Genomic DNA, 215426 nt, shown 5'->3' with positions numbered 1-215426 from the left:
TTTTTTTTTTTTTTTTTTTTTTTTTTTACTTTTTTTATTAAACGTCGGCTAAATATAAAGTTAACGGACTTTATAAATAGAGAACGGATACGCTATGTAAGTTTAATATATTATTTAAACGTCCGATTTATTTTTAGAGAAGTAGATAGACGATAGTTTAGAGTTAAAACTAAACTTTAATTTTTTATTATTTATATTACTTTTATTATTAAACGGGGCAACGGGCTCGGTAAATATAGCGGTAGCGGCGGGTTAGTTAATAAAAACGAATTATTAAAGCGTTAATAATAAATAAAAAGTTAAAAAGCCGCGGAATAATAGTATATAAAAAATATAATAGCGGCGGTATATAAAATATTTATTTAACTATTTCCTAGGTTAAAAAAGGGTTTTTAAATACGCGCGGGTATATAAATATAAAAAGGAGATTATATATATAAAAAACGACAGTAGGGACGGCGGGCTTATTAAAAATTAGATTTTTATAATAAATTAATAAAATTTAAATAATAAAAGCGTAAAAATAAATAGATTAAAATATTTATAAATCGTTATATAAAGGTTAAAAAGAGAAAGCTTTTTATAAAGGGGGGGGGCTTAATAAAAATTAATAAAAAGGATTACGGGCGGCTAGCCGGCGGGTTAAAATAAAATAGTTAACTACCCGGGGTATTTATAATTAAAAAACGGACCGGTAACGGATTCGTTTTAAAAGCAAAATAAGGGGGTACGTATTATAAACTAAACCCAATTAATAAATCCGAGCCTTAGCCCGGATATTATTATAGCTTACTACACCGCTTCTATAGAGGTCCTATTTAAACACTTTTCTTTTATAGAACCTCCGTAGAACCTCCGCTCTAAAAACCTCTACTCCTTAGTTTAGATTCTATATATTAAAACCCCCCTAACGTGGACTTACGTGGGCTGGACTCTTAATATATGACCACGGATGGTCAATACATATCAAAGAGAGGACACTTAAAAAGCTTGATTGGAGTCATGATATTTGAAATGTATCAATTCAACGCTTTCCTGACTCCAAAATTTGTGCTAAAGGTGTCAAAGACCGGTATCTGAGTATCTATATGTGTATCCCATCTAGCCGCAGCACCCCAACCCCTACATGTACTTAAGCAGAGCAAGTCCACTTGAGGGGGTCGTTGAGGTTGACCGCCTTAGTCTTCTGCTCGGGGCAAATCTCACGGTCCAAACCGCAGTTGGTGGTGCCGCACCAGTTGTTGTTGTTGCAAAGCCAGACGCTGTAGCTCCAGACGTGGCGGTCAAAGTCCTTCTTGCAGCGGTTGACCTTGACGTTGTACTTCTGGTTGGGGCCGAACTTGTCCAGGGCAACGTAGGCCCAGTTCTCGGTGTTTTGCGCCCACACTGTTAGGGAGGTTTTGTTAGAGACTTTGGTTCATTACACAGGTGCATCCGGCCCGGGGTTGCGTAAGGATGTAGGACGAGAATCAAACTTACTTCCAAAGGGACCACCGTTGGAGTTGCAGTGCTGGCGGACACCAATTTTGGTAAGACCGGCCTGCGCGGCGGCAGCCTTGACACCTTCATCGATGGTGAAGGTGTAGTAGGAGAAGTCCTTGTCGTTGCTCACCGGGGCCTTGATGCAGGCGGCACCGGAGGTCTTGGGCACGCGGCGCTCCAGACCAGTTCCGTGGGCCTCGAGCATCGGGGTGGGGTTGGCGACGACGGCGGAAGCCATGAGCACAGCGGCGGAGAAGAGCTGAGTGATCTGCATGGTTGCGATGTGTTTTTAAAGAGAGTGGTGGTCTTTTTTGAAGTTGAAGGTAAGGACTGGATTGCCGTTGGTAAAGACTGGACGGTGGTTTGGATGGTGAGACTCTTCAAGATTTCTTTATTCACATACTGGCAGGCTATTCATTTATAATAATACAGAACCTATACGATGTTGATGAAAAGGAACTTCGCTCGGAGTAAACCGAGAGATGAAGAGTGTGGTCGCTTGGCGCCAAGACTCACGGACACTGAAGAAAAGTGTAGATCAATCTGTAAATTACACCGATCATGGCGGCGAGGCGGTGCGGGTGCACGTACCAAAGCCTGCCAGAACACCTCGTGTCAGTACTCTACTCCGTACTCGTACGGCAGAAGCAGTAGAGACGCTAAATACTTTCAAAAGGTTCGGCAGCTATTTGTACTAAGGAAGGAATTCCTTGAGAAAAATCATCTTAGCAGCAGAACTCCAAGATCAACTCCCTCGATGCCACCTGGATGGCGGCCTGCGATGTCGAGCAACTCCTTTGCAATCGCTTCTCAAGTTCCAGTGCTCCATAGCCTATCCACAGCACGATAAACTCGAGATTAGGTAGGTCATGAGGCACGTGCAGTGTGGACTCTAGAGGACATAGAGGTAAGGCTTCAGACGAACGCATGAATGATTGTCAGTGGTGAAATTTGGTCCTACTATATTACAGTTGTTCGGCGTCCCCAGAGCTTTCCAGAACTATGGGCAGTATGTTTGCCAACCCAGCCAATCAGACACTAGAGACTCATGCAAACCCGCGCTCGCACCAACTCAGTACCAGTCACCCAGTCAGCCTCAATCAGCTAAACTCGCCGGTTTTATTTTTGACTACAGGGTGATCGACAGGCCGTCAGTGTCATGTCAAGCAAAAACCTGACTCAAGGATGAGAAGCTCAAGCCCCCAAGCAACCCTCCCCAATCTCCGGGGTGGGCAGCTCAAGCTTCTCGAAGTCGGAATACGTGAATCTCTTCGCTTGATCCGACGAACGATTTCCCCAGCGTTGATAACCCCCTTTAACCTTGTTCCTAGATAACAGGGCTTAGAACTCTACTCAACCTGACTGTCAGCCCTTATTTGCCGCTACAGTCTTTGAAATCCGGGGCAGAACCAGTTGAACCTCTTCCTGGGTGTTCAGATGCTCTATCCGTATTGTACTACTCCATCCATCTCGGCGCCCACGCGCCCCGGCCAGCCTTCTTACAAATTGTGGGGTGATCGACAGCTCGGAATCTGGACTGAATAAGCGGCGCCTTTCTTTTGGGGCCTTGATTGTCACGAACCAGCGTAGTCCCTTGTAGGAAGCGCTATCTGAAATATGTGCATAGTCCAACGACCGAGAATGCATGTCAACTTCAAGTCTCCAATTTCTCAAAGTGCAGAGGTAAAGGGGGGCGGCAGAGACACCCTCCAACGCCATCACACAAGACGACTGAGTGACTGCATCATCCTCAAACGGCAGCCGATGGCAGTATGAATCACAATTGCAAGTCGAGTTCATTCCCATTGAGATGATCAAAATTGGGGCACGTCTACCAAAGGTCTTGAGCTCAGACCGACTGAGTCCGTGAACATGCTATGATGCTAAAGCCCTCCTCCTCTCGTCACCACCCCAAACGCCGCCGATGAACCTGAAAAATGCTATTATTCGCTCTGATATTACAGCTCACACAGCCATGCAATATTTTCCCCTTCCCATTCCCCAGTGCCTTTTTTCCTGCCCTTTGATTCTGTTAACAATGCCCGAAAAGGGCTGATATACACTTCTCCCAGTGCGTACATGAGGTACGCGATGGGGATACCACGGTTTGCCGTCTGATGTCGGCATCGGGCCCCCCTTTCGTCTACTTGGGGGGCCGTGTAGCATATAGGAAAGAGACATCGAAGGGGTATCATAGAAAAGCAGATGCTTCGGTGTCGAGGGTATAAATCATAATGTGTGCTGGCTGTGTGCCGCATCATGTCTAAAGTGCCGCTGCGGCGGGCTTACCGAGACTGGCATAGCCAGCCACCCGGTGTTTCGCCTTGGTACAATGTCGATGATGTTCCTTTTCTTCTGAACAATGTTGTGTTTGGTTTTGATACAGAGTGGATTGTTTTGTGTGAGTGTGTGTGTGTATCTGATATTGACTTTGGTCTCCCTTCCTTTGGACCACTGCGGTCGTGCAACCGAAATCCTCCAATGCAGTACTTGTAAATAATAGAAGCAATTGTAAAATAGTGGTAATGAATGTTTCTTCTTTCGTCGGGGGATGCGGCTCTTCTCTTGTCCATTCTATGCGAATTGTCGTGTGTAGACCCATAGCATCTTCCGTACAACATAACTTTCTCTCGTCGCTCACCCCCTAGGGTTGACTTCGCTTGCCTTCATTCCTTCAGAAGATCAGCTCCCGCTCCTAGCGTCTCTGCCTCTTTTCTCGGTCGTTGGGAAAGCCTGCTGCATCTTCGCTTCGACGCTTTCGGCCTCGATCTTCGCGTCGGTCATCGTTCGGTCTTAGACCTCCCTCGCGAGGTCCTCCTCTGGGCGCGCCCCGCGGGTTTCCCGTCCACTCTTCGTTCCTTGGCCCCGTCGCTGCATCTCCACGTCCACCATCTCCACGATCGGTCCGATGGCGAGTTTCGCGACTGCTTCCTGTGTTCTCCCGGCTACTGCCGTGGGCAGGGTTCGTATGCGACTCCCTAGTGCTGCCGGACGGCTCTCGACCAGAACGCCGGGGTTCGCGTTCGTCTCGACCAGTGGAAGACTGATTTTGAGCCCCGGATCTTCTTTCCCTGTGCTCACGGGGCTCCTTGCCTTCCCTTTCGCGACCAGGACTGCGTTCTCGTTCGCGACTGCTACGCCTTGAGTGCCGGCCACGCTCTGAACGATGCTCGCGACGGCTGCGATCATGTTCGGTTTGTGGATGATCCTCGCCGTTTGTTTGGGCTCTTTCTTGTCCTACAGGGTTCGGGCGTTCTTGGACCGGCGTAGACACCGGTGATGCGCCTGTCAGAACCTGAGCATCGGAGCCAGCGATACTACCTCTGGCAACACCACGCCCTCGGATACTAGTGCCTCTGTTGGTTTCAGGCATGTTGGCTTGTGCTTGCTGCAAAGTGCTATTGATACCCGCAAGCTGTCTACGACTGCCGCCGCTGCGACCTCGATCATTCGATGCCGGTCCTGACGGCACCCCGTCGGTAGGTGCTGGGAAATTGCCTGTCGGTGTCCGGTTGTTGCTACCTTGACCTCCTGACGGGCGGTCTGGTGTGTTAATAGGGGGCAGAGGCGGCCGAGAGTGACCGTGACTTTGTGGCTGTCCAGGAGGCGGAGGCGGTGGTGGAGCAATCTGTGCCAGTCGATCAGGGTGAATACCAGGAGCCAAGGCAGGACCCCCCGAGGCTGGAGTGGGTGAGCCTGCCGGGCCCGAGTTAATAGCACGTGCGCGATCGGGGTGTGCTGCTGGGGTCGGTGTCATGGCAGACGGAGAGTTGACGGGCGGATTAGACTCGTACTGATTACGACGTCCCCTGCCTGAGGCCGGACCTGTTGGTGGATGCCGTTCTTCGGGCGCCGCCGGGCTGTCTGCATTCGGGAAGCGACCATCAGATCGTGAGTTCGGGATACCTGCGGATCCACCTCGGGCGGCAGCTCGGCCACGACCCCGGGGTCCCAGTGGAACCTCGTTCGGGGCAACTACCGACTGGATTGGGTTCAGACGACCGTAATTCTGGTCCTGGTGTGTAGTGCGGCTGTGATCAGGTTCAGAATTTCGACCAGGACCCAAGAATGCGTCTCTGCTCTTGTCTTGGCCAGACCGGTCACCGTCCCTGTCGCCTATCCGTTCTGTTCTAGGGTTGTAGGCAGGAGGCTCTACATGCGTCTCTCTCCCAGAGGATCGATGATCCGAGTGATGAGAACGGCCATGTCTGTCATCCCTCGCAGGCTCTGCCGGTGCCTCTTGATTGAATCGGCCGCTTCTCCTGGGCGAATGACCTCGTTGTGCATTTCGGTCTCTAGGCTCATCCCTTGTCGGCCTGGCTGGCGCTTCGGATCGTGGCTCACCGATCAGAGCAGCACGTTCAGGGTTGATCAATTCGGCACGGTCAGGCTCGGGGGCACGCTGGTCAGAAGCCCGCTGCTCGTGGCTTTGGGTCTCCTGGGTGCGCGGTCCCCGGCCGCTCCTCCGGTCTGTGTCTGATGATCTAGGCGGGCGGTCTGAGCGGCTAGACCTACCAGGCTGGTCTCCTTGGATCAAGGCCAGACGAGCAGGGTTGACAGGAGGATCCTCCGCTGGCTTCTGCGTAGGTTGAGATGGCGGGGTGGCGACAGCAGGTTCTCTAGACAGTCTTCCCGATTCAGACACACGTCCATTTGTTGGAGGCACTCTATCTCGGGAGGGACGACCTTCGCGCTCATGGGGCCCGTGATCGCGACGAGCGGGCAGCGAGTCCGGTCTCGAAGGCCAATCTTTCTCGGAAAGGCGACCAGGTTCTCTAGGGGGAGCATCTGGTCCTCTCCTGTCTTGTCCAGAAAAGTCTCTACTGCGGTCGGGACGTGATGGCTCGGCGAATCTAGGTTCTCTCGAGGGCTCGCGTGGGTCCCTATGATCTCTGGTATCTCGAGGCTCTCTTGTATCCCTGGGACCGCGAGGCTCTCGTGCATCTCTCGGTTCTCGGACCCGGTCTGGCAAAGCGTCAGGAGTGAAAAGAGTACGACCGTAATGGCCAGGGATAGGAACGTCTGGTCGCTTGGGCAGGTTGTGCGCACTTCTGTCTGGTCCCGTGGGTGTAGGAGTCGATCTAGGCACATCTCGGTGGTTCATATTGTTCGGTAAGGGCGTTGCATTCGCCGGCTTTGGTGTTGGCGGCTTGCTCGAAGTGGTGGACCCGATGTCGCCACGCGGGAAGCCTCCTTTTGCTGTGTCCGGCTGCGAGGCCGAGGGCTTGGGAGGCAAGTTGGGATCCTTTTGAGTAAGCGTGGCTGGCGCCGAGGGTGCTGCTGATCGGGATTCAACATCTTTGCTGTCTTTGACCTCGCCGTCCTTGACTTCGCCGTCTTCCTGCTCTGCCGCGGTTCTACGAACAAATGTTAGTTTTACCCCTGAAATGCGTCCTCTAGGCAAACCTACCTGGCTGATCTAGGCTGGAATTCAGTCGCGGTCGGGCGCAAACTGGTTGATGTCGACTCGTCCTTGGCCTTTCCGCCATTCTTCACAACGGTTAGTAACATCCTGATTCCCTGCTTGATTTGTTGCCTTACCATGTTCGGGCGGAAGCCGGCGGGTATAATCCATTTGTCCTTCCTTCTCTGCAATTCTGACAAAGCACCCTGCGCCGCGACTGACAGATCAACGCGATGTCCCTCCTCACCAGCAGACGCACTCTTCGAAGCTGCCTCACGATCTGTAATTGTCTTGAGTTGATCGATGAACTGTGTGCCCATGAAGGTGATTGCTGGGAAGTGGTCGAGAACCGCCTTGAGAATTGTCATGGCGTTACGGATGTGCATCCATTCCATGCCGGCAAGACATGACTTCAATGCCAAGTTGAGCTTGCTGTGCCACCCGTACAAGATGTCGCGGAATTGCGCATGATCATAATAAGATGATGGCTGTCCCTTGTCATCGAACTCGGTAGCAAACCCGAGGAAGAAGCTGCGCTTGCCGACCGCCTCTCTGTCGTAAGCGTTCGTGTCACGATGCCACCTAGCCAAGTCTTTGAGGATGCAGTTGAGGAACCTGCCCAGATGCTCTGCCTCGCGGACTGTGCAGGTGAAGATCATGGCACGTAGCCTGTTGACGCAGAATAGCCGGTCGTACAATGCTTTCAGACGGAACTTGGGTGCGCCAAGCATGTGGAGCTTCTTGATGAACACATAGCAGTACTCAGCGTCGCTAGCGGAGAGCACTAGTCGTGGAAGCAAGCATTGCTCGAGGATCGCATCGGATAGACCGTTCAGCTTCTCCGACAAAACCGTAAACCAGGTTTCCATGTGATCCGTCATGTAATCTCGGACGACTCGGGCTCGCTTCATCTGGAGATCCGCTTCCTTTGGCAGTTCGTTACTGATCTTCAGCAGCTCAGCCTTCTTCGCTTCCTTCTTGTTTATTCCGCTGCGACTCATATCAGAGCGATCTCTATCGAGCTCTTTCTTCAGGTTCGAAAGTCGCTTGTGAGCGTTGTTGTAGCTGGCAGCTGGGACTTCGATATCACCGAGCTGTAGAGCCCAGAAGAGGACATAGAACTCTGGGCTGAGCTTGGTCCATGATGTACCTGGGGTTATGGACTTCATTGACGTAACGATGGGGTCGAGCGCCTCATGGATCTGGCGTCCGGCATCCTTCTTTGCCTTCTCCCGAACCTCTGCCGGCGTCGGTTTCTTGTCCTCTGCCTCAGTCGGCTCTCCGGCGGCATCTTTTGCCTCGGGCGCATCTTGGCTCATTGACAAGTCACCGTCGGAGTCGATAGCGATCGCGGGGTCTTGCTTCTTGGTGAACATGTCGTACGCGACACCCTCACGACCGATGAGGAACGCCAGGCTTGCGTCGAGTCCAAACTCGTCCATGAGGATGGTGATTGCAGGCACCAATGCCTCGAATTCGTGAGGTTCAAGGTTGGTTCGTAGAAGATCAAGATACTGAACCAGGATCTGATGGCTGTCATCGATGACCGAGCCGATGTACTTGATGTGCGCCTCATCGTCGGGAAGCTTGTAGATGGCAGCTTGTCGGTATTGAGCAACGTTGATAAGCAGACGTCCAGCGAGTTTTGAGTCGACAAGAGACTGCATGAGGCGCTTGGCGCTGCGAGTCGACTCAAAACGCTTGTCTTGGAGACTGAGCAGTGTCTGGCGTCGCAGCACCTCTCCTCCAGACATGGCTAAGATTTGATCGTCGGTAAAGTCAAGAACTTGCACAACACCTCCCATTGACGACACCAGCTCTTTGAGAATAATCAAGTCGGTCGAGTTGCCCTGGAAGAGTTGATCGTTCACGTACTGAAGTATAGGTGTCGAGTCTAGAATGGAGTACCGCTTGAAGACTTTGCCGGCGAACTTGGAAAGGGCTTGAAGCCATTTGCTGGTCAGCAGGATGGAAGATTCCTGAGTACGGCTTCGCTTTCCACCCATGGAGCTCACGAGAGACCAGATCAGGACATCGTAGGCCAAATCAGTGAAGTACTTGGCGCACTCAACAAAGGCTTCGATGAGATTTGCGTAGGCCTCAATCTGGCCTAGAGCCTCCTTGAACACAATGCCTGGCGACGAGTAGCTGGTCTTGGCCAGCGACTTGGCCATCTCGCTAAGATTTGTGAGAGAAATGCGCTTCATCACGCCTCTAGTTTCCACGCGAGTGCGAGTGAAGGCTGCCTTCATTGCCGGCAATCGGGAAACCTGGCCTTCAAACCACTCGGCGTAGATGGAGTACCGGGTTGTGACAGGGTACAGCTTGAGCAGGTCCCATACGGAGTTGACAATAGCCGCATTGGCGTTGGTCATGCTGAGAGCAGGAACCAGAATGCGCCGCAAGAGGTCTTGCCACCGGTCCATGTTTTGTTGGGAGCGGTCCTCCGCCAAGCTCTTCGCTCCGATGCTGACAAACTTGGCAAGTAACGCAGGGTCTTTGCCGATGCTCACGCCGGAAAGATTCAGGAACGTGTCGCACAATGTGAAGATGTCTTCGACAGTCTGGCACACTGGGACGTTGTCTGCCCATTCGTCCCAGTAAAATCTGTAGTGCTGGTCTCTGCCGTCGAATCCGTCGGGGAAGGGCCATCTCATAGACTTCTTGACTGGCAAGGTGGAGAGCTTCACGGAACCCTTGGGTACACCACTCTGGTCAATGTCGGCAATCGGTTTCGAGGCGGGCTCAGCCGAGCCGACGGGAGTTGGTCGACTTTCTTGGTAGACCTTCTCCACACTGTAGTTAAGAATGCGATGAATCCTTTCCAGAACTTCAGGATAGGCTTCTGGTAGCCAAGGGAAGCGGCCAAGAATGAAAAGGGATTCAGGAATGGCGCCAATGGTCAAAAGACAGATGAGTAATGCGGCCTTCTGCTCCATGGGTTCTGGCAGCTTTTCTGTTTCATCTGCAGCAGCGTCTGTCTTGGACTCCGCATCTGCTTTTCCTGCAACGGCTCGAGTACGAGTCGTGGGGGGCGGTGCGCTGTCGTCAGGCAAAGCACCCGCCATAAGTAGGGCGTTTTGTGCGGCGCCAGGTCGGCTCTGCCTCTCCTTTTCGTCTAGCTCCTTCATCTTCTTTTCTCTCATGGCTTCCATCTCCTCGTCAAGAGGCCAAAGATGTGGGTAGATGTCGACCAGTGACATGAAGCCAACCTTGACGAGAAGCGCGACAAGGTAAAGCAGATTAGCTGGCAGGACATCATCGGGATCTCTGGCATCGGAGGCGTAGAATCGTAGCTTGAAACCAAGCAGCTGGGCAGCGGTCCGGTTTCCCTGAGGCGGGAGGGTCTTTGTCAGCTTCATCCATGCGGAAGCAGCATTGACCTCGGCTTCGGATGCAGACTCTGATTCTTCAAGCAACTTAAGGTGGTCGCCTGTGACTTGTCTTCCTCCAAGCTGAAAGAATGCATCAAGATGAACCTCACGAGCTCGGTCCCAGAACTCGATATCGCGTTGGCGCCTCAACTCGGCACTCTCAAGTTCGACTTCTTGGCTGGTCATCCAGTGTGACGAGTCGGGCAGAGCCCAGGGAGGTAGGCCACCTGCGTATGTTGAAGAAGCAGGGTTCTGATTGCTCGGCCACCAAGAGCTGACTCTAAGAAGCTTGATGAAGAATCGGAACTGCTTAATGAGGACTGCTGCAAAGACATCGAGTGTAACGTCGAGGACTCTTCCAACATCAAGATCGAAAGTTCCAATAAGGCCCTTGAGACGCTCGAAAGCTGCATGGGCCGTTTCGGCAGACGGGGGCTCCGAGCTACTGGTTGTAAAGAGCTCAGTCATGAGCTTGGAGTAGCCTTCACTCTCTTCGCGGAGTAGGTTGTAATTTGCTTGTCGGTACAGAAGATTTGTCGCACGCCTGATACCAAGCTTGACGAAGGTCTCGCGGATCATGCCCAAATCTTGAAGAAGCTGAGCATCTAGAGTTTGGCGCACAAGCTCGGACGAGACGCCTGTTGCTTGAATGAAGTCGCGGAGCTGAGGTCTGAATAGACCGCGATCATTGTCGAAGATGATGGACAAAGTATCGAGAAAGAGAGTGTGAGGCTCGAACGAGAAAGACTCCTTAATCATTTCTTGCGATTCCGAGCCGAGGATCTCTTTCATGCAAGCGCCAGCATCCACAGGTGACAGCCGCCCCTCAATAACGGCACGGATAAACTCTTGATAGATGGCGGCCAGCTCCTCGATGTCCACATCCGACCGTGAGTCGACTCCATGTGTGACTAGCTTTTGTCTGCTGCCAGTTTCCCATGAGGTGATCGCCTCGTCGGTGAGATGCTCATAACAGTAGCTTGTCGGTACAGGGGAAGGCGGATGCGAAATCGGTGCCGAAGGTGGTCCTGTTGCAATCGGTGCAGGATGTTGCGGCTGCGACGGGGTAGCGGGCGGGCGAGGAACAGTCGGTGACGTGACGCGGGAAGCGCTTGCCGACTGGGTACCAGGATGTGATGATTGTCCCTGGGCGGAATCCCGGCGATCGTTTCTTCTAGTGTTTCTGCCACCGCGGCCGCCTCTGCCTCCGCCCTCTGAAAAATCTCGTTCGCGCTGGCCCAGCGGCATGTCTCCGGGTCGATGGGGTGAGGGTCTGCCGCCTTCGCCTGCAGGGCCACCACGAGCCTTGCGTTTAGGAGGCATCGTGCTCTCGTCGCGGGTTTCTTCAAGGTATCATTTGGGTATCGCGCTGTCTCGGTGAAGCCAGCCTGTACGTCGCCAGAGTCAGTAAGATGGCAGACGATTAATTTGCGCGCGCGTTTGGAGATGGAGGGGAGAGATGCCTTGCGGTTGAAAGGATTCGGAAGCTTGTCGCGTGTAGCTTGTTCAGCGAATGCCGTGCAGAAGGAAAATTGAAATAGTTAGTACAATCGGTTGGGTCAAGCAATCGCTTCGACGAAAAGAAATAGAGCTGCTGCGATTGCGAGAAAGAGTCGCGCTCCAAAGTCGGAGATTTTCGGGGTTGGCGACAGAAAGGTGACGATGAACGATTTCTCGCGTGAAGACGCAGTTGCAACTCCAGAGTCGAGCGAGCTTGAGATCCACTTCACTGAAAACGGGTAGCAGCCTCACGGAGGAAGGCTGTGAGGTGGAAGGTACCGGAGGAAGGTACTAAGTACCTGAGTAGCTTTTCTTTTATGGGGCATTCACCAACTGGGGGTTTTGGATTGGCTACGCATAAATGTACAGGGGGTGATTATAGCGTATCGGCCCCGGAAACCTGCCAGCTGTCTGACTCCCAATTGACCGGATTTCGGCTGACTCATCAATCCCCTGCGGCCAATAATTCGCCGTGGAAATAACGGCTGCGATTAAGATACCGGCAAAGCTGCCAGTCATTACGCCATTTTCGGCGCAAATCCTTGGCTGCCCTCATTGAACGTTGACCAGTCATACAGTCACATCGAGCAAGCGGAATCCCCAGATTCTTCATATATCTCGCATATCTCGCCATCAGGGAGGGGCTTTACTCCCAGTAACATTACCCTTGTTCTACCTTATTCAAGGCCTGTTTGTATCTTCAATTGAAGACATCCAGACTACAGTTCGCATCCCGATCGCCGCCCCTCGTTCATTCCGAGATCGGGATGGCTGCACAAAATTTACAGAACGGCGTTCAGCCGAAGTACGGTCAGTTTATTCCCAGCCTGGGAGTGTCGTTTTGCCTCTCGATTCGTCTTAATCACATCATATACCTCTTCGATGCGAGCTAAGTGGCTCACTTCTTGTTCTATTGCTCTGTAATCCCACCTTGAAATGTTATGAGAATGTTCTTCTTATCAAGTAATGAGACCGGTTGCTGAATACCCGCAAGAAAGAACCCAAACGCAGCCTGAGAATCCGTTCGCTACCTTGATTCCGGAGCAACAGTTCGCCATCATCCCTGAGTTCACTCTTGAATCGGGAGTAATTCTTCACAATGTTCCCGTCGCCTACACCACCAGAGGCAAGCTCTCGCCCAATGGCGATAACGCCATGGTTATCTGCCACGCCTTGACTGGCAGCGCAGACGTCAGCGACTGGTGGGGTCCTCTCCTCGGGGGACCTGGCAGAGCCTTTGACACATCGCGGTTCTTCATCGTATGCATGAACGCCATGGGAAGCCCGTACGGCACCGCGAGTCCTGTCACGGCCAAGGATGGAGATCCCGAGAAGGGCATCTACGGACCCGAGTTCCCCTTAACCACGATCCGTGACGATGTCAAGTAGGTCACGCCCCGTCGCTGTATCCAGATATGCAGGACTGACATGTTCACAGCCTTCACAAGCTACTGCTGGATGACCTCGGCGTCAAGCAAATCGCCGCAGTCATCGGCGGCTCACTAGGCGGCATGTTCGTGCTGGAATGGGCCTACCTCGGCAAAGACTACATCCGCTGCGTCGTCCCCATCGCGACCTCGAGCAGACACAGCGCCTGGGGCATCAGCTGGGGCGAAGCCCAGCGCCAGAGCATCTACGCCGACCCAAAGTACGACGACGGCTACTATCCCTTTGACGACCCGCCCTCCACGGGTCTCGGCGCCGCCCGCATGTCAGCCCTCTTGACCTACCGCAGCCGCAACTCCTTCGAGTCCCGGTTCGGACGCAACATCCCGGACCCGTCGAGGCGGCAAATCATCCGCGAGCGGCCCAGACCCAGCACGCCGTCCGAGGCGCACTTTCACATTCACAACGACGGGCACAACGTCAAGCGCATCGGCCTCTCGAGGCAGAACAGCCAGGGCGGCAGCACGACAGAGGGAACGCCCGTCAACGGCGCGGCAGCAGCGGCGGAGGCAGCTGTCCCGGAGTCACTGGACCCCCAATTCCACGGACCCCAGACGACCACAGCAACAACGACAACAGACAGCCTGACCGGAGGAGACAAGCTCCCCACATCAACCTACTTCTCAGCGCAATCCTACCTCCGCTACCAAGGCCAAAAGTTCGTCAAGCGCTTCGATAGCAACTGCTACATCGCCATGACCCGCAAGCTCGACACCCATGACGTCTCCCGCGACCGCGCGCCCACCATCGCCGAGGCCCTCGCCCTCATCGAGCAGCCCACCCTCGTCCTCGGCATCGAGAGCGACGGCCTCTTCACCTTTGCCGAGCAGGAAGAGATCGCCGAGCACATCAAGAACGCCCGCCTCGAGCGCATCGACAGCCCCGAGGGTCACGACGCCTTCTTGCTCCAGTTCGAGCAGGTGAACCGCTACGTGCTGGATTTCCTCAAGCAGACGCTGCCGGATATCATGGAGAAGCAAGGGGAGGAGGTGGAGGAGGTTGGCGTTGGACAGCTGACTAAGAGCAGTACGTTTGGCGAGGCTGAGGTGGAGGATATTACCGCCTGGTAACAAAAAGGGGGGGAAAGTGAAAAAATGGGTGTGCAGCATAGGTAGAGAGGACCAAACGGGCAGACTCTCTCAATCTCTTTTCATGGGTTATTTTTGTTTCAACAGGTCTGGAGTCTTTTTCAACAACTCAGCGATCAAGGAAATAGATGGGGAAATTTTTGGGTTTGGATCATGCAGTGCCTTCAGTCGTCCCGCTGACGTGATTGTGAAGTCTGGACTACTGAGTGGAACATGAGTGTAATGAAGCTCATGCTGACAATAATGCCGCATTACCTAATGTTATCCTGCCATACTCGGCCGTATAGCTTGGATTGTGGTTTCGGAGACTTTGGTCCCTGCAGATGGACCGAGAACATCATTCTCACGGACGACCTCAAACCACAATTTCCAGCTCATCGGTGTCGAAGCTTCTCACTAGCAGCCTCGTCTTACCCATAGCATGTCGTCTAGGGAGCCGGGCACGGAGTCTTGTGAGCTATTCGTTCCCATTGTCTGAAAACCAAAGTACGTGTTGATGGAATGCGGTTCCGCAGCTTGGCATTTTAGACTCTTTAAGCGGGCTGCTGACCGGGCGCACGATAGATATACCTATCTCGTTCTCGGGGAGGCTCGCGGAAGATTTCGCAACCTTGCTTCCCAGGAAACCTCAAATCCCAATCATTGCCGCTCCCCCCTCCAGAACGTCGCCGGAGCAGTTCCCATGAACGGGAGTGCAGCAGTAAACTCTAGGCAGCCTGAAAGCTAAGCAGGAGTTCCTATTTGTGGCGTACGGAGGGCTTGCAAAGGACGAATGACGGAGCGAGGGGTTTGAACGGCTATTGAAGAGACGTAGATGACTCGTCCATACTAAATATTTAAGCCAGCCGTAAGGGAAGAATAAAGGTACTGAAACCGAACTCTATCGCCACAACAAGAGACGATGAGCTTGTCTGGTGGTGAGGGTGGTGTGCCAAGAATACCGCTGTAAAGACGGATAGACCGTAGTCCGGATAAGCGGCATTTCAGGGGACAGTAGAAATCAGGTGAGTGTGTACGGTGCGGTGCGACAGCTTCGTCCAAAGGCTGACCGGCATATCGCCGAAAGACGCGTTGGCCGCTCGGCGGTGATGAAATGCAGTCTTCTCCTCCCCCCTTCTTCTTGTTCGAGACTTTTTCAACATCTGAGGACGTTGGACGTGGACAGAAGACTCTACAAAAGAGTCACTTCGGTGTCGCGGGGTCCACGTGCAATAGGGAATCCCTGTTATTGGCTCGGGGAATCCCTGCCTCATCCCCTACCCGGTGAGCTAAGCGAGTGCACTGGCAGATCTGGAGACCGTGGGGGGTAATTAAGTAATTAAGTGTCGCGAGTGAGGCTTACGGGCTACCAGTGAGAGAGGGAATTATAAGGGAAGGAAATTGGCAGAGAGGCCATGTCAATACGTATCGTCCTAATAGCCGTTGCTATACGCGTACCTAAGGTAGGCGTCTGCCCGCATTTCGAGCCTCGGTGTGCCAGTCAGGTGAGAGGTGGTCAATGGAGAGACAGAGAGCAGCATTTGGTTCGTTGATCTGGACCGAAAGAGACTGGACGTGTTTTCAACGTGTTTGATGCGACGTCGGAAATTCCTGTGCGGAAGAGATGCACAAAAAGGAATGGGACATTGGAGGTGCCGTTTGGGTGACTGCGTCAAAAGAGTTCCGTGTGGTCGGCATTCCAGCGTCCTTCTAGAAGGAGCACCCCTGCTCTCCCGAGTCGAAGTCTGGGAACCTGGAAGGATCGCGGTGGGGGCGACGTTGATTCTTGGGAACTTGGCTAGGGAAAGAGCCACCCGCATGAAGAGCGTCTTCCCTGCCAGATCCGTCGCGCCCAGCGTCGCCCAATGCATACGGAAAGAGTCAGACACTCATTCAGAACTTGGAAGGTGGAAGGTGGAAGGCACTAGATTAAAGCTGTTAAATGGTGGAGAAGGAAAGTGGATACTCTGGGCTGCACCTGCCTTCCCAAATTGCCTAGAAATGACCTGATAATGCATCGTTCAGTGAGCCTGGCAAGAGCGCCCGTCTGACGTTTGGAGCCAACCTTCCTTATGGATGGATACAGTCCGTCATATCGCTCGCTCTGTTCCTCGTCTCAATTCAAATTCATCGCTGTTTCCCAAAATTATCCTTGTAAGCTTTTGCTGCCTCACCTTTTCCGTCTTCATCGCCAGCCACGTCCGCATATGCGAAGAGCTTTACCACTTCAGCAAGGAGGGCCCAGACCAGAACACAAACCAAAAGGCAACTAGCAAAATGATGTGCAAGTCTACCAACGGCTGGGGGCCTGTTCATTCTTCAACGTTCTCCACCGGCGCCCCACCGAGGCAGAAATCCGTACCAGACGGCTATCGACAGCACGTGGCATCGCATCGCATCGCAGCCTGCAACTTGCATCCGTCGTCTGCTGCCTGACCGTTAGCAACCGGTTCCCCCCTTTTACAGGCTCACGAGGTGCCTTATTGCAACCATGAATAATACGGCCCTGGTCTTGATTGCTTTTGTTCATCTCGTCGCCTATTCTGACAGAGACAAAAAGTATGTTTCCCCCATCCTGCTTCATTCGATGTTTCTTGTTAGTGCCATGAGTTGAGACATTGTTCATCGGGGTCGGACTCTTGCCCTTGGCTTAAAACGCAGACAAACTTTCTTCTGCCCGGCCACCCATTCACACTCTATCTTGTCTCTTCCTCCCAGTATCCGTATGGATACAGTACGCACCCACACACACTCTCTCTGGGGCGATTAGCTTTATGGCTCCCTTTCCTTAGACGGTGTTGGCTGCAACCGGATCCGGGATCGGTTTGACAAACCGGACGTGACACGGTGACAGATGCGAACCATCACCTTGTTTAACATTACAATCGTTCCACCCATTCCGCCCCCATCTTTGCATTCCCCAGTAACCGACCAATCTCCTCTTGCGTCTTTGCAAACTCTCCGACTTTGTATTCAAACGGCTATCTTCAATACGCTACTGCATACTGTGAGGTCAGAGGAAGGAAGTACTGACAATATACACGGACATTCTTTACGTCCATGCTCATCCCTTCCACTCATCCAATCGGCCACGTCGCGGGCCCTCCCCCCTTTTGACTAGCATCCCCCTGCCATGAGCCTGCCCTGCCGAGCCCCTGTCACCCAACTTCAGCCCCTCGCCCCATTGCAGAGGTCTTGTAAGAACGGATCAGGCGGAATATATGTGTGGTATGCATGTCTGTGGCACTCAGGCGTTTCCCTTTAAACTCTCCTACACCCTTCACGCCCCGCGCATTTGAGATCGAGTCGCCCAAACCTTAGCCGAGCCTGTGGTTATCCAACAAATTCAGCCACGATCGCGTTGACTCTCGATACTCGAACATCAGAGATTCCCGGTTCAGAGACACACCAGCTACGGACCTAAGCGACGGCATACGCCTCGACGACGGAAGGACACGAAGTTTTGGGTTGGAGAAAGGAATTGGGGGTTATCGAGAGCTGCCCACCCCACGGACTAAGGAACTCCACAATGGCATTTGGGCGGACGACGGCGACATAGACCGGGCAACATTGCCATTGCGACGACCTCTGCATTAAACTCTTGCTTTCAACAACGCCACTCTCCCAAGATGGACGAAATGTTACCGCCGCCGATGACCCCGTCCACGGAACGGATTCATCGGCGGACGAATGGAGGCAACAAGGCCTTTCACAACTTTGCAAACGACTACTCTCACATTACAGACCCCTCGTTGAGGAGACGATTGGCACTGAGTGAAATTGACAAGGTTCCTTTTGGCTTGTACCGTTAGTCTGCACCGAACCTTTTGCGCTTTGCGCTTCTCAACCAAGACTGACATTGAACCGCAGACGTAAGAGCTATCCTGGTTGCGGGTGTTGGTTTCTTCCTCGACTCATACGACATCTTTGCCATCAACCTCATTACCACCCTCCTCGGCGTAGTGTTTTGGCAAGGGCCTCCTGAATCGAGTGCGCATGGCTATGGCGGTAACAATGGCGAACTGCCGGGTCCGGTAAACTCGGCTCTCAAGGCTTCAACCAGTGCTGGAATCATTGTCGGCCAAATTGTGTTCGGCTGGTTGGCCGACGTCTTTGGCAGAAGAAGGATGTATGGTGTGGAACTTGGAATCATCATCTTGGCGACGTTAAGCGCCGCCCTGGTCTCTCCGAGTCAATCGGTTAGCTTCACTGGACTGATGATTTTCTGGAGGGTCATCATGGTAAGTGCCTTATATGTTGCTGTTGTTGTTCCTATGCCACTGCTAACGACACCAAGGGCGTCGGCATTGGAGGTGATTATCCGCTCAGTTCAGTTATCACATCAGAGTAAGTCGGGTCTTAGGCCGTTAATTTCCAAGAATTGGAATTGACGCGGTCCACAGGTTTGCGCCAACCCGATGGCGAGGAGCCATGATTGCGGCTGTATTCTCGATGCAAGGCATGGGTCAGCTCGGTGCGGCCGTCGTGGCCTTAGTCACTGCCGAAGCCTTCAAAGACTCCTACCTCGACGTCCACACTCTCGGCGACTGCCACTCACGATGCCAGCTTGCTGCCGACCGCTCATGGCGCATCATTGTCGGCATGGGCGCCGTGCCCGCCTGCATAGCACTGTACTACCGAATCACGATCCCAGAGACGCCTCGGTACACCTTTGACGTGGAGCAAGACGTCGAGAAGGCCGACGCGGATATTCGAGCGTACATGGCGAGCAAGTCAAAGGGTGACTACGATACGGATTTACAGTTCAAGATGAAGAAGGAGACCGGTCCCGGTTACAACACTCCGGCGGCATCCTGGCCTGATGCCTGGGCATACTTCACGCAATGGAAGCACTTTAAAATGCTTTTGGGCACTGCCTTTTCCTGGTTCTTCCTGGTGAGTCACACAACAATCGAAGAAATCACTCGGTCTAGGCATACTGATGTACGGAACAGGATCTGGCTTTTTATGGTCTCGGGCTGAATAGCACCGTTGTGCTGCAAACAATTGGCTATGCCGACGGAGCCAATTTCTACAAGAGACTACACAACCAAGCCGTAGGGTTGATCATCTTGGCGTGCGCAGGTGCGATCCCTGGCTATTGGGTTTCCGTCTTCACCATCGACACCCTCGGCCGTAAACCCATCCAGATTATGGGCTTCTTTATGCTCACCGTTATTTTCTGCGTGCTCGGCTTCCTACTCCATCAGTTGACCGATGCTGTCTTTCTCACTTTATACATCACTGGCCAGTTCTTCTTCAACTTTGGCCCCAACACTACCACATTTATCGTTCCTGGCGAATGTTTTCCGACCCGATACCGTTCTACTGGACACGGAATTTCTGCAGCGATGGGAAAAGTTGGTGCTATCTTGGCGCAGGTTATCAGCATCCCTTTGCTCGCAAAAGACGTCCCTGGCGACTGCCACGGCGACCACTGCGCGCCCTGGCTCGACCGTCTCCTGGAGCTATTCGCACTTTTCATGTTTCTCGGCATGCTGTCATCCTTACTCATCCCGGAGACCAAGGGCATGACCCTCGAAGAACTTGCCGGCGAGACACCAACATCCTACAACCGCGGTCGCAACGGCAGCATATCGCATTACCCACGCCCGCAATCGAAGTGGAATCCCTTCGGCGGCGGTCATCCCGCAGGGTTCCACTATCCGAGGACAAGCACCGTAAAAGCAGCACGTGTAGGGATCATGACGTCGCCCGACCTCCTTGCAGAGGAAGAGCGCAGGAGAAGGAGTCAGACCCGGTTCTGGCGCAAGAGGCGGAGAGAAAGGGGTGGCGGCGGCAGCGGCAGCAGCATCGGTGGTGGAACGGACGAGTACGCTATGAGCATACGAAACAGCGGTGTTTCTTCCGCATACACTGGGAGAAATATGGGCGCCGCTGACGAGCAGATGCCCACCGATCCCGCGGCTGCCGGCGTTTTCCCGACATGGGGCGCCGGGTGGGGTCGGGTGGATCGCGGGGCGCAGCCGATGGAGAACGTCAAGTTACACGACGTGGGAAGCCTCCTGAGGCGGGATTCCCGCGCGTGATGGGATTTAAAAGGCAATTAGCGGGCGTACGGTTTTTGGTTCAACCTCCCATGGATGGAAAATGAGGGATTTTCATGATGACGACCTTTCGCTGGATATAGAACTGTCTGGCTACCGTAAATAGTGTATGATTATGGCATCAAGACCGCCCACGCGGTGATTCAAGTTTCGCTCTACAAGTTTTATGACCCGACCTTTGATCTTTTTAACATTGACTGGCGTTCATAGACATGCCACGGTATGCTAGGGATTGCTTTGATTAGCTCCCTATGAGAAAAGTAAAAGTTGGCTGAGACACAAAGCGCAAAGCAGTCCAACTGTTTGTCATCGCAATGAGTAACTCGATGTACTTGGTCAAGGAACAAATCGTTCCTATAAAGAAGTCGCTATATTCGCCAACCTCATTTGAGATTGAGGTGTCCGTTTCAGTAAATTGTTGTAAGGTAATTTGGTATGGGTTCTGACATGTTACGCAGGGAACATAGCCTGAGCAAAACAACCAGTCGATGAGGTAGACCTGGGTGACTAGAAGTTTTATACACGGTATACCGAGCTTTCAAACTTTGAAAATCCGATGCCCCAGTCGGAAATCCAATCATTCCATGCTCATATTTCTTGACATTGCGATGACTATCTTGTTTCATGGAAGACAATCAAGCCGTTAGAAAATTGAAGATCAGTCTTGAGCATGAACTCGCTACTAGCTTCCCCTTCCATGTCTAGAACTTCCTCATAGTTCTTTCAGATAGATTGAGGTATTTCAGGAGTATCAAAAGTGTTAAAGTCATTGTCGATGCATCACAACAAGGAGCTTCCTTCTGGTTGTCTTGAGGATGAACTTCACCTTTTGTGTGGACCAAGTTGCCAGTGCATGGCCACCAGGACAATTGTATTATTTTGGGAGCGTCTAGATTCTCCAGTGGGTCCATAAAACAGGAGTGGTTTGCTGCATTCGAAGTGAGGGTGTATTCCCAGAGCATCTCAGACGCGTCCGACTTTGTCAACAGTCCCAGCAACCACCCAATAACCTGTCCTACTTTTTCCCAATTTTCATCCCTCACTACACAGGGCAAAGCTTTCTTTTGCAAACACTTCGCAGCTCTTTCCCTCCTTTGCCTGAAGTCTTCCACACACTTTGCGAAATCTTCCATTTTGACGCTTTCATCACCACAACAAAGCATCTGAATCGGCACACAATCGCAAAGTGCAATCGTCTTTCCGGTACAACTCTTTTCAGCCACCAGATTTGCACAAAATTATTCAGACTAATACAAAGGCTAAATATGCAGCACTACAGTACATTGGAAACAAAGGGCGTCATGATTGCCATCGTAGGCCTAGGCCAGCTCTCTGCCTCACAGCAGCGCATGTGCGACGACCTCCTGCAGGCCCTCATCCCTCGCAACTACCCCGTCAACCCCGAAACTCTCGACAACGCCCGCCGTGAATTCTGGGACCGCGTCTTCGCCAAGGGCTGGACGACCAACAAGGAAAACAAGGCCCCGGGCCAGCTCCCCAAGCGCACCAACGACGAGGCCTCCCTCACCATCGGCACCCTCAACCAAGATGTGCCCAAGAACGGCAGTGTCCCGGGCTACCGCCGCGCCGGCCAGTCTGTCCTGCTCAAGGTCAGCATGAAAGTCGGCGATCGCTGGGAGGACGTTGACGCCAACTTCTTCTGGGTTGATCAGCAGGGTCACCGCGGCTCCGAGCTCTCCAACGCTTCGATTGATATCGAGGGCGACCTCACTCTCGAGGAGGCCTCGGTCGAGGTTGGAATGCACTACGACACCAACGAGAAGGAGCGCGTCGGCGGCTGGAACTGGGACAAGGTCGTCTACTGGGGCCGCCTTCGTCTTCTCAACTTGGCTCTGCAGCTTAGAGTCATCAATACCGAGGATACGAGTGAGCTCAAGCAGGTTCGGCTGGTCGAGGAGCACTGGTTGGAGAAGGAGGAGCTTCGACAGAACTTCTTGGTCCACGAGCTGCTTTTGAGGGGTGATTAAAGGGAGATGAAAAGACTGATTGATACCCGGATTATGGAGGTGGGTTTTGCTTTTTTGGGGCACAAGGAGAGGAATGGTCGTAAAAGCATAGCATGAACTCTTGATTTCGCCAAAATGCCTCAAAACACGTACACGAAGGTACTTCCATTGATATTTCCACTGCAATTGCTTATCTAATGATGTAGTCCGTAAGATGGCTCCGTTTGACGGAGCTCTTTTTCGATACAGGTCTAACGTGATGGATTCATATGAAAGGTGCGTTCAACGTTTTGCTCCTTGACAAAATCCCAGCTATCGCCGTTAAGTTTCATCTTTTGTTTCATTGATTCTGCTGTTCCTTCCTTTCCATTTGAAACATCAGCACACCTGCCTTCCTAACTTCTAACTTTGGATCACATCAAAGCAATACGCCTGGTAGGCGCTGGGACTGATCGCGTAAGGGGCATAGGCTCGACAAGTCGCATTCACGCACCATATATTTTATATATATATATATATATATATATCTAGTTTAGACCATCTCTCCTCTTCTTCTTTCAGTATTACATCTTTAAGTCGAACTCCCTAAACCCTAAAATGGCGTATATCATGCGACTATGGTCTTTATTTGATAGATTGGAAAATGGGTGTCTTTATTCATCCAGGGTTTCTTTGATTCACCCAGGCTTTCACACCATAAAAGCTCCCATTCCATTTTCCTCTCCCCATATCTCATCCTATAAACTCACTGAGGAGAATGCATTCACATTTCTTGCTCTCCAAATTGAAAAATTCTCAAATTTTGCTAGTCAAATGCGATTGCTTTCTAACTCAACATCAACATCACACGCCGGACACAAGTAAGAATCTTTCACCAACGGATTTTGAGTCTTAGACTTTGGCGTCCAATTTCTTCTCACTAAGAGAAACACCACCTGCTACTTCGCATCAAAGCACCTCTTGATTTCATCATGGTTTCCCCGGAACCACCTCAGTTCGTTATCTCTGGAGTCCACCAACTCAACGATGCCGGAAAGAGAATTTTCGACAGCCTCATTGCTTTGGTGCTACTATTCAACGACCCCCGACGACCGAGTTTCGAGATAACCATTAAAGGTCTCAGACCGATGCCAGGAATCGATGATGTTATCCGTGACAACTTCTGGAGAAGAGTCTTTGCTGGTGGCTGGGCCACCGACAAGGCCAATATTTTGGAGCCTAGGTCGAATATGAGGGGAGAATCTCCTCTCCGCATGGTCAAGCACGTCACCATTGGCGAATTGTCAGATACGATAGAGTGTGACGAAACAAAAGCCACGTATCAGCGCACTGATATTCTCGTGGCAGCCAGACCGGATGTCCAGAACGACTTGGTAGACCTGGCATACTCTTACCAAAGCGGCTCAGTCTTCTCGGACTGTAAGAAGAGGCCCGTTTTCAAGAAAGACAGCCTGAACGAGCCCTCTCGAGTTCTAAATGATAAAGCCGAAGCCATACGCTCTTGGGACGAAGCTCAGATGGAATTGCTTGGTGAATGGAATTACGAGAGAGCAACATACGCGGCCCGACGCCATCTAGTTGATCTGGCTCGCTACTATGGCGGGGATGACAACAGTGTCCTCTTTTGTGGAGAGCGTCATCCGCTGGAGAGTCTAGTTGGGATGAAGGAAGAAGAAATGAGAGTCTTAATCATGATCCAATCAAGCCGCGAAATTCTGAAGAGGACGAGGCTCAGACTGCTTGACAAGATTGCTTCATTTCGTGGCGAAAAGGGCGAGGATGAAGCGAAAGGCACCAGCAGTATAGCCTACGGCCTCACAAATGAGTCAAATGAGTCTGACGAGAGCTCAAAAGAGTTGATCAGTCAGCTTCAGTGTATCAAAGAGCTTGTTAAAGCGACTGAGCTCCTGGCCAAAGTCGCGAAACATCCTCCTCCGCCCAACATTTGGTAGCGCAACTTGCAAGTAGTTCACTGGAACAACTTTTCGGAAGATGCTTGATTACACTTATATTGAGTGATTTTTATCCAAGTCGTTATTTTTGATTGGAAAGATCCTGATGGCTGGACTAGAGCGGGCAGACTGTGGCATCGCAGATATCCCGTCAACTGCTAGAAGACGTCAATACATCCGTCTCCAGTCCTTGTCTAAATTTCCCGCCCCATCTAGAACCTATTCATCGCCGGATGTAAGAGATTCAGGGTTATTTCGAGTCTTCTGTTCAAGATAATTCTGAAAATGGTAATTCATTTTGTTCACAAAGTCATAAAAGTCTAAACTTCTGCCATTCCCAACAAGAGCTCATATAGTGCCCAGGCGCCAGGGTCGGGCAGCTCTTGTCCCGCCGCGTCACCTACATAAGTTGCCCTGCCGAATCTTGCCTTCAAGTATCGTGTAGCCTCTGCCTTTTCAGCAGCGACCTTGACAGCAGCACCAAAATCTCCTGACTTGACAAAGGCATCCGAGAACGGAAGCAGCACATCCATGACGGTCCGATCACCTTCCCTTGCCGGGGTATGAGACTTGAGAGACTCCACCGCTGAAGCCAACGACGAGGCATACAACATTGGTGAGAATGATGTCGTGGATGCGGGATTTGCTTGCGCTTCGGATCGAAGGGATGAGGAGAAGGCAGAAAGAAGGATTCCGAGAATTGCCCCGAGAGTTCCTCCCATGTCGTCGACAGCTTCGATCGTCGATTCTAGAAAGGCGAAGACGGAACCGCTAGCCGCTGATCCATTGTCGAGATTACGCAGCAGGGACTCGCACAAGCCCTTGACCGCTTCACCACAATCGCCGTCGCCCATCACCATGTCCCACTTGGTCAAGTTCGGCTCAGCGGCGATTGCGCGTTCGCAAGCTGATCTGATGGCATTTTCCAATAGATTTGGGTTGACTTTGATGAGATCTGACCTCTGTTCATGACCGTTAGTAACACTGGCTTTATCTGTCGTCAGGCCATTTGTTTTCTCCTCGCCTGTTACTGGCCGGACAGTATTCGGCCAGTGAACTGCACTCGTAGGACGGTCGAGAAGCTGAAGCAGTTCATTCGCTGTTGACTTTAACTGCCGTGCTGCGGCCGAGATGTTGCAGAGTGAGATAGAGAATCCAGGGGCGTTGAGAGACGTTTCGAAGGTGCCAACTTGTGTTCGTACGGGGGTAATTGACCACGTTGACGCCAGCTGAGTTTGTACTTCGTTCGTGAGCGCGCCCAGCTCCAAAACTGACAGCCCGCCGTAGTTGTTAATGAGAAGGGTGGCTTCATCCCCTTTCTCGAAAGACACAAAAGCTCTTTCCGTATCATTCGGATCGCATAGGAGCTTCAGCATTCTGTCGACGAGATCTGTTACTGACGGAAAAGGGGTAATGAGCTGTTGGCCTGGCTCATTGTGGATGCCGGCGCCGACAACGCAGACATCTTCTCCAACGGATTGATGTTGTCGTCCTGGAACATGGCAGTGATCAAGAGCTGAACCTAATGAGACAGTCTGGTCGTTGACAGCCCTGCCGATCTCTACACATTGATCAAAAGAATACTTCTCAGCCGCTGCCGCACCGAGAATTTTCATAGCTGATAATAATAAGTAAGAGTAGCAGATGGCAAGATGATTGAGACTCACTGAAAATGTGACCTGGCATTCCTCTCCTCCCCACCCTGCTACTCTTGCTTCTGCCGATAGAAACATCGTCCGTGGCGGGGAGAACAACGACTTTGTCGGACAAACCGGAAGCCTTTGCCCTCTCCGCAGCGAGTCCGAAGTGAAGCCTATCACCAGTGTAGTTGGTGATGAGAAGGATGGTCCCAGCATTGGAAGGCGCCAGTCTCATCGCCTCAAGAACTTGCTTCGTACTCGGCGAGGCGAAGATGTCGCCGCATGCAACTGCTGAGAGGAGACCTTCGCCGACAAACCCACTCCATGCCGGCTCATGGCCTGAGCCGCCACCGCCGATGATGCTTACAGTCGACCGATCATTATGAGAGTCTGCAACGACACGTTCTGCTTCACTGAGAGTGAGATGAGGGTTCGCCGATACAAGAGCACGCAGAGCTCTCGGAACCAGCGTATTCGCAGCCGTGTCGGGGAAATAATGTTTCGTCGCCATATTGAATGTGTCTGGACCGATAATGTTCAGATGTCATCTGGAAGCCATTTCCATGGACAGGAATCCGGATATATGGCACGGGTAACATCTTCCGTGCTAATCACAGCTGTCAGTTCCCCTCCATTGTAACCTGTTCATCTTCAATTGCAACCACACAAAGATCCTCATACTCGTACTCAGAACGCCAACTTGACGCGCCTCGAGCCACACAGGCATCTCAGTGTCTGCTTATTCTCTACAGCACTAGTTCCACTCAGCTCTTCTCAGGTCCCAAGCCTCACAAACGAGAGGATCTTCAAGCGAGTCAGTCAAGGCCCTCGAGACGCGCACCGTAGGCAGACAAGACTGGAACTAATACGGTGTACGCTACCTAGCCCACTTACCCTTGTCCCCCAGGCGCTTTGTTGGGGAAAAGACAATGGTTCGTTTTCCCCCGCGAGTCCCCGCACAAAAATCCCGCTCGAGTTCCTATTTCGGTAATGCAGCTCATCAAACTCCACGGACAATTCCCGACATCCAACTTCTTTGCAACCAAGTGCGAAGGGTCGGCGATGCTCCGCTGCTCCGCACAACTCGGAAATAGCTGTGACAGCTCGCACTCCGTACCTAGCTCTTTCCACTAGGTCACGAGTAGTGGTTCCAGTTTCATGGGTCGCCAGCCCCCGCATACCGTAAAGTCTTAACTCAACCCTGCTCGAACCGCGTCTCGCAGCCCCTTCATGCAAGGAACCGATATTCGTACACAACTGCGAAAACGACGATAGGCCTGCCATGACCTCATGGATGGAAGACGAGCTGCATCAGCGCCTCCCAAGAAGCGCGTCAGAAAGCCTCGAGGCCGTGGTCTGCGCACCAAAACGGGCTGGTGAGTTCAAGCCTCTCTAACCGCACTACCCTCGACGCGCGGGTTGCTGACCTGCACATAGCTTGACTTGCCGTGAGCGACACAAGAAATGCGACGAACAGCAGCCGGTCTGTGGGCCGTGCAGCATCTCGTCTCGTCACTGCGTCTTCCCGCATCTATCTCAGGACGCGGGCAGAAGAGCAAGCCCAGCTGCTTCACATAACGACCGCCCGACCGCGCGTCTCGGAGACGATGGCAGTCGTTCGCGCGTCGATAAGCTCCCACAATCAATCGGCTCGACAGGGTCCATCAGCCTCGAGTCGCAGACGTCGATGCAGCACGTCTCCCAGCCTCCCGGGACGTATGACGCAGCTCACGCGCCTTACGTGAGCCAGCCGCGCGTATCGGCGGGAGTGACGTTCGGCGACGTGTACAGCTACTCTCCCGAGACCGTTGCATCCGAGCTTTGGACCACCGATCTCGCCTCAACGCGATGGCTCGGCCTGCTCGCTACCGACGCGGCGCAGGCAGACAGCGGCTTCTCACTCGCACCGAGCCCTGCCCCGGAGGATGAGGAGCAGAGGCGGGCGGCGGATCTGCATGGTCCACCCGATGCAACCAATCTCGAGTCCCGGCTTAACGAAGTATCAGATCCAGAGCGGAAAACTTGGCAGGCGGATCGGGACATCACATTGTCCAACCGGGAGGCCGTACTCTTTCGTCACTTTACGGAACGATCGGCTCGTTGGTTGGACTTCTTGGATCCGCAGAAGCTCTTCTCCACCTATGCAGTTCGGTTGGCTTTGAGAAATGCAGGTCTCATGAATGCAATCTTGGCATTATCGGCTAAACATCTCTCGAAGTTGGGAGGAGGAGGACATCGGAACTCCAACGTCAGCAATGGAGACACGGAAGAGGATTCCGGCGGAGAATGGGTTCGATATTACTACGAGACTCTCCGGTACGTTCAAGAAGCATTGACATACACCAGCTACACTGCTTCAGAAGAGCTCAATGCCACGGCTATTGTGATCTCAGCGTACGAGATGCTGGATGAATCAGATGGTAGAGGTAACTGGCAACGACATTTGAAGGGCGTCTTCTGGATCCAAAGATCTCAAGACGTCAACGGGGCGTCCGGCGGATTGCGCCAAGCAGTCTGGTGGGCGTGGCTCCGGCAGGACATTTGGGCCGCGTTTCGCGAAAAGCGGCGTTGCCTCAGCTTCTGGGCCGCGGACAAAGACTTTTGTGAGCTTGATCCGCACGGCCTAGCCGACAGAGCCATTTACCTGCTCTCGCGAGCCGTCAACTACTGCGCCTACTCTCGCCTGATGGAGTCTTCCTCTTTGACTGAGGTCTCAGCTTCGGGGAATAGGGCGAGGGCCGGAAGCGAAATGCTAGCTGAGATGGAGCGATGGAAGTCGTTTCTGGGGACTGAGTTTAAACCCCTCCCGACTTCAGCAAGTCCGTCCGATGTCTTCAAGCCGCTTTGGATTCACCCACCCGAATTTGGAGTTGCTCTCCAGGCTTACTCGTTTGCAAAGATACTCGTTCTTCTTCATAAGCCAGTGTCATCCGGGTTCGATGGGTATATGAAGATGCAACGATCGCTCTCAGAGGCTGTAGATACGATCTGTGGTATTGCAATGGAGTCAACAGACGAAGGCTGTCAATTGCTCTCAGCACAGTGTTTGTATGGGGCGGGTCTATGTGTACAAGACTCGCTAAAGAGAAACACCATTCTCTCTCTGATTGAAAGAAGCGAAGAAAGAGTGGGATGGACGCCGATGGCAACGTGGCGGGATGACTTAAGGGAGGCGTGGGCAGATGCCGATAGTCAAAGTCCGGACGTGATGCGTTGAAGTTTTGGTATTGACTGTCTATATTATACCCCTGAGGGCAGAAGCAGTTTGGATATCTCGAATCTCATGCCTTTCCGGCAGACTTACACACGTCCATCTGCCACTCCGTCAACTTCTGGGCTTCCTTGACCCCTTCTTCCATCAATGTCGTCAGGTTCTGCTTTGAGGCGTTTGTTTTCAAATGAACCAAGTAGTCATCAAGCACGAGCTTGTTTACATTGACCTTGGACACGCCACCAGCGATACAACGCTGCATTAGGTCCCCGGGAAAGTCATTGGTTCCGTGAAGCACGACCCGAACTCTTCCACCCACCTTTTCGCGAATCTTTTGCAGCCTGTGTCACACACTGGATAAGTAACGGCTCTGGCTCAGTGTTCAAGGAGGTGATTGGTCTTACCGGTCAAACTCCAGGACGGGTCCCCTGGCGCCGTACTCGCCATGCACATTCCCAAAAGCCGGTGCCAAAAAGTCGATGCCAGTAGCGATGAAGTCCTCCACCTGCTCCTCCGTCGTCAGAGCGCCCTCAAGGTCCGCCGTATCCGCGATACCATCCTCGCCGCCCTCGATACGTCCCGGCTCGGCCTCGGTCGCGATGCCCCTCTCGTGGCAATACGCCACCAGCTCCTTCGTCTTGGCCAAGTTCTCGTCCATCTCGTAGTGACTCATATCCACCATAATACTGTCGAACGGTAAGGTGTCCGCCGCATGCCTGATCATGGCTTCATCCTGTGCGTGGTCGAGATGGATTGCCACAGGTACTGAGGCGGCGCGGGCCGCGTGCGCTGCCGCATGGACAAGAAGACCCGATGAGAATGTGATGGCCCATGGGAATACTTGTATGATTAGGGGGCTCTTTTTTGCTTCGGCAGCGCGGATGAAGGCGAGGATGTTCTCGATATTGTATGCGATTGGTGCGACTACGCCATATTGGCCATCCTCGGCAGCTTTTAGGATTTGATACGTCTTGTTCTTTGAAGGGTCCCACGACGTCATCTTCAAACTTGATGTGTATCTGAACACAAATGCTAATGTTGTGGAGGTTAAAGAAAGTAGACCGTGAATAAGGCAGCTCTTGGTGATCTCCCCGACAATGAAGTTTGAGTTGCTAGAAAACCTTACGTAGCCGAAACAGCCTCCTGCCTATATGAAGCAATTACATGCTCGATACTGCCTACTAGGAGGCGGCGTGATCCGGTGCCACTGCCTCGGTGCCCGATGGATCACAGTCAACTAGGAGAAGTCTCGAGCCGGCGTGTGTCCACGACTCGCGGTTGCCAGCCCCACTGGCCACGAGGCGCGGACTGATGATCCATGCATAACCTCAGCTTATGTTGATACCTCATGCACATCGACAACATTCCGTGGCTTTCTCATCAAGTGCTTGGAATGACATTGCCTAGAACCACTCTAATCTCAATCAATTGTTCGCACGGCCGCTTCATCAGCAAACGTGGCTTAATACTCACTTTAGCACTCATCTGCAAACCTCTTCATCTTACTGGGCTTTTGTTGATATATCCTAAGTCAACAAATTTTATCCTTCCGCAAAAGTCCTCCTGAACTTGGACAGCAACATTCGAACATGGCTGTAACTAACGGTCTCCGTATTGCTGTCGGCGGCGACGACGCAGGCTTCGACTATAAGGCCACAATCTCCAAGGACTTAGAAGCTGATCCGCGAGTGAGCACAGTCGTAGATTTTGGCCCCAACTCTGCGACGGACAAAACGGCATATGCACACTTCGCTCTTGCCGCCGCCGAGGCCGTCGCCCACGGCAAGGTCGACCGGGCCATCCTCATCTGCGGCACTGGGCTTGGCGTCGCCATCTCGGCGAATAAGGTCCCCGGCGTCCGGGCAGTGACGGCGCACGACAGCTTTTCAGTGGAAAGAGCAGTCAAGAGCAATAATGCGCAGGTGCTGTGTCTCGGTCAACGCGTTATTGGGATTGAGCTTGCGAGGCGACTGGTCAGTGAGTGGTTGGGATATGAGTTTGATCCCGTAAGTTGAGACGCTGTCCCCTTTTATACTTGAGGACCTTTGGCAGCTGACGTTACCCACTAAAGGCATCTGCATCAGCAGCAAAGGTAAAAGTCATTGATGACTATGATCTGAGGCAGTCGGGTGGGATCAAGGCATGAAGGAAGGCGATAGGGGGCGACAGTCCGAATAGAAACATCGAGGAAAGGGGCACGACACCCGGCGGCTAGTCATCTGATATCGGAGCTAAAAGGTCTTAGAGACTACAAAAAAGAGATCACCCCCCCCCTTCTCCCCCCGGTGCTGAGTTGGGGGCTACGTCTCTTGATGCTCATGCTGGGATTCGAACTCGGATACTCGCTAAGCCTGTCGTCGAGTAGGCTGGTTAGCGTATAAATTGATTATTGACCATAAACCACTCCACCACCCAGCCAGTTTGACCTGACCCGTCGACCTAGACGGGCGCCTGCTGGCTAGTGAGAGGATTGGACTTGGGAGGGTATATGAAGCACTTCATCTTTACTGTGTATTCCGATCCTGAGAGTATTCCGCTCTAAGCTTACATATAATTTCAATGACCCATATCGCAATGACCCTCAACATGGCAAACTTCCCGCAGCTCTGGGTAATCCAACAAGTTACAAAGGAACCTCCACCTCTCGTCGCTTACAATAAACCTTGAGGTCTGGGTCGGCTTCCTCCGCAAACCCGTGCTTCCGCAACTTAATCTTGTAGGAGTTGTCATACTTCCAATCGTACTTCAGGAGTAGGTGAGCGATGATTATCTTTGCCTCACTGGCCGCGAAGAAACGCCCCGGACAGCCGTGCTCCCCATGGCCGAAGCCAAGATGATTGACGCTCGTAGTCACCAGCTGGGCAGCCGCCTCTTGCCCTGGCTTGCCGCTCTCCCGCATACGTAGGAAACGGTAGCCGTCAAACTCATTGGGGTTCTCGTAGAATGCCGGGTCTCTCATTCGTTCAGTCGAGACTGCGACAGTGTGACCCTTTGGGATCTTAGTGCCATCCGACAAAGTGACGTCGGCGGTAGCTTGCCGGAACATTGAGGCTACCGGGTATTCAAAGTTAGAAAAGGTACTATGTGCTGGTACCGAAACGGATCTCGGGGGTTTCCATGACTTACAAATCTGATTGGGCTTGAGACGTTGGCTCTCATTGAGAACACTGTCGAGAAGCTTCATGTTGTAAAGCGCCGTTTTCTTCCAGCCCTCTTTCTCGAGACACGCGGTAATCTCCTCTCTCAGCGGCTCAATCAGCTCGGGGTGCTGAAAAATATCGACCAAGGCCTGCGTGATGAGATCCGATGTAGTGCCGATGGATACGACCGCCAGCATCAGCTGTGATGCCCCGAAGTTGTACGGCTTCCCAGCAGCAAGCTCTTCGAACCAGTAAATAGTGTCGTTGTACTCCTTGCCATCATTCTCAGCGTGCCGCGCCTTCAACTCGGCGGCGACGAGATCCCATGCCTCCTTCACCTGGGCCTTGAGGTCTCTGCATTCGGGGATGTAGTTGGTGACCATGGTCTTGAGAAAACTGGGCCATAGGCGCAGTTTACGCATACCCAAGACGCTGTTTTCGCCATAGTTGACGACAAGGTCGAGCCAGCGCTCGTTGCGGCATAAGTTCTCGCCGACAAATACGCGAGCTGACATTCTTGAAATGAGGCGGATGATCAAGTCTCTAAGAACAATCTCCTGTGATTCTATTTTCGATGTCAGTCTTTGTCTCACTGTCGACCAAAGTAAATGGTCTCGACATATTTGCAGCACCTTTCGTGTCACCGAGAAACTCCTGAAGCGTTACTGCGCATTCATCTGACAAAGGCTGGGTGACCTTGGCTACAGTAGTGTTCTCTTGTTAGTCAGATATTCATCAACAGAATGTGGAGAAAGCACCAGAAACTGACCCAGAGACTTGGTAACACGTAATTTGACCACATTTTGCAGAGGTTTTGTAGGAATGGCGCCCTCCATGAAAGGTTCAAACCCAGGATATCTGGCCTGAAATAGCTGCACAGTGAATCTTGTCAGCAATCCGACACAAAATCCCGTCATCGTTTAAATGGCTTGGGTGACGAAACATTGATATTGCAGGAGCGGTTAGAGGATATGAATTTTGTAGCTTACTTCAATAATAGGCTCATCAACGCTAAAGCGAGGATCGTTGCGGATCTCCTCGCCGTGTTGCGGCAGAAGCATGATGAATTTACCCTGGTCCGTCAAGACGCGAAACGGCGTAGCCCCGAATCTTTGCCTGGCCTCTTCGAGAAGTTCCCGCCCAGCTACGGCAAACGACATTATAGACTCAGAGGCGGTCAACTGAAACCATTTCTGTGGGTTGATGATGGGCAGTTTCTTGGCTTCGTCATTGCGCAGGAAGCCGTACAGTACAACGACCAAGGCAAGGGCTAGAAGAAAATGCGATTGGTAGTCTCTGAAGCCTTCATATTGGCCTGCTACGGCTTGTGTTCTCGAGGTCGCGTTGTAAAGGAGCGTCATTGCTCAAATGTGTGACTTCGAGATGTGGGGACAGTTGTTGACTTGAGTGGTAATGAGATGATAGAGATGGATCTGATGCTGACCTGCTGGGAAACGGATTGACATTTACTACGGAATTGGAAGCATTTATATGGATTACGAGCCCTGCAGATAAGTCTCATCATATGATATGAGTGCCCAAACGGCTAGACATAAAGACAATCAATTTGACCAAACGTTGAACGGACTTTCGGACATAGCCTGGCTCCGCACTGTAACTGAGATTCTACTGAGCAATGATCGATGTTACAGATCATTTCATTGAGGGGCTGAGTGAGTACTAGCATAATGAGCAGGCGTCCGGGCGCCAATCATTTTGCTGGCATTTCACCACAACCCATAAATGGTACCGTGCAGATCATCGTGAAGCCGGTGGGATACTTCAGGTTTAAGAACTGTCTGAGGTGACATGGAAGGTCAGAAAGAGTTTGAAGGAACTTCGGGATTTAGGAAACCGCCGTTCCCTAAAGACTATTCTGAGTTGTAAGGATGCCTGGATTGTCCAAAGTTCGCATACTACTAGAGTATGTAGAGTGCTAATGATGTTGCTCTTGGTAAGGGGGGGGATGCTCACGTAGCCATTAGGGGTTCCCAAACTCCACATCGAATACACTAACTATTTGCACATGCATGCATCACTCTGCTCATAATACGTCATCGATCTTCTCAACATCTCTTCATATTGTAACCGGGTATCTTCCTTATCTTTTCTCCTTACCAAGCGCCTACAATGCCTGCTATGGGGATATCGATACCTGTTGTGTACGAAGCCGTCTCGCTCAACAAGTAGACATAGGCGCCGCCCAGCTCCTGAGGCAGTGCCAGACGCGGCATCCCACCGTAATACTTCATCTTCGTGTCCCAGTCAGGCGAAGTCTCAACGTAGTACGTCAACGCAGTCTTGACGAAGCCAGGCGAGATTGAGTTGACGCGGATGCCATGCTCGGCCCACTCCATGGCCAGCGTATGTGTCATGTTGCGGATGGCACCCTTGGTCGCGCCGTAAGGTGCAGAGGGAGCGGCCTGTAAAGCAAAAAGGCCAGCAAGTCAGTCAGGGAACCCCTCATCTTCCATCATCTCAACCACCACACATGCACACAAGGACTTACCCGGTTCGGTCTGTACGAAGTCATGCTAGCAGTGAAGACGATGCTCCCCTTGCACCCGAGCTTAATAAACGCTCTCGCGGCGGCCGTCGCACAATTCCAAGACCCGTTGACGTTGAGCTTGAAGAGCCGGTCAAACTGCTCCGGCGTGAAGTCGAGCGCGGGCTGGTGCTTGGTCGCGCCGGCGTTGGCGACCATGCCGTCGAAGCGGCCCGTCGCGGCGACCACGGCGTCGACGGCCGCCGCGACGCTGGCGTAGTCCGTCACGTCGCAGTGCTGGAACGCGAGCTTGCCGGGGAACCGCTTGAGCAGGGCGGCGAAGTGCTCCGCCGGCTCGGTGATGTCCAGGCTGTACACGCATGCGGCGTCGTTAGCGAGGCAGACTTCTGCGATGCCTAGGCCGATGCCCTGGTTTGCACCCGAAACTTTTTGTGGACGGCGTTAGTAGGTGAACAACCTCTCTGCTTTGTATCGCACGAGGGCACTTACTTGCGATGACTTTGTCCTTGAGAGAGACCTTCCAGTCAGCGCCGGCTGGAGGCAGTGTGCTGAGATACGCCGGGGCATCGTTTGTACCATTGGTGGTGCCGTTGGTGGGAATTGCGGCGGTCCCGTTGCCGTTGTGGTCAGATGAGCCCGTCATTGCGAAGATGTTGATGTGTGTGATGCGCAGAACAGAAAGATTGAAGCCGGCTTTGATTCAAGTGCAACGACTAACAGAGCTGGTGAATTGACTTGTAGATGGTATCGTAAGCTGAGAGATACAGAACACCTTTCTTTGCCTTAAGTAAACAGAGGAACGGGCGAGGGGAACGTTGTTGAACGCAATACTCGCCGGCGCCGTGGGGTTCCTCGGAGATCGAATACCAGAAGGCTCCCGACACGCGGTCCGGTGCGGATGCAGCTTCCGCATCGGCTGTAGACGGGTCATCGTGTGGTGACTCCGGACCGTGTTGTGTCACCCACACCCGCATGTTCCTCAGCTTGTTACACATACGACAAAGAAACCACGAGCCGGTGTTCGCATTGCATGTTGCAACCCATTCTTGGAAACCCGCTTGCCTCGAGACGCGGTCCTCCTTAGACCTTGGCTAGTTTCGACTATTCCCAGCCCCATTCTTTTTCAATGTCCCCGAGTCGCGGCAGCACGCCCTCCATCTGACTTGCGCTAGTTTGCTAGTTGATTGCTCTTCCGGGGTCTCCCTCCCCCAGACCCCGCAAAATTCGGAAGATTCGTCTGAGGGTCCCCGGTTCCCCAGATTGGGGGAGAAAACATGCCAAATGACTTAGTTCAGATGATCTACGAACCCTCGTTGGTCGTACGACCACCATACGAAACCAGGCTGCCTCTAGACAAGTTGCGTGTAAGCTGGCAAGGGCGGCACGCCGCACTTCAAGACCACCAAGGCAAGTTTTTCATCCAAGCTGACAAGTATTACTCGGACGCTATCGGTAACAAGCCTGTCTACTGCTTCCTCGGCGGAAAGCAATGATGCGAGAGAAAGGGAGACAGTTTTGAAATACTTAAGACACTTTTACTTGCCAGTTGATTTCGTTTGGCTTTCGATTGGCAACTCTAGGCCTCTATTCGGAACTCTGCTTTAATACTTCTCCTATCCGATAGTCCTTTCGAAGGTTTCAAGAGTGTCATTGGGCGTTGTTATCTTTCCAAGACTCCCAATCAACCGACAAAACATCACCAGCGATGGAGAAAAACGAGACTGCAAGCAATGAGCATGAACACGCTCTCTCCAAGGGCGTGGAGCTGGTGGGCGTTGACGACTACGTGCCCGATAGCGACGAAGAAAAGAAGCTGGTCCGCAAAATAGACCTGTACTTGCTTCCTCTAATCTTTATCATGGTTCGTAACATGATCAGAACAACTCTCTTTCAGGCACGCTTCTAACATCGACGATTTATAGTATCTGCTCTCTTACATGGACAGAACAAAGTAAGCTCCTGACCAGCAAAAGCCGTCACCACCAAAAAGGCCCCTGAACTAACAAACATTTCCCTCAAAACAGCATCGGCAACGCCAAAATCGCCGGCATGGACCGCGACCTCGACCTCGACTCCTCCCGCTACTCAGTCGCCCTCGTCGTCTTCTTCGTAGGCTACGTCCTCTTCGAAGTCCCCTCCAACATGATCCTAACCCGCACCCGCCCCTCCCTCTACCTCCCCGGCATCATGTGCCTCTGGGGCTCTGTCACCATCGGCATGGCCTTCACGCCCACCTACAAAGCCCTAATCGGCTTCCGCGTCGTCATGGGCGTCCTCGAATCAGGCTTCGCACCTGGCGTTCTCTTACTGCTCTCGTCGTGGTACAAAAAGGAGGAGCAGAGCAAGAGGTTCGCCGTGTACATCTCGGCCGCCATCTTGTCGGGCGCCTTTGGCGGGTTGTTGGCCGGCTCCATCACGAGCGGGCTTGACGGGGCGCACGGGATCGCCGGGTGGCGGTGGTTATTTGTCGTCGAAGGGGCGGCGACGGTGGGCGCTGCGCTGGTTGCGTTTTTTGCGCTGCCTGATTTCCCGGCGAATACTTCGTTGAAGAAGTTTAACGAAAAGGAGAGGGAGCTTGCGATCCGGAGGCTTCAGAGTGCGACGGAACATCTTAGGACGGAAGAGGAGCCTCGGCTTGGACACTGGGCTGCTTTCAAGCTCAGCATGATGAGTTGGAGGACTTGGCTCTTTGTCGTTGGCTACATGGTAAGTGTTGATCCAATCATCCGTAGACCTACGCCCCTCCCCCTTTTCACGATCAAAAAGTCCAAAGCTAACGCACTTCTCAAACGCAGGCCATCGTCGGCTCCTCAACACTCTCTTACTTCTACCCGACCCTCGTCTCAGGCCTCGGCTACAAATCCACAGCCGCCCAATACATGACCATCCCCATCTTCGGCATCGCCTTCGTCTCCACCGCCGTGACGGGCTACTTCGCCGACCGTCACTCGCGCTTCCGCGGCCTCATCCTCGGCGCCTGGATGACCGTCGCCATGCTCTGCGCCATCATCACCTGCGTCGTCTACGACTTCAAGGCGCGCTACGCCCTGCTTGTTATCATGGCGTCCGGGCTCTGGGCCTCCAACGGACTCGCGCTGTCGTACGCCTCAGTCAGTTTCGGGTCCATGCCCAACGAGACGCGGGCCATTTCGCTGGCGTTTGTGAACGCCATGGGCAACCTGGCGCAGATTTACGGGGCGTACTTATTCCCTTCCAAGGATGCGCCGAAATATCTGATGGGGTTTGGTGTTATTAGTGGGTTGTGTTTTACGGGTGTAGTGTCGTATGTTGCGCTTCACGTTTTTTTGAGAAGAGAGTTGAGGTCGGCATGATTGCTCTCGCGTGGGCTGAGTCGCAATGTAATAGGATGAATTGAAACATGTCTAGAGAGATTCTACTCTCCGTAGAACTAAACCACTGGTTTAAAGTTTGACGTTACACAAAAGCAACTGAAAGTGCTTTGTTTCATACGGAATTGAGCCACGCTGAGACAGCAGACAACATAGCCGACCTATAGGGTGCAAGACCATCTAGGTTGTCTACCTGGCATGGAAGCTCAAAGAAAGATGCATGTCATACTGCCACGAGCACTACCAAAAAAGACGGGTCCGTGTTCAACTCCATGGCGTCGTCAAATCAGCCGTCGTAGCCAGACCAACCGTATCCGTATCCGAGTCCATCGTCTTCTTCACGCGGACTTTCCTTCAAAAAATGAGTATCCCTCTCCTTGTATCCATTCACTACATTCATCATGTCTCATTCTACGTCTGCCAATGTATGTTACATGATGAACACAAGGCAGAGAGAGCGAGAGGATCTCTGCGATTCACATCTGGTTTACCTCGGCACCCCGCTAGGACAGTACCGGATGGTCGCACGCGGTGAACCGATGGTTACCTTAGACTGAGATAGAAAACCGCATCTCCGCCCTGGCCCGCATGGCGCCGTGCTTGATAGAAGCCGTCTACAAGCTCCACCGTTCCATCATCAAGCAAATCCTCAATGCTGACTTTATTTACAACCGCCAGGCCAGTCTCGCAGTCGGGCTGAGTACGAAGACGGACGTCCACTTTAGCCGATGGCATTCCGTCGAAACCACTGGAGACCGAGCCAATTGGTAAGCAGGCTGCGGGAAATTCAGACTTTGTTTTGGGATTGCGAACGGTTTCTTGCTTTGTGATCTCTCGCTCTCCGTTGTTCATGACCTACAGTAACGACAAAATGTACGCCAAGAAAATCCTCGTTGAGGATATAGACATCCTCAGGAATATGATGGTCAGGCCGAGCAGTGGCTATTTGGGTCTTCGCTATCTGTTACACATAGGAAAATACCCTAGCGGCAAGGTATTTTGCCACATCCTTGGCTACTAGGAAGCCTCCTTGAAAGTATGACTCGAATATGGAGGAGCACACGCTCTTTTCACTTGCATCGGCTTTGTTGCCACAAGGCTGAAAGGAATATGGACGAAAACCACAATTTCTACTCCGTAGCTCTACGATTCAAGGTTGATGATGCACATCTGATAAGGCATGGTACCTATGGAAACCCACGAACTTTGAAAGCCAACACAACTTGAATCCCCAAGGGAATTACTTGGTCTTTTTCAGTTCCTCCAGCGCGAGCTTCGAGTTCAAAATGTTTTTGGTGAGAATCTCGCGTCTATCCCGCGTCGCTGCATTCTCTCCGGCAATCAACTTAAGCTGCGTGTCATCTAGGCTCATGATCAGATCAGGTGTGAAAATCTTGAGAGGGCTGGTCTTGGAATCGAGCAAGAAGTGAAATATGACCTGCTGCAGCACAATATCAACGAATCGCCTCCGAGCGACCATGTAGTAGCTACGGAGGGCGTCGTGAATATCCTCTCTGACCTGCTCAGCGTTGTAACGATCGGTTGTAAGCTTGGAGAGCATTGATTTTGGCACCCACCAGCCTGCAGCTCCGGAAGACCCGTCTTCTTGCTGAGAAGTAAAATCGAAGGGACTTCCGTTGTTGTTGTTCGCTCCCAGCGTGTTTCCTCCAGAAGCAGGACTTACGTTTGGGCTCGGGTTGCTTGCAGTAGCGCCATCGACGTTTCGGACGCTCTCAGGGCCAATGACCTTGTTGATCGCTTGCTGAAGTCTGGCGGCCTGTGAAACTTGAAGATCGCTGTCGAAGTAGTGGTTCATGGTGTAAGGCTGTCCACTAAGCTCGACTTCAAGGAGGAACTGAGCATGATCCAAAGCTCGCTGATAAGCTGCACGGAGCTTGGGCAACAGAAGGTGGTTATGCAACATCTCAAAAGTGTTGCTGTCGCCGTCACATTTGCGTTGCAGTGTTATGCGAATGAACTTGTGAACGACTACGATCACCTGACTAACATGTTTCAAAACCAGGGGCTCCCACTTCTGGGTCTGCTCCTTGAAGGCCTGTGCTAGCAATGAGCCTGGAAACTAGACTTTTGTCAATGCTGAGCATGATTTGTTGTCAGAATAGTACTCACCGAGCCGATCTCGGCATTGCGAGATCGGTGAAAAAGAAATTCAATACGGCTCAAAAGTAAGCCTTCTACTGGCTTGGGACATTCAAAATCCATATGCTTCAGGATATCAACGAGACAACGGGTTGACTGCACGTCCATAGGTACTTTGAATGCAGGACCAGGACCGACCTTCTCCTAGCTTTGGCCGTCAAACTCATGTGTATGGCCACACGACGTGAAGACCTTATTGAATGTCTCATTCAGATTGATGATGCATGTGATGAGTCGAAAGTGTACGTCGTGGTGGAATATGTCCATTCCGATGTAATTTCCGTCCCGAGCTCGAAGACAGACCTCTTGGAAACCTGACGCAATCTGGCTAAGGTATCGTCGCTGAGCATCCGGCCGAGGTCGTGAAGGACCTAGGCGTTTGAGTAAAGTCTCAGTGTTATTGAGTCGACGACGTATATCGGCCTCGACGTTCTTATGTTCCTTCTTGGAAAGGTCGCCCAGCAAGTCACGCAGACGGAGCGCGAGGCCGCTAACACCAACCCGAAATGTCGATCTGATTCTGATCCACGGACGAGCAGAGAAGAACGCCTTCTCCAATGAGTTTGGATCTGTCGTCGTTGAGGCTTCTTCATCGCCGCTGCGATTCTTCACTACGCAGTATCCGAGGCGGAGAGGATGGCGTCTGCCCTCAACAAGTTCGCATACAATCCGCTGAGTGACGCGCTCTGTAGCAAGGTCGGGCTTGGTGAGAACAACCATAGTTCGAAGCCCCTCTGGATCGACTTCTTTGGCAAGGGTGAGAGCCTCCTGGGTTGATGTGTCGACATTGCAAGGGATAACTGCCAGAATGATGGTACGCTGATCTTGAATATATCTGTTGACTATGCCTCGGACGATAGCAATGTCACTGTCGGTAGTCAGGCCCTTTGTAGATGTACGGAAAATACCCGGGACATCGATGATGGTCAAGTGATGTTGCTGATGTTCCAAAGTCAGCAAGTTTCGTAAATAGACAACGTCAGACTCGAACGTACGTCCGGGCTGCTGATCTCAATCTTGAGAATGTCTTCAGCAAATGTCGGTAGCTTGGAAGCATCCCCATCGTTGATACTGCGAAGTGCCATGGCTTCGGTTCGCCTGAGGGAAGTCGTAATTATCAGCATCAAAACATTGCACTCCCAATGCGAGTCTGACTTACCTTCGCAAAGACATCCGCCAACACGAGGTCATTCTTCTCGACAGAGAACCCAAATTCCTTCAGTCGTTCCTTCCGATCCTTGTCGGAATTCTGGCTCGGAATGATAGAGATCTGGACGCTCTCGGAGGCATCGCGGCGACAAGTGATTTGGGTCGCGTAACGGGTGCAGAGCTCAGGACCGCGGGGGAAGGCGAAACCCGTCACGCTCTTCAGGACAGAACTCTTACCCGAAGACTGGTCACTAACCGCGACAATTTGCGGAAAGGGAATGAGGTCGGCGATGCCGAGGTCGCGGAGTTTGTCAATAGTTCGCAAGTAGGCATCGTCGCGGAGCCACACACGGGCAGGGTTGCCGTCGTTGTGGTTGTCTGCCATGCTCGTTCTCTCTGCGTGGGTTGTCTCTGATATCAGGGAACTCGATTAGTAAGTACCGAACAATGGAGGTGATGGGCTAGTAAACAAAAGCATGGGGGTACGAGGAATAAACTCGAGACAATGTTGGGTAGTTGGCGGAGGAAAATGGATTGTGTTGCCGTGGTTGATGAGGACAAGTTGAGTCTTCGAGCTTCGTGGGGGCCAGAAGAGAACAAGATCGAGGTAGGCAAGCACCTGCTGCCCAAAGTGAAGGGAGTAGATAGAGGCGTGCCTTCCAGGTCGGGTCGACAATTGTGTGAGAACCAAGGGCGGTTCCCTCAGGGTCGCGAAGAGTTGACCCTTGCCACCGTGCCCCTACTGCCGGCAAGATGTGAGAAGGTCGGACAAAAAAAAAGGCCATGAAGATGCATCTTTTCTAAGGTACTGCTTACTCGCTTTATTGGTGTACTTGAAAGCCTGGAGCAGGCAACAGTCTTCTGTGCCTGCCTTTCAAAGTTAAGTAAAAGAAAAGACAGCCTTTGCCCCTTGACTCCCCACCAAGAGACTTGCTCTCACAGTAAGTTAGCGGATTCCAGTGGCACTGGAGATGATTGACCATGCCACAACTTCGGGTCTATCGTCACATGGTCGGTTCAGAGTACTTATTGCAGCAGCGTGTGCAAGTCTCAAAGATCTCGCGGCAAGACTGACAAGTGGGCTGTCGATATAAAGTGACATTGCTGATGCTGATCTACTCAAGCCCTGATTGCTCGTTGGCATCGCTACTGAATATGCTACACAATAAAACATAGAAATGAGAAGACACGTTGTGTCGTGCCGTAACCTGACTTGCTGCGCTTTTCCGCCTCCCGTTCCTAGGGTATTTTCTCAACCGGATGTTGGCTTCTTCTTGTCCATGACGCCCTTCAACACCTTAAGCTTCTCTTCCGTCACCTTGATCGCCTCTTCGATCTCACGCTCATCCATACGGTCCTCTCTGACCCTCTCCTCCACAGTGCTTGGCTCCATTGCTCGCTTCCGAATGGGCAGGCTACCTTCGTGCAAGCGCTCCAACCCAACTCTCTCCTCCAGCCACTCCCAGAGTTCACTCTCTTCGCGCCTCCACATTTCGTCGTACGCTGCAAGACGGTCCGGATAGCCGTACATGCGCATGTCTCCAGACGCTTGTCTGCCAGGCAGGCCAAAGCCAAACCACGTCGCAACGAGGAGCCCGACAAGCAGACCATACATCATATTGCCTGTGAGTAGTGGCTTGGCAATGTCCAGGATTGGCTCGAGAATGCCTCGGACGGGCTCCAACGGGCCCCAGTTTGTCTTGGGAACATGCCTGGGACGAACCTGCTCGTCTTCAGCGTCTGTTGTTGAGCCAGCCGCCTTGCTCTTCTTGCTCTTCTTCTTGCCCTTGGGGCCTGATCCCGCTCCCGCACCGCCAGCGCGGGCTTTGGTAGATACAGCTGATTTCAGACTAGCAAAGAGGTCTTTGCAGTACTGAGTCTGGCCGTCATTGGCTCCCTTTTCGATAGGACCTTCATCATGTTAGCTCATGCCATTGATGTAGAGAACAGGTTCAACTCACCCTTCAACCAACTCTTGCCCGTCCATTCAATGGTGCAGTTGGATTGCACTCTGGTAGAGTTGTTATCGGCCCACGTAAGACAGTACTTTGTCTTGACGCTGAAAATGTTGCCGTTCGGCACATCTGGGGTTTGCGTAGTGACGCTAAAGTTGATGGCTTTCTCAAAATCAAGATGATCCAGAGTCTCCGTCACAAGACATTTTGTCTGCTTCGGACCGATGGCGCCATTGAGAGGCTTGATGTAAGTGAAATACCGAGACTTGTTGTCGAGAGTCAGACCCTTCTTATCCTCCATGGTCAATTCTGTGCACTTGGCCTCGACAGTGAGCCATTTCGTCATCCAGGTGACCGAGGCTGGGCCGAAGAGCAAGTTGTACACCTTGCCCAGAGGCGCAGGGATAACATCATCGCCGACAACCCTGTCGTAATGCGTGTCAGAGTCACCGCAGTCGGTCGGCGCATGAGTGGCCGGGCCAGGGAAATCATTGCCGCCAGGAGCAGCACCAACAGCCTCCTTCACGACGTCGGCGACAGCGCCATTAGCACCCGCGCCAGATACCTTGCGAGATACGGTCTTCCCGCCTTCGGGTTCAGCATTCACTTCTGACAATTGCGTGACATCTTGCAAGTCCTCCGCATCGTCGTCTTCGTCGTAAACGTCGTCGTCATCGCCAGAATCACTCTCTTCATCGGTGCCGGACAAACTACCATCATCAACATCTGCTACCACAGCACTATTCGCGTCAACCTTTTCTGTCTTATCACCGCCAGTACCCTCGAGCTGCACTCCGTTCAGCGAGCTTTGCAGGGTCGGGTGACCAAGTTTCCAAATATTGACAATCAGGTCGTAAGTCGAGTCTCGGCTGGTGAAACTGGCGAAAATATGCTTGGCATGCAGGGTCGTGATCATGAGTCCGTTCTTGAAAACCAGGGCCGTGCTGCGCTTCTCGACGCTCACTATTTCGTCAAAGCTCATGACAAGCGTGGTCGACCAGCCGAGGATGTTGCTGCTAAAGCACAAGTGGCCTTCGGATACGTACAGGCGGCCGTGCGCCAGGATCTCGCGCTGCAACGCACAGCTGTAGTCTTCGATGAGGTAATCGTCGTCGGGCACGCTCTTGAAAAATCCATGGAAATCTCGATTGCGCTTCTTGCTCGCAACCGCGAATCCCGTAAGTTTCGGTACGCTCGCGTTGGCTTGAGGGTGAGCAAGAGACGCGTTAGCCGCAGCAATGGCAGCGCCAATAGTAGTAGCCGTACCTCCCGACACAGCTGAGCTTCCTCGCTTGCGATGGCGTCCAATGGCGCTTCGAATACTTCCACTTCGTTGAACTCCTGAAATCTTGTCCTCATGTATGCTGCCCTGAGGAGGGGTTCGGTCGCCAGCGCTTCCTGGATCGTACAGTGATTGGGGTCTCGCCGCGTTTCGGCCGTCATCTACTCCAAGGTCCCGCGTAGCAGCGGCATAGGCAGCGTCTGTCGGGGCTGACTCGCTTCTAGCTCGTGCGTCCGATTCGGGGAATTTTGCTGTAATGGGCGTTCCTGCATTGCTGGCTGTGTCCATTATACCTAATTGACTGAGGCTTAGCTCGCCCGACCCAATAGTCTTGACTGCTGGCTCTTTCTCCATGGTGGAGCCTGTTGCGGATGGAGGTGGCGGCTCGACCTCGGGTTGCTCGTCAATCTTGATATCGGGGGGTTTAGCTACGTTCTTGTTCTTGGGAGGGGTCGGTCCTATGCCGGTATTCTGAATGGTACTTGTGAGCGAGGTCGCGGCGTTTTGCGCAGCCGAAAAGACGGATGAAAAGAAGCCGCTTCCGCCAGATGGAGTTCCTGGGTTGCTTGCGGTCCCGTTTTCGGGGGTGGGCGTCAAAGGCGCGAGGGTTATGTTGGACAATTTGCTAGGCCCTATACTTCCAGATCCTGATCTACCCCTGCGGTGAGCAAGCATAGTACCCGTGGCAGAACCACCATTCGTGTTGCCTGAGGCAGTGACAGAAACCTCGGGAGCGGGCTGCGGAGCTGGGGCCGGTGGAGGAGATTGAGCGTAGGGTGCGTTGTGGTCGGTCGGTGTCGGAGGGGTATTGACGATGACGGGTGTCTTGTCGGCGTTGGGCGGGGTTTGGGGTACGAAAGAGGTGTCGATTCGAGATGTGTTCGTGGAGGCCCTGGAGCGACGTCGCTCAGGAGAATGCGTTGTTGATTGTTTTACGCGAGATGCATCTGCGTCGCTCGTCGCATTCGGTTGTGGCGCGGTCGAATTGTCTAGAAACGGCTTTGTGGTTGTGGTGAGGTCAGAGGTGGAAGCAGTGGCTCTGCCTCGGTCTCTTGTTCTCCGCGTGTCTCGGTCGTGATCGGGGGTTTCGTCACCGCCCAGGGACCGTTCAGGGCTTGTGGCGGCGCTGGGAGTCTTTTTTGACTTTGTAAAAACACCTTTGAGACGGCCAACGGGGGATGGCGATCTCGTGGTGTTTTTCTTGGGTGGCACAAGACTTGTGAAACTACGTTTGGAGCGCAGAGACGAATCTGTCGAAGACTCGACGGATTGCGTCCGCTTGGCAGAGGAGAGAGTGGATCGCGCCGAGGCGATCTGGGAGAGTTGGTCGTCCAGTATCTGCGGTTGGGGTTCAGGCAAATGGGTTGCCTGAACGATAGGGGAAGAAGTGGTCAAGTAACCTATTTGCGAGGGATGTGTCGATATGGCACTTGGTCGAGAGTGCTGAGAAAGAGATCTAATGAGAGGGGGCGGAAATCGTCGTGGTTAGATACTTGGTATTGTACGGATGGTTACATGGAGAGGCGAAACAGTAGGAGGTGGTCGGGGGGGAACATGGACGACCCTGACCCCGTTTGTTCGCACTCGCTTGAAATGGAACATTCGTCAGGGACACGAGTTAAATGTGCTGAAGGGACCCCCAGGCAGCTGTCATACGGCGATTGCCGCAGAGAGTGGATGAGGGGGAGCTGAGACCCATGGGCCACGGAGCAAGAGAGGAGAGGAGAGCGCATCAGCCCCCCTCCTCTCCTAGTTCTCCTAGTCTCCCAGTCCCAGAACCCCCCGGACCAGTGAGAACTGTCAGACCAAGGATTGCCAGAGCAGCCTACTACGGACGCTAAGCCCGCTGTCCTTTCTCTGTCTCCCCACTTGATATGCACAAAAGAGAGACGGCGCCGTTGCGGGTTGTGCCAGCAGACTGGGGCCGAGTTGCGTAGCACCCGCAGTAATAGCAGCTAGGTACTATTCGTAGCTCGCCTCGTCATTCGATGGAGACGCCAGTGACGACTCTGAACGATGGGGAGGAATGCGCCACGCGAAAAGACGTGGCCTTGTGAGGTGGTGGTGAAGAGCACGGAACCAGTGCGCTCGGATGCATACATATGTAAGGTGGTGGGAAGATTGAAGGATGAGGGTGCAGAGAAGCCAGCCCCAACCGTGTGCATAGGTAGTGTAGGTAAGGTAAGATGGTGGATAGGTAAGACGGGATAAGGAATAAGCAGGAAAAGGTGGAAGTAACCAGTAGAGGTGAAGAAGGACAGAACATGCGGGAAAGCAATTCTACTCACTGATGATCGTCGATATCAGGGTCTTCCAGTGATAGCACGCTTGTGGCTTCGGTGCTGGCTTCGTCCGCGTCGCGGGTGTCGTGGGCAGCGTGGCCGTGCTCGGGGTAGTGGTCGTAGTCGTAGTCGGGAAACCCTGTCGAGCCGTCTCTTCCCAATCCATAGCTGTCCGTGTCATCAACGTAAGAGCCGCTGTCGTGTCTGTTGGACAGATAGCTGGCATCGTCGTCTCTAAGTGGTGCAGGCGTAACAGCTGGAGCGGTAACATCTTCCCCCTTGACCCCTATCAGCAAAGCGGCCGTGGCGGCAGCGGCTTCATCTTCTTGGGCTTCTTGTTTTCTGCGGCGACGCTTGGCGGCGATTGACTTTGGTAGCAGCTTGCTCAGAGCTCCTCCGCTTTCATTGGCGGTATCCATGGTTTCCCGGGCCAGGGTTCTGGTGATTTCCCAGGATCGTGAAGCTCGTAATTATCGTATCCTTCTCCGAGCAATGTGTGTCTGCAGTCTGGCGGGATGGTGCTGTCAAAGGCTATACGCGCATTGGTTGCGAAGAGTGGGCACGATGATCATGGTCCGCGGGTGCAGGGAATTGGCAGTATGGAAATTAAGGTCGAGTAGACAAGACAAGCTTGGAGAGGATCCGTAGGGAGGTGCGATGCGAGGTAGGGGTGTAGACTGTATCTGTAGACCTTGTGTATTGTTTGCGTATGACGGCGAATTATTTGGAAACGAGGCCGCGGGTGCTGTGTCGTTTTCCGAGTTTATGCGATGCAGACGGGGCCCCGTTTAATGTTGTTTCTTGTTTGTGAGCCTGTGAGGAGGTGCAAAGTAATGTGCAGAGTGCAAACATGAAAAGGTGGATGAATGAATGAATGGGTCAGGCCATGGGTAAGAGCAAAGATGGGTTGGCGGTTCGCACTTCACGGAAAATGGGAAAGTTTGCAATTTCTCTGGAGACGGTGCTGGAGCCGAGGGACCCAAAAGGAAGATGAAGATGAAAACCCGAGAAGGAAGGAGGTCCAGGTTCTGGTTGCCACCTTGATTTCTATTCGTACCAAAGGTAAGGAGTTCCCGTCGTACCTCCCCCAGGTCGTCAGTTTCAATTCTGACCAAGGCAAGAACCACCAAGCCGGAGCTCTCTTTCCACGAAGAGCGTCATCGTCACTGGAGGCGAGGCAAGTTCCTGGGCCAGGCGGGTTCCTCCTTCCTCCTTCCTCCTTGGCTCGAAACGGAAGGGGTACCTGGACATGTTAGTGCATCCCCATTACATAAGCTAATATTTCTCACTTCCTCCTGTTCTCCCCAGTCTCCGCTCTCCTCTCCTCATAACCCTCAAAATAACCAAATGAAAACTCATATTGGCATAAAAGTCGGCTGCTTCTTTCTGCTCGCTCGCCGGCAGCTCTCCATTATTACGAGCGGCCTGGAATCCCTCAGAATCGGGAATCTGGGGCCGTCAATCTGGCCAGCCTCAATGGACCTGAGCCACCCATATACCATGTTACTGCTGCATTATATGATTGACGCCCGCCACCCGTGATCCGGGAAAGACACTGCGCTGCTATTTTGGTTCAGTGAAGTGGGCAGTGGCATCTCTTTTTCGGTGGATCTATTGGCGACTGCGCAATCCCAGAATGCAAATCCCCATTCCATCTCCGCGCCAGCCAACCAGCCATCCCATGAACTTTCCCTCTGCGAATTACACCTGGGATCTGGGACCTGCATCGGGATGATTCCGCCAGATGCACCCAAAGTCAATCTCTCCAAGGCCCCAGCAAACCGAAGAGTATGTGGCTTAGTGTGCGGCGTGCCCTCTTAACAGCACCAAGTATCATCTCCTGAGTTTCCGACTTGCCGCCTCGGCTCACTGCTCAGATCACATCTCACCACCGGCCGACCAGCTCCATTCCACTCTAGCCGGATGCACCAGCACCACATGGTCTCTGGCGTACCTTAGGTAGGTCGAACCAGAGAGACCGGCAGATCCCAACCAGCGTATCAACGGCTGACCCGGAGCCTTTCATCCCACCTTTCTCACCCACCCAGCCCGAATCAGTCCGCCAGTCCGCGCTCCTACTCCTGGCGATGCATGCACGTCTGGCAGATTTGCAGATGGATTTCCCAGCAAGGTTTCGATGGCTGGCCCGATTCGGGACGGTTGTGGCCGTTGGGTTGCCCGTTTGGATCAGGTGCTGGCTTGGGGGGAACCATAGCTACGTCAGGGGCCTTTGCAAGTGCGAAATGTGTCTTGCGGTTTACGGCCTGCGGCTTGCGGGCTTGCAGTGGCCCTTCTTATTCCTTCATCGTGATAGGCTCGTCTCTGGAGCGACGAGACACCGCGCAACTGGATATTGGACAATGCCGTCCCTCTCGCACGATTGTTAGGGCGGGGGACAGGTCGCAGCCACAGCGCACCCACGTTCCAACAGACTCACTCGCAGAGACGATGCCCAAGTTGCTGGGTTCCTTTGACATGTATTTTGCGTCATCCAGAATATCTCTAGTTGTTGGCCTGTCTCAGTTCCGGCACTTACTGTCATCGTCATGGTCTGGATTGACGAGTCACTTCCAACTTGCCTTCCAGACGCACGTCGCGCTGCTAGTACTCGATTATTTATTAACATATCATATTTGACAATGCAAGTGACGACTGGTGGCTTAAAAACTTTGACAAGTGAATGTTGACTGTAAACACGGGTATCACGATCTGCTCGATTGTTTCGGTGCTTTGTATAGCGTGTCCTGCAGTGGTACAGCGGCACCAACTTCCCTTCACAAAAGCCGCCTGAAGTCTCTTTTGAATTTTCTAGCAACATCATCGAGATGTCATTAGTCGGAGTAGGTGAAGCTAGCTTCCAACAAGTCGCTTGAGGCAATTACTAGCACCTGGTGACGTGGGATCGGTCTCTTCGCTTCCAATTGGCCTTGACGATTTTGGCAAGGTGCGTGGGTAGCCAGTAGCGGGAAGAGGACGCTTTGACGAATGGAAAGCTTACGTACTCCAACCGCCCAATCTGGGCCCCCTTAGCCCCCTTCTCACTGGAAGCGAACCAAGCATCGTCCCGCATGCTTCTGCACCTACCTTATTGTCCACTGCCCACCTGACTGCAACCGGAGAAGAGAACAAGCGGGGGGGTCATCTTCTAGCGACTCTGGGGAAACCTCCGCGACCGCAACGCACCCCGACCCAACCACCGGTCACCGAACGTCAAAGGCCGGTTCGTTGGACCTCCTCCGTACCTCCATCGGCGCATATCCGTACATCCCTCCACCTCTCCACCACTACCACCGTCTGTATCGGTCTCAGGCGGTCGCGTGATCCAAAAGCAGACGTGCGGACAGCCGACTTGGACCAGAAACTATTCCCCAACGTCTTCCGAAACCGAACCGGCACCGGCACTCCGTCCCTTGACACATCACCGGCAGCCCACCTGCTGCCCTGCAGTTCTTTTTGCGATGGACGAGTCTTCGCTTGTCAAGGTAACCTCGGCCCTTAAAGGCATCTACGAGACAGTGTCTCTAGCACCACCGTCCTAACAGTAATCACCTAGGCGCATGACCATGCCAAAGCGGCCTCGAACGCCCAGCACCAGTCCGAGACGACGGTAGCAATCAACGAACACGCCCTCGCCGCCGGCGAATTTGCCAACGCGGCCCGCTCCACCTCGAGCATCGAGGCCCTGCGCACCCTAAAGCTCCTCGAAGAGCACCACCAGCGCCTCGCCGAACTCCTCAAGATACCCTTTGACCGCCGCGCCGCTGCCAGCCAGAACCCCTCCTCCGAGACCATCGACGAGAAGCAGGAATCGCAAGCCTCCGATGCTACAAGCGATATCTCCTCACCTGATGATGGCCGTACCAAGTCCGGATCAGGCCAGCAGCAGCAGTCCGCTGGCGGAAGCCCCGTCGCCACGGTGAAGGGTGTTCCGTCCCTGACGCAGCAGCGCCGGTACCCGAGCCGCGAGATGACCTCCTCTATCGCGAGCAACCTCGCCTCGGCGCGAGGTATTCGCGGAAGCAGGAACCGGAGCCAGCCCATCCCGCCGAGCGTCACAAACGACCAGGCGCCGGGCAACATGGAAGTCCAAGCTCGGAGGGACGGCTCGAGGACAAAGATGCAAAACGTCCTCGACCAGTCCGGCAAGCCGGGATGGATTCCTCCAACGGCCGACTCCCCGCGAAGGGAGACGGAGCCCAAGAAGACGGAAGAAGTCGCCTCGCCGGCTGCCAGCGACGACGGATACTCCCGCTTCTACAGCACCTTTGGCAACATCATCAACCGCCTCTCCGCGCCCCTCGCCTTCGCAGGCCTGCCCCTTATCACCGAGGAATCCTCATCGATAACCTCGTCGTCGTCCATCCCGGAACCCCCTATGGAGACACCAGAACCGGCCCCGGCAAAGCGCACCAGACTCAAACCCTCTCCAGCAGCCCCCGCCGAGCCAGACCTCTCCAAAATCTACTCGCGCGCCACCCTCCGCGCGATCTCGGCAAACAACCCCAACGACTCCTTCTACGTCGTCCCAACGAGCGGGCACACAATGTCCTATGCCAACATCCTCAACTTTGCCGATAAGGAGAAGCGCCGCCTCGAGGCCTCGCTCCACAGCGGCGTTGGAAGCGGTGCCGGCGGCAGCGGCGCAGGTGACAGCCTCATCGAAGACGACGAGGACGACTTTGTCGACGCCCGCGAGTCTCCGTCCATGATGATGGCAGCACCAACCTCCCCCGGCGTGCGACGCCGCACCGCCAGCAAACCCAACACAGAACAGAACCTCAAAAACACCGTCGAGGAACTCTACCTCGAAAACAGAGGCCTCAAGGACATGCTCGACAAGCTCAGCAAACGGCTCCACGCGTTTGAGGCCACGGCGCAGAATTCGAGTCTGGCCCTGGCGGAGAGTATCCGTCTAAGACGGCCCGGGTCGCCTGCGACGGTTGGGGCGTCTCCTTTTACCGCCGGTGGTGGCGGGGGCATGTCGAGCACAGACGCCGTGTTGAAGGTACGGAACAAGGAGCTGGAAGAGCAGATGGCCATGGCGATGCAGCGCATGGAGGCGCTGGAGAAGGAGAATCGCACAATGGCGCGGACGCTGGAAAAGTATCGCGAAAAGTGGGAGAAGTTGAAGGCGGGAGCTAAGGCGAGGCGTCAGGCGCAGGGGGGCACAGGGGAGAGCGCCGAGGCTGATGAGGCTGCTGCCGCTGCGAGCTGATATCGTAGTTGATGAATAATATTTTACGTAGATGACATGATGGAATGAAAATATGACCCGAGGCTTGTTGTACCTCTTATTCGAGAGGGGTATTTCTTCTCAAGCTATAAAAGTAAACACTTCACCTAGACTCAGACTCCCTCAAGACGTGATATCAATCATCTCCCCTCCCCTCCGGACCAATATGATGATCCCCATTCCACCAAAAGCTCACGCTGAAACTCACACTCAGACTGCGGACGTAGTGCCACCAGCCGATGGGTATATACAACACCTCCCCCGGTCCCAGCACGCAATCCCAGTACCGCAGCCCCCGAAACTCCTCGAGCTCCATCGGATCGCGACCCTCCGTGTCCGGGTCCCAGCCCTCCACGGCGCCGACGTCAAAGGCGCTGGTGTTGCTCATGTCTACCTTCTTGACTCCCTGGCCTGCCTTGCTCTCCTCATCTTGTCCATTCCCTTCTCCTCCTTCGTCTCCTTCATCGTCGTTATAGTCGTCATCACCATCGAATCCCCTCGGACACAAGGCCTCCGAATCCCGCGGCGCGTATAACCGTACATACTTCTCCCCGACAACCTGACACAGCAAGTTATGATACCCGTCCGTATGCAACGGCGTAATCGTCCCCGCCGGGCCGAACCATGCATTCACCAACGGCACGTCCAGCTCCGGCTTGTTGGCGCTTTGGTTAAGCGGGTGCGCTGGCGGCGAGGTGAAGCAGTGGTCTGGCGTGAGGATGTCGTTTAGCAGGTGCGGGAGCTGCGCGAAGAGTTCGTGTTGGGCCAGGTACGTCGTTGCCTTTTCCGTTGCCTTTTCTGTTCCGTCCTCCGTCCTCACTGTCATCGTCGTCATCGATGTTGCCGTCGATGCTGCAGTCGATGGAGACCCAGACGCAACAACGCGCGCCAACAACTCCCGAAACGAAATCAACTCCTGTGTCCACCCCTCATCAACATAGCTACGCCCAACCTCCACAGGCACAAGCCTCCGCCCGCCATGTGTCCTCGACATCAAGTACCTAGGCGACGACCACGGTCTTGTAGAGAGCGCAGGCCACTCCGTCATCAGCGACGTCAGGACCAGCGGCTCCGGCCCCAGGTCCATATCCACGTCTGCCTCCTTGTCTAGACGGTGCCGTCCGTCCAGGTACGCTTGAAAAGCCGACATCGACATACGATCCACGACGCGAATAGGCCGGCCAACAGGCGGCGTAAACGTCCGCGAAGAAGGAAATCTCGCCGGGAGAGACGAACGCGGTGAAGGCGAGAGCGTCTCCGAGTCGAGGTACCCGAGCAGCCTCGAGATCGTCCTCCTCCCGCGCTTCAATCCCGCCCCGCCGGCGAGGATGAGAGCCTTATCCAACACGGCGACGAGCTCATCCAGCACTTTCTCTTCCTCGTCTCCCTCTTCATGCTCCTCCTCCATTGTCCCATCCCGCGCCACCGTCCTAGCAACATACAAAAACACCACCGCCGAAAACTTGAGCAGACTCAACTCCGTGTACAACAACCTCCAACAAAACGGCAGGTCCGTGTAGACATAGTCATAGAACCGCCGGTAGGTCCGCTCAATCTCTCCATCGAGACGATCAATCACCGATTCCGACGCCAGCCCTGATGGTGGTGCTGGTGGTGCTGGTGGTGCTGTGTATTCGCTCAAATCCACATCATAGCCTGCTGACGCACACAGCCCTAGAACCTTAGAAGCCAACCCCTCCACAACTCTCAAAATCTCCGACCCAACGGGCTCCAGACTATGTTCTTCGGCATTGCTCTCAAACGGTCGCGGAGGCGGAGGGAATTCGGCGGAGAGGTGGCCGACGACGTCCGCGCGGATCGACGCCGCTGTCCCGCTGCACTCTTTGGTGAGGGCGGGGTTATCAAAGATGGACATTCTGGCTCCCTTTCTCTCAAGGACCCTTATTCTATGCCCTCATACATACGGCCCCTTTTACTCTCCTGAATTTTCTTGGTTATGGCATGAAAGGCTCTCCTCAAAGTCGGGTGTCGGATCAAGTCTGGTGAGTTTTGGCGTGAGTAAATGATGCAAAGGTACGAGGAAAAAAAAGTTGGAGATGTTTGGGTGAGCGGGTCTCCGTCTGATCATGGCAACTGCTTCCTGCATTTTAGCTCGGGAGCATGTCGGATGAACACCCCTAGACGCTTTGCTACATAGCTTCAATCGGTTGCGTTCTTGAAGTCAAAAACGAAGCCAAAAAGGGGATGTTTCTCTAGACTCTAGCATTGTAACATCCAGATGAAAATTATAGGCCCCCTCATCACGTTTCTTCAGTGTTTGGTTGAGAACTTGAAATTTCTCATCTTCTCTGCCTGTGTCATAATCGCGTTGTATTCGCTCTGTTGAAAGGGGGTTCTGTATACTCTAACATGTCCATACTCCTACAATACCGTCCTGTCGTCCCTCCACCAGGTAGCCGTCCTTGACACGTACACGCTCCACCACAGCAGGTGTCTTGCCCTCCTCAGCATCAGAGATGCCCGCGCCGCAGTCCCATTGGCGGCCTTCCACCTTATCGTACACCTTCACCACGTCCTCGCCTGCTGCGCTGACGATTCTCCGCTCATCAAACATCATGCTTGTGATGGCGTTGTCGTACGCATAGGCGTCGTAGATAGATCCTGTACGGAGATCCCAGATCTGTTCATGATTAGCAATGCCCTGGCTTAAATGAAGTAAGGTCAAACTCACTCTAATGCTCCTGTCCATGCTACCAGTCACAAGGTGAACATCATCGAACTGCAAGCATGTCACGGGTCCTGTGTGTCCCACTAAGCTTCGGTGAACCTGTCCGCTTCGCAAATCCCACAGCCGAACCATGCCGTCGGCAGTACCGCACGCAAGAGCAGTCTCGAAAACTTGGAGGGCACCGATAAAATCGGCTTGCTGCGCCGGTGCCCGATTCGTCTGCCTCCAGGAGCTTTCACTGCCGAGAGACGCGGATGCCTGCGCTGCCGCCCACATAACGTCCAGCGTCTGGACGCAGCGGCCCTTTTCAAGATCCCACTGTCGCAATGTCTTGTCTGCCGAGCCGGACACGAGCGTATCGTTTCTGAAGTGGAGCGCCGTGATTTCGTCAACATGGGATTGCAGGGTGTAGAGATGGCAATCTCTCATGCTTCCTTCAGGAGGCTCGACCGGTCCATCGTCGGGGTTCTCAAATGCGATGCCGTCTTCGTCTTCGTCCCTTCCGTACTGGCTTCCGTGGGGGTCGTAGTGGGCCTTGCTCAAGTCCCAGAGTCGAATCGTAGCGTCCATGCCGCCGGTCGCGAGGAAGTTGTCATCCACTTGCAACGTGCGAACTGAGGCCGTGTGCCCATCCAGCAAACCAATGCATCGTCCAGCATTAAGATCCCAGACCCTGATCGAGTCGTCCATGGCCGAGGTCACCATTGTTCCGAAGGGTGCATCAAAGTCGAGAGCCGTAATCGTGTCCTGGTGCGCGCGAATTTCCCTAATAGCCGTGCCTGCCTCAAAATGCTCGTGCAAGATTGGCATCGATTTCCGGCGGACTACTCTCTTCTTTGCCTTTGATGCCGGTGTGCCAGCTGTTGTTGGGAGCTTCTCGTACACCGACTGTGACATGAAACCAGAGTCATCCTCGCCAGCCAGATCTTCCTCGGTCTTCGTGGGTGTGTTTATCGCAATCGACTCGGCTTCGTCGACGAGCTCCTGAGCGTCTTCTAACCGTGTCTCGACATCCATGACTGAAGCTAGTTAGTACCAAGCGAGTCACCTGAGAGCCCAGATGGTTGTGCAACTCACGGTCATGTTCCAGCAACGTTTCCTCTTGCTCCAAGTTGGCCAGTCTGTCCAGGATGATCCGGCGCATACCGTGCAGATTGGCAATCTTGTTGTCAATGTCACGGATCTCACTGCTTGCCATGTTCTTACGGACACCCAGCATCTCGAGCTCGTGCATCATCGAGGCCTTGTCTTTCTTCAGATTGTGCAGCGCCTGGGGTGTGCCGGCAGTGTTTTCCGTATCCTCCAAAAGCTTCCTGCCCCTCGATACCCGCCGTCGATGCTTCCTACCTTCTTCAGTCAGGTCCGGGAAGCTGGCTTTGAAGCCCTGGAAGAGGGAGTATGAATTATCGCTCTCGGGAATATTCGCTAGCAGTTCGTCGGGTAAGTACGTCAGGGCGCGATGCTGAATCTCCGTCGTGGACAGCTTGGACCGGACCATGTCTGTCGGCGTCGTTTTTGCCATGGAAAACATGCTTCGTTGGATAGTTGGCCGCCGGAGCTGCTTGTGGACCTCGGCCAGAGCGCCATGGTAGTGGTGATGATTATTGTTCCCTTGCTCGGACAGAGGACCCATCAAATGGCTTGCTGTTGTCGTGACCTTGCGCCCGAATGCTTCTATACCGCGAGTCTACCGATACGATACTTTGGTCAATCATCCAAGTCTCGACGAACAAAGTTGTCACGCGAGTGGCAAAGTTCGACTTACAGACAAGACGGATTGGTCGTCTCCGGCGGCCGCATCGTCGTGGAAGCCATACTGGTCGTGATCCGAGGCGGCCATGCGTACGTGTGCTCTCCCGTCCGATGCGCACGACAATGAGTGGCACAAAGGGGGAGGAGGCGAGGAAGGACGAACGGGGCGGAAAAGGAGAGAAGGTGGTGATTTCGCAGCTGGGCGTTGTGGGAACAGCTCGCTCCGGGTTTGTGCTTCTTTTCGACCGGGTCGAGTTTTGTCGTCTCGGTCGAGAATCAGATACGTATCCACACTCCCAGCAATGATCCCGGCAACAACCCGGTTGGGGACGCCTCCTGTTCTGGATGACGCGCTAAACACCCGAGAAGCTCCCTGCACGGGGCACACGGGCACACGGGACACCTGGGCACGCTAACGAGGTACGAGGCTGCAAGATTTGGGGGGCGACTTGGCTGTAAAGGATGGCAGGGGCCACTGATTGGTGCCCGCTTAAGCCACCCGATCTCTTGGGGGCAGCGACCTGCAGGTGCAGTGCACGGGGGTCAGAGACGGGCAGCCTCGCGCTTGTGCTGCGTTGGGACAAGTCTTTTTTTTTTTTTTTCTGTTCTGGAGTGCCCGCCGGGGACTTGTCTCCTTTCGCTGGGAGCGTCATCGGCCTCGGTTGTCACCCGCCCGCACCCAGCCAAATCCTCACGACCGTCAAGCTTTTTCCCCTTTACGACCCGACGATAGGCAGTCCGAATGCGTTACCCGCCCCAACCCGTCGTCCAAACTCCCACTGCGCACCAGCATCACTCCCAGGGACTGGTCTACCAATATCCAACCGGCTTCCAATCAATTGACGACGAAATGGACTCTCTCATTGACCTATCGGACCCCTCCAAGGCGTTGGATTTGTCCCGCATTCGCTACCAGTTGATGTCGGTTCCCCCTCCAACCTCCAACGCTGTTTGTTGACTCACAACTAACACCAACTACCATACAGTCGTCTCGAAGATACCATCACTTTTCACCTTATCGAGCGTGCCCAGTTTGCCCGTAACAAAACGATTTATGTCCCCGGAGCGCTCAATATACCAAACAGCGAACTGAGCTTCATGGACTGGTACCTCTGCGAACAGGAGAAGCTGCAGTCCATCATCCGCCGCTACGACTCTCCCGACGAGTACCCCTTCTTCCCCTCAGCCGTCCAGAAGCAGATCCTCAAGCCCCTGCACTACCCGCGCATCCTGCACCCCAACGACGTCAACGTCAACAACCAGATCAAGGACTTTTACGTGGACAAGTTCCTCCCCGCACTCTGCCCCGATTTCGGCCGCGAGGACCGCGGCGAGTCTCAGGAGAACTACGGCTCCTCGGCCACTTGCGACATTGCCTGCCTTCAGGCCCTCTCCCGCAGGATACACTTTGGCAAGTTCGTCGCCGAGTCCAAGTTCCAGTCCGATCCGGAAAAGTACACAAAGCTTATCAAGGCCGAGGACCGCGAGGGCATCGCCGAGGCCATCACTAACGCCGCCGTGGAGAAGAAGGTTCTCGAACGCCTTAGGCTCAAGGTCCTGACCTACGGCACCGACCCTTCCATTGGAGCGGGCCCGGAGAACCAGGCCAAGATTGACGCCGATGCCGTGGTGGCCATGTACAAAGACTTTGTGATACCCCTGACCAAGGACGTCGAGGTCGAGTACCTCATGCAGAGACTAGAGCCTGTAGAATAGACTACGAAATGACAAGAAATTGCTCAAAATCATGCTTCTTCTTTTCTTTTTCTACTTCCCTCCTTCTATTGAGATGCGCTCAGGTACTGCTCCACCGCTTGCACTGCACCCTCCCACTTACTAGCCTCAATCAAGATGAGGTGGCCGTGCGACTTGACACCCATCTCCTGGAACGCGCGCTTGCTGTCCGCCACTGCCTTCTCCTCATTTGTGAACTGGAAGGAGCCATGAGCCACCGCATGCTTCACAAAGACCTCGTCCTCGGGGTGGAAGTGCCACAGCGCCGTGTCCGCCTTGGCCTTCTTCCCCTTCCTCTCCGTCTCGGTGAGCGTCGACTCGATCTCCTGGTACGTCTTGGACAGAATCAGGTAGTGCGTGAACTCGTAAGGCTCCTTGTCCTCGACCGCGGCCTCGATCTCGTCAACGAGCATGCGGTACATGGGCGGCGCGATCTCCGAGGGCATGTTGATGAGCCGCTCCGTCAGCACCAGGCCCACCTGCGCGCCGCTGTCGTTGAGCACCCGCGGGACGGCGGCGGCGAGGGCCGGGTTGGTCTGCGACTTTTCAATCATGTACTTTGCGAGCTCCGCCATGGCGGGCTTCTGGCTGTGCTCTTGGACGTTGAGCGCGGTCATGAGCGCGTAGGCGTCGTTCTCCTTGCCGTCGACCTTGACTGTCGAGCCGATGGTGGGCTGGGACAGGATGAGGTCGGCGAGGCCTGAGATGTCAAAGAGCGTGGAGTCGACGTCGAGCAGCTGGCGCAGTAGCGTCTTGGTGCCTTGGAAGTCGACCTCGGGGTCAAAGTTGAACCACTCAAAATCGACATTGACAACGTCGAAGTCCTTGTCTCCTGAGTGAGTACAATGGTCTCTGGTGTGGGAAAGATAGGGACTCGTCTCTCACCTCATCGTCGGAGCTCTCATCGGCCATCTTGACATCCTCCGCAGGCTTGGCCTCGTCTCTCTCTCTCTTCTTTCCCATCTTGAAATATGGTGTTGTGGAGAAGGGGTGTGTTGAGTAAGCGTTGGGATTTTTGTTCTTTCTTACGAAGAGGCTGGACGTGTAAACAAATGTTTGAGAGCAAGACTTTTGACAATGAGATTGTCACTGCACCCAGCTACCCTGGCCAACCCTCATCGGTGAAGACGAATTTTTTGGTGGGGTTGCCCCTCACTAGACTGATTTGGGACGGGCCGGCAGACGGCCTCCTTATCGATAAGAGCACCGCCGCCGGTGCCCGGATTCCCGGAGTGGGTCTCCGTCGTGTTGTCAAGTCTCGGATCTCTCTCTGCTTGACCCAGGCACTGATATGGTATCGGATTTCATATTGGAGGAATAAAATCCTTTCACAAAATAACCAGGAGTGCAGAGGCTTTCGGGTTAAAATTCGATATCATTTTTGTAAAGCAAAAGACTTACAGGAAGTAACTGGGCTGGCTCAGTCATGCCAATGAATTGCCTTTGCCCTTTTGCCCTGCGCTTTGTTTGCGCCGAACCTTCCGTTTAGTATAATTCTCTTACGAGCTGCTTCTCGGCCACGATACCTCTTGGTTTGTTGCATCACCAAAAGTCGGTCTTATCCTAGGGGTACCGTCTGCTTCGGGGAGCGATGCGGATGTCCCATGACATCCCACGGGTGCTCCAACGCCATATTCTTTCTTTGCTTCGCACTCCATCTGTTTACCTATTTTCTAGCCCTTCCTTCCACTGGTCTTCCCTTCACCGCCCTCAGACCGTGTTCATAACTCCCGATGAAGGCCCGCAACACGTCTCGCTCTGGTGAAGTGGAGAATCTTCTCCTGGGTTAGTATCCTCAAGCATCCGGGGATGAGCCGATTGCTTACTGACGCCTTCTAGGCTTGGTTTGATCTATTCACCATCGTCACATTGCTGGTCGTTTTCAGCGTTGAGGTTCGCTGGAATGGGGCATACCCGCAAGAAGAAAAGAGGGCATAAGAATAGAACTTCACGAAAAGAGAAGGTAAGTTTAGTGCGAATTTCCTCACAGTTGCGTAGCGTACAGTGGCAAAAGTATCTAAAGAGTGTTTAGCCAGACAATGAGGTCTCGACTTCGTCATCAAGTGCTCGACAGCACGAGGCGCAGGAAGACGAGGCATCTGCATCCGATTCCGACTCGGACTACGCCAACAACCTGGATCTAATTCAGGTGAACCTTAAACGCTCTCCCGCCCGTGTGGGCTACCTGGTCGCCCACCTTCCACAATGAATCCTCTGCCAGACGTCATTGTCATCCAAGACCCTCCACCAGAGTTCGCTTGGAAATCATGTCCAGGCTACAACCCTGAGTACCTCCCAGCAAGGGAGCTTTTGGAAAAAGACAATCCAAAAACGACAGAGGACCCTTTTCCAGTCAAGCTTGTTGGTTTTTATGTTACCAAGTCGATCGATCCAAGCGACTGGAGGATCGATTGGCGGGAACATGATAACGACCACTATGGCTCGGTAGCCTCCTTGTTTCTCAATACGTCCTGCGGCGAGATAACGATCCACAACGTCTACAACAACAAGCAATCCATCTCCATGTCGAAACTATTGACAGCTTCAGATCATCCTGTCACTGGCGAAAGTGCCGTATTGATTGGGAACTTCAACCTCCACCACCCGGAATGGGGTGGAGATAGGGTTGCGCAAGTTGAGAAAGACGCCGGAATTCTTCACCAGGCAACAAGCATGGCAGGCATGCGATGCTTGTTGCCACCCGGCCTAAGGACTTACTCACGGTCGGCTACCGACACCGGCGATTTCTCAACCACGATTGACTTGGCCTTTGCCGCTCAGAGGCTGGAGTCTCGGGCCCATCCCACTCGAGTGCTGTCAGTACCTGGATTCGATTCAGACCACCGGCCGCTCCATACCAGGATCTCCATTGCGCCCAATCGAGACAAGGAGCCACGCTTCAACTGGGACAAAGCAAATGAAAAGAAATACTGCGAAGAGGTCAAAAAACAATTGCTCACGATCGGCTGCCCCACTATCCGAACTGCAGCTGAGGTTGATGATTACGCCAAAGCGCTTGTGCTGGCCATCTACCAAGCTGTTCGCCGGACCATTCCCTGCTACAGGAAGACCGCTCCGCGGCCGAAGCCCGAAATGGACCCGGAAGACGTCCAACGCGCTCGTGAGAACGAGAAGAATCAGCATCGCATTCTGCATTAGCTTCGATCTCGACGCAAACAGCGGGGCCAAGAGGAAAAGTGTCGCATTGCTAAGCGTGAAACCCGTCACGCCACCAAGATGCACAAGATGGCTTCGTTTCGAGAGACTAGCCAGGCTTCTCAACTACGGGGTCTTCATCAATTAGCGAGGTAGGTTTCGGCGTGGAGTCAACCACAACGACAGGTTCATCTGAAGAGGCTTATACGACCCGACGAGTCTGTCTGTCAGACCGATGACGAAAGCTTGCACTGCTTCAAGGACAAGATTTGGCCCAAATCGAGCGATGCCACTGACCCGCCGGCTCCTGAGGTACCCGAGCTTGACCCCAAACGTCCCCAACTCTTTACTCCTCAGTGTATCAGCGATGAGGAGTTGCATGAGGCATTCACCTCAGTAGAAAGAGGCAAGGCTGCCGGGCCCGACGATATCATCAACAACGCCCTCAAGGTTGGTTGGGCGGAAATTTACAAATACTTCAAACATCTCGTCAACGCCAGCTTCAAGACGTTTCACCACCACCTTTGTTATCGCGACGCGACAACGATTGTCGTTCCCAAGCCTGACAAGGAGGACTATGCTCAGCCAAAAGCGTATCGTTCCATAGCCTTGCTTTCTTGTATAGGCAAACTACTGCAAAGGCTGGTGGCGGCACGACTACAAATACTTGCGGTCCAGCACAAATTTCTCCCAAACAGGCAATTCGCATGCGTCGGAAGGAGCACCACCGAGGCCCTAGAGCACATCTTCAACCTCGTCTACAAGGCTTGGTCTTTGGAGAATAAGGGGAGGTGCAAGAGACGAAAGACAATGTGCAGCTCGGACATCTCGGGAGCTTACGATCACGTTGATCGTCAAGCACTTCCTCACATTCTGGTAGAGCTCGGCGTCCCTGACTGGTTGGTCAAGTGGATAGCATCTTTTCTATCCCTCAGGAGGTCTCAGCTTCGCGCACCAGGACATACATCTGACTGGTTCTACGTCAACATCGGCATCCCTCAAATCGAGCCCATTGCACTCTACCTTCGACGCGTGGGGATGGCGCATCGCGCCAGCAACTTTGACACTGCAGAAGGTCAAGCTCTGAAATCTGTACGCGACAAGCTTCCACCCGGCAAACTATCTTTCTCCCACATGGACAGAAATCCGTACCAAGTTCAGTACAACCGCGCCATAGAGTTTCGACAATACGTCAAGAATGAGCTTTCTGAGGAGCAAGTGGCCAAGTGGGAGGGTGCCAGACGGGTCATGGAGAAGGACGTCAAGCGCTGGACCAAGCTCGTTACACACGAAATGTTCGCCGAACTTTGGTCGGAATACCAATAACCAGCCTTCGATGGGAAGTCGCAATCATCATCAGGATCGCCGCGCCACTTCTCGCTCGCACAGAAAGCGGACTGTAGTGGCAAGGTCCTCAGCTACTATCACAACCTGAGCCGGGCTCAGGGTGCCATTTGTCCTTGTCAGTTGCAACACCTGCCGTGACATGACGACTTCGCTGACGACTGAGTGCAGTAACAGGATACATTACTACTCAAGCTAGGTCTACATCGTCCGAGTCAGTTCCTATCCTCCCAGTGGTCTTTTCACTTAGTTGTGTACTTATTCTTCAGGTTCAGTAGGCTAGCTGATCCCCCCTTTCAACCCTTCCAAAGCCACAATCAATGAATCGAGTTCATTACCTCTTTCTCCCACATCAGCAGTGTTGGGTATATCCCCCTGTCTTGATAATGCTGAAAGTTTCTAACCACGTAACAGTGTGTTGAAGTACTCGAGGTACTCTGCTTGGTACATGCTTGGTTGCCCTATTTTGCTTTGGGCCAGGATGTCTTTGAGGGTATCCTGAATGTCAATGATCTGCTCCCGATGAGGTATATCCGATTCGTGAAGCAGGGCCTATTCGTGAAGCAGGGCCTCGAGGCCCACGATTAAGACTAGTACGTATATTCTGGAGATAGAATGACGGAGGGTACAAGTCTAACATTTTCTAGTTGTTTTGGTTCGCTGTGGAATCCGTCCGCCAGCCACAAGAGGTCGACCTGGTCGGCTGAAGTTGAGGTCTCGCAGCAGCAGCCACCACCATCTCGGTTGACTGTGGATGAAGTGGCGAGGCTGGTGCCCTAGCGTAAGTTATATCGAGTCGATACTTCATCCCCCTGTGCCAGTACAACGGTCTAACGTGAAATTTGGTAACAGGCAAGGCATGCCTGAAGGTAGAATTCTGATGTCTGGATGTTGTTCATGAGGGGTAGTTGGTTGTAGGGATCAGGGATTAGCAACGTCACGATCTTCAGGTATGATCTCGGGACGATGGCAGTTGTGACCTTTGCTGACTAGCACCGTGTAGATGCGAGTTTAAATATCGCCAACTTCAACCTTGATAGTTGGAAGACCATCGTCAGTAGGTTGTGTTCGAGCTTCGGGGCGTCAATTGACTAACTCGCATCTAGGTCCACCAAGGTCGACGAAAAGCTAGAGTTTACAGTGTCTGGGTTACTGCTATGGACAGGCAGAAGAGAGTAATCTACGGGGTTCGAAGACTACAGGGTTGCCCAAACACCTTTCAAGGGCGGGGCACTACTTACTTTTGTTACAAAACGTCTGCGTCCGGACATACACCACTGAGCATATTGCTCGAATATCTGGATAGATATTGATCAGGGTTGTTGGCTATCGACCAACGTATCATTACTGGGTAAACCAATCAGGGTACGGCCGAGCGAGGGGGGTTTTTAATTCCGTGTTGCCGTTTTCCCCCGATGTACTCGTTAGGTTAGAATAAAAATTTCAACTGGGTGTCAAAATTTCTGGGATTCCACACATCTTTGTCTCTTCTTTTCTTTGTTTTCGTGCTTGATAACCAATACCCTACCCATTGGACGCAAAATTAAGTATCACCATCCATCCCCAGAAGGATGTCGAGTCTACAGAGGTGCCTAAGGTGGTCTTTAGGCAGGTACCTTCTGGGAAAGTTAATTGAGTGGGTTGCACCGCCGCAAAAAACGCCCTGAACGCCCTGACACAATCAGGGTGCAAGCGTCCATCAACAAGAACCCCGTCCTGCCCCCAAATATAAAGGATACTACTGATTGTCATCCTTTCCAATTCTCCGCACTGGCTCACCTCACTGTCAAGACCAAGCCAGTTGCTAAGGCTGCTCTCATTGTTTCCGACAAATTTTGAGAACGAGACCCTGAACAGAGCTCAAGTAGACAGACTACGAGAAAGGACTCAAATAAGCACTAACCGGTGTTCGCGTCCCATTCAAATCCAACGTCAATCGAAGCGATGACTGCCTCCTTCAACTTTTTGTCCCTCCCACGAGAGCTGCGAGATTTGATTTATGAGCGTTACCTAGCAGTTGATGGAGGATACGTGTGTGACTCGCAGGCGTTCATCGACGGCAAGTTGAGGGCAGGAAACCATGGCGGCCCCATCGACCTCAATCTCATTTACGCTTGTAGGCAAACGGCCCAAGAAACGGACGGCATGGCCTTGCGCGTGAACCAGATCACGTTCCGCACCATTACCTCGGAGGGCTTGCGGATTCTCGCCGCTCGCTTCGACTCTCTCATGGCCCGCGTCGACCAAAATCGAAACGCAATCTTTCGTACCGCGGGACACTGCATCTCCGACGAGGCGTACGATGAGCTAAAGGGCAGATACCCGTAGTTCCTCCCTGTCCTCGACCGCCTGAGTCCATGGGAGACTTCCTCGCGTTTAAAATTTCAAGCATTCTACCTGCCACTAGCCCGGTCTCGTCAATGACCCTACTGGTTCTATGAATTCTCGGGTGATTTATTCACCGTCTTGCAAAGTTAGATAAAAGACTAGTAGGTGACAGGTTCGTACTACCTATGACGCCCGGGTGATCTTGATGTGGATCATTATCATTCGCTTCGCTCTCACGAGAGGCACTCACAAGCAAAGAAAATGAGTCACATGTAGATCCAGTGCGTCAATCCTCTCAAGAAATAAATTGCAGAACTCTCTCCTCTTTGCGTCCATGCTGGAATCGATCATCTCCCTCCTCATCTCTCATCTGCTACTGTACGCCGTGCGTCCGGCCAGCCTGCGAGATACCTCCTAGAGCACAGAGCTGTTCGAACTATACGAGGTTCGACGTGGGTACTGATCGTTGACAAGCAAGTCCTCAGGTATGCAAGTGTGATCATCTTCATACTGGAGACCGCCTCGCAGGTTTCCCTTGCTCAACTAAAACAATGATCATCTTCATCTCACCACCCACCTCAAGGCATCCCGTACCAAAAGGGCAACAACCATTAAAACTCACACGCGGCAATTATGGAACATTCCTCCTTCCCCTTACCAACACAAGTCCACTACAGTCCCTCCACCTTCATCCCCTGGGCCCCCTTCTCCGCCTCCTCCTCGTCAATCCCTCCCACGCCAGCCTCCTCCAGAGCACCGGTCCTCTTCGTCACCGCTAACACGGTAGGCAAGGCAAATACTAGAGCCCCCATGCTCAACCCCCAATTCATTGCAAGCTGCGCCATAGCGCTCGCCCGCTGCGCGTTAATCCGCCACGCCATAGCCCCGCCCGCCGCCTGGAAAGCCTTGTACGCGCCGACCAGCACCGCCGCCCGTCCCGTCGAGTTGGACTGCGCACCCACGAGCCAGTAGCAGTACGACTGCCACAGCGAGTCGTAGGCCCCGTACAGAACATACAGCACCATGGGTCCGGCGGCTGACGTCCTCGCGCCGCTGCCCGGCACGCCCTGCGCGTAATCGACGTCCTGCACGTGGCCCCGGCCCCGCCGCGCGTCCTGCCACCGCTGGAAGCGGTACCCGCCGCCCCAGATGGCCATGCCCGTGACGAAGAGGACGGCCCAGCCGAGGCGGGCACGCCCGGGGCGATCGAGCGCGGGCAGGTCGAGGAGGAGGCCGATGAGGAGGCCGCCGACCATTTGGGCGAGCCAGTAGAGGGCGCCGTTGAGGGAGCGGGTGCGGAGGGTGAAGGTCATGCCGTTGACTTCGTTTTGCTGGTACGAGTAGAATACGTTGGCGCAGAAGAAGAGGGGGAGCATGCAGGCGACGCGCCAGGTGCACAGCGTCGTGGTTGTCATAGTCAGAAGGCCCTTGGCCCTGGCGGCGACGCCGGAGCCGGAGGCGCGTGAGGGATTGCGAGTTTCCTCCGCCTCGGTCACGGCGCTGAGCTGCGCGAGACGGATGCGTTTCGGGGAGCAGATAAAGAGGCCCAGGGCCCAGCCGAAGAGCATGACGGCCATGAGAGCGATGTAGGTGGCGTCATTTACGGTGCCGGTGGTGGAGGAGAAGTTTAGGCCAAAGGCGGCGAGGCTGCCGACGCCGCCGCCGAGGTTGAAGATGATCCAGAAGACGGCGATGGCGCGACCCTTTTGCGACTCGTGGACGTAGGTCGTCATTATGGCGCCCTGGACGATCCATATGAATGAGGAGCCGATGCCGAGGATGGCGCCGGAGGCGATGACGAAGGTTCCGTTCGCGGTGTCTTTGGGGGGTGAGTTTTGTTTAGTACTTTTACAGGGAGGTAGACGGGATAAAGGGGGAGGGGAATCGTACGGTTGAAGTTCAAGAGGCTTCCGCTATAGAGAGCGTAGGTCCAGCCTCCGATGAGGAACGCGATCTTGGGGCCTACAAGGGACAGGATCGGGCCTACGATAAAGAGGGACGCCACGGCCGTTGTGGAGAGGAGGGCGACGGTTGCGTTGGCTGCTACTGTTGAGTCGACTTGGCCGGACCCTCCTAGGCCGGTGAGGGCGTTATACATCTATGCGTTGGCTTTTGCGTCAGGATTCAACGGTTTCTCAGTCTCATGAAAGAAAGTTTACTAACCCCGGGTAGACAGAAGCAGATAAAGCTTATGAGGATGATTCTGGGGGCATACTTTAGCCGGTTGCGACGCGAGAGTAAATCCTGGAAGGGTCCTACTGTGTCCACGGGTTCGAGTACAGCCTCGTGAGCTTGGAGATCTTCCCGTCCTCGAGGTCATCCTGAAGGCCAGTTCTAGTGTGTGACGAAGCATCGTCGGGCAACTCTCGAGGTCCCCCGGTAGTCATTGTCGATATTCTGGCTCGTCGATCGATAGGGCGATGGTCTTTTTCCTCATCTACTGTGAAACTGAGCTGATCATGCCTCTCTTATTACAAGTTGGTTTGATCGATACCCTCTATGACTTGTGACTACTGTAACATGTCCTTGACACCTGATACATCAAGAGGCAGTATCGAGATAGGGAAACAGGCACGAGAACATGGCAACGTTGAAGTTGAATATCTTGAGGAGGCTTGGCCTACCCCGCCCTTCTATCTTCGAAAGTTTCCCACTAGAGCACCATACTGCGATCAAGTCTCCCTCGTCTCCCTGTTACAAAATAGGACATAGTAACAGCACGTTCTGACAGAGCGGGGAAATCGCACAAGAGGAGATAAGTTGAGGATCCTCACTCGTCTACTCCACATTATCCAGTTTTCCTCCTTCACCGGATTAGAATGAATCTAAATGTATCCCACAATTATACAGAGGGGAGGGGAGTCGGACAATAGTGTGGTCTGAGGACCTGAGGTCAGATTCGTGCAATGTGATTCGTCCATCAACCCCAAAGAGGAGATAAAGGGAAACTGCTGCCCCAGCTTTCTCTATCCGGCGCCACCCGCCGGCACGGTCCTCAACGACAAGGATCTTCCCTGAGGCTCCGCTCCAGCCCCCTTTCTTCTGGCGTCGTTGTATCCGTGCACCCGTGGGATGCCCCGTTGCCGCACCGATGTCTCCGATGGAACGTGACATTTGGTCTCGGAGGGACGGACAGCACACGGCTCCGATCCAAGGCGGGGATATCGCGGCGTTTGGATCTGGCGTTGCATCGAGATCTTGAATGGCCGGTGAGATGGTTCAGAAACTGAAATGACGTCTGGTAAAAGTGCCAGCGAATGACAACCATGTCTTGTAGATTCATGATTTCCAGTCCATCCACCATAGAATACACGTTCACATCTGTCAAAAGCTTGTACAAGCATCGAAAGTGAAGTACCGCTGCCCGGAACCATTGACGATGCACCCCGGAAACACTCCGCAGGAGAAATCTACTCTGATATGTGACCACATTTGACGCGACTAGGAAAAGATAGTTCACGTTCCATGCGGTCTGGCGGGGCAGCGTGAAACAACATACAACATACAACATGAGAAGTGGAAGGACATAAACCTTATCGAATCACTAAAGGCAGCCATGCGTGAGTGTGCTTCTTAGACCGGACGGGGGCTTTTGGAACGTTACGTTAGGGCAAAGATTGAATGGAGATCTCATGCAGGCACGGACACGCTCTCCCCTCAAGAGGCAGAAGGAAAAACAGAAAGAAGAATCACTATAATGATGTACCGTAGTAAACCAGGTTCATGACTCTTGCTTTCCCCGTGGGGAACATCAGCGTCAACTTCAGCTTCAACGTCGCATTTGGAAATCTCCACACTACAATTCGTGCCTTGCTCAATGACAATGAGCTAGTGTTGTTGCAACCTAGCGTCCGCTGAGACCACCCACCCCCATGTGCCGGAGGTGAAAGCGAAATGGTCCCGGTCCCGCCTTACACCGGGTCCGGAACCCTCGGGCCCGAGAACCCCCACCATATATCAAAGCGCCGCTCCGTGGGGTCCGTCTTCATTTGACTTCAAGTCACGGCGCTCCAAAATAAGCGGCCGGGTGACACGCTACCTACTTAACCTAAGGAACGGCAAAAAAGCGGGAGTCGTCTGGACCAGGTACGGGACTAGACCGGCGTCGCGCTTGTAGTTTCCGGATAATTCCATGAGCCAGGCATCTTTTGTTTCCGGTGACCTCTCACAACGACCGCTTTGGTCAATTCCTCCCTGCCCGTTGCATGCTGTGGCAGACTACATCGGCGCTTGCATTGCGTGCCGCACCTTCGTCACGCCCCAGTATGCGAGCCTTTAGATATGTACATCCTTGGAGACATGGGAAGATACCCGAGACAGGAGAAATTTTGCCCACAGTGACACGGTGTATCCCCTAAACGCAGCTCCCAAGGACAAGTTCAATAGACACTGTGAGCGTCATTCTATGTACATGCATGCAGACGGCGGATATGCACTTCGCAAACACCCCTCATCCCAGAGACACAAAACTCATAGACGCCGGGCCGACGGCAATCTTCAGCCGGTACGGAAAAAGGTTCTGCGCCGCTTCTTCCGCGCCGCCGCTCATTGGTGGGCAAATCTCGAGTCTTCTGGAGGCATTTTCGGCAAGTGATCCTATTCGCTGATAAGCAAAACCCATCATCTACATTGTCCGTCGCTCGAGATATTCGGGAGATGGGAATTACGTAGTCTGCGCTCTTGCGGAAGCGAGATGCGAACCGGGTTATCGTGGGACGATATCCATCATTTTTACCCCAATGAATAATATGAGTTTTAGTCTTGGACGACTGGAAAAACTGATGTGCCAATCTCCCGATAGCTGTTTTGGACAATGAGATATTGGATTTCGTGGTCCTAAATGAGGTATTCGCGGGCCAAGAGGTAGACTTCATCCTTGCGCCCCTGGACACAATGAAGCCTTCTGCTAGTTGTAAGCCTCAGACTCCTGCTACTGCTCAGTCAACGAGCTAAAGGTGTCGCACAATGGATCCTTTTCACCATCCAAGATCTCGAGTTGTAATAAAGGACTTGTACTACGAATAACTTCCAGACATTAACTGAACAAGAACAATGAAGAACCGTAACGTTATACTAATAGCCCATTTTCTTCATTCGAACCTAGGGGCTCTGAATCCTAACTAACCAAGCATCTCCAACCGTAAAGAAGGGCGCCTCCCAAAAAAAAAGTTGAAATGTGTCAAGGTACCCAAACAACGATGTCCTGCGGCCACACAATCCTCTCCCACCCAACCGACTGTGATAGCGCAAGCTGCCAGCCCCAGCTCCAGCCCCAGCCCGCCTTCCTCAATGACAGCTGCGCCGCTTGCCACCGCCCCGCAAGCTACGCCCAGAACCGCGCGCGGCACGAGGCCGAGCACGCCGTGCTGATGGGTGAGTACATGCGGGCCGACGCCGCAGGCGACGAGGACGGCATGCGGCGTGCTCGGCGCGCCATGCTCGAGCACACGCGGCTGCTGCGCCGGCGGAACTTTGCGGTGAGTTTGGTGAGGGAGGAGCCGGGCGGCGATGTCGAGTGGCCTGGCCTGCCTGCCTGTGAATGAAGCGGTGAGAACACTTAGCGGTTGAGTGTGGGAAGAATTTTGGAGACTGGGCGAGTCAGAGTCAGGAGTAAGAAAAAGAAATTGAATGGAACTGCAAATGGGGGTATAGATACAAAACTTCAAGATGCCTCCTAAACGACCTCCTTTCTTAAGCCTTAGTATGAGCTGCGAGATCAGAATTCTCCCATCTCTTAAATAAAACGACCTCCAAGCGACCATCCTTCCCTTCTCATCACCAAGGCGGCGAATACTTCGGCAGCGCCCCAAGCCGCACATCGCTCGGGCCCATGAACTGCGCAACATCCCACGCCGAAGGCATATACGGCATCTGACTCAGGTTCTGGTTCGGAGAATCCTGCCTCATCTGCTGCTGGCCAGCGTTCCCCTTCTGCGCCTGCACCTCCTTCTTCGCCTGCGTAAACTCCTTGACCCTAACCGTTCCCAGCTTGCCGGCCCTTCTCTTGTCCGTGGGACCACGGAGCAGCGGGACCTGGATGACGGCGGAGAAGATGTCCCGTATCTTCTGTTCCGGTTGGTTATGTCGCTTCGCCACCTCTTGGAATGGAAACATGTTGAGACAGGTGTCTGCGATGTCGACGATGATGTGTTTGGTCGTCGGTTGCGTGTCGGGGGCTCTGTTTGCCTGCGTTTTCGAGGTGGTTGCTCCCACGGCTGGTTTGGATGGTTGGGTGAGCGGTTGTTGCGTGACGTACGGCGGTGTTTGCGGGACTGGCGAAGGAGGTCCGAGATGGAACATGTGCCCCGCCGGCTGTTGGGGAGAGATTCCGGTACCGAGATGCGGTTGTTGCGGATGGACTGCAAAGTGACCAGCTGGTCCAGCCATCAAGGATTGTTGCAAGAGCGGGTTGTAGATGGCTCCGGCCATCGCGTTGTGATACGGATTGAGTCCCAAGAGGTTCGTCCAAGGTTGCTGCATAGACGATGGTGGAAGGGGAGCCTGACTGGCGGTAGATGCATTTGTGCCGTTTGGCAAGCCTGAGTTGACGGCCATGCCAGCAGCTTGTTGCCTCAACCTTGCCTCCACACACTGACGGCATGGCGCCTTTGCTCCTGACGCAGGGCGATCAGCGCAGGCCCCGGCTTGGGTATCCGACGTGCCATGGGCGGTGTTATGAACATCAGCAGTCAACACGTTTGATGTATGCGTGTTTTGGTGAGTATGGGTATGGAAGGGGAAGAGGGAGTCGTTGATCTTGGAACTGTGGAGGTCTAGCTGCTGATCCAAGAGATCGCGAAGGGCATTCTTCGACTCCGTCTCGGCATTAGAGTGGTTCAACGTTGGCCCAGACTCAGCTGTTTGTTGCGAGATGATTGGGCTGTCTGCTCCTGATACGGGCATAGAGTTAATCTTGCCCAGATCAGTGGTGCCAGCTAGCATGGGAGTTGTGGGAACTGAGGGAGCCGTGGGTGTCTCCTTTGTAGTCTCAGCGTGGTTCTCGGTCTCTGCTTGCATCTGACTCGGCGTACCTTGTTCTCCAGATAATTGCGCTTGATACACATGAGGTGGAGTCATGGTCGACGGCATAGCTGGCGGGATCGGCGCGGGAATATCAGCCACCGTTTCGTTGGTTCCGCTCGTACAAACAGGTGCAGATCCATCATTCTTGTCAATTCCGAGCATGGAAGGCGGAATATGTTCGGGAAGTGATTTGGGAGACACCGGTGGTGAGCACTGTGGTCCAGTATACGGTGCAGTCCAGAATGATTCGGAATGACAGGCCCTCTCTGGGGTCGGCATGGAGCATCCTCTCATCGGGTCAACGTCCGGCAAACGGGCCGTGGGTGAGTGATCGACCATGCCCGTGCTTCCCCGTCGTTCCGGCTGAGAGACTGGCTTGGCGGGCTCGGACGGCTGGTTGTTGAAGGGGGCGGGTGTCCCCGCCGCCGGTGAGTCTGTGGTGGAATGTGGCGTGACCGGCTGATAGCCACCGATCTTTCTCTTCTTGACGGGATTGGAAGATACGAATTGGACGTCGTCATCCTCTCGTTTCGCTGGTATCACAGGTTGTGGGTATGGTGCAAGCCCTGTTGGATAGACTGGGGGAAACATGCCCAGGTAGTGGTGCGAGCTTTCCATACTGATGAGAGAGTGACAGTGATAGAGGGGAAAAGAGGGAGAGATGAGCGTGTCTTGCGGATGCGGGAGCGGATGCAACATCGATGAGATGGAGGAATGCCGCTAGCTGATAAGAAACGGCCAAGCATCCATATTTGAACCCTGTGCCAACCAACAACGGGCTCTGCTGGGTACATGTTGGAATTGATGGGGGCAGCTGAGCACATCCAGTAACAGTGAGCCATGAACAGCAAAGAAGGAAGCCAAGAGAAGACTGTTGGCGTGTTGCACAGTTTGCCTTTGAGTCGTTCCCTTTGGTACGGTGGGATTCCATTCCAGCCTGGTGTGCCTGGCAGAAAGAAGAGGAAAATCACAACGTTTTGCGTACTGTGACAAGCACCTTGATGCCACTTTTCTCGGGTCCAGGATGCAGATTGCCACTTGGCAGGGAATGCGGCATGTGGTGCCCAAGTGAGTAAGGTACCTTAACTTCAAGGAGGTGTGCAGAGCTGCCAACGCCCTCATCAATGCTGCCCAAATCTGAAAGACCTCGAGACTATTGGGTCGGTCTCTTGCTTGTCTATAAAGTTACAAGCTCGGACAATGAAAGCGACCGGGGTCGTTCTGATCTGAGGCACTTGCTCCCTTGTCCAGTCATGGACTCATCTAGAGTCTTCATGACCTTATCAAGGCAGGGGTCAATGACGCTGATTGAAATGGGCAGCACATGACAAGACATCATCAAGCCTGGCCTCCATAATAGTGTGAGCTGCTTCGAATTGAAACGACTCTGAACAAAATTTCGCATCGCGATGAAAACATGAGGTGCTCATCCTGTCTAAGAATTATGTTGATGAAGAGTGGTACATTGGTACAGAGGTATCCGTACAGAGCACCTCAGTTCATGAAGGTGAGTGAGCACCGTAGGCCCCACCATAGCTCCAAGCTACCCGCCTTGCTTTGATTGGCCACAGATTGGAACAGTCAGCATGTGGCTTGACTCCCTGCCTCAGCCTCTTGTTGTGCTAAGCTCCCGTTTAGTCTGTGGACCACGCCTTCCCCACATCGCGGGGCAGCCTCAAGGCAGCTTCACCTCCACCACAGACACCTTCCCTGAGCAACGAACCACACATCTGCAACTGTACCTGCAGCAGCAACAGTAAGCGCCACCAACTTAACCAAACACCAAGCAAAAGGTCTTTGATTCAGATCGTTCCTCCTTTCACCGCCTCATATGGTCTCAACAATCGAGTAGAAGATCCGACATCCTGTGGCGACGGCCAGAGAAGCGTCAGCCATGGCTTCCTCCGATGTGAACCCGCTCATTTCGAACCAAAAGTCCTCAGAGCTTCAGGCAGTCCTCCACCCTCTGGTACTCCTCACCATATCCGACTATATCACCCGTCATACTCTGCGGTCGCAGCAAGGACCCATTGTAGGCGCCCTTCTCGGCCAGCAGAATGGTCGCGAGATTACCGTCGAACATGCGTTTGATTGCCACACGATACCGGCACCAGAGGTGGAAGGAGGCTACCTACTGGATTCCGGGCGCTTCGGCGCAAGACTAGAGCAGAGTAAGCTCGACCGTCCCTCATTCTCTACGTCTTCCTTGACTAACACTCCCCAAGTGAAGACAGTTCACAAGGACCGAAGCCTAGACCTGGTCGGCTGGTACACTCTCCTCGCAGTGACAGGCCCGACACCTACCATCCTCCCGATCCACCACCAGCTCCTCTCCGAATTCAACGAGTCTGCTCTCCTCCTCGGCTTCCACCCCGAGGAAGTCTTTACTCATTCCGTGGGCGGTAAGCTGCCCATGACCATCTATGAATCCAACTATGAGGTAGACGACCCGAGAGCTGCCGAGGCTGAGGGCGAGGACAAGAAGATGGACGACGGGGAATCCAAGCTCAAGCTACGCTTCCGCGAGCTACCCTACACGGTTGAGACGGGCGAGGCTGAGATGATTAGCATGGACCATGTTGCGCGCGGTGCCGGCAACGCGACCGCCGTCGAGGCTCCAAAGGAGACTGCCAAGCCCAAGGTCCAGCTCGTTGAGTCGGGCAGCAAGCGCCGCGTCGTCGTTGCCGACAGCGCAGACAGTGACGACGCAGAGGCTCAGCTGTCCCCAGAAGAGGAAGAGATGGTGGCCGCTCTCACAGCCAAGGCGAACGCCGTCAAGATGCTTCAGGGCCGCATCCGCCTCATCACGACGTACCTCGAACGCCTGCCAAGCGAACCCCTTGCTGGGGCGGAACAAACCGACGCCGCATCAGCCACCACAGATGCGCAAACTACACCATCTCACACCATCCTCCGCCAGATTCAAGCCCTCGTGAACCGGCTAGATCTCGTCGTTCCCTCTGACGCGGAGGGCTTCGAAAAGGAGGTGCTCTGCGAGGAGAATGAAGTCGCCATCACATCACGTCTCAACGACCTCATGCAGAGTATCAGTGGCATGCGCGATCTGGGCAAGAAGTTCAGCATCGCCGAGTCCGCACGTGTCAGGAACCGCGGCGGTGCGGCGGCTGCCGACTTCTCCAGCTACGGCCCTTCTGGCTTCAACCTCCCGGGCGCGGGAGATATTATGATGTAGAGGGGATAACAGTCGGTCTGGTCAAGGGAGCGAAGTGTCTTTTATGGCGGCGGTTGCGCGCATCATCAGCCTATCTGGGATTATGGGGAGGCGTTTCGGGGATAATGTAGACATGACGACACTTGCGAGGGGCATGAATAGACCCCGACAAAACTACAAAGACCTTTGGTCCAGATACACCATTGTCAGTGGACTACTTGAAGCATCATAGATGAATTCTCATGAGGCCAAAATAATAGTCCATGAACACTTGGGGGCTGAATACTGTTGTGAATACCTCCGCCACCGGCACCTTCCCACATCAAGGCTCCCTTCCTTCCTCGACGCACCTTCCCCAGGCGGCACCCAAGGGGTTTTTGGTTCATATGTCATGCCACGGTATATTTCATCCTCTTACATTGCCATGTTCTTCGTGATGTATTTTCAACCTGCAGACTACCTATACTCTTTTCTCTTCTTTTTTTGTGCCCCGATAAACCCAAGGAGAAGAAAGAAACCCAACGACCCTCTGCGCTCTCTAAGTAGGTATCAACTTCGTCATCATGACCACCTGATCAAACTATCCAACGCTTGCTTTCCGAAAGAATAATGAGAAGAGAAGGGGAAAACAAATCTAAGGTACTGTCTATAATCAAATCCGCATACTTGTAGAACCAGGACCTCCAAAACCAACTGCAAACCCTTTTTACGCATCAAGGGAAAGGGGCTACGACTCAAGCCTCAATAACAACCTTGAGCACAAGCTTGCCCTCGTCATCAAACGTCCGGCTCGCCAACTCAAACGCCTTTGACGCGTTCTGCAATCCCTTGAACCGGTGCGTAACCATATCGTCCAGAGGAGGGAGCCCGCCGTTGCCCTTGGCGCAGAGAAGACGGACGCCTGTCGGGTATGTGTTTGCGTACCGGAAGATGCCCAGGATATCAATCTCGCGCAGGTGCGCGACCGACAGCGGCAGAGTCTGCACGGGCGTGCCCATGCCGACCATGATGACTTTCCCGCCGGGCCGCGTGGCGTACAGGCTGGTGTGCATACAGACCTCCTTGCCGGTGCACTCGAACGTGACGTCGACGCCGTCGTCTTCGGCGTCCGAGTCGAGTTCTTCAGGGACTCTTGTAAGGGCCAGGATCTCGGCAGCGAGCGATTTTGCGCCGTCGAATTTGCTCTGTACGCTCTGGACGGAGAAGATGCTCGCGGGTGTCATGACGCCCGGGTCGGCTGGCGTGGAGGTGCCCGAATTAGTCATGACGACGTGGCCGTGGGTAGCGAAGCCCTTTTCGACGGCGTAGTTTACGCGGCCGGCGTCGACATCGGTGATTGTGACTTCGGAGCAACCGGCTTGCCGCGCCATGGCGGCCGTCAGGAGTCCGACAGTTCCTGCGCCGATGACCAAGGCCGTTGAGCCGGGCTCTGGCGCGGCTCTGTTGACGGCGTGGATGGCGACGGAGAGCGGTTCGAGGAGGGCAGCCGCCTCGTAGGAGACGTGGTCGGGGATCTTGTGGCACCACGCCGCCGGGTGGTTGATTCGCTCCTGAAGGGTGCCCTGGTAATGGGGCACGCTCTTGGCGCTGGACCGGAACTTCATCTTCTTGCAGAGGTTGTATCTGCCTTTGCGGCAGATGGTGCACTGTCCGCAGGGGACGCCAACCTCAAGAGCGACGCGGTCACCCAGCTTGAAGCCCGTGACCTGGGGCCCAATGGAGACGACCTCTCCCGAAGATTCGTGGCCTAGGGAGAGGGGATGACACGCGCAGAGGTCGCCGTTGGCGAACTTCTTGTAGTAGCTGACATCAGACCCACAGATACCGGTCCGCTTGATGGCGATCTGCAGCTCCCCGGCGGCCGGTTCTTCGATGCTCCTCTTCTCCTAAAGGGTACGAGTGTCGTTAGAATTAGCATGTCCAAGGCGGGGCGGCTTTTGACACATTCAGGTGTAAGGATGCAACAGGATCAACGTGGGGGAACGCTCTTGTGACGAACGAGCCCACATTCTCCACGTCACAATCCATGACCATGAACCCAAGAAAGTTGAACTTACCAATCGCAAGTCTCGAGGACCATACAAGACTGACGCAGTGACCGAACAAGACTTTGACTTGTAGACGGGTAGGTGCATTGGTGCCATCTCACCCGTAGCGACTGGGGCCATGATGGAAGCTGGATGACGCCGGCGGCGTGGGGTGAAGCGTGGGATGATGGGTTAGGGTGTCGAAGGGGGCTTGGCCTAACTTCCTAATAGGGAGGGCTCGATGAGTGGGATTGGCCCAAGTGCCGGATGAGGGGTGCCGACAACACAAAATATGCTGAAAAAACACGAGGGCGAGGGTCCTGGGAATGAGGGACGGGAGGGGACCGGCGCGGGGTGTCTCGAGGACTGATAGGTTCGCTTTGGTATTTGGAGTTTGGGGGTAATGGGGGGCCACGAGAGAATAGACAGGGTTATTTCGTGGGATGAAGATGTAAGGAATCCAAGCTAATACGATTCCCGTGCGAAGATGGAGGTGAGCAAAATAGATTATCACTTGACAGAATGAAATGATAACCGGAAGAGCAGGAGACTCGAGATAAAGGGAATTATGAAGAAACTTTGGCGCGAGGGGCCGTTGCTCCCCACCAGCCCTTAAATAGGCTTGCGTGCTTGCCCGGCCCCCGGGCACTCTCAACTTTCTGATGAATGATGCTCATGGTGGTGTCAATCGATGATAGACCAAAGTTGCAAGGGGCTATCTTGGGTGGATGGGGAGACGGATGGACAACGGGCCATGAGCATACCTATCGAGCTTGACCATGATGGGGAGAGTTGGCCAAGTTCGCCCAACCAAACATCGACCAGTTATCGGAGCCAAGCTAAGAGCTTCGTACATGTAATCTCGGGAAATCATATGCAAGAGACATCTAGCGACGGAGCCACCTCAGCGTTCGGCAGCAGCACAAACCTTGGCCGGTATCGTACTGGCTTGCGAGGCGAAGAGATGAAAGGGATCAGGATAGGGAGGGATAGGGGATACCGGGCGGTAGTGTACATGGTTCGGCAAGGAACGAAGCATGTCGGGCCAGGACGTGTCCGCATTTGGGCAGCAGCTGGACGCACTGGGCGTGAAATTGTCGTGGCATTGGTTGACGATGCTGGACGGGTGGAAAACGGGACGGCGGATGGAAGTAACTTTTCGCCTTTTGCGGTGACTAGGCAGGGCCCTGTTGAGCCACTTCCGAAACTCTCCAAGCATGGCACAGATGGAGGGGCTCAAGGAGCAAATGGGGAACTAGCGGCTGGTGATGGGACGGCCTGAATGGCATCAGTGCGGTGACAGATATCGGCATGCATGGGGCTTCGACATGATAGTCATAGACGCAGTGCCTCGCCTGCATGTGTCGCAGGTTGCGGTGACGGGCTATACCTGTCTCGGGTCGTGATGCTAGTCAGGAGCCTGAAGGTAAAGAGAGCGAGTACGAAGACATGACGATGGCGAATCGCAAGAGGGAAAAGTGTAGGTATTGCCTCCCTCTCTCTGTCTCTGCTTCTTGCTCTCTATGGAACGGCCGCATGCGCGGACTGGGATATTGAGCCAAGTGGACAGTTAAGGTATGGTCGGTGAGGTACCCGGGAGTGAGGGCCCGGAACAGAATGGACCATGACAGGGGTCAATGGGAGGGGTAGGGAGGGGAGGGGAGAGCCGGGAGGGGGGGCAGTTGTTGCAACGGGGATGCATGGCTCTTGATGGAGGGTAGGAAATGAGGAGGTGTGGTGAACAAGGAAGATGCCGTGGGCAAAACTACTCCGTCTGCGCCTGTATCCGTACCATGATCTTGCCTGCAAGGGTTCCGAGGGACAGATGGGACGGGACAATCGCGGATGAATTGCGATAGATGATGGACAATGGGTCCAAGATGAGGCGATGAAAGCCCTGGTTGAATGTGCCAGAGTTGCAGGAAGAATGGATATGGAGATAGACGGTGAGAAAGAGGAGACCTCTGGCCAGGGCAGGGCACTGAGAAACGACGTAGTTGGCTAGTTGAGATTCGAGTTCCGCACGAGATTCGCAACGAAGCAACGATTCGTGGCCCTCGTTGAGTGCGTAGAATCCTTCCAGGGGGTCCAGTCGGATGCTCGGCGGTCGAAGGGTTGAGCCATCTTTGTGGCCAATGGGGCGAGCTGTTCCATCCATATAAGTCCAGTGCAAACTGATTGAGTAAAGAAGTAAGGTAAAGGCTGAGCGATATGCCGATTTGGTAGTTAGAACTAAAGTAGAGTAGACAACTATCGTACACTTCAACTTTGCATCGATGGAGGCAGAAAAAGGTGTGGTCGAGTCCAAGATAGCTTAAGTCGAGTAGTTGGCGAGAAAGAATTGCGGAGAAATCAGAAGATTGACTTTTTAGATTTCCTCTTGCCTCTCACGATCCCTGGTTGCCTCTCTTCCAAGTTCGCACTTTCTGATTTCTGTGCACCGATCTTTTTGGTTGAAGGAAGAGAAAGTTCGGATAAGGCACCTTCGTGATTTCCTCGAAATTACCTTACATAATCACGTAACAGTTCGCATGGCGGGGTGTCAAGGTAGAGAGGGACCTTCCTTGTCTACCTTACTTACACCGTCTACGGAATACGTCTTGCCTTTCCTCTGCTGCACAGAAACTGTGCCGGTCGACTTCATTCATCCGTCCGTACTTCAACACCTTCGGTTCCCCTTTTACACACCTTATGCTATTCTGTCAAACCTTTCGTCCTAAAATGGTGCGAATCTGCAGCTTTGGGACATTGAGCTTCCCTCCCTCCGCGGCCACATACGCACGGTGCTGCATGGTTGTCGTTGCCGCCTGCATTCCATCGTCTTGGTCCAATCGTCCTATCAACCAGCCGTCGGATACGTTCTAGAATTGGAGCCATCGCTCTTATACCAGCTTCGGTGCCCATGACCGCTCATCCCTCGTCACTCTCTTGTGGCACATGCTGTCCGGCACGGCTGAGCATCTATTTTGCCCTGTCCTGGCCGACGGTGGCGCACATCCCGTTCGTTCCGCGGAATGAGGACGCGCCGGCCGTTGGAGGCCATCATCCGTCCCAGCTAGCGAAGCGTCATGGTTCGCGACATCGAACCATTTCCTCCGTCGATCGCTTGAGACGACCAGCAATTTATCAGCTAGATCGACGTTGCTAAGCAGCCTCTGTTGAACAGCTGTTCTCTCTTACCATGGAGACGGAGACTTCATTCTTGCGCCTTGCTTCCGACGGTTGCAAAAACCTACTGAACGCCAAGTTTCTTCACAGAGCTCATATCCTCAAATTGAGCAGCGCACTCATTCCTGCACGTCAGGGCCCGCCGTGATGGTATGCCCTCCAGTCCCCTGGCCGAAGCGGCGGCAAAGACCCCCTAGTGGATTCCTCTGAGGGGAAGGACATGGACCGAAGGGCCCATCTGTTGGACCCCGGCTCAGTTGACAGGGCCTTCAAGGGCCTTGCCTACACATATCCTTGCAACAATGATTTTTAGCATCAAAAGACGGCACAAGAACACGATGCCGAGGCTCTAACCGGCCGAACCAGATCATGTCGAAAGCAATGCGTCCTCCAAGAATCCAGTACTTCCTTGAACCGGTCCGGAAAAGGCCTTCTCATCTTGACGCCCTCGGTGCCAGAAATCGTTTCGTGGGCCTCAACTTCGATTTGATATTACTCCGTCGATCAAAACGTAACAACAGCGTATAGTGAGGGCACTGTGACTGCTGCACCTTTATCTGCTTTCTGTCGGTGCTCAAGTCTGCGCCAACCTGGTCGAGTGGTTGGGTCCAAGGTCTCCAGAGAGCAACCGATGGACGGTATGCGGACACACTGCATGTGCTCCTCCATTTTACCGGTCCTATAGCGAGGCGCTGCGCATGCCTAGTCCTGACCCCAGCCCTTGTAAGTCCTCGAAAGCCCACATCTCCAATTCATGGATGACTGTACCTTATCCTGATCCGCAACCTCTGGCGCATCCGCAGTTGACACGCAAGGCCCTGCCCGGATTCCTGCCACTCAAGTTTGGGTAAAGATCCAAACTGCGGCCTCCCAACTTGCTCACGCCGCATTGCCTCAACAGCGAAGCATCTGCAAAACGAGAGCTGGCAAGTCACAGTTTTCCGACGACGCAGGCGGCAATGCTGCCCGTTTCAACACATCGTAGTAACCGAAGCGCAGCCCCTGGCTAAACCTCGCCTGGCCAAAAATTATGGGTGTTGGATAAAGTCATTTGAAGCCGATCGACTCGAAAGCAACGCCGCTCGTACACCTTTTCGTACACGGACGCGGAAACTGCCACCCTTGATGGCAAGGACCAGTACGAGATCTCAATGCCATCTTCTGCGCTCCGCCAACTCACAGACACGCTCAAGGGCTGGGTACCTGGTCGCGATTTCCGTCGACAGCACTAGCAGGTACGGCGCCCGCATCTCTGAGGCGCGCAAGATGTTTGAAGGCACACCCATTACTCTACCTAACTCCAAACCAGTGATCTCCAAGTGCAGTATCACCCGGAGAGCCTGAGCCGACAACGCAACCCTCAACACGGCAAGATCTACCCCTCTGCCGTCTGCCGTTAGGTAAATGCGGGATGAATCAGGAGCTGGTTCGTCTGACGACTCATTCAGGGCTTAATATTGAAAGAGTCAAGAATCTCGCATATCCGCATCCGCAAGGTGCTTGGATATCACATTCAACGGCCGCCAGCAGATACCCACTTCCAAACAAAAATTGGAGACCATTTTCCATTTCGGAGAAACCCTGCATTCTCACGCAATCGGAACGCATGGCATTACCTAGTGCCCATGCAAAGGAGTGTCAAGTGGAGCTCTTCGTCATGTCTATCCGAAGAGAAGCCATACGCGAGGTCTTACCTGGGTCTATGTGATACTGATGAGCATGCCGTCCCCTTCTCGGTATGCCAAAGGAGAAGAGAGACGCCCGTCACGTCATCTCATGGGAGGGTGTTCGCACAATGATGTCGCCGAAGACGAGCGTGAGCAGCTCCGGGACGAAAGTCTCGTCAGGTCTCTGATATTACCAGTGACAGCAGCCACAACAAGCAGCACGGTCCACGGAATTGTTGTCCGGTCTGCCAATGAACGGTGTTATAATATTGAGAATAAAGGCTCTGTTCTTCTGAGCCGCATGGAACCGAGTCATTGCCGTACTGGCGACGAGGGTCACTTGCCAGCGGCGCCTGGAATCATTCCATTACCGGCGATTTTCGCCAGACCTCAGGCTTCAGCTCCAAGGCAGACAGACGTATGGCTATTGGCACCTGCCGACGAAGTTGCCGAGTAATGACCTTGCGTCCAGACGGCTATTGATCTCGATGGAAGTTTTCCATCCCAAAAGCCGGATGGGACGACTGGGGAAGCATAGCTCGATGCGACCTCACTAGGCCACGACCGCTCCGCATGTACATCGTCTGCTTAGGCATGTCAGCGAGGGTATCTACCGGATCTCTGGAATCGAGTGAAACACTGCTCGCATCGCTGACAAGAATGTCAGATAGATTAGAAAGAGAAAACTGGCTGACGCCTCCGTTCCAGAAACCGACGCTGACAGACAGCGTCGGCTAGGCCACCGGATTTTCGACGTAATCTAGTGAACAGAAAAGTCTAGCTGGTCTGGCAGCGCGGAAACGCTGCATATTTCGGGTATGGGAGAGAAGTACCGGCACCCGTATAAGCTGAAAAGCAATACGAGACCCGATCAGCTGCATTCAGCTTCCTCGGCATGCCTTTAGAGTTTCAACGGTCAACTACATTGCATGGGAGTATCGCCGTGGCACGATACACCCAAGACATTTCTCAGACCGCTGGAAAGGGCTTCATCAGCCAATGGAAGGTCCTTGATTCCATACAGCGATTGGTTCGCTACTTCGGGAATCAACTGCCAGGGAACTAAAACCAAATGACTTTTTTCTCTGAAGAGGTAATTAGGTTGTGGACGATGCGAGGAAGAGGGATGCTAAAAATGGTTGAAGGCGTCCGAGTGCCAATAGAAGAGCGGCCTACGAGTAGAACCACCACCATCAAAATCGAAGACATCTTACCTGCAGCCACCGCCTCAATCGTCGCTCAATTGCCTTATATCAACGAAACAACATGTGAATCTTGCCCCCTTTTTCAGTGCGAAACTAGCATTTGCATTTCAGCCACCACCATCAGCAAATCCTGCCTGCACCTCGACCGTACTCTAACAAAAACTCTCCCACACCCACAAGCGCTTCCGCATCCGCATCCGCGTAACTCCCCAGTCGTATAATATAGCCTACCTACCTTACCTTGACTCACCTCACACCGCTAATCGACCAAAACCAAGCCAAGCCAAGCCAAGTCAACAGACGGCAACGTCCACACCTCGGAAAATGGCAGGCAAAAAAAAAAACATCAGGACCCCGAAGCCGGAACCGGGGTGAATTGAATTCATTGTTGAGTCAGTGAGTGAGGGGAGACAAGAGGAGGGGGTGCACGGTACCTGCCATGCGTGTCGCAATTTATATACTATTATACCATGTGCCTCTACTGCGTCCGCCACGAGATGGGCTACCGACGACACAGTAAATGGGTGAAGGAGGAAGATATCGCATGGGAAGCACAACATGTGTATCTATTGAGTGAATGGCTGCAAAATACGCAACCGACCGTGAACCTTTCTGTTGCTCTTGCTCTTGCTCTTGCTTCACATTTGCGTCACAATCAAGGGACCTTTTTTGCTTCCCTCCCCCCAGCCTACCTCGACCTCGAGGTGCCTCAAGGTGCCCTAGGGTAGGTAGAGTCACGTTTCACCGCCTACCGCCACCGGCGCACGCACGCCGAGTCATCCATTGAGAATCTCATCGTGACGCGGCAGCCTGTCAGTCATCGCCATATGCCACCCCCCAACGAGACCTTCCTCTTCAATGTTGTCTCTCGCAAACAGCAGGCGAGTCAAGTAAATACATCGGGATATACACCATCCCCAGTCAAATGCAGAGGAGAGAATCCAGAGGTACGAAAATAAAAAGCAAGGCTCATACTTTGGGAATCTATGTGTATGGGAGCACAAACAGGACGGATACAACATTACACATCATTCGAGCTTTTTTGGGAAGGAAAAAAGTGCCTGCCCCGAAGCCCCCCTCCATACGAAAAGGTGTCGGTCCAAGGATTCTCCTCCCTCCCCTGTACTCCCCCTCCGAGGAGCGGCTTCGCCCATTCACCCGCATCTCGCAAACAAAGGTCGGCGCGATCAGAAGGTGCTGGTCGCCAATCGGCTCGCCGCGTTTCTCGCATCCACTCGGTCCTCGTCGTCCTCCTCTGCCACACCGGACAGGCTTGCCCGGCCGCCCGCTGCGCCGAGGCCCTTGTTCTGCCCCGCACCCTGGCCATCGTCGCCCTCACCATCCTCGGGGACGCCCATAAGACTGCCAGACACGCTGCGATTGAGAGTGTCGGTGCGTCGTGGAACACCACTCCATGCATCACCCTTGGGACCTTGGCTGGCTGCCACGCTGGCCCTTCTGACGGGAGGGTGAGCCTCGCGTCCGAGTCGACTCAGACCGCCAGATGCGTCAATGGCACGGATGTCTGGTCTCACGCTTTCGAGGACGGCGAGGGCACGTCGCTCCGCCTCAATCTCGCGAATGACATATTCTCTGATGCTGAGCCGAAGATCTGCTGCAGTCCTTGCAAACCACTTTCGACGCTCCTGTACGAGATTTTGCGTGACACGGGTCGTCTTTTGGTAGAGGTAGGTCTCGTTTTGGCGGGCGTCATCTAGGGCCGTAATGGCCTCATCGACCTTCTCGCGTCTTACGTTGGAGCTCGCTTTCAGACGATCGGCAGCATTGAGCTTGCTACGTGTGTTCTCCTGTGCCTGGAGAAATTCGCGAATGAGGATTTGGCGGTTTGTGAGGGACTCCTTGACCACAAATGAGTCCTGGGAGTGATACTGGAAAGGATCACCAATGGTGGTGGCTTCCGCAGTAGCTTGCGCAGCGTGATAATCACCGACGGTTTGTACGATCTTGCCCAACTTACGATAGGCATTGGCGAGGCCCTGATGGGGCTCTTGGATATGCATGGAGCCGAGTTTAACGCCAAAGTCGGATTCAGCCAATCCCAGACCTAGATGATATCAGACCTGCAAATGTCCGCGCGTTGTTGGGATTGACGTGGACTTACCTCGACGAGACTTGACGAGCTTATCGACCTTGTGCCCAGCATCCATAGTTCCAAGGTAGAAGAGCTTGACAATCGGACGAGCCTCCTGGAGCTCCGGAGTGTCGTCCGGCGGGGGAGCGAACTGCTTCAGAATCTTTCTGCGCACACCCGTCGCCGGCTGCTTCATCTTTACCATGGGGCTATAACCGAAATCGCTCTCAACGAAGAGGACCATCTCATCGTCCCTCATCAGGACTTCGTTGCTGCAAACGTAGTTGAACCACCTTTGTAATAAGGCCTTGACGCGGGCTTCGTCCTCGTCCGTGCCAGCGCCGGCCGAGGTCACGGCGGGCGGTACGGTAGGTACCAGGCATTCCGGGTTCGCAGAAATCAGGTGCTCCGCAAGCTTGACGAATTCGGAATGGAAGCGGCGTACGTCGCGGTACTGCGTGGTGCGGAACCTCGGGAGGTTGGTCTACGGCGTGTTAGACAATGATCTTCTACCACATGGCAGTAGCCAAAGGAGAGGGGGTTGCTCCTTACATGAACATCGAACCGCAAGATGGGGTCCTTCTTCCCGGTGCGCTCGAGACCGGTGATCTTAGCCTGTAGCCTAAACTGGGGCTGCTGAGGCTTGCGCGGCTGTTGTTGAGCCTGACCGCCCGCGACCGCAGGACCACCTTGTTCTTGCGACTTTTGAGGCAGCTCAGGTCCCGGACCATCGCCGCTGGAGCGGGCTTCTGAGCCTATTTCGGTCCTCGACTCCTGTGTTTCCACCTCGGTGGTCGACTGGGTGCTGCTTGCGGTGTCTGGTCGCCTGTATTGCTGCTCGCCGCCAAAGCCCTCCTGATGGTCCTGCGGGGTTGCGTTGCCGGGGCTCGGTGAGTAGTTGAAGGGGGATCCGGCCGGGTCGCCGCCTAGGTCAGCACCAAGAGACGAGAAGTTGGTCTGGTTGGCCCGGGGTGAGGAGCCTGGGGAGTTTCCCCAAGGCGATGCGCCGCTCTCTTCGTGGATAGAGGCGCTGTAGTCCATGGTTGCGGTGAATGTCCTTGTCGTCGTTGTTCGTCGTCGTCTGCGAAGGAGTGCGATCGATGATGTCGTCCGGTTGCGTGGACGGATCACGAGTGGCCGACAAAGCCGATGCGGGGAAGAGGGAACGGGTGTAGATGGTTATTTGGGGATTCGGCACATGAGCCCATCCATTGACCAGTGTCGAAAGGCAACAGTGATTGTCGTGGGCCGGAGGATGGTGGTCCGGGTGTGTAGATGATGGTCCGTACAATCGCTGTCGTGTCGTTCGCAAGCTGAGGCGGGATGCGAGCGTGATGTCCCAGAGCACCTTTTCTCCACGCAGCTGCCTTGAATTGGTTCGTAACCACCTCCGTTCAAAGCCTCAGGTACGCTGGAGAGCCTACCCAAAGCCCGCGAAGCAGCGCAGCCCCACCCATCCTCCGCTTCGGCTTAGCGTCCCCACGTCCTCTGGTCGCAACCTGGAAGAAGAAGCTCGGGCCAGCCTACCTAAGCACCGAAGTAAGGTGCGCCTTCAGTTGTTTCCGACCGGGTTCTGTCTCGCCTTGGGAAAAGTGACGACACACGCGCGGCAGACATCGCGCCTAACTTACCCTGACAGCTCTCAGCTTTGACCAATAGGGACACTGGAAACGCAGCGACCTCGAAAGTTCAACCCTCTTTTCCAACATTGCGACGACGATTATTTGACGATTGCTACTTTTACAAGGTGAAGAGACTGCTAAGACGACGGCATATCGAGGGCGCAAACCATGGCGCATATGACCAACACCCTGGCCACGGCCGAGCAGCTCTACAAGCGCAATTCCTTCAGCTCACTACCCGCCGACCTCCAAGATGTCATATTCTATGCGACGCAGTGCCTAACACAGGCTGCCGGTGTCCTACTCGACCTGCCGCAATCGACAACGGCACAGGCAAATGTCTTACTGGCGCGATACTGGCTCGTCGAGTCGCCAATGGCAGGAGAATTCAGCGTGAGTCGCAAGCAACGAATTCCAACCAACATCTCAACTTCCACTAACAAGATTTCCAGGACGTCTCCGCCGCAGTCCTCTACCTAGTCGCCAAAATGGGACCCGTTCCACGCTCAACTCGAGACGTCTCAAACGTATACGCCTACCTCCTCTCCCCAGCCTCCACCCTCTTCCGCGGCGAGCCACCAGACGACGACCTGAAGAAGCGGCCCCGCCCGGACCCGACGACGTACTACCAGACGGAAGGCGAGTACGCCGCCTTCCAGACGCGGATGCTGGCAGCCGAGGCGCGGATTCTCTGGGCCCTGGGCTTCGACACGGCCGTCGCGCTGCCGCACGCGCTGGCCGTGACGTATCTCCAGGCGCTCGACTTCCTTGGGAAGCCGAGGGCGCAGGTGGCGGGGCGGGTGGTTGCGCACCTCAACACGGCGCTGCTGAGCCCGCAGATGCTGTATCTGACGCACCAGCCCAACGCGCTCGCGACGGCGGCGGTGTATATCGCCGCCCGGGAGGCTGGGGCTAAGATGCCCGAGGTGGCGTGGTGGGAGGTTTTCGATGTCGAGAGGGAAGAGCTCGGGTTCCTTGTCGTGGGGATGAGGAGTCTTGAGGGGTGGGTTAGAGGGGTGAAAGAGACTGGGATGCTTGCTGGTGGTATGATTACCAGAGTTGGGATCGAGAGGGAGGCTAGGAGGAGGGCTGGTGAAGGGGATGAGGAAGATGAGATTATGGCGCTTATGGATCAGAAGGCGGCATAGGATGGCGTCGAACTGCTGGCGGCTTCGAGGAGAGTAGATTGATACCCAAACAAAAGCTCTGACTTACTACGTCTTTCCTTGATCAACGAGATTCTTGCCTCGTCTTCGGTGCGTCTTTGCAGTAACTGAGGGAGCAAAATATCGCTACACGACGGTAGTAACTGTCCCTCTACAACCTGGTCAGGGGGGGGATTGAGGGTGCTAGCTGATGTCATGCTTATCTTGAGAAGCCTGACAAGAGAACAATGCAAAGGGGCAACTTGATCTACTTCAGTAACAAAATAACCGTAAATCATGTAGCTCTAATGGTGTCTACAAGATTACCAGCTGTGTACATTCCGATCATATAATGCGAACACATACTGCTCGAATGGCAGCAACTTAGGGGTTGAGGGACGTAGTCCTGTGTCCACACGTATATTCATTCTAGTCAGCACAATACACTGCGTAAGCGGGGAGCGTATTTAGGTCTATCCCCATCTCTACTCATCATCAATACAAGTGAATTGGGACCCTTGGTCGAGGGGCTAAGGGGGCGCCAGTGGAACCCGTTCTTCCAGAGCCGAGTCGAACAATCGCTTAATCTTTTGTTCGATTCCCTATGATGGAGTCTTTCTTTCCTTTCTCCCCCCCCCCCCCCTTTCCAGTACCTCAACAGAAGGCGCACTCCCAGGTAGGTCGGCTAGATTGTAGGACGTTCTTCGGCCACCAACAATCGCCTCCTTACAGCCTGCGTCGATAGGCTACGAATTCGAGGTCGTGCCGATCACCTGTGGTGCAATGTCTTTATTGTGTTCTCTCATCTTCTTTTCTCTGCTTCATCCTCTTCCAGATGGAATTTCCTTCTTTCACTTGGAACATCTATACATCACTTACGCAGCCTGCAGGCTCCCAAACAAATGAGCCTACTGAAGATTCTCGGACCTCTAAACCATCAGAAAACATATACAAATGGCTTATTTAGAGAATAGGGACCACGGTATGAGGAAGTCGACGCGGCAATTTCCCACTTGCCCGCCTGCCTGCCTACCACTCAAAGACCCTTTGTGTCCAGGATGCTGTCACAACAAAGACATCTCTCATTCAGCCAAGGCAAGGTACCTAAGATTATATTACTCAGAAGCAATCAGTATAAAACCCTACCTATTTCTGCGAGTTTGAAACTCAGAGGTCTACTTCAAAGCATTGTAAGGAATACCCAGGCGTGTCAGACAAACAGAAAAGCACCCGCCACAGAGTTCCCCCAAATCAACATCAGTCTCCTACCTCCCCGTCCTCTCAGTCTTCACACCTCCTTCTTCCATCTCATCTACCTAAATCTTCCCTCATTGAGCCCTTCTCATCAATAACTCCCCTCGACCCCCCAGTTCCTCAACCAACATGACAACTTAGGACAAATCCCCAACTTCACCACGACATTCTTCAAAATGACCATCATCACCAACCTCACCCAATCCCCAACCCAACTCAGGGCCAACCTCGTCACCGCCGGTCTCATCGACGGAGGCAAACAGATCTTTACCGACCCGTATAGTTTCAGAAGTCTACTGCATCTGGTCCTCGCGCATCGTCCTACTCGTCTGTCTCTACACGATTCTCGCATCCCAGGTCAACGAAACCACCCTCTTGCGCAAGCCACACAGATCCAATGCCGATGATGAGACTACGGAGAAGGGTATCAAGAAGATTGAACAGATGGGCAGTAAGTCTCCTCTCACCTCTTCCCTTTTTAGTTCTTCCCTTTCGTATCTCGCTTTGGATTTCGTTCGCCTGTATTATTTTTCTTATTTGAGGAAATCATCAACCACCTTTTGTTTTGGTTCATGGTCTTATTTACATCTTGTCTTTGATGAATTAGGTCAACGTCTTCCATCCCCATAACTTATCTACACCATCGTCGCATCATAAGCATATCCAATCCCATGAGAAGTCAAACAGATATACAAAATGAAAACGAAACTAACATCCAAATCCTCGAAACAGGAACCTACAGCAAAACCACACTCACAACCCTCGACGACTCAGACACCCTCCTCCCAGCCTGGGAAACCACGCTCGCCCTCGCGCAAACAGGCCCCCACAACCACCCGCCACCTCTCCTCCTTCTCCCCTATCTGCACCTCCTCCCCCTACACGCCCTCCCCAACCCCGAATGCCCGCCACCCCCTCCACGCCTCCAACCTGACAACCTCCCTCGGCGACGAAGCCTGCAACTACCAGTGGGATACCCCCTACCTCCTCAGCCAAAACAAGGTCGACGCCCGCGACGTCTGCAAGCGCAAACGACGAGCTGAGACGCGCCGTCGTGAGGCTAAAAGAGGCGATTGATCAGGCGCATCCGACCGACAATTCCGGGCTCTGCCAGAGGAGCATGATGTGTTTGTGCCGGGGCTGTCGTACTGGGATTGATGAGCATTGTTCGGGCGGGCATGGGAGGAGCTCGACTTTTGATACTGAAGTGAGAAAGGGGGGTCTGGAGAGACGGTCTTGACGTAATGAGAGAGCGCCTGGATCCAAATGAATGGATGGACGGGGGATCGCGGTAGAAGACCGATATGTCATCACAAACTCTACACACATCTCACAATCGACTGGTCTATAATATGAACATGGCAAGGGGGTAATATAAGCCCGCCCAATGATGCTAAAAAAAAAAAAAAAAGGTCGCTACTTTACGCCATGGGTAGATTGGAACGACCTGAAGATATGTCTTCCTTGCCCCCTAATACCCCGTTTCCGTACCATGTTGCGCCAGGCCTTGATTCCCTTTAGTGCCGGGTATTGCCCAGATGAACCCCATCCAAGTAAGTGGAACCAATTAACGCCGTTTCGTCTGCTACATATTCTTTCCAAGCCCATGGTTTTTCCACCGCTTTTTTTCAACCCCATGTCTCTCTCCTGCTCTTCGTTGACAGCTTCTTCTTCAACGTTCGGGGCCTTCGTTCACAGCCTTCCGGCCATAACTTCCTTCTTGAAGATACGGACGTCCCAAACATCATAAAAGTGGACGCCTTCAACGGTTTCCAGCTTGGTGTTGGCAACTATATCGGTATCTTCATCGTCGCTGTCGCTATCCGTTTCCCATCCCGGCATAGGCAGCGGTGGGAAGCTACCCGGGGCACCTGAGCCAGTGGAGGTGCCCGGGCCACCAAAGGCGCCAAAAGCAGAGCCAGCAGGCTTACTCTTGCCCTTCTTGTTTCTCTTCTCTTCGGCTTTGGCAGCCGGGGTCTGTGGTGGTGGGCGGATGATGCGCTCAACCCGGTCATCGTCGATTGAGATCCATTCGAGCTTCATGTGGGGGTGGTGGCTAAGGTTATCGACGAGGAACTTGCGGGTCTCGCGCATCACCCAAACACAGGTATCATCGTTTCTGAACGAGATTACGTTCAAAGCTCGAAGGTTTACCAGTCCTCCGAGGTGCTGCATGAATGTGTGCTAAGAGATTGATTAGTTTGGAACACGCACAACATCTCAGATGACGTACCATGGCACGAATGCCAAGCGAGGCCGCAAGCTCTTCGAGTTGCTTCCCGCGGTTGCAAATGAGCAGCATGGCCTTCTCATCCAGATCCCAGCTCATTTGAGAATCGTTCTTGATCATCAGTCGAGTAAGTGTCGGCATGTGCTTCTTGAGAACAAGACGGCGGATCTGGTCCATGATGACATTTGTCTTGGGCGCGAAGCTCTCGGGCTTGTATTTGGACGACCTCTCAAGCATGAACAATTCGGTGATCTGCTCCAATTGCGATGCAAATGTCAGGAAAGCCATGGACACGTTATCCGTGAAGATCTTGCGTAAGGGGAGCGGCTGTGCCTTGTTTTCCTTGGTCAACATGGTCCAAATGGGAGCTTGATTGCCGACATTTAGCAACGTCAGCCTCTTCAGCACTCTCACGTCAATGGCTGCCTTGAAGACAGAGGCCTTGACTGGGATGAGGTGAACGCTGAAGGATCGCAGGGCGACGCCTCTGGTCGACCGGATATACTCGCTGATTCTTTCGTCCTCGCCATGTGCCGTCGTAGCTATGCCGTTGACTTGCTTCTCCACTTCACGAATTTCGGCTTCAGTCGCATTCAGCTCGGACCGAACGTTCTCAATATCGCGGTAGAAGCCCTGCAACTGATTCTCGGCATATCGAATGTGGTCCCGGTCAAAAGCGCTCGTCGTGTTTCGCAAGTCCTCAAGTTTCTCCTGGAGACTTGTAGCTTCGGATAACAGGTGCTGTAGACGAGCAACCAGTGTTTCAAAGTTCGCCTTTTGAGCTTCCAACGCGGCTCTTGCTCGCACCGTGGTGGGCGATGCAGATTCTTGAATTGACGAGCTCGTCTCGGGAGCGACAGCCTGAACCCGTTCGATCGCCTCAGCCTCGTCAGCAGCAATGGGCTCTTCCACGTTGATATCATCGGGGTTAGAATCGGCTGCCGGCGTGGTCTTGGTTTTGGCGCTGATATCTGCACCGGTAGTAGAAGCACTCGAAGCCTCGACAGTTGTAGCCGGCTGAAGGCTTATTGTCGCGGCGGACGACGATCCTGCACCAGTTGAAGGCCCCGCTTCAGCTGATGTCGTCTTTTCTTTCTCTTTCGCTGCCTCCGTCGCCGCTTTCGCCTCTTCTGCTTCCAAATACTTCCGACTGGCTTTCTCGATCATCTCTAGGATTTCTTGCTTTGACCCGTCATCCGTATCGCCCTCCGCCACGCTTGCCATCAGTTTACCCGAGACCTCTCGCAATCTGTTCATAAAGGCTTCGGCAGGTGAGCCAGCCTCGTGCGTGTTAGCCGGAGTATCGATTTTGGCCTTCCCTTTCAGACTCTTGCGATGCTGTGACTTCTTTGCCAGGAATGGCTCCACGTCAAAGATCCTGCCCAAAACCGACTCCTGACTTTTCCTCTCCTCTTGCGCGCGAAATGCTTTTGCCGGTCCACTCGCTTCATCCCAACCGGGCGCTGATGGAAGAGGAACAACTTGAAACTCGTCATCCTGGTCCGAGTCGTCAGGATCGGTGTCTGGAGGCGGCTTTCGCGATTGCAAAGCAAGATACGTCGAGAAGGACAATTTCAGTTTCGTCAAGGTAGACGCCGAATTGCGCACACATGACTTGATCTCTGTTACAGTATCCAAGGTATCGATGTCGAGAACCACCAAAGAATTCAATTTGCGGAACCCGCCCAGCGTTGCGGGCTCGTTGGCGGACATCCTACGCCTACTCCGAGGCGTCGGCTTCAAAGCGGGCGGTAAGGGAGGGTGAGAACCGAGAGAAGATGGGTTGTACGGCGGCGGGACGTTCAATGACATGCTTGCGAAAGGAGGGGGCGGGGGCGGTATCGAGGAAAAGGCCGGCAACGGGTCCCAATGACCTTGAGTGGATGTAGGCGGCGGTAAATTCGTCGAATACGGTAGTGGAGGGGGGATCTCGAAGAGGGACGGCCCGGCTTGCATTCGGATGTGGAGGTTCTTAAGGGTCGCAATCTGGTGTAACGCCTTGTACACAGGCCGGCTTAGCTCGACTCGGATGTTCCACCTGGTGTCCGAGCTGTCAGCGGTGACGATGCGCAAATGGAGGCCAACTCTACGTACCTGAAGGTCTCGAGGGACTTTGCATTCTTGAGGGTCAGAAATAGCAATGTGTTCATGAACTTGCCGCAGCTGGCGCTGTACAAGTATGGCTTATATGCAGCTTCGGCCTTGTCGCCAGCGCTGAGGGTATCGAGGGAAACATCGCGAAGATGCTGGGCATAATCGTATTCGCTGGATACGAAGGTGTCGAGGCCACCAGCCAGGCTGTCGATGGGTGAATCGAAGGATGGATCATCTTCATCGGGAAAGACGATGTGAAAGTTGCGGTATAGCTGGGCGGCAGCGAGTTCGCGAAAGTGTCTGGAGACGAGGGAGAGGCAAATCAGGTCGCTTTGGCAGCACTAGAAGGGGTCAGTGGCATTGCGACATGGGCTGTAGGCGGAACAGGAGGGCATACATGGCTGAAGATGTCCTTTTGGGTCTCGGGAGGAAGGTCAAGAAAGCCGAAAGGTTTGAGTGCGGGCTCAGAGGCGGTAGTGGTAGCCTTGTCGCAAGACTGGGGTGAATCCATCGTGGGCGAAGTGTGGCGCATAGGTAGGAAGGGGAGTACGGATACGCCAACTCGATGCGCGATGGGTGGAACTTGGAATGGTCGTCGGAGGCGCAGTGGAAAGGAAGCCAGAGACGGAATTAAAAGTAGACTGCAACGAAAAGCAAGCAAGTTTGTGGGAATGGACAGAAGACGGCGACGGGTCTACGTCTGTCCTTGTCCTCTTGTTGCGTGAGAAAATGTAAAGGTAAAGGTATTGGCTTGGCCTGCCTTATGTTGGGGAGGGTGAAGAGACAGACACCCTTGGAGACATGGAGACAACGAACAACGGACAGCGGACAGCGGACAGCGGACAATGGCAAGCTGCAAGTGGACGGGAAGGAACTTGGGAATGGAATGGAAGGCGAGGCTAGGCGCGGGTAGGCGAGCAGGGGTAGAACAGAAGAATAGTTGCGACTTGCAGAAGACTGACTGACTGGGAATGGAGGAGGGGCGTCTTCGGAGGCGGAGGGTGCAGCGTCACGGTGGGAAGTGGTGGTGGTGGTGGTGGTCGGCGTTGGAGGGGAGAGATGACGGGGCGGGCCAGCCAGACAGCGAACGATGCGCCCGCCCTCGGCCCACCGACAGCGCAAACCTAAGGAAGGTACTTAGGGAGCCCAGGGATGGGTGGCCCATGAGCTCCAGCCTCCAGCCTAAGGGCCTTGCTGCGTAGGTCACTGGCAGAAAAGATGCATGGAACCTGCAGGTAAATAGGTGGTCAATGATCTCCCCGGGGTACCTTCCCTGTGCACGGGGCTGTAGGTCGCAGCCACACTCCACTGGCGGGCGAGCAGCTTCCCTAGAATCTCCATCACTATGGAGCACCTACAGGCACTACCATCCACCTCAGTGATGACTAAGCATACAGTGACAGGTTCACTGTCTTCTTGGGCGCTTCCATTTGCTGGTTCCAGAGGGAGACATAATGGCTTAGCGTCTCGCCCAAGGTATCATCTTGACGTTCAAGAGCCACCGTATCGTGGGACTCAAGGATGGCTCGCAGCAACACCCGCAGCTCGCAGCACTCTCATCCGGCCGGCTCCACCTCCCTGCCGTTGCAACTCCTGTCTAAGGTAGGTACTGTACGGAGCAGAGTCACCGTCGTCTCCTTCTTTCACTTGTCATGTCAGGCCTTTGTGGAATCCCCATTGATTGTATTTAAATGGACGGATATAAACACATACCCTTTATAGACATGTCTCGTCCCTCTCTTTACCAACGTGTCGCGGTTCCGGTTCCGGTTCAACTGTCACAGCTCTGGTCTTCTATCTCTAAGCCCTTTGCTGTGCGACTACCAAGTGAAAGAAAACCACACACTATTGTCGCATACATTGTTAAATGCTCTGCGCATACCAATCTCATAACCAGGCCTCATCTTCTCAAAAGAGTAGTTGCTCTGCAGCTTCCCGGCATGATAACATTGGCAAATGAGACGGCCATTGAAAAATGCTCTCACGATCTCACCCCAGACAAGAGCCTTGGCGAACATGCAGGATCTCACATAGATACATACCTTCGGGGAACCAAATCATTGCCATAATGTCGAGTCTCAGGGGAAGACCAAGATATCATGTAATTTGGAGGCATCTTTGGTGTTCAGGTTCTGCTTATCGTCCACCCGAATAACTAGCATAAGATACAGAGGCTGAGAGAAGCATGAGAGATGTACTCTGTAGTCTTGGCTACAGTAAGTTTTACGGCAGCTTACGTTTGCCGTCTGCTAGTGTCGCATCTCCGCGGTAGACATGGTTCTTTACGGGGCGAAATGACGCCCATGTGGAGAAGGGGCAGCATCAGGAAGTCTCACTTCGCTGGATAGGTACTCACTTTGGTTCAGTCACTGCTTGCAGACACCCGGTATTGGGCTTTGAAACGGCCTCTTCAACGGCGTAGCTATTCGTAGCAACCGTAGGAAACGCCCTATTCCAATACAATGTATTCATACGGACGGGCTGCTCACGATAGAAGCAGAGAATCCAATACCAGGCAGCCGCCATTCAAGACATGTCCAGCGCTAGACTTGGCGCAAGCGTGAGGCGACGATCGGCCTTAGCGCATCCGCTCCAAGGGGAAATCCCCACAATCCCCCACTAGCAAGGCTGGGCTGTGCCGACTGATCCAGCCCAGCCCAGCCCACCTTCTTAGCACTAATACTGCGTACTCTCCAATCTCAGGTACCATTCTCCTCACGAGATACTTGTAGCCGTATCTCTAGCTCGTACATAGCAGCAGAGGCCAGACCTTCAAGGCGAAGTACTGGGCTGAGCAGGGTGTCAGCCATGTACAAATGGGATCACGTTTCTTAGTGCACTCTGTACTGGTATCCGTTCCTTGGAGTCTTGGACAAGAACTGCAAATTCAGACGGGGCGAGCCATGGATATGGGTGCCGTACCTGGCCCTGGCGTTTCCATGTCTACCATGTCTATGGCCCCATGCTCCTTTGTCTTTCCCATCTCTTCTATTTTAAATAAAGCAGATACCCCGTCCCTCTCCCTCAAAGCTCATCCCACCCCTTGCTGCTTGCTGTTTCCTGATCTGTGTTTGCGCGCTTGTGCTGCTTTTGCGAACCTGGAAAAGAGGGACATACCCTACCAGTACCTTTTTACGGATACCTCGTACAGCTGCGTGCAATCAACCTTTGGGTCGAATCCGAGTTTGGCCCCGGTTCCTGCAAAACCTTGTTGGGCTTCTCACGCCTCTCCTTTCCCCATTGCCCCTCTTCCTCCTTCTCATCGATTCGTACTTTGTACGGACACTGTACGCAGTATCTCGCTCGCTCCCGTCATCCTTCTCTTGTCCACTATCGTTCCCATCCCCGTCCCTGTCACGGCTAAGCTTCTCGCGTCCCGCGCCTGCCAGCCTCCGACCTCCGACCCGGTGGGCCTACCAGACGGCCCCGTTCCTGTTGCCTGCCTGGCCTGACCAACAGTGTCACTGCCTGAGGCGAGCTTGCGTTCCCATCCTCGCCGTGTTTGCACCGGCAATCAACCAGAAGGCTGAGAGCTTCGCCACAATCCAACATCTCTCATCTCCCCACATCCATCTCTGTACGTATCGACATCAGCGCGGTACAGAGATACAGAAACGCTGTACGATTACACTTGTCCGTGGCCGAGCCATCTTCTAGCCAATCCTTCGCTAGGCTAGCATTCGTTTCCGCTCCAGGGCCACATCGATAGCCACACAGTTAGCTTACTCTCTTTCGTACATCGACTACTATTACCGTGACAGCAGGCACATTTACACAAAGCTGTCTGCAGTGCCCCTCCAACTTATTTATCTGTTTCGTCCGACCCTTGATCGATTGCTCGACACACTCGCCCGTTTTCTACAGACCTGGCTCGGCAGCGATATCATCACTTTGCTCTTGCTAACCCCGCCGCGCAAAAGTCCCAATCGACTCTAGGGCTCCGTGACTCAGTCACAAAAGCCTGCCTGCTGCCTATTGCTCAATTGGGACATCGCGCCGCGATCAACACGAACTGGATTGGTGGGGTAAACACCAATAATCGACAGTCGTTTGTTTCATCCATCGTTTATACAAACCACCTGTTCGTACTTCTCCTCCCCGTGAGCTGCGGCACACCACCAACTATCGCCTTTCACTCGATCCCCCACACTCAAGTCCCGAGACTCAATCATGGCCGACGTCGAGGAGCCCAAGTTCAACTCCTTGGCTGAAAGAATTGCCGCCCTCAACCAGCAAAAGAACTTCCAAGCACCAGAAGCGAAGGCTAAGAGGCCACCTCCTCCACCGCCGCCAACAAATCGTCCTGTTCCACGCAGTCAGACGCTCCCCGTCACCCAGACGAATGGGCTTCCCACGCCGCAGAAAAGTCCTTCGATTCCTCCTCGACCGAACAAGGCCACCGCACCGGCAAAGCCCGCCCCACCACCGCTGCCGCGACGAACCACCGATTCATCCCAAGTCGAAACGTCAACTTCACCTGCCCCCAGGGACCGCATTGCACCTCCACCCCTGCCAACTCGCTCTTCTACCCAGCAAATCTCACCAGCTCTACCCCCTCGGAGGCCATCCACACAACAACTGACAGTCCGCCGTAATTCGAACGCTTCCGAGATTTCTACTCTGTCGTCCCTCTCTCTGAACCAAACCGTATCGTCGGCAACCAGCGTTCACTCGATTGATGGCCCAACACGAAAGCTGCCTCCCACCCTAGATCAGGCAAAGCTACCACCCTTGCCACCGACCAAGAGAGAGCGAGAAGCTGCTCAAGCAAAGGAAGCTGCCGCTCAGCAGCCCAAGTTTCCCCTGGTTTCGGTCAAGTCATCTCCCGCAATCCGACAGATTGAGCCTCCTCAGAGACCAGTACTGCCACCACGATTAACCTCAAGATCAACCACCCAGCAAGTTCACCGACAGACGCTGGAGGAGGAAGAACCAGCAAAGCCACGAAGATTACCACCACCGCCAGCGGCTTATATTAAGCCACCGCCCCCGACGACAAACCAGGATCAACAAGCCAACGACCGGCCGCCACTACCAGGAAGACGACCAACCCCGAATGATGACGCACCTCCTCCTGTTCCTCTCAGCTCCCGGCCAAGCGCTGCGCAAATCGAGGCGGTCTCGGCCAGAGTGGTTGAGCGTGCAAACGACTGTCTGATTTGTCGCGACTTCTCCGGGCCGGATGGTGTCGCTGCCCAATATCCCATACACGTACTCCCTCGGAACGATCCTGTGGGCTACTTGGCTCAAGTGCTCTGCGGACCCTTCGCGTCACTTACAGACAAGGCGCGGGCAATTTTCACCTGGTTTCACCATAATATTGCTTATGACTGCGCAGCATTCTTCGGGAATAACATCAGGGGTCGCTCGGGAGCTGAAACGATTCTTATGGGCAAAGCGGTCTGCTCAGGGTATGCGGACACATACAGGGAAATCGCCACTCACGCGGGTCTTGAGTGTATCACGGTGGTGGGCCACGGGAAAGGGTACGGATATACTGCGCTGAAGAAGGGGGAGCGTCCACCGCCGAAGAAGGCTGATGGCCACGCTTGGAATGCGGTACGAATCGACGGCGGGGAGTGGAAGTTGCTCGACGCCTGCTGGGGTGCCGGTAACGTTTCTGATGTGACAAAAGAGTACACCAAGTCTTTCAAGCCGCACGAGTTTACACGGAGGAACGACATTTTTGGACTCTCGCATTACCCAAGCGACGACAGACACTTTTTCCGGCCCGACGGCAGGGTACCCTCCTGGGAAGAATACTACATTGGCCCAGTCCACGGCGACAAACCCATTGTCTACACGCACGCATACGAAGAAGGTGTATGGGACCACACCGTCGAACCCAAGGAGCTCCAGATCCCCGTGCACAGCGGCCAGGTCGTGCGCTTCCAGTGGTCCAATAAATGCGAGCACTGGACCTCGGAGAAGCACGGCAAGGGGAAGCCCCCGCTGCTGTTCCTCAGCATCAAGGGGCGGGACGGCCGCAAGGACGACATGGTGCCCATCCAGACGGACGGGTTTTGGCACTGGGCCGACGTCAACGCGATCGATCTCGGTGCGCCGGGCCAGAGTGTTAGCATAGCCATGATCACCACGATTGACGGGCAGGATGCTAGGGGCATGACGGCCGACTACTACTTTTCCAAGAAGGGGAGGTGCGGTATGGCTTGGACGTTCCTCATGAAGTGGGAGCTCATCTGAGGGCAAAGGGGTGACCGACGCATGAGAAATGAGGAGGCGAGATTTCTATTGACGACTGTGACGGCCGAACATTATATCGTTTATAAATAATGATAATGGGACTCTTTTGGATCACCACCCGTGCCTTAAAACTTTGGCTTTCTGGGGTTGTAATCTCCAACTCATTTACGTTGGTGCTTCCCTGCAATGTAGGCCGACTCCATTCAGGGGTCAGGCACGGGGATTATTATGTCTTCGGCTCAGCACTGTTAAGATATGAGACGAAGCACGGCCAAAGTGACACAACCCGATGACTTAATCGATTGATTAGAAACTCTACATCTAATGGGTATCTTGCAATTTTATCACACTCTCCTTTACAAAGCCCAGTCTATCTAACAAACCATCCACCCCAACACACACACTCTCCCTCTCCAACATCAAAGTTCCAGTTTTTGCCACTTGCGCAAACGGCCCCCGTACCGATAAATCAGCGCCGGCACGGGGATGAGCGCAACGGCAATGAAACCCAGCAGACTGTTGCCCCACCCGAGGCCGAGGGCGTCGTACATGGACGGGCCCGCCATGGGCAAAAAGGCGGCGACGACGCTGCGGAAGACGGTAAAGGCCGCCATGCCGGAGGCGGCGTAGGCCGGGTAAGCGTCAATGACGTAGGCCTGGATGGGCTGCCAGATGCCGAGGATGGCGATGCCGAACGGCAGCAGGCCGACGACGGGGGCTGCCCAGTGGGTGTGGAACTGGGCGGTCCAACCGTACCAGAAAAAGGTCACGGGGAGGAGGGCGGCGAAGTAGATGCAGTCCGGCAAGCGCATCTCGGGCTCGTAGACGCCGTTGTTGGCCTTTGTCATGCGGACGACGGTGCGGTCTGAGAGGAGGGTGAAGCAGGCCATGCCGATGAGGTAGCCTAGGCCGAGGGGGATGTAGACGAGCCCCGTGGTGCCGACGGAGAAGCCGTAGGTGGAGGAGAAGACGAGAGGGATGGTGCTGAAGAGGAGGTAGAGGACGCCGTAGGCGAAGGCGCAGTAGAGGCTCACGCTGAAGAGGATGGGGGAGAGGAAGAGCATCTTGATTGGGCGGACGAGGCCGCGGAGGAGGACCTGCGACGTGGATTTCGGCGCGGTACCAGGGGCGGTGTCGTCGTAGACGCTACGGAGCTCGGGGCGGTTCAGTTCTTTCCGGAGGCGGGCGACCTTGCGGTCGATGAGGACGCGGGGGTTGGTCTCCTGGTTGAAGACGGCGATGACGAGGGCCATGGGCGTGGCGGCGATGAAGGCGATCCACGAGCACCAGCGCCAGCCGACGTCCTGGGCGACGAAGGCGCCGACGATGGGAGCGATTGTCGGGCCGATGAGGGGTCCAACCATCCAGATGGAGATTGCGGTGCCGCGCTCGGCGATGGGGATCATGTCTGCGATGACGCCGCCGCCGATGGCGAGACAGCCGGAGCCGCCCATGCCCGTGAGGAAGCGAAACACGATGAGCGAGTTGAGCGTGGGCGCGAGGGCGCAGCCTATGAGCCAGGCGCAGAAGAAGAAGTTTGCTGCCGTGAGGACGGGGCGGCGGCCGTACATTTCGGAGAGGGGCGCGAGGATCAGGGGGCCGACGGCGTAGCCCAGGAGGTAGATGCTCACGGGCAGCGTTCCGAGGGTGAGGTCGGCGTTGCCGTAGTCCTCGTTGAGGTACTCGATGGCGGGCGCGAGGATGGACGAGGCAAAGGGGGTCATGAAGGTGATACCGGCCAGGAACCAGATGATGATCCACTTGCGGCGGCGGGGGAAATTCATGGGCATGGCCGGGTCATCTTGGGAGTCCCAGCCGACGAGGCCATTGTCGAGGTCGGAGACCGGGTGGATCGTGGGAGGGAGCTGCTCCTTTTCCTTTCTGCGGCGTGAGGAAGCTAGACTTGCTATGCGTGAGAGACGACTTTTTGCGCTGGCGTGAGAGTGTCCTGTATGTATGCGTTCGACGACGATGTCCTGGTTATGGAGTTAGTACGGAACAAGTGTGTCTTGAGTTGACCAGGAAAATAAACTGTAACAGAGCTGAATACTCCCAGAGAAGTCACAGAAAAAGGCAAATAAAGTGTCAATGGCCATTCAGCCTTGGCAAACTCTTAACCAGGCGCAAAAGTCTTGCCAAGGAACATCTGCAGAGAAGATTGAAACTCACCTCCTGGTACGGCTCGCTGTCGGGCGTATTCTCAACATCGTCGAAGCTCTTTCTCTCTTCCATTTCAGTCTTTTCACCCTTTTCCAAATCGCTTGATGCGTTGAAGTTTTGTCGAGTGTCCCGTTCCGTCAGGGTGCCCTGCTCCGAAGAGGATCCTCGGTGCCCGTGGGCGCCGGCCGGCGTCTCCACGTCCTTCTCGGACGTCATTCTTGGCTAACAAAAGTGGATGATGCCTATGAATGATCAATCAATGAACGGGTTGAGTATAGTAGTTGGGAGTGATGTCCCCTTGAAATTCAAAAGTAGGAAGGAAGGGGTTTTGTAGGTGAAAGGGAATGAATGGAAAATTGAAAAGGAGGATGGGAAAGAGCAATGGGCCCGGAAGTAGTAGCCGGCGGGAGGAGCAAGACCGTATCCGCGTACCTGGCGTTTCTATCCACCTAGCAATAATACCTACTCAGTCGCGCAGCCGTGACTCTACGGCGTGAGCAGTGAGGAAAACTGCTTTAGTAATTCTAACCCGAGACCCCCCTCCTCCTCTCCTTTCCTTTTCCCCCCCAGTTGCCGCATCTGCCCTTGTGTACTATGTGTAGGGAAGGGCGCGAGGGCGAGGCAAGGGCGACGATCAGTTGAGGTGAATGGTGTAACGTTATTCGACCAGTACTCTCCAAAGTCCCCATTTCCATCATCTTTCGGCCGACCCCCCCCCCTTGCTACTTGCAGGCTAAACCTGCAGGAAGCTGCGTTTTAGCCTCTCTTCCGCCGCCGGGGTTTTCGCTCCCCTCTGCGTCCTCAGAGTCGGGGCTAATAACTCCATAATTTATCTCCGTACCCGCTTCGAGGCGGGCATAGTTGGGGGTCTGGGGATCGGGGATTGGAGGGGCACATAGTATGGACACACACAAAGAATGAAAAGAATGCAGGTTGAGTCTAGGTAGGGTGTGGTGGACCTCTGAGACTATGGTACACACTAAGAACATCCAACCTCGGATCTTGTTTCTCAATGATAGGCGGTGACGGCGACGGGAGAGTCTAGGACGCGGGGTTCGTTGGAGACGGAGCCGTGGATTATCCATGGAGATCCGCAAAGGGTCAATAGGATTGGGGCTGACCACCAGTACGGCAAATCGGCAGTGTCGGGCATTCCGTCATCTCTTTGCCGTGGCATGCTTCATTCCGCGTTTTCTGCTTTAGTTTCCGCAGCTGGTGGTCATTGGTTGCAAGCTGGAATGGTGTTTGTAAGCTTCATGTACTTATCTAAGGTAGGAAGCTTACACGGCGGAACTGTAAGTTGTATCAAATACATATACAGCTGTAGTGTAAATACCTGTAAGCAAGAAGACTACTGGAAAATAAAGGATGAAGTTCCAATTACCAATGCAACAAGAGTCTTAGAGTTTGTAATCAATCAACTTTAGAGATAGAGTTTATCTGCAACTGCCAGACTACGGATACTACAGACTCATCCATCCACTGGTCAATGCGCCGCCTTTCCAGTTCTCAAGAGCCAAGTCTCGCACAGACCAGAAGCTGCAACAGCTGCAACAGCCTGCAAGTGCAATGAGGTGGAAGGTTGTAACCGTTCCCCGGCTCCACTTCGGCTGCCAATTCCTCGCCTTCCATCCTGACGCTTCCTGAACCTCCACAGCCCACTGCCGCCTGCGTATCTGCCCCGCAGCCTCCCGGAGAGCCCAGTGCCCACATGGGAAAGTTCAGCGTGGTTTCCACACTCTATCCGTCTGCATACCCCCAAAAAGAAGACTGGAAAAGGGAAAGCCACCATCGATAACGCGGCCCCCTGGAAGTGAGTGGGGACCTCTTTCTCCAAACTGACGAAGCCCTCCTCCACCTTCTGCAACTGTGTCCCGTCGCAAAACCTTTGACGTTGCGATCTTTTCCTTCTTTCCATTGTCGCAGCTTCGACCACTCTTTCTCAAAAACAAAATCACCTGCGCACCTGTCTATTCGCCTTGCGCACAGGAGTACAATGCAATCGCACCACAGCCAAGCATAGGCTCCTACAAGAAGTAAAGGAACCGACACCGGAAGTGAACAGAGCTTCTGGTACCACAACCACCACGGTGGGCGCGTTCTTGCCTGCAAAAAACCACGATACCACAGCCCACGATGGCCTCCTCTTCAACCTCCTCCCCGACCCTCACCCGAACCGAGACCCTGAGCCTGGGAGCCCTCTCCTTTGCCGCAGTCGCAGTCCTCCTCAATGCCTTCCAGGGCGAAGGCGAGCCCCTCATAGCGTCACTGGCCCTCTCGGTCCTGGCCTTTGCGCTGGCCTACTCCATGATCCGATGGCTTGGCCCAGTCTTCAAGCAGGCCGGCTTCAAGGGTCGCGACCTCTCAAAGCACCACCGCCCCGAGCTGCCCGAGTGCATGGGTGCCGTCTGCGCTGCCGTCTACCTACTCGTCGTCATCGTCTTCATCCCCTTCCCCTTCTACAAGGACATTGTTGCTGCCACTAGCGGTGGTGGAAACAGGGATGTTGTATTCCAGGTCGAGCATGTACAGCAGGGACGATTCCTTCATCGTTTCCCCCATAGCAAGGTCAGTCTACATCGTCTCTCCTTGGGCGCACTACCACCACGAGAAGCTGTTTACTAACCGATCCCAAACTACCAGCTCGCCTCCTACCTTTCCGCAATCATCTCCCTCCAGACAACCGCCCTTCTGGGCATTGGCGACGACCTCTTCGACATCCGATGGCGACACAAGTGGTGGATCCCAGGCCTGGCATCGGTCCCCATCCTCGTAATCTACTTTGTCGACTTTGGCGTCACCTCCATCGTCATTCCGATCCCCCTTCAGCCCTACCTCGGCGAGCTCTTCGACCTCGGCGTCCTCTATTACATCTACATGTCCTGCATCGCAATGTTCTGCCCTCAGTCTATCAACATGCTTGCGGGCATCAACGGCATCGAAGTCTCTCAGTGCATCGTCGTCTCCCTCCTCCTCGTCCTGAACGACTGCCTCTACCTCTTCACGCCCTACCCTCATCCGGCTACCGACTCCCACCTCTTCTCCCTCTACCTCCTCCTCCCGTGGCTCGGCGTCTCCTTCGCTCTCGTCCTGCACAACTGGTACCCCGCCAAGGTCTTCGTCGGCGACACGTACTGCTACTTCTCCGGCATGGTCTTCGCGACCGTCGGCATCCTCGGCCACTTCTCAAAGACGCTCGGCCTCCTCCTCGTCCCCCAGCTCTTCAACTTCCTCTACTCGACGCCCCAAATCTTTGGCCTCATCCCCTGCCCCCGTCACCGCTTGCCCCGATTCAACGCTCGCACCGGCCTCCTGGAAACGAGTAAGACTCCCTGGAGCCCCGAACGCCAACCCCGACCCCTTGTCGCGCAAGGACTGCACCTGCTCGCCAAGTTGCGCCTTCTGGAAGTGACGGTGGATGAAAAGGGCCGTTTCGTGGAGACGAGCAACTTCACCCTGCTCAACCTGTGGCTCGTCTGGAGAGGCCCCCTGAGAGAGGACCGCCTCGCGTGGGAGGTCACCTTCCTCCAGCTCTTCATCGGCCTGTTTGGCCTCTTTGTTCGCCATCGCCTCGCTCTGCTCATCTTTAAGGAGGATAACTGGGGTATGACGACCAAGAGATACTAAGCAAACCGTGCTACGGGCCTCAGAGAAAAGACGTCTGGACCTCGCACGCTTATCAATGTTCACCAATCCCGGAATGGCATTCCGTCCGGGGATTTTCTCGTTACTTCATTTTCTTCTGTCTGGATCTCGCATCGCAATGGGGAACGGCACGGCTAGGAGAGTCGTCTGTTTGTACTATACCAAAAGAATTGGTTGGAGGTTTGAAATTGAGATACCCTGTAAGAGTACCTAGCGGGTATGTATGCCCCGAGACCGACACTCTTGGAAGATGGTCGATGAAATCAAGATAGAATAAAAAAGTCACATCACAATTATGGTCCAAGGTGAACAAAATTACGTGAGCGAAAACTTAGGCAGCCTGTTTCCAGCCGCAAAAAAAAGCCATCCATTTGTCATGGGAGGGGTGTAGCAGTCCCGCACCGACGCAACTTCCACGTCGCTCGGCACAGCTAATAAAGCCTAGAAATACACACGAAAACATGCCGTTCGTGGCAAGAGTAGTTGGAACCTCCTTTCCCGGTCTTTTCATCTCGTATCGGTCGATACCAGGCTCTTCACTACGTCTGTCCGTTTCCCCGTTACGTTACGCCATGGAATCCCCCATTGAAGAAAAGATTCAGCTTTCCTGCCAGACGACGAAAACAAGACAGTGTCGAAATGGGCTTGTGTGTTTTTCGTAAGACGTGCATTTTCTCTTTTGCAGCTCCTCCCAAAAAAAACAACAGTAAAACGCAGTTCATCTGAAGACATTCCCGAAAAAGCGCTGACCAGAACCCGAGGAACCCCCTCCCCTTTCCCATTCCTATTGTCCGTCGCTGCCCAAACGCCAAAGTCAATCACCAGACTGTCGCCGCCCCGAAACGTTTTTGATAATATTTAGAGAGGAAATAAAAGTCGCCGTGTCATCTTCGGAACTCGTAAACTCCATTCTATGTTACAGCGTGTTGGCGGCCGTAGCCGCAGGATTCGAGTTGATCGTGTTGCCCGTAACGGGTGTAAGAACATCCGCACTCTTCTCAACCACTGGAGAATCGACAATAGCATCGAGCGTTGGCTTCGTCTCCTCGGTGCCAGACAATGAGGTCTTCAGAGCGCCAGCAGGCTTGGCCTTGTTCATCCTGCTCTTGGTATAATCGCTAAGGCTCAACTTCTTCTTAACCGGACTTGGATGTGCCGCAACACCATTGACTGCAGTCGGAGCAAAAGGACTCGGTAGACTGCTTGCGGAGAACGGCGACTGGATTGTCGATGGCGTTGTGGCACTGGGTGTCGCCGATGTGGGTCCATTGAAGGCGGGAACCGGCGGCATCGTGACTCGTAACTCCGGTGATCTCATCTTCAACGGGCTGCTTGAGCCATTCGCGGGTGCATCTGAAACACTGTCGGCCTGCAGGGGCGATTTTACCGTGCTTGGCGAACTTGTAGCAGCATCCGACATCACGACGTCGCCAGCAGGGGGGGCGGCTGGCGATGTGTCGCGAGCTTGGTTGCCAATAGTCTTGGAGGGCGGGGAAGATTCAGCACTAGGCTTGATCTCAGCTGGTTGATCCACGTCCATGGGTGTTGGCTCCTGAGCGGTCAGAGAAGAGAGTGACTTGCGTCTCTCTACTTCATCACAGCGTAGGCGGTGTCGATTATTGAGCAGCCGTTGCGAAAGAGAAATGATACGTCGTCGTGGCCTGGGTGTTTGAACGGGCTCACTGTACCACTCGCCCTCGACAGGGTCGGTTTGTACACCGGCATCGCAGTAGACGGGACGAGGAGTGGATGATGTTCGCCCAGACTGGGAACCAACCGACTCGGCTCTGGAGGCAGGTGCCTTGAACGGATTCTGTGCCGTTGGTGACACGCCACTTGAAGGGGAATTCGACTTGCTTCGAGATGTTCCCGCATCGACGTAGTGTGTAGTGCCGCTGGATGCGTTGCTGGTTGAGCTCCGTTGTTTCGTCTTGGAAGAACCGGAAGTGGATGCCGTGCCATCGGATGTTCGCTTCTTCTTGCGCGGAGGCTGTTGCTGTTCCATCCGTCGGAATGAGTCTTCAACCATTTGAACCTTACGCTTGTCCCTGTCAGTGGGTTCTGTGAGTATACCTGGCCGATCCAATGAACCCTGGCGTACGGGCGTGCGATCACGACTAGGCGGTTTGCTGCGCTCAGAAACTGACCGACCGTCGTTGTCGGCGTCGTCTTGGTGTCCCTCGCTGGCTGCGCGACTGTTTGTAGCGTGTCCGGTGCTGGTGGGGGAGATGGTATGGGTTTTTGGCTTTCGTTGCTTCTTCTTTGCGAGAGGCCGAGACTGAACCTTCGCTTGGTGTTGTCTGTGGAAGCGAGCAAAGGCACAGTTTGCACCCAAGTCACACGCACAGCCGCCGTACTCGGACAATATCCGATGAATCCAGCCCGATAGTGTTTGGTACTCAGCCTCATCCATTTCAGACTCGTTCTGAGTATTGGTGTCGTCGTCGGCGAGACCCAGAAGATGCACTAACCGTGCCTGGAATTTCTTAGGTAGCCTGAAGTCCCAGGGAAGTGTAATTTGCTCGTTTGCCGCGATGTATCTATCGCTCATGAGCCAGAAGTGATACTCGGATTGGCCTGATAGGTAAGTATCCAGCAGGGCATTGGGCTTGCAACTTCTTCGAACGAAGCGAGCCATCGATCCTTCTTTCCTGGTATCAATGTACAAAGGAAGCATTGGGTGGAAGAAAACAAAAGGTAGCGGGGACGAGAGTTCCTCCCATAGGTTTTCGGGATCTGCGCAGTAGTCCTTTTGGAATCCGATCACGCCGTTGAGTTCAATCAAAGGGACGTCCTTCTCAATGGCGGCAGGGGTAGCGAGGTATTGCCATCGTAATGTCGTCTCTGGCGAGACAGGAATTTTCTTGCTCTCGACATGAAGCTGACGCTTGCGAGCGTCAATGTCTTTCGGCAGCTTGGCAAAGACATCGTTGAATTCCTCGCCCGTCTCTTGCCTCATACGATCTGGTTCCCGAAGCCAAACTGACAAGGTGTTGGAAACGAAGAGGCTTGCAAAGGAATTGATGCGAGTAATGGGGATGTCTGCTTCTTTGCTCATTGACAAAAAGCCGTCCGAGTAATTGTGTATTTGGAAATCGCTCGGAAGGTCCGGGGGAGTAGTTGCTGGGCTTGGGGGGTGACCGTTGGGTTGTGATCGCCCACCATTTCCGTACGAAGGACTTCGCTTTGCGTTCTGAGAACTGATCGAATGTGATGGCCGATGGGACGACTTCACCTTCTTGGTTGGGTGTGGGTGGTCGCTCGGGCTTCCGTGCTTTGCATTCTCCTGGCCCACAGGGTGGCCATTCAACTGCAAGTCCGTTGGCTTTGGCTTCTTCTTGTGGCTTTTGGATGGCGGCCGTTTGGCCTTCTTATCCGGTATGGTTTCTGTCGTGGGACCATTCTTTAGTCGCCGTGTTCGCTCGATGGCCTTTTGTCGATCTAGGGGGCGCGGCTTGCAATCAGCGCACGAGTGGGCAAAGTCTTCCCGAAGGGCCTCCTCGCGACTGTGAGGGTAAAAGCAGTCGATGTGCTGCCACGTGTCACATGTCTCGCAATAGATCGTGTTTCCATCATCGTCAGTGAAGTTGCAAATACACTTGATCGTGTACGGCTCTTCTTCCTCTACCGTCTCGGCCTTGCGTGGCACATTGTGTGTTGAGACTGGTACGCTCGGAGCGAAGAGGGTCTGACTAGGAGTCGCGGTCTGCGTCGACAGCGGCTGGGGCTTTTCGGTCATAATCTAGGTTTGCCTCGTGGTGCGAATTGAAGTCGAGGTATTGGGTGAGATGATTACTGTTGCGGCCTGGGTAGCATGACGACGCCTGTCTAGACGCACAGGAACCAGCCGTCCAATGAACCACAGAAACAGCAGTAAGCAGAGTCGTCGTCATCCGTCGGCGAAAAGTATATGATCGAGTCGAGGGTTCTCGACGAAGTTGGGGAAGGTAGGACTCGGTGGGATTGTCGAGTCTGGCTCACAAAGGACAGGTCGTCGCAGAGGCGAGGAACGGTCCAACAAATCGCTTCTTCACACACCGCGGCCGTCCCGAAACCAAGAACACACAACTCGGTTATCACAAGCGTGTGTTGTGAGCGTCGTGTGGTAGAAAAGTTTTCGAGTTGTGATCGCGAAGAGCGTGTCCACGAACCGATCGAAGCCAGAAGACGGATGAAGTCGAAGAAAGGGTTGAGCGGTTGCGCCTCGTCGACGGGGAGGGACGGAGCGTTTCGAAAAGCTGGGCCGAGTCGAGAGAACGTAGTATGAGGAAGAAATCGAGTGCTGAGGACCGGAGGTGAGGGAGAGAAGGGTGTTTTGGGTCGAGAAAATGAGGGTGGAAAAGAGATTGAAAGAGAAGAAGAGAGGGGGGCACGACACGAAGGAGAGAAAGATGGATGGGTCCCCCAAAGGAGCGTAGTAGAGACCAGCGGTGGTGGTGGCAGCAGCAGTACCTTGGTAGGAGTAAGGTAGGAGTGCCGGTGCTGGTGCGGTGCGGTGCGAGTTGAGCGAGACAGGTCCCAGTGCAGGAGCGTGCAGGCCAGAGCCCAGGCCAAGCCGAAAAGAGAGAGAGGGCGAACGAGTGATAACAGTGACTGCACTGCTTAGGTTGGGGGACTTGGACTCTGCGGGCTTGGGGACTGGCTGGCACCTTGTGCTTGGGTGCGCGGATTGCGGACTGGATAATGGGGGGGAGGGAAGGCAAGGGAAGGGGGGGCGTCTTCGAAGATGGGATTTTTGGGGGGGAGAGGGCGATGAGGACTCAGGATGGGTTGCTGGGTGCTGGGTGCTGGGATGCTTGGGGAGCATCGCACCTGCTCAGCTCGAGATGCCCTGGCACCTGGCTCATTGCCCGCTGGCTGGGGAGCACTGGCTACCACCAGCCAGCCCGCCAGCCGTCACAGCCTGGTACAGCCGGACATGCGCTGGAGGGAAGGGCGACAACATGACGGGGGAGACGAGAGACGGGAAGAGAGACGAGAAAGAGAGTGAGAGAGAACGGGAGACGAGGGCAGAAAAGCCAAAGCCCGTGTGTAGGGAAAACAGGGTACAGAGGTACCAGTACTTACTTGAAGCTAAACCCGAAAGGCGGTGGACACTCTGATATGAGTGGCTATGGCTGTCCAATCAGACCTCTAGCGCAGATCCATGATGCCTCAGGCAGAAGAGGTTTCAGGCCGCAACCAGACACAGAGAAAATGGGCAAGTGTGTGATGGTTCCCGTCTGATGAAGGACTGGTGAGTGCCTTGTTAGCCCTCCGCACCAGACACGCCTGAAAGGTCGACCAGGCAAAGAAGAAGGGTGAGAGGGGGGAAGAAAAAAAGAATCCAAATCTGAGTGATAAAAGAAGCAAAATGTTGGAGAGAAAGTGGGGAGGTGAAGGCATTATCCGCAATAAGTGTACAGAAAACAAAATGAAGGAGGTATTCGACTAGAACAGACTCTCATCATCTTGATGAGAGCAGCTGGCGGCCACGGAAGGTCGGTTTGATGCGAACAAAAACAAGAGGCAGACTCGTCTGGTGGGAGTGGAGGGACAAGAGGCGGCATGCAAAGATTTAATGAGTAATAAGAGAGAAAGAAATGGGCAGGCAGTGTGGTGTTGGTGTTTGGTGCGAGTTGGGTGATCGACCCTCTCTGGCCCTAGCAGAAACGGCGGGCGGATGTGACGGGAGGAGCGAGAGGTGGAACGACCGAGGGCGAAAGGCGACGGCAGACTGGTCGAGGACTGGTCGAAGGAGGGGTGACCCGCGCAACGGGAGTGACTCTGCGTGCGCCATACGGATGGATGGGTTCATGGATGCCTTGCTTGGCTGGTTTCTGCCTGCGAGAGAGAGAGGGCATCTGTGTGCCGTGTGCGGAGACGACTAAGATACCCGTAGAGTAGTTAGACGAGGGCGCGGGCGGAAAGTGAACGACTGTGAGCACCGAATCCCCATTGCCGTAAGCCAGGAGGGAAGAACTCGACGCCAGAGACACGGCAGAGAGTACCGTATGTGACTGGTATCTGGCCGACGGAGGACTAGGCATAAGATGAGCGTAGGTTTGACTGCTTGTGTGCTCCGTACTATGAGCGGGAGAATGTCGGCGTCGTGTTGGTCTCCTCGTTGAGTTCCAGTTGAACAAGCGTCGAATTCGATGCCTTCAAACACGGTAGCGTCTTTGGAAAACCGAACCAGCAAATTTCAAGACTGAGAATCGGGGATGACCATGGCTTTCATCCCATCCCGAGGGAGACGTGAGGCCCGTCCAATTATGCGCAATCTGGATTTTCTTAAAATAGGAGGCCTTCGGGTGACTTGTCTTTGGTGCGCTGGTTCGCATCAAATCTTTGTACCATTGCCGCCCCCCTTATTCTGCCTGACTTGGGAGTACCTAGGTGAGTTGTTGCTCGTCTCTGATTTGTGCTAGACAACTGGACAGCGTGGGCGGGTGGCAAGAGCCACTTTTCGATTGGGGGCAAGTAGGCAACCCAAGTTCAACCCACCAGGTCGCCAGGGGGAGCAGAAGCCAACGAGACTCCCTCCGCTGTCAAGTCCATCACAGAAGAAGAGAGCTTCTCATTTCTCGTCGCGGAATTGTGTGTCCAGCCGAAGAGGTACGAATACGGCAGTCGAGAGTTCATCGCGCCGAGGGCTACGGAAACGAAGCGGACGCTACACCAAAATCAGCCAGTGCATGTACGTACACACCTCAGTGAGGGCGGGAGTGACTTATAGGACAGATAGGCCGAGGTACCTTGAGGACTTCAAAGGAAGCAAAAGGAAGAAAAGGTACATCTCTGTACGTCTCTGGCTGAGCGACTCTTTTCGGCTGCAGTGGGATCGGATTGTATTGGAGTTCCATTGGCTAAAGTGGGGCTTGCCTGCGAAGGGCAGCATTTCTGATGCTCCTTCCAAAACCCAAAATGGTGAAGTCCCTCCTCCCCCAAGTCGCAAGTCTCACGGCGCAGCGTCGCGCGTCCTGCCGATTCCCACTTGTCTCAGTCTCAACTCAACATCCCGCTCGCTTCTCTCATTGGTCAGTAGATCAACCTGGGAATGGCCGACCGGGTCTTACTGCCAGGGCCTAATATTATCGTGCATGGAGCCGGTCTTTCGCTCCCTGCACCAGGTCGCCCTTCCCCCTGGTCAAGCTGGAGACTTGCAGTTTTGCATGCGACTTTGCGTTGAAGTATGGGAGTTGACAAACAGCTCTGGCTCGGATGCGCAATTATTGACTCTGGAGTGAGAATCCGTCTCTGCTCACCCACGCCTAAGGCTGACGGAAGCTTTCACTGGTTGTGTCGCAGAGGTATCTTTGCCGTAGGGTCAACCGCCCGCAGAGGCGACCCTTGATGACTGCATCTGGAGCTCTTCCACCATCACCCTTTTCGCGAAGCCTCATGCATCGCTCGTCAACTCAAGGCGACAACAGCATGCAGCTTGAAGTCATCATCACTGCAGGCTGATGCGAAGCGTCCCCTCTCGGCACTGGAACTTCAACCCACCCTTTCGTTCGACACTTCGGTACGGAGTAGCGTAGACTGACTCCCGCCTCCAGTTGCTCTCCTTTTTTCTCCAAAATCCCACGCCGTCGCCCGATGCCCCTTCAACCATCTGCGCCAGATGGCTCGACCCCTCACCAAGACAGACTAGGTTGGCCTCCAAGAGTTCGGTAAATGGCACGCTGCGTTGAACTCTACTGCGAACTGTGAGCGTGTACGCAGAAACGGAGGCATGGAGGCGGCCCTTTGGGCTGCTGGGGTGTCATCTATCTGCCTCACCAAGTCATAGTTACAGAAGTATCGGTACTTTGACCACCTTCAGTCAGTGCTCCTCAGGTCCAGCACAATTGCGCGCCTCGAAATGCGACCACGCGCGGCGCCTTTGCGAGCAGTTGTGGTCCTTGTTGCCCTTGGATTAACTTGTTGCCCAGAGCGCCCGAGTGCTCCAAGTACAGTACGACGTAAGGGGGGACATCAGTGCCCGCTACCGTCTCGACGACTCGTTGAGTCTTTGCCGTTCATAATAATGCTTCCTCGGTGATGGGATCGACGGGAGGAACTACGCTATCCTTTCGCTTTCTCGCCCCATCATCCTTCTCCTCAACTGGAAATACCGAGTAGACAAACAAAACAAAGAGTCGCGGTTTTCCGTCGTCCATCCGCACCCAGCTGGCGTAAAGGGCCCCGGCATGATTCGCGGCCGGCGTCCTTCTGGCTAGGATCTCCCTGTCCTACGATCGCGTCCTCGAGACTTGTCCAAAAGTTTGCGACACTGATAGCCGGGGCTGCAGCTGAGTTGTCGAGGTGCCCGGTACTTGTTGACCACGGTCCCCAATCATCGTCCAAGCAGGTTGGCCACACCTTCCGGTTCACTCGAGCACTTCTTTGCGCCAGCTCCCTGCACTCGACGCCGGACTGATTGGTACAAGCTGACGGACCCGTGCACCATGGTTTCTCCCACCATGAAAGACGCATGAGATAGTGTGGCTTCTGGTGTGGCTACCTTTCCCCTCAGGTCATCATCCATGCCGTAGCACGACTTCTTGAATCGCGGACGAGTTCTGTCCAATCACGAGACCTGCGCAGTCGAGAGCTTCCAGATGCTTGGATCGAAGTGCGCACCGAGCATTTCTGGCTCTGACACTGAGGAGCTTGGAAGAGTCAGCGGCTTGTGATGATGGAGAGACCCTGAACAGTTTGGCTGGCACTGGGCTTTCAATGCTTCGGTTACTGTCTGTCTGCTTCGGTTCTGTCCACGGGACCAAAGTTCCAGGGATCTTCCAACGAAAGCTGGGCGGTCGAAACAGCCCAGCTACTCTGTGTGACAAGGCTCCAGCCGTCGCATAGGAGTGAGCACAGGCAGAGGCGAAAAGTCAAGCCCATTGTTGTGGCTAGAATGCTGACAGCTTCTTCTCGCGTGGCGCTCCGTTGATTGCGCATGGACGGCTTCTACAATGCGCAAGTGGTGATATGGCACTCGCGACGCAATTCCATGGTCGCAGCTCGTAATCGAGCGACTCGGCTGTTTCAATCTCCAAAAGACGAAGGCGGGAGGTAATCTGGAGCTGGGAAGCTGATAACGAAAGTGGAATCTTTGGAGGGGAACGAAGCAGAAGAGTGGGAATTTTACGATGGCCCGTGCGTTAACGACGACAGGATTCAATGTACCTTTTGGAACATCATTGAAGAGGCTCTTCCGTTGTTCCCTAGCGATAGCATTATCCCAGATAATGCATGTGTTTATTCCGTATACAATATGACTCAATAACCATATAGCAGTACCTTTTTGTACACACGTTTTCAAAGTGCACCGCTTGTTCTACACCAAAGACATGCAGTGAAAGGTACCTCCAATGTCGCCATGGTCGCTGGGGAAGGCAAAGGCGCTTGTCCCAACCAAGGTCCACCTAGCTCCATCCAATCAGATCAATCTTTGGTTGTCCCCATGACGTTCTCCCTCCGAACCCAGCCCCGTTCGTTGCTCACCACCTACCAACGAAAGCCACTCGCAGGAACCACTTCTCTATCACCTCCCATCATCCTCACGCTAAACATCGAACCTCGGACGCCGACGATTACACACCGAGCATCATCAACGACGTCGAGACCGCCGTTGTTCGAACCGCCCATAACTCATCTCCCTAATCACCCCAAAACAACCTCAACCTCTACCCGCGATGAGGTTCGCCACAGCTGTCATCGCCTTCCTCTCCGCCGGTCTCGCACCGGCCGGTGCCAGCGTTCTGGTCCAGAGAGACCAGTCCGTCATCGTTAACGATGACCTCAAGGTCCCCGGCGACTCGCCTTTGGAGCTCTGCCCCAAATCCCACGATGAGGACATTGTCACAATCGACAGCGTAGACCTCTCTCCCAACCCTCCTCAGGCGTAAGTTTGTCTGCAGCAGCCCTCAGTCTATGACGATGCATACCGCGGTATCGTGAAACGGGAGCCAGCTAACATGGTGTTTCAGTGGCAAGGAGCTCGTCATCAAGGCTTCCGGCACCGTCAAGCAGAACATTGAGAAGGGCGCATACGTCCTCCTCCAGGTCAAGTATGGTCTCATCCGCCTTATCAGCACCAAGGCGGATCTGTGCGAGCAGATCGAGAACGTCGACCTCGAGTGCCCTATCGAGAAGGGTGTTCTCACCGTCACCAAGTCCGTTGAGCTTCCTAACGAGATTCCCTCCGTAAGTCAGCCCCATCTATGTCACTCTTATCAGATTATTGACCAGACTTGCAGGGCAAGTACACTGTCTTTGCTGACGTTTACACCGCCGATGACGTCCCCATCACTTGCTTGACCGCTCAAGTCGTTTTCTCGCGCAACACCAAGAGCTTCTTCAGCTTGGAGCTTTAAATTAATTACAAGCATACGAAGGTTTACGATGATGGGGCATGGGTTACAGTCACACGTAGCGATACATCCAGATTGCTGTTGGGGTTTCACTTCATCTCATGACACTGGTAGCATTAGGAATTTGGCATAACGCAGTTCAATTTCGCCCGCGTGATGGATTCGTTTAAGGATCCTCTTGAGTGTTCATTCTGCGTAGGAGTATCGGCATAATAATGCGTACGTACATAGGGTAGCGGTGCCAGGCATGTAGCTCGCAATTTATTCATGATAGGCCGGTATGGTCCATCAAAACTTCGAATACGCTATCGGCGTACCATGCTTTTGCCTCTTGGCCCTCACTGTCCTCATAATCTGTGGAATAACATGCTTATTCGCCAAACAACCGGCGCACTCTGCGCAAAACACTGTCCTTCTCGGGGTCGTACGGGTGGTCCTTGCTCGGAATTTCGAGAACGGTCGGGAAAGCCGCAGTGTAGGTATCGACCCGATGTCTTATGCGATCGGCAATCTGTTTCTTTCAATCAGAACATGTCCTCTTGGCACACGGCCTCCTCCCCACGATCGCTACTGACGTGTTGGTTGATGAGGATGATGCCAATGTCCTTCCTCGAAGTGAAGGCCTCAAAGGTAGACTCGATCGTAGCGGTGTCCGTCTTGCTATCCACCACCAGGAAGTTCTTTTCTTGATCGGCACCCGTGCTGACGTGCTGTGCACTTGTTAGTTATCTCGAGCCGCAATCGGAATCGTCGTGGGATCGAAAGAGCGCACCCCAATGCCAGCGAGGAGGAGGCCAGTGACCGAGTCCTAGTTTTGAAGTGTTAGCCATTTGTGATTGCTCGCAATGTCGGAATACACAGGTATCCTACCTCATCGCCGATAACGGCAAGGAACTGGCGGTCCTTCATATCTGCTTGCGAAGCCATCTTGGATGACTTGTGCGATTGTTGGAGAGCTTGCGATGGCCCAGGAGGTCGGCGGACGGATTGACGTACTTGCCTTGATTACCTGTACCCGGCGGCGGGCTGGCAGTGCTCCACTCCAGCACCTCACTGTGGCTGAAGTGTTGTTAGCGCTGTCCTGCCAGGTACTGCCTGCTGGAGCCCGAATTGCTAACAGGCTTGGATGGGGAGTGGGCGCTGCGACAGAAGCCAGTGGAGACCCCACCTGCAGCATTCCGGTACGTATTTCCCAGGTGTGCTTTCAGTTTACGGTCCTTGCACATGAGGAAGGTACCCCTGTCGAAAGCTTCTCCTGCCTAGCAGCGGGACAATGGCCCTAAAATCAATAGACCCAGACTTCTTTGTAAACAATTTCACCTAGCGACGAAATCGACAACGACACCGACGACAAACGACACCGACGCACCTCTCAATCCCATCGACCACGAAGCGATCGCCTCCCAAGACTTCCAGGATTCCATCCGCCCAGTAGTCGCCTGTGAATGGGAAGAAGCGCAATCCGACGAGATGCCGCGTCTAGTGCGAAAGAAGCCGCTCTCTGAGCGCCTGAAGGCCATGCTGAACCCCATGGACTTCTTGCTCTGGCTGTCGGAAGAATTGGAGACGAGAGATTGGGATTCTAAGGCACTGGGAACACAGCTCGGGCTCGGCTGCAACTTTATGTTTCTCCTTGCTAGAGCTAACTGTGTGGCATCGGAGGTCGAGGATGATGTGTTCAGCGATGGAAGCTCCGGGGGCATCGTCACCTACATTGTCAGTAGCATCGAGTTCTTATGGGTTGCGCATCATAGTTGCTAACAAGTCCTCAGGTGCGTCCACTCGTTTGGATTCTCGGCCTCCTCTCTGTCGCCAACGCCTTCTATACCATGTCGAGGACCAGGCAGTACCGATTATTCCAAGTCAACGTCGAAGACAAGCCGCACACCCCCTCAGCCCAACGAGTCAAAGCCAGGTCCGACCCGGCCGTCTCTTCGCCCCTAAGACTCTTGAACAACCTCCTGTCTTCCGAGACTGCCGAGTCGCGAGCCCATCCCGACAGATCACACGACGTTTGGGAGCTTAGCGTCTGGGATCCTCTTCCGGTCTCTCTGCAGCTCTTCTGCCTTTTCAGCCCTGGCCACGTCCTCGTCTATATGATGTTCCTCCCTTTGGTGCCCTTGGATCCCAGACCGAGCGTCACGGTCTTCAACTGCATTGTGCTGCAACTCATTCTTTCCGTCCAGCTGATTTTCGTCCAAACTCGGTATGCTCAGCAAATCAAGGACACGGCCATCATCCACAAGGAGGTCCTCCACGAGTACGACACCAAGTTCGTGCGGCCACGCCTTCACCCGGTTGTTCGCGATGTCGGCACACAGTGTTCGCCTGAAGAGGCTGAGGATGAAGAGTCCTTTGTCGAACTGGGAACGCCTACGACGGTCATCAAGAAGGAGTTCGTGGTTACACCTAATCCTCATGTCAAGCAGGAGGACCCGGTTCACACTCCTCCAATTAGCAGCTTCGCATCCCGTCTCTTTACTCCGACGTCTAACAGGCGATCCGAGTCCTTCACCCCTGTGCCCAGTACTCGCTCGGTCCGGCAAAGTCTCCCGCCGGCACCCATGTATCAGTCTACCTCAACGTCGACCGCGAACACCGGAGCAACGAGCTTTGGCGGAAATTTGGGTGTATTCAACCATGCGAACTCGCCCCTGAAGAAGACGTCGAGTCTGAATGAAATAAACCAAGGCTTCATGTCGCCCCGTAACTCGAGAGAAATGGCTGCTCGGGAACAGCGTCGAGGAAGCCCGCTGAAGCAGTCCGAGACTAGAAGATCGACTGGCTCAGATGCTCTCGACCATACGAGCGCTCCCGATTACAACCCCTTTGCCAGCGCGAAGAGAAATAGAAGCAATCAACAAGGGGAACGGTACCCTTCTAGATGGTCGGGTTTCCACTGAGAAGGGTTTAACTACGTGGCATGAGAGATGGGTGAAATTGCTCTGGGGAGACTTTTTGCTTGATTGCTTCAAATTTATTTACAGCAGCATATGGCGGCGTTGGGCTGGTTCGGGCGGATGGTCAATTCCTGGGCCGGCGTTCTTCTTTGTTAATCAAATACTCGAGTCTCAAGACTGAATTTGTATTCTCCTCGATCAACTTTTTCTTGGTGAAGGTGCATTGTTCCCGGCACTGTTCTCGCGAAGCACCTGTAACTTGGCGAACTGGTGACCTCGTGCCTTGCCACCCTTGAGTGTTTCTTCGAGAAACATATCTGCCTCACAATGGTGCCCCAGCTCAACTCTTTCCACGGCGATGAAGGCTAGGTAGGGTATGCTTGCGGCCCAAGGTAGTCCAGAATGATGATTGCACTCGCTTCTTATCTTAGCCCTGGTTCCCGATATTCGTTTGCCGGCCAGGCTTGGACATTGGCTGTCTATCATCACCACGACGCATGCGAGCTTCCAGATACCGGGCGTAGACGCTCTCGCGCTTGTTCAAACATACGTTTATATCGGGAGACACGAATGCGCTGCATGTCCATGTTTTGCATGAGAGCCGTCATATACTGCGAAGAGGCTTTTGAGCTGTTGGAGGGAAACGATGCGGCTCCGAGCTGCGTGGGATTGGTTCCAAGAGTGAGTGAACTTTGATCAGCATCTTCCCACGCAAAACAAACGCAATAAGACTGGAGAGTTGAACAGCAGGGTGTGTTTTCCATTAAGTATGTTATTCCTCAACGTACGATAACCTTCTGAGCACTTCGGACAATCTCAACATACAACAACCTTTCTCAAAGAACATCATGCCAACCTCCAAATCCCGTCGCTGTCAGTCACTCAGCCTCTCTGCCTTCATAGTGTTCCAAACTCCATGTCATAGCTGGCTCCACTTCCCTGAATGTTACTCTAGGAACTGATGAGAAGCGACAGGGAAGCCAGGAAAACGTTCGTAATGCTTGGACCGAGCTTCCGCAACCTCCCCGCCCGCGACTGCCACACGAGCTATATATTCAGCACTATTTGTGACAAGCTTCTTCCAGACGGAATAGTCGAATGTTGCTAAGCAACTTCCCAATAGGCCTGTGTTTCCGGCTGCGGACTTATGAAAAACTTTGACGATTGGGCCAAACCACCCAGCGCGGTATTGCAAGCGTCGTAATTTGCACCGACGTCTGGGTCTTTGAATGTTGTATGAAACGGCATCGCCGTCCTTTTTCACGAAGAGAACGACTGATAGACTGCTCAAACTCTCGAATCTCACGTCGTTAACCATGGCAGTTGCAATCGACGAGAGGAGCTTCTCGCAATATGGTATCGTCAGGTGACGCATTTGCCCAACAGGCATGCTGTCTTCGTGCCGCAGAAGTTTCAGCGTCGCCCAATTGTGGCAGTACACCGCGTCCAGCTTGGGGTCGAACTTTCTGATCGGAACGGCACACTTGGCTTCTGAAAAGCGAAACTCGATACCGCTCGCTTTGGAATTCTGGACGAAGTGGCGGGAGTCCTGGCAGACGTGCATGAGGACAGAGAAGGCAGTGTAGACTATGTCTCTTGAGAGGTATGTGACAACACATACTTCGGGCTCGTCTTCGTCAGACAGCCTGAACTTCCAGATGGTTTGCCGGAGCTCGATGGGTAGGTGGGAGAATTCTTCGAAAGAAGCCATGGTTGGTGGATATCTGACTTGAGCTGGTTGAAGTGAAGTGTTTGGACCAAGTCGACGCAGAGGTGATCAGGCTAAGTGCATGGTTTGGGTGGAGAGATGAAGGGATTGATTTTGATGCCTGGCCAAGAGAAAGGAGATGATGGTGACGATGAACATGGAGGAGAAGGGATTTCAGAGCGTAGACTGAAGACTAACAGGAACGTGATGTTGAGGTCAGATGGCGAGAGAGAAGGAAAAGAGGAAGGAAGCTGCGACTGAGAAGGAGGTTACGGAAGGAGGTCTGTCTGATAAGGCAGGAAGGCACCTTCGATGCTCAACAAAAGCCTCGAGAGAAGTCACGTACGTTGAAGACGTCGCACTTGCCAAGGTAAAGAAGGGCCAGGAAGGAGGTGCTGTAGCGTCATGAACGTGCACATCTCATGTGATTGATATGTTCGGTTTCTTGGAAGGAACTTTTAGGTAGTTTAGGCAGCGATGTCAATTGGAACCCTCTATCATTCATTGCTAACCGAATATCATTAACATGCTTGCGCTACGAGGATGTGCTTTCCAATCAGAATATACTTCCTGCTTCGTACTCGACAAATGTCTGGGTTAAGTATTGTACTCTTCTGAAAGTCTTCGATTCACGATTCCACCAGCGATGAGCCTTTCGTAACGTTCTGTCCATGTCGTTGAAACACTCTTCGATGATCTTTTCGAGTTCTTGTGTGTACTCCGTCATGGATCTCGACAGGTGGGATGGGTCCCAGGCCTTAATTCCGTCAAGATCTTTTACATCAACGTTGTATATCTGTGTGTCTCCCTCAGATATTTGGCGCAGCTTGCAGCGTGTCTTGGGTGCGTCGAAGTAGGACCCAAAGCAAGAGCCATTTGACGGGTCCCCGACAACCACTGACAGAGTCTCCAATTTCGGAAAGTAAAATGTGAGTACCCAGGCTACTAGATCCAGGTATTCCTTCTCGCCAGGGATGGCCAAATGCCTTGTTTCTTGAAGAACGTGCTCGAAATCGTCTTCGCTGGCGATGTCTTCCAAAGACGCCGAACCTTGATTCTGGCAAAACAGGGTATCCAATTCCGGCTGATAGAGTCGGAATGGCACAGAAAAGTCAATCGTGTCAATGGCCGAGTGCGGACGCATAAGATTGATTCCACTTAGTCTAGAATTCTGGACGAATTGGCGAGACTCGTGACAAACATGCATCAACACCGGGAAGGCAGTGTACACCAGCAACGACTGCGGTGTATCGCATGTCGACGTAACGACGCAAACTTCTGGCTCGACTTCGGGAAGTGACAGTTTCCAAATTTCAGCTCGAATTTCTGGAGGCAATTCGCCAAAGAGGTGGAAATCCATTGCGCAGGCGTGGGTGACGGTTGTTCTGGTAGACGTCTGACAATAGAAGGAGGAGGGCGAAGCACAAACGGAAAAGGGATGGGAAAGAGAGAAATTCAATTGAGCTGGATTAAATGCTGGGGAAGGAGTGTCGCCAACTTACAAGCAACTGCCTTGTACCTTGAGTCAGGGGTTGACAGCAGCAGCAGTTCGTCGAGTCGTTGCGCCTCTTTGACATTGGCTGCTCAAACCTGTCGTCCCTTCTTGAGCAAGGATCTCCCTTTCCAACCGCAACCCATCATTTCCGATCTCTTACATCGCCGCCGGACACACCTGGCAACGGTTCGTGAGTTCCTTTTGCCGGCATCGTTGTTTGTTTACTCTCTATCTGTCTTACCACGCAACATTTCTATCCCCGCATCTCCTCGAATTGAACTATGTCAACCCACTCAGCTCCAGCTACTGGTCGACCGCCCGATGCACCATCGTTTCTAGTCTTATCTCGACGTCCTGGACAGCAAGTCTCCGAAGGGTTTGGCCGGAAGTTAAATCTAAGCGCGCGTTTGAGGGCCGTCCTTCCAAGCCGCCGGGCTGAGAAGGGTAGCACCCATCGGAATAAAGGGTACTAGGAGACCGCCGAAAACCCTCGTTCGAGATCTAGACACTCTCCGACAAGTCCGCCTCGAGTAGGTCGAAGCTCTGACCGCATCACACGCTGGAACACGGCCAAGGAACTGGGCCGTTCTCGGAAAGCCCGATCTTCTGAACCTGAGCCTCTTGTCCGAAGAGCTAACACGATCGCCCATACACTGGCAACTAGATCTTCAAGAGAAGAACGAACACTGGAAGAACGTCGATTGATTCACCGGGAGCGCAGAACTCTGAAAGAGAGTGGAGATTACCTTGGCGTCACAGGAATCAATCCAGTCACAGGAGAACTAGACGTTGAGACACCGTCTACAACCAGCTTCAGCTCTGCTTCCTTGACTCTCGACCAAAAGCTGGAAGCTAGACACAAGTCGGAATCTCGACGTACGCGCCGCGGGGCTGAACTCCTCACAGAAGAGGTGACCAAAAAGCTCCAGCAACGAGAAGAGCAAAGATTTGCCCGGAAAGATCGGGAAAAGGAGGCCATACGACAAGCACAGCGCAAGGTTCAGTGGCAACGCCATAGACAGCAGTGGTCTTCTGCCAAAGATCCCATACTTAGCCCGATTGCGCAGTCAACCAAGAGCATATCGACTCGCGGTAAGCTAGCTTGTGTCGACATTGGGCTGATGTACTGACCAGTAAATCAGGTTCCGAAGCGAGAGACGCCCGGAATCTGTCCGAGCAAACAAACGCTCATCATTTGGGGATGCGCCATACTGATCCCAAATCTCATTTGCCCAAACATATCATCTCGGAAGAAAACGATGCTAATTCATCTGACACTGTAATACGAACCCCCCAAAGCAGACGGTCATCCTGGGCATCCACCACGGCTCAGGAATTCGGAAGAAACGGCCGCACCTTGGGCGGAGATCGAGAGCCTACGCAGTTGCCGCTCCCGTTTGGAAACTTGAACTCTCCTCAAAGCATCAGGGAAAAAAGCCGACCTGGTCACTTCGGGCTCCCAGCACCAGTCACCAAAGATCAGAGCCAGAAGGGCAAAGCCATGGAAAAGGAGCTACCACCCTTACCTCAAGGACCTCAAAAGACGGTGTCTTTTTTAGGCCAGCGACGCCCAGAGACAGAGCCGGGAGGCCGGCAAGCTCTCCGGGCCGTTTCCAACCCAATGGTTCTACGGAAAGCAGACGATCAGGATCCGCTGGGATACCACAGCAAGGAATTCTCAAGAAACCTGTCTCTAACCTCAGACAGAATCCCCATCCGCCGTTCGAGGACAGTATCAGCAAGCGCCAGCCTGACGCCTACAAACCTCTTGAGAGATCATATCCTGCGGGAAACATACCAACACCCTGCCCTGGACTACCAGCAGCAAACAACACTAAACCACTGGGAGGCAAGACAACTGATCCCACTGTTCCGAGATACGGAAGCTCTGAACGGCGAGGAGGAATTGGCAGTAGCGCCACTAGTAGTGGCTTGCCATTCATTGATCCAAACTCACGAACTCAACGACCAGCAGGCAGCCAAGACTCGTGGCCCACCAATCACAGCGAACATGTCCCCATTCGAGTCATTGTTGACATCCCAGATCGATCTGGAAAGCCCGCCGCTTCAAGAGAACCCGTTGGCCCGAGAGCATATCCAGGCGCTGGAGGACAACCTTTGCAAGGTGACCCAAGAGTCGTTAATCCTGAAAAGTCTCACCTTCGAGGACCGAGCAACACCTTCAAGAAGGTTGGAGGTTCACGAGGACTTGATATGCCAGTGGGAAGTGGGGAAGACGGAGGCTCTAAAGACAAAAGCTGCCACCACACCCATCACCACCATTATTGGCTGCGGCCAAGGTCTTTCACAATCGAGCCTATGCCAAAAACAACTCGAGAGAAGAGTCAGCGAAGGCTGGAGCATGTTGCAGAATCGACGCGTGAGTCGACAATGCGACGAACAGATGTCAACGTCAACAGAAGATATATCGACCGAAAAAGTGCGGCATCTAAGGACCGTCAAAATAAGGACCCAGGTTCTGACACCAAAAGCAAGCCAAGCGCTGACCCTCCAGCATCAAAACGATGCGATCCACAAGGAGGTCGAGAAATACTCTGCGAGAAATTTGGCAGACAGCGACAAGCAGGAGAGCCAAGCCGAGGACCCTGTCACATCACACATGTCCACGTCTACATCACCCCTAACCGTGTTGGAGCAAGCCACTCAGCAGGGCCAAAGCAAGATCGCATCGATGGGGGCGGCGCGGGCCGCATTGGCCAATTCGGGCAAAAGGACGGCGGAAACTCGGAAACAGAGCCTCTCGGCCAGCGGAACGCCCAGAATGCTGCCTATCAGCCTCAGGAAGCCTCCTCCCGACTCTGTTCCGAGTAGGAGATTGCGGAACAAGTTCAAGATGATGAGGTTCTCGAACAAGAGCCCGTCAAAGTCAGCAAACACCGTAGCGGACGGTATAGAGGCGATTAGCAGCCGCAAGAGTTCGAAGACGTTTTGCGCCATGAATGGGAGACACGACAATCTGCAGGATACACCAACGGAGAGCAAGCAGTTGTCAGCAGCCAGTCAAGCCAGGTTGAAAGCTGGCTGCAGCACGTCAACGACCCTGGTGAACAGCGACTCCGAAGGCGGCGACACCGGAGGTCGTTTGAGAAGAGACGTGTTGAGTAAGCGTGTGCTAAAGAGCGCCACCGACGGCAAGCAGATTGCGGGGAGCGTAGCTCGATGGTATTGGAAAGCAATATCACCTTGCTTTGATCCGACATCGCCAGCCAGAAAGCGACTTGATGTCAACAAGTCAACTTGGACGGACGTTGGGACATTTCTCGTTGCGCTGAGCAGCGGATTCGTGTTATTGGCGATAGCGGTCCGGATCGCGCAGGGGATTGCGTGGGTGATGCAGATGGTGCAAGGCTTGCTGGGGGGTTTGATTGCGATTCTCGGTTCCTGACAGCCGGTGGTGACGAAAAAGGGAGGTTATGGAGGAAAGCTTGGCGTTGGAGCCCGACCAACCGCCGATCGGCGCTGTAGGGACCAGGTCGGCTGGGTGAAGCGCTACGAAAGGCCGTACTCCGTATATCGGCTGGGTTGGGGGAAAGGAATGTTTGATAAGACGGAGGCCGAAAGCGCAGCGTCAAATGCACATGATACGAGTCGAACGGGCGCTGTTTGAGCTTGTGTGGGGTAGTGGCAGGCCAAGCATACAGCACGAAGGAGATCAACCCTCTTGCGATTTGATAACCTTGCTTCTCGAGTGCTTGAACAAGGTTGACAATGGCAGCACGAATGCGATGGCAGATGGCCCGGGTCGTTGATGGAGTTGAGGCAGTATTGATATACCGGTATGGCTACGGAAACAGACATTAATCAAACAGAGTTGCACTACAGAGGGAGCAGCCCGGGTATGCTTTTGCAATGCATGATGAAGTCGGCATCTCGGGCTCGGGTACGGTTACGGGCAGTGGTTATTGGGGAGGGTAGATGTTCTCCGGATGAGCCTGGGAACGCTTGTTGGGATGACCGTAGGAGGGCCGGCCGATGCGGTGAAGCTGCCTCATGCTGGACATTGCGTTTGCGACAGCAGCAGCGGCGGCGATCGAGGCCCTATCATGTTATCGCGCATTTCTGCAGCGTCATCATCGAGTAAGCCTCGGCGGGCGGATGTTGCATCCAGCTCCAGGATGGGATTTCAGGGATTGTTGATTCACGAATCACTGCCACTTTTGCTTGGGTTGAATGGACGGGCGATACTCCGTGATTCCGTAATACGGTACGTACTCCTATTCTCGGAGGTCTTGGGAGCTAACGTGGTAAGTGCCACTATTCGTAGGTATGTGAGAAGACTGGACAGGTTGGAGTCAATTTTAGTGCGCAAAAAAAAGTGCCGGGGGACTGGAATAAGATTGGGACCGTTGAGAGGCAAAGCGAGTTGAAATGCTGCAATGCAGCATCGGCATCGCGTCAATTACGTACATGAGGGGGTTACGAATGATGCCGGCGCCAGCATTCGGTGTTCTGCTACTGGTCTCGCTGGCGCATTGTACTGGACTGAACCTGGCATGTACATCCGTACTAATTACACACAAACAGTTCTAGGGTCACTGGTGACCGAGCAGGCATCAGAGTGAGGGCGAAAGAGAATGGAAGAGAAAAAAGCCAGCAACGGCAAACGACGGAACAAAACGGAGACGGTACTGGGCCCTCCAAGTAGCAGAGGGTACTTGTCGGACACATGAGAATTCAACGAGTTGCTGTTTTGGGCGGCGCTGAGCCCATTGGAGCCCATATTACTCGTCAGATTGCGGGCTCTTTGCGTCTCACGTGCGGGACGTGTAGTCAAGCGGTGGAGTATCAAGTGCCGTCGTATTCCATTATACTAAGGTAACGGGATCCTCTCCGATGGTGGGAGAGATTTTTCCAAACGTCAAAAGAGTCATACATTGATATGATCCACGGTGGATATGGGGACTCCCCTTTTTGACGTTTCCAGTTTTGCCCGTCTCGCCAAACACCCAAGACTTTTAGAAGTTCCCGTCCGAGATGGCTGAGGTATTGGGGAGTACCTAAGGTGCTAAGGCAAGGTAGTGTGGCGTGTGTTGAGGTCTCGTCCATGGAATGGCCCGAGTCCAATGTTCATGGCAGCATTTGGAAGGTTCTCAGGGCGTTCAAAGTGGGATGCGGGACCCCCGGGCCAGGGCACCTTGCGGCAACGGGCCAATCCGCGGGCGTCATTTGCAAATCAGGGCGCTGTACCCCGCGTTCACAGGTCTTCCGTCGCCAGGACCCACTGCTAGCTGGAGCTGGCGCCTCCGATCATCGGACACTTGGGAACTTTTTCGTCCCAAAGCTTCACCCACGTAGCAGTCACAGTTGATTGTTTCGTTTTCTAGGTACCAGTAGCTTGTAGCTAGATAATTGTATTTCGTGTGCTGTGTGTAGTGGGAAAAAAGGGTTCGAGGTACCTGCGGTTTGCGGGCACTTTTGCAAGAGGGGCGGGCGGGCGTAAGTGTACGTGCTTTCTCTTCCTTGTCGCCCTTGCAAGTTGGCACCTCTTTCTCGCTCCGATTTCGTACCTTTGTTCTTTTTTCGCTCTCTCTCGGTCTCTCTTATTACGGAGCAATTCGATTCAGGTGTTGCCAACTCTAAAACATAGCAAGCACCTACCTCAGACACAACAGAGGGACGAAGGCCTCCCGGTCCGGCAAATACATATTGAGCTGCTCTCCCCCCACACCCCTAACCACGCCTCTCCTCCGACTCAGGATTTTTCTACGTTTTCTACCTTTTTTCCCTCTCTTCCCTTTCCAAACGTTTCTCTTCCCGCGAACCATCTTCTCATCTCTCTCACCAAACCCTCTCCATCTCCCTCATCCACTACCTAGACTCCCAATCGCCATACAGACAGAGTCACACACACACGCACACTCGCAGACACTCGCACCCATCGGCTGCTCTCACACCAGCTTGATTTGACCAGGAAGCTTGGGAACCACCCCCCTCGCAACACCTAAACAGGCCCCCTCAATTGAGGCCGACCTGACCTGCTTTTGAAATTGCTTCCGTTTCCCCCCGTCTCCCCGAGTTGCACAAAATGCCCGTTGCCGAAGGCACCCCGCAAACTCTCTACGACAAGGTCCTCCAGGCCCACGTCGTAGACGAGAAGTTGGACGGCACGATCCTGTTGTACATTGGTGAGTTCTGCGTCATGCCTTTCCCCCCTTCCGATCTGGATCTTGGATCTACGCGGAGAAAAGGAAAGGAATTCATTTGCTAACAATGAGACGCAATGCAGACAGACATCTCGTGCATGAGGTCACCTCTCCTGTACGTTTGACGCTTGCTCCTGTTTTTTGGGGGGGTTTTTTTTTTCTCCCACTTCCCCTCGTAACCCCTTCGCTATCCGCAGCCGCCGCCTTCGCACTCCAGCTCGGATGACGTCGGTTGATCGACCCCACCATGACATCTCGCTAACAAAGGGCTGCAGCAAGCATTTGAGGGTCTGAAGAATGCAGGCCGCAAGGTCCGCCGACCGGACTGCACCCTCGCGACCACCGATCACGTAAGTCTTTTATTCCACCCAATCTCTCACATGCATGCGCATGCGAACAGCATTGCTCTCGCCTGCCCACCCTCAATTCCGCAGTAGCAGTACAATCGCTAACATTGTGGCGCGCCAGAATGTCCCCACTTCATCGCGGAAAGGCATGAAGGACATCGGCTCCTTCATCGCCGAGGATGACTCCAGAGTCCAGTGCATGACCCTCGAGGAGAATGTCAAGGACTTTGGTCTCACATACTTTGGCCTCGGCGACAAGCGTCAGGGTATCGTCCACGTTATCGGCCCCGAGCAGGGCTTCACCCTCCCCGGCACCACCGTCGTCTGCGGTGACAGTCACACCTCAACCCACGGCGCTTTCGGTGCCCTGGCTTTCGGTATCGGTACCAGTGAGGTCGAGCACGTCCTCGCCACCCAGTGCTTGATCACCAAGAGGAGCAAGAACATGCGGATACAGGTCGACGGAGAGCTTGCCCCCGGCGTCAGCTCAAAGGATGTTGTCTTGCACGCCATTGGCAAGATCGGAACGGCTGGCGGTACCGGTGCCGTTATCGAGTTCTGCGGTTCAGTCATCCGCAGCCTCAGCATGGAGGCCCGCATGTCCATCTGCAACATGTCCATCGAGGGCGGTGCGAGAGCCGGCATGGTCGCTCCCGACGACATCACCTTCGAGTACCTGAAGAACCGCCCCCTGGCGCCCAAGTACAACTCGGACGAGTGGCACAAGGCCGTCAAGTACTGGAAGTCTCTCCAGTCCGACGCCGACGCAAAGTACGACATTGATGTCTTCATTGACGGCAAGGACATCATCCCCACCATCACCTGGGGCACGAGTCCCGAGGACGTCATCCCCATCACCGGCGTCGTCCCCGATCCCGAGACCTTCTCCACCGAGAACAAGAAGGCCGCCGGCCGCAGAATGCTCGAGTACATGGGCCTGACCCCCGGAACTCCCATGGAGGACATCCCCGTCGACAAGGTCTTCATTGGTTCCTGCACAAATTCCCGTATTGAGGACTTGCGCGCCGCGGCCCACATCGTCAAGGGCAAGAAGATTGCGGCCAACATCAAGCGCGCCATGGTCGTCCCCGGCTCTGGTCTCGTCAAGACCCAGGCCGAGGCCGAGGGCTTGGACAAGATCTTCGAGGCCGCTGGCTTTGAGTGGCGTGAGGCTGGTTGCAGTATGTGCTTGGGCATGAACCCCGATATCCTTGCCGCCAAGGAGAGATGCGCATCCACCAGCAACAGAAACTTTGAGGGTCGCCAGGGTGCCGGCTCCCGCACCCATCTCATGTCCCCCGTGATGGCTGCTGCTGCTGGTATCGTCGGCAAGTTGGCTGACGTCAGAAAGCTCGAGGGTTACCAGACCAGCCCTAAGCTCCAGGCCACCATCACCCCCGACAGCGAACCCCAGGTTGACGAGCGGGTCGAGGAGAGCGACGCTGAGAAGGAGGCCATCGCCGACCAGCCCGAGGACAACGAACCCCACACCAACACCATTTCTGCTGGTAGCTCCGCTGGTCTTCCCAAGTTCACCAACCTCAAGGGTATTGCCGCTCCCCTGGAGATGTCCAACGTCGACACCGACGCCATCATCCCTAAGCAGTTCCTCAAGACCATCAAGCGTACTGGTCTCGGCAAAGCCCTCTTCTACGCCCTCCGCTTCAACGAGGACGGTTCCGAGAACCTCAACTTCGTCCTTAACAAGGACCCCTACCGCAGCTCCAAGATCCTCGTCGTCACCGGTCCCAACTTTGGCTGCGGTTCATCGAGAGAGCACGCCCCCTGGGCCCTCAACGATTTTGGCATCCGCTGCGTCCTCGCGCCCTCGTACGCCGACATCTTCTTCAACAACACCTTCAAGAACGGCATGCTGCCCATCATCATGGAGGACAAGGAGAAGCTCGAAAAGATTGCCGCCGAGGCGCGCGCCGGCCGCGAGGTCGAGATTGACCTGCCCAACCAGCTCATCAAGGACGCCGACGGCAACACCCTCGCCTCGTTCGACGTCGAAGAGTTCCGGAAACACTGCCTCATCAACGGCCTCGACGATATCGGCCTGACCATGCAGCAGAACGACAAGATTGCTGACTACGAGCGCCGCATGTCCCAGCTCACCCCCTGGCTCGACGGCACCAACTACCTCAAGAGGGATCCCAAGACCGGTCGCCTCCTCGCCAAGGCTGTCCCCGTCCCCAAGACGAACCGGGGTGAGACCAAGAAGGAGCCTCTTGAGTGGTAAGGTACTCGGAGACAGGAAATAAAAAAAGAGCAGACAATAACACAAAAAATTGGATTGGCTTTTTCAAAACTAGGAAACTAGGGAGTTTAAATCATGTAACGTGTCTACGATACGAATCTGGGTTACGGCTTTTTGGCAACGGGACAATCTTGACTTGTCCAGAGATGACATTTCTCATCATGCTGGCGGCGATTTGGGAATTATTTAAAGAATAAGGGAGGGATCTGGTTATTACGTGGCCTTTTGTTTTCTCAAAATCAAAAGCCATATGAAAAAGTTTTCAATTTAGATGCGCAGTTCGTCACAATAACGGAGCTTTCGCAACACAACATCTTCCAACCTCTTGCCATGGTGACTATTACGACTTTGTATATCTTCAATGGAGATCGTGATGTGAAGGATAGTAATGATGAATCGCTGCTGTGTTTAGAGCTACTCAGAGGAGGAGCATCTAGAAATCCCACCCAGCCTCCCTCAAAATCCCAACATGCACCACAAACCCAGCCTCGATCCTCAACCCCTCGGGGAGCAACACATCCGGCACGCGCCAGGTGCGAAAGTTGCGATGGAACGCGCCGATCCATTCCTCAAAGACGTCGGGGCTGCGGAGCTGCTGCGCCACGATGCAGACGCACGGCTCGGACCGGGCCGTTGTTGAAGAGAAGGAGGGGTTGTTATCGTCGTCGTGGTCTTGGTCTTCCTGCTGGGCACGTACACGTAACCGAGCGAGGTCGGCGGTGGTGGAGACGAGTGGCTCGACGAGGGCCTCGTTGTAGATACAGTCGCAGCACACCACGACGTCGAAGCTGTTTGCGGAAGAAGGGGGAACGCCGGTGAGGGAGGGGTCTGGGGTGTCGAGTTCCCAGTCTAGGGGGTGGAAGGAGATTGTTCCTGGTGATGATGACGAGGCAGTTGACGATGTTGTTGTTGATGAGCTTGTTGCTGCTGCTGCTTTTCGTGAACGGCGTGAGGTTGATGAGGACGAGGAGGATGACGAGGACTTTGGCAGGGGATTCGCTTCGAGGTTCTGGTGGATCATGCGCGCGACGTAGGGCTGGTCTGTGAGGACGTAGCGGGCGACGCGCGGGGCGAGGAGGAGGGCTGTTAGCGGGGAGATGCCGCAGCCTAGTTCGAGGATTGTCGAGGATGGTGTGAAGAGCGGGGTGAAGGGGGAGGATGGGGAGGAGAGGTAGGTTGCGAAGAGGGGGGTTATTTTCCAGAGGACTGTTTTTTTCTGATTCTCAGTAAGAGTTGAGAGGGGTTGGAAATAGTAAGATGAATTATGTTGAGTGGTTTGAGAGATGTTCCAAGGTGAGGGTGGGAGGGTGAAGTTGAGAGTAGGTTGTGGGACTACCTATAATGACAAGGGGGGTTCAAAATCGACATGGAGAATGATATGAGTGAGGTTGAGAGTAAGTTTTTGACTTTAATGACAAAGGGGAAATTTGATGGATGGACGGACGGGGCAACGCGAAATAGGGCTGCGACATGAGGGAGGTCTGTGATGGTTGATTCGGAGGGGGGGGGGGGAGAAATATAGAAATACTGACCGGCCCCGGTCGTGCCTCCGGCGCGGGTCGATGAGAGGACCGTGGGGGACTGGTGGATCGTGAAGTCTCTGCCCGCCAGCGTCAGGGAGAGTTCGGTGGCTTTCGGGTCGATGAAGCCCAGGTTCGAGGACGGGATGTTGTGGGAGAAGAGAAAGAATGTTTCTGTTGGCGCATACGTAGGATCTCCGTGTAAGTCGGTTGCTGCAGGGTGCCTAGTAGGTAGCAGGATGGATGGACGTACCCTCTTCGGGGTCGAGAATTTCATCCTCTAGGGTTGAGATGAGAGCTTTTACAGCCATTTTTGCCGCTGCTTCTCTGCGCGAGACGGGTGGGAGCACGAATAAGGATTAGATGAGGATATCGCCGAAGTGAGTCGATATGTTGGGACTGCTACACCTTCATCTTGGCGTGTCTGTTTAGCGAGCTGATGTGGTTGTAGTCGGGACGGCCGTAAGGATTGATTTGAGCGTGGCGGCCGGCAGGTTGCGGAGGACGGACGCACGGGCCGAACGTGGATTAGAGAATTTTGGGGGCAGTTTTTCTGTCGGCGGAGAAAACGTCGGGGCTCAAATCCGACGACATGTCTTCGGGCCGGGGTCCCCAGCTCAATCGGAAACCCGCATCAGACCGTTCAACCCGATCTGCTAAACCTCTTTAAGGAAATATTCTAAAACAGAAACAAGCTTGACAAGGAAGCATTAATGCTTCCCGAGATACGCCTATATGTCGGATTCATCGCATTGAGCCCGGTTTCGTTGTAAGTGTGGCTTTCCAATGTTCGAGACTCAACTTCTTGCACTAGGAAATTGAAAGGCAGTTGGAAACAGTGGATGCAGGTCTTTGATAATTCACATTGCTTTCTACCGCTCTCACTCTAACAAGTTGTGGAATACAGTAACAGAAATAGCAGCTCTACTCAGAGATTCCAGGTGCACGTCAATCCTTCGAATAGGCCAAAGTCTTCTGCAGAGCCTCTAGCAGACTGTCGGACTAGCTTGCTTCCCGTCATCCCGAGACAAGAGAAATTCCGTCCCAAGACTGCCGTGTACGTACTTTTTGACAAAGAAAAGCTTAGGGATCCGTTAGCTACGTTTTCACAACTCGGAAAAAGGACCCAAGCTCTTACAGTACACCGTCTAAGCAACCCATCCCCAAATGTTCTTGATGCTCTTGCAGACATCAATGGGCGCCTCGTTCTGCTCAAACACGAGATCGCAGACCTGGTTCTTGGCGGGGGTGACCCAGCAGGCGTAGTTGCCGTCAAAGTCGATGCAGATGGTGGCGGCGAAGGGGCCGCCACCGCCGCCCTGGTGGATCTGGCAGTTCTGGTTGAGGGTGGTGACGACCTGGAGGTCGCGGGACTGCCACTTCCAGTGGGCGTTGTCGACGCTCTCGAAGCGGAAGCCCGTGTTGGACTTGCGGCCCTCCGGGTCGAGGGCCTGGGTGCAGTAGTCTGCGGCGACGAAGGAGGCGCCGAGGAGGATGGTGGGGAAGAGGGTGGAGAATTGCATCTGTGGAAGATGGGATGGTCAGTTTTCGTGTCTGAAGGGGGGACGGTCGGGATGAGGGTTTTATCCTACCTTTGCGGTGTTGAGTTGAAGAAGTTGGGATGTAAGTGATTGGACTGGGTGTCAGAGACTGCAAAAGAAAGTGATGGTGAGATAGTGACTGTGGTAGTGAGAGACTGTAAGATGCAGAGTGAACTGTGTGGTGAAGGAGTTTTCGATCGAGTTACGGCGGCGATCTTGTCAATACTTATACTCATGGAATGAAGGCATCTCGACCATATACATCTTGGCATCGCGGCATCACGTCGTGTAAGTCATTTGCGAATCCGACAATGTCATTGTCCCCAAAATAACACTCTGTTTTGGGTTGAGTGAGATTGCAGCTTCGAGTCTTGGACCGAGATCTCCGACCTCCGAGTCACTTGTTCACTGCCTCAATCAAAAAGAAGAGAGCAAACTACAGTTTTGGATATTTCGTCGTCTTCACCGAGTCAGGCAAAGGCTTGGAGTGTCCTGAGAGGCGCAAAAGTCAAATTGATTATAGTATTTGAGTTGAGAGGATTACTGAACAACCAGTTTGGATAGCGTAAGGTACCCTCGCCCGCAAAATAGATTCCGCATAATGAATCACCCGCCAGACGCAAGCCGCGGAGCCGGGCTTTTACCCCACTATTTCATAACGGACGGGAGACGGACTTTTAGATACTCGGCGGTGATGGAACGTGCTCGGATCCATAGGTAAGGCAGTGAGGGTGCACGATCGGGGGCGAAAAAATGATTAGAAGAGTTGTACGTGAAAGAGAACCTCCTAATTCATAGTTTAGTTGCGAGAGAAGATGCCGTGCCAAGATTTTACTACCCTGATACTCATGTGTCCCACTCTAAGAGATTCAAGCCGCCTGCTCTAATTTACACCCCATCACCCGACGAAAAATCATAGTCACCATGTCTTTAGCCTCCTGCTCGCCGACCTGTACAGGACCTTCACCCCGATCCCACATAATCTCCGTAATGTCCGCCCCGACGTCAGCCCCCTCTCCCGCCGCGTCCGCGGGCCCGGGCCCATCCGAAACTGCTCGGGTCGATGCCCTGATCTGAAACTGCTCGTGGCCGGTCCAACTCCGATACACATGGACCACCATGGTGCCCTGCGCGTCTGGTCCGTCCGAACGACTCATCCAGCGATCGTCCATCGACGTCGGCTGGTAGCCGAGGAGGAGCTTGGCGGCGTCTGTGCCTGAGATGCAGAGGTGCCAGGTCGCCGTGGCGGGATTGCCGATGGGATGGAGGTCGCCCCAGTTGGAGCCGGTGACGCGTTTGGATGTTGACTCGCTGGGTGGCGGAGGAGCGGAAACGGAAGTTGAGGAGTTGCCCATGGTTATCGCGTGTTTTGTCAAAGAGGTAGAGCTGAGAGAGAAAGATAGGATACGCCGGGGACGTTCTGGATGAATTGGTGGATTGAAGGAAATTGGGATCGTGCAATGAAGTTACTTGATTTTGTATCGATGTAATGTGAGAGTTTGGAGCTATTTGGAATGGGGATATTATAAAGATGAACGTGTATTAGGCCCAGTCTTTGTCTGCTGTTCGGCCCGATGCATACGAGGTCCTTGCAAACTGGCGATCCCAGCATCAGCCTCAGGAGGCTCCTGAATTATCTCATTTGGGCATTGTAAGACTCCATCTGGGATGGACATGTGTAGCCTTAAACCCTATTTTCTCTTTGTACGGGCCATTCGGGCTTCATCGGAGACCTGGACAATATCAGATGAATTATCGGGGTCTTGGCAATGTACCACGAACAGGATATGATCGTCACATTGTCAAGGTTGGCCTGTCATGACACTGGGAGGCCATTGTTCTAGAAGGTAATTGTTCCTTTGTTCTTTCAGCAGTACCTGAAATTGTCTGCTCCCTCAACTTGGGTCTTGCCATTATAGATTATATTGTTCTTTCTCCAACTTTGTCGGGATGGACAAGTGCGGTTTTACAAATCACTCCGACTCCGTCTAATAACAGACTCCGGCTCCGTCGGTTTCGGATTCCATCGCCCGCAGAATAGTTCAAGCCGACAACCAGTTAGAATAGTCTTGGCAAAATTGTAAAGTGTATTGTAAGAATACGAATATCCGTAAAGCCTCTGAACTCTTTGTATACAACCAATCTATTTGTTTTTTCATGCGCCTGGATTCATACTAGACTAGTCTCGACATGACTCTCCAAAGTTGAAGCCATCGTGTAAGTGTCAGCTGTTTTACGCGAAACAGCACTTCATTGAACGCTTTGCGGAAAGACCGGATTCCGCGGCCTGTATCTACTATATTTCTCTTCAAGCAGGTTTGACTTGTAATATCAAGACTCAAGATATAAATCAGTCAAAATCCGTAGTCATGTTCAAATCGGAATCAGTACACAACCAGTCCTCTGACCTCACACTCTCTTACAATACAATCTTTTGAATAACAACTTCACATTCTTTTGAACCGTCTATCTTTATCATTGAACAATGGCTAGACAACCTCTCATGCTTGGGCTGACGCTCATTGCTTTCTGGGCCTTCCTCTGCAACGGTCTTGACCTCTACCGCGCAGATTCCAGAAACTACGCCACCATCCAGGCTTCCAAGGGCTTCTTGCCAAAGGGCCAATCCACCTTTGGCGTCGCCGCCCCAGACACCAGCTTGTGGAACCATGTCAAAGGAGCCCCCAGCGGCGCCAGTAAGGACGAGGACGGCTACGTCTCCACGACCTCGGACCCCAAGCTGGCTGAGAGCTGGGTCAGCCGCTTCCTAGGCGGCAACGGCTTCATCTATCGCATCCACTCGGCTCCCAACATGATTGACTGCCAGGCCACCCTCCAAAAGTACAACCCGTACCCCGAAGAGGCTGAGTTCGCCGCCCTCGGAGGCATCAAGGACAACCAGATCATCGGCTGGACCCCCGTCCGCGGCGGCGTCAAGGGCAAGGAGGAGCTGAACCCCTTTTACCAGGGCAACATCTACAGCAACATGGGCACCGGCGGCGCGCAGTACAAGCTCGCCGCCTTCCCGCCCAACCACCAGGCCTGGGGCGAGGCCCCTTGGTCGCAATTCGCTTCGTGCACGCGCAGACGCTCCGCCAGGGACCTCTTCCAGATCGAGAAGCGGGCTTGCTCCGCGTCCAAGAGCAACGTCGACTACGCCAAGGAGTACCTCGAGTACGTCGAGGCCGTCTGCCCTGGCTGCCAGTAGTGTTATCAGTCACTACGATGGATTCTCTCGGCTGGTTCAAAGCACGAAATCGACTTGGAATTGGAAATGGACATATTCGTCGTCTGCTTCTGGCCAACGCTCTTTGAAGAATAAGCCTTCCATGACTGTTAAGATTGATTCTCTATTCGTGTATTCCTCAGACAGCTTGTTACGCGTAGAATGTTGTTAGACCAAGTAGGCGACATGTCTTGACAATCAAATATACACACAATGCAAACGTACCTTTCATGTTTTTCATCCTAGATTTGGTAGAAACGACCCGAAACCATTCCTTCTACGATCTATCTTCGAATGACAGTTCCCCCGAGTCGTGCAAGTTGATAGTATTCTAGAAGGTATAGTCATCTAACAAGTTTGAGAGCTTATAGAACTGGTTCAATATGCGATTTGATTCGCGTTTCTTGACACATGCTACTGCTCATTTTTCTGCTGTAATAAAAAAGAATTAGTGGACTTAAAGTGCTGCACGGGGGTTGCTATTGATTCACCAGAAGTAAAACATGAGACATGAGGTCGAGAAGTTCAAAACGCTGGATACTTGGAAATAAGAATATAGCCTGAATGACTTAGTGGACAGAGCTTTGAGTAAGCCACATTGTTAGCAAGCTTTCATCGCGACTTAAGATTCCACTTTTCAAGAAATACTTATGTCTCTCTCTCTTTCTCTCTCTCTCTCTCTCTCTCTCTTCCAATGGTGGTCCTGCGATCTGGTCTGTTCTGTGATTCTGATACTAGGTTGCAATCAAGAATGCCTAGTTGACTACCATTGCCTTTTCTTTCTTTTGATAGTCGGTGCTGCGACTTGGAGCTCGCTTGTATGTGGTCCCCGACGGTTATGCGGCTTAGTAGATCCACTAAAGGGATCTACAATGCAGTAGCAAAATGCGCAAGCAAAAGCTTCAACAAGAAACTTGAGAGCAATCACCTCCCTATTACGTATCAAATTGACAGCTCAGTCTGTTCGCTAAAAAAGAACTATACCCAAATTATTAAGCGATACATTAGTGAAATTGCCTATCGAGTAGTTGCCGAAGCCTTTGCCGGGGGACCATGACTCACTTGCGAATAGAAGCGAAGAGTTGTGGGGCTCTACAATGTCTCATTCTTTTAACCCATTTTTGATGTAGAACACGTCAGACTAGCGAAGGGCGCATCTTGAAATATTTCAAGCATTTGGATTGCTTTTTGATCTCAATGTCATTTGTTGATTATGCGTATAAATTTTGCTGTCAATTGGCTCTTGGTATGTGAGCTGCGATAACCGTTGGAGAGAGCTTCTAGTTGGTCGACTTTTTCCCTAAATGCCGCCGACTGGACCCCCGCCGAAATCACACTCTCCTCCTCTAGACAACGATGGCGTCGAATAAGAACGAGTCAATATCAGACAACCGTTTGGAAGATGGTTCGTCGGAACAAATTGACACAGAACATGACCATGGCAAAGGGTAGGCTGAAGGTCATTGCTCCCTGTTGCGATCACCACACCAATCCCACCTTGATCCAAGCATAGATGCTGACCTTATCTAGCCGTTACATCAGCGTGGTGCTTGCTGCATTCATGATCAGTTTCATGACGGGAGGCTTGCAGTTCGGCTTCGGCATCTACCAGGCGCACTACGAGACGATGGCTCTACAAGACAACACCCCATTCACCGGTGCTACGGCCGCCCGGCTCGATCTCATCGGAACCCTCGCGATCTCAATGATGACCATATGCGCACCTGTCGTCGTGGCATGGTCGAAAACAATTGGCCCCCAGAAAGTTATGTGTGCAGGCGGCCTGCTTGTGGGGGTGGCCAATATCCTGGCAAGCTTCGGTCGGGAGCTGTGGCACTACCAGATCACGCAGGGGTTCCTGATGGGCGTGGGATCCTGCCTCTCCTTCGTGCCCTCAATGGTCGTCGTACCGACTTGGTTTGATAAGCATAGGGCACTGGCCATGGGCATCGTCTCTGCGGGAAGCGGTGTTGGCGGTCTGGTATGGGCCCCGGTGCTCGTGGCTTGTATCGAGAAGCTGGGTTACCAAAACACTCTTCGCATGACTGGTGCCCTCGGTGCTGCGGTTGTTTGCACAGGTGGAGCAGTCCTCACATGGGAACCTGCAATGGCGGCCAAGATACAAAGTGAGAATGCGACGACGTCTAGACTGAAGAAGATGTTCAAGGTTCCGCTGCCTCCCTTGAAGACTGTCAGGCAACGAAAGTTCATTGCGCAGAGTCTCAGCATGTTCTGCCAGAGCGCGGCGTACTACACACCGGCGTTCTTCTTTGCGTCGTACGCCAAGACCTTGGGATACTCTGACAGCGATGGTGCCAATCTGACTGCCGTCAACAACGCCTGCAACGCCGTGGGAAAGATTGCCATTGGGCTCGTGGCAGATCGCATCGGAAGGCTCAACGCGTTGTTTCTCACGACTGTGATCTGTGCCGCCGTTACTCTTGGGCTATGGGTTCCTAGCATAGCCATAGGAATGAGCCACGAGTCTGTAGCAAGGTCACTGCTTATCAGCTTTACAGTCCTGTACGGCATTTTCGCGAGCGCATATGTCAGCCTGTTCCCACCAGCTCTGGTTGAGCTGTTCGGTATGAAATTGATGCCGCAGGTTACGGGGATTATGTACATGATCATGGGAGTTGCTTCCATGATTGGTACGCCAGTAGCTGGTGCCCTGGTCAGGGGGCACGGCGAGATCAAGGAATCGGGTGACTACATGGGAATGGGTATTATGGTGGGCACTTTAATGGCTGCAGCAGCCATCTTTGTGGCTTGGATGAGATTAGAGGCGACTGCAGACCGAGCTCAAGGGGGGAGGAAATGGGTCTGGAAGCTGTAGGCATCGGTGACTTGAGGGTGGTGTTGGTGTGGCTTTGAGCAGATACTCCATACCTGTAAGGTGCTCGTCTCCTCATGACAAGAGTTACTCACTGTTTCAAAAGCAAGAACGATGTTCATTGAAATCAAATGGCCTCCATGGCATGATATATGACAATGAATGCAGCCCTTAGCTTGACGGGTGACTTAGTTCAACTATCCTGATTCTCAGATAGCAGAATATCATCAAAGACTACACTCGCATGTCTAGACTCCATAAGGTTGAGCTCAAACGTCAATGAACCCTCACTCTTGTTGACGGAAAGCGTTTGTAGTCAAGTTGTTCCCCCGCTCGAAATATTAACCGTGCAGAGTATTACCTAGGCAGCCATCTCGGAGTCTTCCTAGGCGAGCTGAGCAGATATCCGTGGAGCATAATTGTGGCTGGCATTGCACTTGCATAGTCGTTCATAGAGCTTTTGTCCTCTGACGCCTGCGTTTGTTCCCAGCCGGTTGGAATATGCCCGAGGCAGTTCTCTCTCGCGAAGCAACTTATGGAAGACCTTGGGCGAGACTGACGGAAGGCAAACGAAGAAGGAACTTCCTGAAAACCCTTTCCCAGTCCCCAGGAACTTCCCCTCCTTCTCTCCTTCTCATACAACGTCTCCAGTCTCAAGATACACGGCAAGAACTCTGATAGCATCTTTGACCGCCATCTTCCTCCCATTCCGACGCCATGGCACCTGCTCATTCCAAGACGCAGGCCACTGGCTTGGGAAATCGAAATCTCTTGGACAAGATCGACAAGTTGAGAGAACTTGGAATTTCCAGGCAAATTGCCCTCCCTCAGGTACCTGATCTCATGCTTCCGATGACGCCTCATGCTGACATGTGCCGCACGCCAACAGCTCGTCGTCGTCGGAGACCAGTCCTCTGGAAAGTCCAGCGTTCTCGAGAGTCTCACTGGATACTATTTCCCCCGATCGGTCGGACTCTGTACACGTCATGCTACGGAGATCGTCTGTCGTCGAGAACACACACCCAGCATCGTCGTTACCATCCAGCCTGCCGATGACACCTCGGCAAGAGCCGATCTTGCTAGGTCATTCCAACGTGAGCTGAAGGAACTCAAGGGCCAGGCGTTTGCGGATGTTCTCCGCGAGGTATGTTGTTTGTCTGTCTTATCGTTTATTCTTTACCTCATCTTTGGTCCATCCTATAAACTGCCTGTGTCATCGGCTCTAAGTCGCAGCCAGTTGTAGCTAACTGTTGCCACAGGCTGCCGAATTGATGGGCTTGAAGAGTGCCAAGAACTCTGAAGGTATTGCCTTCAGCAAGGATGTTCTTCGCGTTGAGATTTGCGGCCCCAACGAGGAGCACTTGACAATCATTGACGTCCCTGGTAAGGCCAAACATCACAGCTTCTGGCGCTCACAGCTAACATCGGTCCCAAGGAATCTTTGAGAATGCTCAAGATGGTATGAGATTACCTGTGATGTCTCTCGCCTCTCTCCTTCTCTAACCTCGTGGACAGGCGTTTCGACAGCCATAGACGTTGCCCTGACCAAGTCTATGGTGAAAGATTACATCAAGGATTCCAGAACAATGTGAGTCCCTTCTCTTCGCAGGTCTGGGCGATTGCTAACAGAAGTCACCTAGCATCCTCGCAGTCATCCCTTGTAACGTGGATGTCGCAACTCAGACCATTCTGACCTACGCCGCTGAAGCTAATCCTGATGGCAAGCGTACTCTGGGTGTCCTCACAAAGCCGGATCTCGTGAGCGAGAACGCCACCCGCGAGGCAGCGATGGATCTGGTCCGCGGTAAGAGACGAGACATCCAGTTGGGCTACTACGTCGTCAAGAACCGAGGCGCCGACGACTCTTCTTCAAGCAAAGAGGATCGTGATGCCTACGAAAAGACGTTCTTTGCTGAGGAGCCCTGGTCTCGACTCGACAAGTCCCGCTTGGGAATCCCAGCGTTGCGCATGCGGCTGCGTGAACTGCTCATGGACCGGACCAAGAGCGAGTTTCCCAAGGTCAGACGAGAGATCAATGAGCGTCTAGCCGAGGCGAAGACCAAGCTTAAGGACCTCGGACAGCCCCGAAGCACCGCCGATGAGCAGCGAGCTTATCTCGGCAAGATTGTGAGTCGCTTCACCGAGTTGAAGAACTTTGGTCTCGATGCATACTACACTGGCGATCCCGTCTTCGACACGCGTCCGGAACTCCGCCTCGCCACTCGAATTCGTGAAATGAACACGGCTTTCGCTTCCATGTTCTTCAAGAAAGCGCACACTCGCGATTTCGATGACCTTGTTGAGAAAAAGTCGGACGACACCGAAGACTGGCAGTCCCACGATAACGATGATGATGACGACTCTCCACTCAAGGTCTCTTCAGACGACGACGAAGATGACAGCAAGGAGGATGAGGATGCCACAAGAGATGATCTCTACAGAATCGCATTCCCAGTGCCATCTGATGAGTACGGTGAACTCGATGCAATTCTGTCGGACCCTTGCAGATGCCCTGCGCCCCTGAAACACAGCATTCTGAAGCATCTCGAGCAGCTGTATCTTAGGTCCCGTGGCTTTGAGATGGGCACTGTGAGTAAACCGTGGCATCTGTTGAGTTGTCTCATGCGTAATCAACTAACAGATCAATAGTTTGGCAGTCACATGTTGCCCACAGCCTTCAAGGAGCAATCCAAGAAGTGGGAGTCCATCACCTTGGCCCATGTCAGCAACGCCATTCTCGTCGTTCACCACTTCATTCACGGTGTGGTCAAAGAGTCTTGCAGTGATGAGCAGGTCTTTGACGCGCTCTGGTCCTCAATCCTGGAGAATCTGATTGGCAGATATCAGGTGGCGATGGATCAGGCGAAGTTGTTGATCCATGTGGAGAGGGAGGGTCGCTCCATCACCTACAATCCGGCCTTTGACAGAGCTCTGAACAAGATCAAGGCTGCCAGATCTGCCAAGAAATTCGAAAATCTCAAAGTCTCCCTAAATCTCGAATACGCGCCGGCCGATTATGTCCGATACGAAGACTTGAAGAAGCAAATCACCCACGAGAAGGGCACCAGCGCGACGAGTTGCGTCATCCATGATGTCTTGCAGAGCTATTACGAGGTTGCGAGTGCCCGCTTCTCGGATATGATCTGTGCTCAGGTTGTCGATTACTTCCTTCTCGGCGCGGAGGACGGCCCTCTCAGTGTTCTTTCTGCAAACCGTATCTTCAAGATGACGGCCGAGCAGTTGGAGATGGTCGCGGGCGAAGACGCCTTGAGCAAGTCTGCTCGTGAGATTTTGAAGAACGACATCATGCTCTTCGAGCAGGGGCGAAAGGTTCTCCGCACTTGAATGCAGGGTATTAGGTTGAGTGTGGGGTTCAAGCTGGATTCGTTCTGATTCCTTAAGGGGCTCATCTTCATGTCGGGTAGTTGGCTCTGTAGGTAGTTCTGGTGTGGACTGTCATCACAGTATCTCGGTTTGTCTTTCCTGCTGTCCTTTCACCTTCGTGGTTGACTCGACCCCGAGACCATGTATCGCAGTGTCTGTCAAATGAGTTGATCTCAGGCCTGCAGACGAGGCCATGTTCCTACCTTAGTCAAGAGGATAAGTACTGGCATGCACTGTCTAGACGTGGTGAACAAAGAAGGAAGGCGCTCATGAGACAAAGTCGTGAAATCCACCTCAGTCTGATGAGCTGCATTTTATCGTAGCATTGATGCAGTGTTTGAGTAAGGATGATTGAATGTCACTGTGTCAGGCGGGCTGATCCGCCATCGACATACTTGTCTTACCTGGTGTCGATCAACGAGCTCGCTCTCGTTTCTTGAGAGGTCGGTTGAAACATCGAAGTTGGGACAAGCTGCATAGCTAGGTAACCAAACATCCCGACCTTGGGCAGTTGAAGCAAATGAGTCTTGCACGAATCATCCTAGCTTTCAGACTCCACGTGGTCAGAGAAGCAGAAAAGGTCCATCGTCGGTAAGTGGGTTCTGTCCCGGGCTGCACAGCTGCAGACGGGGTTTTCCCTCCGGCACCGGGCTACTAAATCATATCAGATTATCAATCAGTGGATTCAGACCGAGGCTGCCGGCGAATATGTGCCTCTTACGTTCTCATAAAGGCCCAGTCCCTGATCTTAGCTGTAAGTTAACCTTACTGGGAATAGACAAGTCAACCTGGAAGGTCGCAACACCGAGTCAATACAAAACACGTATTATTCATTCAACCACCATTTCGCCCACCTCCTTCGGCCCCTCCAGCTCGGGGTGGCCCCTCTCTCCCTGCCGATAAGATGCGGCGAGTAAGACAACCTTGAACATCTTCAAGGAAAGGGAAGGGATCCGCCGTGCGGTATTTTGGGGGTGGAGCCGGCAGGGAAGAGAAGCTCGACAAGGAGGAGATCAAAAAAAGCTTATGGAAGCTTGTTCCAATTCCAACGTCGCAACGACCCACGTGACTGCGCTACGATCCTGCGAGCCAGTGACAGGAGGGCCAAGAGGGGCAGTGGCACCGCTGTGGTCCGCTCCACGTTTGGGGCTAATGTCCGCCCGACATGCCGCACCCGAGAGGAGCACGCCGTGGCCCCGACTGGGCAGTGTTGAAACGTCCTCTCTTCGCTTAAGCCAGCACAGCAAACGCAATCCCGTACCTTATTCCTCTCGTTTTTACGGATACAACGTGGGCAACGGAGAAAAGCCCAGCCAGCAGCTGTATTACTCCGTGCTGTACCCGCAGACATAAAGAAGAGGTCTGATATACCAAGGTTCTCACGGACCATTTCCCCTGAAGAAACCAGGAGCGTACATCTGCCGTTGTTTCCAAACTACCTTCTTGCATACAACGGGACCAGTCATCCAGGCCACACGAGACGAAAGCACATCCCTTTTCGACAGCTCCTCATTTACCCGTACCTTGCAGATACCTCACATCAACATCACATCCCCATACCACTCACCCAGACCAGACCCCTGGAACCTGAGAAAGAGGGGGGGAGGAACAAGGGTGTGTAGTGCTGCAGCGGGCGGACCCTTTTCGCCGTTACATACGCAAGTACGCAAGCTCACTCATTGACCCGCGGAACCACTTGGCGGACCTTGGATCCCTTTTCCTCTGGTCTTCGTCTCCTGCCAGGCTAGGCTGGTTTACCTGTCTTCCGCCGTGGAACTGCCGCGATGGGTCGACTCGCCGACGTCGCTACGTCGGCCTACGAGTCCGTGAGGGGCCTGCTGATGGGCAAGGCATATAAATACAACGCCATCCCTGACGAGGAGGGTGAGAGGGATGAAGTCGATGAGTATCGTGAGAGCCACGCTCCAGACCCGAAACGTCGACTTTGCTACCTCACAATCGCCGCCATGGCTTTTGCTATTTTCCTCTCATTAGCCTTGGGCTTCAGGTAAGCTCCCATGTCACGTTGACTGCGTGAAACCATCCCAAGTAACAGACTTTTCGAAACTGACACTACAAACAGTCTCGTCAGCGGCCAGGCACCGCGCAACGGGCTCGAGTCCATCTCGCAGTTCTGGGGCCAGTACTCGCCCTTCTTCCCCGTGCCGTCCGACATCGACATCGCCACCCCGCAGGGCTGCGAGGTCACCTTCGCGCAGGTACTCTCCCGCCACGGCGCCCGGGACCCCACCGCCGGCAAGACGGCCACCTACAAGGCGCTCGTCGACCGCATCCACGCCAACGTCACAAACTACGGCAAGGGCTTCGAGTTCATCAAGACGTACCAGTACACCCTCGGCGCCGACGAGCTAACCCCTTTCGGCCAGCGCGAGCTCGTCGACTCGGGCGAGGCGTTCTACAAGCGCTACCAGCCCCTCGCGGCCGCCAACGACATCTTCATCCGCGCCTCGGGCCAGAACCGCGTCGTCGAGTCCGGGCTGAACTGGACCGAGGGTTTCTTCGGCGCCAAGCTCGCTGACGGTCACAGCGGGCCCGACGGCGGCATCGTCAGCCTTATCACAATCATCCCCGAGGAGAAGGGCATCAACAACACGCTGGATCACGGCCTCTGCACCGCTTTCGAGGACGGCGCCTTCTCCAAGGTTGGCGACGAGGCGCAGGTGCCATGGCGCGAGGTGTTCACGCCGGCCATCACGGCCCGCCTCAACGAGAACCTGCCCGGCGCGAACCTCACGGCCGAGGACACCATCGCCTTTATGCAGCTGTGCCCCTTCAACACGGTCGTCAACGGCACGCAGTCGGCCTTCTGCGACCTGTTCACGCTGGAAGAGTGGAAGGACCTAGAGTACTACGAGACGCTGGGCAAATACTACGGCTTCAACGCGGGCAACCCGCTCGGCCCGACCCAGGGCGTCGGCTTCACCAACGAGCTCCTCGCGCGGCTGACGGGCCAACCCGTGGTGGACCGCACGTCGACCAACGCGACGCTGGACGCCGACCCGGCCACATTCCCGCTCGACAAGAAGCTCTACGCGGATTTCAGCCACGACAACGACATGATGGCGATTTACGGGGCGCTGGGCCTGTACAACGAGACGGCGGCGCTGTCCAAGACGAACCGGACGTCGGTGACGGAGGCCAAGGGGTTCACGGCCAGCTGGACGGTGCCGTTTGCCGCGCGCATGTACGTGGAGAAGATGAAGTGCGGTGGTTCGGACGAAGAGCTGGTCCGGATTTTGGTGAATGACCGGGTGGTTCCGCTTGTTGGCTGCGGCGCGGACGGGCTCGGGCGGTGTAAGCTCGGGGCGTTTGTGGATAGCATGGGGTTCGCCAAGAGCGGAGGGCTCTGGGACCAGTGTTTTGTGTGATTTGTTTGATTTAATACCCAGGAGTGTAAGGTTCCTTAGACAAAGGTAGACTTTGCCTTGCAGTACGGAGTGGAATTCTACAGCGGTCGCATACCTCAGTAAAGTCGGAGAGTGCTCCGTACATGACTTGTTGCCCACTATACCTACAAACTTCGCTGTGAAAGGGTTGCCAAAAAGCTTGGGATCAAAACGTGCCGAGTGTCAGTGTCAAGTCAAGTGTCGGGCTTAGGGTGGTGGCACCAAAGTTTCAGTTGACAGGGGCGCCTCAGGGTCCCGGCCCCCGGGTCCGGGTCCGGGTCTGGCAGATGGTGCGGCGGGAACGTTCGTTGCTTGGGGTGCGTGAGCTCGAGCCATGTGGTGGTAGAGCCTCTAGAGAGTCCCATCATATTCATCTGTACGGAGGACTGAAGACTGAGGACTCAAGATGCATTAGTCAACCTACGCAGATAAGGCGAGGGAGAATTGCTAGTAACAAGGCCTCGTACAGCCGCAGCTGAAATCGTTCACCTGGTCCATCTGTCCACGTTGTAGCCTCTCCCAGGTTGAGCGTGGCATCTGCGATAAGGACTCGGCCGGAGAGATATTTTGCTGTCTCAGCTACCAAGATGCAAGGGGGTAATGGTCACGTCCAGATACAGTCTGCGCTATGAATAGCGCCGGGGGGTCGCACGAATGCCACGTTTGGATCTCGAATTTGGCGCCAGCAAGGAAGGAGAGGAGGAAAAAGCAGGGGTTTTCTGTATCCGCAAAGCTGGTTTCGTTTCCGGTAGCTCTCTCCAAAGGACGTCATTGGATCCTCGCCTCCGTGGTTGAATGGAATGCAGCACCTCAAACTCCTGCGTCCGGTGGCAGGTCTGTAAATTTGGGGTCTCTCGCTGCTGCTGTTTATATGTGTATGAATCAAACGTTGACTCGGAGGGCCCCCAAGTTGTCTTTCTTGAATAAGTACTCTACGAGCCCCTGCGAAATGTGTCACACTCTTGTTGAATGGAATGCGCGCACGCATCCTAGCACCCAAGCCCGCGCGCAGTCTCTCCTTGCGTTGCCTAGTCTTAAAACCGGACCTCGAGGTGACCAAGTCGGAGGAATCAAGGTGTAGATGATTGGGCAGCAACAGCAGATGTCGAATGGCCTTAGGTAATCTACCTGAAGAGGGCACCAAGCTGCCGGGATTCCTTGGATTTGCCAGCAGCAAGGTAAAGAAGTGGAGGATGAGCTGGAGATTGGAGATGAAGAAGGAAGAATGGAGACTGCGGTGCGGGCGGGACGCTGACGGAGCCCGCGGAGCTAAAGAGGATTGGGGGCCGTAGGTACTGCGTGAGGGCCGCTTTCATTGGCGGGTGTTCCATTGGAAGCTGCAACCAAGAGCAAGTTGGGTGCACCTTCTTCATCCTTTTGCGCCAACTTTGTTGCATTTTCGTACAGAAAACGGAGTACCTAAGGTACTTGCCTAGCTGCCTTGCATTTGTCCTGCCCCAATCCTCCACCAAGGAAACAAGCCGCTCTGCCGAATTAGCTCTGGTCAACCATTGTTGGAGTTGGTCATTCTTGCCAGGCTACCGAATACCTTGCCCGAGTATCCGTACACTACCTTACTTACCTTGCCTTCAGGTAAAGCTGAAAGCTTGGGGGCTACCTACTGCTTTGCTGACCTCACCTGCCTGGTCTTGCGCGATACCTGCACCTGCACCTGCACCACCACCGGACCACACTGCGTGCGCTGCCTCATCAAACAAGGTTTCGACGGGCCTGGTCTGTCTGCTTTCCTCTCAATCCACCTTCACCTCACCTCATCTCAACATACTTTGGGCACGAAGGTTACCGGTACTTTTTCTCCCTCCCGTCTCTTTTTCTCCCTCTCCCGCTCTGCTCTCCTCGCCCTGTGTCGTCCATCTTCTACCCATCCTCTCCCGGGCCGGGCTTTCACTCAGTAAAGTACCCGATCGACGTCTTTGTTTCCCAGCGGGCGTCCGTGTCCGTGTCGCACACACAGCCCAGAACCAAAGCTTCCGGCAACCAAACGAACAGGCGGCTCAGCGAAGCACACCAATTACCAACACCACCACTGCTAACGGTTGGTCCATCTCACACGTCAGCCTTCCCATGAGCCGGACCTCCATCATTCGTCGCACGCCTTCAACCAACACCACCTACTCCTCCATTGTCATCGCTGAATCGACGTCTTGCCGCTGAGAAACGCTTCAGTTTCCCCCGCAACGCCAAGCGCACTTTCCTTGCACCGTCGCAATTGAATCGCAATCATGGTGTCAGCCGCCGGAGGTATCGTCATCGCCATCCTGGTCCTCGCCATTGTTGGCGGCGCCGGCTGGGTCATCTTTACCCAACTGCGCGCCCGGAGACTAGGTGTACGTAACAAGGCTCACCCATTCCCCGGCATCCTATTCCGGTCATGCTCTGTTCTGCGACTAACCTGCGTTGCACGCTCAGCTTCCACCCCCATCCCTCTCCTCCTACATACCTTTCCGAAAATCCGATCCGCCGCCGTCATACGGGCCCCCGCGCCCGGCGCCGAGCGGCATCGCCGGCTGGTTCAACGACAAGATCACCTCCTTCAAGAACCGCAACAACCGCTCTGCCGCCGGAGCCTACGAGCAGCCCTCGGGCGGTGCTGGTGCCCCTCGCCGGGGCTTCGGACCGCTCGATCCAGATGAGGCGTGGGATGCGCGCGTGGGCCACGAGGCCGAGACTTACGGCCCTTACGGAAACTACGAGGAGCAGGAGCTGGGGTACCGCGGCGGCGGCCAGAATGACAACAGCTACAGCATGAACCTTGCCTCAACTCCCAACCCGCACGACGAGCCAGCACGAGGCCGCAGCCTCAGCAGGGATGACGACGGCGGTCTAGGCGTCCACAAGGCTGGCGGCAGGAACCCGTTCGAGGACGACGCCGAGCCCAGCAACATCAGCTTGCGCGGCGTCAGCCCCCGGCCGATTGTCGACACGGGTGCGTCGCAACAGCAGCAACAACAACAGAAAAAGGACAGCGGCGAGAGCCCGACAGAACGGAGGTCGATCTTCCGGGAGAACGTATGATACGGCAACGCAGGCTCGAAAACCCGATTGTGAAATCTTCCCGTCAATGAGACCGCAAAGCACAAAGATGAGAAACTAGACAGGAGACTTGAAGGAAGCAGAGGATGGAAGTTAAAGATGAAGAAGGCAAATTGTCTGTTCCCTTCAGGAGGGCAATGCGTAACGAGCATCCGTACGGAAAGCGGGCCGGGAAAGTGGGAGGAACTGGGTCTCTGGGACATGTCACGATTGGGAAATGTGCAAGATATGGTTGTCTTGTGAGATATTCAACGGCGTTGGGCTCTGCTTTATTACCTCTATTCACCATGTTCTTCTCGCCTGATTCCAGTTTTTTTGCGCGGTAGAATATATGAACCGAATGAACCGCCAAAAAGCCTCCTAATGTGTACTAACCGTTGGAGAGAAAAGTTAGCATGCCGTTTCCCAGTATCCCGCCGGAGCCGTCGGCCAAGAACTCTGATAACAAAAAACCCTCTGGGGGAAATGATGAGTCGACCGGGTCTCCACCAGTTGATCGGGCGACGACGTTGCGAATCACGCCCAATACTGAGGAAATCCCTCATATAAGGTAAAGTACCATATGGACGGTATGCGCGTATAGTATCGGACGAGTCGCCTGATGTGAGCCTCCCGACCGCATACTTCCGTCGACGATGCGCCATTTGCCCCCCGCTGCGGCACATCCACCCCTCGCTCACCGGCGCGTTGTCCCGCCGAGGATGTCCGCTCGGTGGGAGACCGCCTCCCGAGCTTCATGGGAGCCGGAGTGGGTCGGGAACATCGGTGACCGCTCCCTCGTCCAGCCAGGTGAGGAACCTTTAGTGTGCGCTCCAATCGCTGAGAGCTGAAGAACACATGGGAGTGGGCAGAGGGTGAGATCCGCCCGCTCTCCCCACAGTGAACCGTTGGAACTCGGACCAACCTTTTGTGACCTCATTCCTTTCTTCCCCTCCAAACTGGTACCTCACCCCGCCATCTATTCCGATTTCCCCCCTCCTCCCATCTTCTGCCCCTCCAAAAAAAGATCTCCCCATTTGGAGCTTGCTACAACATTGATCGGCGACCTCTACCTTATCCCATCCATCTTTTCTTCCTCAAGCATATCATATAACTACAAGATCTCCCATAGATTATTATATCTCAATTGGATTTCTTTTCACATTCCGAGTGCCATTCATTAGACGATTATAGCTAGCTGGCTGTAACTGCGGATCCGTAAACTCACCACCAACGACACATCACCATGGCGGACCTCAACCTGCAAGAAATCCACGACACCCTCCTCGAGATCGCGACCGAGGCGGGCAAGATGATCATGTCCGCGAACCCGGCCTCGATTGACCAGGACACCAAGCTCAACTGTACGCACTCTCTCCCCCTCCATACCTCCATCCATTGAAAGCGCATCTCCCCCGATCCTCAGCTCTCTCTCTCTCTCTCTCTCTCTCAGCCAATCCGCAACACCTTAACTAACTTCTCCCACCACCTCCCAAACAGCCGTCGACATCGTAACCGAAACAGACCAAGCCGTCGAGAAAATGGTCTCCACCCGCCTCTCCGAACGCTACCCCTCCATCGCCTTCATGGGCGAAGAAACCTACACAAAAGGAACCCGCCTCGGCCCGGAACCGACCTTCGTCGTCGACCCCATCGACGGCACAACAAACTTTGTCCACTCCTTCCCGGACGCTTGCATCTCCCTAGGCCTAGCCGTCAACCATGTCCCCGTCGTCGGCGTCATCTACAACCCCTTCCAGGATCTTCTCTTCACGGGCATCAAGGGAAAGGGAAGCTACATGCGCCGCGCCGGTGGTCCAGCACAGAAACTGCCCCTCGCCAAGAACCCTATCCCCTTGAAGGGTCTGGATTCCGCGCTGCTGGCGTGCGAGTGGGGATCTACCCGCGACGGACCCAACTTTGACCTCAAGGCCGAGACGTTCAAGAAGTTGGCGGCGACCAAGGAGACGGGCGGTGCGATGGTGCATAGCATGCGCGCCCTCGGCTCCGCGGCGCTGAATCTCGCTGCCGTGGCGGCGGGACAGCTGGATGCGTATTGGGAGGGCGGGTGCTGGGCGTGGGACGTGTGTGCGGGTTGGTGTATCCTGACCGAGGCGGGTGGGATCATGGCGGGCGGGAATCCGGGGGTGTGGGAGCCTGCTGTTGATGAGAGGGTGTATCTTGCTGTCAGGGGCGCTCCGGGCGGGCAGAAGGAGCTTGTGGAGGAGTTTTGGGGGGTGATGGGGGATAAGAAGTTGGATTACTCTGTTTGAGAGGAGAAAGATTAGAGGGGAGCTTGATTATGGGCGAAGGAATGAATGTGAATGCGAATGAGGTTTGGATAAGGTACCTAGATGAGGAGGAAACAGGCCATAGATTTGATGTGTAGATCTATAATATAGACCATGTCTTGGAGTCTCAAATACCAAACGTCAATCCCCTTACACCACTTGACTACAATCTCGATATAAGATACCGTATGACCATGCTAACACCGAGGCAAAGTAAGTTCATTAGCCACAACTAGTAAAAAGAGTTCACCCCCCGGTGGCGATTGGGGGCTACATCTCTTGGTGCTCATTCCGGGACTCGAACTCGATCGCTAAGCCTGTCGTCGAGTAGGCTGGTTGGCGTTTAGATTGTTGACCATAAACCACTCCACCACCCAGCCAGTTTGACCTGACCCGTCGACCTAGACGGGCGCCTGCTGGCTGGTGACAGGAATGGGTTTGAGGGGGGGTATATACCCTTTCAGCCTCGTGGCGGGCGGTAAGGTGGTGTGTCACGTGAGGAAGACACCTTGTGGTTGATGACAGGTGCGTAGGTACTGTTGATGATGAGGGAAGGTACGTCCAGCCCCTACCTTAGCCGAGGAAGATTTAGGCGGCCGCCATGAGTGTGTGGAAGATACCTACGGTTGACGACACACACTTGGTTCGTCCGGCCCCATTCATGTGCAACTAAGGTAATTGGCTTTGCCTCACTTCCCACGCGGATGAGGAAATAAAACGGCAATGAGGGTTGGTGGTTGCGGCGTAGTGGATGAAGTCCGCACCGATTTCCCATATCTACTTGACAAACTTGGTGTGTGTGTGTTCGTCCGAAGGCTTTTTTCATCTCCCATTCACCAGGGAGTGTTGCCGCATGAACGACTTCAAAGAGGTGGCATTATTTTCATCTTCAGACGATTGAACCCATTTACTATAAGACGTACCATTCCTCTTTACTAAGAAGTCCTATATGGACCCGGGCCAAAGCCGGCAACCCAACAGCTCCTTAGCGCCACGTGGGGGTGCCGTAACCGAACGCCGTTAGTGGTCAATGCTGGATGCGAACCCCCAAACACAAAAGGCCAAGCAACCCCCGTTACCGCGCTAAAGACTACGTCCTCCATTGTCGTGGACAGAGACCAGCATATTTGTGACTGCGGCGGTCTGGCTACTGACCAGACATGAAAACCAAACAGCCTACAGTCTGCGACGAGTGCAGAAGACGAAAACTTGGCGTAAGTGTCCCGCAAAGCATGAGAAAGACCTGACTAACGCTTCGTTTTGGCAGTGCGACGGAAAGCAGCCATGCTGCTCTCAGTGTGTCTTCTCTGGCCTCAGTTGTCCAGGGTTCAGGAAACACATTGTATTCCGTCAACCCTCATCACCTGGCTCGGTCGCTTCAGGTCAGCGGAAGAAGCGGACACGTCAACAAAGCAGGACAACCAATCCCGCAAGTCAGAGGCCGAGACCTCCGACTCGGGCCTTGACATGGCCACTCAGCGACGTACTCTCGCTGTGCATACAAAACTTTGTCCCTGCCAACGAGTTAGGGTCGATGTCCAGTACTTCAAAGCCTTCACAGTCTCGAATATGCGGAGCCTGGGTGGAAGTTCTGCCGGGACTTGTCGGGACAGATGGGAGGAGACACGACGGACCTTTATCCTCCGCCATCAAAGCTCTGGGAATCTCACTGATGGCCAGAGGCCCCAAAGGGCGAGCCCCTGTTCATGAAGCCATCGCAGCGCACTCCTCAGCGCTCAAGGTTGTAGGGTGCCTCATCCCACACGCCAATGATGATCCGAAGAACTATACCGAAATATCTGCAGCCATCATGTGCTTATTTCTGTCAGAGGTAGGAGATTCTTGTTCTCCATTCGGCCTCTTGTAGGTACTCACATATGACTGTCCCAGAAATTCTTTCCCACATCGAGCTATGCAGCGACGGTCCACGCAAGGGGCATCGGTGAGCTAATTCAACTCCGCCCGCCGCAATTCTACGCATCTGGAACACCCCACAAACTCTTCGTTGGATTCAGACCAATTTTAGTACGACAGCCTGTATTCATCATCATCACCTTACCTGTGCTGATATATCTCAGATTCTCCATGCGTTTGAAACTCGGAAATCGACCTTTCTCGGGACGCCTGAGTGGAAAGAAGAGCCGTTTCGGCGTGTAGTCCAAGACCCCCTCCAGGCCCTCTTGAGTGAGGCCTGCGCCATACCCGCTATTTTCGAAATGCTTGATCACTGTAACGACGATAGTGAATCTGCCGCCCGCAAAGCCGTGATCCAGTTTGTGGAAGCTATCAATCGCCTGGACTCTTGGCACAAGTCAACAAACATGACTATGGGAGACTTTACATGTTTACATAAGGTCTCACCAGCAGATACCAGCCTCGAATTCCCAAATATCACCGTAGCTAATTCATTGAGTCACTACTGGGCGTTCTGGATTATCTGCGCCACCCAGATACAGCGATTAAGAGTACATCACCTAAATATCTCACAAGATTGTCTTCTGATAGACGGCGAATACCCCGCAAGCAAAGCGGTGACCCAAAAGGTTCTTCAGCTCGCAACTTTTATCCTTGAAAGTACAGGCTATTTGATGCGGGAGGACATGAAACTCTATGGCCTAGCATCTGCGTTCTTTCCTTTGCACATTGCGAGGGGTGCGTTGGAAATGTTTGGAGGCGGTGATGAGGCCATTTGTGAGCAGTTGGCAAGAAACGCTGAGATTATACGCCAACAGGGATATGAGGATGTGTTGTTGCATAGACGGACAATACTTCTGAGTTGAAATCTGGTCTACAATAGACCTCGTCAGCTCATGTTGGAGCAGACGTAATTGTGGTTGCACAGCAAGGACGACAATGGCAGCACGGACGACGAGGACAACGACGACAGTAACGGTTGAAGTGATATTAATTGATAGAAATGAACAACGCGCTGCTCGCCCTACCAGAAATATCTAGCCTAATGGCAAAGCCTTATGCAATATCTTGGCTCTTCACCACAGTACCGAATGCATCCGCTATTTCAGCCAACGCGACCTTCGTCAACTCCTGGGCATTTGCCCCAGGAATGTCGCGGTCACCGACGGCATCTTCAACAACGATCACGTCCCACCCCTTTTCACTCGCCTGTCGAGCAGTCGTCGAGATGCAAACGTGCGCCTGCCGAAGAAGAAGGGAAAAGGTTAGTCTCTGGTAACACGTCTCCGCCAAGCCTTTCATTCTTGTCTACAATTCATATCGTACCATGTATCCAGTCAAAACCACCTTGTTCCTTCCTGTAGCCTTTAGCAAATCTTCCAGGTTCGTACCCGTGAAGGAGCCCGGAAAATTCTTGGTGACCACACTTTCCTCCTCGAGCGGCTTCAGCTCGGAAAATTCCTCGGCGAGCTCGGTGCCGGGAGTAAAGAGGGGGGCACCGGCGGGCACTTCGTGGACGACGTGGATGACCGGAGCCTTTGCAACGCGATATTTCTCAAGCAGGGAAGCGATTTTTGCTCGGGATGCTTCGACGTCGGAGACTGCTAGCTTGCCAGTTGCATACTCGTTTTGAGCGTCGATGATGACGAGGATGCTGTCGCTCGTAGAGGTTGTAGATGCTGGCACGCCAAGCATGGAACGCATCGAGACTGCTGCAGACGCCATGGTGATTATTTTGTTCGCCGAAAACTTCGAGAAAAATCTGAAGAAGGTTTTTATACGAGTGATAATGTGAGCGGAAAATACTGGTAAATCGTCTGGCGGCTTGTATCATTATCGCTGGCTCCTGGGTCATGTATTCATACAGAAACGATCCCGGCTTTCGATGGGCGTGTTAGTGTGTAAGGGTTGCCCAGTAGTGGATGGCGCTAGTCCAAGTTAGGCATCATAATCCGCCAAGACAAGTGATCCCCAGATGATGGAGAACGATCAAGGAGCCCCGAACGTGTAAGAAGTGACCAATCGGAAGCCACTAAAGTCTGCAATGACGCCGGATTAGAGATGTCTTGGCGAATTATGAATCCTATTCTGGTCAAGCGCAGAGGTCTCATGGAGATGGAGGAACGCCCCGTTTACTACTCGTCCTGCAAATAATATGACAGTCAAGCTCGTGACTCAACATCGGCCCATCAGCCATGAATGATTGTTGTTTCTAAGCTTGATAATCTCTAGGCTTCTACAAATGACAAATCCTTCCTGCTGATTAGTGATGGAATGTAATCATGATTCCCAGTTGAGGTTATCCTCCCGTAGCATCTCGAGACCCGGTGAGATCAAGATCAAGGACGCTATCAGTGCCATAACATTTGATCCCGAGGATTCTATGCCGAAGGCAACCTTCGGGACAGCTTGGAACGGGTCCAGCCCCTTGCTTATCACTTATAGTAAAAACCATAAATTTCTCGTCGTGTTAGTGAAGTTAACCATTGCTCAATCATGGCGATCTTTTATAGTGGAGACAAAGTCTATTCACGATAACAGTGAATTGATGGGAGTGCAAACCACACTTCTCAAGTTCAATAAGGCCAATAATACGGAAAATTGGGATTATCAATGGTAGCAAAGAGCTTCTCGAGTTTAGTTCCTTCGTTGATTACATGCAGCCAGTATCGCATTTCCCGGAGTGCATAAACGTACTACCCTGGCAAGACGAATTCTCACAAAATTGTAGTAACAGTGAAAGCTCATCGTAGCAACGCAACTTGTCAAAATACTTGACACACAATCTTAGGGCTGACGGATGGTTTAAAACGACGTCAAGGGGTAAATTCATTGTCGATGACCTAATGTTAATGAAAGGCATTCGACTTTAACGTTGTTATTTGTGTCAAGTCCACATACTAACCCATGTCAAAAGTGCGATCTACACAGTACCTCTGGTGGGACTATCTTACCAACCATTGTAAGCTTTTGGGTTGGTAATCGGCGTCTTACATGGATCTGTCAAAGCGTCCACTGCTGAATCATGTTTGCCGTTGTAAGTCGTGGGTTGGTCAGACGTGAGATAGCCTTCTTTCAAATCCCCGAGAGGCATCAGGGCTTATACAGCATATACCTATCACATATAAGGCAGACTCTGAAGCATGCATTCCCAACGAACATGAATGACAACGGCACTACGCAATAGCTTCTACCTTCAGTCGCATCATCTGCCAACAGCCCCTCTCAAGACCAACGACCGAGATCTCCATTAAACCTTTCTACAATGTCTTCCAAAATCAGCTTCAAGCCTAAAGTGAGCATCACTCACATTGGAACTGCGACGGCCATCCTTGATATCGATGGCGTGCGCTTCTTGACCGACCCTTTCTTTTCCCCAGCAGGTACCACTTGGGACGTGGGTGTCACCATCCTCCAGAACACCGAAGATCCTGCTCTCAAGCTCGATCAGCTTCCTCCCATCGATGCAGTGCTGTTGAGCCACGAAGACCACCCCGATAATCTCGACGAGCTGGGCCGCCGGCTCCTCGACGGCCGCCACGTCTTCACGACCGTGGACGGAGCCAAGAACCTCGCTCCTCGTCCGGCGGTCGTTGGCATGGAGCCATGGACCACCGTTGAGAGACGTATCGGCGGAAAGGTCTTCCGCATCACGGCCACCCCGTGCCAGCACCTACCCGGCGGTGAATGCATTGGATTCTTGCTATCGTCGGACGACTTCGGGATTGGACCGAACAAGCTGCCGAACGCCATTTACTTCACAGGCGACACGGTATACATGGACGAATTGACCACGATTACCGACAAGTTTCACGTTCCCATTGCCATGATGAATCTCGGTTCCGCCCATGTGCAGTTTCCGGACAGGGACGCGCCGCTGCAAATCACCATGGACGGCAAGCAGGCGGCTCGTCTATTCCGAGAGATCAAGGCAGACCATTTGGTGCCCATGCATTACGACAAGTCGTGGGGTCATTTCACTCAGTTTGAGGAAGGACTGGCCAAGGATTTTAGAGATGAGGGTGTTGATGACAAGGTCAGGTGGTTGAAGCCAGGAGTTGCAGTTGAAATTATTTGACTAGCAACAAGGAATTCCTCGAGGGAGTAGCTTAGTCTGGATAGTTCAACAAATTTCGATCAATGAGAATGATTGAACAGAACCTGCAACAAGAATTTAATCATTTCTCGGTCTCGACAGGTGTTGACGAAGCTATGAGTTCATGTTCGAAACGCCGGTGTACATCATGAGGCAAAAACACCAGTAATTTAGAAAAGAAAAAGACGTACGTAAGTAACCAATCTAAATGTGTCACCAAATCTTTCACTCGCCTACATGCTCCTCTGAGCATGCTAGATAGGGCTTCCAGGATTACGCGAACCTATTGTTGAACCATGTCCGCCTAAGATGAGTGATTTGTTCAAGTTCATAAAATCTCTCAACGATTCTATCTTTAGCAAGAACTTCTTATCCCTATGTACGACTTTGTATGATCCATCAAGGGATTACAAAGGTTGCATAATTGCCGAGGGGATAGCGTTTGGTTTCGATGTAGGAGTTATTAATTAACAATCAGAAAGAACATCTGCAATACGCACCATCCTTCGTAGCATTAAGAAAACATCATTTTTCAGTCACACCACTTGCATGGCCCGTCAGATTCACATCTGTAACTTCATGTCGTTATGAAGAATGATCGTTTCAATTGTATGCAAAAAGAGATGACTAGCATAATCGTTTCGTCGTCACTAGCCAAACGAGAAAAGCAATGAGTTCAAAGTTTTGCTTTCCTCTAATATCACTTCTTTTGCTCCCTTGAGAAAACCCCGCCAACACTACAAACCACCGACCCATGACCGTTCATCACCCCACTGTCGGACTTGGCCTGGTTTTCTGAAGAACGAGTTATAACTTTACAAAAACCCCATCAGGGCTGCATGGACGCTCGTGATCCGCCTCCTTAGCAAGGTTTGCTGCCACTAACCTGAAAGGGGAAGCATATTCCGTCGGTCAAACTTCAAAAGTCGAGGCTGTCATATTTATCAGCTTGTGGGTGTTTGTTTGGTTGTTCAGCTTGTGGATATCTCGATTCGATTTGCCAACGTTAGCAGTCTTAGAAATCAAAATGAACATTGACCTGCAAGTCGTCCTCAATCGAGTCAGTTCATATTTGGGCTTCAAATCTAGCTCGTATACAAAGGGTCCCTGATCCTACTAACAATCACGTGGAACATAATGCAATCCGTCTTTTACTTATTATCAAAACTTTCGTCAGGCAGCACTGAGTATCGTTCATCGGCAACCGATTTCAATCCTACTCTTCCGTCCCGGTCGTTCGCACAATTTTGGGGAAACCGTGTTGGTTGTTAGGTGCTACGAAACATGGGGCCAACAGATCGCATCCACGAACCGGGTCGACAAAGTCCGGTGCATGAACTCGACCTACACGAGACAGCCACGGATCCCGCCTTGGGGGTTACTCCCTATGCCACCAACACCAACACGACACCGCCGTTCAACCAGTGTGTACCCAACCTCGATCGAGCTCCCGAATTCGAAGTGAAATGGGACAGTGAGTATGTGCAGGACCCTCGCTCATGGCCTACATGGTACAAGGTCTTCACCGTCACTACAGTCAGCCTCGGTGCCACCGTAGTCAGCCTGTTCAGCACTCTTTATACCTCTGGGATCCCCGGGCTGCAAGCAGAGTTTCACGTCTCCAAGCTCGTCGCGCTCCTGGGTCTCACCACATACCTGCTCGGAATGGCTGCAGGCAGCCTGATCGTCGCGCCCATGAGCGAATCACTCGGCCGACGGCCGCTCTACATCGCATCCATGGCAGCATTTCTGGTGCTGGTCTTGCCGAGCGCCCTGGCTGAGAGCATCACGACCATCATCGCCACTCGTTTTTTCGGAGGGTTCTTTGGTAGCACCATGATGTCGAACTCGCCCGCCACCGTCAACGACATCGTTTCAGACAAGCACCGCGCACTTGCTTTAGGATTTTGGTCCATAGGCCCGGCGAATGGGCCCGTCTACGGGCCGTTGATCGGTGGCTTCGTCTATCAATACATGGGCTGGAGATGGACGAACTGGATCGTCTTGATCGTTGGAGGCGTGGTCTTTGTCTTGTTAGCCTCTGTGAAAGAGACGTACGCTCCCGTGTTGCTGAGGAGACGAGCCGCCGAAAGGTCCAAGGCAACCAGAGACAATAGATGGTGGACGCGCTACGATCATGGTCAAGGGCTCTGGCCATTGCTGAAGATCAATCTATACCGCCCACTCAAGATGATGTGCACCGAGCCGATCTGGTAAGTCGACCCATCCCGACTTCTCAGCGATTGGGAAATTTGACCTACGTCTTGATTGGCTTACTGTCAATAGCATGTTTTGGAATACATACATCGGCATTGTTTACGCGACTCTCTATCTCTGCTTCGTCGCTTATCCGATTGCATTCCAGCAGGAACGGGGCTGGGCGCCAGGGATCGGCGGGCTGGCGTTTCTGGGGATTGGATGTGGCACTCTCATTCCCATTGCGGCAGAGCCTCTTCTTCGCCGCATCGTCAACCTTCATCAGAAAGACCCGGCCACGGGCAATGTCAAGCCCGAAGCCAGAGTCAGCGTCGTATGTATAGGTGCCGTCCTGTTAGCAGTTGGCCAATTATGGTTCGCCTGGACATGCCGACCTGGAACACACTGGATCGTTCCCATCCTTGCTGGTGTTCCATACGGTGCCGGAAACGCTTGCACTTTCATCTACGCAAACAACTACATGGCTCAGTCCTATGGCATCTACGCAGCATCAGCGTTAGCAGGGAATATGGTGGTCAGAAGCATAATGGGCGCGTGTCTGCCGCTTGCTGGGCCATCAATGTATGGGACGCTGGGATTGAACTGGGCTGGGACACTGCTGGGTCTTGTTGAAATGTTATGCGTCTCTGTTCCGGTAGCCTTCTACTTTTATGGCTATAAGATCCGTCAGGGGAGTCCTATGATACAAGAAATTACTAAGCTTTAGACAAATTGAATTGTACAATAACTCAGGAAACAAAGTACATTTTAACGCAGTTAATCACTAAGTCAGCCATATTACCTACCCGGCCACTCTGATCCTTTATCCATATGGAATAAAAGTATGAAATAGTGGTGAAGTCTCGGTGAGCAGCTCATCGCAGTCGGGGCCGTCTGGGCTATGTCTTTGGCGAATTAGACATGAACACGAGATACCACGCATGGGGAGCTGAAAAAGCTGGAGACGTTGTAATTACTCAATTGGATCACGTTGCAGTCGGCGCGTATATGCATATGCAATAGCTCCCATGAACGGCAAGAATGACAGGGATGAGCCCCATTTCGTGCTGCAATAAGACTGTTCGGTGATCTGTTGGACTGCAACAAAATTATGTCTGGAACAGTGGTCGAGATTGAATTTTTCGGGGGACTTAACGCCTCCCCGCAGGCAGCTTGGTATTCTTTGACTTTCCCTACCAAACTGCAACTGCCATCAACAAGTATCACCGTCTTCAATTTTGGTTCACGCCATATTTTGGCCAACAGAGATCGCCAGCCGTCATGTGTCTCGCTTGTTTCAAGTTCTGGCACAAGGACAAAAAAAGGGATGTCTCCTCAACTCATTCGGCTCAGTCGTCCAATTCACTGTCGGTATCCAATTCTCTGTCGGCAGACAGCCTACGGGAGCGCCTGTGGACTGAGGCATATCATGCCCTTGAGGCCGGGGAAAAAAGTATAGTGGAAGCATACGAAGAACTCCTTGCCCACAGGCTTAAGAATATCAGCCGCGATTCCGGGTCCTTGGGAAGCCCCGAAATCACTCCTGAAACACTGAAAACGCCAGACCAGTTGAAGAGATTTATCGACGCCGGGCTCGAAGAGTCGAAGAAGATTGCAGCCGTCAAGAGGAACATTGAAAAATTCAATCAAATCTTTTTGCCAGTAAAAGAAGTGATGAGCGTTGTCGTTCTGGCGGCTCCGCAGGCCGCTATCCCATGGTCTTGCGTCTCTTTCTCGCTCCAGGTCGGTCGACCTGGCTATTTGAAACTTGACCTATGATCACTAACTTCACCAGATCCTTGCAAACCCTCTGACGGAGTCCAGTATCAACCGTGAAGGCATTACGTACGTTTTGTCGACGATGGACTGGTATTGTGAACTTGTCGGTCTTCTTATCGACGATGAGAATCGGTCGAAGATGCTCAGAGACGAACTCGAGAAACAAATTGTCGAGCTGTACAAAAGGCTTCTCCTGTACCAAATGAAGAGCGTCTGTCGTTACTACAGGTCTCAGATCCTAGTCTTACTTGGAGATGTCTTCAAGATCGATGACTGGACGGGAGAACTCACTGGTGTTAAGGAAGCCGAGGATCAGGTGCGGGCCAGGCTAGGTCAGTATCAGAGCTCGTCGATTTGTGACTCGCTCAAAACCCTGGCTCGTGCCATGCAGGATCAAACCAACCAAATTCAAGACCTATCATCTTTGATTCAGAAGCAGTATCAAGCGCAACAAGACAGAGACAAGCACCGGGATAGGGAAAACTGCTTGATTGACTTTCGTCAGACGGTCGACCCCCATCACGAAAAGGACCGTATACAGATCGACAAAGGGGGGCTTCTTCGAGATGCTTACTCCTGGGTTCTGAATCACGATACTTACCGGAGATGGCATGAGGAAACTCATCACGAGATACTCTGGATCAAGGGCGATCCGGGTAAGGGGAAAACCATGCTCATATGTGGCATCATTGACGAACTAGAGACGGACCCTATCCACACCCTATCATATTTCTTCTGTCAAGCCACCGAGACGACACTCAACAATGCCACTGCTGTGCTACGAGGGCTTATCTATGGACTTACAAAGAGATATCCGCAGGTCGATCGGCATATCTACGACAAATACAAAGATGGCGGCGGAAAGGCGGCATTCGAAGGAGACAGCGCGTGGGGAGTGATGTGCGGTATTATGAACGCCATACTAGGTGATCCAATGATGAATGGTGTGCTGTTGATTGTGGATGCTCTCGACGAATGCGTGGAAGGTCGCCAGAAGCTTTTGGATTTCATTTGCGAGAGATCAAAGGACTCTCGTGCCAGGTGGATAGTGTCCAGCCGCAATTGGCGGGAAATCGAGACAAATCTCGAGAGGATCACGGAACGCACGTCGGCGCTGTCCCTGGAGCTGAACAGCGATCTTGTTTCCCATGCTGTTCGCATGTACATTCGAAGAAAGGTTGACAAGCTCGCTGAGAAACAACCTTATCATGACGACCTAAAACTCCGCAACCACGTCGAGAAGCACCTCAACGACAATTCGAGCGACACATTTCTATGGGTGGCATTGGTCTGCAATGCGCTTCGTCAAGATAACATTATAAGGCGAGACCACGTCATCGGACCGAAAGGGGTTCTACAAAAATTCCCTAAAGGGCTCGACAAGCTATACAAGCGCATGTTCCAGTACATTTCTGGTACGATGGATGCAGATCTATGCAAAGACGTTTTGGCCGTCACATCGATACTGGAACGCTCTGTCACATCTCTTGAACTTTGCTCCATCATGGGGCTGTCGCAGCATTTCGACGGTAAAGTTGAGACTTTACAAGATGCCGTGCGATGTTGTGGTTCTTTCTTGAGTCTTCGAGATGGAACTGTCTATTTCGTGCACCAGTCAGCCCGAGATTTTCTACTCAACGAGAAAGAGGACACTTTTGACAACCTTTTCCCGGGCGGAGTCGAGGATTTGCATTGGGCAGTGTGTTCTAGATCCCTAGGTGCCATGTCCAAGGTCATACGTCGTAACATCTATGAGCTACAAGATATCAGCATTGCGCGAAAGGATATCATCATGCCTAAACCGAGTCTCTTGGCATCTGTTGCATATTCTTGCACTTTTTGGATGAAGCATCTGGGAGAATCAAACCCTGCGAGCTACATCAAAGACTATGAGGTTGTCAATAGGTTTCTTCGAATCAAGTTTCTTTACTGGCTTGAGGCCCTTGCTCTTCTCGGTGAGCTGCCGCAGGCAGTGCAAGGCATACAGAAGCTCCAAAATATGATTGTAAGTCAAATTATAATTCTCAAGAAGGTTCATTACGATCGTAAGCTAACTACGGTTCAGAGAGCAAAGCCAAGCTCGAAAGACGAAAGTATAGCAGACCTAGTCGATGACGCAAACCGATTTCTACTAGAACACAAAGAGATGATTGCCGAGTATCCCTTACAGATCTATGAGTCAGCCTTACTATTCAGTCCTGAAGAGAGTGTTATCAGAAAGCACTTCTTCGAGGATCACGCACCCGAGTGGATATCGATAATGCCAGGCTTAGACATGACGTGGGATACGCGCTTGCAGTCTCTTACCGGGGATGAATCCCATATCTATACTGTGATATACTCACCAGATGGCCAATGGATTCTTTCTGGCTATGCAAATGGAACTGTGAAGCTCTGGCAAGCAGAGAGTGGAAATTTGGTACACACATACGATGGTTTTGGCGAAGAACAGCCCGCATGGTCCGAATCAAAAGTAAGGGCCGGTGTGCAGTCAGTGGCCTTTTCAGGAGACAGCCAAACATTTACCGCCGCGTCCAGTAACGGAGTCATTAAGGTCTGGGATCTGAAAACCAATCAAGGCGAGAGTTTCAGAGGCCACGAAGAGGCGTTGGTGGTCACGACGATGGCCATCTCGCCAGACGGTCGCACTCTTGCATACGACCTGGGGAAGAAAGGGGTTCATATATGGAGCATGGACAAGGAAATCTCTACGCGCACAATCATGGCTGATATCGCTGATACATTCTCGCTAAGCTTCACAACAGACGGTCGATGCCTTGCTTCGTCATCTAGAAGCGACAAAATCAAGATCTGGGACACTTTGACTGGAGACTGCAAGCAAGAAATTGACCATGAGGCTCGTAGGGGGGTGGAGATCTCGGGCGACGGACAATTGATCGCGGCATGGAGTTCTGCCGTTCACAATTGGGGAATAAAAACTAGTCCTGCCATTTACATTTTGGAAACAAAAACTGGCCGGCTGGTTCGGAAACTCGAACACAGCGGCATGCGATTTACTTTGTCTATCAATTTCTCGAAAAATGGAAGGCTTTTGGCTGCCTCGACCGATAAAGACATTTACATATACAACACGGCAACGGGCGATCTTACCTGGAAGACCTCAATTGGTGAGAGTTATAGCACATCGTTGGCATTCTCCCCGGACCACGAAAGACTTACGACGGCATGTGTGGATATGACTATCAAGATATGGGATCTAGCAAAAGGCAACAAAAGCATGGCTACTGGTGGTTCTGCGAGAAGCCTTTGCTACTCTGATGAACTTCTCTTCGCAGCCTACTACCCCGACTGTCAGGAGATCACAGCTTGGGGCAGGTTGACCGAACATGATGTGGAAGTACAGAGATTTCATGCGGACAATGTGGATATTCTTGCCATGTCCAAGTATCATCAAAAAGTTGCGTCAGCTTCTTCTAGCGGTCAGGTTACTGTGTGGGAGACGAAAACCGGTGCTCATACACAGCTATTTGGCGCAAACTCAGTGGATGCCAAAGGAGATAACATCAATGACGACATAGATGACGAAACTGGCGGCCTTGTGGAAAAGATCACGTCCTTGGCCTTTCGAAACAGCTTTCAGCTTGCCTGTGGCGGCTGGGAGACGATCAGAATTTTGAACATATCTGATGGTACCATCGCGCAAGAACACTACGAAGCTGATGGATATGTTGAGCTCATGGAATTTTCGGCAGATGGCCAATGGCTCGCCTACAAGTCTCGTGATCGATACAGGCATTATAGCCTCAGAATTTGGAACACAGCGACTGGAAAACGTTTCTTATTATCCGTTGCCGAACCGTTTCGTAGAAACACCGATTCACTGAGCTTTTCCATGGATGGCCAGCTGCTTGTGTCGAGTTCGTATGACGGTATATATCTGTGGGACGTGACAACTGGCCACTGTATACGTCATTTGGAAATCTGCGTGAATAGAGTTATTCAGGCATCTTTCGATGTAGGCATCAAAAGACGATTGAACACTCAATTTGGCTTCCTAACCATCGAAGATCCGGGGCCAAGCTTCCTGGGCCCAAGCAACTTGGATGCAAACATCTGCGGGGATGCTGGAGCAGCGGCCCAGGGCCTTGAAATAGCACCATGTGCAGAAGGTTCAAGAAAAAGTTCACTGCCACACTTTTGCGGGTATGGTCTCAGTATCGAGCTCGACTGGCTGGTGCTAAATGGACTTCGATTGCTTCGGATTCCGCTGGAATACAGAGCGGAGTATTTTTCAGAAGAAAAGACACCAATCATAAACCAGTCAACACTCATATGGATAACCAGGTCAGGAAGATTAGTACGACTGTACTTTCCATCACGACACTAGACTTCGAAAGCACTGTGGCGAGGCAACATACGGTCACGATATGGATTTGAAGCCAATCAAAAATGAAAAGAACGAATGATTCCGTAGAATCGTGATAGTGAATGATAGTGTAGACATTGCAATTTTATCCAGTGCCGCGTGTCTCTCAAGGATTATGGCGCCATTGAGTCATGAACCACATCTCGTACGGCAAAGTACATGTTTTCTCCTCTTTCTTCTTTCAATTAATGAGTTTCTCAAGTAAGAACCCTGGCTGACATCGAAATCGACACTACATCAGGCAGCATGGCAACACTATTAGGTAGCTTCGGCGCAGCTTGCCGGTGGCGCCTGTGAGACAACATGAAGTGACACCGTAACACGACAACCGCTTGGCGACGATCCGTACTACCTATTCACATGATTTCACTGACCGAGAAGTAGTAAACATCCCACTCAAGGTCGTGAATTTCCAACCTGGAGCCAATTTGCCAGCGGACGAGACCAAAATCGAGATCCAAGTTGCGCCGTGCTGAGCTACAGAAAGCCGCGTACTCACCATCGCGTGTCACACGACACAAGATCAACGAATATCACTCATCCATACTGGAAACTATCAAACGGTATCAACCGTGTCATTCACAGCGAAAACAAGAGACGTCGTCAAAGGCGGCTCTGTTCACGACGTCGAACGGGCGTGGGGGTTGATGAGAACGTCAGCGCCCTATAGGATGGCGTGCGCGGGGTGGGTGGGGCACGCCGCCAGGGACCATGGCACACCCTTGTCTCTGGCCGTTGAAGAGTCTCTTTTTGAGAATTAAACATTTGATATCGGGAAATGCCAATGTAAAGTGCCGCTAAATCACAATCCCATCGAGTTTCGAGTGGCAAATGTCCAGGCGGCCACCTTGTTGGACAGCGCAAAGTATCACGTTGATAGGCAATCATGGCGGTGTGTGGTTGCCACCTCGTGATGTGATAGGCGGAGATCAGCGCCGTTGGACGTTTCCCATAGCGGAAAACTCCTGGAACCCGGAGGGAAAACACAACAAAACACAACAGAGATAACTGGGTGGCTAACTCTTCTAGCGTTCGCCACAAGCGTTTCCCTCCACGTAGCCCGCTTGGGACTCAAGACTGTTGATCTCTACACGTGTAAAAGGCAACGATAGTCAAAGAGCGTTGTTAGCGACCGAGTGCCACCCACCCCACTCCCCACGGCTTCACACCCCTCCAAGGATTCCAAACGGGAACTAGCGCAAGTTCCCATGAGGAACCCTGTCGTGGGGCCAGCCGGAAGACGATGCCTGCAGATGGGGATGCGGGGCGGCGAAGAACAGATTCAACGTCGCTGAAAGGGGGGTTATTTGATGATATTTTGGGTTGAAGCGTCGGTGTAAGAGAAGGAGAAGGAGGAGGGAGCTGTGATGAAGCAGTCATCGAGGTGGGAGCGACACACTTGGTGGGAGGACAGGTTGGTCGGAAAAGTCGGTGGAGTTGGATGGCGGCCCAGCACTCGTGTTGGGACTTGGGAAGAGGATGGAGGTTCGGCGAGCTTGTTACCGAGGACTGTCCGTACGAAGAAGGATAAGCGGTAAATGCATTTAAGCCGTGTTCCGGGATTCTCTAGCGGCGTTGCATGTGGGCGGTGGAGATCTAAACACGGAGCGTAGCGGTGGGTACGGGCTTGCGGGCGGCGCTAACGATGGTGGTGGTGCGTGTCACTCGAGGTAAGTTGCGAAAAGCATAATTTCATGCTGGCGTGAGAATGAGATACCTTAGCTCAGATGTGAGATAAGCTTGCAGGCAATGCCATCAAGGCGCGAGGGTGAGGAGCGTTATCTCGCAGCCGGGTAAAAGGACGACATACCACCTACGACCTGAAGTGAGGCCATAACAACCTTGGGTTGGCCTCTCTGTCTCTGCCACCGGGCAGGACGCATGCAGGCACGCAGGCACGCAGGGTGCACTGCAGCCGTTGTTGATGAAAGAGGTGCAGCTTGGGAGATTTGACGAGCGTCGCGTCGCACCGGCCTCGAAACGATGTGCGGCGAGCAGTTGTCAAACCTGACCTTCCGTAGTGTATGGATAAAAGGGAACGTTGATGCGGAGAGCAGAACAAGGCAGGGCAGCTACGTGGTGCTTCCTTGCCTGTCAACAAATGCATCGACGGGGACTGGGGACCACCGAGGTCGGCGCTGGGGTTGATTGCGCTAAGAGGGCCTGCAAGGTGGATGAACGGGCTTGCGAGTTGCGACCTTGTGCTGGCCCTGGTTCGACTGCCACTCGTCCACTTTCTCTGTTGCTATTTGCTCTATCCGTACGGAGTATGTATCCGTAGTGTGCGATTGTTTTGAAGCCGGGGCCAGGCTTGACTGGGGATGGCTTCTTTTCAAGATCTGCTACGTTTTGAACCGATCGCTTCACTTGTGAGCCCTTGGCCTCGGGCGACCTGAACCATGAAAGGTTCCACAACATCGTCATAGCTATGGCCCTCGCACACCGCATCTTGTCAGAAAACGGCTGTAGAAAGGCTACTCAGAGTCACAGTCCTTGGAACGGGAAATTGGTTTAGTCTGAAGGGGTGGCTCTGCTCGTCCCCAGCCATAAAGTCAAGCAGTAGGCGAGAAGTAAATGGTGGGTGGCATAGCGCTTTAGACTCGTAAAAAACGACAAAAATGGAATTGGTGGTTGTCAGGCGACGTGGTCTTGTTCGATGCTCCATGTGGGTTCGCAACAATGGTCCGGTGTCGTCTGAAGTGCGCACATGCTGAGTCGCAGTAGCGCATAGCAGACTCCAGAATTGGTTGTCGAGGTTGCTGCCCAGGAAATTTGGACGATGCAGTCAATGGTGGCGGAGAAGAAGTAGGAGGAAGAGGACTGCGAAAGAGGGCCAAGGTGGGAACTTTGAGAGTCAACGGGAGTCGGGACGTGCTGGTGCAGCGAGCCTTGATCCAATGAAGAGGTCCAATGACTAACGAACTCGCATACAAGGATGCGGCGCACGCTAGGCGATGAGAATAGCTGGGGCTTTACACAGTGCAGAGAACTTCGTCCCAATCAGCCGTCCCAAGTGCGTCGGAGCCGCCAGCCAATGGCACCAGCACCCATGGCAGAATTGGGCCATGAATTGGAGCAAGGAGCAAGGAGCAAGGAGCATGGAAAGTCGTGAGAAAGTGGGCGACAACGGGCAGGCATCGGCAGGGTATGTAATTTCGCTGCGCAGACGAAGCCGCTCTTGGTGCTTCAATAGACACTCTGGACCGGCCCAAAACTGATGATCCGTGGAGCTCTCAAGGCTTTTGTCGGTCGATGCTGGTCGTGTCATGCAGTATCTTGTGTGCCAATTGCAATCCTTGCGGTGAAATCGTTACATTCAGCCAGGGGGACTGGAAACCAGGCCCGGCACTCGCGTGGGACAATCGGTAGTCGTCCGCTGGTGACGGATTTCGGTGACGTTGACCAAAATCTTTTGACTACGAATGATGACCGCCGCGGACTGACATGAAGAGAGGAGAGAGGAGGCGAGGTGTACGTTGGGGCTGGTTGTTGGAGGACGAGCCGGCTTGTTTTTCGGTGAAGATGAATTTCCTTTTTGAGTGAGGCTATCTTGGTTTAAAGAACTAACAACTCATCACCCAATGTTTGGAAGAAGGGAGGGGTGCAATGTCAATGACTGGCGGCCGGCAATAGTATGCGGAGTGCCAATAAGGTAGGCGCAGATTGCTTCGTTAGTTGCAGGCGGCAGTAGGTTTGGAAGATCCTTGGAGCGAGCGTGCGTGTGATGTGGTGGTGGTGGTGGTGGTGCTGCTGATGGTGCTGCTGCTGATGGTGGTCAGTTGGGTTCGAGACAAGGAAATGGAAAGGAAGCCGTCGCAAGTGTCTAGTTCGCGCTACTTCCATCCGAGGAGCCGAAGACCGATAGCCGGTCTTCTTTCCTCCACCTTGATGCATCGTACTTCACCTTGACCAGCCGCCATCAAGTCAGAAAGAGCAAGAAAACCCACCACACACGACACACTCCCGTCTGGGTCTCTCACACGACACGACAATTGACGGACGAGCTACTGCATCGACAAGGAATCGTAGCGCAAGTTGTAAGCGGATATTCCTCTAGAGCCCGTGCGCTCAGCATCCTGGACTCTGGAGCAGTGTGGTGGAGAGAACATGATAACTTGGGTGCTTGGGAACCGTGGGAACTTGCAACGAGAAAGTGACGGGAGCACAGAAAGAAAGACAGAAAAAAAAAGAAAAAAAAAGGTCGCTAAACTAGCGCAAGATCCCTCCCCCGTCACCTGCATGGAGCACCCGTAGTCCTCAGCGGCAGCGCCACTTATGCAACTATCCCAGGCCGAAATCCGCTCTCTTCCCGCATATCTACATACCCTAAACTGCGGTGCCCTGGCGCATGAGCTGCGTGAGCTGCGCGAGGTGCATCGTTCAGTCCGTGCAGGCGCAGTCCATCAGTCGAAGCTTCCCCCTCCATGGCTCCTTCCCTGTCGTCGCGCGGCCAGACTTGCTGCTTTCCTCGGATGCCGTCGGTCTGGAAACCGCAATTCCCCTGTTCTCTCCACCTGGCTGTCTCTAGCAGTCTTGCGATCCTTGCAACCCGGAGCACACAGGATGCACTCCATCCATCCCACTTGAGCAGAGAGCCCCGCCACACTGTGTCACTGTGTGCTGAAGGACGGGACGGTGTAAGTCGGTCGTATCAGACGAGGAAAGAGAGCGAGACGGGACGAAGAAAAAAAAAACATCTCGCTCACGCCGCCCGTCATATGCATTCCTCCCACCAGTGACCAAACCCGACCGAACACTCCCGCAACTCTCTTCCATCCCACCGTGCAACTCTACTGCATCCGCCGGCTTCCTCTCCCGCTTGCATCCGCCAGTCTTCTTTTCTTCTAGCTCCATCTGGCACTCCGGGTTGCTGCAAGCGCTTGTTTCCACCCTCCCACCCTGCGAGACTCGGGAGAAGGCCGTTATCGTACACGGATCCACGTCCAAGAACCAATATTTACCTCCCCTCCTCTCCTGCTTCCGCTCTTTGCCAACATTCCTCTTCTCTCTCCCTCGACAATATCTCTTCTGAAGACGGACGAAACATCTTTTCGTGTAGTCGCATCCTACAAGACGTCACCGCCGCCGGCCAGGACAGGAGGAAACGTGTATAAGCGTACACGCATCCCGACATTTCATTCTTCAAGTTTCCTACGTTCCAGTAGATTCTTCGTCGAGTGTTCTGTCGCATCGTAAGACTTGAACCAAGTCGAGAGACAATGGCCCTAACCATGCAGAAAAGCCCTCGCAACCCAGACGACTTTCCCACCATCCAGCTCTTCCTCCTTGGTACGTCCATCCACCACTGCATTCCCTACCACAGCCACATTCCTTCACCTGGCATTCCCTGTCTTGCCGCGTTCCAACCAGACACATACACACCCGACACCATCTCTTCTCTCCAGCCACGCATACTAACGCCACATTTTCAGCGATTGTTCGTCTCGCCGAGCCCATCGCACTCACCTCCATCTTCCCCTACGCCTGGGCCCTCGTCAAGAGATTCGAAATCGGCAACGCTGAAGATGCATCCTTCTACGCCGGCCTCCTCATCTCTTCCTTCTCCCTCGCGGAGGCCCTGATGGGCATGTACTGGGGCGGTCTCTCTGACCGTATCGGAAGAAAACCCGTACTTCTCCTGGGATGCGTCGGCACCATGTTCAGCATGGTCATGGTCGGCTTCGCCTCCAACATCTGGATTGCTCTGGCTGGCAGAGCTATCGGCGGTCTCCTTAACGGCAACATCGGCGTCATCCAGACCATGGTTGGTGAATTGGTCACCAAGCCTGAGCATGAGCGTAAGACTCCCCTCTCCTGACCACCAACCTTCGCAATGTGCTAATCTTGTAGCCCGCGCTTTCTCGGTTATGCCCTTCGTATGGTCCATTGGCACAATCATCGGTCCCTTTATTGGCGGTACCTTTGCCGACCCTCACGACGCCTTTCCCAGCATCTTCCCCGTCGACGGCATATTCTACCGCTACCCGTACCTCCTGCCCAACCTCGTCTGCGCCGGACTCCTGTTCGTCAGCATCATCCTAGGTTACTTCCTCCTTGAGGAGACTCACCCCGACATGCAGCCTCGCGTCTTCATGCCTGACGACACGTACGCTTCCGAGGAGACTCCCCTTCTGGAGACCTCGGATGCCATGAAGAGACCTGCCGTTGACCTGAGAGATGACAACTACGGAACTGTCCGCGGTCGCAGCGCCCAGACCCCCGCGAAGAAGGCCGATCAGTCCTACAATATCTACACCAAGCCCATCATGTCGCTGATTCTCGCCCTCTGCATCTTCACCTACCACTCAATGACCTACGACCATCTCTTGCCCATCTTCTTCGAGGACGACCGCGCCACTTCCCCGATCACCGTTCTGACAGACGCTTCGAGCCCCTTCTACACCCCTGGTGGCTTGGGTCTCTCACTCCGCGCAGTGGGCATGATCATGGCAGTGAACGGTGTCATTGCGCTCTTCGTGCAGGCCGTCATCTTCCCATTCGCCGCTGAGAAGTTTGGTGTCTACCGACTCTTCATCATCGTCACCGTCCTCCACCCGATCGCCTACGTCATGGTCCCGAGCCTGCTGTTCCTCCCCGAGTCGCTTGTGTACGCCGGAATCTACTTCTGCTTGGCTGTTCGCAACGTCCTTTCCATCATCTTGTACCCTCTGCTGCTCATCTTGATCAAGGAGGTTACTCCCACTCCCAAGGCCCTGGGCAAGGTCAACGGTCTCGCCGCTAGCGCTGCCGCTGGCTTCCGCATGATCGCCCCGCCCGTTGCCGGATGGCTATACACTTTCGGAAGCAAGGTCGATTGTACGGCTCTGGCATGGTATGGCAGTGCCGTCGTTGCAGTCATTGGTGCTATTCAGTGCTTCTCTGTGAAGCGTGAGCGCAAGTTGGATGTGAGCGAGGAGGATGCCCAGCCTTGCTTGCAGAAGAAGGAGTCCCGAGTCAGCATCAGGGAGGTGTTTTCGGACGAGGAATGAATGTGTTGTCAGATGAATGTGACGAATATGGTCCGAGCGGGGAGATTTCACGAAACGGAGTTCAAAAAAGATTTCACGACCCAACCAAAGCATGAGAAAGGGCTATAGAAGGGGAGTTTGTTTGCTTTCTTCGGTCGAAACAGTACGGCGTCACGGGATACGGGCTCAAATTTTGGTGTTGGTGTCATCCATGAGTATCGGATAGACTAGAGACGCTTCTTGGTCTTTGGCGAGCATGGAGTTTTGTTGCATTTATTCGGCGTTCGGAGCGGCTGCTACTTGGTCATTTACCATAACTAGTTAATCGCTCTAATAGAATTGAAGTCATTTTGATGAACTTGGCATTTCCGCTTGAATGTGAATTGGCTGGGTGATGCCTACAACTTCAAATCAAAGAGATCGTGTTGTGTGATCACTCAAATTAATCACTAGATGCGATTAATTATTTAGAGCCATTTGTCCTATCCTTAAGTGAGGTTGAAGAGTCAGAATTCCACGAGGTTCGCAGCTCCTCCATGAACTCCAGAATTTGAAAGATCTGCCCAATGAAAATCGCCACCGCAAAAACCACACACACAAACTCAACTCACCTCCAAATTTTTCGCTCAATCACAGGCTTACACACAACAAGCGACAAATCTCATGTGAGACTCATTAAACTCATATCACAACCTGCAACTCGTTCAGCTGAGACCAACCATTTTAATTCGTTCTCTCAGACAGTTTGCGACTTGAACATTGCAGACAAACCAAGAGACAAATACACATCCTCTACAGCAAACCCACCTCCCAGAAAAAGCGGGGACCGCATCCGCAATCAGCAACAATGGTCCAAATGGAAGAAATCACGGATCAAATGGCCGACGCCATGATCGCCGAAGTCCAGCGCCGCGACGCAGAGCAAGCAGCGGCAGCGCAACAAGCTGCTGCCGCCATCCCAGGCGCAGCAAAGGGCGCGGCCCTGCCCCCCGGCCACGCCCTGCTCAGCGGCAAGACGGCCGACGAGGTCCTGGCCGACCTGAACAAGTCCCCGCTCTTCATGACCTCGCTCGAGGAGAACGACGACGTTGCCGCGCTGCAGGCGCTCGCGTACGAGGGGACGGCAAGGGAGAATGGAGAAGAGTTTAAAGAGCGCGGGAACGAGTGTTTTAAAGCCAAGATGTATGCTGATGCGAAGGAGTTTTATGGAAAGGGGATTGAGATTTTGGCGGTGGAGGAGAAGAGGCGGGCGAAGGGGGAGAAGACTTTCCATACGGAGAAGGCGAAAGTTGAGGGCGAGAGCGCAACGGCGGAAGAAGAAGAAGAAAGAGATATCGAGGTTGAGGACGACGAGGAGGAAATCGCCAAGCAGAAATCCGTCCTGGAGTCGTTGTACGTCAACCGCGCGGCGTGCCACCTCGAGCTCGGCAATTTTAGGTCCTGTTGGACGGACTGCGGTCTCGCGCTGCGGCTGAACCCGAAGAACCTGAAAGCCTACTACCGCTCCGCGCGTGCTCTGCTCAAAGTCGAGCGCATCGCGGAAGCCGACGACGCGTGCGCGAGAGGTCTGGCGCTGGATGAGGGGAATAAACCACTCCAAGCCGTGGCGCGGGACATCATCAAGGCCGCGGAGCGCGCAGACGCCAAGACCAAGCGGGAGCAGGAGCGCAAGGCGGGCGAGAGGAGGAGGGAGATGTTGTTGAAGGCTGCGCTTGCTGCACGAGGAATCAAGCACAGAGTGACGGAGCAGCCGCCCGAGATGGAGGACGCGCGGATGAGGCTTGTGCCTGATGAGGAGGATCCGGCGAGTAGTCTGAGTTTCCCCGCGGTGCTGTTGTACCCCCTGCAGATGGAGAGCGATTTCATCAAGGCGTGGAATGAGACGGAGTGTGTGGGGGATCACTTGGGGTATATCCTGCCGCTGCCGTGGGATCAGAAGGGGGAGTATGCTAGCCCGGCGGGGGTGGAGTGTTATATGGAGACTGCGGCGGGCGGGTTGGTGAAAGTCGGCAAGAAGGCTTCGCTGTTGAAGATTTTGAGCGGCGGGAATGTGGAGGTTGTGGATGGGATCGTGAGGGTGTATGTCGTTCCTGTGGCGAGGGCCAAGGGGTGGGTTGAGGAGTTTAAGGTGAAGAAGGCTGCGGAGAAGAGGTAGTCATTCCGGCTTGGGGTTGAACTTGACTGAATGATGATTACAATGTTTAGAAGAGAGCTATTTGCTACGATTGCGAACAAGGAAGTCTTGATGATCAGACATGTTGACTACTTTATTAAATGCTTTTGAAATTCCACCAAACACCGGACCTAACCCTCGACTTTTTAGACACGAAGTTGGAAAGCAGAGACAAGAGACTTGACAAGTTGGTCCTGTTCCATCCGCAAACATTATCTGAGCACCCAAAAAACAGAAATGCAAACTGAGTGCGCGAGCAAAGAACATGGAAATCTAGAATACGTTCAAGTCGTCCGAGTCATCTATCCTCTCCCTCTCACCCCTCCCTATCTTCCCCGCTCAACTCCTTTCAAGCGGACGTGGCCCGCCGTCGCTTGCTGCGGTGTAGATCGGAGCTGTCCAAGTCGCTTTGGTAGCCAGACTCCTTGCGAGACGCCGTCTTGAGCGTCATGAGGCCCAGCGCGGCATTCTGCTCGGCAATCTCAGCGTCAGACTCTTCTTCCCTTCGCCGAGTGTCAGACTGGAAGCTCAGAGCGGGGCTGCTAGCGTGGAGACTCTCGCCGGCGCTACTGTTACGACCGCCATCGCTGTCGTCGTGATCGACGGGACGCTTTTGTGACCACTGTGGACGACGAGGGGTCGGCGTGTGTCTGCTGTTCAGGGGCGTGAAGCGGGGGACGGCGCTGAGGTACGGATGAGGTGTATGGGCTGTGCGGTAGATGTCGTCGACCAAGCGGTACGGCTCTGGGTGATTTGCAGCCACCCATCCAGAAGTCGGCGGCTGCGAGTGTCGTGCCGGAGTCTGGTGATATCCGTAGCTATAGCCGACGCCGTCTGAGCCGTTACTGGACGCCGAGTCCGGGCACGAGCGGGTGCCACCCTCCCCATCGGTATCGCTGTACGGACTCATGAGACGAGTCGTGTTAAGTCGGAGTCTTCTGTCGTCACGAAGAGGTCGCATGGGCCGTCGTTCAATGTTGGGCATATGCCCGAGGGTGATGGGAGGGAGAGCGCGATGCTGTACTTTTCGTAACCTGCCGGCGTCTTTGACAGCGTCTTCGACGATTCGATGGTCAATCACCATGCGCTGGTACTCTGGCGAGCCAGGCGAGACGCACATGGACGGAAACGACGGGCCAAAGATGGGAATAAGGGCTCCGGCAATGCTGTAGCAGAACGTAGCACATACTGCCTTGGCACATTCATACGGCATCCAGTACCCTGAAATGATTAGCTTCCAGAGTTCATAATTGGAGGCACTTCAACTAACCTTGAGCTGCTATAGCGCCTCCCGTGATGCTGTGCGTGATGTCCTTGAGTCCAGGGTTCAGGCTTAACATCTTTGCCGGAACAGTCTGCACTTGTCAGTATAGGTCCCATCATAGAGTTACGAAGCCCTACCTTGGAATATTTGCAACACTTGAAAAAGGGAGTCATCCGAACAAGACCGACGTTGTAGTCCCACATGACAGTGAAGTCGTTGTCCTCTCCAGGCACCTTGAACTCGTACTTGAAAACTGGACAGGTCGATCAGCAAAGGCAGCCAGCCTATCTCGAGGTTAGAATCACGAACCTTCAAAGCTCTCCCGCCCTGTCTTCTCGAAGAAGTCCTTCTTGCCGCTGTTGTATGGAATGTGGGCACATGACTCCTGGATACGACCAAATGGCGAGACACGAAAGCGGTGGACCTCGCGGCGGGATATATCGTCCAAGTTCTCAAATGGGTAGTATTGGATGACTCCACGAGGCTTGTATTTGGATACCGGAGACGGATCCTTGGACATCTTGAGCTTCGGAACGACGGGTCGGTCAAGATATGGTGACGGAGCTCTGTCTGAGTAGCAGGTTCCCGGCGAGGACATTGCAGGACTTGGGAGGAACCGAGGGGCAGGAAGCGACCCTGGAGGCGACGGGTTAAGAAGAGAAGATACGGAAAGCATCTCGCCGGCTGTTTGTCGGTGGCCGATGTCTCGAAGGCAGTGCTATGCTGCGATGCGGACAGGACCTTGGTGAACCGGCGTAGGCGAACCTATTCCTAAAAAGAGGGGGGAACGATGGGAGACTTAAGACAAGTCCTGCAGCAATAGCGAGACCAGGTGTAGAGGTAATGGCTAGCTAGGTATTTGGCAGTCGGCAAACACTTGATGTCTTCGTTCCGGGGGTTGGCGACTCAACATCCACGGGCTTGCAGCACGCTGGCAAAGTTTTCCAGGACAAGGGGGTTCGAGATTGTCCCTTTTCTTGAAGACACGGTCAATTCTGCAACGGATCCTGCACTCCAGTACGGGGCTCGGGGATTCTCCTTGAGTTTCGGCGCTCTCTGTGCAGAATTCTTTGTTGCGGTGTCTTGGAATCGACCTCTCAGCATTGAGGTCTCCGTTTGTGACCGGCCACCGCTCTTTCTTTTGCCTTATCGAGGTGAGGCTACAAAGTGATAGATGACTGGTAGGATGGTGGAAGTAGGAGACACCGAGAGTACAGACTGAAGGCGGTCTAATATGTTTCCGCCACGAGAGAACTCACGAGACCAAGTCTAATGAAGTGAGGTTACTGCTGATGCTTGTGTGGTGGTCGCAAGTTACCGCATGTGTCGTCTCGATGTTGAAGAATCGGGTAAGCCAAACGGCTCCGGGGAAGCTTCCATGCAGGAGGATCCGCAAATCCACCCAACTTGGAGAAAGCTCACAAAAGCAGCCAAGCTGTGGGCCTGTCGTGTGCTAACATTAGAGGTATCTGAGCTACTGAGCCATGCTGAGGAGGCCTACTTGGGGGCGGCCAGAGATCGAAGCTAGGCAGGTTTCATCAGATATCACCAGCTCAAACATTTGGTCCGTTGAAGGGCTTCACAGAAGAGTGTGGAGCTCATCCGTCAAAGGCCTAGAGTCATTGGACAAGTTTGCAAGCGCAAATACAGCAGACGCTCCCGCAAAGACCAAACAGGTATGGGTATCGTTTTGCTGGAGGCGCACAGGGGTGGGATTTGCAGAGCGGGTTCGCGGATAGGTGCATAGAGTGCCATCTGGCCGCTGACTCTAACAGCTTGTTCGAGATGGTGGAACCAGGCTGGCCATCCTGCAGCGTTGAAGATCTCAGGACTACGTTAAGCTGACTCGGCACGCGCGGCCGCGGCCCTGGAGAACAGAGAAGAACCAGGGTACATACCAAAGACGTCCAGTTGCGATTTGCCATAACCGATAGCCTTCGCGGTAGCGGACCATCGTGGGTACTAGACGATTTCTCTTCAGATGACACGTTATCCTATGAGCGAGCGTGGATGTTGGCCTCTCGTCAGACCGCTAAAGCCGGGTCATCTTCTTTGTGACCTGGCTATGTGCATATCCGTAGGCAGGCCAGTGATTTGCTAAGATGATCTTATTTCTTCGAGAGAAGCATGATCCGTATCATGCTTTTATGTGGCTCCTGTTGGAGGGGGTGGCTGCAGCTGTCACCAGAAAGCTCCTTGTTCCCCCACGAGCTTGTCTGCGTACAAGCACGAAGAAAATGTCCGATGGGAAGCACAAGAGTCCGGTCTATCTTGGAGTACTGCCCCTAGGCTGGCGTCGCAGGTCCATCGGCAGAAGTCTTCCTCCTGACAGTGGCATTGACCAGACCGCGGAAACCTCTGTTCGAACAGGTCATGGATCAAGCGCGATCGCCCTCGTGGGATCAGTCGTGGACAGATCCGACTTGTCTTGACAACTCTCGCTGCGTCGCTGAAGTGATGCTACGAATGACAGTAATCACGAATCCACAGCATGTCGAGAATACGGAGAACGGCATTGGTCATAGTCGAGTCAATGGCCCCCCCCTGTTTAGTGCTTCGTTGATATGGTAGCTAGGCATTGGCTTTCTGCGGCTTACCGCGCACCGCTACTTTCGGCAAGCATTAAGTCTGGCGTGGCCGTGGCCCACAGGCTGGGCATTCTTGCAAACGGACCAGATGATGAGCTGGACGGGGTTATGGACCCTCAAAGACAACTCAATTACGTTGCAAGGGTAGCAAGAGAAGTGAACGACAGCGCTTTTCTGATCCTTGCTGCAAGCTGATGAACCGATATCCAGGCGTTTGTTCATATGTTTCGCAGCGTTAGGCGATGCCGGAAAGAGAGACGGCAACCCCGCCAGATCCTGACAACGACCAGCCTTGAATCGTGGCTTTTAGGTCCATATTTTCAGAGGCCCAATAGAATACCAAATCCGGCACTGTTGAGGCTTCTGAGGGAAGTGTTGGCGAAGATTCCATCGTGGTTTCAGATGGCCATTCTCTGTCTCGGTGACACCACAGTGAGTGACAGGAGAGGGGTGGCGACGTCGCCATGCGTAGTGCGACTCAAGAATAGCAGCGGTGACGGATGTGCGCATCGTCTTCGGGATATTCTGCTCTTTTGCCATGCAGAATTCGGGAGTTAGTCGTACACAGCGTGGATGGAAAGCATGATTGTGTAGCTCGACCGACGGGTGGGCAGCTCCACCTTACGCGGCGGCCAAGAGTAAGGCCATCCGTAGTCCATCAGGCCATGGAGTCAACAAGCAATGTTGTGAAATACTGATTTCCTCAAGATTATCTTCTGCTTAGGAGGGTGCAGCGAATCCTTGGTGTTTGGGTTATCTGGGCTATCGTCATGCCTGAATACCGAAGATCAGTTCTATCTAAAGCAGTACTCAACGTTTCCAAGTAAGAGAAAACGCTATGAAGCCTCTAAATCCATTTGAAACCAATCGGAGTGATGAAGATTCCGCTAGGCTTAAGTCGCACGTAGTAGAGGACTGAAATGTTTCTGTGATACTAGCCTGAGGAGGTGACGGCGTCGCCTCTCACAGTGCGACCCGATACCTCGTGGTTCTACGGCTCGCCCTCGATGCAAACTCGTCGTGGCCGGCGCTGCACCACTGCTGCGTTGCACGACGTCGGAAGGAGAATAAATGTGTGGAGAAGGGAGATACTTTTGTGCAATGTCTGATGATATCTCCGAGAAGTGATGAATTGAGAGGAGGCTGGCAAGGGACGCTCTGATGTTGAGGATGATGTAGAACGAGGGGTTGTGTCACACAACATCGGCTCGAGGACACAAGTATAGCATCCACACAATTGCCGTAGCAGCGAGTAGGTACCTTAGATGCTAAACTGCCTTGAGATATTCTCTTGGCCCATCAAAAGAGGAAGCGTCGACATGAGCGGCCCGCCTTCCCTGGAGTCTCGGAGGCGGAGAGCGCCTTAGCTAAGCACCCGGGCCCGTCTTCTTCCCCAACGGCCCAAAGACGCCAGCTTTTTGGTTGCACACCCTCTCTCATCTCCCGAACCATCTCATGAACAGGTCCGTTCATCCCGTTTCGTCGGCCCGAGTTTAATTAACTCTTTTCCCGAAGAGGCTTTCCATTTTCAACACAACCGGCCGTCGACAGATGCTACTCGAGAACCCCACAAAGAGCCTCCTCGACCACACCTAAACCTAAATCACCAAAGTTGCTGCGTCGGGTATCGAGTGCCATGATGGTTCGAAGTACTGTTCCCCAGTGCTCTGCTACATCTTCCGAACGGGATTCGTGCACGAAAGCCCTTGCCATTCCATCATCACCAGCTAAACTTATCGCCAGGGAGAAGTGGTACGAAGCATTGCGGTGGCAATCTAGCCTGCCAGCAACGCAACGCGAGATATTGGTCTTACACGTTTGAGAACAAGACACTCGAAAGATTCTAGGACTCTAATACAGCTCTGGCATACTTTGGTGAAGATACTCTGGGTGCAGCAGCGTTGTGTCTCTGCACTTGGCATGGAGGCGCCATAGTGTACGCGTTTCGCCGGATGTGTGTATGGTGTGTCTCACTACCTCTCACTACCTCCGAGGCGGACTGAATTCCACGCATCATCCCTTTATCGTGGCCAACATTCCTCGAAATCCCCTCAAAAAGATGGCAATGTCCTCCGAATGGGGGGATTTGTTTGTTCGTTCGCGTCAAGTGTTGCTTTTCACAGCGGCCTTGATTCACTGACAAAATGGGCGCCCTTCCACCTACAATGCAGCCCATGTACGCTTATCACAACCATGCCAGGGCATTACACGCGGTAACGTTTTTGCTTGTCCTTCTTTTCATATTGATCCAGGTTGCGAAAAGTCGACAGGATGCTTACGAGGTCATCGACGTCGATCCCCTTGTGCCGGTGGTCAAGACCAGCCAAAAAGAGACTTCTATACACGGCAGCGATTACCTGAGGGAATTTGCGGAGCGGCACAGTCTTACACAAAACATATCTTGGTACTCTCAGAGGATCAGGGTCGTACCAGAAGCCCCTCAGAGGTTCCCAGTGACAAACATCAAGCGCGCGTTTGCGGATAAGGAGTTTCGAAACATTCGTTGGGATGACGAGAGTTTCGACATGTACCCCAAAGGCGATGCAAACGACCTTCCCGTAACCACAAGCATACTACCAGGCGCCGTCGATGCTTCCGATTTGCTGTTAGGCATCTCAACGACCTACAAGCGCCTCACAAACGCCAATGACTCTCTCATCATGGACTGGCAGCGGTGGCTCACGAACGGCCACGGCAAATCGAACGGGGCGACTGTCATCGTGACGCTTTACCGAGCCACAAGCGGAGAGGCGTGGGAAATATACGAGAAGCTGCAAGCTTTTGGCATAGACGCTACAGTGGTGCCTCTGGAAAAGAAACGGGACAAGCCCTCGAGATACCTTGACTTGGTCACCATTCTTATGGATGTCAACGAGGCCTTGACCGAGCAGGAACACGGCAAGAAATATTTTGGCCTCCTGGACGACGACATCTTTCTTCCCACTCCAGGACAGCTCACCCAAAAGCTTTCCAAGTTTGACGCCTCGAGCCCTTATTACATCGGGCTTCCCAGCGAGCGACCAGACTGGTCCGTCGAGAATGACACGGCAGTCACGCACGGCGGCGGTGCCATTTTCCTCACCCCGCCCGGTGCCCTCCTCGTCTCTCACCTCCCGTGCCGGCCCGAAGAGGGGTTCACCGGAAACCACACCAAATGGGACAGCATCCTCCACGACTGCGTGACGACCCACACCGACCTCTCCTTCCACGTCCTCCCGAGCTTCTACTCCCCCACAGACGCCCTCTACAACATCCAAGCAGCAGCCTACGACCTAGGCGTCTCCCCGCTTACCCTCCGCCACTACAAGTCCCGCCACCGCTTCGACCCCAGTCAGGGCCACGCGGTGACGTCCGTCTGCGGCGAGGCCTGCTTCCTGCAGCGCTTCCGGTTCGCTGACGACTGGGTGCTGGTGAACGGGTACTCGCTCACGCACTACTGCGCCGGGTCCGAGGTTGTGCCCATGGAAGCCGACGCGGATCTCCAGGGGGCTATGCAATATGGTCAGGAGGCTGAGATGCCGCTGGGAGAGGGTATCGTGCTGCACGACTCTACGGAGGATAAAGAAGTCGTGACGTGGAGGGGCACGAGGAACGTGTGGCTGTTGCTGGATTCTGTTGTTGGAGAGAAGGGAGAGGTTTGGCAGGTGTATGTGAAGAGGCGAGGCGGTTCGGGCTTCATGGATGGAGAGGAGGAGGGCGAGGATGGTGATGGCGACCATCTTGATTCTGTTATTGTGCTCATTTGGGAATCTTGAGCTTTGCTTAGGATGCAAGTAAACGACTGACGTTCAACTTCACTTCAGAAACAGACGTGCTCGATGTGATTTATATGTTTGTGACCGTGCTCTTTCTCCGTTATCCGCTTCATATCCTCTCAGACCCCGCCTGCAGATGTACAGACATGAACTTACAGGTCCGAGGTTCTGGGAGACCTCGAAACCAAACCACCATAGACGCGTTCCGGTCTTCGAGTGATTGTACTACAAGATACCCCTGGTCTGGCCATGCTGCCCCCAGAAAAAGACACAGGACCATTAGTTTCAGGTGGGCATTCAATCCTGTGATAAGTAAGGAGACATTTCGGACTGATCACTACCGCTACTTCGTTATCTTTTGGTATCTCCCAACTCAGAGGCAATGCCATCTTCTCGTTTTGTATACCTCGAGGAAGAAAGACACTGGACGTGAGCCGCCACTCACTCAAGACGGAAAACACCAAAGGCAAAATGGAACCAAAACCAGATCTCCAACCGCTCTTGAACAAATTCAAGATACCTTTCCCAGTTCAACCTCCATTCACTTCCTCCACGTCGCCCCCGTAACCTCAAAAAACACCTCCCCATCCCCCTCCTCCTTTCCAGGCTTCACAACCCCAGTCCACCCAAACCTCTTCTCAACCAACCCCCTCATCGGCACATTCCTCTCGCTCATCGTGGCACTCACCCTCTCAAGCTGCAGCCCGCCCTCGGCAACCTTCCGGAACCCCCACTCGACAGCCGACCGCACCGCCTCAGCCGCGAACCCGCGGCCCCGAAACTCCGGGTTAATCATGACGCCCACGTCGCCGACTCTGACCTTCTGCCCGTCCTCTTCGTGCTCGTTGATGCCGCCGTACCCGCCGAACCCGATGATTGTGCCCTCTTCGTCCTGCTCCTTCTCCCCTGACGATTGCTTGTTGTCATCATCACCACCAACATAAACAACAACTAAATTCACCCTCCCCGGCCCACTCACAACCTTCCCACTCGCCTCATCAACAACACTAGGCACAGCAGCGCTCTCCCTCATCCTCGCAATCACAATCTTGGCCACCTCGGGGGAAATAGCCGAGGCGTGCGGGTCGTATTTCGTATTTTCCGGGTCCGAGAGCACGGCCGAGACGGCGGCGAAATCGGATTCTTCCAGGGTGCGGAGGAGGATTGGGTGGGTTGGTGAGCGGAGGGTTGTGGGGAGGTGTGTTGCTTGTGTCGGTGCCATGATTGCGAAGTTTTAGGAGGGGATTTGTGTCAGAGGGTTTTTGGTGGGTAGTTGATTTGCTTTGTTTGAGCTGGTGTTGATGGCGGGTTTGTGAATGTTATCTTTGGTTTGATCTCTTGAGATGAACTGACGTTGGAGAAGTTGGAGCGGATTGAGTTTCTGGGGGTTTGCGATGCACGGCGTCCAATTGTAGCGCTTCAAGAGCTTGAACTCGAGTCGAGTGAGATGAGTGGGATGAAAGGTGTCTGTCTCTTCTCAGAATCTCCCGAAATCGCCGTCCTATAGAGCCGTCTTAAATCCTCAACTCCAATGCCCCTCACCCCGCGAATCTCCAACTCCAATCTCGACACAAACATTCCCGATACTCCAAGTCCCCTGCAAATCGCAATCCTCTAAACCAAATTCTCAATGTGCTGACGGCCGTCAGAATAGAGGACAGAAATTCCCACTCGCTCCCGTGGAACGTCGCAATCGGCAGCGGCCCCAACAGCATCCCATCAGCCAATGCGAGAGTAGCGTCAGCCGCAAAGATCAATCCACCTGATTTTGGCCTCACTTTATAACCCCACAGAAATTGTCTAGCTTGGCTCATTCTCTCCTAGCAATCTCACGCAGTCAGATCCTGCCTATCGTTCTTGCGCCCACGAGGGAAGGATTCAGATGCCGGTCCGGCCACCCGAATCCGTTTCGAGAAGGTCGGTGGTAGACCCGGCACGGTCCTGCGGCACCACCAGAACGGCTCTGGAGCCGCGCTGATGGACTTGATCTCCGTATGAAAGCTTACGGGCGGGGAATAAGAGTCATTGGCCTCTATTTGCACTCTGTGACTCACTCTTCATTTCAGAATGGGTTCAACAACACGACTTGAGGCATGGGTAAATCACGACCCAAAGTGGTCTTGATTCAAATTTCGCAATGCAGCATCTCTCTATGACGTGCTTCTAAGTGCGTGAACAATCATCCCGAGGGCTTGAATTAACCCCGGCCAATGGCAAAACTCCATCTCTTGCATCTTAATCCAAAATTATGCCATCCCTATACCTGCTTGCCATGCCGAAAAACGTATCAAATAGTTTCCATAAAGTCGTTTCGTGTCGTGTCATCGGAAAGAATCACCACTTGTCGGGGCCGAAATGCTCTCCCTCAGGCACCGTATTGTACGAGCACGCCTGCCAGTCGCATCCTTGCTTGTACACTTCTGTACCCCACCATTTGAAGCCCTTCATGTGCCCGGGGTAGACGAAGCCAAAGAACACCACGACGATGCCAAACGCCAGACTCGAGTCCAACGCCGCGCTCATGGTCATGGTGTACTTTGCCCACCACGCGCTCTTTCTCCTCTTGACCAGGTAGTTGAACACGTAGCACACCACTGCCCATACCGAGAAGTTGAGCCCCGTCGCCGGTGGAATCCACGCCATGGAACCGAAAACGACCGGTAGGTTAATCTTTCGGAGAATGCTGTGCCTGTTTTTGCGCGCGTAGAGCCACAGGGGAATCGGCGCGATGGCTCCAATGAAGAAGCACCACACAAGTCCGCGGTAAGTTGCGTTCGGTCCGAAAAACTCGCCCGGTCCAACCACACCCCAGAGAATGGAGCCGTTGAAGTGCACACGCGCGATCGGGCACGTGAAGCCATTAACAGCCTCTGGCGTGCAGATGCCCTTAACATTGGCAAACATCCAGTTGAGAACGCCAATCTGGGTTAGGGACGACACAATCGTGGCCACCATCTGCACCGAAAACATGATACGGGGCGGAATCTTCATGTAGTGGCCGAGCTTGAGATCAGAGGCAAACTTGATGCCTTGGGCTGACGAGATGTAGCCATAGGTGACAAACACCATGTTTGCGATTGGGCGACCAGGGAACACAGCGCCGCAGATGAGCTGGCAGATCAGGTAGATGCTGCTGTGCTGATTGGTCACTGCCATGATGATGCCATTAGGGATGAAGAATATGGCGCAGATCCCCAGTGACATGAGCAAGCCGTACCACGGGAGGTGGATGGGGTAGCTATACTGTTAGCCTATAATCGTTTCAATTTATAAGGGAAGTCTTACTATTCGACGACAAAGATGCCCACCGCCAGCATCGTGACAAACGTTGCTAGATACCAGGAAAGAGGAGCATCTTTGTACCGCTTCATCAGCCGGCAGTGAACATCTTCTCGGAACATCATGCCCTCGAGGTTGGAAGAAGATCTTGAGAGACCTCCGTGACTGCTGAATGATCGCTGAGGTCTGATGTGCTCGGAGCTGCCCGAAACAGGCTGGTAGACCGCCTGTCCTTCATTGCGAGCTTCCGCCATGGCCGTCTTCCACGTATTCCACATGTCCTTGCCATGCCAGCAAACCGTATGTGTCAGAAGCGCCGCAAGAGCAGCGAACTGAACACCATAGCTGAGCACATAGGTGATGGGCAGAAAAACTCGGCTGTATTTGCTGTATGCTTCTCTGTCGAAAAGGAACTCGGATGTCAGGATCTTGCTCACATCGTAGACCTTGCCCTTGTTGTCGAATACTGCAGAAGACAAGATTGGCATATACGATGAATAGAACACATTGGCGTAGTAGGCGATGGGCGCAATGAGCCACATGACGATGACGAGACCGCCAATGACGTTCATCGCAGCCCAGAAAGGGACCAAAAGGGGAGACCCGATGTACGTGACCTGAGCCCAGTCGAAGGTCAGGGGAAATAGTCCCAGACCAGAAACGGTGCCAAATAGGTTGGCAACCACCACGTTCTTCGGCGCAAACCACGTAATGACGTTGAAGTAGCTGAGGCATGGCATCAGGAGGCCGGGAAGGAAGTAAAAGACGAACCCTCCGAACCACACGAGGTAGAAAAACTTCCACCTCGAAATCCTCCAGCCGTCCGCAATCCTGTTCTCCTCCTTATGGAGCGTCCCGAACATGGCCGCAGACATCAACGTTCCAGGCCAAATCATGCCGCTGGGTCGAACCAGGAATCGACGCGTAAGGCCGGCAAATGCGTAGCCGAGGATTTGAGTCGACAAAATCAGGAGGATTTGGTAGGTTATTGTGGCTTCTTGGTGATAAAACCTGGACTGCTCAACAATGACGTCGGTAGCAAAAGCGAAGCCGAACGAGACGTTGCTGCTCACGTAGACGCAAGTATGCTCCTTTTCGTTCCACCGCCCTTGCGCGAGCCATCTGCGAAATCGGGTTACGGACCGTTTCGCCGGCGGCCGGTTCTCGGCATCAGTCTGGAGGACACCATCCAGAAACTCCTCCGCAGGGTCGCTGTGATATTTGAGAAGGTAGTCCCACATAAGGCCAAGTGGGTGGACGAGTAACAAGGCAATGACGGGCGTAATAGCAACACTGGGGTATCGTAGCGAGAAGAACAAGTTGGTAGAAGAACCAAGCACTGAAAACAAAAACGACAGCGTCCACATCCTCGGAGTGTTGATGGACAGGGTGATGTTATCCGTTGGTGGCACCGAGGCGCGGACGACTTCATGTGGCGAGTTGTCAGCTGGATCCTCATCGGCTTCGCTGCCTGTGTAGTCGTCGTAGTCCACCTCATCCTCGGCCACGTCTGACTTTGCATCCTCGAGCATGTTTGTCGTCACGGGAGCTTGGGTCACGCCAAAGCGCCCCTCAAGCCCGGTTGTAAGGGCGGCAGCATCCAACTCCTCAGAGAGACGAGAGCTCTCCCTTCTTGAGGCAGTGGAGAACCTCGAGGAAGCTGACCTTGTGGTGTCGGATACATATCGCATCGGGTGTGCGTTCCCCGTCCTTGAATCACTCCCGGTAGGTGAAACATTGCGGCTGGGATCTTGGGATACGGCGCCGTAGGAAGGGGCGTCGTCGCGCGAAGAGCGCAAAAGAGAAGGTTTCGAAGGCATTGTGCCGTCGTCTAGATGCGGGACGGGAGACTGAGGGTTCGATTTGATCGTATCGTCACCATGTTCGCCGGCGCTGGAAGCGTGGGAAAGGGTAGAGGGTCGGCTTCGCAAAGTGGAAGGGCGAGATCGAGGGTGGCGTGCCGTGTTATATGGGTCAGAGGCGGTTTGTACGGATGACGAGGTAGTCGAAGGATTCGCAGCATCAGCTTCAGCAGCGGCAGAGCTGTCGTTCGTAGGACCGTCTACAGGTGCAAGAAGAGGCAAAGGTTCTAGAGCCAAAGCAACCGTATCGGCGTCGGGGTCGGGAGGGAAAAGTGCCTTGGGCTTGCTTTTGTGGCCGGATGCCCTTCTTTGGCTCATGGCTCCTCACCAGTCGAGTGCCAGTGGCAGTAGCCTGGACAGGCAAGAAGAAGCAACAAGTGACGGGTCAGAAACAGAGACGACAGGGAAGCGCGAGTAGTGTGAGTGGACTGTGGACCATGGACCTTGACCGTGGGCTCTGGATGGAGGGATGGAGGGGGGCACCGCGGCGGACTGGTCTGGAGGGAGTGGGCGTGGGCGTGGGAATGGTAGCTTGGTGGGGGTGGCTATCGTCGGGGGTGTGGATGATAGAGGAGGAGAGAGAGAGACTGAAAAGTGTACGGATAGGTAGTCTGTTTGTGTGCTGATTCAATGTGTGATGTGGCCCAGCTGCGTTAACGGAACGGCACGGAACCTTGACTGGCCAAAGTTGGCACAACTCGGACGGTTGAATGGAAGCCTGGACGTTGACAGCAATGTGAGGTCCTGTTCCTGTGAACTGGCCTGCCCTGCCCTACCTTGATGCTGCTCCCTCTCCCTTTCGTGAGCTGAGGCGTGGTACCGCGTTTTGTTTGGCAGTATTAGGCCGCTTGTCTCGGTTGGCAGACGGGGGAAAGCTGCTTGGTGGCCAAGAAGGGAACACTAGCGGGTTTAGAGTGGAATCAGATCGGTGGGAACCCCAAGAAGCTGGAGCGGCAAGTTGCAACTAGGTACTGCGAAGGTAGGGAACCACACCGGTGTCGAATTGTTGACCGGCGGCAGTTTCGCGGATGTCTAGGAATGACGGACGTTGTGTGAATGGGCTGAAAGATGATGCGACGTAAGAGGTGCAGATGGGATTTCGCTGGCGCGGGTTGAAAGCGAGAGAAAAAACGAGTTACGGATTGGTGGACGAATGACAGTTGTCCGTGGGGGTTTAGCCTTGCCCAGAAAGGCCAGTGACCCGGGCGCAGCTCCAAGTTCCTCCAACCCATGGCCCTAATCCTGGCTGTTCAGTCCATGCTTGGGAGGCCTGGAGCCTGGAGGTGAGGATGCCAGTCAGTGCTCGGATGCGATGCTTGTCAAGGACTCAAGGGGCCTAGGATGAGGGATGAGGGATCAAGGGTGCCGCCTGTGCCCTGTATCCGATTCTTGTGCGTCTGTGTGTTTGCGGAGGGGTTCCCGTCACTCTCTTCTCTGTTCGTGCCCTTCTGGGACCGTGCCGTACGAAATGGAGCAACATTCCTGACTCGACTCCGCAGTCGGCGGTGTTTTGACCGTGAATAAACTGTGATCCAAGGTGCTTTTGGAGGGGAAGCGAAGCATAGCAGGAAGCTTGGTAGAGCAGGAGGCATGCAATCTCCTTCTCCCAGGTCAAGTCTGCGGCCAGCCTACCTCATCTCATTCCAGGTTCTATAGGTACTGCGTATGCCGCCCGCCGGCTGTCAATGTCATGTACAATATCAACAACCTTGCGGTGTGTTCAGCACAGCGGATTGTGAGAAATGATAGTCATTACAAATGCAAAGACGGTGAGTGGTTCCTCGAGAGCCGGGCTTGTGTGCAACTAGAGCAAGGCACAGCAGAAGTTCCTCTAGACCCCGGTCTCATTGGAAGAGCTGTAACAGTAAGGGTGTGCTGCTGCCGCCTTAGCGATGGGTAAGATGGGCTTTTCAAGGGGGAAATGTCGATTTGCGGCGATCCCAGGCTGCTGCGACTTGCAGCTCGCCTCGCACTGCAGGCTGCAGGACGACGATCCAACGAGCAGCCTGGTCCAACAACACGGCATGCAGGCAGACTGGCAGCCCCAGAGGAGAGGTTTGGAGGCCGCAGGACGAGACGCAGGCGTGGCAGGTAAGCTGAATGGGGCCATGGGCAACACTTCTGTGAGGGTCGAGCCAAGACCCGATCAGAGTTGGGATTGTCGAAGCTATCGACGGCTCGGGCGGGAAGCGAAGCCCATGTCCTTGGTCCCTAGGTCTCTCAGGATCGGTACGGATACGCCTCTCCCATTAGTAGCTCGTGGGTCTCTAGCGGGTAGAATGGGGGCATCAGGCGGACATGGCGGGATGACACCACTCTAACGAGCCGATTCGCATCTGCCATGGCATGCCGCATGGCCTATCCAGAAGAGAGCATGGTACAGAGTATTTGGGCCTATTGGCGTTTGGCTAATAAGCCGATTCAAAGTAGTCGTTCCGGGCAGCCCTGTCAAATGATGGAACCCCCAAAGGCCGTGCGCAACAAGGGGACTGCGGCGTCAGCAGCGGGTAATAAACCATAAGCAAAAGGTTGGAGTTGACATACTACTGTGTATGTACGAAGTAACGGACAAATATTGGACAAACGTGAGGAGGCTGAGCTTCCCGTCTGAGGCGACCGGCTGCTGGAAAAGGGCAAGATGAGGCGCCTCCCGTTTGAGCCTGAACAAAAAAGGTGCAACGCTTCCCGATGGATAAAAAAAGACAAAGGCAAAGAGGAAGTCCGGATGGTTACACAGCTCAGGACAGCAAGATCAGATTAGATAAGCGTCCCTTATTGTACTTCACTGGGTGCTTACTTAAGAAAAGGTACCTTAAGGTGAGGTGAGGAAGGTGAGTGTTTGGCAGTTGCATTCTCGTGCCGGTCCGCGCCTTCCATTGAGTGGGCAGATCAAACACAAACAGCAAGAGCCATGCCAAGACCCCTCCATGCCTTCCTTTTGCTGCTCAACCTGCTGCTCATGTTGCTTCGGTGCAAGGCACCGGCAGGCACGACATCAGACCGACCGAGCTGCAGTTGCCAGTTATGTTACCATCCCGAATCTGCCATGTTCCTGTATGGTGGCCGTGCCTGCCTGCCCGGAGTGAAGCGCCGATATACGGAACCAGAAAGTTCCACTCGCCGACCTAGAAACTTCAGACTTTCAAAGTCGGGTGTCTTCGCAAACCCTCAGTCATCATCCATGGGCTTTCTTAAGTGTACGGCCTTGTTTACTTTGTCAAAAGGACCGACCACTGAACCCACTGACGACGGCTCAGTTGCCCAACGGATTCCCTGCATTAGACCGCCCTCCATACATCGAGTCTACTTGCAAATGGCCATCCCTACTCAACTGCATAGGAGCCCGAAGCCAACAAGCGCCAACGCACTTTACGATCCGCCTTTAACCCAGGGAACCGGACGCCAAAAACGCTGCGGGCTTGGCCGGTGGTCACACGTCCGCCGCCAAACCACGACATGTGCACAAGAATGAGATCCGTCCCCACTGCGCATGATGATGCCGCCTGCTGCACGCATAAACCCTATTTCGCAGCCCCGAGTTATTTCTCTCCCTCGACCGTGAGAGAGCCTGCCATTCTCAGCCTGTTTCACGTCGTGGCTCTTGTTGGCGTTCAGAGTTACTGCCTTGTCCCCGTGCAAATTTGTTGCTTATTAACTTCCAAGGCAGCGAGTGTCACTCCAAATAAACACGCCCATCGCTTGCAAGTTGCGCATGCGCTTAGAGCGGATATCCAATCTGTTGGCCAAATCTGCCATCACAATGCCGACAAGTCAAACCATGAACCCTGCCCGCACTTTCTCTACCGTTTGTTTCTTTGCTTTTTTTTGTCTCCCTTTCCCGCATCCCACAGATGTTGGCTGGAGCAACAACAACCCTGCCTTACCTTTACCGGCTTACACACCGATCCGGCCCGGCGGTGACTGGTCGCTGGACTGAAACCATGTCCATCGTGGAACTTACCCAACCACGAAAGTCAGCCTCCATGGTACATCTAGGCCAAAATCACGATCCCGATGAATGCAATCCGTCCTCCCGGCTCCATGTCATATCCGCACCTTGACCGCTCACGTGGTCAGCTCGACGTGCCAGGCTCTTGCATGTTGTTGGTTTGAGTTAGTACACTCTACCGCGACTATGCCACACTTTTGTCGCCACCCAGCCTCACTTCTCGCATCACGACGCCTCATCCTTTCTCTCACCGCTCAGCACATGACGTCTGCAGTCATGGCCTGCACGACATTGGCATCCTAGCATTGACTCGCGTGGCAGCTGGCAAGGATGTTTACCTCCTTGTTTGCTTCGATACACATACCATCAAGACAGGACGCAAACACTTGATTGTCACCGTACACCCTGTCTCCTCGTGGGTTGTAGTCGATCCGAGAGTTCGAGGACACAAGCTGGTCCTCCGGGCTCCATGTGGCTGGTTCACATCGCTGTCTTCCGAATTTTGGTGGCTGGGCTCCTGCGGGGCCGTTCACCGTTGACAACAATCCACGGTGGATCCGGAGCAAGTCCCGTCTTTTCGGCGGGGCGGTAAGATTTTGTTTTGGTAATGCTCGTCTCTGGATTGGGCAATGCAAACCTCGAAGTGCGAGGATTATTGTTGCAAAGACGTCATCAGCTGTAGGTAGGTCTATTCCGATATAGCCAATGAGTGAGGTTGGAGAATGTGTGAATCGTGATTCGCTGTTCAACCCAACATGTTCAGTAACTACCACGGAGTACCTAGCACTGGCAAGGTACATTTGGTGAATCAACTTTGATGTATCTTCCCTCGTAGGGAATGTAAACACTTCCAGCATACCTCGCATCTTGGATCGCACAAGATGCTACCAAGTCGAAACGATCCGACAATTTCAATGTGCTGAGGCTCGTAACGGCTATGCATTCCCCTTTCCCAGTCGAGCCGCCATGCTGGATAGGAAGTGAGCCTGCGTAAGATACTGACCAGATTTCTCGTCTCAAGAGGTGTGTCTGGCTACGGTGCCTACACCTCAGGAAGTTTTAAGCGATAACGAAAGAAATGAAGAGAGGTCGAGTCTCAGAGGATCCGTCATAACCCTCGTCTCATATTTCTCATGGGCGCATCCTCTGACGCATGAATTACAATGAGGTAATCATAACACCGATGGTTGTCACTTCACAATGAATATAGATACGAATGCAATGGATTTTGGACAAGCAATTGTAGTCTCTTGTAATCATGTTTCCGTAACCGATTGGTCACCTCTTCTAGTCATGCACTCGAGTGGCAGACCTCGGCACGTTGTAAGTCTTTTTGCAGTAGAACCACCTCAGAGCGAGCGGAAATGAGAAGGCCAGTGAAGCAACCAAGCTTTGGTTACTTTGGTGACTCCATCGTACTCAAAAGCGAAGCAAAGCAAGCAAAATCCCAAGCCAAACTTCAACCCCTTTGCGTTATCGTCGGTGTTGAATCCTCATCTCCCCAAAAAGGCCGTCATCAACCAGTAATGACGAGAAAGAAAGTCGTCCTTTGCCTCAGCCCGCAGGTGTTGAACGTGCCAGCTAGGCCCCATCACACGTGCTCAACACCTGCCCCTTAGGCCTCGGTTCGGATCTTCTTTCCCAACATTGTCAGGGCAGCGACGATGACTGGCATCACGCTGACCATCTCGCCCAATCCCGCGTATGCGGGAGGTATCTTGAAGTTGACGGGCTCGAACGCGCCTCCGGCGAGCAAGATCGCGAGCACGTTGTACACGGCCGACCAGACAAAGTTGAACACCATGCGGTGGAAGCTGGCACGGCTGACCTCAAGCACGAAGGGGATACCCTCGAGACCTGCAAGGAGGACCACATCTGCGGCTCCCCGGGTGACGTCGCTGGCCGAAGCTGCACTGCCAAGTTGAACGCCTACATCAGCCTGGGTGACTGCCACCGCATCGTTGGTTCCGTCGCCGACAAACATGACGATCTTGCCCTCTGACATTAACGAGGCAACATAATCACGCTTCTGCGACGGGGTGCGTCGAGATGCCACATTGTGAATGCCAACTTGAGCGGCAACAGATTCAACGGCCCGAGTTTGGTCACCGGAGACCAAGTGAACGACAATGTTTTGGCGGGTAAGCTGACCAACAACTTTCTTTGCTTCCGGACGAAGACGTGTGCGCAATCCAAATATGGCGATAGGGGTAGAATCACTGGTGATGACGAGGATCGTCATGTTCGACTCTTGGAAACGGATGACGGAAGGCAGAGCATTGGCGTCAGTCCACGAGGGGTTTCCGGCGCAGACTTTGTGGCCATTATAGCTTGCTTCAACACCTGCGCCAGGGATAACTCGAGGGTCAGTAACCTGGACCTCACGGGTTGCCCGTGAGGCAAGATATTTCGCCAGGGCCGTAGATACGGGGTGATTATTGCCTGCCACGAGGGCTTTGGTGATGGCACGAGCCTCGTCATGGTCGGCAAGCAGGATCTCTTCCTCGAGAACGTCGAGGTCTCCCTCAGTTATGGTCCCAGTCTTGTCGAACACGACATCGCTGACCTTTCGAGCCCTCTCGGTGCACTCGGCCGATTTGATGATGACACCTCCTCTAGCGGCAATGCCACCGGCTACAACCAGGACCATTGGTACCGCGAGGCCGAGTGCGCAAGGACAAGAGACAGCGAGGACAGCAATAGCGTAGGTGATGGCAGTGGAGATTGACTTTCCAGTCGATTCGCCTTGAACTTTGACACCGATGACGGTCCAGACAATAATGACAACAATAGCAACGGCCGTGACGACGGGGACGAACCAGCCTGCGACACGATCTGCAATGTCCTGGATCCTCGGTTTGGAATTCGCTGCTTCTTCGACGAGCTCGGCAATATCGGTAACGGTATTCTTCCCAGGGAGGCGAGTAAGTTGGGCAACCAGAGTGCCGGATCCATTGATGGTGCCAGCGATCACAGTGTCACGCGATTTTTTGAAGACCGGGACGCTCTCACCAGTCAGCATGGACTCGTCTACCTCACTGGATCCAGTGACCACAAGACCGTCTGTAGGTACAACCGAGTGAGGAAGAACTTTGAACCTGTCGCCGTACTGAAGGAGACGGGCGTCGATTTCAACATCCTTCCCATCTTCAATGATAACAGCGGTAGACGTCTGAAGCGAACGCAGTGACACGGCAGCAACAGCGCGAATGCGTGCGTAAGCAGCAGTCAAGCGGCCAAGAAGCACAAGTGTAATCAGGAGGGTGCTCGTTTCGAAGAATTCGCGGGGATCGAGTGGCCGGTCAGCCATGTGAAATCCAAATCCTACAACCGAGTAGACGTAGGCAGCCGTGATGCTGATGACAACCAGCATGTCCATCTCAATAGCACCACTGTGCACCAGAGATGATATAGCTGGCTTGTAAAAGTCTGGCACCGCTATGAGCTGGACGAACGTCGCCAACACTATCGAAATAATCGAGCGTGTCTTGGGTTCAAGCTTCTCGCCCCAGGCCAGAACAACGACGGGAATGGTGAGAGTCGCGGCGGCGGCCGTCTTGATTAGTTGATCATACATCCTCTTTCTTCCACTCGCAATAGATGGGTCATCGCGAGGAGGAGCGAGTCCCGTCGAATGCGGTTGTATTTTGCTGAAAAGCGTTCGAGCTCCGATGACAGCTGGCTCATAGGTGACCCTCGCAGTTTTTTTGTCAACCAAGCTCACTTCGTTTACACCAATGATCGCCAGGTCGGCCAGCGCCTTAGCAGAGGGGCCTGAGGCGAGAATGTCAAGCGTCTGATCATCGCTCGACATTCGAGTACAATGGAAGCCTGTCGCCCGCTCGGTGTTGCGAATGATGTCTTCGGCCTTTCCTGCAGCACCGTCAAGAGTAAACTCGGCGTTGCCCATGACAAAATTGACTCGTACACCAGACACTCCAGGTATCCCTTTGAGGGTTCGTTCGAGTTTGTTCCCGCATCCAGAACAGGTCATGCCGTCGACAACGAGGGCAACGTGCTCAGATCCAGCATCCTTCTCGATATCCTTGTCCACATTGCCATCAATGGCAAGGTTTCCTTTCTCGTAAGCGGATCTAGGAGCTTTAACATCGTGGCCGCTGCAGCAGTCGGACTGACCATCGCGAACAGGCTTGATGTCCATGTCATGGTCGTGGGCGGCTTGCGATTTATTGCCACGTCGCTTAATTCCGTGATGGTGATGATGCTTGTGTTGGCCATGGGCATGCGCGGTGGTGTGCGCCTCGGCAGGCTCGCTTCGCTTCTTCCCGGCGGAAGACTTCACAGGAGCGGCTGCGGCTGTGACGACGGGTTTTTGCTCGCTGCAGCAGGCGGTTGGGAGACCGCGATCGAGAATACTGCGGCAGATGCAACGGGCCGATTCGAGATAGGCGCTGTACTGCTCGAAAGCCTTGGAGAGATGGGTGCTGCAAGCAGAGGCTGGATGGCGACCGTCCTTGTCATGGGAATGCTCGTGGGCACCTACTTTCGTGAGCTATAAGCACGCTTGATGATGGTCAGGGTTTCATGGGATACCATCGTGGGCGGCGTCGTCTTCGCATGATTTCTCGCACTCGACTGCGGCAGCAGCAATGATACACTTCTCTGTGGTACGGTGTTAGACAATGTACACATGACATCGCGGGGAATTTCTCGTACCGTCGCAGTGCTCTTCCTTGGAGGTGCAGCACTCGAGCTTGACAGAACGGCAGGTAGAATCATCTTCGGAATCGCAAAAAGTTTCGGCATCGCAGTTCTCATCCAGGCAGTTCACATCCAAGGCATCGTCGCATGCTCCATCGCCAGCACAGCAGTCGTCAAGCCTGGGATTATCGTCATGTTCGTGCCCATGGTCACTACCGTTTTCAGGGCCCGCGCATCCATGGTCCTTGGTAGGCTCGTCGGGGCAACATCCCGCACCCATCGTGTTCAAATAAGGCTGCTTTATTCGATAAGTCTGTTGATAAGGTGGAGGGTCATGTGAGGAGTGTAAGAAGAATGTTGAAGTTTTTGGGAGAAGAGTGATGTGCTGCCTCGAAAAAAGTGTCCTATTAGACGTCTAAAACAGGAGAGCTCCAACGCAGCTGGGGTTTTGCCGGGGTTACATGCAAGAGGAAGGCGTGGTGACTTCGGCAGTGGGCATTCCCGGATCGAACGACCCCATGTCGGAAGTTACCATCGCAAACATCATTCGTCCATTTCCCGCTTGGTTACTTTTTGCTGACTTTTGCCGTTTCTGAGTGTCCCGAATATGTGATCATTACGTGATGAACGTGCCAAGCTCGTGAACACGTAACTTGAGATGACCATCAGTAATACCCAGCTCAAGCAGCGCAGTGCCATGAATCATTGCATTTCGACTCGACTAGAAGAAGTTTAGCTGAAAGTTTTTGGCCGAAGACTGGACGATGAACTACAGACGGACGTAAGAGATGGTACTCGAGATCTGACTTCAGATGATGCTTTGTCGGAGCATTCGAGAAAGAAAAAAGGCATGGAAGAAGCCAGATGCGCACAGAGCTTCAATCTTTCAGCTTCATGAGAACTGAATTGAAATAACTACTCTAAGCCTAAGTCTGAGTCTAAGATGTTTACAATCCACGCTTTTGACCGCCTGCAGGTTGTTTGATCGCCTCGGCTGGGGCTCCTTGAATGGGCACCTGAAATCTACTATGCGTCTCGACAACGAATGCGAGCGGTCGTACGAGTGAGCAGGTAAGTATTCTACCTCTTGCATTAACACTGTGATTTCCAGAGTAGCTTCTCACGTAGCCTTTAGGGAGACGATTTTGACACCGTCAGAAAACGTTTCATCATTCCAATAAGTCCCCGAGCCCTGCCCGATCCTGTGCTACCGTACCGTAGGCGCCACTAGCATCATTAGATTTCCAAAACAAACAAGACCGCCTCCAACCCCGTCTAGTCCATAATATTTACAACATGGTATCTTGTTCTTTCCCAATAAAAACCGTTGGTATCATGCAGAAGAAAGAAAATAGGTGGGAAAAAAAAACACCGCTTCGTCATCCCAAGATTCAAAACACCGCCGCGAAGCCGGTCCTTCTAGGACTACCGACATCTTTCTCCTTCCCAAACGTGGTGACGCGCTCCAGAGGCGGTTGCTGCTCCTCCGCTCTAGTGGCGAGAGTGCTGCCTGGCGACCACGTCGTCGTCGGGACCGTCTGGCCTCCTCCCGTGTCGTCGTCCGACTCCTGCCACGTCGACACAGTCGACGCCGTGTCCACGCTCGTGCGCCTGTCCCGCGGCGCATGGACACATTGGTAGAAGCCCTCGCGGCCCTTGACGGGGCGGGGAAAATTAGTGATGGAATCGTGGCTGATGCTCCGCCCATGGTGATTGTTATTATGCTGCTCTGCTGCATTGCCTCCGCCGGGGAAAAGCCAGCTGGAGACGCGGGAGAATGATTTCTTCTTGCGGAGGGGGGGTCTCAGGACGAGGGGTAGTGGGGGCGGGGGCGGCGGCCGGTTGTTTTCCCTGCCGCGGCTCGGGGGCGGGGTGATGAAGGCGGCCGATGCGTCGGCGAAGGCCATGCCGCGGTGGGGAATGTGCACCGGCGGCCGGGGTGGTGCCGTGTGAGGGCGCTCGGCCCCGGGGTTGAGGCGCTCGGCGAAAGAGGGTGCAGATGGCGGGAGGGCGGGGACCGTGGGGATGGGTTCCAGGTCTAAAATTCCTTCTGTTAGTTACAACGCACACGTGAGAAAATTGCTATATTTGGTATCGTCTGAGCTTACCGTGCGCTGTCAGTGCCATCGAATGGGCAGTCGAAGGCCGGCTGCTGGCGTAGATGCTCTGACGCTCCATGACTAGCTCGATTTCGCGCTGGAGCTTGTCGACCTCCAGCATGGCGCCGGCAATCCGCTCCTTCATCCTCTCTGCGCTCGCGCTGGATGACGTCTGGGACCGGGCCCTCGACTTTGGCGGAATTTTCGGGGGCGTATCGCTGGCCATGGTAGCGAGGGTGGATGGCGACGCCGACATTTTCCGCGGCAGATGGAACGACATGGGGGAATAGTTGGGCTCATGCGAGGGTCCGAATACATCGTCGTCGGGATTCGGCCGGACTTGAGCACTAGGCCGCGGAGGCGTAACCATGTCAAAATGCGGCAGAATTGGCGAGAGCTCCCTCTTGTGCACGTATATGCTGAGCTCCAGCGGTCTGAAAGAAGAAGGGCGAGGTCGCGGCATGGGACGCGGTGGCGGTGTCCGGCCGACGTGCTGGAGGTTCGAATACTGGGGGAACTGAAATGACTCTGAATGCAGATGGCGAAAGTTGCTGGGGGCCGATATTTGTAGTCGGCGCGAAGAGGAGTCTGAGCGAGATCGCTTTCTCACAGAGAACCGCTCCCGGAGCGACGCGAAACTTCTCTTCACTCCTTTCGACTTCCCCTGCGGCTGCGGACGAGGTCCGGCTGACTTTTGCATTGTCCCAGCAAAGGGCGGCGGCATGGGCACGGGCTGGTTGCGGGTTACGGTGTGTGGTGGTGACAGTTTCTCAGAAATGTCAAAGGTGTCTAAGCGGAGTGTGCGTGTTAGTCCCTCTGGTAGTTGGATATTTTTTGTGTGTATTGCTACTGGGAAACCCAAAGAGCACAACTCACTTTGACGCGGCTTCTCTTCTACGGAGTCAGAAAATGGAGCGCAGCAGTTTGTGAGGGGCGAAAGCCATGTCGCATAGGCGTCTGCAAGTATGCCACTCAGACCCTTCATAATACCTGGTTTACAGATAGCTTCATGCCGGACATTTGCTGGAGACGGGGGGGGGGGGGTAAAAAAGACAAAAAAACGAGAGACGGCCAGCGATTTGACAGAACGAAAGACGGGAAGATGCAAAGAGGGCGGCAAAGCGCAAGAGTCGAGAGTGCGAGCGATCCGATTGAGTTATAACAGATGGGTACGGATGACCATGAGGCAAGGTAAGTAAGTACCTTGGCCGTGGAAGGCGAACAGTTCCGAACAGGTAGTAGGCAATGTCAAAGGAAACCCACTTGGGGTGTGGCCGACTTGATCTCTTTTTTGTCACGCAGTCGAGGCATTTTGAATCCCAATTCCCACTTTGGGCGAGAGATTTGAACAAGTGCTTTGATTCATAGGTCCAGCTGAGAAGAAGATGGAGGGACATGGAGGGGACATGGGCCTAGCAGTTGTCGGCGAGGTGTGCAGTCAAGATGCAGACGGACCGTTCTGATAGGCCGGGGTTGCAGAACGGGCCAGACACGGCCGGCCAACCGGCGCTTAGGAAGCTGGGGTGTTGTCGGATTCGGATGGCTGGCGGCACACCACCATCCTGCACCAGATTGAAGGGCTCCACCAGTCGTGTAAGATGAAGACGATGGCTCAGCGAGTCGATGTCTCACCTCTGCCTTGCTCTGGGATACTGGACTGCCCAGCTTGACCAGCAGTTGCTTGCCACAAGTGCCCCTCCAGAGAGGGCTCCAGAGGGCTAGCCAGAGGGGGGGGAGGCAACGAGGGTCTCGTGCCAGTCATGAACTGTCATGCTACGATACATCATACCTTACCCGTCACCGCTCCTTGTCATCTCTTGGGGCGCCGGGCCCACGAACACCTTTGTCGAAAATTATTGACAAACAGGGCAACGGGCTGAAGCCTGAGAGTGAAGGGTAATTCGACGCCGTGTGCGTGTTTCCAGTCGGGCAATTAATAAGGCTCCTGTGACCAATCACTGGGCCATGTCTGGCTGTCTATCCAAACGGAAACCAATAAACCTAGCCTAGTTACTCAGTGACATGTTCCAACCTGGGCGGACGGGAAGCAATGAGAAATCATTGTGGTATGCAAGGCACCGCGGGTGGCAGGGGGTAACGCGGGAAGCCTATGTGCGGATTTGGGGATGCGTTGTGCCGTCACAACTCCCATCGTCGCTCAGCATGTCTCCGGTCATTGTTGCAGGACGCCATCGCCGTTGGATGGTTGTACGGGGAGGGCGAAGCCGATGGGCTGGCCGACGGATGGCAACTGTGGACAAGGTCAACAGAGAGGGTGTTGTTGTGCTCTGTTTCTGTCCCGCTCCGCTTTGCATTTGCCCCTCCCGATTTTCTCTGGATCTAATAAAAGCCACTCGAGCAATCAGCATCGCTTGACGACTGTCGCGATGATTCTGACTGTAGTGGTTGCAGAACCCCAGCCGGATCGTGAGAAAAGAAGTCTCCGGCGTGTGATGACTCGAGTCTAGCAAAATAGTGTCGGGAAACCGTTGCTGGGAACTGTGGCGGAGTCCCTCGTCATCGTTTGGTCTGAAGAAAGCTGGTGGACGAGAGACTTTGGCAGAGTTCCTCGTGTTACTCTAGCGCAAACAGAATGTCTCGGGCGAGCCGCCACAGTGGAAAGAGAAAAAGAGGAGATTCGGTAAGTGTCTTGCTGATGTAAGATAGCTGACATAAGCTGAATGGCATCAGACTTTGAGCTAAAGAGATTGCACGTGATACGGTGGGTGACTAAGGTAGCTCGACCGTTTGAACCTGCGTGCCTGCCTGTGAAGCGGAGGTGCATTTGAGTTTGGGTATGGTCCAAGCGTCTTCCACCTGGGCTGACGAGCTTATCGATAACGGGTGTCGGAGAAAGAGATTACCGAATTTCTATCAATGGACGGGAATTGGACCCAATGGGTGGAGGGGACGGACCTTACCCCCTGCACGGATTTTTGGACCAGAAGTGAACACCTGGCTTGCTTGCTGGTCACTTTTTGTTCAAAGACCCAGCCCACGACCGCAACTCCCACGGTCAAACTACCGCTCATCCAACAAAACCTGATCCAGCATTCAGGCTTCCCAATTGTCGCCGGACTCCTCCAATCCCGCCGACAACCTTGGCACAGAACAATCAGAGTTCTTCCTCGCATCTTTCCAAAACACTGGTTGCCTTCGAGCACTAGCCCACATTCGAAGATGTCGATGCCAATGCCCGGCCCCATGGGCCCTATGCAGATGGGCCCCAACGGCCAGCCCATGCCTTCGCCTGAGCAGATCGCGGCCATGCGCAGACAAATAGAGGCCGATGCCCAAAAGGCCGGCATGAGTGTCCCGGATTTCCTCAACCACCTCCGACAGCAGGCCATGCAGCAGCAGCAGATGGCTATGCGGCAGCAGCAGCAACAACAGCAGCAGCAGCAGGGCAGCGAAGGTGGAGAGGGCGGTCATGATCACGCTCACGATCACGATCATGACCACGAGGGTCACCAGCATCCTCACCCTCATCAGCACCAGCAGCAGCAGCCGCAGCAGGGCCAGCCGCAGCCCATTAGGCCTGGTCCGCCCAACCCTATTGCGCTTGCGCTGGCCAGCTTCCTTCGCGCCCAGGATCTGAAGCCCCGTACCTGTATTCTCAACGGCGAGCGCAAGGACATGTTCAAGGGTAAGTACTGAGTCGTCGTGACTGGTAACATTCGAACCAATTCTGACATTTGTATCATAGTCAAGCGTGCGCTCCGCGCTCTCCAGTCCCCCGCCTACGAGAAGGCGCGCAAGAAGAACCCCGAGTTGCCCGAGATCACCGATCGCGCGTCACTGGAGAACACCTTTAAGCTTCTTCCCATGTCGATGCTTGCCCTGCGCGTCACCAAGACCGATCCTCACGAAGGCCACGACCACGGCCCGAAGAAGACAAAGCGCATCAAGGGTCTCTGGACCGTCCGCATCGAGCCTCAGCAAGAGGCCAAGGAGGAGATGTACTACGCGTGGTTCTGGGAGGGCAGCCAGGTTAAGCGCAAGCTGTACTCGATCCTCGCCCTCGTGCTCATCTTCATCGTCGTCTGCTACCCCCTCTGGCCCCTCAAGCTTCGTCTCGGTGTGTACTACCTCAGTTGGGGATTCTTGGGCTTGCTCGGCCTGTTCTTCCTCATGGCCATCTTCCGTGTCATTCTCTTCTGCATCACCTACTTTGTCGCATCTCCCGGCCTTTGGTTGTTCCCCAACCTGTGGGAGGACGTCTCATTCATGGACAGCTTCAAGCCCGTCTGGGCCTGGCACGATGTAAGTTGTACTACCCCGTGCTATCAACGTCATTGGACAATAACTAACAAAAAATAGACTGCTCCCAAGAAGGGTAAGAAGAAGAAGGCCTCATCCGGCGGTGCCTCGAGCGCTGGCGGTACCTTCGCCGCATCTACTGGCCAGCCCCTCCCGGCTTCCGCGACCACAACGGCCACGGAGACGCAGATTGCATCGCAGCCCGCGCAACGCCCTGGCTACGTCGCGCCAGCTGTGGAGGAGCTTGGTGACGATGAGGAGTAGATGCATTTTCGAGGTGGGCAGTTTCGCATCAAACAGGCGTTGGGGATTTTTCATTGGCTGAAGGAAGAACTGTACGAGTAGAATACCCATCGTCCAAGCTAGCTGAACGTGTGGGTTTGGGAACGACAGAGACGATCTCGGTACATAGCATTTTGGTCACTTTGGCTCTCCTAAGTTAACTCAATGGACGACAAAAAGCTAAATCGGCCCTCCGCAGTCATTAAATGTGATTTTTTTTTGCATTCAGTCTTTGAAGTCAGAAAATGGTAGCGCGGCAGGAATTACTCATTACTAGTATGCTTATATGCTTTTTACATGCTCAACACCATATGATCCTTCTACTGGACCGAACCTTCAGAGCGCTCGTAGTACCAAATAGCACCGGGCGTAGTCGCGCAGTTCGTCACACGCCCGCCATTAGCATCAGCAGCGACGGGCACGGCGTCCCCGCGCTGGGGCTTGCCGTGGACGTGGAAGTAGTACCAGGCCTCGGTGAGCTGGGTGTACCCGTTATCCAGAGAGCCCTTGCCGGCCTCGGTGGCGTTGTACCGGGGTCCGTAGCAGCCCAGGTAGGGGACGGCGCCGTGGCCTTCCTTGAGTGCGGCCTGGAGATCTGAGAGGGAGTAGGCGGTCGCGTTGGACGGGGTGATGTCCTTGGCGGCGAGCCACTTCCAGGTCGGGGTCTCTTGGTAGTAGTGGACAGCGGTCTCGAGGAAGTCGACGACTTCTTCGTGCTCTTGGTACTTGGGGCCGTAGCATTCCACGTCAAATGTGCTGAAGCAGGTTGCGTGCTTGGAGAACTCGTGGGCCCAGAGGACCCAGTTGGGGGTGTACTGGGCGATCCAGAATCTGGTTGCACGAGCAGTTTTGTAAGATTGTGTGTCTTGTATGATAGGCCAAAGGGGGGACTCCTGGGACGGGGGGATCTTACTTCTTCATGTACTCGAGAAGATCAAACCTCTCAAAGGGCTTGACAAACTCATCCAGGGAGGCACCGGTCCAGGCGGGGACCGGTGTGCCGTCCGCCTTTCCGGTGGTGGTGTTGGGAGAAGGAGCTGGATCGTACTGACGGCTGAGGTCGCAATACTGGGTGTACGAGCCGTTGCAGAAGTCGGGCCACAGGCCGTGAATTCCCCACGCGTCGGCGGGCAACTTTTGGCCTTCGGCTTCAAGACCGGTGTGAGTATTCCAGAATTGAGTTGCCAAGACCAGGCCACCAAACGTCTCGGTGCAGCACGTGTCGACCTTGTCGGGGTTTGCGCCGCAAGAGCAAGACAGAATGGGTTCGACTGTGAGGCGTGAAGTGTCAGTTGAGTCGTAGGTCCTTACGAGCTCACCGAGGTCTTACCGAGAGCGCAGGTGTGGTTGGCGGTGGTCAATCCCGGGTAAAGGCCGGCTGCGGCCGTGCGCAACAGGCCAGCAACCGCAAGGAGTCCAATTGTTCGAGACATGTTGTCGGGTTTGCAGATTACAATTATCTCACAAAAGTTGGCGAAGACCGGACACAGAGGGGGGGGGACAACGACACAACGATAATTAAATCAACTTGTGCAGCTTCGCGACACTTTATATTCGCAGTCTCCTCTCTATCTATCTTTCCAGCTGGGGCCAGCATGGTTGGAAAAAAAGGTTCCAATCTCCACACAGGAAGCGATGTTGGCAATGCTCTTGACTTGAAAAGGAAGCTGGCCAACAGTTAAAAGTGCTTGTCAGGTCTTGTCAGCCGTCGCTGCCGTCGGCGGACCAGGGCCCATTTGTGGGGGGTAGCACTCCCACCTGCTCGAGATACGGGACGTGAGAGGTCAATTGGAGCGCGGGGCGATAATCGGGAGAGTGGTTTGCAGTAGCGCCAATGCGATTTGACAAGGCGTCTGTTGACTGTCGTAGTGTGTCTGTCTGTTAAGCAAGGGGAATGACCCGCGATGACAGCTTTTTTGGGAAGTGTGGCCGTTGACTACGGCGAGCTCCGAGGATAAGGGAACCTTGGAATTGATAAAGTCCAACGCATGCCTGCGTGCCTGTCACCCTTGAATTGCGAAGCTGAGTTGCTGGGACGCGGCGGGATGCACTCGCATTTTCCGTTCAGGTCCTGATGGATGGTCGACCTCGCTTAGCCATAGCTATGGAACCGGGGCAAGAGCGGAGGGCTGCGAAGACGGGGATCCTTGATCAATGATGACAGCAACTGGCAGGAGGTGATAGAAGAAACTTCTATGGCTTCCAGAAACCTTGCGATGGGAACGTCCCTAGGTACCTTACGGAGTACCATTGTCTCTTCTCAGTCAAGTGGCGGTGCACCTTGACAGCAACTGTGGCGTAAGCTGGTCTTTCCAGGTCCTCGAATTTGGCAGGACCAGGGCGCCGGGGAACACGTGAACAATGGGCCTGAGGAAGCTCCCGCACAGGCCACCTCCAGCCTCCAGTCACGGGGAGCTACAGCAGGTGCTGTCGTTTCACACCTTCCCGCTTCATTCTCCAGGTTGAGTCTGTCTGGCAAGAACGTCCCAGGGAGCAAATTTTCAACTACACGCTTCCTCTTCATCCTTTGAATGTCATCAAACGTACCATCTCATTGTCGCACATCTTCTTCCATTGTCTGCATTGTATTCTACTCACTTTCCCGTTGCCATTACCTGCGATTGTAAGACCACGACTCGATCACCTGTTCCTCGTGAGCTACCTCGTTCATCAAGCTCCGCGTCTTATCTCATCATATCCGCCGACATCTGAACACCATTGTAAGTTGTTTTTGTTTCTTAGATTCTTGTACACGGAAAGCTTTCTTTCCCGCGTGTCTGCGTCTGAATAGACCCGATTGGCATCAGACAGGCACCATAGCTTGGCTCATGCTGTGATTCACTCACACGACCTCACTCTCATGCCTACGATTCGCTCCCGTAGACGACGACATTATTATAAAGCAGTCTTGCTCTCATCGCCCGGCCACTAATTACTCCATTTCCTTTCATGCAGCCTTGATGACATCCACGAAGGGCTGTCACGAATCGGAGGTTTTCTTCAGCCCGACTAACACCATCTAGGTCGATCCACATCACCGTACAGGCCAGGATGTCAACCGATGCGCCAGTCGCCGCCTCGAATGGCATCCCCGAAGTTGTCACTCCGGATGCCAAGCAAGAGCCTACGGAGGAGCAGGAGATGCCGTTCTCATGGCTGTAGGTGATGACATTGATGTCACAAGCATATTGATCTAACAACTCCTAGTCAGCCACACTCAACGTTCGCCATCGTCCTCGTCGGAACCGAACAGAAGCCGTTTGGCCTTCAGAAAGACTTCTTGTGTGCCAAATCAAAATACTACCGCGAATACTTCAAAGGACAGAACGCAGCCTCCGAGGCCATCGAGAATGTGGTGAAGCTCCCACAGTACACACCGGAAGTCTTCGGCTTGGCTCAGCTGTTTCTCTTCACTGGAGAAGTCTCAGAGGATGCCGAGTCGTTTACGTCCTATGAGTCACTTGTTGGTGTGTGGAAGCTGGGTCACGAACTGGGTATCGATGGTCTCTGCGACACGAGTCTTGACGCAATGAAAGAGTGCAGACGTCTCACTCAAAACATACCCGCCACTCCCCTTCTTGTCCAAGTTTGGAAGGACACCCCTGAGGGCTCAACTATTCGGAAGCTCCTCCTCTCATGGGCGGCAGAGTATATGCGTTCGTCCGACAAGAAAGCCGAGTTTGCCAAGTCTCTCCCTCAGGAGGTTCTGAGCGAGCTGGTGGTGACTATGAGTTCACTCGAGAACCTACCTACGCCGCCTGCAGCAGCCGACACTGCGTCCGCCGAGCCCACTCCTAGAAAGAGTGTGCACTATCTGGAGGAGGACAGTGAAGAGGAACAAGAACACATGTCCAAGAAGAACAGGCGGGCCTCTGCGCCGTTACCGGCGTCCCAGAATAGAGACAAGGCGTTTTCCCGCGCGCCACCTCCCCCGGTCCGCAAGGCGGCGGCTGTAGCGGCAGCAGCATCGGCACCTCGTCAAAAGCCCGTCATCCAGAAACGACGCAGCATTGTTACGGGGCCAAGTGGCGAAATCACGACCTCTCAGAAGGTCGAGTTCTGTTCCGATCTGCTTGATAGAATGCTATCGGGACCTGGTATGTCATGTCTTGGCGAATCATTACACGTAGTCGCACAAGCTGACCTGCTACAGGCTTTTGGACGAGACTGGTTGGTCCGTTCAAGGAACCTGTCGATCCTGCCGAGGATGGTGTACCCGATTACTTTGAGAAGGTGAAGAAACCAATGGATCTCAACACAGTCAAGCTCAAGATGTCACAACACCAGTACCAGACAGAAGACGAGTTTGCCGCCGATGTGCGCCAGATTTTCGAGAACTGCTACACGTACTGGAAAAAGGGCGATCCCATGTGGGCGGCATGCGAGAAGTTCCAGCGGACATTTGAGGACAAGTATGCCCAAATGCACAAGAACATCTCCAAAATGCTACGCGAGCCAGTCGACTAGACTGTTATCGTCAACATGATTCTCCAGCTCGTGGTACTTTTCATGATATGGATTGGGGCTTTACGTGTATAATATTTCATGAGAAGACGGACGGCAGTTTTCTTATGCTTGGAGCGCGCTGCTGAGGTTAATCTTAATGGAGGAGCGCGATAAGAGCGTGCTATATAGTGTGTATCGTTAGAGGCAAGGTGCAAGGAATTGGGGAGGAGGAGTGGATATGCTTTCGAGGAGGATAATACCCAGACCGGCCTCGAGCAGCGCAAGACAGACAGACCTAGCTATGCCATATCACATGTATTCGTACTCAACCCAAGGTAGAAAGACACACTAGCGACATGACTGATGCAAAGCTGGAAGCTTGTCGCCCTGTTCAATCTCACGTGTCCACGTGCCAACGTGGCAGCAATGTTCACGTCTCCACTACACTCTGTCGATTGCGAGGTGAACCTTGCTGCCACTTTATTTTCTTCATCAGCCGCCCTCGTCGCCGTCCGTATCATTTCTTTGGCTAGATCTGTCAACGTGTCGAAGCAACTTGTCAAGGTATTCCGTTCCGAAAGAACGTATACCTTTCTCCATGATGGTGTCCCTGATGGTGTCATGAGAGTTGGGCACTGATCATCGAGGGATTATTCTGATTTAGATCCCAACAAATCGTTTGGGCGCGCAATAGTCCAGTCCCAAGTCAATTACTCATTCCATCCAAATTATCTATTCAGTACTTTCCAGTCCCATTCGTGAGGTATTTTTTGTGGTTCCCCCGAAGGTAAAAAAGGAGGCGCCTGGCGTCTCTCTCCCTCCCGCCGGCGCGGCTGAGGCTCTTGCGAGAGAAAATCGTACGCTACTCCGTACTACGCATACCATTACCGGCAGGCTGGGCTGGGCAGCGGGCGACCGACCCTCAGCTTTTCTTAGCTACGTCTTAGCCTCCTGATGCATCGGACCGAATATCCACGGCGCCGGCACCTGGATTCGCGTGGGGAAGGGGACGTTAGTCTCGGCGTTACCTCTACGTCAGGTGGCAGCTAGTCTCGGTCTCTGTTTCTTCTATGAGTCTTTTGGGTGTTTGGTGGATAGTGTGCGCGAGTCGAGTCAAGGAATCCAAATCATTTTCTTTTTGGTGTTGGGCTGGGTTGGGGGGTTTTTTTTGATGGGGCTCTTCAGGTTTAGTGAGAAACTGCAGAGTCTAGGCCGCTGATTGCGGTCTACGGTTTTACCCCAGTTCCCACCTCGCCACTTTTTTGTCCCCTTTTTTGTTCTCCAGACTCCAGACTCCAGGTTCTGCGTCGTCCCATTCTGTAGTCTGGAGTCTGTAGTCTGCAGTCTGTAGTCTGCAGTCTGCAGTCTGGAGGAGTCTGGAGAATTGGAATACTGGAGTTTCTGACACCCCAGGATCGGCAGACATCAGGTAGGAAGAGTCCCATCATCCCCACGTTGTCAAATTGTCTCTTTAGCGGGGAGAACGACTTCGAGACCATGATCTTATCACATGATGCATGGCACCATTGAGGTTTTTTTTATTGTTTCTTGGTATTCTCGCTTGGAAGGACTGTTTGGTGGAGCGGTCCCCATCTGCCAAGAGAGGTTGTTTGATAAAGAATCCTCACAACTCGGTGTTACAGAGAAAAGACATATTGCAGGCTTCTGATGTGATACGCACATAACATGGCACGATCTTTCGGAGAGATGTCCGGCAGGGGCCCTGTTAAAGCCTCATTGCTCTCACAGACGTGCGGCGTATAGGATTCGGCCGAGTCTTTGCCCATTCCCAACGCTTTCATGAACATTTCATGTGTAACTGTATTACCCTCAAAAAGTTTTCATCAATAACGCCATCATCCCACCGCAAGGGGAAAAAAAACACCAAAAGAGAGAAAGCGAAAAAAAAGCCTCAACAGTCATACATGATACCTGCCCGTTAACCTACAACCACTGAACCAAAAGCCCACTCGCAGAGCAACCCAATAATTCCAGAGACCAATGTGAAGTAGACTAGACCGTCTCTTCTCCTTCTTCTTTTTTGCGAGATAGTACCCGTAGCGCCATGCTAGATCCGGACAGGGCGAGCCAATCGTTCCCCCGCGTCCCCAACCCTCCCCAGTCCCCGCGTCAACAGTTCAAACCGTCGATATACTCGCTGAAAATGTGGTACAAAGTACCCGCCCCTCCACTCTGACCGCGCGCGGAGATTGTGTCTCGTCCCCACGCGAGCTTATGTTTTTTGGGTGCTTCCCCCGCACGCAGCGCCAGTTTTTTACCCCAAACCCCAAACTTGCTGTGGATAGCCTTCCTCCTTTCTGAGTGTCTGCGGGCGAAAAAGCTGGAACCTTTCAACCTCTCGACCTCTTGACCCATGGGGATTCGAACTAGCGGCGTGGGCCGCCGTGCCCGCCCACCTCCCGCGACGCTTCTTCTGTCAAGCTTCTGCGGCGTCTCTCGGCCTTTTTATCTTTAGTTCCCTCCCCCCCCTGGCCGGTTTCCCATTCTTTCGCGTGCTTGGCTGCCGCTGCCCAGGCCAAGATAAGGCATGTTGGCGGCTGTTTTGCTGCCTTGCTATTGGGAATACTTTCGTGACTCGATGAGACTTGCGAACAAACCTATTCCCAAGTGCCGGGGGGAGTACCTGAAGGCTCAAGCTGTGGGTACGAAGCCCGGAAAGAAGCGCGAAGCTGGGACTGCTTGGGCCTGAGAGAGAGAGTTGCGGACACTTTTCTCTTTCGCCTCAGTTCGCAGCCACTTCCACTACTGCTACCGCTACCGTATTGCCTGCCCCGGGTGATCAACATCGTGGCCTCACATCTAGAAGGCCATCAAGAAAACGACTAAAGAGCTTGCAGGTTGTCAGTTTGTCTCAAGGGAGGCTGGAGCACTCGAGGGTTCGTGCGCTCCGAGTTTAGTTGTGTTGATCAGCACATCACTTGCTTTAGCTAGCCCGGCCACAAACTCGATGGCAGTGGCTTCCTACTAAGCACAGAGACTACCGAGTTGATCGATGAAGCTTGTTCTGGTGTTTGAGCGAGATCTCTGCCGTCAGGGTGGTGTGGATCTCACCCTCCTTGCCCCCTAGGCACTCGCATGCCGTGAAGGTTGTCTATAGTAGTCTGTAGACTTGGGTTATTCAGTAGTGCGCAGCCAAAACCTGGGAAAACGTGCCAACGTTGGGAACATTCCATAGTAGCCCCCAAGGGCGAAAGAGAGTCGAGGTGAGAGTCGTATGCGACTAGTTCGGACCAGGGAAAACTCCACCTTAACCACGACGTCGGATCCAGCCAGGCCTAGTCGCTCAGTCTATGGTGTATGGTCCCCCCCAAGCCAAGTGGCGTGGATGATGGGCACGACGGTTTCGCCGAGTTGGAGATTTCCCATATTCTCTCTAGCTCCGGCTAGTTCTCCGCATCATCGTGGTCGCGTCGTAACCCCATGGGCCATGGGCTGGGGGGGGGGGGGCTCACTCACACTCACACCCCGGCCGGGGATTTCATGAGTATATATGAATGCGACAAGCCGCACCGAGATGAAGGAAGAAGAATTTCTCCATCAGCCAGCAGGGAACATTCCTGAGCAGTAAAGCATCTGACTCTTCTCACTCTCAAACATATACACTCGCCAATCTAGCGGGGGTTTCTGAGTGATTTCTCGTCTCATCTATATATCATCTCATCTTCCTCTCTTCTCTCTTCCCTCCTCCTCCTCCTCCCACCCTACCTACAACCTTCCAACACCTCCCGACTCCGATCACCACATCCGCCACAATGTTCGGCAAGAGACAGGAGCCAGACGTCGCCGAGGTCCTCGACCAGCGCCGGCCCAGCACCGCCGAGGCGACGGCGCAACAGCACCGCAAGAATGTCTCCAACAAGGGTCTGACCGGCGCGTCGGCCCTGACCGTCAAGCAGTCCATCGTGCCCATCACCTTGGTCACCGTCCTTTTCTTCCTCTGGGGTTTCGCTGTAAGTCACAATCTTCAATATCCAATTTCCACTAGGAACAGCAAACTGACACAATCATTTCCAGTACGGCCTCCTCGACGTCCTCAACTCCAAGTTCCAAATCGCCCTCAACATCACCGCCGCAAAGGCCGGCGGTCTCCAGGGCGCCTACTTTGGCGCCTACTTCATCGGTCCCCTGACCTACTCCGGCTGGATCGTCCGCAAGTTCGGCTACCGCTGGACCTTCATCACCGGCCTCTGCATCTACGGCGTCGGCGCCCTCATGTTCTGGCCCTCCGCCGTCTACCGCTCCTTCCCCGGCTTCTGCGGCTCCCTCTTCATCGTCGGCTCCGGCCTCTCCACCCTCGAGACCTCGGCCAACCCCTTCATCGCCACCTGCGGCCCGCCCCGCCTCTCCGAGTTCCGTCTCGAGCTCTCCCAGTCCTTCCAGGCCGTCGGCTCCGTCATCGCCCCTCTCCTCGCCGCCCGCGTCTTCTTCTCCCACACCGAGCCCAATGACCTGTCCAAGGTGCAGTGGACCTACCTCGGCATCGCCGCCTTCGTCTTCCTCCTCGCCGTCGTCTTCTTCGTCGTCCCCTTGCCCGAGATCACCGACAGCGACATGGCCCTCCAGGCCGAGATGGTCGCCGGCGAGGAGGGTCACGACGACAAGCCCCTTCGCAAGCAGTACCGCCTCTTCTTCGGTGTCGCCGCCCAGTTCTGCTACGTCGGCGCCCAGGTCGCCGTCGCCTCCCAGTTCATCTCCTACGCCGTCGAGTCCGCCGGCCTGACCCACTCCGAGGCCAGCGACCGCTACGCCATCGGCCAGGGTCTCTTTGCCATTGGTCGTTTCGCCGCCGCCGGACTGATGATGGTCATCAAGCCCCGTCTCGTCCTCATGGTCTTCATGACGGGCATCATGATCTTCATCGCCTTGGCTATCGGCATCAAGGGCGAGGGCGGCATCGCCATGCTCTCCATCGTGCTCTTCTTCGAGTCGTGCATCTTCCCCACCATCTTCACCACCGCCATCCGTGGTCTCGGCAGACACACCAAGCGCGGTAGCTCCTGGATCGTCGCATCCGTTTGTGTAAGTTTTCCTCCATCATACTCTGATGTCAATCCCCCAAAGACATGTTTTGCTAATTCCTTCCATAGGGTGGTGCCCTCTTCCCCAGTCTCACTGGTCTCGTCGCCGACACCAAGGGATACCACATCTCCATGGTCGTGCCCCTCGCCGGCTTCGTCGTCTCCCTCGCCTACCCCATCTTCCTCAACACCGTCTGGAAGAAGGACCTCGACAGCTTCAGCGCCTCCAAGATTGGAAACACGGACGAGCACGGCGTCATTGGCGACCCGGCCAGAGACGATGCCTATGGCGACAAGGCCGCCTCCAAGCACTTGGAGTCATAAATGCCTTCTTCTCCTCTCCTCTCAATACCCAACCCATCCTCTAAATCATTACCCCTGGATGAAATGAATGAAACGAATTTGGTGTAGATAATAAACACATCGGCCTATGACGGATAGAAGAGAGAACTTGTATATACCCGTACCTTTAATTAAAGATTCTCCTACTTTCATATTGCTGTCTCATTCGATTTTGATGAATACCACGCTTGCCTGACTTGTGATATGTGTTTCCAGATGAGGGTTTAGGGATTTGAAAACTGTTATCCGGATATCAGTCTGGAGCTGAGAAGAGACAGGCGTAGTCTTCTCAACGCCATTTCCTAGCTATATCAGATAATCAGCTTAATCATGATCCACGCTATGGGTCACGGTTGGGAAGTAGTCCGCCAGCGCAATCTCTCCCCCCCCCCCCTTCCTTCCTGAAGTAGGCGAGATATCAGCTGATACTCATCACAGATACTTCCTCTCACCACTATACCTTCGGCTGGGTACCTTTATGGGCTGCTTCAACCTTCAGATAAAATGGAAATGTGAACCTGAGAGAGGAAGCGTTTATATCCCCCGCCCCCCCCTCAAGTCCATTCTCGTCACCGACGTCAGCAGGCGCCTCAGCAGGCTTGCGAGGTCAGGTCAAAACTGCGGTTTGGCGGGACGGTTACGGGCGAGCCTGTTCAACTGGCTAAGCCTACACGAGGTTCGAAGTTCGAGTCCCAGCATGAGCACCAGAGATGTAGCCCCCCGTTCAGCACCCGGGGGGGAGGGGGGTGGTGGACATTTTTGTTTTTTGGTTTCTCTTTTTCTTTCCCCCCCACGAGATTAGAAGTTGCATCACCTACCTATCATATGCCGCTGTCTGCCATACTATCTGTGTACGGGGTGGATGCTACCCTGGGTAGAGTGGGTGTTCTCCTTGAAGTCCGGTGAGGCACTGCTCCTTCCGTTGTTTGATTCATGGTGTGGTTGGATGACTGTTTGGTTATCTGAAGTACAAGATTGTCCCTTTGCGGTCATGTGATCAAAGCGCATGTATGTAAGTCGGCTGCTCTTTTCTGTGTGGTAGTTTATGTGCCATGTGAGTTACTCCTCACATTGATCCGTCCCCTCCGGCCATTAACCCTGGACCGGTCTTGATATATGAGGTCGAGAGTGTAACGGAGTTAGTGAACAAATAGAATTTGCTACCGATAGTCTCAGAACGGAACAGGATATTTGTAAGGTATCGAGTCGAGATGCTCCGTATATTGTAAGTAGACCGACTGCTAGCTGGCTCTCAACTTTAAAAGCTGGCAAGAAAGGCCTTAGCCTAGGGCGGCACAATAATGGTAGTCGCAAATAGCTTCAACGAAAAGGAAGATTGGGGTTGAGGCTAGATCAGAAACTTGGAACACGTTGGCCAGCAAACAGCGTGATGCCACAGTCCTACTATACCGGCGATATGAAGGTCTTGGAGAGCTTCGGCGACCAAAGTTGGCGGTGAAGCATTCGCCTCTCAAAGGATATCAGGCTGATCGACAGCTCAGGATCGCCTCGGCTACGGATGTAACCCCTTTCTCTTCTCGTTCGCTTGCCCGAAAACAGCCCTCAGCGCCAAGGTTTCTCGCATCGAAAGCAAACAACCCGAGCTTCGGCATGTTTTCTTGCAGCACCAACAACAGCGGCATGTCAACAATGCGCACAGTCGATTACAGAGCCCAAGCTCTCCGATTTACCAAAGATAGTCTACGGAGTATGGCGCACGTCTGTTCGTAGAAAGCTGATGGCACCATCGTCCGAGGC

At 53.7% G+C, this 215426-nt stretch overlaps 74 protein-coding genes across 74 annotated transcripts; 41 read left to right on the top strand and 33 right to left on the bottom strand.

The window, feature by feature from the left end:
* Positions 1 to 1132: 1132 nt before the first annotated feature.
* Positions 1133 to 1994, bottom strand: BDZ83DRAFT_727736 (uncharacterized protein; the record flags this gene model as incomplete). The annotated part of the gene is made up of 2 exons (XM_060512792.1): positions 1480 to 1994; positions 1133 to 1386 (listed from the first exon to the last, which is right to left on the bottom strand). Exons 1-2 carry the CDS (start codon positions 1754 to 1756, stop codon positions 1133 to 1135), a joined length of 531 nt encoding a protein of 176 aa, XP_060369090.1. The 5' UTR covers positions 1757 to 1994.
* Positions 1995 to 3960: 1966 nt separating this feature from the next.
* On the bottom strand, positions 3961 to 11701 carry BDZ83DRAFT_90357 (THO complex subunit 2). Its single transcript, XM_060515993.1, has 3 exons — positions 7024 to 11701; positions 6893 to 6972; positions 3961 to 6839 (listed from the first exon to the last, which is right to left on the bottom strand). Exons 1-3 carry the CDS (start codon positions 11581 to 11583, stop codon positions 4178 to 4180), a joined length of 7302 nt encoding a protein of 2433 aa, XP_060369089.1. The 5' UTR covers positions 11584 to 11701; the 3' UTR covers positions 3961 to 4177.
* Positions 11702 to 12264: 563 nt separating this feature from the next.
* On the top strand, positions 12265 to 14455 carry BDZ83DRAFT_607777 (homoserine O-acetyltransferase). The gene is made up of 3 exons (XM_060507450.1): positions 12265 to 12570; positions 12755 to 13145; positions 13199 to 14455. Exons 1-3 carry the CDS (start codon positions 12528 to 12530, stop codon positions 14274 to 14276), a joined length of 1512 nt encoding a protein of 503 aa, XP_060369088.1. The 5' UTR covers positions 12265 to 12527; the 3' UTR covers positions 14277 to 14455.
* Positions 14456 to 17911: 3456 nt separating this feature from the next.
* BDZ83DRAFT_569335 (H+ symporter) lies at positions 17912 to 20323 on the top strand (the record flags this gene model as incomplete). Its single annotated transcript, XM_060504179.1, has 5 exons — positions 17912 to 18080; positions 18144 to 18514; positions 18571 to 18620; positions 18677 to 19169; positions 19229 to 20323. The coding sequence occupies 5 exons, from the start codon at positions 17912 to 17914 to the stop codon at positions 20321 to 20323; spliced, it is 2178 nt and encodes a 725-aa protein (XP_060369087.1).
* Positions 20324 to 21642: 1319 nt separating this feature from the next.
* BDZ83DRAFT_569413 (uncharacterized protein) lies at positions 21643 to 22329 on the top strand (the record flags this gene model as incomplete). Its single annotated transcript, XM_060504192.1, has 1 exon — positions 21643 to 22329. The coding sequence occupies one exon, from the start codon at positions 21643 to 21645 to the stop codon at positions 22327 to 22329; it is 687 nt and encodes a 228-aa protein (XP_060369086.1).
* Positions 22330 to 23279: 950 nt separating this feature from the next.
* BDZ83DRAFT_789374 (uncharacterized protein) lies at positions 23280 to 24297 on the top strand (the record flags this gene model as incomplete). The annotated part of the gene is made up of 1 exon (XM_060515696.1): positions 23280 to 24297. The coding sequence occupies one exon, from the start codon at positions 23280 to 23282 to the stop codon at positions 24258 to 24260; it is 981 nt and encodes a 326-aa protein (XP_060369085.1). The 3' UTR covers positions 24261 to 24297.
* Positions 24298 to 24580: 283 nt separating this feature from the next.
* BDZ83DRAFT_764015 (Dak1 domain-containing protein) lies at positions 24581 to 26411 on the bottom strand (the record flags this gene model as incomplete). The annotated part of the gene is made up of 2 exons (XM_060515228.1): positions 24581 to 25878; positions 25928 to 26411. The coding sequence occupies 2 exons, from the start codon at positions 26409 to 26411 to the stop codon at positions 24581 to 24583; spliced, it is 1782 nt and encodes a 593-aa protein (XP_060369084.1).
* A 396-nt stretch (positions 26412 to 26807) lies between these two features.
* BDZ83DRAFT_692160 (putative Zn(II)2Cys6 transcription factor) lies at positions 26808 to 29212 on the top strand. The gene is made up of 2 exons (XM_060511325.1): positions 26808 to 27276; positions 27338 to 29212. The coding sequence occupies exons 1-2, from the start codon at positions 27191 to 27193 to the stop codon at positions 29115 to 29117; spliced, it is 1866 nt and encodes a 621-aa protein (XP_060369083.1). The 5' UTR covers positions 26808 to 27190; the 3' UTR covers positions 29118 to 29212.
* BDZ83DRAFT_648357 (fructose-bisphosphate aldolase) lies at positions 29182 to 30492 on the bottom strand (the record flags this gene model as incomplete). Its single annotated transcript, XM_060510173.1, has 3 exons — positions 29182 to 29452; positions 29516 to 30258; positions 30457 to 30492. 3 exons carry the CDS (start codon positions 30490 to 30492, stop codon positions 29182 to 29184), a joined length of 1050 nt encoding a protein of 349 aa, XP_060369082.1.
* A 208-nt stretch (positions 30493 to 30700) lies between these two features.
* On the top strand, positions 30701 to 31257 carry BDZ83DRAFT_569430 (ribose 5-phosphate isomerase; the record flags this gene model as incomplete). Its single annotated transcript, XM_060504194.1, has 2 exons — positions 30701 to 31117; positions 31183 to 31257. The coding sequence occupies 2 exons, from the start codon at positions 30701 to 30703 to the stop codon at positions 31255 to 31257; spliced, it is 492 nt and encodes a 163-aa protein (XP_060369081.1).
* A 432-nt stretch (positions 31258 to 31689) lies between these two features.
* Positions 31690 to 33693, bottom strand: BDZ83DRAFT_727728 (cytochrome P450). The gene is made up of 5 exons (XM_060512791.1): positions 33241 to 33693; positions 33021 to 33123; positions 32884 to 32952; positions 32238 to 32816; positions 31690 to 32162 (listed from the first exon to the last, which is right to left on the bottom strand). The coding sequence occupies exons 1-5, from the start codon at positions 33610 to 33612 to the stop codon at positions 31735 to 31737; spliced, it is 1551 nt and encodes a 516-aa protein (XP_060369080.1). The 5' UTR covers positions 33613 to 33693; the 3' UTR covers positions 31690 to 31734.
* A 672-nt stretch (positions 33694 to 34365) lies between these two features.
* On the bottom strand, positions 34366 to 35433 carry BDZ83DRAFT_692149 (uncharacterized protein; the record flags this gene model as incomplete). The annotated part of the gene is made up of 3 exons (XM_060511324.1): positions 35247 to 35433; positions 34761 to 35182; positions 34366 to 34674 (listed from the first exon to the last, which is right to left on the bottom strand). Exons 1-3 carry the CDS (start codon positions 35398 to 35400, stop codon positions 34366 to 34368), a joined length of 885 nt encoding a protein of 294 aa, XP_060369079.1. The 5' UTR covers positions 35401 to 35433.
* A 1029-nt stretch (positions 35434 to 36462) lies between these two features.
* On the top strand, positions 36463 to 38221 carry BDZ83DRAFT_692144 (nicotinamide mononucleotide permease; the record flags this gene model as incomplete). The annotated part of the gene is made up of 4 exons (XM_060511323.1): positions 36463 to 36618; positions 36680 to 36708; positions 36782 to 37463; positions 37553 to 38221. 4 exons carry the CDS (start codon positions 36463 to 36465, stop codon positions 38087 to 38089), a joined length of 1404 nt encoding a protein of 467 aa, XP_060369078.1. The 3' UTR covers positions 38090 to 38221.
* A 1126-nt stretch (positions 38222 to 39347) lies between these two features.
* BDZ83DRAFT_763984 (P-loop containing nucleoside triphosphate hydrolase protein) lies at positions 39348 to 41801 on the bottom strand (the record flags this gene model as incomplete). The annotated part of the gene is made up of 5 exons (XM_060515227.1): positions 39348 to 40187; positions 40238 to 40411; positions 40460 to 41206; positions 41263 to 41354; positions 41423 to 41801. The coding sequence occupies 5 exons, from the start codon at positions 41799 to 41801 to the stop codon at positions 39348 to 39350; spliced, it is 2232 nt and encodes a 743-aa protein (XP_060369077.1).
* Positions 41802 to 42533: 732 nt separating this feature from the next.
* Positions 42534 to 47577, bottom strand: BDZ83DRAFT_90203 (GRAM domain-containing protein). Its single transcript, XM_060515992.1, has 3 exons — positions 46942 to 47577; positions 43378 to 46109; positions 42534 to 43327 (listed from the first exon to the last, which is right to left on the bottom strand). The coding sequence occupies exons 1-3, from the start codon at positions 47352 to 47354 to the stop codon at positions 42669 to 42671; spliced, it is 3804 nt and encodes a 1267-aa protein (XP_060369076.1). The 5' UTR covers positions 47355 to 47577; the 3' UTR covers positions 42534 to 42668.
* A 2183-nt stretch (positions 47578 to 49760) lies between these two features.
* BDZ83DRAFT_748804 (uncharacterized protein) lies at positions 49761 to 52150 on the top strand (the record flags this gene model as incomplete). Its single annotated transcript, XM_060513669.1, has 2 exons — positions 49761 to 49775; positions 50489 to 52150. The coding sequence occupies 2 exons, from the start codon at positions 49761 to 49763 to the stop codon at positions 52148 to 52150; spliced, it is 1677 nt and encodes a 558-aa protein (XP_060369075.1).
* A 74-nt stretch (positions 52151 to 52224) lies between these two features.
* Positions 52225 to 54225, bottom strand: BDZ83DRAFT_607755 (uncharacterized protein). The gene has a single exon (XM_060507449.1). It carries the CDS (start codon positions 54042 to 54044, stop codon positions 52305 to 52307), a length of 1740 nt encoding a protein of 579 aa, XP_060369074.1. The 5' UTR covers positions 54045 to 54225; the 3' UTR covers positions 52225 to 52304.
* Positions 54226 to 54479: 254 nt separating this feature from the next.
* BDZ83DRAFT_607750 (mitochondrial division protein 1) lies at positions 54480 to 57019 on the bottom strand. The gene is made up of 4 exons (XM_060507448.1): positions 56623 to 57019; positions 55935 to 56544; positions 54861 to 55876; positions 54480 to 54809 (listed from the first exon to the last, which is right to left on the bottom strand). Exons 1-4 carry the CDS (start codon positions 56695 to 56697, stop codon positions 54534 to 54536), a joined length of 1977 nt encoding a protein of 658 aa, XP_060369073.1. The 5' UTR covers positions 56698 to 57019; the 3' UTR covers positions 54480 to 54533.
* A 440-nt stretch (positions 57020 to 57459) lies between these two features.
* On the top strand, positions 57460 to 58325 carry BDZ83DRAFT_569613 (chorismate mutase; the record flags this gene model as incomplete). Its single annotated transcript, XM_060504214.1, has 2 exons — positions 57460 to 57530; positions 57596 to 58325. 2 exons carry the CDS (start codon positions 57460 to 57462, stop codon positions 58323 to 58325), a joined length of 801 nt encoding a protein of 266 aa, XP_060369072.1.
* A 65-nt stretch (positions 58326 to 58390) lies between these two features.
* On the bottom strand, positions 58391 to 59306 carry BDZ83DRAFT_569358 (p21-C-terminal region-binding protein-domain-containing protein; the record flags this gene model as incomplete). The annotated part of the gene is made up of 2 exons (XM_060504185.1): positions 58391 to 59167; positions 59229 to 59306. The coding sequence occupies 2 exons, from the start codon at positions 59304 to 59306 to the stop codon at positions 58391 to 58393; spliced, it is 855 nt and encodes a 284-aa protein (XP_060369071.1).
* An 885-nt stretch (positions 59307 to 60191) lies between these two features.
* On the top strand, positions 60192 to 61906 carry BDZ83DRAFT_90067 (uncharacterized protein). Its single transcript, XM_060515991.1, has one exon. It carries the CDS (start codon positions 60549 to 60551, stop codon positions 61500 to 61502), a length of 954 nt encoding a protein of 317 aa, XP_060369070.1. The 5' UTR covers positions 60192 to 60548; the 3' UTR covers positions 61503 to 61906.
* Positions 61907 to 63031: 1125 nt separating this feature from the next.
* Positions 63032 to 64088, bottom strand: BDZ83DRAFT_607738 (uncharacterized protein). The gene is made up of 7 exons (XM_060507447.1): positions 63950 to 64088; positions 63847 to 63900; positions 63696 to 63793; positions 63491 to 63624; positions 63258 to 63436; positions 63113 to 63208; positions 63032 to 63057 (listed from the first exon to the last, which is right to left on the bottom strand). Exons 3-5 carry the CDS (start codon positions 63702 to 63704, stop codon positions 63349 to 63351), a joined length of 231 nt encoding a protein of 76 aa, XP_060369069.1. The 5' UTR covers positions 63705 to 63793; positions 63847 to 63900; positions 63950 to 64088; the 3' UTR covers positions 63032 to 63057; positions 63113 to 63208; positions 63258 to 63348.
* Positions 64089 to 64787: 699 nt separating this feature from the next.
* Positions 64788 to 65171, top strand: BDZ83DRAFT_748798 (uncharacterized protein; the record flags this gene model as incomplete). Its single annotated transcript, XM_060513668.1, has 1 exon — positions 64788 to 65171. One exon carries the CDS (start codon positions 64788 to 64790, stop codon positions 65169 to 65171), a length of 384 nt encoding a protein of 127 aa, XP_060369068.1.
* Positions 65172 to 65842: 671 nt separating this feature from the next.
* On the bottom strand, positions 65843 to 67558 carry BDZ83DRAFT_748797 (major facilitator superfamily domain-containing protein; the record flags this gene model as incomplete). The annotated part of the gene is made up of 4 exons (XM_060513667.1): positions 65843 to 66990; positions 67062 to 67269; positions 67335 to 67374; positions 67431 to 67558. The coding sequence occupies 4 exons, from the start codon at positions 67556 to 67558 to the stop codon at positions 65843 to 65845; spliced, it is 1524 nt and encodes a 507-aa protein (XP_060369067.1).
* Positions 67559 to 70369: 2811 nt separating this feature from the next.
* Positions 70370 to 70714, top strand: BDZ83DRAFT_748796 (uncharacterized protein; the record flags this gene model as incomplete). The annotated part of the gene is made up of 1 exon (XM_060513666.1): positions 70370 to 70714. One exon carries the CDS (start codon positions 70370 to 70372, stop codon positions 70712 to 70714), a length of 345 nt encoding a protein of 114 aa, XP_060369066.1.
* A 232-nt stretch (positions 70715 to 70946) lies between these two features.
* On the bottom strand, positions 70947 to 72812 carry BDZ83DRAFT_569600 (uncharacterized protein; the record flags this gene model as incomplete). Its single annotated transcript, XM_060504213.1, has 2 exons — positions 70947 to 72188; positions 72321 to 72812. The coding sequence occupies 2 exons, from the start codon at positions 72810 to 72812 to the stop codon at positions 70947 to 70949; spliced, it is 1734 nt and encodes a 577-aa protein (XP_060369065.1).
* A 1276-nt stretch (positions 72813 to 74088) lies between these two features.
* BDZ83DRAFT_716745 (signalosome subunit) lies at positions 74089 to 75387 on the top strand (the record flags this gene model as incomplete). The annotated part of the gene is made up of 2 exons (XM_060511876.1): positions 74089 to 74365; positions 74420 to 75387. The coding sequence occupies 2 exons, from the start codon at positions 74089 to 74091 to the stop codon at positions 75385 to 75387; spliced, it is 1245 nt and encodes a 414-aa protein (XP_060369064.1).
* Positions 75388 to 76100: 713 nt separating this feature from the next.
* On the bottom strand, positions 76101 to 77534 carry BDZ83DRAFT_648341 (alcohol dehydrogenase GroES-like domain-containing protein; the record flags this gene model as incomplete). The annotated part of the gene is made up of 2 exons (XM_060510172.1): positions 76101 to 77252; positions 77424 to 77534. The coding sequence occupies 2 exons, from the start codon at positions 77532 to 77534 to the stop codon at positions 76101 to 76103; spliced, it is 1263 nt and encodes a 420-aa protein (XP_060369063.1).
* Positions 77535 to 84537: 7003 nt separating this feature from the next.
* BDZ83DRAFT_89914 (PX domain-containing protein) lies at positions 84538 to 86712 on the bottom strand. Its single transcript, XM_060515990.1, has 3 exons — positions 86078 to 86712; positions 85556 to 86009; positions 84538 to 85498 (listed from the first exon to the last, which is right to left on the bottom strand). Exons 1-3 carry the CDS (start codon positions 86564 to 86566, stop codon positions 84621 to 84623), a joined length of 1821 nt encoding a protein of 606 aa, XP_060369062.1. The 5' UTR covers positions 86567 to 86712; the 3' UTR covers positions 84538 to 84620.
* Positions 86713 to 87056: 344 nt separating this feature from the next.
* BDZ83DRAFT_607723 (cyclin domain-containing protein) lies at positions 87057 to 88663 on the top strand. Its single transcript, XM_060507446.1, has 2 exons — positions 87057 to 87540; positions 87600 to 88663. Exons 1-2 carry the CDS (start codon positions 87316 to 87318, stop codon positions 88293 to 88295), a joined length of 921 nt encoding a protein of 306 aa, XP_060369061.1. The 5' UTR covers positions 87057 to 87315; the 3' UTR covers positions 88296 to 88663.
* Positions 88664 to 89722: 1059 nt separating this feature from the next.
* Positions 89723 to 90623, top strand: BDZ83DRAFT_648337 (uncharacterized protein; the record flags this gene model as incomplete). Its single annotated transcript, XM_060510171.1, has 3 exons — positions 89723 to 89786; positions 89830 to 89997; positions 90289 to 90623. 3 exons carry the CDS (start codon positions 89723 to 89725, stop codon positions 90621 to 90623), a joined length of 567 nt encoding a protein of 188 aa, XP_060369060.1.
* Positions 90624 to 90880: 257 nt separating this feature from the next.
* On the bottom strand, positions 90881 to 94840 carry BDZ83DRAFT_89894 (uncharacterized protein). The gene is made up of 4 exons (XM_060515988.1): positions 94268 to 94840; positions 93871 to 94211; positions 91780 to 93814; positions 90881 to 91730 (listed from the first exon to the last, which is right to left on the bottom strand). The coding sequence occupies exons 1-4, from the start codon at positions 94400 to 94402 to the stop codon at positions 91239 to 91241; spliced, it is 3003 nt and encodes a 1000-aa protein (XP_060369059.1). The 5' UTR covers positions 94403 to 94840; the 3' UTR covers positions 90881 to 91238.
* Positions 94841 to 96062: 1222 nt separating this feature from the next.
* Positions 96063 to 97681, top strand: BDZ83DRAFT_763978 (uncharacterized protein; the record flags this gene model as incomplete). The annotated part of the gene is made up of 2 exons (XM_060515226.1): positions 96063 to 96086; positions 96615 to 97681. 2 exons carry the CDS (start codon positions 96063 to 96065, stop codon positions 97320 to 97322), a joined length of 732 nt encoding a protein of 243 aa, XP_060369058.1. The 3' UTR covers positions 97323 to 97681.
* Positions 97682 to 98040: 359 nt separating this feature from the next.
* On the top strand, positions 98041 to 100074 carry BDZ83DRAFT_569522 (transglutaminase-like superfamily protein; the record flags this gene model as incomplete). The annotated part of the gene is made up of 1 exon (XM_060504207.1): positions 98041 to 100074. The coding sequence occupies one exon, from the start codon at positions 98041 to 98043 to the stop codon at positions 100072 to 100074; it is 2034 nt and encodes a 677-aa protein (XP_060369057.1).
* A 419-nt stretch (positions 100075 to 100493) lies between these two features.
* BDZ83DRAFT_569475 (major facilitator superfamily transporter) lies at positions 100494 to 101864 on the bottom strand (the record flags this gene model as incomplete). The annotated part of the gene is made up of 1 exon (XM_060504199.1): positions 100494 to 101864. One exon carries the CDS (start codon positions 101862 to 101864, stop codon positions 100494 to 100496), a length of 1371 nt encoding a protein of 456 aa, XP_060369056.1.
* Positions 101865 to 104370: 2506 nt separating this feature from the next.
* BDZ83DRAFT_716737 (family 4 glycosyltransferase) lies at positions 104371 to 105861 on the top strand (the record flags this gene model as incomplete). Its single annotated transcript, XM_060511875.1, has 2 exons — positions 104371 to 104802; positions 104878 to 105861. The coding sequence occupies 2 exons, from the start codon at positions 104371 to 104373 to the stop codon at positions 105859 to 105861; spliced, it is 1416 nt and encodes a 471-aa protein (XP_060369055.1).
* Positions 105862 to 106795: 934 nt separating this feature from the next.
* On the bottom strand, positions 106796 to 109618 carry BDZ83DRAFT_569588 (PHD-finger domain-containing protein; the record flags this gene model as incomplete). Its single annotated transcript, XM_060504211.1, has 1 exon — positions 106796 to 109618. The coding sequence occupies one exon, from the start codon at positions 109616 to 109618 to the stop codon at positions 106796 to 106798; it is 2823 nt and encodes a 940-aa protein (XP_060369054.1).
* Positions 109619 to 109764: 146 nt separating this feature from the next.
* Positions 109765 to 110860, bottom strand: BDZ83DRAFT_89828 (uncharacterized protein). The gene has a single exon (XM_060515986.1). The coding sequence runs from the start codon at positions 110684 to 110686 to the stop codon at positions 109910 to 109912; it is 777 nt and encodes a 258-aa protein (XP_060369053.1). The 5' UTR covers positions 110687 to 110860; the 3' UTR covers positions 109765 to 109909.
* A 3339-nt stretch (positions 110861 to 114199) lies between these two features.
* BDZ83DRAFT_648330 (uncharacterized protein) lies at positions 114200 to 114747 on the bottom strand (the record flags this gene model as incomplete). The annotated part of the gene is made up of 2 exons (XM_060510170.1): positions 114200 to 114425; positions 114596 to 114747. The coding sequence occupies 2 exons, from the start codon at positions 114745 to 114747 to the stop codon at positions 114200 to 114202; spliced, it is 378 nt and encodes a 125-aa protein (XP_060369052.1).
* A 794-nt stretch (positions 114748 to 115541) lies between these two features.
* Positions 115542 to 116222, top strand: BDZ83DRAFT_748784 (ML domain-containing protein; the record flags this gene model as incomplete). Its single annotated transcript, XM_060513665.1, has 3 exons — positions 115542 to 115750; positions 115836 to 116052; positions 116106 to 116222. The coding sequence occupies 3 exons, from the start codon at positions 115542 to 115544 to the stop codon at positions 116220 to 116222; spliced, it is 543 nt and encodes a 180-aa protein (XP_060369051.1).
* A 367-nt stretch (positions 116223 to 116589) lies between these two features.
* BDZ83DRAFT_569435 (V-type proton ATPase subunit F) lies at positions 116590 to 117146 on the bottom strand (the record flags this gene model as incomplete). Its single annotated transcript, XM_060504195.1, has 4 exons — positions 116590 to 116730; positions 116795 to 116929; positions 116992 to 117027; positions 117090 to 117146. 4 exons carry the CDS (start codon positions 117144 to 117146, stop codon positions 116590 to 116592), a joined length of 369 nt encoding a protein of 122 aa, XP_060369050.1.
* A 320-nt stretch (positions 117147 to 117466) lies between these two features.
* BDZ83DRAFT_607699 (uncharacterized protein) lies at positions 117467 to 119316 on the top strand. Its single transcript, XM_060507445.1, has 2 exons — positions 117467 to 117935; positions 117992 to 119316. Exons 1-2 carry the CDS (start codon positions 117690 to 117692, stop codon positions 119120 to 119122), a joined length of 1377 nt encoding a protein of 458 aa, XP_060369049.1. The 5' UTR covers positions 117467 to 117689; the 3' UTR covers positions 119123 to 119316.
* A 749-nt stretch (positions 119317 to 120065) lies between these two features.
* On the bottom strand, positions 120066 to 120830 carry BDZ83DRAFT_789344 (uncharacterized protein; the record flags this gene model as incomplete). Its single annotated transcript, XM_060515695.1, has 1 exon — positions 120066 to 120830. The coding sequence occupies one exon, from the start codon at positions 120828 to 120830 to the stop codon at positions 120066 to 120068; it is 765 nt and encodes a 254-aa protein (XP_060369048.1).
* A 553-nt stretch (positions 120831 to 121383) lies between these two features.
* On the bottom strand, positions 121384 to 121971 carry BDZ83DRAFT_648325 (uncharacterized protein; the record flags this gene model as incomplete). Its single annotated transcript, XM_060510169.1, has 1 exon — positions 121384 to 121971. The coding sequence occupies one exon, from the start codon at positions 121969 to 121971 to the stop codon at positions 121384 to 121386; it is 588 nt and encodes a 195-aa protein (XP_060369047.1).
* Positions 121972 to 122603: 632 nt separating this feature from the next.
* On the top strand, positions 122604 to 125780 carry BDZ83DRAFT_763971 (uncharacterized protein; the record flags this gene model as incomplete). Its single annotated transcript, XM_060515225.1, has 4 exons — positions 122604 to 122766; positions 122998 to 123426; positions 123465 to 123790; positions 124148 to 125780. 4 exons carry the CDS (start codon positions 122604 to 122606, stop codon positions 125726 to 125728), a joined length of 2499 nt encoding a protein of 832 aa, XP_060369046.1. The 3' UTR covers positions 125729 to 125780.
* Positions 125781 to 128368: 2588 nt separating this feature from the next.
* Positions 128369 to 131075, top strand: BDZ83DRAFT_569584 (3-isopropylmalate dehydratase; the record flags this gene model as incomplete). The annotated part of the gene is made up of 4 exons (XM_060504210.1): positions 128369 to 128468; positions 128570 to 128601; positions 128762 to 128836; positions 128955 to 131075. 4 exons carry the CDS (start codon positions 128369 to 128371, stop codon positions 131073 to 131075), a joined length of 2328 nt encoding a protein of 775 aa, XP_060369045.1.
* A 333-nt stretch (positions 131076 to 131408) lies between these two features.
* On the bottom strand, positions 131409 to 133107 carry BDZ83DRAFT_89694 (uncharacterized protein). Its single transcript, XM_060515985.1, has 3 exons — positions 132867 to 133107; positions 132626 to 132787; positions 131409 to 132299 (listed from the first exon to the last, which is right to left on the bottom strand). The coding sequence occupies exons 1-3, from the start codon at positions 132922 to 132924 to the stop codon at positions 131527 to 131529; spliced, it is 993 nt and encodes a 330-aa protein (XP_060369044.1). The 5' UTR covers positions 132925 to 133107; the 3' UTR covers positions 131409 to 131526.
* A 263-nt stretch (positions 133108 to 133370) lies between these two features.
* On the bottom strand, positions 133371 to 134396 carry BDZ83DRAFT_607688 (uncharacterized protein). The gene is made up of 2 exons (XM_060507444.1): positions 133521 to 134396; positions 133371 to 133457 (listed from the first exon to the last, which is right to left on the bottom strand). Exon 1 carries the CDS (start codon positions 134134 to 134136, stop codon positions 133762 to 133764), a length of 375 nt encoding a protein of 124 aa, XP_060369043.1. The 5' UTR covers positions 134137 to 134396; the 3' UTR covers positions 133371 to 133457; positions 133521 to 133761.
* A 2243-nt stretch (positions 134397 to 136639) lies between these two features.
* On the top strand, positions 136640 to 140216 carry BDZ83DRAFT_748776 (major facilitator superfamily domain-containing protein; the record flags this gene model as incomplete). Its single annotated transcript, XM_060513664.1, has 2 exons — positions 136640 to 137328; positions 138911 to 140216. 2 exons carry the CDS (start codon positions 136640 to 136642, stop codon positions 140214 to 140216), a joined length of 1995 nt encoding a protein of 664 aa, XP_060369042.1.
* A 714-nt stretch (positions 140217 to 140930) lies between these two features.
* On the top strand, positions 140931 to 143558 carry BDZ83DRAFT_569328 (dynamin family protein; the record flags this gene model as incomplete). Its single annotated transcript, XM_060504178.1, has 6 exons — positions 140931 to 141044; positions 141103 to 141357; positions 141473 to 141596; positions 141729 to 141801; positions 141854 to 142813; positions 142871 to 143558. 6 exons carry the CDS (start codon positions 140931 to 140933, stop codon positions 143556 to 143558), a joined length of 2214 nt encoding a protein of 737 aa, XP_060369041.1.
* Positions 143559 to 145184: 1626 nt separating this feature from the next.
* BDZ83DRAFT_89564 (histidine acid phosphatase) lies at positions 145185 to 147139 on the top strand. Its single transcript, XM_060515984.1, has 2 exons — positions 145185 to 145605; positions 145681 to 147139. Exons 1-2 carry the CDS (start codon positions 145382 to 145384, stop codon positions 146984 to 146986), a joined length of 1530 nt encoding a protein of 509 aa, XP_060369040.1. The 5' UTR covers positions 145185 to 145381; the 3' UTR covers positions 146987 to 147139.
* Positions 147140 to 149247: 2108 nt separating this feature from the next.
* BDZ83DRAFT_648316 (uncharacterized protein) lies at positions 149248 to 150040 on the top strand (the record flags this gene model as incomplete). The annotated part of the gene is made up of 2 exons (XM_060510168.1): positions 149248 to 149352; positions 149435 to 150040. 2 exons carry the CDS (start codon positions 149248 to 149250, stop codon positions 150038 to 150040), a joined length of 711 nt encoding a protein of 236 aa, XP_060369039.1.
* Positions 150041 to 150357: 317 nt separating this feature from the next.
* On the top strand, positions 150358 to 150673 carry BDZ83DRAFT_89444 (uncharacterized protein). The gene has a single exon (XM_060515983.1). It carries the CDS (start codon positions 150454 to 150456, stop codon positions 150610 to 150612), a length of 159 nt encoding a protein of 52 aa, XP_060369038.1. The 5' UTR covers positions 150358 to 150453; the 3' UTR covers positions 150613 to 150673.
* A 233-nt stretch (positions 150674 to 150906) lies between these two features.
* Positions 150907 to 152443, top strand: BDZ83DRAFT_607671 (inositol monophosphatase). The gene is made up of 2 exons (XM_060507443.1): positions 150907 to 151401; positions 151538 to 152443. Exons 1-2 carry the CDS (start codon positions 151284 to 151286, stop codon positions 152308 to 152310), a joined length of 891 nt encoding a protein of 296 aa, XP_060369037.1. The 5' UTR covers positions 150907 to 151283; the 3' UTR covers positions 152311 to 152443.
* A 917-nt stretch (positions 152444 to 153360) lies between these two features.
* BDZ83DRAFT_89431 (uncharacterized protein) lies at positions 153361 to 155329 on the top strand. The gene is made up of 4 exons (XM_060515982.1): positions 153361 to 153542; positions 153596 to 154159; positions 154219 to 154353; positions 154407 to 155329. The coding sequence occupies exons 1-4, from the start codon at positions 153489 to 153491 to the stop codon at positions 155106 to 155108; spliced, it is 1455 nt and encodes a 484-aa protein (XP_060369036.1). The 5' UTR covers positions 153361 to 153488; the 3' UTR covers positions 155109 to 155329.
* Positions 155299 to 155967, bottom strand: BDZ83DRAFT_569383 (Isochorismatase-like protein; the record flags this gene model as incomplete). The annotated part of the gene is made up of 2 exons (XM_060504187.1): positions 155299 to 155484; positions 155569 to 155967. The coding sequence occupies 2 exons, from the start codon at positions 155965 to 155967 to the stop codon at positions 155299 to 155301; spliced, it is 585 nt and encodes a 194-aa protein (XP_060369035.1).
* A 1369-nt stretch (positions 155968 to 157336) lies between these two features.
* On the top strand, positions 157337 to 158515 carry BDZ83DRAFT_607664 (beta-lactamase superfamily domain-containing protein). Its single transcript, XM_060507442.1, has one exon. It carries the CDS (start codon positions 157508 to 157510, stop codon positions 158318 to 158320), a length of 813 nt encoding a protein of 270 aa, XP_060369034.1. The 5' UTR covers positions 157337 to 157507; the 3' UTR covers positions 158321 to 158515.
* Positions 158516 to 159365: 850 nt separating this feature from the next.
* BDZ83DRAFT_763959 (putative MFS transporter) lies at positions 159366 to 161263 on the top strand (the record flags this gene model as incomplete). Its single annotated transcript, XM_060515224.1, has 3 exons — positions 159366 to 159398; positions 159764 to 160551; positions 160625 to 161263. 3 exons carry the CDS (start codon positions 159366 to 159368, stop codon positions 161259 to 161261), a joined length of 1458 nt encoding a protein of 485 aa, XP_060369033.1.
* Positions 161264 to 161815: 552 nt separating this feature from the next.
* Positions 161816 to 164867, top strand: BDZ83DRAFT_569405 (NACHT domain-containing protein; the record flags this gene model as incomplete). Its single annotated transcript, XM_060504190.1, has 3 exons — positions 161816 to 162277; positions 162330 to 164318; positions 164388 to 164867. Coding segments are annotated over 3 exons (2931 nt in total), but the record flags the coding sequence as incomplete, so codon positions are not given.
* A 582-nt stretch (positions 164868 to 165449) lies between these two features.
* Positions 165450 to 166779, top strand: BDZ83DRAFT_607661 (WD40-repeat-containing domain protein). Its single transcript, XM_060507441.1, has one exon. It carries the CDS (start codon positions 165510 to 165512, stop codon positions 166659 to 166661), a length of 1152 nt encoding a protein of 383 aa, XP_060369031.1. The 5' UTR covers positions 165450 to 165509; the 3' UTR covers positions 166662 to 166779.
* A 5140-nt stretch (positions 166780 to 171919) lies between these two features.
* Positions 171920 to 173689, top strand: BDZ83DRAFT_748768 (major facilitator superfamily transporter; the record flags this gene model as incomplete). Its single annotated transcript, XM_060513663.1, has 3 exons — positions 171920 to 171989; positions 172133 to 172498; positions 172551 to 173689. The coding sequence occupies 3 exons, from the start codon at positions 171920 to 171922 to the stop codon at positions 173687 to 173689; spliced, it is 1575 nt and encodes a 524-aa protein (XP_060369030.1).
* Positions 173690 to 174293: 604 nt separating this feature from the next.
* Positions 174294 to 175925, top strand: BDZ83DRAFT_607654 (uncharacterized protein). Its single transcript, XM_060507440.1, has one exon. It carries the CDS (start codon positions 174516 to 174518, stop codon positions 175821 to 175823), a length of 1308 nt encoding a protein of 435 aa, XP_060369029.1. The 5' UTR covers positions 174294 to 174515; the 3' UTR covers positions 175824 to 175925.
* Positions 175926 to 176190: 265 nt separating this feature from the next.
* Positions 176191 to 177703, bottom strand: BDZ83DRAFT_716721 (apses transcription factor Xbp1; the record flags this gene model as incomplete). The annotated part of the gene is made up of 4 exons (XM_060511874.1): positions 176191 to 177062; positions 177112 to 177196; positions 177243 to 177358; positions 177415 to 177703. 4 exons carry the CDS (start codon positions 177701 to 177703, stop codon positions 176191 to 176193), a joined length of 1362 nt encoding a protein of 453 aa, XP_060369028.1.
* Positions 177704 to 179090: 1387 nt separating this feature from the next.
* Positions 179091 to 179585, top strand: BDZ83DRAFT_607649 (uncharacterized protein). Its single transcript, XM_060507439.1, has one exon. The coding sequence runs from the start codon at positions 179208 to 179210 to the stop codon at positions 179535 to 179537; it is 330 nt and encodes a 109-aa protein (XP_060369027.1). The 5' UTR covers positions 179091 to 179207; the 3' UTR covers positions 179538 to 179585.
* Positions 179586 to 181858: 2273 nt separating this feature from the next.
* Positions 181859 to 183448, top strand: BDZ83DRAFT_569460 (uncharacterized protein; the record flags this gene model as incomplete). The annotated part of the gene is made up of 1 exon (XM_060504198.1): positions 181859 to 183448. The coding sequence occupies one exon, from the start codon at positions 181859 to 181861 to the stop codon at positions 183446 to 183448; it is 1590 nt and encodes a 529-aa protein (XP_060369026.1).
* Positions 183449 to 183989: 541 nt separating this feature from the next.
* On the bottom strand, positions 183990 to 184670 carry BDZ83DRAFT_569288 (acetyltransferase; the record flags this gene model as incomplete). The annotated part of the gene is made up of 1 exon (XM_060504174.1): positions 183990 to 184670. The coding sequence occupies one exon, from the start codon at positions 184668 to 184670 to the stop codon at positions 183990 to 183992; it is 681 nt and encodes a 226-aa protein (XP_060369025.1).
* Positions 184671 to 185782: 1112 nt separating this feature from the next.
* Positions 185783 to 188907, bottom strand: BDZ83DRAFT_569505 (OPT oligopeptide transporter; the record flags this gene model as incomplete). Its single annotated transcript, XM_060504203.1, has 2 exons — positions 185783 to 186686; positions 186734 to 188907. 2 exons carry the CDS (start codon positions 188905 to 188907, stop codon positions 185783 to 185785), a joined length of 3078 nt encoding a protein of 1025 aa, XP_060369024.1.
* A 2593-nt stretch (positions 188908 to 191500) lies between these two features.
* Positions 191501 to 192119, top strand: BDZ83DRAFT_727681 (uncharacterized protein; the record flags this gene model as incomplete). Its single annotated transcript, XM_060512790.1, has 2 exons — positions 191501 to 191786; positions 191847 to 192119. 2 exons carry the CDS (start codon positions 191501 to 191503, stop codon positions 192059 to 192061), a joined length of 501 nt encoding a protein of 166 aa, XP_060369023.1. The 3' UTR covers positions 192062 to 192119.
* Positions 192120 to 193653: 1534 nt separating this feature from the next.
* Positions 193654 to 197480, bottom strand: BDZ83DRAFT_763936 (copper-transporting P-type ATPase; the record flags this gene model as incomplete). The annotated part of the gene is made up of 3 exons (XM_060515223.1): positions 193654 to 197041; positions 197093 to 197161; positions 197216 to 197480. 3 exons carry the CDS (start codon positions 197478 to 197480, stop codon positions 194154 to 194156), a joined length of 3222 nt encoding a protein of 1073 aa, XP_060369022.1. The 3' UTR covers positions 193654 to 194153.
* A 962-nt stretch (positions 197481 to 198442) lies between these two features.
* On the bottom strand, positions 198443 to 200513 carry BDZ83DRAFT_89250 (uncharacterized protein). Its single transcript, XM_060515981.1, has 3 exons — positions 200176 to 200513; positions 199309 to 200088; positions 198443 to 199250 (listed from the first exon to the last, which is right to left on the bottom strand). The coding sequence occupies exons 1-3, from the start codon at positions 200282 to 200284 to the stop codon at positions 198592 to 198594; spliced, it is 1548 nt and encodes a 515-aa protein (XP_060369021.1). The 5' UTR covers positions 200285 to 200513; the 3' UTR covers positions 198443 to 198591.
* A 1681-nt stretch (positions 200514 to 202194) lies between these two features.
* Positions 202195 to 204059, top strand: BDZ83DRAFT_607630 (translocation protein Sec62-domain-containing protein). Its single transcript, XM_060507438.1, has 3 exons — positions 202195 to 202945; positions 203006 to 203562; positions 203620 to 204059. The coding sequence occupies exons 1-3, from the start codon at positions 202480 to 202482 to the stop codon at positions 203821 to 203823; spliced, it is 1227 nt and encodes a 408-aa protein (XP_060369020.1). The 5' UTR covers positions 202195 to 202479; the 3' UTR covers positions 203824 to 204059.
* Positions 204060 to 205444, bottom strand: BDZ83DRAFT_607628 (ribonuclease T2 family protein). The gene is made up of 3 exons (XM_060507437.1): positions 205172 to 205444; positions 204755 to 205112; positions 204060 to 204672 (listed from the first exon to the last, which is right to left on the bottom strand). Exons 1-3 carry the CDS (start codon positions 205272 to 205274, stop codon positions 204162 to 204164), a joined length of 972 nt encoding a protein of 323 aa, XP_060369019.1. The 5' UTR covers positions 205275 to 205444; the 3' UTR covers positions 204060 to 204161.
* A 1448-nt stretch (positions 205445 to 206892) lies between these two features.
* Positions 206893 to 208308, top strand: BDZ83DRAFT_716713 (uncharacterized protein; the record flags this gene model as incomplete). Its single annotated transcript, XM_060511873.1, has 3 exons — positions 206893 to 206999; positions 207049 to 207938; positions 207995 to 208308. The coding sequence occupies 3 exons, from the start codon at positions 206893 to 206895 to the stop codon at positions 208306 to 208308; spliced, it is 1311 nt and encodes a 436-aa protein (XP_060369018.1).
* A 3417-nt stretch (positions 208309 to 211725) lies between these two features.
* BDZ83DRAFT_607617 (glucose/galactose transporter) lies at positions 211726 to 213815 on the top strand. Its single transcript, XM_060507436.1, has 3 exons — positions 211726 to 212258; positions 212323 to 213327; positions 213396 to 213815. The coding sequence occupies exons 1-3, from the start codon at positions 212061 to 212063 to the stop codon at positions 213648 to 213650; spliced, it is 1458 nt and encodes a 485-aa protein (XP_060369017.1). The 5' UTR covers positions 211726 to 212060; the 3' UTR covers positions 213651 to 213815.
* The last annotated feature ends 1611 nt before the right edge of the window (positions 213816 to 215426 follow it).

This window comes from Colletotrichum acutatum (genome assembly GCF_030867785.1).
Source record: "Colletotrichum acutatum strain CBS 112980 chromosome Unknown BDZ83scaffold_14, whole genome shotgun sequence".
Taxonomy (NCBI): Eukaryota; Fungi; Ascomycota; class Sordariomycetes; order Glomerellales; family Glomerellaceae; genus Colletotrichum; species Colletotrichum acutatum.
The sequence above is the reverse complement of the archived record's forward strand: the minus strand, read 5'-3'. Positions and strand labels throughout refer to the sequence as shown.

Bases quoted from the DNA above. Each gene is read 5' to 3' on its own strand.
- BDZ83DRAFT_90357 (XM_060515993.1), bottom strand. From the start codon at position 11,583: ATGCCTCCTAAACGCAAGGCTCGTGGTGGCCCTGCAGGCGAAGGCGGC. The intron at 6,973-7,023 runs GTAAGGCAACAA...ACCGTTGTGAAG, and splicing joins CCGGCTTCCGCCCGAACATG to AATGGCGGAAAGGCCAAGGA. The intron at 6,840-6,892 runs GTAGGTTTGCCT...ATTTGTTCGTAG, and splicing joins TTCCAGCCTAGATCAGCCAG to AACCGCGGCAGAGCAGGAAG.
- BDZ83DRAFT_607777 (XM_060507450.1), top strand. From the start codon at position 12,528: ATGGCTGCACAAAATTTACAGAACGGCGTTCAGCCGAAGTACG. The intron at 12,571-12,754 runs GTCAGTTTATTC...AATACCCGCAAG, and splicing joins CGGCGTTCAGCCGAAGTACG to AAAGAACCCAAACGCAGCCT. The intron at 13,146-13,198 runs GTAGGTCACGCC...ACATGTTCACAG, and splicing joins ACGATCCGTGACGATGTCAA to CCTTCACAAGCTACTGCTGG.
- BDZ83DRAFT_692160 (XM_060511325.1), top strand. From the start codon at position 27,191: ATGGATGGAAGACGAGCTGCATCAGCGCCTCCCAAGAAGCGCGTCAGA. The intron at 27,277-27,337 runs GTGAGTTCAAGC...ACCTGCACATAG, and splicing joins CTGCGCACCAAAACGGGCTG to CTTGACTTGCCGTGAGCGAC.
- BDZ83DRAFT_727728 (XM_060512791.1), bottom strand. From the start codon at position 33,612: ATGACGCTCCTTTACAACGCGACCTCGAGAACACAAGCCGTAGCAGGC. The intron at 32,953-33,020 runs GTCAGTTTCTGG...ACACTACTGTAG, and splicing joins ACGTGTTACCAAGTCTCTGG to CCAAGGTCACCCAGCCTTTG. The intron at 32,163-32,237 runs GTAAGTCATGGA...AATACCCGGTAG, and splicing joins TCTCAAGCCCAATCAGATTT to CCTCAATGTTCCGGCAAGCT.
- BDZ83DRAFT_90203 (XM_060515992.1), bottom strand. From the start codon at position 47,354: ATGGATACCGCCAATGAAAGCGGAGGAGCTCTGAGCAAGCTGCTACCA. The intron at 46,110-46,941 runs GTGAGTAGAATT...CCCTCTCATTAG, and splicing joins CCTGATATCGACGATCATCA to ATCTCTTTCTCAGCACTCTC. The intron at 43,328-43,377 runs GTGAGTTGAACC...AACATGATGAAG, and splicing joins GGGCAAGAGTTGGTTGAAGG to GTCCTATCGAAAAGGGAGCC.
- BDZ83DRAFT_607755 (XM_060507449.1), bottom strand. From the start codon at position 54,044: ATGTCCATCTTTGATAACCCCGCCCTCACCAAAGAGTGCAGCGGGACA.
- BDZ83DRAFT_607750 (XM_060507448.1), bottom strand. From the start codon at position 56,697: ATGGCCGCCTCGGATCACGACCAGTATGGCTTCCACGACGATGCGGCC. The intron at 55,877-55,934 runs GTGAGTTGCACA...AACTAGCTTCAG, and splicing joins AACGTTGCTGGAACATGACC to TCATGGATGTCGAGACACGG. The intron at 54,810-54,860 runs GTGAGTTTGACC...AATCATGAACAG, and splicing joins GCATGGACAGGAGCATTAGA to ATCTGGGATCTCCGTACAGG.
- BDZ83DRAFT_90067 (XM_060515991.1), top strand. From the start codon at position 60,549: ATGAATCCTCTGCCAGACGTCATTGTCATCCAAGACCCTCCACCAGAG.
- BDZ83DRAFT_607738 (XM_060507447.1), bottom strand. The intron at 63,437-63,490 runs CTAGAAAATGTT...GAATATACGTAC, and splicing joins TCCACAGCGAACCAAAACAA to TAGTCTTAATCGTGGGCCTC.
- BDZ83DRAFT_89914 (XM_060515990.1), bottom strand. From the start codon at position 86,566: ATGGACTACAGCGCCTCTATCCACGAAGAGAGCGGCGCATCGCCTTGG. The intron at 86,010-86,077 runs GTAAGGAGCAAC...AACACGCCGTAG, and splicing joins TCTTGCGGTTCGATGTTCAT to ACCAACCTCCCGAGGTTCCG. The intron at 85,499-85,555 runs GTAAGTCCACGT...GATATCATCTAG, and splicing joins GCTCGTCAAGTCTCGTCGAG to GTCTGGGATTGGCTGAATCC.
- BDZ83DRAFT_607723 (XM_060507446.1), top strand. From the start codon at position 87,316: ATGGCGCATATGACCAACACCCTGGCCACGGCCGAGCAGCTCTACAAG. The intron at 87,541-87,599 runs GTGAGTCGCAAG...CAAGATTTCCAG, and splicing joins CAATGGCAGGAGAATTCAGC to GACGTCTCCGCCGCAGTCCT.
- BDZ83DRAFT_89894 (XM_060515988.1), bottom strand. From the start codon at position 94,402: ATGCGCCACACTTCGCCCACGATGGATTCACCCCAGTCTTGCGACAAG. The intron at 94,212-94,267 runs GTATGCCCTCCT...GACCCCTTCTAG, and splicing joins AAAAGGACATCTTCAGCCAT to TGCTGCCAAAGCGACCTGAT. The intron at 91,731-91,779 runs GTACGTCATCTG...TCAATCTCTTAG, and splicing joins CGCTTGGCATTCGTGCCATG to CACACATTCATGCAGCACCT.
- BDZ83DRAFT_89828 (XM_060515986.1), bottom strand. From the start codon at position 110,686: ATGCTCCCCAAGCATCCCAGCACCCAGCACCCAGCAACCCATCCTGAG.
- BDZ83DRAFT_607699 (XM_060507445.1), top strand. From the start codon at position 117,690: ATGCCGCGTCTAGTGCGAAAGAAGCCGCTCTCTGAGCGCCTGAAGGCC. The intron at 117,936-117,991 runs GTCAGTAGCATC...ACAAGTCCTCAG, and splicing joins GGGGCATCGTCACCTACATT to GTGCGTCCACTCGTTTGGAT.
- BDZ83DRAFT_89694 (XM_060515985.1), bottom strand. From the start codon at position 132,924: ATGGCTGTAAAAGCTCTCATCTCAACCCTAGAGGATGAAATTCTCGAC. The intron at 132,788-132,866 runs GTACGTCCATCC...ATGCGCCAACAG, and splicing joins AATTCTCGACCCCGAAGAGG to AAACATTCTTTCTCTTCTCC. The intron at 132,300-132,625 runs GTCAGTATTTCT...AGAAAAAAACAG, and splicing joins CGGAGGCACGACCGGGGCCG to TCCTCTGGAAAATAACCCCC.
- BDZ83DRAFT_607688 (XM_060507444.1), bottom strand. From the start codon at position 134,136: ATGCAATTCTCCACCCTCTTCCCCACCATCCTCCTCGGCGCCTCCTTC.
- BDZ83DRAFT_89564 (XM_060515984.1), top strand. From the start codon at position 145,382: ATGGGTCGACTCGCCGACGTCGCTACGTCGGCCTACGAGTCCGTGAGG. The intron at 145,606-145,680 runs GTAAGCTCCCAT...CACTACAAACAG, and splicing joins TCATTAGCCTTGGGCTTCAG to TCTCGTCAGCGGCCAGGCAC.
- BDZ83DRAFT_89444 (XM_060515983.1), top strand. From the start codon at position 150,454: ATGCCGTTTCCCAGTATCCCGCCGGAGCCGTCGGCCAAGAACTCTGAT.
- BDZ83DRAFT_607671 (XM_060507443.1), top strand. From the start codon at position 151,284: ATGGCGGACCTCAACCTGCAAGAAATCCACGACACCCTCCTCGAGATC. The intron at 151,402-151,537 runs GTACGCACTCTC...CCTCCCAAACAG, and splicing joins CCAGGACACCAAGCTCAACT to CCGTCGACATCGTAACCGAA.
- BDZ83DRAFT_89431 (XM_060515982.1), top strand. From the start codon at position 153,489: ATGAAAACCAAACAGCCTACAGTCTGCGACGAGTGCAGAAGACGAAAA. The intron at 154,160-154,218 runs GTAGGAGATTCT...TGACTGTCCCAG, and splicing joins TGTGCTTATTTCTGTCAGAG to AAATTCTTTCCCACATCGAG. The intron at 154,354-154,406 runs GTACGACAGCCT...GATATATCTCAG, and splicing joins TTGGATTCAGACCAATTTTA to ATTCTCCATGCGTTTGAAAC.
- BDZ83DRAFT_607664 (XM_060507442.1), top strand. From the start codon at position 157,508: ATGTCTTCCAAAATCAGCTTCAAGCCTAAAGTGAGCATCACTCACATT.
- BDZ83DRAFT_607661 (XM_060507441.1), top strand. From the start codon at position 165,510: ATGACTATCAAGATATGGGATCTAGCAAAAGGCAACAAAAGCATGGCT.
- BDZ83DRAFT_607654 (XM_060507440.1), top strand. From the start codon at position 174,516: ATGGTCCAAATGGAAGAAATCACGGATCAAATGGCCGACGCCATGATC.
- BDZ83DRAFT_607649 (XM_060507439.1), top strand. From the start codon at position 179,208: ATGATCTTATTTCTTCGAGAGAAGCATGATCCGTATCATGCTTTTATG.
- BDZ83DRAFT_89250 (XM_060515981.1), bottom strand. From the start codon at position 200,284: ATGAAGGGTCTGAGTGGCATACTTGCAGACGCCTATGCGACATGGCTT. The intron at 200,089-200,175 runs GTGAGTTGTGCT...CACTCCGCTTAG, and splicing joins AGAAGAGAAGCCGCGTCAAA to ACACCTTTGACATTTCTGAG. The intron at 199,251-199,308 runs GTAAGCTCAGAC...TGTAACTAACAG, and splicing joins GATGGCACTGACAGCGCACG to AAGGAATTTTAGACCTGGAA.
- BDZ83DRAFT_607630 (XM_060507438.1), top strand. From the start codon at position 202,480: ATGTCGATGCCAATGCCCGGCCCCATGGGCCCTATGCAGATGGGCCCC. The intron at 202,946-203,005 runs GTAAGTACTGAG...TTTGTATCATAG, and splicing joins GCGCAAGGACATGTTCAAGG to TCAAGCGTGCGCTCCGCGCT. The intron at 203,563-203,619 runs GTAAGTTGTACT...AACAAAAAATAG, and splicing joins CCGTCTGGGCCTGGCACGAT to ACTGCTCCCAAGAAGGGTAA.
- BDZ83DRAFT_607628 (XM_060507437.1), bottom strand. From the start codon at position 205,274: ATGTCTCGAACAATTGGACTCCTTGCGGTTGCTGGCCTGTTGCGCACG. The intron at 205,113-205,171 runs GTAAGACCTCGG...CACGCCTCACAG, and splicing joins CAACCACACCTGCGCTCTCG to TCGAACCCATTCTGTCTTGC. The intron at 204,673-204,754 runs GTAAGATCCCCC...TCGTGCAACCAG, and splicing joins CTTCTCGAGTACATGAAGAA to ATTCTGGATCGCCCAGTACA.
- BDZ83DRAFT_607617 (XM_060507436.1), top strand. From the start codon at position 212,061: ATGTTCGGCAAGAGACAGGAGCCAGACGTCGCCGAGGTCCTCGACCAG. The intron at 212,259-212,322 runs GTAAGTCACAAT...AATCATTTCCAG, and splicing joins TCTTCCTCTGGGGTTTCGCT to TACGGCCTCCTCGACGTCCT. The intron at 213,328-213,395 runs GTAAGTTTTCCT...TTCCTTCCATAG, and splicing joins GGATCGTCGCATCCGTTTGT to GGTGGTGCCCTCTTCCCCAG.